The sequence below is a fragment of the Carassius gibelio genome, chromosome A25, assembly GCF_023724105.1.
Source record: "Carassius gibelio isolate Cgi1373 ecotype wild population from Czech Republic chromosome A25, carGib1.2-hapl.c, whole genome shotgun sequence".
Taxonomy (NCBI): Eukaryota; Metazoa; Chordata; class Actinopteri; order Cypriniformes; family Cyprinidae; genus Carassius; species Carassius gibelio.
Window position 1 is genome coordinate 11,738,415 of NC_068395.1, and position 286,206 is coordinate 12,024,620.

At 36.7% G+C, this 286,206-nt stretch overlaps 6 protein-coding genes and 1 long non-coding RNA gene across 34 annotated transcripts in view; 3 read left to right on the forward strand and 4 right to left on the reverse strand.

Annotated features, from left to right (window-relative positions):
- Positions 1 to 35,615: 35,615 nt before the first annotated feature.
- On the reverse strand, positions 35,616 to 41,903 carry LOC127947373 (uncharacterized). Of its 2 annotated transcripts, none has more exons than XR_008151282.1 (3): positions 41,701 to 41,903; positions 36,563 to 36,681; positions 35,616 to 36,435 (listed from the first exon to the last, which is right to left on the reverse strand). It is a non-coding gene; the product is annotated as an uncharacterized LOC127947373 (long non-coding RNA). The 2 variants fall into 2 exon arrangements; XR_008151283.1 differs by having other exon boundaries at positions 41,553 to 41,701.
- Positions 41,904 to 65,932: 24,029 nt separating this feature from the next.
- LOC127947220 (C2 calcium-dependent domain-containing protein 4C-like) lies at positions 65,933 to 67,760 on the reverse strand. The gene is made up of 2 exons (XM_052544203.1): positions 67,598 to 67,760; positions 65,933 to 67,473 (listed from the first exon to the last, which is right to left on the reverse strand). The coding sequence occupies exon 2, from the start codon at positions 67,440 to 67,442 to the stop codon at positions 66,066 to 66,068; it is 1,377 nt and encodes a 458-aa protein (XP_052400163.1). The 5' UTR covers positions 67,443 to 67,473; positions 67,598 to 67,760; the 3' UTR covers positions 65,933 to 66,065.
- A 4,062-nt stretch (positions 67,761 to 71,822) lies between these two features.
- Positions 71,823 to 229,835, forward strand: LOC127946807 (talin-2). Of its 3 annotated transcripts, none has more exons than XM_052543575.1 (57): positions 71,823 to 71,981; positions 149,479 to 149,652; positions 150,775 to 150,872; positions 150,972 to 151,101; positions 153,098 to 153,250; positions 153,482 to 153,624; positions 161,827 to 161,954; positions 162,228 to 162,291; positions 163,599 to 163,703; positions 166,474 to 166,629; positions 168,603 to 168,704; positions 168,888 to 168,964; positions 171,338 to 171,521; positions 171,789 to 171,902; positions 172,104 to 172,212; positions 177,514 to 177,722; positions 178,011 to 178,109; positions 179,343 to 179,510; positions 182,743 to 183,037; positions 186,497 to 186,663; positions 188,939 to 189,067; positions 190,644 to 190,757; positions 190,862 to 190,975; positions 191,078 to 191,212; positions 192,873 to 193,001; positions 193,088 to 193,190; positions 196,511 to 196,719; positions 197,206 to 197,325; positions 197,459 to 197,656; positions 199,903 to 200,042; positions 201,812 to 201,905; positions 202,434 to 202,523; positions 202,611 to 202,733; positions 203,384 to 203,527; positions 203,675 to 203,836; positions 204,000 to 204,140; positions 204,860 to 205,041; positions 206,416 to 206,548; positions 207,757 to 207,858; positions 208,271 to 208,441; positions 208,529 to 208,675; positions 210,083 to 210,184; positions 210,262 to 210,381; positions 212,179 to 212,325; positions 213,650 to 213,816; positions 213,952 to 214,135; positions 214,559 to 214,684; positions 215,881 to 215,997; positions 217,766 to 217,951; positions 218,295 to 218,402; positions 218,482 to 218,587; positions 220,244 to 220,368; positions 224,096 to 224,221; positions 224,437 to 224,499; positions 224,598 to 224,780; positions 224,874 to 224,999; positions 226,669 to 229,835. In XM_052543575.1, exons 2-57 carry the CDS (start codon positions 149,517 to 149,519, stop codon positions 226,795 to 226,797), a joined length of 7,632 nt encoding a protein of 2,543 aa, XP_052399535.1. In that variant the 5' UTR covers positions 71,823 to 71,981; positions 149,479 to 149,516; the 3' UTR covers positions 226,798 to 229,835. The 3 variants fall into 3 exon arrangements, with proteins under 3 accessions (XP_052399535.1, XP_052399537.1, XP_052399536.1); XM_052543577.1 differs by lacking the exon at positions 71,823 to 71,981 and adding an exon at positions 72,069 to 72,211; XM_052543576.1 differs by lacking the exon at positions 71,823 to 71,981 and adding an exon at positions 72,455 to 72,917.
- Positions 229,836 to 236,104: 6,269 nt separating this feature from the next.
- On the reverse strand, positions 236,105 to 242,962 carry LOC127946901 (uncharacterized). The gene is made up of 2 exons (XM_052543718.1): positions 236,740 to 242,962; positions 236,105 to 236,369 (listed from the first exon to the last, which is right to left on the reverse strand). Exon 1 carries the CDS (start codon positions 242,960 to 242,962, stop codon positions 236,945 to 236,947), a length of 6,018 nt encoding a protein of 2,005 aa, XP_052399678.1. The 3' UTR covers positions 236,105 to 236,369; positions 236,740 to 236,944.
- A 13,283-nt stretch (positions 242,963 to 256,245) lies between these two features.
- On the forward strand, positions 256,246 to 274,110 carry LOC127947331 (tropomyosin alpha-1 chain). Of its 21 annotated transcripts, none has more exons than XM_052544394.1 (10): positions 256,246 to 256,589; positions 257,361 to 257,486; positions 257,633 to 257,758; positions 262,628 to 262,761; positions 264,351 to 264,468; positions 264,964 to 265,034; positions 265,773 to 265,848; positions 266,807 to 266,869; positions 267,049 to 267,118; positions 268,818 to 271,014. In XM_052544394.1, exons 1-10 carry the CDS (start codon positions 256,476 to 256,478, stop codon positions 268,898 to 268,900), a joined length of 981 nt encoding a protein of 326 aa, XP_052400354.1. In that variant the 5' UTR covers positions 256,246 to 256,475; the 3' UTR covers positions 268,901 to 271,014. The 21 variants fall into 21 exon arrangements, with proteins under 21 accessions (XP_052400354.1, XP_052400344.1, XP_052400340.1 ...); XM_052544395.1 differs by lacking the exon at positions 265,773 to 265,848 and adding an exon at positions 266,277 to 266,352 and having other exon boundaries at positions 256,252 to 256,589; XM_052544392.1 differs by lacking the exons at positions 265,773 to 265,848; positions 268,818 to 271,014 and adding exons at positions 266,277 to 266,352; positions 273,302 to 274,110 and having other exon boundaries at positions 256,254 to 256,589.
- Positions 274,111 to 279,588: 5,478 nt separating this feature from the next.
- Positions 279,589 to 283,726, reverse strand: LOC127947333 (pro-neuregulin-4, membrane-bound isoform-like). 2 transcript variants are annotated; one of them, XM_052544397.1, is made up of 5 exons: positions 283,019 to 283,726; positions 282,043 to 282,117; positions 281,719 to 281,812; positions 281,483 to 281,635; positions 279,589 to 280,189 (listed from the first exon to the last, which is right to left on the reverse strand). In XM_052544397.1, the coding sequence occupies exons 2-5, from the start codon at positions 282,050 to 282,052 to the stop codon at positions 280,114 to 280,116; spliced, it is 333 nt and encodes a 110-aa protein (XP_052400357.1). In that variant the 5' UTR covers positions 282,053 to 282,117; positions 283,019 to 283,726; the 3' UTR covers positions 279,589 to 280,113. The 2 variants fall into 2 exon arrangements, with proteins under 2 accessions (XP_052400357.1, XP_052400356.1); XM_052544396.1 differs by having other exon boundaries at positions 282,895 to 283,726.
- Positions 283,727 to 284,946: 1,220 nt separating this feature from the next.
- Positions 284,947 to 286,206, forward strand: part of LOC127947334 (transmembrane protein 266-like) — a 64,618-nt gene continuing 63,358 nt past the window's right edge. For 2 of the 4 annotated variants that reach the window (XM_052544398.1, XM_052544401.1), the window contains exon 1: positions 284,947 to 285,557. The gene's annotated coding sequence lies outside the window, so the exon portion shown is untranslated. Of the gene's footprint in view, positions 285,558 to 285,687; positions 285,849 to 286,206 lie in introns of those variants that run through there. The other 2 variants (XM_052544400.1, XM_052544399.1) reach the window with 1 other exon arrangement.

Sequence of the window (286,206 nt, forward strand, 5' to 3'; positions counted from 1 at the left end):
CTGACATTCTTTCTTAATTTAACTTAGCATTCGCATTTCTGAACGCATCTTTCAACAGCTTTGCACATCATGGATGTTTGTGCGGGCCTTGTTTTCAGTGCCTTTGTAGTACACCAAAGTTTTAAAGGGGAGGGGTAGGGGAGCACTGCTGCTCCCTCTGGGAGGGGTAGATGTTGCCCTCGTTCGGCTTTGGCCTGCTTTCTTTGTTTTATCCTATTCTGGTAACATTTTTTCTAAACCAACCTGGTAAAGTTGTGAAATGCCCATTGTTCTGCTGACAACAGGAGTTGCGGGGGTTGAATCCTTTGACATGAACCCAAAGGAGCACTCATGATAAGTTATTGAGCTTGTGTAACCTGGGCCACTATTGCATCTGTCTTTGTTTCGGCTTTTTTTTATACCACATCCCACTGTCACAGAGTCATACACAAACGTTTAAACATAACATAGTAATTAAAATTGCTCCAGAAATCCAGTAGCAATATAAAGATAGCTTGTTATTTAAGCACAAAAACATATGGAAGCCACTGAATAAAAATAAAAATGTGTGGCGTTTTATCTCATAATTTTTAAACTACGAGTATATATATATCATGCAATTCTGACTTCTTTTCTCAGAATCATGAGATCTAATCTCGCAATTGCAAGATATACAGTCCAATTCTGAGGAAATGAAAGACTGAGGAATAAAAAGACTAAAGACTAAAATATAAACTCACAAAAAGTACGAACTCGTAAACACTCATTATCACTTGTGAGCAGTAATAGTTGGCCGCTCATAAAAAAGGTTCATAATTAAATATCCTAAATTACATTTAAGAAGTATATGTGCTAAAGTCTGAGATGTTATTTGTTACTAATTCATATTTAATTATTATTAATTTTATTTTTATATATTTTTTTTTTGCAAAATAATAAAGTGGCGCTTGGACTATAACACACATTTCTATTTGAAGCACACAAACATTATAAGGAATATATATACACAAGACATATATTTTGGAAGCATGAAAACCACATATTGAATTCCTTTAAAACACAGCTAAACGGAAAGCTGGGTAATATCTGGAACATTGTGCCTGGAGCAAGTTACATATCAAATATAGGCATAAAGGAACATCCATAATCTGAAAAAACTTTCTCAGTTATGGGGCAAAAATTTGATGAGTGGGGATATGCACACGAAACACACACAATTTTAATCTGCAGCTATGAAATAGTGACGCAGATTTAAAAAAATGAAAGACAAAGCAGGATAAAAGTATTGCAGACAAAAGAAAGAGTTCCTATTCAAAATCACAACCATGAATCAAATCTTTCTTTCTTTTTCCACAAAGGGTCTACTAGGACAATTTAACTTCCTGTTTCTCATTCAGTCAAATTTTGAGTCTATTACAGTTGTATATGGCACTTGCTATATAGTTACCAAATACTAACATTGTATTTACATGAAACATCCCACCTCAGCAAATCGTACTGAGTTTGTGAGGCAACACCAATCGCTGATAACAGTTGTGCTCTGCTGATATTCACAGCAACAACAACACTGCGCGTGTGATCATGTTTTTATAAAAGTTTGACAAACAAGAAATTGTAACTTACATTTTGTTTTCACCAGCAGAAATGGTTCCAAATGAAGCCACAGTATTAGAGAATTATGCAGCTTTTATTTATTCATTAATAAAAAAAAAAAATATATATATATTTGCTATATTTTTGGTAAATAAACTGATGCTTCTGGAATAATATAATTACTAGGTTTTGTTTTGGATAATAGTGATTGTTCATATGATTCTGGAGATTGGTATGCAGTCTGCATAAAAGCCATATGGATTGAGAAAATCTTTAAAAATGTGAACCAATCATGAAAAAGAGTGTGTGTGATGAAGTGTCCAGGAATGCTGTTAATGATGAAGGGTGTTGTTAGCGAGCATGCATGAGTCTGTTTTATGTATATGCTTGAATCCATGCGTAAACATACAAACAGCCTGCAAATACTGCCCAGCCAACTGGCATTCACATCCAGCTGGGTTACAGGCCAGACTGCCTAATGAAAGTCTCTCTCTTTATTTCTGCCTCTTTCTCACCCTAGAGATTGCAAGCCTTTTAAACTGCACACTGTAAGAAGAACTGAGGGGTTGCAGGGGGCTTGAGGGGCATGCATGCTCTCATACACCCTGACCCCCCCCCCCCCCCCCCCCCCGCCAAAAAAAAAAAAACAGCAGGAGAGACACACAAACACATCCATATTGATAGTCCAGCTGTGCATCAAATGCCCGTTAATGCCTGTTTCAAAATACAGAAACGTATTTATGCTGCAGAGAATTACCAACAGTAGCTTTCCCATCTGAGGTTGAACATAAAAATGATGGCAAATCATATCGTTATTAAAGATAACGATAACTATATTAGCATTCATAAGCACTGCAGTTTTGTAGTCTGCTGCTTTATAAATGTTTGAGCTATGTCAATGTCTTTAATGTTCATCAACTGGAAAAAAGGTCATCCTGAATTGATTCCAATGACAAAAATAGAAACACTGTTTTGTAACACAGTATAATTCTTCTTGTTATTTACCTACAGTGACTAATGAATCAGGAGTTTCGATATTAAAAGAAAATAGTTTACTTCAGTGTTGAAAAATAAGGTTGAAAACAGCATAAAAAAGAGTTAGGGGTGTAGATTGCATGTCCAGAAAAATAACCAGTCAGAAAATGTCATTGCAGGGCAGTTAATGTTAATGCTAGCAAAACCGCTAAAATTTCTAACATTTAAGTACAAACACTGTGATGTTTCTGCTGAAGTAGAAGACATAAACGAGACAATTGTTGGCATAAGATACAAGACTAAGGTATAAAATCAATGTGGATAGCATAGAGCTTTACTTTGGACATAAATTGGCTTACAGCACAGGAACAAAATTGTACATTGTACAAAAGTAAACAAAAACTTTCTTAAAAATCTATTCAGTGGTATTTCTTTTACCTTGCCAGTTTAGTTTTTGAGAATTTATGCGCTTTTCTATTAGCATCTGTCTAATTTGGCTTAAGTGATAGTTAAGTCTGTCTGTTTAGCATTAGCATTTAGCATATTTTCCCATGGCTCTTTTTCTACAGGCAAAATAATAAAAGCAGGAGACCTCAACAAAATGTACAATCTCAGAGAAGCAACAAACATATTATTTGTGATTTAGAAGCATCTGAACTTCCCGTCAGAGACTTTTGAAGACACTTGCAGTGCCTCACTCACATGTTAAGTGCTTACGAACAACAATGTCCTTTACCTCAGAAACAGTCTGCTTAAATGGCCTTTGCTCTGTGGGCCTTTACATCGAGACTGCAAGGTCTAATAAAAGGTTCAAACGAGAGTGAGTGAAAGGGCGGCTTTTTTTCCCCATGCCCCGCTTCCATTAGCGCAGCTCCCCTGTGTGTAATGACTAGGCCCCGCTCAGCCAGACCAATGCTTATCCCAGCGTAAGAACTGACGCGATCGAGCCCTGCCTTGAATGGCATGGCTTGAGTGATTCGGGAAATAACAAGGAGCCGCGGCCCTGGACTTGATCGGGTCTGGAAAAAACTGAACACTCATTAAGAACGGACTGATGGGGATGCAGCGAGTCTCTTATTATTTCTCTTCCTGTCTCTCTCTCGGCTCGCTTCCTGTCCCTGCAGTCTCTCTTGAAATAATTCTTCTCATACCCTTGTAGTCTGAAAACGATGGGAGCACTTTGCCCATTTAGAGAAACTCTTCAATGAAAATATTTATGCAGTCTAGTCAAACATCTTGTGGAGAGATTGAGCCTGTAGAGGCTAGAAAAAGCGGCCGTGAGCCAGGGAGCAGTTGCTGAGAATGAATGATTAGGGGCCGCCCGCTCTTCGCCAAGTACCACACGGCCAAAGTGGCTTGGGTTTACAGGGGCGTTATTGATAATTTATTGGATCATCTGCTTTTTCTCTCACGCCAAGCCAAGATAAAGCTGAGTGAGGCCTCTTGACAGAAGCCGGAGCTCAAACTTACTTCACAAGAGCTGATGGTTCGACAGACGCCAGTGAGTTATTTTCATCAACAGATGGGATCTAGCCATGTGACTGCATTGTAACGCTGTTGTATCGAGAGAACAGGGCACAATTAGACAGTTTAAAGTTTTGTTTTTCCATAGAGGAACTTGAATTTGGCTAAGGGGTCCAGTAAAGGGAATAGCATTTCTTAAAACTCCTTTGATGCAGAGAGTTTTTGGCGGTTACAAAGTATCTTTCCTTGCAAATTATAGTACATCAATTCTTCAAGTCTGTGTGAACTGCTCATCTCCTGTTTCACTTATGGCTCATTTCCACTGAGCGGTACCGCTCGGTACAGTACGGTGCGCAATTTTTTCCATTTCCACTGTCAGAAGTTGTGAATGTACCAAAATAGCGAACCGTTCCGTACCACATTTTTGGTACCAAAAGGGTGCAGCTAAACACACTGCAGAACATTGATTGGTTTACTAGAATCGTCACTTTTGCGTGATATAAGGGGCTAAAGCTTCTCCTTCACTCATTCCGCTCTGCTGGGAGTGCTGGGCTTATTTAAAATCATAGTGTGAAAAAAAAAAAGTATTTTAGAATTTTATATTTTCACACAGGCGATAACCATTTTTTCATTATGCGTTCTGGTCTGTTCTTGTGGACTTTTGAAACGTCATTGCCCAAAGACCCTCGTAATTTTCTAAATATTACTGTTATTGTGTCATGAAATGTAGTTTTAAAGAGTTTTTCAGTCGAGATTGTAATGTTTAAAACTTAAATCTGCAGTTTACTTATAAAGAAAGTGGCTGTTTGAGATCTTGTTATGCCGATTTCGTTTGACTGGACTGTTTGCTTTTGTCTTTATAAGAGTTTATTGTCTTATACTTTGTACTTATACCTTTATAATGGCTGTTATTGTTCATTAAAACTGACATGTAACAAAAGAGTTGTGCCTATTGTTGGAAGTTAATCGTCGATCGCTATACTTTCCGGCAAGTTGTAATTGTTTTTGTTGTTGTTGTTTTTTGTACATGAAGTCCAAAAATCTGTATCATAATTGTGAATGTATCATTAAGCATGTTTTATTGCACATTTCAAATTATTTTATTTAAAAAAAAATTCTGGGTACATATAGTCAAAAATGTTATATCATAAATGTGATTATATAAACTAAAAGCTTAATTAAAATGATTAAATTCTTGAAAATAAAACGTTATTAAGTAGTTTGGCATAATTACATTTTTCTTTCTTAGAAAAAAGTATTTTTTTAAATCAAAAATGCTACACTACGTATTACTATTTGAACAGTTTTTCTGTGAAATCAAATGTTATGTTGTATAAAAACCTATAGTTGTTTATAAATTAATTTATATATATATAAACTTGAATATGTACTGTATAAAAAAATTCTTGTTAATTTAATGTAATTTTTCTATTGGTGGTTACGCAACATGACATTAATTAAACTGAAACTTTTCTTGAAAATTATAGAAAGGTTTTTTTCAAAACCATGTAAAACTAACATACTATGAATATAATGAGTACATTTCTAAGAACTTGGCAACTAGATTTTTCAATGATCTTTCCTTTTTTCAACACTTGTATTGACCTCTTGTCCAGTAGCACGTGTGGCCTACATGACATCAGCGGAAACACAACATAGTTGCAGAGGAAGAGTAACTGATTACATTTTGATAATGAAGGCCTTTTTTTGTAGAATAACATGCACTGATAAATCCTCCACAATACACCAGGGACATGAATTAAGAGTAAGTGGGGTTCATATTCATTTCACATTCACTCCACACTGCATTCAATCATTGCTCCAAGTTAAAACCGTCTTTTTTAATGACAGCCTCTCTTCATTATCTTCCCAATGAGTCACTTGTGTCTTGAGCTCAACACACAGCCGTATACGCGAACATGCTTTTACCTCAATAATTCATAATCGGGGAGGGATGCTGAATAATTGAACTGAACTTGAAGGCTTTTTTGAACAGTACAGCTTTTACATTGGGCTTGATGTATCTGGAAGAGAGAGATGGGGGAAAGAGTGCATCGTGGTAAGCTGGGTTTTCACCATCCGTCTCATTGATCAATAATTTAGCGAGACCCTCTGAATGGGACCTGTGCACTCCAAAATGTTATTAGTGACACAAAACAGGTCTGCGCCCTTCCTGAAATCCCTTTCCACAATCCTTAATCCGCCATTACCTCATACTGCACAAAGACACGCTTGAATTCTGCAAAAAAAATGGAATTCGGCCTCTGTAGTTCTAGGAAATACTGAGGCAATATTACAGTAAGTGCCTTTCATCTAGGAAATGAGGACTGCTGGTGGAAAAAATAGCATAGCCAATAAGAACCAATGTGGGTGCTTGTGTCCTCCCGGAGCCGAGGGGCTGATGGGAAAAAGAGCAGCGGCTCAGGGCGGCGCTTTATCACACGAACAAGCTCCTGAGCTCCAGAACTATCATCAAAGGCTGCAGAACAGAGAGAAACTGCCCTGCTGACTCTGATCTTGGGTTGTTAAGGCACGGCAAGTGACTAATTAACACAAAAGAAACTAGTGGGCACTAGAGCACTAGGCTGAATTGAGAGACCGTGAATGTACCTGGAGAGCGCATTAATTCATAAGATGTGCAGAGGACTGGTGGAGACTAGTATAAACGGGATGGCAGATGCACTTTTGAGAGGGCTGCATCAAATCCTGGAGACCGAAGATCCAGAGGCAGTTTGAGGACATTGATTGTGTTTCCTCTGATCTCGGTTTGCAGACAAACAGACATGGGTATTGCAGTGGGTGTTAACAATTTATACTTCACCCAGACTTGATCTTCAAGCACAAATTCTTTGTGCTCTCCTCAAGTCCTTCTAGGCCAAAAGAAGTACAGTTTAGCTCAGTTTTGAAAAGATGACTTAGTACAGAAATAGAATATACTTTCTGTATCATTTTCGTTTAATTTATTCCTTCAAATGAGGAAAATGTATTTACTTGACCTCATGTTGTTCCAAACCTGTATGAATTTCTTTCTTCTGCTGAACCCAAAAGAAGATATTTTGAAGAATGTGGGTAACCAAACATTTTATGAAAAAATACTATGGGTGAATGACTTATGTCAACTCAACATGCTTCAAAGCATTTTCTTATCTTTTTTTTTTTTTAATTCAAAAAGAAATTCATACAGGTTTGGAACAACATGAGGTTGAGTAAATAATGACAAAATGTTTGGGTGAGCTATCCCTGTGTGAACTGAATGTAATGTTTTCAGACAATGTTTTAATTGCATTGAAATTAAACTGTATTGCTGTTTACAGTACATTTATATTAAATGAAATTAACTGGACCTTAGAGTTCTTTTAGACCCACAAAAGTAGGATTTAAGTACATCTCTGTATGTAATTTTCATAAATATTTAATTCATTATTCATGTCTTTGAAATATGAGTGTACTGCTGAATGTACCTTAAAATAAAACTTTTAATTTATGTCATTGTTACACTGTAAACAAAATTATGTAAAATGTACTGTAAAACCCTGCAGCTGTGGTTGCCAAAATTTTACTATAAAAAATAGTGTAGCAACATTTTAGGTTTTGCGGTTTTAATTTAAATATACGGTTAAATACCGTAATTTCATTAACTGATATAATGTTAATATAACAACCTATTGAAGTATTGAAATCTGTTTTGTACCTTTATAATACACTGATAACCATCAAAAGCAGGTGGTGATGAGAAAGTCACATGACAAACCAAAGCCTATCACAAGCAGCTTTTAAATAATAACATATTTAGAAGGTGCACAGTATCATTCATACAAGCACTAAACACCATCATGGTAATACACAAGAAACTGAAATAATGCAATAAAATTAATTTAACAACATTAGGTATAACACACAACTAATATAGAAAACTGATAAGAAAAAAACGAAGAAGAAACTGTTATTTCAACAACAAAAACATCAAATTTGAAATGTAACGCAGGGAATTCTGGGAATGTCAATTTATGGTTATTCACCATTTAACAGGGTTTTACTGTAGCATTTTTACAGTCTTATTACTATACTATACATGCTCATACTTTTCATTTTCCTACTTTTTAGTTGGCCAAGATTTCTAAAAATGCTTTTTTGTATTAGACTTAAGTTATATTCTAATTTTCTGAGATACTGAATTTGGGATTTTCCTTAGTTGTCAGTTATAACCATCAAAATTAAAATAAACATTTGAAATATATCAGTATGTGTGCAATGAATAAATATAATATACAAGTTTCACTTTTTGAATGGAATTAGTGAAATAAATCAACTTTTTGATGATATTCAACTTATATGACCAGCACCTGGATATAAATGATACATTCAGCTTGAAAGCACATAATTGAAAGTAAATGAGCTCCAATGTAGTTTGAACAACAAATAAAGTTGAATTACTAGCTACCAAGAACATTCAGAAACAAAATTGTACCTTTTTCCCCCATGTTTGACTGTCACATTACTAATTCACAGTGTATTAGTAATTGATTTCCCAGTCTCTTTGGTCACCACTTTATATCCAGTGTTGAGAAACAGTGGCAAACCGATACTGGAAAGCACACGCCATGGGGCTGAAGACATGGATGGTTTGTTATTCCCGCCTGGCCTGTGGGATTAATCAAACATTGTTCAAAGTTCAAACTAAGATGAGCAAAAAACACCTGAGGTTATGGACAACCCTCGCCACTGAGAATCTGAATATGACGATATCTCCCTCATTTAGAGGTCAAGCTGGACATTGTCTGATGTGATTTACAGAAGCTTACCTAGGACTACTGCGGAAAATACATGTCACCCTGTGTTGCTTGGTTAGAAAAACAGCATCTGATCGCTGGTGATAGATGGATCTGTTGGTAGCCGGAGCTTGTGGAGATGAAGACGGGCACAACGTGTCCGAGGCAGCGGTGGTTAATCTTCATCTGTGGTCAGAGGTTCCTCGTATCCTCTGAAGATAACGTTTCCTGTATTGATTAAAGGCTGCTGGATGGGCCTCCCTGTTTTGAGGGGGAGTTTCTCAACTGACTTACCTCTATTGTTCAGGTAGAGGATAAATAGCACAGCGCTGGATAGAAAACCCACAAAGGACATCTCTATAATATCTCAACTGGTTTCCTAAGATCTCCAGTGAGATAAAATGTAGCAAAAATTGAGGCTTTGGCTTGGATTTCCTACGTCTCAGATGTTTCTCCTGCAAAGATGATCCTTCATTATATTTCTAAGTATGCATTCAGATCATGCATTTCCCAGCAAAAGAGCCCATGACATTGCATCATTCTCATAACATCCTAAAACTCACATCTGCTCCAGAAGAGATCTCAACAGTCTCTCGAGCTGTGCTCAGACTTGCCAAGGTACCAAATCTACAAACAAAAGTCACAGGTTGCAATCAAACTGGAAACTAGACTAGAAAACTATGTACATATTATATAGTTCAGTCAGGACCACTTTTGAAAATAATACATTTATCAGCGGTCTGCTTGAACTACAGTATGCTTGAATTCTGTTCGGTCACTCAAGCTCTATTAGCTGTATAATATTCAAATGATATTTTATGTTAACAATGGTTTTGCTTGTTTGTATATACATGTTTTTCTTAAGGAATTTTTTTAATGACTTCTGAGATGAATAATATAATACATAATGACATAATACTACTACTTCTACTACTACTACTACTACTAATAATAATGATGATATAATATTATAATAAACATTTATAGCATTTTTTATTAATCATAGTCATATTATAAATCTTATAATAAAATATAATTGTAAATTACCACAAATTATTTTAAAATATTATACAGTACGTTTCTGTAAAAACATTTTTTAATTGTTTATTTATTTACTTTTTCAAAATAATTGTAAAAGTGACCTTAGAGATTAAGTATATAATATAATATAATATAATATAATATAATATAATATAATATAATATAATATAATATAATATAATAATACTTTATAAATCGTATAATATAATAAAAACTTTTTTATACTACAAACTTTATTAAATTATTATATTTTTCTGTTGTATGTAAACAATGATTTTGTTTGTCGCCATTTCTTTCTTTTTTATCAAAGGGAATATAAAAGTGACTTTAAAGTTGAAACTTCACTGAAACTCAACTGTGAAGTCTCCTGAGCGATGGAAGCGCTCCATCTAAATAAAAACAGTTCTCTGGGAACATAAAATAGTCCCTCTGTGAGTTTGGCCTTACTTGGCTAGTCATTCAGACCATTCGTAATGCTTATAAAAACATTTAAGCAGCTTTTGGGTTCTGAAATGTTTGATCAAAAACGTAAAAAAAAAAAAAAACATTAAATTGATTGTCAAGCGAATACTGAGCTCACTAGACTGCCTTTATTAGACATAGACATGGAAGAGAATCAAAATACGGCAAGTATGCCACCAGCCACCATGGGAAAGGACCACAGCATCTTGTCTTTGTCTTTCCGTCAGCAGAGAGAAAGACAACAGCGGGAGCTCAAACGCGGCACATAGTCATGCAGGTTATATCTATGCCTGTGTTCTACAAAGACATGACGGCAAAAAGCACTTAATTTGTGGTTAGGCCTTTATAGTGAGGTGTGCTTATCCCCACAGGAGTTCATTATATCCACAGGCCTGCTTCATTGTCTTCTCCCCCCCGACACACTCCTCTTGTGGGGTGATTTAATACAATTCTCTCGGTAATAAACAACTGAAGTGCATGACCACAAACACGCCGCATATATTATCCTCTGGTTTTTTTCCTCTTTGGAAGGTTATTCTATTATGTAAATGAGTCTGTGCCAAAACATATTCTTTAGCTGCTGTTATTATTCTCACAGAGTATCATTTGCAGTCAAGAATGTGATTTTTATTGCCCTTCAGTGGACTATTATAGATTATTTTTTATGCAACAGTGAGGCTTTTAAATATATGATGAGAGCATGATTTTAAATATGGTGGCATTAATATGTCAAATGAAAGGAAAATCATTGAAAATCATAAACGTGTTCAAATAAAATTATACTTTTAGAGTCCAAGCTTTATCAACCACCAAAAAGCACTTATGCCTTTTAAAGTTAGTAAAATGAGAAAAATAAATTAAATCGTATGAATTAACAGGGTGATCTCATAAATATTTGTAAAACTCATAAAAAATTTTTTTTTGTAAAAACCTTTAAAAGCCTTCAGAAAAACCTTTGAAATTTAAATTTAAAAGATTTAAAATGTGGCATGTATTTTTTGTATTCGTATGGTATTCGTTGGTTTTTGCTGAAGTTGTTTTTATTTTTTCATTTTAATAATTTAACCATTTAAGTTTTAGATATTTTGCTGTGTTTTGTCATTTTTTATTAGATTAATTCAATTTCATTTAATTTGTTTAAAAATGTCGATACAGTTTTTTTATTCATTTTTATTTTAGTTTGTCAAGTTAAACTAAACACAAACAGAAATGTTCCCTTGGCAACTAGCTTGAATAAAATAATATTTTTTTCTTATATTTAATGTAATTTCAGTTATCATTTATTTGATAAATTTTATATATATATATATATATATATATATATATATATATATATATATATATATATATATATATATATATATATATATATATATATATATATATGCATATTATTAAAATGTTTTAGATTTAGTAAGCTGTAATAACTTTGATAAATTCCATTTCTAATGCATTTTTTTCATAAATTAATACATTTAGTCAAAATGTGTCTTTTTGACCCCAATATTGTTTGATTAAGTGTCTAACTAAATGCATACTGTACATACACTAGAAACAAACATTGAAACTTCTGAAGTCATTGATCCGAATCTTTCTTTGTACGTAGACTTTGTTTGTATCTACAATAGCCTCTGTGCACAATTTCACACACCCAGTCGCTATAAAACATAAGCATGTTCTCTCATGTACAGGACTGTGTTCTTTAAAGCCTTAGTTCAAGTGTTCGTTTTTAAACCTTCGCCTTGAGCTGCAGCGACTGCGGACCATCTGTGGCAGCGGAGGGGACAACTGTTGCTAACTAAATTAGCCAGCTCCATCATCTTGATACATCAGTAGAGTACCTGGGCTCTCGATGACCTTTCCCTCTCCCTGTACCCAGCCCTCTGTCCTTGCTAATATAGATGCAAACAGAACTGGGTCAACCTCCAGGTATAAATCTTCCTTGGCAAGGCCCAGCGCTGTTTGCCAGGTCTCCACCACGGGCACGTGTGACAGACAGAGAGAGAGAGAGAGAGAGTGTGAGATGGGGAGCAGGGCTAGAGGCGCGGATGGCATCATCACTACCCGTGGGTAAAGAGCAGGCGGTTGGTGCCCGAAGGCCTGCCTCCTGCTCATCTAGCAGTTGGTCTGTACCCTGTGTTTTGTTGAACGGCAGAGTGTGTTTTTATAGGAGGGCTGACCAAGCATTTATTTCCTTTGCCTAAAAAGACTACACAGGCTGAGCATGTTTTTAATCAATTATATTAAACTATTAGGTTCCTATTTTTACTTGAAAGAATTATATTGAATAATTATATCACACACACACACATTTTGTATATATAAAATGTATATTAATCAAATATATTAAAATGTTTTTCTCTTGTAAACCCCTTTATCTAAACCTCTCTACTTAACCTTCGTTCGCGCACATCCACCATGTTTGTAGTTTTGTTAAAGCTTTTTACTTGTAGCTATCAACCGAATCATTCTTCAAAGTGTAATGGATTGTGGGTAATATTATCCATTAGCATGTCCACGGATCCACACTTTTCAACATACGTACTATGCTTTGGGACACATTTATTCTAATCTCACATACTATTTAGCATGGATAGTATGAACATTGGGACGCAGGGCCTATTTCTGAATGAATCCACGTTTTGAATGAATCAGGTAAACCAATGATTCAATGGTTCATTCATAAGAGAGTCATTTACTTCATTCCTGAATTAATAAATAGGGTCTTTCGTGCCGCTTTAGTTCCAGAACTGAATGAACAGTACTAAAGTACTGGGATGATTTTGCGCAAACTATTTCCCAGTACCATTTAAAGGGTTGCATTCGCACCGACAGTGTGTACTAGGAAGTGACGTAGGCCGGACGAGAGTGACGTCATTTGTACGTGGCGTTCAACAATGGAAACAAAAAGAAGAATAACATTAACAACAGGAGGATGGAGGACGCTGTGATGAGAGCGGTGTTTTTGTTGCATCTCGCGGGTTTCACAATAATGGACATGGACTGTCGACGTACTGTATACGTAAAGCGATTGAAAGAACGGAAAGGACAACTGGCAATGATACATTTGCTACAAGTGCCTGCACTTCAGTGTCCATATATCTTTCACTGTTCATCATATTTGTAAAATTAGATATCACAATGTTTACAGTATGTTAGCGTTTTAAATCATGGCAGTTGAGGGCGTTTTCGAATGTGTCTGGCCAATCATTGTATACTTACATCACAGTTAGTACCAGTTGTGCTGGTTAGACCCTGCTCCGATGTTGGAGCTAATTTGGTTCTCGAAAAAAGCAGTCTGGTACTAAAATCACACCCAGTTCAGGCGGTGTGACAATGTAGGTAGTGGGTAGTTCCACAGGTAGTCCTGGTACTATGAAATGATAGCCAACGGTGCAAAAGGCCCTAATGGCTCTGCATTTAACCCATCCAAAGTGCACACACACAGCAGTGAACACACACACACCCAGAGCAGTGGGTAGCCATTTATGCTGCAGTGCCCGGGGAGCAGTTGGGGGTTCGGTGCCTTGCTCAAAGGCACCTCAGTCGTGTTATTGCCGGCCCGGGATTCGAATCTACAACCCTAGGGTTAGGAGTCAAACTCTCTAACCACTTGGCCACAACTTCCCTATTCATTGTTGTAAATATATGGATTATTGTTCTGAAGCAACTTTAAGGCACTTTAAGGCTTCTAAAGTTAGCAAACACCTAACATAGCCCATAATGTCAAGGCTATAATGTGATTGGTTTTCACAGCGCGTGTGACCCAAGTTGACTGTTACGCTTTTCTCAACGGTAGAGCTGTGGATCCTGGTATCTCTCAATGATAATTTTATGTAGAAATGGTAAATCACCACCTCGCTCCAACCAAAGTGACTCGATGTCATTGTTATGACTTCCCAACTTGTAAAATCGAACTTCCCAGGAGGACTTGAACACACCATAAGACTATCTCTGGCTGGACTTGTGTATTTGTTGCTCCAATAATTCAATCTGCTCTTTTCATGTAATTTCATACCCATTCGCCAACATAGTCCCAAAACAGACATTTGGAGGAAATGTAAGAAACAGAAGCTATTCGACTTATTAGAAGTCAAGTACCATAAAAAGGTTTTTGAAACTGATATTTCAAGAGACATGATGCTTTAAAGGCAGTTTTCAAACATGACAGTGCAATACAAAAAACATGCTTCCTCTTTGCAACAATAAAAATATTCCTGGCTTTCTCTGTGTTTCATTTCTGAATGAAATCTGCCCTCACAGCAATAGAGCATTTAGGTGTAATTATATTATGTTTCAATCACCTTGTGCAAAGGATATTCGTTTCATGGACATTGTGTCTATTTGGTGACATAACGTCTGTCTAAAATTAAATCCTCACTTCAGCATTACATCTATGTGAAATCATAACTCAGGTTTGAGAGAACACAGGCCTGCAAAATACAGTCCTAATCAATTTTACAGCTGCCTTCTGGCACTGCGCAGGTAATGAGAAAAAGTGGCTACAAATCTGAACCCTGACAAAACCATGAGTGACTAGCAACTCTTGTTTTGTAAAACCGTGGAAGCTTTATTGCCTTAACGTCTGTTGGAGTTTCACTCACTCAATATTTACAGCCGGGTGCAGAAGTAATGACATGATTTAAATGGACGTTTGCAGAGGCGCTTTTTATGCTAAGGCTTTTAGGAGCTGTCTTTTTCCCAGTGACGACGGGCCCTTCCATTTCCCCATTCCGCAGGGGTGTTGTTTGGAGAGATTTCATGGAATAGTGCCATTTTATCCAGACAGACCTATTCCACAGGCCACCATTAGCCTCACGCTCCAGCGTACACACACCTGCGACTGATGTGTACTTTCCTTTGAGCGTCTTATGTAACATATAACCGTCCCTTGGGTGCTATGAGGTAATGTGTGCTGAAACCTCAATATCATTACTTGTGTTGTGGTTTTCCTAGCACAAAACTGGTCATTTTTAGGTACTTTAACCCTTAAGAAAGGCTAATAAGTGACCTGCTGATTAAAGTTATCAAGCTTGAGTTCATTAGCAAAATGCTACCTAACTTTCTACATGCTACTGTCTATTATAGATTGTTTTCTGAGAAAATCTTACTTTAAAGTTTTAGTAGTTGCAAGAAAAAGTCTGAAATTACCTGTATTTTGGGGTTAATTCTTCTATTGAACCTCCTTCGGCAGGAATAACTTCCACCGAACGTGTCCTGTAGCGGCTAAGCAGATTAGCACACCAATTTGAGAAGATTCGTCCTTAAACTGCCGAGTTCATTGATATTTTTGAGATTCCTTGCAAGAACAGCTTTCATGCCACTGCATATCAGTTACGTAGGTTCTGGAAAGGTTTTCACAATTATTTTGCAGTGAGTGTTGTGTACTTATTACCATACAGAAATCTTAAAGGGATAGTTCACCCCTAAATAAACTCCAAACCTGTATGACTTTAAGGGTCCAGTTTTGTTTTCGACCCAACTGACTTTCATTGTATAGACAATAACAGTTGAAACAGTTCTTCAAAATATCTTCCACAGAGGAAAAAATGGCATTCAGGTTTGTAAAAACATGAGGGTTTTAAAATCATGAGGGTGACTGGTGTTTCATATATATAATATAATTTTTTGGAACAAACCAACCTTAAACTTAAAACTAAAGAATAATAGGGATGTATTCAAGATCATTTAAAGAAAGTGTTTACATCACATTTACATAATTAATTCACACCAGAAATATTTTAATGCATCATAAAGGCAAAAATGGAAGAGAATTTGAAATAAATCTTATTGATACACCGCACTTTCTCCTTCAACTTGTTTCACATACTTCAAAACAACAACACACACTGGAAGTGCCAGAGGACAAACTGCAGTACAGTATAAACAGATAGAATAAATGATTATGTGCATTACCCACAGCGACGGCTGAGTACCGGTGGAGCTTGTGAACTCGGAGTTCACAACAGGGCTTTTGCATCTCTTTTACACAGATCTTGAACCTGTTTTTCTGACGAGATATATACCTGATGCTACGTTTTCAGAGCTCTGGTCCAAGATCAACATAAAAAGACCCATCCTGGGGCTCTAGCAGGGACTAAAAAATACACCTGCACGAGCGCATGCATCAGGCGGACTCCAGGCCGCTCGGCAGATAAATCGTGGTCTCCCGCTCGGAGTGTGCTGGCCTCCAGGTGCTCTCGCTAGTCAGAGCCATATTTCCTGCTCAGCTCCTCGCAGCGCTGTGCCACTGCCCGGGGATGCAGCAAGACTAAATGAAACACGGACTCTGTACAAGTTTCCAATCAAATTTTCCATAATTCATTTCCACGCCATTTTCTTCCTGGAGTGCATATTGGAGGGAGGGAGAGGAAACCCCCAGCACACACTCTCAGGGAATATGCTACACTGAATATGTTACCTGGCATCAATACAATACAAAATACAATACCAATATAATTCAAAATACAATACATTTTCACTGAAAATATGGCTGAAAAAATGTAATGTTTGATCTAACAACAATTCGTACATATTTTACGAGGTGGCTAATTCATATGAATTTGTATGACATCATTCGTACAAATCCATATGATTTGTGCTAAATTGTACATATATTATGAGTTGCACAATTCGTATGAATTTGTACAAATGACCTACACCTAACCTGCCCCTAAACTTACTCCTCACTGGGGTCCTCAAATCATACAAATCATACCTCACTCGTACGAATCAGCCACCTCTTAAATTACGTACAAATTGGTCGTGAGATAACGTTGCACATACAGGTGCGAAAGACAAAAATAAACTGGAAATACTAGAATTGCTGACACTGATGTATGTGAAATGATCCATGTTTAAGCATATCTAATGTAAATGCTGGATCAGCCAATATTGCATTTTTCCGATGATATGATCCACTAACTAAAACATGAAAAAAAGATTTGTTATTGTTTCAGCACTGACACAAAAATAACTAAATTATATTACACTAGAAATAAAAAAATGTATAATAATAAAATAATATTATGCCAGATTATTTTTAATCTTAATAACAATAATACTTCTAAAGAATAATATTAATACAAACTTCTATATTAATGTTAATACAAACCTTCATCGTTATTAATAATTAAATAAATACATTTATTTATTTAATAGTTATTATCAATTAATATCTATTAAGTTTTGTTAATCAATAGCAATTAATAATATTACTTATTATAGTAACAACAGAATAACATTGCTAATAATAAAAAAAGTGATGTTCTAATCCCTGCTGGTACTAAGACTCAAACCCACAACCTTTGAGTTACAAGTCCGACTCTCTAACCATTATGCCACAACTGACCCTACACTAATAATAATAAAGTATTATAATTATTATTATAAATTCATGAATTGGTATATAGATGAATATCATTGTCATTTTGATTACATGACATTAGACTAAAATATAAATGAATAATATTAACAATTATAGTTCTTTAAAATAAATGACAAAAAAATGGACATACAATATTATAATTATTATTATTATCACACATCATTAGACTACAATACAAAAAAGTATACAACTATTATTATTATTATTATTAATATTATCATCATTATTATTGTGTTATTCCTTAGAACTATTTTATTATTCATTCAAAAATTATATTATATTATTGTTATTCTTTTAAATGAATAGCAATATAATAAAAACAACAACAATACTAAACAAAATGAAGAATATTCTTAATTATTAGTAATTGTATTTACAGTTTTTAGTTATTATGAAGAATATTGTTGTTATTCTGAATTTAATAATTATTATTAATCACATAACATTAGACATCAATCCAAGTTATTATTACTCTTAATAACTACTATTACTAATAATAATAATTGTTCCAAAATAAAGGTTAATTCTAATTGAGTGTCTTCAGTTCAGCTTTATGCATCCAGAATTTCCATTCATAATTTTTCTTTATCTCATCTGTATATGGAGCAGTATAAACTGATGGACGCTCTGTATTCTTGCGGTTACTTTGAAAATCCTTCATAACTTGCCTGAGCTTCAGGAGCGATTCCTAAAGCGGCGGTACATTTCAAAGCTGCTTCCTCGCAGTTGTTTCTTACCTTATCAATAAATAACGACTCGCTCTTTTCCTCCTTTCCCACTCTCTCTTTATATTTATCCGACTGGCTCGTTCGCTCCTTCAAGTCTTTTAGCTGCCGTGGGATGTCTAGGGGCTTCTGCTATTCTCGTTTGTCTGTACGGTTAAACGTTTCCCGCCAGCTTCGGTTGCGTTTCCTCCCTCACACTCTCCCCATTTTTTATTTACATTTTTTATCAGAATATGTCCCAAAACGACTGGCCAAGCAGATAAACATGTTTGATCAGGACTACTTTGTTGTTTACTTTGTATTTCCGAAAGAAACGAAAGGCCTCAGACTCACTCAATCGCCCATGTAACTGACGCACGTGAGTTTCTCGCGCGCACACCGCATGTTGCTATGAAGACACGATTAAAGTTTAACTGCGCTCTGGAGCCCGACTCTTTGCCGCAATCCCACCTTTAAATTGTTTATGTCTCCTTTACATATCATTTATTATACATTTTATTGACAGTTTTATCAAAGAGCTTTTAATTGGAACTGGCAAAGGAGTACATTTGGGAACTTGCAACAAAACCAGAAACGCATCCAATTTGTAATTCAAACCATTCGTCCCGCTGTCTCTGTCTTTTTCCTGCTCCCTCTCTCTTCTTTCTCTGTTGAAAGGGCCTGGACACCAGGTGCTCATGTAGATGTAGAGCATTTTTCCCTGTGGCGTGATAAATTGGTCCACATAAAGAGGGTATTCATCCAAAAAACTACAGTCTGCCTCTCATGGACCTGTGTAAAGAAAACCAGACAGAAACACATCGGATATTGTTTAAAAAGTCAACACACACTTCACAGTCATTGCCGTATTGCCCACACCTACTTTGTGTTTCAACAAAAGTCATGGTTGGAACAACGTGAGGGTGAGTAAATTATGAACAAATCATTTTTGGGTGAACTATGCCTTTAGAGATCCTATGGAATTGAGGTTTGGTGGTACATGTCTGTTAGCTTTAAAGCTAACACATATATGCTAGTGTACTCTTAACAGTTGACAACATAATCTTTTAGCAGATACTATTGATATTATTTAATAGTATATATTTTGATATGTTTACTCCGAAGGCTGAATATTAAAGTAGTAGTAAGCTATTAGCATCAATAATAATAATACTTATTATTATTATCATTATCATTATCATCTTCATTATTATTTAAAGCTATTATTTTTAAATAATTAATAGTACTCTATTATTGTTATTATTTAGACTTAATAATAAATGAATAATATCAATAATAGTAAAGAATAACAATAATATTTATTCTTAATATTATTTTAAGTCTATATTTTGACCTTTTTTCTGCAAATTAAAGTACAAGCAGTAGTAATTGTAACAGTAGTAGTAATCATCATCATCATCATAATAATAATAATAATATAATAATAATTATTATTATTATTCCAGTTGTTGTTCTTTAAAGCTTTTAAAAATAAATTACAATTCAAAATGATGTTATTCTATTGTTATTATTCTTTAGACAATAATTTTACATTATAACAATGATATAATGATATTTATTATTATTATTATTATTATTATTAATGCATTTTAAGTCTACATTTTGTCCTGTTCTCATAAGTATGCAAATTAAAATAATGATAATAATAATGATAATAATGGAGCATTGAAGGGAGCTTGGACATTGCTGTCTCCTCGTTCTTGTGTGTCTGTAAATGTGAATATCTCTCTTGGATTCAATATTTACAAGCATGATACAGCAGAGACAGCAAACATCACTTCTGCTCTTGTCAAATGTCCCTCCATTGAGTCCTGTAACTAGAATCGTGCTTGCCGTTGCACTTTTCTGCACTGGATTACAAAAATGGTTCCGCCTCCTGTTCGACAATATCGTCCCAATACTCACTGTGACAAAAAAAGGGTTACTTTCTTCCCTCTCTGTTATCAGCCGAGGATGAAGAAGACAAAGCAGAATCCTCAGTGGGAGATATCGCCTGAGGTAAGACACAGGTGGATGAAGCCAGGAGCAGGGTCACGGTAAAGATTTATATTATGTACAAAGTAAAGAACAAGAAGAAAAATGGCCGTCCGTGGAGCATCGCAGTGAAGCGAGTGAACCAGCTGTTCATGAAGCGCAGGGGAAGTGGTCAGGTAAGACAGAGGCCTGGAAATAATAATCACAAGCCCATCTGCTGACCTGAGACTGCATGGCCCCAGGGCCCAAGACACATCGCCCTCCGTATGGAGCTTATCGCCCCCAACAGGGGCACCGTATTCAGCCCAGTCGCTGGCGCGGAGGGCTTCTGACACACAGCCACATGCTCCCATTTGTGTTTGTTCCCGTTACTGTGCTGAAACAATGTGCATGCTGCTGGGTTACTGTGGTGGATGGGTGTTCAGATATGGTCACTCCTGTCCCTGGGGATGATTTTTATCAAATTAACAGATTGTAGTGTTTTACCCTTGCACTTGATTCAGATGTTCAAACTATATATATATATATATATATATATATATATATATATATATATATATAAAAAATATAAAATAATATAAAGAAATCTGAAATAATATTTTTAAAGAAATTTTAAGAATTTTAATATTATTATAAAATGAATTAAATTTATTTATATATTTAATGTAATTAATATAAAGAACATCAAATAACAATTTTAATTATTAATTTAAATAATTGTTCTCTCTTGCTATGGCTAATTTGATAAGAATTTAATAATATTTTTATACAATACAATTATTTGACTTTTTTTTTTTCGCACGATTGAACCAAATAACAGTTTGGTTGGAAATGATGCACAATAAATATATTCTTTTCACAAGCGATTTACCTTGATGTTCTGTTTAATTTCATCTCAAGATCATCAATGTTGTTTCTTTGGTGAAAAGGTAATCTAACTTGTTATCAGAATGTATCTATTGAAGTCATTTTCTCATTTCCAATCATGTGTTGTGTTATTAACATTTTGTGGTGGAAATGACCCTTGTATTGGCATTTTTTTTCATTACAATTTTGGAATAAAATGACTGACAGCCCTTTGTCTTGCTAAGGCAAATTTCATAGTAAGCATTAAATTATAGTTTCACACAAAGGAGCTTCAGTCATTTTATTCCAAATATGTGAAAAAAGTAATTACCACAACCATCATTTCCGCCATAGAATGATGTGATCAAAATGTATTTAATAAAGCTTTTTTGACAAGTAAGTTAATTTTTCACAAGAGACAACAGATATGAAACTAGCTATAAAATTAGCCTCATCAAGCCAAAGCAGTGTCAGCCATTTTATTCCAAAAATGTCAACTCCACAACTATCATTTCCAGCACAAAATACAGAAAGCAGCACAAAATATTCAGCAGAAATACAGAAAGCAGACAGAAATCTCCTCTGAAATATTTTGGAAATCTTGAGTAGACAAATAACATTAAATTAAACTAGTGGAAAAGTAAAAAGCACATTGCTGAAGTTTCTTACAGGGCCATAAGTGGCCATGGTTGAAGAAACAGCCTTCTACGTTCACCTGCGCATCTGGAAAAATGAAACCCGTTGTCTTTCTGTTTATACAGAGTGATTGCTTTAGATCCCACGTTTGTCTAATGGCTGTTATCCCACAGCAAGTGTGATGATTTATCAGTCTTGTATTAAATATGATGAATTTCACACCGCGGATAATACACAGAGGGCGCTTTTCAACATCAAAGCCGAAATGCCTTGAGAAAGCCAATCCAGGAGCTCATATGTCTAAAAGCCAGACTAGTTTAATTTAACCATTTATTTGGCGGTTAATAGCAGCTTGAGATGGCACATTAATGAAACCTGGGATTAAAACATTTATCATATTAGTGTGCTTATAGCTGATTTCCAGCACGCACATTCGTAATGGCCTCTCCTGGAACAAATCAATATTGTGTTACACCATAATTGACCGATTAGGAGGCTAAGAAGAGTGAAAAGTCGAATTATAATTATACGTGATAAAAAAGAAGGGCTGGAGGAACGCGAGGGGAGGCCACAAAATGAGCCGAAGCAGAAGGCCCCTGAACGGTGGCTCCAATCTCACAGATCCACCACTCGGCGCTCCCTTTGAACCCACTTAACAGGATACATGACAGGTGCGAGTCTTCAACGTGGCCCTAGCTGCTAATTACGAGCACCAAAGAGGAGGATTTTTAACAGAACCCCAGCATCTGCTGCGAGAGGCTGCTTACCATTGCGACGGCGGACATGGGGCTTCGCCATTGATGGGAACTGAGCCCCGGTCCAGCATATGAAGAACACACAAGTCATAAATCATGGAGGTGTAGGACAAGTGCGTGGGCCAAAGAAGAGAGACACTTGAGAAGGAAAGAGCTGGAGTCGATTGCATAGAATGTCTATGGAGATCTATGGAGAGGAAGTAATAAGTAAATATATACCTAACAACCAAGACCTTTGACTCTGAATCCAATAGAGGCCCTGATGGGTTTCCAGAAAGGTTAAAGTTCAGCCCTCGCTAAGCCCCGTCCCCTTCGGTTACTGTTGCTCACTCAGACAGGCTTGGCAGAAAACCTCATAATGAACTGGAGATATTGGGGAAAAGTGTGACCTCAGGAAAATCTGATCAAAGTTGCAAAAAAATATATTTATATGAATGGATGTTATTATTGGCTGGAATGACAATGAAAAACATTTTTATCCACTGATAATAATAATAATAATAAAAAAAAATGTTCGAAAATTCGAAAATTTGCGTGAAAAAAACGTAATTTCTAAATTTGCGCGAAAAACCGGAATTTCTAAATTTCTTGGCATGTATTTTGTCCACAAAATTTCACAGAGCTATAATAAATGCATTATTAATTTTAAAAAATTTTTTTACATATTATTTAAAGGAGCTATGTGGAGGTTTTTACTTTAAAAAAATCTTTGAGATAGAGTTTTCATTTGTACATGTATGAGCCAACCATGATGTAAAAAAAGAATGACACCTCGACTGTCCACCACGGTTGCCTCTATCAGCCTGTAGGCTCAATTGTGTGTGGAGGAGTCAGGCCCGAATTGGCGCGAAAATTCACAAAATGTGACGTCATGCGCGTTCTCGTCTACTTGGGCTTACAACCGTACGGCACGCCAGCCATTATAGTAAGCAGCGGCAATAGTGTTTTCAGATGGACTCTGCGGATGGAAAGAAGTGACCAGCCTCCAGCACAATTCAGACACCCACGGAGACTCCTTGAAGTAAAAAAAAAAAAAAAAGAGCTCCTCTGCGCACTGAGAACGAGCATGAGACTGGCTGAAGTTCCTCTAACGGCCAATGGTGTCAGTAACGGTTAAAAATTTCAGAACCTACGGAATGCTCCTTTAACGATTACTATGCTAGGATAGGTCAGCTAAGTTTTTAAGGCATGGCTTAAGCCGGGCTCACACTACAGGAGATTTAGGCTGATTTATCGCCAATTATCTGGTAATGTGAAGTGTTTACAGATCGACTCTCGCACTTCCAGATCTGCTCGCACAAAAATCAGGGCCTAATATCAAACATATATTGACATTTAGGATTTTAAATTGGGATGATCACAGCTGTGTTTACATCAGTACTTTCACAATAGACAGCGTGGTTGTACGGGTCCGTTAGATAGTGGAAAGGGAATAAACTGCTAGTGGACGTTTTGTCAATAACACAATTGTGTGCATAATGGGACGAAAATGTACCACAACAATAAGGACAAAAAGAAGTTATGGGGAAATCGCCTCAGTTTTGAACGTACCAGGTGAGTGTAGAAAGCACCAAGTAGCTTTCTATTGGTCAATCCGCTGATTTTCAAGTGGAAAAACATTAAATTTGTGTGGGGATATTTTTTTCTTCACGCAAAATTGCTGATCGGATAGATTCCTATTGAAATGACTGTTATGTCCCAGAAATTTCATAGAGCAAAGGTAAATGTGATCATACCATTGCTGACATGTTTTTTAACAACTGCTAAAGTAGGACAGGTTAGCAATGTTTTTAAGGCGGGCCTTAGCGAAAGGTCAGTCTCTGAAATACAATACTTAGGGTTACAGGCTTGTTGAAAGGTATGAACAATAGTGAGGCTACTTCAGCTTCTTCTTTGTATTCTTATTGCTAATCATCTGAGTGCATATTCTTATCAATAAAAGGGATGGACAATTCCTGCCACGGTTTCTAAAGGAGGCAACCGTGCAGAAGTGCCAAAGATTGTTTTGTAAATGTATACGCCCTCACAGAAACTCATACACATACAGAGCTCCCTGACGTGAGCATTCAGTATGGAGAGCAGTAAACAGATCATCACCCCATCAGCCGTCATATTGCTGACCCAAATAGATGTTTTGTCTTACAGACAGCAGTGTGTGAAGCTCCCAAGCATGCAGGCTGTCAGTGATGATAGTATTGATGCAATTTTGAGGGCTGAAGAAAACAAGAACTTTGCTGAGGTTCCCACTTTGAAACGAGAAGGAGAGCCACAAAGCGGAGGCAAATTTTAATTATATCGATTCAGCTCCCCAAAATGTATAATTCTTCCAGCCAGTCAGCACAGTCTGTGTTTTCTCTCGCAGCCAAGGGGGATGGTGTGTTTTGTAAAGCCTTGCACTTCACATAGTCAATACATAAAAAGCACAAACACAAAAGCTCAGTTTTGCCGCTATCAGTGTAATAAGTGAAAGTTCTGTGACAGAGGTGCCAAAAAAAAAAACATGCACATGAATTCAAATGCCCCAGTTAAAAATTATCACCATCGCAAAATGTCAGGGAGGAATATGAAATATGTAATTAAAGAAAGAAGTGAGATGCATGTTGTTTACCCCATAGTAACTCATGTCATATTTTATTAACACTTCTGTTCTCCTGCAACAGACACATCTGCTGATCCACTATTTTACAGACGATAATGTTTTTTTTTTTTCTCTAATGCATGTAGACATTATGCATACAGATAACCTTTCAATGTCAGCATGATGTCAAAGGAAGAAATGCAAAGCAGTCATGTACCTTAAGAAAACATGAATTTCTTTTTTGGACTTTTGGGCCTGCAATACAAATAATTTAACTATAGAATAATTTCCTAAAATTCCCTGCATTTGATTGTTCATTCATTTATTTCTACACTTTTTTTAAGCAACACCACTATTTCTGTTGAACTTATGTAAAATAAATAAATTCTCAATACTGTAATGCATCATCAAACCAGGTAGTTCCAGTGTTCCAGTAACAGGGTTGAAAGTTTTACACTTAATTTAGGCATAAACATTTTTGTTTGTGTAAATTTAATGCCGACATTTTTTTTTCCAGATATCCAGTTGTTTAAATGTACCAAAATTATTGTAACAGGGTTGACATTTTTGGCTAAGCCATTATATAGGTTTTTAGCAAACCAAATCTCACGAAGAAGCATAATTATTTTACGAAGTAGCCATTTTATTTGAGTTTGTACAATGTGATCAACGTGAAAATGTGTGACTTTGTAGACAATGTAGTGTAAGCAGAACATATGAAAGTGCACGAATTGAGATCATACCACCAGTTTGCAAATTAGCATGAGACTGTGTTGATATTAGCCTTATGCTAACAGCAAGATGTTTATTAGAGTATTGATAATGTTGACATTTCTACAGTTTTTTTTTTTTTTTTTTTTTACAAAATGTTGGTAACAGGGATGACTTGTCATGTGCAGGAAGGATGAGAAGAGATGAAGATCCAGATGCAGCTAATTTAATAGAACAACAACAGACATACTCAGAAAACAAGGCAGGAGAGCAAAGCAACAATAAAATACAAAACTACAAGCTAAAAGTCCAAGACACAGACACAGGGAATATATAACTATTTATGACTATTTACTGAAAAGCCCAACAAAATATTAGTAATATTTGATTACACCCTAAAAAAGAAATTATGGTTATATACATAATTTTAATAAGGGGAAGTTACTGTAACAGGGTTGACAGTCTGGAAAAAAGTATTTTTAGTAAACTATTTGTAAAGTGCTTCTCATTACTGTCATACGGTATTGAAGAATTAATAATGTGGATATTTCTACAGATTTACTACTATATACTAAAATTGTGGTAACAGGGTTGTCTTTTTAAGATAATCCCCTGATGGCAAACCCAACAAAATATTAAACAGTATTCTACTAAAGGTGTTGAACAAAAAAATAAAAACAAAAATCACATCCCAAAAAGAGAATAACATTATGAGTGTACATCATTTTTAATAAGGGGAAGCTATTATGATAACAGGTTTGACATCATGTGAAGAACTTAAATTCTTTTAAGTCAAATATCATTAGTATTTTTTAGTATTAAAACATTCTAAAATATTATAAAATGTAATGTCAATGTGATTTCCAATACTGTCATAGTGTTTTATTACCTATTTTCCTCATAAAAAGAATGTAATACAATAATTGTGTTTACATTAAAAATCAGACAAAACAAAAACTACCATAATGCCCAAATACTTCTTAATTAAATTAATATATCATTATATTTTCATATTACACTAATGAGTATGATGTGTATAAAGTGTTTTTTTTTCTCTCTATGAATTATACTTAAAATTTGGGTGGGAGATTTTCATGAAAATAAAGTCAAAGGGCAAAATATCTTAATGCAAAAAAACAAACAAATTTAGAGCAAAATGTAATGACTGATTTATTGTAATTTTGTGAGATTCATCCTGTTTAAGGGTGTAAAGAACATGTCTATGCAGCCCCACAGCAGTTATGATACAGTTTCCTGTATTACGTACAAATTGATCTGTTTCACCACTGCATGCCCAGCTCTCAGTCTAAAAAGAAGAAAACAGGCGAGGAGAAATGATCCGTGTTCTACGGATCACCTCAGGCATGAATTAGTTTCCACCTGCCCTCCTCTGTTACGCACGTAGCACTCTCTTTTTCTCTGTAATGGCAGTTGGCGAAAGCCAGGGGCTAAAAATCCTCTTTCTGTTCGCTGGTTTGTTTTGAAGGCTGAGTGTGGAGGTGGCCATGGATAATTTTGCCGGGTTAACTACTTTGACCTAAAGGTAATTGTCATAAGACATGCTGTCATATGCCTTTTATGTCTCCCCTCCTGTGTCTTTCTTTAGTGTGAGCTTGTCTGCTGCGAGAGGATGAGAAGGAAAAACTAGCTGTCAACATCAACCACACGAAGCTTTAAGTCAGGGGTCAACAAACTCGGTCCTGGAGGGCACTGGCAGGCTTGATGACCCTTGCTTTAAATCAACATGAAATCAGAATGTACTTTTTTACTTCCTTAATACATGGTGATTGGTGCTGGTTCTCTGGAACCAGTAATGAATATTTTACTACACATCCTGCCTCTGAACAGACATGCTTCAGGCTACAGACTCTTCATGCAATCAAAAGCAGCTTTTGATGCAATGGTCAGATAGAGCGGTCTCAAAAAAAAATTCTACGTGATTAAATCATAAAATATCATACATTGGCTTTTCATTTTCCCCTTATCATGATAATGGTGCTGTTTCAACCTGATCTCACGGCAATTCGTACATTTTTCACAAGGTGGCTTATTTGTACGAATTTGTACGACCACACTCGTACAAATATTTTACGTATTTTACGATTTGCACAATTCGTATGAATTTGTACGAATGACCTACACCTAACCCCGCCGCTAAACCTAACCATCACTGGGGTCATATAAAATCGTACAAGTGAGGTCGTACAAATTCGTACGAATAAGCCACCTCATAAAATACGTACGAATTGGTCGTGAGATAGCGTTGGCTGTTTAGGTTTGAGACTTTATGGTTATTTTATGTTTTTGAATAAATCATGAGACCAGGTTGGCCAGAAGATATGTTTACTCAATTAAGTTATGTATGCTGAACGAAGTTTAGAAGGATATATATTCTTCTATTAATCACACATGACATTCGTAAATAAACTCAAATGTTCCAAAAAAGAAAACAAAAACAAAATAGTGGCTGGTGTTGTTGTACAATATTATAATAGACGATTTAAAAAATCTACAAAGGAAACTGATGGAATAATGTCCTGAAATTGTTCGTGTAACACTATAAAATCCTTCGTAGTATGGGAAGAAGGAGGCAGGAACTGGTGAAATCAAAACTGTAATAACAAAATAAACATAAAACAGCGCGACAGCCCCTCGCGGACGAATGCCGCGCACAAACAAAACACAAAGTAAAACCCAGGCCTGGTCCTCTCTCGTCCTTCACTATCGTCGTTCCTCTTTTGTATCATCCTGATCTCCTCCATGGGACTCGAGACCGGTGAGTGGAGCAGGTCCAAATCACTCTGGCCTCGCTCTGTTCCCACGGCTCTCAGCCCCGCCCCACTCGTCACAGTTCGTTATATTTTTATATTTATAAAATAAATTAATATATATATATATATATATATATATATATATATATATATATATATATATATATATATATATATTCATTTATTTCAATTAAATAAACAACCAAATTATTGATTTATTTACATTTTTACAATTAAATAAATATATTTTTAAAATTATATTTAATGAAATAATATACTAAATAAATAAAAAAACAAACAAATATATAAACTATAGAGAGAAGTGATCTATTTTTGTTTTGCTAAAATCTTGCTAAACTATAAAAACTTGCTTTATCTACTAGAATGAACAAACAAAAAATAAAACTAAACATACACTATAGATTAGAGAGTGATTTTGTTTTGCTTGAATCGTGTTAGATTTCTTGTTCTCTCTAATGTACTTGATAAATCAAACGAAACAATATCTAAGCTATAGTTGAAAATGATATTGGTTTTGCTTAAATATTACTACAGTAGATTCTTGTTCTTAAAAATGTACTTGGTGAAAACAAACTAATGAGCCACAGATGAGAGTGATCTCGGGGTTGTTTTGCTTAAAACTTCACAGACTTCCGAAAAAAAAATTACTTTATGAAAACATTTTAATGTTTTTTAATGATGCAAAAATTTCCCAGCATAAATCTAGAGTGGAAACTGTTTTATATTGGGTGCGAACACCCTGCCGGTAAAAAAGGAGCTTGTGTGATACTAATACAATGATACTCAAAGCTATACATACAGCTATCACACCCATCCGTGAGGTCCATCATTTCAGAGAATTTCTCAACACGACCTGAACCACGGCCTCTGAAAACACCGGTAATTGCATGAGGGAATTTGGACGCAAAAGCCCACTGCGAGATCCAGGCAGGGCTGCTTGATTTAGCGACCGGCTGGGCTGGTGTTTCAACTCGCTGAAGCTTTGACAGTGCTTTGTACTGAATGATTGTTCTCCAGACAGCTGAGCGAGGTAATGCACTCGCGCTCCGTGTTGTTCGAAAGCCCAAAAGAATACGCAGCGGCATCATCAAAGTCCAGCACTCCCTCCATGTGTCAGCCGGGCCTTAATCTCCCTCTCTTAGGGCAACGTCTCTGATCACTCTATTCAATCGATGGTGTTTGCATAAAGGAATATAAGAGATATTTATGACAGATAATATCAATCACTAGTTCTACAAACTCAAGCGATAGATAAAGTTGATATTAGCCCAAATATGACACATCGGTTTCTGTTAGTTGAGTCAAAGTTTAATTAAATCTCAAGTCGTTTTTATTTTTAGATGCCGTGTTTTTATTTATTGCCATGTGGTAATGAGGCTGAATAATGGAAATGTGTTGCAGTTAGCTGGGGGTGTGCGACGCATCGATGCGCAACACAGCCAAAAAAAAAAAAACCTAAACCCCACTTTGTACCTTTTTCGTCTTTTATATCACCTCAAGATTCTGGTTTACACTGGAGAATCACTGGAGGATCATTTTTTTTCCCTCACAACTTTTTAAAGAGAAAATTAGTCTTCTCCCTTCCAGCGCAGTTCAAGGACAGGTCTGTACAACCCAGAGAAACACACAGCAGCTAAGACCTTGGCTTCAGATGGAAATGGCATCTAGGGACCATTTCATGCCTGGATTGAGCTTAGACAGAGCCGTAACCTTAAGCCCTTCGCTTCCTAGATCAATAGGATTTGAACCAGTGCAAGTGCTTTGTCTTCATTCGTCTCTTTCCCAGCATCTAACATCACTGAGTTAGCTTTAGCAAGGCACTGGTTTAAGCTAATGGGCAGTGCTAACATGGCATTGGAAGTGACATCTCAGACCACAATGTTTTCGATTTCAACACCACTCGAATATAGCTATGTTTGTGATGTCATCATTGTGGAAACTGCAAATGCAATAGGCAAATTACAAACTTCTGGCCATATTAATAAGGTTCAGGCCTAGGTTAAGGTTATGTAGGTCAATGACGTGACGCTGATGCTATCCATTAATTTGGTTAGAGTCTGACAATTTTAGTCTCACACACACATATATATATGTGTATGTACTGTATATATACATAGATTTTGCCTCATATTTATGTCATAAGATATAGTTTGGCAGAATCACATGAGCAAGAGTACTGTTTTTTTCCCCAAACAGCTGCATGATTGCAAATGTATTAAATTAATTTTTTTTTTTATTGGCACAGTATTGTCAATATTGTCTGTGTAGAATCAATCAATCAATCACCTTTATTTATATAGCGCTTTAAACAAAATACATTGCGTCAAAGCACTGAACAACATTCATTTGGAAAACAGTGTCTCAATAATGTAAAATGATAGTTAAAGGCAGTTCATCATTGAATTCAGTTATGTCATCTCTGTTCAGTTTAAATAGTGTCTGTGCATTTATTTGCAATCAAGTCAATGATATCGCTGTAGATGAAGTGACCCCAACTAAGCAAGCCAGAGGCGACAGCGGCAAGGAACCAAAACTCCATCGGTGACAGAATGAAGAAAAAAACCTTGGGAGAAACAAGGCTCAGTTGGGGAGCCAGTTCTCCTCTGACCAGACGAAACCAGTAGTTCAATTCCAGCCTGCAGCGAATCATCTGTTTCCTGTGGTCTTGTCCTGGTGTTTCTCTGAGACAAGTTCTTTACAGGGGATCTGTATCTGGGGCTCTAGTTGTCCTGGTCTCCGCTGTCTTTCAGGGCAGTAGAGGTCCTTTCTAGGTGCTGATCCACCATCTGGTCTGGATACGTACTGGATCCGGGTGACTGCAGTGACCCTCTGATCTGGACACAGACTGGATCTGGTGGCCACGGTGACCTCGGAACAAGAGAGAAACAGACTAATATTAGCGTAGATGCCATTCTTCTAATGATGTAGAAAGTACGGTGTTATGTGAAGTGTTTCCGGTTCCGGTTTACCTAATTAATGCAGCCTAAAAATCCTTTAACGGATTTGGATATTAAACGCATATAGGCTATGTTATGTGTAAGCCAGGTTAAAGAGATGGGTCTTTAATCTAGATTTAAACTGCAAGAGTGTGTCTGCCTCCCGAACAATGTTAGGTAGGTTATTCCAGAGTTTAGGCGCCAAATAGGAAAAGGATCTGCCGCCCGCAGTTGATTTTGATATTCTAGGTATTATCAAATTGCCTGAGTTTTGAGAACGTAGCGGACGTAGAGGAGTATAATGTAAAAGGAGCTCATTCAAATACTGAGGTGCTAAACCATTCAGGGCTTTATAAGTAATAAGCAATATTTTAAAATCTATACGATGTTTGATAGGGAGCCAGTGCAGTGTGGACAGGACCGGGGTAATATGGTCATACTTCCTGGTTCTAGTAAGAACTCTAGCCGCTGCATTTAGACTAGCTGTAGTTTGTTTACCAAGCGTGCAGAACAACCACCCAATAAAGCATTACAATAGTCTAACCTTGAAGTCATAATAAGTCAGAATCAAACAATTTTTTTCTAAAGCTACTTTTTGTAATGTCTATTCAATGTTTTTCTCAACTAACACAAAAAATCATTTTAAATGATCTTTTGGGGCTATCTCTCAACCGAAATTAAGTAATTCATTTGCAATTTAGTTTATTAATCGACACATGTAATTAATTAGATTACAAATGTATAAATATACACATACACACCTTTTTCATAATTAACTGGTTTTTAAATTCTGAATTAATTCTGATCATTTTTAGGGCACAAAGTAAAAAATGTCAGGGTGGTACAACTATCCTGATATCAGAGTGTAGAAAAAAGTTAATCAAATTAATGTAATTATTGCAATGAAAAATTTAAGACTTAGATTATTAAATTATTAAAATTAAAATGTTTTGAAAGTCATTTGGTGTAACCAATAAACAGTCATGTGCAGACCTTTCTAACTGTGTTTCAAGTTCACTGAGTGTCTTAAAATATTAAAAGTTAATTTGACCTTAAATTGACAAGGCAAGGGTAGTTTAGGTTGTAAAATGTCATGTGGTGCGACTTCCAAAAAACAATGATATTAAATGAATAAACAGTTTTATAATCGTAAAAATATTTTTACTTTGAAAAAAGAAATAAAAACCTTTTTGAGAAAAAAAAAGTAACAAGTATTCAAAGTGTAGGAATATGACATTAATATAAAACGTTTGTTGAAAAATTTGCGAAGTTTTTCAAGAGCATATAAAATCAACACAAAAGTAAATTTCTAAGAAATTGAAACTATTTTATTAAAGATTTTTTTCTTTATTGTCTACACTGTATATTATTTTCATTGACCCATGTAACTAAATTTTTAAAAGCAAGTAAAATTAGCAATGCATCTATAAAGTGATTCTGTTGTGTGGCTAATGTGCTTTCTGTTTAACAGCTCTCTTTTACATTCAAATCTCTCAATTGCCTTTCACCGATCACGTCCCACAGTAGGGAGTGACAGCAATAAAATCATGCCTTACAAGACAAAACTATAATTAGTCTAGTGTGAAAAGTTCTTTCCCTGGTCAGATGGTCAGCGCTTGAGGCCAATATGTCACACCGCGTGAGCGCAAAAGGTAGCCAAATAATGCCTATTGAGGACCAGGTGCAATGGCGCAAAAATTTAGCCACAGTCTGCCAGTTTTAGGCAATGCTAAGCTAAGTGTAGTTTGCCAAGCTGCTAGCAATAGGCTAGTCTGACACGTAGCTGTACAATTCACACTCGAGGACAAACTGGTACCCCCTCATCCATACTTGAAGAACTTGACGTCCTTGAATGACTCCAGAAAGTTACAAAATAAAAGGAACAGAGGGAGGCAGACGTCAATGTCTAACAAAGCTGAAAAATCAACTTTGGAGCTCTGTAATAAGTTAAATCTAAAGCCCTTGTTTTGGATGCAGAACTAAAGAAATTCGTTTTTTTCTCTGTAATGATGTATTTGAGGGCAAGGCTTTAATCTGTCTTCACTCGTCTGACTGTGTGAACTCTACTCAGTACTTCTTAGTGGATATGGGCAAGCTTTCAGACATCTAATTGACTGCATCAATAAATAGTCTATTGTTGTTTTGTAAAATAACAAACATCAGTGGATTTCCACATAAAATCACAGTCTATTTACTTACTATTTACTTTTTTTTTTTTTTTTTAGGGGCCATCCATGATTGCTAAATGGTGTCATTCAATATAAATATGTTATATATTCTTATATATAAAAAAAACTCTACAATTACTTTATTAACATAATAATATAATATACGTTTTTTCTTTAATTTTTAAATATGTAATTTTTCTTCATTTAAATATCAAATATAAATATACATTTTAGAAACTAACCTTACTATGAGTTATAATGTGCAAGTCTTTATTAAAACATTTTTCTAGCATCTTTGCTGAATTTATGTCCTTCTGTTGACCTCAAGTGATCTCCACACCTTTCACTTCCACAGGGCTTTCACACCAAAATAAAATACTGGATTACAAACTCTATATATATGGAAACTAATCAAAAATAGTTGTTAAAAAAGCAAAATTATGTAATAAAGATTATACACTTCATGCCACAATCATTAAAACCTCCCAATATTTATGACTGCTGACTTTCTCAGAACAAAGACTTATATATATATGTAATTCAGAACAGTTTTTTTTCCCTGTTGAAGTTTTGATCAATGAATACAATCCCAATCCCAACCAGCACGATAAAACAAAACGAAAAAAGTCTGAAAGTCTGGAGATACTGCTAGTTATCTGTTTCCCGGCTGAAGTTTTTGGGTTAGGATAAAGGAGTGCTGTGTCCTTGTAGAATATGGATGATAAATTGTTCTTACTGTGGTTATGAATCTTTCAAGGTAGATGGAATGTGAGAAGAAAGGCATTGGAGAAGAAGCATTAATGACCCCCAGATCAATGCATAAATAAATAATGATCATTCAGCTGAAATGCATCGATTATCCTCTAATGGGTGATATGAGGTTATTTATCACTCTTCTAAACTTGAAGAACAGCATCCTGGCACCTTTTAAAAACAACGGAAGTAAATGATGTGCAGTTTAAGACAACAAAGTCACATTGTGATTGTACTTGCTCTCTGAAACCACTTAGATATGGAGAACTTTCGAACTCAACAGTCTTTTGCAGACTGAACCGGCAGCCCAGCAACAGGGTGAACATCCGTATGGACCCTCGGTGCAGGCAACGGGTCACGACCGCTTTACACACGGCCCCGCACACACCTGAACCCTACCCCTCGCGCTGGGCATCTGGGCTCAGAGCCACTGAACCAGCCTGACCTCCACTCCACACTCTTACTCCTCTGAGACTCCACAAACAACACAGGAGACACACACCGGCACTTCACCGTCTGCAGCCGGCCAGGGGAAATATGGACAGAGATGAATCTATAGACACTCAATTTATAGATGATATATGGGCTGAATTTGTATGCATGATGGTAAGAAACTCTAATTAGCTATTTGTTTAATTAGAGATGTTGCTGTGATCTTGTTATTTTTGAATTTGTAAATAAACCAGATCATTACAGTATGTTTGAAAATGCAGCCCATCTTTCTACTTCAAAATTTTAATGTTTCATTTAATGTCACTTGCTGTTTCTTTGTCATCATTTGTGAAATATTTTCTACACCAGAATGTTTGAGTGTATTTATGAGATTTATTAGCGCACATGAATATCACAACAACATTGTAATTTCACAGAAAAATCATTTCAGGTATTCCTGTAAAAATACATTTCTAAACAGTTTTAAAAGAAAATTATTTATTTGAATTAAAACATTTTATACTGTATATATATATATATATATATATATATATATATATATATATATATATATATATATAATTTTTATTTTGTAACTATCATATGACATTTTAATTTTTTAGAGTTTTTTTTATATATACACAATTTTTGTTTTCTAACTTTATCGTACTACATTTTTTTTTTTTTTTTTTACAAATTTATGGTGCTTGATTAAAACAAAATGCCAAAATTGTTTGCCTTGAAGACAGAAAAGTTCATCTCAGTTTTGTTGATTAGACAATTTTACTGGAAAACAAGACTAAATGATTAATTCTTTTTTTTTTCCTGCGCACCAGTGATAGTCTGAACATTTTATTTTATCAAATTAATTTGCATTTACATTTAATCATTTAGCAGATTAGACGTACAAATGAGGTTAATAGAAGAAATCAAAACAACATAAGAGCAACAATATGTGTTGTGACAAGTCACAATTCATAATAAGTCTCAATATTATCTTTTTCAGTCATATTAACAAATATACCCATTGTGATGATTTACTCGCGTGTGCATGCATGCATTTTTCTTTTTTTTCTTTTTTTTGATGAAGGATATCATAAAGCTTGCCAGAAAATACTCATGAACAGCTTGCATGACAAAATTAAATTTCCCATTATTCTCTCTTCATTTTTTTTATTAATTGTTTTATTAAAAAAGCTTTTTGTCTTTGTTGAGACTTAAGGTTAAAAATGTATTTTACGGCAATCGAAAGGAACATGGTTTTGTAATTGTGACTTTCAAACATGTAGGGAAGAACTTCCCAAGAGGACCTGAAGGCATATCATTTTCCATCAAGTCAGGCCACTAAAAATCAGCCTGTATTTTGGTCAATATCCCCATCTTGTGGACATGAACCCGTCTGTGGCCAAGGTGCCTCAAAGGCAGAGGAAGGGCTCAAAGAAATCAGAATACCTGAGATCTACAGAAGAGAAGTCTTAATGCCATACCATACAACGACACTCTAAAAAGATGTGTGCTTTCAACACAAATTTCCAATATGAAAATGCGAGGTACATAAAAAAAAAAGGATTTATGGAGTGACCTACACAAAACCCAGACACGGACACTTTTGGGAAGAACTGGAATCTTAGTTATGCTCTCATGTCTTAATCGGACCAAAATCCCTGCATCCATGCTTCTGTCATCATTTCCTCACGTTTCAAACCTGTGGAACACAAGAAAACATTTCAGAGAATGTTTCTGCTTTTCTATCAATACAAGTCAATGGGCTTAAAAGCGTTTAAACTCCAAAAAGGAAATAAAGGTAAGGTGAAATGAATCCATACTATCTGAGTGAGACAAGTCATCAGAAGTGGTATTAAATTATTATTTTTTAAATATTAATATTCAAATATTTACATATTTATATTGAAATCCAAGTATTATATTGAAAGATTTTTTAAATGCATATTATTATTATTATTTTTTTAAATATATAAATTGTTTTACTATTAATATTTATATATTTAGAAGATTTTCTACATCAAAAATAACAGCACCTCAAACACTGGATCATGCAGGTCATGTCAGGATTTTTTGTGAATTAATTTAAAAGTGAATTCTTCAAATTATCTTCTTTCGTGTTTTGCAGAAGAAATAAACTCGATATGACGGTTAATAAATTATGACATTTCTTATTTTTGGGTTAATTGTATCCCTTTAAGACCAATTTTTTTTTTTTTTTATTAAATTCTTTATTCATGTGATTTGGGGCATCTGCATTATTTTGGCAATATGCTGTACATGAAGAATTTATATTTATGTACTAGATATCACATTCACAAAATGTGTGTTTGTCCAGCAAAAAAAAAAGAAAGAAAAGAAAAAGTGATTGCCCAAAGACAGGACAGAGTAACTGAAAAAAGAAACGTGGTAAACAAGACACTCTCATGAGTGAAGTCATTTGTCCACATCTTCACCTGCTCAGGGTCAGACAGGAAATGAGACGACTTTATCATTGTTGTCACTTTGTCTTTGGTTGGTTAGGCAGCTTCCTCTCATGGATTGGCTTCGCGGATGATGGCGCGGGTGAGCCCCGCCGAGAGATCCCCCACCTCTCTCGAAGAGCCCCACTTTTTAATATGCAACATCTGTGCCGGGGAGAGCGCTCCAAACTGGCTGCTCCTTGGAGGATGACAGCGGAGGCTGCTCAGAACTTGGGCAGGGGGCGTTTGTAACTGCGAGGTTATACACAGATGTTAGCGATGTTCACAATGTCACTTTGTCCTTTGTTACAATGGCCCGGGGAGAACTATTTTGGGGCAAGTACTTCTTTACTTCTTATATCCACTGAGTTTCCTCTGTCCATCTAACAATCCTGCTCTGGGATCATTCGGGTCAGTGAACACCCGATCGACCCGGTGCTATAGCGGTGATCTGACATGCAGCGAGAGCTCAGAGCTCATATGGAGGGCCCGCGTTCTCCACCGGAATTTGAGCGAGGAGGTTTGTGCACCTGCTGCTCCTCTGGGATCTCTGGATCTTAGAAGAGGAGGCCTGGGGACTTGTTAGGCATCACAGGGATGCTGGAGATTTAGGGGAAAGTGTCTGTGTGTGACTGCCTGTGTGTCTTGTTGAGCAGACCATCTCTCTGTAGACACCGGAGGATTCGCAGAAGAACAAAAACACTGCGAGAATGATGACGGAGCCCTGAATAAAGACACATGGAAAGAGCGCGGTGACAGCTGAGAAACACAGACTGTGTGCTGTATGTACCCTCTGTATAAACAAGTATCTGTGTGCTAGGCTATTTTTGTTCTACTCCAGAATCGTCCGCAATTAATTCAACTCGAGCCGCTCTAGGGACAGTTCTCCCGAAAATGAAAATACTGTCGTTATTCACTTGAATGTTGTCGCACACCCCCTCACCCCCCTACCCTGTAAAACAAAAAAGGAGAAATTTTTAAGAATGTTCACGCAGCTCTTTTCCATGACTACGTACGTAAATGTGGAATGTGGTCCATACAACTTGCACACTATATTCCAAATGTCCCGCAAACCAAAATACATTTCCGAAAATGTATCTTCCCCTCCACCAAAGCTCTGAAATCTCACTTGATCCGACATATTGTTGCCACAACAGATTTAATATTAAACTTGGCCTTGCACTGAAAGCATTGAACTGTGACGGACCAATCAGCTATAAGCTTTGAAACTGAAAATATAATCTTACCTGAAACTTCAACAGGATTCTTACTGCCACTTGTTTAATTCTAGTTGTTTAAATGAGATAATATGTAATCTAATAAAACAGCAAGGTCAAGCATAAACACTTTATCGAATAAGGCACGAGGTTAAATCACAACAATTGATACCAGCTGAGAACAGTCTAATTCGACTCCATTTTATTAACATTCTTCTTCTTTAAAGAACCAAACTAATTCAGCTGTGATCTGACGGGGTCTGTAAGTGGCATCACGCTGCCAATTTTCAAACTAGACACTGAGGAGAGACCGAGGGCGAGAGAAATTAGAAAAATGAGTATCCGGCGATGGTGAGCTTGCATGCTTACGAAGGCATTCATATTTAATGCTCATCATCAGGGGCTGCGTTTGAGCATGGGAAGATGCGGTTGCTATTTTTTCCACACACCCCTTGAGCCAACTCCTTGTGACAGCCCTCCGCTCCATCCCAGCAAATTATCCGCATGAGTTCCCGTGAACAAAAACAACGCGGTGTGAGCGAAGCGAGGCCCGGCCGCCGCCGCCGTCCTGCGACCGGGGATGGGAGGAGGGGACGGTCGGCCACGTCGCTTCGGATCAGCCGTCTCTCCACACTTCGCGTCTTCTCAGTTAAATGATGAATGTAGAGGAGGGGGAAGTCGAACGAAGATCCCAGCTGCCATCGCTGGAGAGGACGGGGATAATGCAGCCATATGTGGAGAATAGCATGGGATACGATGCCTGTGAAACGCTGAGGTGGCTTTTCTGAGGCCTTTGATGCTTGTGGAGATGCGAGTTGACTGCAGGCCACCAGAGAAGACTCGTTGTCTTGACATACTGTGTTTCGCTCAGATTTAACTTAGTCTCTTTGATGCAATAAACCACAGCATGGTTGTAAAACTAGAGACATGCAACATGAACACCACACGATTTGATATAAAAATGACATTATAGCTGGATATTAAATCAACATCTAAGCATCTTTAGATCACTGAATTCAAAGGCATAGTCTTTTATCTCCTTATGATAATGTTTTTAATTTATGCAGTTGGCTTGGCAAGGCTACAGCACTAAACCGATTCTTTTTTAAAGTTTTGTTTTTCTAAATTCTTTGAACAAGGTAAAATAAAGAGGAAACTTAAAAGGTAATATGCTACATCGTATTAAATCTGTATATTTAATCCACTATAAAAGTGTTCTTAAGCCATTCTAACGCACTCATAATATTATAAACAGAATTATCCATCCATCTTCTAATTCTATTTATGCTCTCATGAATATTTGAAACCAGTTAAAAGATTCATTAAAACGCAAAAAGATTTAAGTTAATCAATACTTTGATATCTTATTCCCAGCCAAAGTAGACTTTTCAACTTTCCAGTTTTTATGTTAATACAAATCAAAAATGCAAATGACATTTTTAGAGGATTATTTTTTCTTATTCCAAAAATATATATCTATTAAATCAAATATATATTAATGTTCTATTTAATAGTTTGTTACTCTATAATTCTATAACTTTTATTATATTTTTTATATACTAAGCAAGCATGAATATCTAAGTATTATGTATTTCATTATATTTCTTGCTACAATATTTATATGTAAGTATTGTTTTTAATTACAGATTTTCATTCTATTTGAAGATTCCGAAATCATATATTTGTAACAATTCTTAATTTCTATAATTATTTTGACACTAGCAGCAAATGAAATTCCTTTCAGAAAAAAAAAAACTTTTGAATTCTAAAAAAGTCAGACCTTGTGTTTTAGTCTATAAAATATAAAACATGTATTATAATGCATTAGGAATACATTTAGGCTCCTTAGAAAGTCTTACCCCGAAAAAAATATGAAAATAATATTGTCCTCATGTTTACACAATCACTTATCTCTCGAAAAAGCCATTCATTTTTAGTTATTTACATTGTTATTTAGTTATTTACATGAACAATAATGTAGCTTTAAAAATCAGACTGCAGTCAGTGTATTTGAATGAATTAAGAGGTCTCTACAGAATGATTCCAGAGGAACATCTTCACATCTTAGCGTCGCTGCAATGAAGTGAGAGTTTAAGTGGAGCGCAACAGCACCCTCTCCTGGCCAGCGCTGGTATGACACCCTCACGATGAAGAGTTTGGGTTTGACCACTGGTCCACTGAGACCTGATTAGTAAATCATCTCTTCTTTGGCCTCCTTCTCAAGGATATGAGTTGACACCGAAGGAGACTTGAAAAATCGACTGTCGTAAAAATAAACTTGTCTTCGAAGATGCATGCTCACTGAGCCCCAAATTGGCCCAAATTTAAAGCTATATACATAGTCACCCCTTCAATTACACTGACTCGCGAAGTACATAGAGGACAGAGAACTTTACAGGACTTTTCAAAGAGAATAGTCTTTTGATTTATGCATGACAACAAACCCAGTTTTAATTGACTCTGAAATACGATAAATCAAAGCTGTGCATCAGAGTGTTCAATTAAAAGCAGCGTGCACCAATTATGAATGAATAATGAGTTTCTGCACACACGATTTTTGAAGAACCTGCGGATGACAGATTTGGTTTTAAAGTAGTTCACTGGCGTTTCAGATCTTTAAGGAAATAAAACAGCGCAAGAAAATCATTTTAAACATTATTTCATACACTTTTATAAAGAATCTGCCTGTTTGGTTTGCACAGAGATGCATGTTTTTGCACAAAATTAGTTGTAGGGATTTGTTAGGAACCTAAAAACATAATTCCTATGTGAAAGCTTTGGAATGTATTGCTGTCACTCTGCCTTCTGAACAAACAGCACAAGCTGGATGTGTCTCCTAATTGCTGTAATGGAAGATTCTTGTTGAGGATTTATGAAAAGCGCATACGCATTACCTGCAAGCGTGTTGGTGTTTTCGTTGCAGCTTTTTTGCTCAAAAACCACATTCAACAGCACAGCGTGCCATCCATATTCATGCGATATTTGCTGGGAGGCATTTTTGTGTCTCCTAAAAATAGCACGTGGAAGAAAAAAGAGACTCACAAAGATACAATGCTGCATTTGTACGAGCTTTCCGGAAGGAAGCCGGTAAACAAATGTCTCCTCATTGAACCTTCCGCTCCATCTGCAGTGTAAACAAGAGTAAATTATTTGCAAGGTCACTTTAAGGTAAAGTTAAGGGTGTCGATACACGGGAAGTGATGAAATAACGCTGCGCTTTGAGCCTCAGAGGTCTTATTTCCATATAACAACACGCCATCTTATAAACTCGTGTCACGCTGTTGAATGTGTTTAGTGTGTTTTTGTGATAAATGTATGGATTTCGGTGTTGGCTTGTGAATATGTCCCTCTGATTTTTATGATTTAGATGGAAGGTTCCGGCTTTTATGGTAAATGTCGCAGGTGTTTGCTCAGATAGAGAGAACCCACAGTTGTGAACGGTGTTTTAAAGGAACAGTTCACCCACCTCGTCCTCAGGCCGTCCGAGATGTAGATGAGTTCGTTTCTTCATCAGAACAGATTGGGAGAAATCTTACATCACTTGCTCACCAGTGGCAGCTCATTAGGGGCAGTCACGGCCTTGGAGAATCACATCACATCCCCAGTGGATCCTCTACAGTGAATGGGTGCCGTCAGAATGAGAGTCCAAACAGCTGATAAAAACATCACGATAACCCACACCACTCCAGTCCATCGATTAATGTGAAACGAAAAGATGTAATACATAAACTGATCATGGCGTTTTTAACTTTAAACGACGGCACCCATTCACCGTAGAGGATCCACACATTTTTTTCTTACAGTGATAGACAAGTCAATGTTGTTTTAGCAGATTCAATCTTCAAAATATCTTGTGTCCACATTTTAATGAGCAATAACAAATTTGGGGAAATAGCCTAACCCTTACCTGAAGTAAATAAGTGAATGATTTGAATCATCTTTTAATCTGAGCTCTAAACAGCAGGTTATGATGGCCACCAGTAGAGGACAGCACTCGCTCATACTTTAGTGGTCACCACCTTCTTGTCATTATAAATTAATTCTGTCTGTTGTGAGCAAAACATCTATTTTATTCGCTATTAACTGAGAAACCAAAACCTCTGCACCAGCATTTAACTAGACCTACAAATACAAAAAACTTATATATATATATCACAGATAATCACATAATGAACCTATATTTGCTAGAAGACATTGATAAATGTCCCTGTTCTCCTCTGAAATATACTTTGTTGGCTTTTCTTGCCTCTCGTTTAGCTTTATGCTTCTGTTGTAGAGCTCTGTTCATTTGTTATGCATGCTTTTGGTTTCAGGCAAAGCTCCCAGGTTAAATTAGTTGCATCACTTTTTGGATTCGTATCACGCCGCTGCATCCGTTTCAGCCGCCGTGTTTCCGAACACTGGCAATACTGGTTACTTTTAACATTTAAAAGGTTAAAAGTTGCGTCCGGTTGGAAAGGCTTATTTCTGGGAAGCTGGAAATAGCCGCCGTGCCTGAGGCAGTGCTCCCAAACGTGTGTCGACACACACATGCATTCAGAAAACCATGACAGACCTGCAACTGGGAATGGGGACATGGAAGATGTTGACCCAGATGTGACCAGCAGCTGAACCGCAGATATGATTACACAGGCACCATTGCCATGGATGACGTCTGGTTGGTTTTTGAACGCTGTCTGTGACTGGAAGAAAATAGAGAGTGTAAGAGATGAAGAACATGTCACATGATCATAAAGAGTCTCACTGTCTTTGATCTTCTGTAAGAACTCAACTGGATTTTAATATTTATGAAACAATAGGATAAAATACTGTATAATACAACAGCAAGACAAGCACTCTGTGTGTCACAGTTGTCATCAAAATTAACAATATCAAAAATAGTTAGTTAAGAGCGAATAGCATGTACAGTATGTTATATCGGAGTAAAATTGTCTCTAAAGCAATTTAATTTGTATTTTTTTCATGGTTCTAGTCTTGTTAGTCACAACACATGAGATAACACATTTTAAATGTTTTTAATTAATGTGTTTTAATTAAGATTTTTGTTTATATATGTAGTTTTGTTAAAATATTATTTAAGATTTAAAAACAGGTTTATTCATTTTAATATACATTTTTATTATATCATTATGATAATGGGACAGTTGTATTCCCCCCCACCCCCCCAAAAAAAAGAAAATATTATTATTTCTGAAATTAAAAAGATGATAATCTAGAGGAGGTTTATTCTAGACACTGTGTGAGTAAACTGCATGTCAGAGTAGATTATCAATATAAGATTGATCTTTATAGCCCACCAGGTTGCACAATTTGAAGTATCATTGAAATCCGTGGCACGAACGAGGACAAGTTGCACACCAGAGTTTAATACTTAAGGTTTGTTTTGAATAGAATCAAATCTATGCACTTATTTCATGCTGTTTACTGTCAGTCAGGGATATTGTTTCAAAATAATGAGTCAGAACATGAGCTGGATCTCTTTTCACAGGCAGGCGACATGCTCCTTATGAGCCTTGTTGTTGACAGCATGCAGGGCAATTAAGACTAGAAATGAAGCACATGCGGCACAGTTTACCCCTCTATGAGCTATTCAGATGCCAGGGGCTACAGTGAGCTGTCAACCTGTAGGATGTCTCTACAGGTACCTGTCACACACACACACACACACACACACACACACATCCAGCCTGTCATTGCTTCCACCATTAGAGAGTGACATGTGTACAAACAGCCTCACGCTACGAGATCTACAAAGCAAACCCACACGGCATGTGGATTGTGACCTTAAAGGCAGGAATCAAATGAGCGTTGAGCAGGTAAGCATGCAGAGATGTGTTTTTAACACACATATATAACTTTATATTCATTAAAGAAAATCTGAATTTGCATTGTTTTCATCCAAATAAAATCTGAGCTGGTTGACCTGCATCGTCTGATTGCATCAACAGAAATGCATTTACAAGTCAACCTTGCAACCACAAGAGAAGCAATCATCCAGAACACATTAGCTACAACACAGAACACCTTAGTAGCCACCTAGCAGTCCTAAAAAACACTCACAATACCTTAGCAACCACCCAATACACTCAAGTAACTAACAATACCCTAGCAACCTGTCAGAACATCCTTGAAGCCAGTGACATCCTAGCAATGACACAGAACAAACTTTTCTAGCTTTCGTTTGGTCTTCTTCTAATGTTTTTCATCAAAAGCAATTGTTCGCTATGTGTCTGAAAGGGTGCCGAGATGAAAACACAACCACATTTGTATCACGATTCAGGTCGGCACAGTGGAATATTCAACACTGTTAATTGCAGGCAGTATTTTTCCACAACACTACGTGCCATTTTGAAGCGGAAACCCTCTCAGGCAAGGTGAATTGATTGGTTTAGCACTTCAAAAGACACTTTACATAAAACCTGAGTCAGCATGAAAGGGCCTTGTGCTAGCAGAGGACTTGCACCAGACAGCAACCAACGTCAGATGTCTTTGAAAGGCCGACATGAACCAAATATTCAACGTTTGAGTAGCACAACTAAAAAAATAAACTAGATGTTTGCATCAGTAGGAAAAATGTTGGTGGTGCTTGTCCTTGTGAAACTCGCTAGCTTAGCCTCCAGTAACAATATCCTAACAATGAGCAAGGACCTCTTAAAAAACCACAGGAACTACTCAAAACAGCTTAGCAACTATCTAGCCACAACCTAGCAATGGTTGCCAGGGTATTGATATGCATTGATAATTTTGGGGGGGTGTTACCATCAATTAACGTAAGTATAAGCAATCTATCAAAGTGCATTTCAGCCTTAGAGTAAAATGGAGTAAAAAAAATAAATAAATAAATAGGGTAAACGTTGGTGCATTTCATTTGGAAATGTCTAATTCCCAATATGAACTTTCAAATACCCCTCAAGTTTGAGTTCCGACTTGTAAACGCAAAGGAACCACAACAACCCTTGTAAATTTGTAAATTACAAGATATGAAATCACAATTGTTGGACAAGTCACATTATGAGATCTAAAGATGCAATCGTGAAATATAAAGTTACAGAATTAAATATAAAAAGTTGTGATTATAAGAAAAAAACCTGCACTTGTGAGATATGAAGATACAATTGTGAGATTACATTGAACTTACAAGAAATTAAGTTGCAATTATCTATTAATTGTTTTTTTTTTCTTCCATAACAAAGCACCACTTATAAGATAATATGAACCTGTCAAAATATGACTAATGAACACGTAGGTGTAAGTCAGCTTAGAGAGGGTGTAGACTGCCCTACATTGGTGGCATAACCTTTATTAAACTGTGACATTTACAGGAGTAGTTCCCCTGATGTGCCTGAGCAGGTAATGAAAGATCCTCTTCAGACCAGACAGGCCAGAAATTCATTATTAACACTCATGCTGTTAAACCAAATTCAATGTATGATTAATTCAATAAATGTTTTCATACAGACTGACTTTCCACATTTAGGTTCTCGCACTGAAGGGCTCAATATTTCATTTTGTTCTGTTCATCAGAGCTCTGGCATCTGACCTGAGACTACAGTATGTCTCATGATGTCACACAAGGGCTTGTACAAACGTGCACCACTAGTTCAGCTCCAGAAGAGCTTAATGCTCTACCAACCAACCAAGCAATGTCCTAGAAACCATTTAAATTTCTTAAAAAACACCTAGCAATTTGCTATCCCCCAGAACATTTTATAAACCACCAAGAACACCCATGGAACCACTTATAACAGGGTTCCCAGAGTCCTCAGATTTATCAGTTGAAGGCCACTGCCCTGCAGAGTTTACCTTAAACACTGATCTAACTTACCTAACTCTGTAAGGCAGTGGCCCTCCAGGGATGGGTTTAAAGAAACTTCATTTAGATCAATCCTGCTCCTGGATGTTCTTGAGGTTTCTAGTAATCCTGAAGACCTTGATTAACCAAACTCTGCAAGACATTGTCTTTCCGGAAAAGGACTGGATCTAGAAATACCTTAGTGACCATCAAGAACCCCTTAGAAAAACTTAAAATGTCCTAGCAGCCACCTATACAGAATTTTAAAAAGATTCCTGTTTTTTCAACCATAGTTAAAGATGTGGATCAAAAGACACTGAACTGGTATTCTTTACTAAGATGACTTTTAGAAATTAATAACACTAAAAATATTTGTCTTACCTTAAAGTACCAAGCAAATACCATGTACTGTACATTAATGTAGAGATCATTCAGTTCTATGGTATATATAAAAATACCATGGCATTACTATTAGATTTTATCACAGTGTCTTGGTACTGCCACAGTACTTTATAATGGCAGACAAATATCTTGCACTTGAAAATAAAACAAGCAATACACAGTGCCTTGCAAAAAAAATTCAGAGGCTGTTTCATTATTTTTCCAAGGCTTCCACATGGTTCTTTTAAAGTCATGGCTTCTTGTGTGCCATCCTCAGATGTTATGCAGTGCTCTTGACATGCTTGACTGCTGCACCTTTATTCTGCTCTCGGCTCCTGAACTCTGGAGCTTCTTCAAAGTTATTGTTGGCCTCTCTGTGGCACTCTCAAAAGTCTGGGAGGTTTGATATAGCTTCCATTTCCTAATAACCCAATATGTTGGGCCCACTGGGGCATCAAGCACTATAATACTGTTTTTAATCTTTCCCCAAGTCATGCATTAATTTTTACTTTATTTCTAACCTGTTTGGAACACACTTCAATGTTCTTTTCTAGAGCTATCATTCATCAACAATGATCAATTACTTATGGTTTTTGCATGAATATGTGGCAGAAATTATATGTTATTGCAAATCTATATGGCTTTCTTCCATAGACATAAATGAAGAGATTTAAAGATCTCTCAAGCTTCAAAAAGCTAAGACGGGTCATTAAAGGGCCATAATTGTAGTGTAAAATTAATTTGTACAGTGTAGTGAATAGCACATTCCAGGGCCCAGTTTATGGCCGGCCCCTCTCTGACCACAACAGTGGACAAAAGTTTGCTACATTTTGATTGGATCTTGGTGGACTAACATAAGCAAACTGTCCCACACCATCAGACAAAAATGCAGTCAGACAATCTCTTATTGGGCCAGGGTACCAAGCCTGGGAAGGATGTGTACTGTGCAAATAAATTCCACAGGAGGAAAGAAGAATGGACCATACCATGCCCCCCCCCCCCCCCCCCCCCAAACTCTAATGGAAACAGCGAATCACAGTACAGAAATGAAGAAGCCCCAAACTGCAATGTCCCCTAACCGGAAAGGAATAAAGGTACCCTTCCAAAAGACACTCCTTGTTCTGAGACTCCCGTCCAGAGAGACAATAGCAGATACACAGTTCTGGGTCTCAGTCCTGTAAGGGGAGAGACATCAACAGATAAATTCAACGTTCTGAGTCACCCGTCCAAAGAGATACCAAGTTCTGTGTCTCCAGTTTTTGAGGCAGCATCAGCTACGACCATGTTCTGACCATGTTCTTGCTCCTCCAGCCAGCAAGGAAAGAGATACCCTGCGTTCTGAGTCTTTGTCCAGTGAGACAACAACAGATGCAGCACACCCTGAGTCTCAATTTTAGAGAGACAAAGCAGATTGAACAAGTTCTTGGTCTCTAGCCCAGAAAGGCAAGACATTTGCAACAAGGTTAAGCTCCAGCGAGCAAACCTTCACTTCAAGGTACTTTTGACTGCATGTTCCAGACTAAGGACCTTCTACATCTACTCCAGAGCCACGTCTGCACAAAGATTTTAGGGCCTTTTGGTACTCCAGGAGATCAGAGTCCTATAGCGCTTTGTCTTCAAGGTTACTAAAACAGATTCCTGTGCTATTCAGTGGAAGAAGTCACCTCCACCAGACTGCTCATTCGACCACAAAGAATGTAAATTTCACTTATCCAAACCTCTTCTAGAGACTGTGGCTGTTGTATATAAATATTTTTTTGATTTTCTAATTTGCATTACGTGTTGCATAACTGATCCGTTAAGAACAAATAATCTCTCAATTTATTTGTTTGATAAGTGGACTCATTCAATGCCATAATGCACCTCAAATGACGCATGTACAGCCAATGTAACAGAACAGCTAGCCACTAAAGTCTACCTATGCTAAGTGAGTGTAATACAGAATTCCAACAAAATGGTGTGCACAAGAATTTGCTCACTCATTTTCATTCATTCCTTCAGTGGACAAACCCTAAACTCATCCCTGTGCCCTAATCCCTTCAAAGGGTTTACCCTCCAGAGTGAGAGCTTCGGAGGTGTAGGGGACCAAACAACTGTTTATTGAAGTGCCTTTCTGCATCATCTTCACGTGCCCACACGGAGGCACCGTCATCATGCAGAAAAGTCTGCGCCAAGGATCATGGGAGCCCGAAGTGTCCATCAGTTGTACCCTTCAAAATCCTTCATTCCGAAGGGACCTTTGAAGAGGCCAGTTTTGAGCACTTTGGTTTGGAACGACCTTTCAATATGGCGGCCATGATTGTTTTCACTCTGAAGTGCCCTTCGGAGGGCGATATATCCCGTTTGGGATGCACAGTATGTTAATCACCATATTTAATCCCTGTAGTGTTGAAATCTGTATTGACATGTTATAATCGCAATATGTTTTTCAGAACATCTTTGTGTGTGTGTTTCACAGAAGAAAGAAAGTCATATGATTTTGAAACATTTTTATTTTAAACCTTTACTGGTACTAACCCTTTAAATAACATAGCAATGTCAAGTTTAATAATCAGTTTAGTTTTTTTTTTTATGCATAAAACTATCAACTGATCTTCATTTACAAATACGTCATTAAAATGAAGTGTAACTCTGTGAATACTCAACGAAGAGACATGAGAGAGATATCTATAGAAAGCTTGACATGTCTTCTTTAAAACTAAACAAGTGCTGCTAACAGATATTCTGTGATAAAGTAATCCATATGAAAACAACGCCTTTTTCACGTCTCCCTTCATTATATCTAATGTGACCACGCCCCCGCGCTGAACGCGCTATTCAGATTCAAACTGAAGCGCGCGGTTTGAATACGCCACACAGAAGAAAAAGCAGCAAGACTGTTCAAGGTTTTTTATTTTACTGTTTGCTTCGCGATGAGAGAAATAAGACATAATTCACCCCAAAAAGATGCTAACGCATTGTTTACCATGAAGTTGTGTGCGGAACAACCAATCAAACCTGACTATGTTAGTTGACCAATCAGAACACAGTATGCTACCGAAAGGTGGGGTTTAAGGAAACGGAACCTTTTGAACAGCTTCGCACGAACAGTTTGGGGATCTCTGAGAATTGAGGTCATTTTAAAATGATATTTTGACAAAATGACAATGTTTGTTAACCTTGGATGGATTTAAACCTATTGTACAGGACTTATAAACAGTGATAGGAAGCTTAGAATTTTCATCTTACTGGCTCTTTAATGACTTGCATAGGAGAAATCACTGTGAGTGAAAGCCTTCCTCATTTGAAAGAGCAGGATTGAGTATTGCGTTCTCAGTATGGTCTAAATGACGTTAATTGCTGCAACTAAAAAGACTTTTCAGATGAGTGTGGCATGGATTCCTCCCCCTTGTTGTGTCTTTTGCTGAAAGCGTAGTCAAAACGATGGCTTCGATGGTAGGTGGGTGGGTGTGTGTTTTGGCTAGTTGTCTCATGCAATAAGCTTCTTCTCCCACACAGTGATTCACAGAGCAGGCTATACATACAGTAGCCAATAAAACAAAAGAATCTGTAAGAAACTGTTTTTTCTTTATTATGCAACATTAAGCCTACTGTACACCCTGTATTGTTTGTAGTGCTCACATTAGTGTTATATTACCTACATTTAAGAGAAGAAACAGAATTTTAAAGGGATAGCTCTTGCAAAAATATAAACTTTGACATAATTTACTCCCCCTCATGTCATTCTAAATCAGTTTTATTTTCTTTCTTCTGCAGAACACAAAAGATGATATTCTGGTGAATATTTGTATTGTTTTTATCCATACAATGAAAGTCAAAGGGGCCCAAAACCATTTTGGACCCCACCGACTTTCATGGTACGAAAAAAAGGTGTACCTTTTCTTACAAATTATTTTGGACAAGCTTAAATATTTTTATTATTATAATGTGTGTGCATTTCAACCCACTATAAAAAATCAGCTGCATACATGAATTCAGAAATCTATGAGCTGAATGCAAAAACATTAAGGGCCATTTAAGATAGCACAGCTCTTTTACTAAAAACAACATCCCACACCATAAAAGGTTTTCTGGATCATTTCACATTACCCATGAGTCACCACAATTATCATTAAGACACCTTGAGCTTCAAACAAACAGCCAACACTAAGGCTCACAGAAAGCTTTCTCCTTGGTCTTGTTCCGATTCTGTATTGTTAAACCTATTTGCATCATTTTACACGTTTGATCCGAACTGCTGTGGCCTTTTCAAAGGAAATTATACTCACAATATTAAAACCAGTTATAGAACTGGCATTATGTAATACAGTGAGTTCCATGAATCATATGCATGAGCCGGCACACTGTACAAAAAAATTCAGTGTGTCGGTTTGAAAAACCACAGAGGGTGAAATAAGGAAGAATTCACAGCGGGAGCTCTAGCAACAACACTTTAAAGCTCTTCACCTGCCGTGGCCCCACCGTGAGCCTCTCTTTGCCTCTCTGAGCACCTGATTATGCTGAGAAAGGCTATTTTATACCACGCTATTGTGAAACAAATGTCTGGATGTCGTCGGCACATCTTTCCCCGGTTTATTCCTGACATCTCCAATAATAGCTTCCACTCCAGCTTCAATGATACTTATGTTATTCAAGCACTTTCTTTAGCTGTGGTTTGACCATCTACTTGAGTAAAGTGGGGTGGGTGACAGATCAGAAGGACATGATATGATTTCATCTGCTTCCTTCCTAAGATGGGCTCGAGTATAAAAATAAGACAAGCATAAATGCACGTAAATACAGTTTTTCTGCATGGTGCAGGAACAATGAAACACTGGACTGAATATAATTCTCTGCATCTATTTTTGAACCAGGTGAAGATGTAATAAATATACTACTATAAAAATCCATAAAAAAATAAGGAGAGTAATGTGAGGAGTGTACATGTAGTTTTACTCATACAGCAGACGTGCTTCCAGCACAGGAGAGACAAAGGTTCTAATATGGTGAGTGCAATAATTTAACAACCACTTTTCATTTTGACATGGTTAAGTATAAGTTAATCAACGGCATAAATACAAGAACGGATGGATATACTTCTGTTCTATCTAGGTTCACAGCCCTCTTAATGGCTATCTTGTTTTGGAAGGAAGAGGAAATGGAGGAGATGCTTTAGAAGTGTAAGTATGGCCCTCATAACTGTGATAAGAGAGCATAGCTATTTAAACATACCCCAGTTTCACAGACAAAGTTCCAGTTTCAAAGGCTAGTCCCAGACTAAAATGCATGTTCGAGCTGGCTGACCTCTAAATGCATTCAACTGACATGTCTTCAAATATATCAGTGCCATTGTCTTGCATTTTTATGCCATTTAAATATCCTAATTTAACTAACAAAGGCCTGGCTTAATCTAAGCCTTTTCTGTGGAACCGGGTCTATATGTTCAAACTTGGAAGTTATCCAAGAACAGAACAATTTCCTTGTACACATCAGGCATCTACATAAATTTAAAACTCCAGATCAGCAGTATGTCATGTGAGATAACTGAGACCTGTTCTGTATAATTATTCATATAATTATTCATAATAACAAGAACAGCTCAGAGTGGAACATCACAATGTTGTCCTCTCAGAATCACAATAATTTTTACATGATTAAGAACCCTCAGCGTTTATCAAGAAAGTCCACAAAAAACGCAGCTATTTCCTTAATTCTCTAGTTTAACAATTTGTAAAAATAAAACATCTGATATAGATTTACCTTGGAAATTAGTATATTGAACGTAAATATTCTAGGTGTAATTACTACAAATTAATTGATATTACTAAACATTTTAAGATAAATAAACTGAATTTTTTAAGTTTACGATATGTTTTTTTTTTTTTTTAAGGCAACCAGTTTCCTCAGTTTTGTAAACTTATCTGGTTTACAGTGCAGGCATGAAAAAGGTTTCCAGAAATAACCACTAGTTAATTTACATATTTGCAAAATAATTGGCTGTATTAATACTGATACTTGGACATATTGTCCCAAAAATGTCTATTTGAATTAAGTTCCATTGGAGTCATCTAGGGGTCGCTGCTGCCATAGAAAAGCATCTCCACTCAAGTATTGAGAACATTATCATAAAACCTATTGTACAGTATAATGCATTTTGACAGTCACTGAGAACACTTGACTTTTGTAGGTATTTTTATTATGAAATAACATTTTCTTAGAATTGTAGACCTTTTGTCAAAAAAAAACCATTCTAATAGACCGGGGGGCATGAAAAATCACTTATTCTTCCTTCTAGAGAACTCAAGCATAATTTCATTGAGCCTTCAATGTTTTAATACATCATATATGTCCCTCACATCTAAAGTTAGGTTGTTCTGAATTCATGAATTTCACCAGCCTGACATCACATACCAACCATACTTAACCCACTTATAAGTCCTCTTGTATTTTACATTCAGAGGTAGCAGTCTGAAAACCAGATTAGCACCTATTGAAATTATTGGTGGTAAAAACTAGCGTTCATTCAGCTTTTGTCCATTAGCTTTTGACGCATGAGAACACAATTTAGTGTTGAGTGTTTCAGAGAAAACCACTTCAAATCCTTTCACTGTAGGACAAAATTTCCCTCCTACAGCTTTTTGGAGAAGATCAAGGGCGCTAAACAACGTTAGCAAAGCTAATCATTATTCTAAGGCCTCTTTGAGGGCCTTTAGTGTCACTAAACCAATGAGTTTATGCTAAGCAACTATAACAATAAACTTGTTGTTGCATTTTGTTTTGTTACGGTGAGTTGGCAATCTAGTTTTATTTTAGTTTTTTAGTCTACTAATGTTGTTGTTATGTAGTCAATACGTTGTTCTGGGTGTGTTTTAGGGGGTTTTACTTGTTTTTGCCATCCGCTAGACAGAAATAATTTGTGTAGAAAATTATAGCACACTTTTCTGCAACAATTAGCACGATTACAGTAAGAAAAGACGAGTAACACACCAAAATTTAACACTTGTAATACTACCTATTCACATTAATAATGATCGTTTGGCATTAATGACCAATGCTTTAAAAAAACTGCAGATGGGCTGAATGAAAATGTAATTTCACTTTCTGACAGTAGGTGGTGCAGTGCATCGTGGTTGTGGATTTGAGACATTTGAGGCTCAGCGAGGTGTTGAAGATATCTGTTAGCTGTTTAGCACAGTCTCTCAGTACATGGCCATGTCGTCACGACCCGCAACCTTGTGTGGGTTAATCCTAGATAGGGTCTTTCTTACGTCGACTAGAGATCACCTGGTCATAGGGAGGTAACTTCTAAAGTATTCAGCATATGGTGTTTGTCAGTGATTACGGCTTAGAAAATGATCATCTTGTGCATGTGCCAGTCTCACGTGAGTGCTGTGGCACATGCAGGGCTTGATGGTTTGGCATTGGTATGCGCTGATGCATAAATGCATGAATGCAACCAGGGCCTGGAAGTGAGCCTGAATGAGCAGCAGACGCTGGTCCATCAGTGTGCAATCAAATTAAAGTATCTGAATAAGGAAATATCATTAAGATATAGCAATTTTATATCTTATACAGCCATATGCCCATTGCTACACGGATCTCTCTGGATTCATTTACATTTATGATATTTATCTGATACTCCAGAGTGGCTTAATGAAAGTGACTTGACATAAGAAACCGCCGTGGTCAACAGATGGCAAGCATGACATTCAGAAAGACTAATGCCAGGAATAAAAAAATCATTACCTGTAAAACAACTAACTATAGATAGCTACGTCAACACAGATTATTTATTTAGCTTCAGTCAACGTGTCAATTATTACATAACATTGCATGTATTGTGCTTAGCTGGTCAGTAGTTCATATGCACTCAAAAAAAAAAAAAAAAAATAAATAAATAAATAAATATATATATATATATATACATGAGAATATTTTGTTATAACATAAAATCTGGGAAAAAGCCCAGCTGATATTTATGGTGAGTGTGGATAAAAGCCCCTTTCAGATGAAAGGCAGGATCTCCATTTTTTCTCCCAGCCTTTCTGTGTTGCCATGGATGAGAGAAAGAGAAAAGACATTCGGACACAAAGCTGCTTTTTTAATGCTAATGTGGGACGATTTTCTTGCTCTGTGTGCTTTATTGATGAACTGCGTCAGTTTTCAACTCCCTGGGATTGCCACTGTCTGGTGTTTTGAATTAAATAAAGGGATAGAAATCGGGATTATGACATTTAAAATAAACATTATTTATTTTATTTATGAGTCTTGCTGCTCAAATAAAAATATAATCACAACAAAAGTGTTTACTACAGATCTTACTGTAATCTTGGTGCTCTCTGTTTGTCAGCCCTGAATCAACATTGATGGAGTTTCCCGTCATCCAGGAATTCAGCTGACTTTCCATGTCATATAATCGTCAGTGACAGAGCAGATCCCTGGGCCTCCAGAAGGTGCTGTTTGCGGTCTGTCTAATGGCTATTAAGAAATGATTATGTAATATGCTGCCCAATAATTAAGTAGGGCACCAGCAGGCACCTGTTCTGCTCTGATGTGGCCTGGAGGCATAGTTGATTTGCCCTGATCCAAAGGTTCAATCACCAAAAAGCCAATGAGTTCATCTGAGCAAAGAAACAATGAGCTAATTATATAGGGAGGAAAATGTGAGGTCATATCCATGATCATATCCGCAATATCCATAAGTGTTAAATTAACATAAGTGTTAATTTAACTCTAAAATGCCATGAACAAATCTCTGCAAAACCACCTAAAAAATATAGACCAGAACCATTATTTTACTGTTTATTCTTAAAAAGAAACATTGTATTTAAAACAGTCTTCGCTTTTTTTTTTCATGGTGGACCGTAACACGTTTGTAGTTAAAGAATCAGCCTTAGGCCTGCATGCTTGTTCTCTGTAGACAACACCAAAAAAAATGGTCAAAAGCTTCACATCTGCATTCATATGTGTTCTTACATGCATCATGTCTAAAAGGTGTATCCTGTTTATATAGCTATAATTAGATCTTAACTGTAATCAGCAACTTGTCATGGTTGTTAAGTGCAGAGACAGCCTTGGTTGCTCTCCATAGCGTGTGTGTGTGTGTGTGTGTGTGTGGACACGTGTGTGTCAGGATTACAGTGACTACATAACCCAGGCCAGCTGCAGTCGTCTCCAGACGGATCCAGTACGTGCCAGACTTACATGTGCCCAGCAAACCTAATGATCTCTTAGTACAGTACTTTAAATGAAGAACCAGTGAATTCAGAGCATTTTAAAGGGAAGGGAGCTGTTCCTTTAATTAATAGTTGACCCAAAAATGAACATTTGATGTTAATTTACTCACCCTCAGGCCATCCAAGACTTAGGTGACTTGTTTTCTTGAGTAGATCAGCAAAGAAGATTTTTAGCTGAAACTGTGGTCCTCGTGGATTGATAAAAAGTCAGCGGCTGCCCATATCTGAGAATAAAAAAGGGATGGATCCTGACTATATATTGAAATCTTATGACTCAACAATATTTACAGTTTTATCAACCCGTAATCCATTACCAAATCCATAGGCAAACAGTCCAGAGAGAGGTCCGGTTTGTGAACGAATCATTCTTTTGAACTGGTTCTTTTTTGTGAACTAGTTGAACCAGTTCACCAAATAGGACTGAACCAACTGAAACAGTTTGTGACTGAGCCGGACAGATCTACTAATTACTCAATCAAAACTCACTTTCAGACATGCCTGACAGTTGTGGAGACCCTGATATCCATATGCGTAAACCGAGCACTTGAATGAAGGGGCGAAATGAGTTGTCATAGAGTCTTTCACACCTGCAATAATGAAAGATAATGGCAAGCTGAAATAAGCTATTTATGAGGTCAGAACTGTAGGAGAGTACACTTACCTCTTCAAACTAGCTTCCGAACGGTTGGGAATATCAATATCTTTTTACATGTGGTCAGCATGTCATCAAGTCATAAACACGACAGAGGAACATTGTGACCCCCAAGCAAAATCAATCATATGAATCAGGTTATGAAAGGTTTACCAGAGTGCAAAGTGAAATGCACTGAACTGTAAATGACAAGGTGTTAATAACGGCAGATGCTTGGTGCAAAAAGCATTAGGTTGCAAACTGAGACAAATGAGAATATTCAAAGCCCAGTTATTAATCAGATTCAAGCGCATCTTTGTCATCCATGACTTAAGTTGAAGGAAGAACAACCAATTAGCAACAGGGTTGCAAAGAGGCTATCATTTTCTGAAAGTTTCCAAAAAATTCTGGAAAGAGTGTTTCCACCTCTTTGCAGCCCTATTTAGCAACCACCTAGAATACCCCAACAACCACCTACCAATGCCCAAGCAACCCCTCATCATGCACTAGCAAGCATTTAGCAATCTGCTAAAAACATTTAAAACACCTTAGTTATTGTATGTCCCGTGAACCACCCACAATACCATAACAACTGCACAACAAATGGCAACCATCCAGAAAACCATACAAAACCAAATATCATACACCTTATCAACTGCATATCAACCCATCAACCCTCCAGAACACCATGGCAACTGAATACCAATGTCTTCAAAAAAAAAACTCCTATGCAACATGCATAACACCTTGGCAAACCACAGAAAAAAAAAAACACAAAACCATTTAACAACCGCAAATCAGTGTTCTACCAGTTGCATAAAAATGCACTAAAATATTCAGAACACCCTAGCGACATCATATCAATGCCCTGTTAACAATCCAGAACAGAAAAGCAATAGCACAAAAATGTGCTAAACCTGCTGTGCAAACACCTCAGCAACTGCATACCAACATCCTGGCAACCACCCATAAAATAGCCTATATGAAAACCTTTTGCAACCTCAATTAGCAATTAGCACATAGCAATGCAGTCAACCACCCAGAACGCCCTAGAAAAGGCACAGTGATGTGATATATACAGGATATGTATTATATACTGTAGTGCATTATACAATACTGATTGTGACAAATTAGCATGTATATTAGTCTAAGTCAGCCAATGAATGTTCCTAGAATTAGTCGGAGTGTTTTTAAGGAGGGACATCCATGCAAGCTTCATTGGAGTATGAGAACATCTATGCAAGTGGTTACCTGGAGAGCAAGGACCAGTGAAAAGATGGAGAGCCAGGCTCAGGTTGCCATGTGGAAGCCACATGAAGCTCAAACGGGCATTGTGCATGACTGAGCCGATTCATTTTCCCATGCCGTGACGCAGGAACATGAGGCTGCTCTCATAACCGTGACCTACTGATTACGTTCAATGACCAAGACACACTGACTCTATATACAGAAGGCCAACAAGTTCAATTAACTCCAAATGTACTGTAAACACACCACTAGGCTAACACGACAGGCAAATAAATTGATGTTAAATTGAAATTCTCCCTTGATGGGAAGCAGGGCCTACAGAGGCTCACAGCTGAGGTCAGATGTTAGGATTTTGAAAGACATCCAAATCTGCCCCAACAGAAGAACCTAGCCCACAAAATGTAAGTGTGTGTAAAAGTCATGCCTGGTTTAATGTTTCATGCTGTTTAGTAGAAGCAGGAAGAAGATGAATAGAATTTAACAGATATTTTTTTTTTTACTGTGTACACTGATTATATTAATGCAAGCAGTACCTCGTGATTTCTGTGTTTTTGAATCAGTTGCACTGGGGAAATCCATGGTTTGCATTGCAGCCCTTTCCCAGCAAGCATTCAAATTATTACGGCTTACAAGAACTGTGCAAACAGACTCAGGGAACTTTCGTTTTACATTTCTGAAACAAAAGGAAGATACACAACTGATACACAACTGACAAGAAAAAGTCAATCCTTCTGTATGTGCTGTCATATGGTTTTCAGAGTATGGCTATTTGATGTGTTTTGCATAATTGGATGGCAATTCTTTTACGATCCCCAGACATTTTTTGCACATTTGCAAAGCCATACATTTCAAATCTCACACAATACCTCACAAAGTATTACACAGGAATGGTTCACCCAAACGGTTTGGAACATTTTCATTTCATTTTTAGGTGAACCATCCCTTTAAAATGTACAGTAGTATCTGTTTCCTCATATTCATCCTCGTCTTTCTAACCAGGAGAAATGAAAACAAACTGTGACCTCACCATGTCACAAGACTTGCTGAACAGATCTCAAATAATATCTCGGCCACGATCAAAACAAACATAGCCAACTCAAACATAAACTAGCTGTGCAGTTGGAAAGCTAAGCCAAGAGTCTGTCAAAATACAAACAGACGATAAGGAAAGTGTGCTTTGTATCATCTCCATTGTTGGAATCGCATGGAAGGAGGCCAACAAAGATAAACAAACACGCAGGCATTACTGTAAATGACTGGTTTACTTTATTCACTGAAGGAAGTGCTATTCCAAAAGTTAATTTAGGAAAATCCATTTGTTTGTTCATTAAACAAACAAATAAAGTCGCATCTGAAACGGTCACTCGTTCACTCAAGATTCACCATCTTGTCCTGATATCAAAGTGATCTGGTCTTGAATCAATAGTAAGCTGTATTGCTGTGTGATGTCATGGCCATTTGAGAGAACAGGAAGTGAATTTGCCAGTTGTCAATTGCAGTCCATGTTGACTCTCATAGAGTGCAAATACAGCCAGATGTGACTGACAGTGAAACACAATAACACAGATAACCCATAGCTAATAAGCGGATGAAAAATGAGCCACACGGTATGTTCATTTATTAATGAGGTAGACAAGTGACAAGCTAATCGTCTTGTTTTCAGAAAACAGAGGTGTTCCTATGCATTAAACCATCATGTAGACATCACGTTTGGTGCTAAAACTGTTTAATATCCACGTCAGAGCCACATGCTTATCAGCTTTACTACAACTTTCTCCTGTAGTCTCAGATAAGACTCACTTTTCCTGTTGTTAGCATTAGCTCACACGCTATCTGCGTTTTCTTTTCTTTCTGGAAAAAGCCAAAGCTTTAAAGGTACTGACGTCAATGGTGATTGTTCTGTTCTGTTGTAACTGGGACTTCAGGAACAAGCACGGAAACATGCAGTTGTTCTGGATGTTCTTGTGGTGTTCGTCTCATCTCCTGATTTTAAAGCCACTGATCTTAGCGTGACTAGCCAGAGAGAACATTCCTGCCGAGAATGCCATCTCCGAGGAGAGGACAATTCAATACCTGGCTCCCTAATCAGACACTTTGAGTTATCTAGCGCTGTGCCTGGCACAAGGAGATTACAACATGTTTGCTTTAGCTGGTGAACCTAGCTGACTAGCTTAGCGAATATAAACTTACGTAACTCTTGCCGCACTGTTTGTTCCACAGATACTGTTGATGCATCACATTTTTTGAGGAGAAATGTTGTTAGCAGCACTCTAGCAACTGCACAGCAACATTCAGAACACCTTAGCAACCAAATGGCAACACCCCCTTTGATGTCATTTTGCATGAATGATTACATTCACTACATAATATTTCATGCATCTGAAACAAGAGTATAAACTACTTAGAAATAATTCCCCCATTGTGCAACTATGAAGATTTCATATCTTAAGCCAGTGTTTGGTGGAGCTTGTATGATGTTTAATTGGTTAATTAGAACAGAATATTCCTCTCTGTCCCAGGAACATAGAGATTCACCTGCGTAACCAAGCAACGGCTCTCTCGCTGGACACCAGAGAGGACTGCCTTCCTTTCCAGAAAAGACGACCACTTGACACGGATCCATATGAATACAGCATCTTCTGCAAAGCTCTGGAAATATCTGAATGACACAATGCAACACGACGTTTCAGCTGCATATGGCAAATGCCCTTCTGTTTTTATTTATTTATTACCTTATATCCATTGCATTTTTGCAATTATAGAAAGTATATGTATATATATATATATATATATATATATATATATATATATATATATATACATTTAATATAATACTATTTAATTACTTATAATATAATATAATATAATAAAATATAATATAATATAATATAATATAATATAATATAAGAATGGGCTATAACATAAAAAATTATTTATGTGGTAAAGTTAATATACATTTTCAAAATATTAGTAAAAAATATATATTTACTTAATTTGATATAATATAATATAATATAATATAATATAATATAATATAATATAATATAATATAATATAGAAGAATATAATACAAACAAAATAATAGGATATAAAAATGCTTTATGTAGCAATATAATTATAAATTTCAAGATATTAATAAATAATTTCATTATTGCAATTATAGAAAGTATAATTGCATTTTTTATGTTATGTTATGTTGTGTTATATGTTATGCCTTTAATCATTATATATATATATATATATAATGATTAAAGGCATAACATATAACACAACATAACATAACATAAAAAATGTTGTGTGCCAGTATTATACCATTAATATAATACTATTTTATAACTTCATTATAATATAATATAATATCATATCATATCATATAAAAAATGGGCTATAATATAAAAAACTTATTCATGTGGTAAAGTTAATATACCTTTTTAAATATTAGTTAAAAATATATAATTATTACTTAAGTTTATATAATAGAATAGTATAGAATATAATAGGATATAAAAGTGCTTTATGTAGCAATATAATTATACATTTCAAGATATTAATAAATAATGTAATGAGAATAAATATCCCCTTTAATATAATTTAATTAATATTATATATATAATTATATTATATTATATTATATAAAAAATGTTTATACATAAAAAAAGGAATTAAGTGAATTCCTTTAAAATCCTTAAATGGCTGAGAGAGCCCTGCAAATCATGGCACACATTTCACAGCAGTTTTGATATGAAAGGCAAACCAACACGTGGCAATCAGCCGCTAACCAGCAGTGGGAACCACCTGTGAATCCCCATTTGTAACACAACCGTGTCAGCTGAATCAACATGGAATACAAAGATGGCTGCTCTATCTGCTCCCACACAGGCTCTATTGCAATGGTCTGTTAAGCCATAAACATTGTTCAGATGTAAGTGCAACGGGGGCATCAGGTGCAACACAATGTTGATGGTAACCCAGACTGAGAAAACCCAATGCTCCAAGCTCCCTGAACAATAAACACAAAAGCCCGGTGGTCTTTCCCTTTCATGTGTGCACTAGAAGTGGGTTACACATACGTCACTAACAGAAAACACAAGAGGGGGCTTCTCACAGGAGCGTCATAATGAATAGCTGAAAAGACTCAAAAACACTGTGGAGAATTAATGTTCAAGTAAAAGGACAATGTAAAGTGACCCAGTTGTTATCGCAAAATAAACCCCGACTATGATCACCGGATTAAGACCACCTTAGTGGGTTTGCGTCACGTTAAAGGGTTTATTGCAGTTCATTTTTCTTCCAAATGATGATTTTGTTAGATAAAGCACACAAAGTGGAATATGCAGTTCTTACAAAGACTAAACAGACATGTTAAGATTAATTTGTTTCCCGTCTGAACAGATTTGGAGAAATTTAGCATTACATCATTTGTTAACCAGTGGATACTCCGCAGTGAATGGGTGCCGTCAGAATGAGTGTCCAAACAGCTGATAAAAACATCACAATAATTAACACCAAAATGAACATCTTGTGAAGTGAAAAGTTGTGTTAAAAAAAGTAATCTTGTCTGAATCGGGAGAGAAATATGCACAGTTCCCTGAAGGAAACCCTATTATGGATTAAGGACCCATATTCTGGCCAAAAGCAACTGTTTACAGTTAAAACTCCTTATTGCTGGGATTGTTTTATACAAACACACAGCTTTTCACTTCATAATATGTTAACTGATTGACCCATGTAGTGTGGATTACTTGTGGATTATTGTGATGTTTTTGTGACATTCTGACGGCACCCATTCACTGCAGAGCATCCACTGCTGATCAAGTGTAATGCTACATTTCTCCGAAAAGAAATGTATCTACATCTTGAATGGACCGAGGGTGGGAAAATGTACATTTTTGGTGAATTATTACTTTAAGACAATGCCTCAAAACCTACAAATATTCGGGAATTTTCAAAAGTCCCTGAAAAAAAAAAAATTAATACTTTTTTTTTAATGACAGAAATTATTAAAATACATAAATCTGAAAAAAAGTCATATTTAGTAACTCTAAGCCTTCAAAGGTCAAAAAGAAAGTTTTTTTGGTTTGTTTTAATCTGAGATTAGAATACACTATACAATGTATGGTAGTGGTGGCAATATTCAGTTGAGCTGTAAATTATTTCATTTACTTTTAACTTTTAACCTTTAAAAGTAATGGCAGACAAAATGTTTTAATATTTGTCTTAGTTTGCATTTTCATTGCACATTTCTCAGTCCTTTACAGCACCCATCCAAGAGCCTGACTAAGAGCTTTCAGCTTAATATTTAACCACAGATATAACTGACTTAAAATAGCAACGGATGCTCTTAATGATACATCAGCACTGCTGAAAGCAATGCACATCACTCCAGAATATAAGTTTATGGTCCTGTCTGCTTTCCCTAAAAACTACCAGCCACACTATTAACAAATAGTCTGCTTAGGTAAGAACTGTACTTTGGGCCACTTAGCTAAGTGGAAACACAAGCAAAGAGACATTAAAAAGCCAAGGCAGAGACACATTCAGTGGATGTATTTAGTAAGTAATGTGATCAAACCAATGTCACAAACCCTGGTTTCAAAGAGAGAAATTATGCATAAAATAAGAGGCTGGATAATGAAATCTACTTTGACTGATGCCAAAGCAGATATGCTCGGCCAGGCTGATTGCTCAAAGATCAACTGCTTAATTTAATTTGATTCGAGAACATAATAACTACTGAACAATAATCAAAAACTGCTCTACACTGTCGAACGGGGACAGAAAAGAACAGTTAATTCATCTGGAAGGCCAAACAAATAGCAGCGATTGCTGTTGACAGTGCCTAACTGTGTAGAGCTCGACGTGGCAAGACGCTGGGCCTAACCGTGCTGAAAGGAGTTGCCCAGCAACCGTCAGCTCTTTCTCTCTTTTCCCCAGAGTAAACCTGGACTTTCTGGATAAACGTGGATAAAGTAAAATCACCATCTCTATATAGAGGACTTGTGCAGTTGTCACAGTCAGTGATGATCATTTTTTGCACCGTGGCAGTAAGAAAATAGCAAATCTGTGCCGCTATTTAATGATTTTACATGCATTTCCAATAGTTATTTATAGTACTTAATGAATTATAATTATACAATTTATATAATGTGTCGACGTGATTAAACTTTGATGTTAGCGTGAAAGACAATAAAACAAACATGAAAAGTCACAAAAACACTGAAAGAGGCACCTGAACTACACCTAGCAACCACCTGAAACACCCCTAGCAACCACTTAGAACACCCTAGCAACTACATACTGTAGCAACACCCTGGAAACCACCCACAACATCCTAGCATTTAATGTTTTACACAGGCAAACAAAGTTTATTCAGAATATGTAATATATGTAATATAATATATAATATAATATATGTAATATATGTGTTCCTGTAGCTCAATTGGTAGAGCACTGTGTTATCAAGCACAAGGTTGTGGGTTCGATTCCCCGGGAACACATGATGTGTAAAAATTGATAGCCTGAATGCACTATTAGTCGCTTTGGATAAAAGCGTCTGCTAAATGCATAATTTAATGTAAAAATCTAGTTTAGAACTGCATTTTTTAAAAGCATTTTAAATAATAACAAAATACATTTTATTTAAATTTTTGTAGATTATTCTTAATAGAATGATTCAAACAGTCCTCCATGACCATCTGTCAGGCATGTTATGAATATTCTCATGGTTATTGATATGTACGCTCTTCGTGTTTATGTTAAGAGGCCTGACTTCCCTCTTTCATTCATTCCCGCTGATATCTCTCTTTCTGCATAACCCAGAGCAGGCTGTACACGTTTTTGTTTTCAGGTATTCCTGCACATGCATAAATGCGACAGTTCTGCCGGCGAAGCACATGACAAACCCATGTGCTTCAGGGTGTTATGTGATCAAAGTGCTTTTGCACAGGAAACGGCGCAGTAAAGTTAAATGATCAGAGACAAATGAGTTTGACAAAAACAGTTATTATTCCCAGTTCTCTAATGTGATGTATTCTGTGACTGCTAACTAATGACTGAGCTAATTCTATGCGATTTTGACTGGCTTTTAAATGCCTTCGTTAAGTGCAAACTGCTTGCGAGAATGAATTCCACTATTCTTCGACCCAAAGCCAAACTGTTTTATCAGTATACTCAGAAATCAGTCTTTCATATTGATCTGGAATCAGAAGAGGCTAAAATCAAGAGTTAAGTGGGATTAACTGGTTCTAGACCTGTGGAAAGTCATAACCTTGCTTCTACTCGTGCAAAATGCTAGCCTAGGTGGCAAGCCTTAGCCTAGACAGCAAGCCGTTTGAAGAGGGGGGGAGGGGCAGCTAATTTAATGAGAATGAGCCATCTCCTTCTCAAGTTACTCCGGGTATTTATAATCCCTGCAAAGGTCAGCAGGAAACAACAGGCTTAGAGGAAATCAGAGAAGGGGAGTTCTTTTGCAATCAGTGCCGACTTGTTATCATTTACCTTCTCCAGTGAAAGATCAGTGAATGGTAAGCCCCACCATTTAGGGATCACTGACATCTCACAGGTGCTGCTACTGTAACCCCACTAACTTTCAATCCTAAAAATATTCCTCTGTGAGGGGAAAAATGGAAGCCATTGATTAACGTTACCAGATGTATCTTGCCTAAGGTAGTAGATAAAACTGCAGCCTCATTTTCGGACTGATACAAATGTTTTTGTCTGCCGCAAGAGTGATTGTTCAGTGTTTTATCTATCAATTTAATCAATTTGTATGTTGTATTTAAAAATCTTGTTACATGTAAACAGCTACAGTACGTGTCGGAGTTATGTGGCAATCAAGCCGCTCAAGATGAGACAAGAAAAACCAGAGTCCATTAAGAAAGCTTTTAAGACTGCGGTACTTTGATTCAGTCATAGCTGTTCTCATGAATAAAAGATTATTTGTTGACCAGATACTTAAAATGATGCTTTCCGTCAAGAACAAAAGACCACAAGACTGATATAGTTTTTTGTTGTTTAATAAAAAAAGAAGTCTTTGGCAGATAAACAGATTTGGCAATAAATAACACGTTACATAATACATACAAATACATGCATGCACACACTCCCACTCAATAAATTAAGCAATTTGGATCAGTTGGATTTATAATGTGACAATGCTAGTAAGAGGAAGATCACAGTTGCCCAGAATATAGTCTCTTTTCATGGTGGACATCTTGTTAACAACTTTGAATCGAAGCGACCTCTGGTAGAGATCTTCTTCTGATATGCTGTCGAAGAAAAAGTCCTCATTAAAGATGGGATTGCGGCTCTTCCTAATGACAGTGCTGCGCTGTTTCTGGACTTTTCCGGGCATGAGAGAGAGGCTGACGCTGCAGTTGATGCTCTTAGGGTCCACTGACAGAGCGTACAGGCCTTCCGCACTTATGAGGCGAACACGCAGTCTCTGGTTTTCAGGGCAGTACTCTGCCGAAAGGCGCAAGGTCCCATCCCTTCCTACAGGCACCAGATTCTCCTTCATCACCCTCTCCCGGTGCAGAACCAAGTCCATGGGGAAGATAGCTGGAGGTGCCAAGCTGAACCCACATGGTACAGGTTCAACAAGGACTTCAGATGCTCTCCTCATGATGCTGGGGCTGTTGTCTGTGGAACTACCCTCATCCGTTGACAGGGAATTGTTTCTGGACATGGCAACCTTCCGGAGGTTGTGGTAGTTGAGTAGTTTCTCATGGTTAAGTGCTTTCAGGAGAGAAGGTTTTTGTGGGCATCTGTTTAGGAGAGGGGAACTAAAAGGGGAGGATTCTGCTGACGACGTAGTATCGCTGTCTAGAGTTCCCTGTCGGTGCAGGGCGAAGCCTTTTGGAGAAAGTCTGGAAGTAATAGTGTTCAGGCTGAAGGAAGAATGGGAGGATGAAGCTGGCAAGAGGGGAGAAGCTGTCAGGGAAGATTTGGAGCAAGTGCTCGATCTACTCCGGGGAGGAATCAAGGGGATTCCACTCGAGTTAGGGTCGTTGTGGAAGAGGGACTCCTTTCTCCTAGTGTGGGGACTTTCAAGCAAGGTGCAAAAGCCATAGCAGGTTTGAGCTTTAGCTAAGTGAGGCAGGGAAAGTGCAGCCTGGCTTTGAGGATCAGCATTGGTGGTCTCCTCATCACTACAGGTATTGTCAAATGGCCCATCATCAACACTCTCAACCTGGATTATATGGTTATTGGGAAGCTCTTTGACAATGACCTCTCTCTTTGGACTTCCCTTCTCACATGGAAACACTCGGATACATGGAGCCAGCCTCCCTTGCTCCATACTCTTGCCCTCCACTGGAGTTGAAATCTTGCGGGGAATGCAGAACTCCGGGATAGTGTCCGGGGTAATGATGTTAGGACACAGCAAGACTTTCTTGGCTTTGTCAATGGATGACTTGTCTCCAAACATGATGTCTCCAATTCTGAAGCTGTATTCCGTTATGGGAAGTGGCAGGTTGGTCCTCTCGACGGACACTCGGATCTTCTCTACAACCCACATGGGAATTCTGTCTGGACTCAGAGTAGAAACACTGCAAAAGTGGAAATTTCTGTAGTTATAAGTCTGCACAAGTACTGGTCCACTTTCACAAATTGTGCTGTAATTAAAATCAAAAGTTTGTGTCATGTAGCTGAAACATTTTGAATGCTGCTTACCTTGTGTACCTGGTTCTCCAGTGGAGGTCTCGAGCGTCTGTTCAGACAGGACTTTGTTCTACACACTGCATCAAACAGGGTTTTTCGGGTGATAGCTGAGACTCTCTAACCAGCTGGCTCAGACTCTCTCCTGTTAGACAAGCTTGTCTTTATGACTCATGGGAAGAGCTCTTGGCCTTTTATAGAACTGCACTGTGGGCGGGTACAAGGGCTATTCGAACACACCCTCGCGTGGTGAAAGAGGGCAGCCCTTCTTTCAAGGCTACTGGTCCCTATAGAAACTCACAAGTCACACTACTTTAATCTAAGCAACCCAACGCTGGCAAAGGTAAAGGCCAGTCTGATAAGCAAACTGCAATGAAATCCAACACATTTGGTTGATAAAACAAAGGCATTTGTGTGTTTGACTTTCCATTACTCTGTGTGAGAATTGTGATATTAGATGTGGGTTATAGGTTAATGATCATTTAAAATGATGCAAATCCCAATGCCTCTGGCTTTTTTGATGCAAAGACGACAATACTGGATATACCAATGACGGAATACAGCCTTTGAGGTATCTGGGTCAGCAAATATAAAGGTCTAAAGCAAATTTACTGAGCTTACAAACACTCATTCATGGTCAACCTAGGCACCTAGTTACATCCTATAAAACTCTAATGGAAAGGGGCATGCTGATTGAATGATCGGTGTAAGACAAATAATGTTTTTTGCTATTTTTATATTTATTTTATACAGGTATTAATATTGGCTAAATTGTTGGTTAGTCCTAGGCTAGCAGACATGCTAGTTGTCAACATTCTCATTTATTTAATTTTTTCTGTCTCAAAATAAATGTTTACATGCACAATCTTACAATTATTATGCTTAATGACCTGATAATGCAAAAGATCATGAAAGTATATAAGAAAATACAGAATTTTAGAAGAACTCTATCTTGGCAAGATGTTGAAAGGCATAACAAAAACGAACAATTAAATAACGCCCTCTTGTGGCAGAAAAATGTATGCTGGATTTGTCATATTGTTCCCTAATATTCACACATCTTTGTAATATCATGTCAGTCTTATTCCAACAGACATGTTCAGATGTTAGTCTGTTTTCAACAAATTATAAGCTGTCTATGACGTCGTGCTTCATATTTATGTCTTTGTTGACTGTTAGCTCATGGTCAAAGTTCAAGGGGGCTATTGCAGTAACCTTTGAGAATCAGAGGATGGATAGCCGTAATGATCCCAGAGAGTGGTGATGCCCTTCTGATGGTTTCTAAGAACTGTTGTGATCACAAGGAGGAATATTTAATACCTCAACAGCAGTTTAATGTTTGAAAAGCATCAGGTAAACAAGTGCTTCAATGCCGATAAAAGTTTTTAAAACAGCACTTAGACGTCATTAAGAGATTATGAACAGCTGTACAGGAAATAATAGCCACAAAAATATGACTCTGTGATATACCGCAGCAGAAGTCACCATCTGCTGATCCCAGACCAGTTTGGTGTTTTTTCTTAAAATGAGTGCACTTTGAGTGAAGACAGCACTGCATTAGGCCAAATAGCCACACAAAAAACTAACTAATCATTCTTCAAATGAATTGATTTTCGTGCATCAACAAAATTGCTAATCTTTGTGGCTAATCTTAGGTATTTTTCTTAAGATTTTTTTAAAATTAAAAATAGGAGGTTTAGAATTACATTTTTTTAAACTATTTAACTGTAATCTAAATGTACTTTGTATCTTAATAAAAAATACACAGTGCATATAATACAAATCTTCTTTAACAAAAAGTAGGATTTAAGGAAATCCGATTGAAATACAGTGCATTTTATGCAAACTGTAATTTGATCATCGTAACATCATACTTCTGAGAAAAGTGAAGATTTCTACACACCACACACCATTCACAGTTCCTCCTGTTTTTCTTCTATTAAATGGGTCCCTTGCCTGCGAGCAGCAGCTGGTTTTAATGATTATCATGGGTCACCCTGTAATGAACATCATGTGTTTTAGGGTCACCTTTAAATGCGACCTCTGAATACCACCCTGAAAACTCTTTCACTATACTGCTTCAAAAACAACCCATAACCCATTAAAGGAAAGAGGGCCTCTAACCCTATATTTATATAGTATGGAAAACAGTGCCAGGCTTGAAAACTGTGGATTTCAGTGTGAACACTAGAGGACAGCATCCTGTCAGTTATGGTGTCCAAAGCTTATCCATCAAATGACACTTTGAGGTCACAGGGGCATGAAGGTTTGATGACTGCACTGATGACTGTTGATGACTGCTTCAGTAACATTTCCTTTGTTTTGGTTGATCCACATTATATTTAACAAAAGAAACAACAATAAATATGTAAGATTATGGTAGATATCCAGATCTACCTAATCTGTAATTTACATAGTAGCCTACTATGTACTGGTTATACTGCCTATATATTGGGATTATGTATGTATAGGCAACATAATTAACTGAAATTATATATGGGATGCTGGTGGACAGTGTTGTTTAAATAGAGTTCGTGGTCTTTTCCTTTGGTCCATCTGCGAGTACTACCCACACACCTTTTAATTCTTTCTTTTTTTGCATTTTACAGTACATAACCTCTAATAAGACATCTCATTTTCTGCTCTATTAGCCTCATTAGCAGTGCTTGCATATTCATCATGTACACAAGCAGCAGTTCAAGCTCCATCACCACAACAACACTATCAGTTACAGCCACAGTTCCAGATGAGCTACAGTGTGCACACACACACACGCACGCACGCACACACGCACGCATGCACGCGCACGCACGCACACACAAAGACCAACGGAAACCAAATCAGAGTTTATATGTGACCATACGCTTCAGGAGAAATACTCAATACATACTTCATAACGTCCCAGACCGGTCGCTGCAATAAAGGTCACACTATGTACAAGACAGACTGCAGACAGACGTCTGTGAAGTCTTCAGGGACCGGCCTATAAATGTTTGATGACAGCTCTCTCTGAGTATCTCTAACATACTGAACCAGAGCATCTCTCTGAAAGTGAGACTGCTAGCTTATTTTCTACATTTAAGTTGTAAAAGCAATACTCAAATGTTAAGTGAAATATTATGCATATGAGAGTACATTATCTCCGACTGACACAATGTATATTGTGCAATGTACAATGTATATCTAGCCTCAGTTATGGAGACATAAAAAAAGGTATCACTAGGTAATAACATGCAATATATAATACTGTATATGATATATATGTATATCAGTAATACACATTTTGATTAGTACACACTGTAAAAACATTTTTTAATTTATAAAGCAAATATGATTGAGAGTATGTTTTACAAAAAATACTGTTTCAGTCTTTTTTTTTTTTTTTTTTTATGTTTTTGTGCTTCAAAATTTCATGTTTAATTCTGTGTTACTTGCTATTTCTATGTAATTATTATATAAAAAAAAATAAAAAATTAAAACAAAAGTGAAAATTGTTTCAAGATAATTTGAGTGCAGATGGAATTATATTTGTCTGATTATTGGCCAATCTGAGAATGTCTGGATCTGCTAAAAACAGAAATTGAAATTATTTTTGCATTATTTCCAAAGTTCTACATTAGACCGTAGGCTCTCTCTTTTATTTATTTATTTGTTTGTGTACATATTGTTTAAAATACTAGCAAAATTAATATATACTGTGCTATATAATTTTATATTACAGTAATAAATTGCATTGTACATTTTATATATACATTTTATGTATAAAATAATTACTATATATTGTAATTGAATTTATAATATATATTCAGTGCAGATATATTCAGCCTTTCTGGGAATATCAGCATATGCTGAAAACAGAAATGGAAGATATTTAGCATTATTTTCACAGTTTCATTTTTGTACATATTGTGTAAAATAGTTTAGTTTTTAAATGTAATAATTATTAATTTGCTATCATTAAGTTAAATAATTTTATATATTTAAAAAAGTCATAGATCGATTTTACAGTTTGTGTGTGTGTGTGTGTGTGTGTGTGTGTGTGTGTGTGCATACAAAATAATTTCACACGAATTTTGATATCTTGGTTTTGTCCACTGTACTGCCACTAATTCATGCTTCTTCACTATGCACATTTAAAGGTCCATGTTTAGTTGCGCGCGCGTACACACACAATTGCGCGCATGTACGCCAGTAGTTTAATATAGTAGGCAACGAATCGTTCGATAATCGCACTTCAGATGAAGGATTTATCTCAACATCCTATCGCCTCGATGGGGGACCCTAGTAACAAGAGGGGCGTGGCTTCGTGTTCCAGAGGCAGGACCGCAGCTCAGCTCGCGCTGCCTCTCTAAATCAACTCAATCATCTCTCGCGCACGAGAGCGCGTGCTGCCTTTCAGGTAAGAAATCATGATATTTCCCTTTTACTTATTTGCAAATGAGTCGTTTTGAGGCATCGCACGCGTAGTTTCTCTTTCGCTCGGAGTTCGAGCCGCTTTAGTGGTGATTTATGGTGGACATGTTATGATGGAGCCGAATGAATGGGCGGTGTTGAGTCTCGTGCAGCGTGATGTTTGAATTCTGCAGTCTGTCAGTGAATTTGATGGCAGTCATTTATTCTTTCTCGCATGTGAGTGGATTTACCCGTGCAAATTGATAATGTGTCATAATTTCGCTTGTTTACATTTTTAAATATGTTATTCTCGTAAGGATAATTTCAGCTATTCTCAGTGGATGTGGAGTTGCTTGACACAGTTTTCTGGATATATTGTTAGAAGTCACGCTGATTTTGGGTTGGTATTGACATTGAGGAACGGGGTCGCGTAACCTCCCTCTCCCAGATGATGGATGGATATATTTGGAAATGATATACGGCCTATTTACATGCAAGGTGCCAACGCAAGCTGTTTGCAAATGACTTAAATGTAGCGATGAGAACAAACCCTTTTTCTTATTCGGATCTTTTCAGTGAACCGGTTCACAAAACTGATCGAAACGAGTCAGTCCGAGCGCCTCTCGTGTCTACAACTCGACGACTTACTGAACCCAGAACCGTGATTGACTTTGAAATAGAATAGCATATCGTTGTTATTATTTATGCAGTATATTTACTGTACATTACATAAATACCAAGAGTGGTACGTAAGTCTGACGCTCTGTTCGAATTCATGGCGTTTTCATAGAACATGACCCTAGTTAACTACTCACTGACTCGTTGAACAGAACCTTTTGATTCGAACATGTTCGATCCGTGATGAATCAAAAACTGCTGAGCGAGCTGAATGGGTAAGAACATTTTTGGGGGGGAACCCAGAATTTGACTGACTGGGCAAAAGGTAAGTTGCTTTAATAGAGATGAACTAAATGTTATTTTATTTTATCAATCTATGATAGTTCTACTCACTATAGTACTGTACTGTTTTATTTTATTTAGTTTATTAATCTAATTATGTAGTTTAATCTCTTTTATTCTTTACACTATTTACGTTTTTTTATATAATCTTAATTTAAACCAAACTGAAAAGAAACTAAACAAATGAAATGACAATAAAAACATTATTAATAAGACTTAAAATAAAGGAAAAACTCAGGGTAGTTGCGATCTTCAAAATGACATATTAAGGGATTTTTAGAGTTAATTTTTAGGAAAATAATCCATATCCTTGATATTTCATCTGCTTCAAGTGGCCATGTTGAATTAAAAAAGACTATATGCATGATGAATTTGGTAGGGTTTTTTTTTTTTAATTTGTATCTAATATCAGTGACTGAATGCGTGTCTTGAAGCTGTACTGTTGTATCAAGAGCATGGCTCTTGGTAATTTGCAGATTAATTGTACCCGCCATTATATTAAACTGTGATATTAGTCCAATAGCTGCTTGATAGCAAGAGCATTATAACAAAAATTATAAGGAAAGCTAGGCAGGTAACAAATCTATCACAAGATGATGCATTGAACCCTGACTACAAAATGCATTCTTGCCTACAACATAATGTATTCATGTTTGCTTTAGAGTAACACGCACCTCTGTTTTTCAGCAAGCAATATCAAAGCATCACACACTATGTGCACTTCAGTGGCAGTCTTCTCGACGGTAAATTGATTATTGTCTTAGGTAATAACATATAAATGGATATATGGACTGTGTGGAAGTCATATCCATATAAAGCATTTCAGGCTCTTTGAAGAAATCAGTGTTTTCCTCCAGTGCACAGCCACACCCCTTGGAATCCATACTGTAGTTCAAAGACATGACAGCTCACAATGAATGAATGTACGTCATGTTAGAGCGGTGAACATTCATTCGTAAGAGACTGAACTAGGAAAGATGATCATGTTTCCCTGTTTGGCATAATCAGTTTAAGCCAGATCAGTAGATGTGGATTTGATCTTTTGGTGCAATCAATACAGTTTAAATGTAATCCGAATGATTAAAAGTGCATTTGCTTTTCTTTTTCACCATTATCACGTGCACATGAACAGAGTTGCATGAGGCAGGATGGCATGTGCAGTGTGACTGTGACACAAAAAATATGCACTTTGACCTAGTTTTAACTATCTATTAACATTGTCAATCAATCTTAGTTGCTTTATTAAAAACGATTAAGTTTGTGATGACCTGGAATGCATTAACTTTTGCATTTATTTAGCATAAATTGCATTGCAGTTTTTTGAATCTGTGTCAGATGATGCACTGAGGGAGGCTGCCGTCACTACTGCAAGGAAAAGGAAATTAGCACTGCTGTTTGACAGGAAAAGGGAATGTTTCTGTAGGCGCTGGACTTTGTCACAGTCAAATGAGGTCAAGCTGCTGAACTTTGAATATTATATTTTGTTCTTAAGGAGACTTTAAGGAATTTTATATAATCTTGTATAATTGATATGTTTATGACTTGATATATAATTTCTAAGTCATAACGGATACAATATTTATTCAGATTGATTGTTATAAGATTTGAACAGATTTCTTGAATGATTCTTACAGGAAAAGTTCACTTTAATTTAATTTAAAAAATTTTGGTATTGGCTAATATTGGATATTTAATTGTTTGTGCGCATTTCTCCTACTTTTACATTTAGAGTACCGTTGCATCATCTTACACTAACTAGATTAATGAAGTTAATCTTAAAAAAACACTTAATTTAATTAGTTAACACCAATTAATGTAATCTTTAGAAAATCTCTTAATGTAAATTATGATGTATACAGTTCATAGCTTTTAAAATTATTATTTCAGTTTTTCACGTTTTAATTTTACGTTATTCATAAAAAATGAAGAAATAATTTCAATTTGGCCATAATATAAAAAAATTCATTGTCCTATCAGTATCAGCCATAATTTTAATATCAATTCATCCATGAGCATTATTCCTTTATACAGTCTAATTTGGTTACATCCTTCTGATTCATGAAGTCTGACTGGTGGAAAGGCCTTAGGTACTCTAACTTGATCTGACACAAGAGAAAGGATGTGTGTTTTTGTGGTGAAAGGGCACGATGGGAATTAAAATGCATGATTAATGGACAGAGAGCTTGATGGTAAAGGTTATAGCTCATTATATGTATTGATTATGTTCAGGCTCTTTTTTTCAGCTGGGTGATGTAAAGATGTAGTGAGCATCAATGTATCTTGGAAAAAACAAGTTTCCTATTATTTATATCTCTCAGAATTGCTTGTATAACCACATTGAATGCGTTTAGTGTATAGATTGTTCAATTACATCCATATTCTTGCTGTTGGTTTTCAAAAACTGGTCAATTTGCCAAGTGAATTGTATGAAACCATGCTTGAAATTATAGTTGGCCATGCTCTTAGCATTAAACTGAAATCTTATTCAAGTTATGAAACTTAAAAAAAATTAATATCATCGGGAAGGAGAAAATCCAGCTAACACCTACTTTGCTCTGGCTGTACTGTATATCCCATATCTGAGGTTATAATTAGCTCTCCCTCTAAGTGTCACAATCTGGGATGCAGCTTTTTGCTTGCCAGCTACATCTGATAAAATCCACGGCACCAGTGACACCACACGTAGAGGACAAAACGAGAATAAAATGGAGGAAGAAACAATCAGCTGAAAGGAAGGCTGGATTTGACTCTTGATGGTCCAAGAAACAAATAAGATTAAGTATTTCATACAACATACTGCAATTTCTGTGCTGGTTGTATTTGAAATAGGGGTTTAATTTTTAGTTTTTATATTTTTAGCATGCTAGCATATGTGACATTTAAGATGAATGCTGTGTAAGTATTGTTCCTTGTTAGAGTGTGGTAATTTGAACATTTACTAGTATTATTATTATTAATACTATTATTATTAATACTACTACTAGTATGGTTCTGCAATGTTTTTTTGTGTTTTTATTTTTTTATTTTTAATAAAGCACTATTTAGTTTTTGCTCAGTATCCATTTTCCAAATATTGGCTAATTAATCGGTATGGGCCAGTGTGGTCCAACCTAGCTATCGGTATCGGCAAAATCCACTATTGGTTTGAGCTCTAGAAAATGCATCTTTAAGTTTGTCTCCATTAAAGAATTGCTACTACTGTATGTCTACATATTCATAAGGTGTCGCTATACATCACCATTGATACTGGCTCAGGTTAACAATAGTCTAAACAGACTAACACCACCATTATTTAACAAAACAACCTACCAACTTTTCTATGTTGAAAATATATTTTGGGCATCCCTAGGATTCCTCGCATTTCTTGTTAGAAAAGCACAATCTCAAAGCATCCGTGTTTTGCTTATTGCCCAATATGTTTCATACTCCTGGTGACCTCATGCTTTGAATTATTGGCAATTCAGTAAATAGAGCTTTCTGAATGTTAGAAATGATGGTTTGATTCATGTAGTGGGTGTTATTCAAGATCAGACAGGAGCTCCGAGAACTGTTGCATGAATGCAAAGTCTGAGCATTTCCTTTTAATCCGACTAACGAATTCTGTGGCGCCCCATTAATAATGTATTGATTGATTGAGACAAAGTGCACTGAAAGCAGCACTTTCAAGATGCTGTAAAAACCTGGAGCAGCAACCAACTTTATTTTAAACTTCTCTGAAGCTGGTATGGGGTAATATGATTGGGTAATTTATGTGAGTCATAGCAGATTACCTCTTGTAGATTCTCTCTATATATTTTCCACAGAGAGAGCGTAATTAAAATAATGCTTTCTGAATGTGTGTTTTTTTTTTTTTTTTTGGCTGGATCACGGGCCTGCTGTTAAGGGGGGATCATTATCAAATGGCTTTGGATTACATTGGGCCATTATGTCTTGGGATATTTGGGCTGTCTTCCAAAAATAAAACAGTGAAAATGCAGGAGATCGTTGTTTGTCTGTTGTGGATGGGTGACTAATCTGCTATTAGCATTTTAAGACTAATCTAATACTCTAAAATAGGCCTGTACTTGGGGATTATAAAGGTGCTAATGATATTGTGATATCCTAATGATATGCCATATGGTAAAGGTTTGTTTATTGTGTTTATGTATTTGTATTTTTTTTTAATTGAGTTTTTGCCATGAAAATAATCTTAGATGCTGACATGGCATTAAATAAAATGATCTAAAAATTAGTGCTGTCAATCGATTAAAAAAAATTAACTAATTAATCGCACAATTTTTTAAAATTAATCGCGATTAATCGCAATTAAAAGACTGAAACTTTTTGGATATGTAAATGTAAAATGTAAATAATTAATGTAAACTCAAGACAAAGAAACTATTTAAATTCAAAATATGATTGTTTATTGGAATTTTTGTTTAACTTGTAACACAGATTTTCTCATGTAAACAACATACCTGCAATAAACCATCAATATCCTCCAAATTAACTGTTGGCTTGAAAGCCATATTTATTACAGAAATAAAAACACAGGCATGTAAGTATAATTTGAATTTCAAAACAATCAATGCCAATAAAAAACAAAAATGATTTCCATGTTGAATTCTAAGTGGACTGCAAAAAAATTCCAAAGTATAGTCATTGCCAGTGCTTTAAGTGGGCCGGTACGCACAGGTACTCAGTACCGCCACTTCCAAATATAACTCTTGAGCGTACAGCCACCTCTCTGTGCGCCCAGAACGTGCTTGTAGCGTACCGGTACGCTCATTTGGACATCTGTTTTAATAGAGGTTTTAATCTTTTACCTGCACTGCCGATTTTCAGAGCGCCCTTCACAATGCAAGCTTCCTAATTCATCCCACCCAGAGCAGAAACTACATTACCCATTCACCCTTACGTTATACAAGTGAATAGCGCATGTGTCGCTTTTCCCACTGTTAAGTGTCAACAACTCAACGTGGCCGGAGAAGGTGTGTGAAACTCGTTGTGAGTTATACTAAAGCAAAATCTTGAGTATTTATTGTCTGATAAACATTACAAACTGTCTGCGGAGGTTGAGTCGTCCTGCAGCCCCCGCTGGCTGTTCATTGGCTGCAGCATCTTTTTTCTAAGTTCTAAAAAAAATACCGTAGACGGAAAGGCACAAATTTAGATATTCATTTATCTAATTAATCTATAGCCTATGCACAAAGACAATATGATCTTTTTGTCCCCTTTTTGTTTTAAAGCTTGATGAAGAGAGAGAGCGCAAGTTGCTGCAGCTGCGAGGAGGACAGTGATGCACGCGCACAGGAGTGATTGACAGTTCGCGGCACTGTGTACAAAAAATACTCCGCTACACAATTATTTCTTTATTTTCGTTTAAGCTTATTAACGTTAGCGTTACAGAAAGGTCTGATTCACGCACTGTTACAGTCATTGTTTTTTTTTTTTTTTTTTTAAACAATGATATTTGAGTTCATGATTTTAATGTTGCTGTTTCTTGTGGCAGACTAAATGAAGAGTAATGTTTCTTGTGGCAGACTGAAGAGTAATCCGGCAGAGTTTTATACTGAAACTTTCCGTCTAAAAGTCCTTCCTTGGTCTTATCCATATTTCATTGCACGTTGAACACACATAGGCCACAACTGGAAATAAAAAAAACTGCAACCGCGTTAATTGCGTTATTTTTTTTTAACGCGTTAAATATTTCAAATTAATCGAATGCGTTAACGCGCTAATTTTGACAGCACTACTAAAAATATATTTTTTGATGTTGCTTCTTGCATGTTTCATGACTGACTGAGATGCCCATATTTGGGATGTTTTTTAATAAGTATTATAATTTACCAATGATTAGTTAACCGGCTTTACTGACGAGATGTGCATTAATTATCAGCCGATATTTATTGTGCACTAGGGCTGTGCGATTAATCGAAAATCGAAATAAAATCGCGATTTCTAAATCGCTTTATAGCGCGATTTTCCGCGGCCCTGACCTCCTGCAGTATGTTATCTGAACCAATCAGGATGCAGCGCACCTGAGTGGAGCGCGAGAGCAGAGCACTGAGAGCAGACTGGGCATATGCCTAACTCCAGGTTCACACACTGTCTGTGATGCGCAGCCTTTTTGTTTTTTTGAGCCATGTTAACGGATCAGAACGTTCACACTGCACGCAGTAAAAAGATGAGAAAAGAAAAGGTTATAAAAAGAAAGGTGTGAAAATATTTAATATCTTGCGCGTGAGCGCAGAGAGAATTGTGAGTGCACAGGACACAGGTTGAATGAGAGGAGACACGTTGTAAGTCAGCATGTATCTGAGTCTTATACAGTCTATGATCTGAGCACGCGCATCTGGTTTTGATAACAGAGCAAAGGAAATCTGCGTGCAAGTCACTGATGCGCGGGTTGATCCAAAATGAGCGGGTGCCCGCGGTTACGAGTCATCCAAAAATATTTGTAATGATATTCGGCTCGCTGTCGGTCGGATTCTTTGAAATAAAAATGCCAATTAAACCTTTGTCATTTATATAGTAGGCATTGACCCGCGCATCACTGGTGCGAGTGGAAAGATTCGCGCTCGCGCATTATTTTAATGTGCTTTTGCGTTACAATAATGCATTCTCGTTGCTGCTTCTGAACCGCTTACACATAAATTACTATAGGCTACGCACTGCAGATGGAGTACGTGACCCTTGAGCAATAAATATATTGGGCAAAACATATAACACCTGAGGTACCGCTACAGTGAGCTATATGACCAATGCATGGAGAGAAAAAAAAAAAAAAAGATCGCTGAACACAGTTTTATTTTATTTTATTTTTTATTTTTTCCATATGTCTAGACATTTTGTTTGACATCTTTACTTAGTGATTATTTTGACTTACGTCTGTTCTAGAGACATTTGATAAAGCTCTCATTGGTTTTCTTTTGGAAATATGTTTAAAAATTATACTGAATGCATTTATGACAAAATCGTGATTAAAATCGAAATCGCAAAATTGATAAAAAAATCGTGATAGGTTTTTTTTGTCCATATCGCACAGCCCTATTGTGCACCCCTACTATTTTTGTACTTTATGTATATTGACAGTCACTGGTCCCAATTTACTTTTATCTGGAAAAGAGCAGCTTGATCATTATAGCAAAATATCTACTTTTACCCTATATTTTATAGAAAAAGACAAATAAAATAAAAAACTCCCAAATTCTCAAGAAGAGATTTCCAAAATTCCCACTTAAGTATTCCATAGGATCATAATGTTCTTTTGGACACTGGAAAAATATGGGTGGTAGACTGATATAGTTGGCAGCCAAACCGAACATTTTAAAATGGTTTCTGTAGGGTGACGTTTTGTGTAGCTGATTTCTGTGGCTCTTGATTATAATGTTTATTGCATTTGGTTCATTAGGTATAATTGAAAATATGTATTCAATTCACTTATGGAAGTGATTCTGAGTAATTAGTTTGCATCTTAATGAGCTGTGGTTGATTTACTTGATTTAGTATCAGTTTCGTTTGATGTGTTTTGATTTGGTAAATTATTATTATTATTTAACTGTATTAAGACAGCTCAGTCAAAACATAAAGAGTTCTGAGTTCTGATAAAGCTTTGTGTTCTCTGCACAATAAGCCCAGTCATTATACACACAATGAATGGAGAGATGAAGCTTCTTGCAAGTTAGTCTAACCGGGTAATGTTCGCCCAGTTTAATGTTATTCATTTTAATAGCTGGTAACTTGCCTTTAATACGATTCAAGAGCCCTAAACGATAAGCTGTCTTGTATTAACTAGACCGACTCCCACTTTCCCTCAGCAAATCAGTTAGCAAGTGCTTTCCCTCTTTCTGTTGTTGCAGTTGCTTCATCTCCAAGAATAACAGGCTTGGTTGGAATTCCTCAGGAAATGTTTTGTTGATGGACCAAGAGACAAAAGAGTTCGTGGCTCATTGTCAGTGGTGAAAATCAATGTAGAGTTTGTCTAGAAATGAACGTGAACCTGTGGGTGTTTTTTATGACTGTACGGTTTAATTTTAGTTAAACCTTTTTGGTTCTCCATCCCATTGGTAGGCTATGTCACCCAGGAAACATCATACTTGTCCATGCTGTTTTTCCCCCCCCCACTTTCCCAGGGTACTTTTTATAACAGAATTTTTGATTGATTTCACTGAATGGATGAAAAAACACTTGAAACATCCTTTAAAATATTTTGTGTTCCACAGCAAAAAGAAAGCCATATAGGTTTAGAATGGCATGAGTGGGAGTAAATGATTACAGAATTGAGAGAAATTTCTCTTTAAAGACCACAGAAAATACAAATGGACCTAACTTACTCGACCTTAACCAAGACTTTGTTTCAGGGCAATAACATAATTTCATAAAGAATACTCCAAATTATGGAAGTTATATTCATTGTGAATCATGTTGGCTTTGTGTTAAAGATAATTTATGAGCTCCTTTTAATAATTTTAATTGCAAGGATCAGTGTTGACTATGGTTTGTTTGAGCAGTTGAAATGAGCTCTATTTTCATTCACAGCCAAGCAGATAAAAGGAAGAAATGTAGTGCTGTATCTTTTGTTCCCGGTGAGGCTTTTGGGGTTGAATAGAGGAACGTTAATCGGGCTTGTCCATGTGAGGAGTCCTCATTGAATGGTTCATCATCTGGCCGGATCCTGCTTGTAAAGGTCTCGGGTGTGGGTGGTGTTATTGTCAGCTCTGGTATTCTGTGGATTTGAAGTGTACGGTAGTGGAGGACCATTTGGTATTGTGTGTTAAGGTGAATTTTGCATGCATTTGTACGTCAAGTACAATCGATGAAAATTGTGCCACTGAATATAAATAATGCCGGAAAGCATGGGACGTCAGCGTATTTACAGTGCTATACTCTAAAACCATTAGCAGTTGCATGCCAGCTCTCATCAAAGTCAAGATGACAGAATCTCTCGCACGAGTGCTTACGCGGTTCCAGAACCACACCTCCGCTGATTTTGCCATTCTTTTCCAGTGTTTTTCCAGATGAACTAAACCCGATTGAAGTGTAAGGCCCCGGGGGGTGGGGGGTGCGGCTCTATGGGTCCCGTTGTTGGAATGATTCTCTCCCTAACATTTTCCAGCTCTCCACTCATTTCCTCTCCCCTCTCCTCACAGTCGGAGGACACTCCGAGGGGGCTCGTTATGGGATCAGAAGTAAGCAAAATAAAAGGGAAGACCGACAGAGTGTGTCCGAGGGTTCAGGTGGTGCTATGTGATTAGACAGGACTCTATTGCGGTGTTGTGGATATGTTGCTGGGTTACTGCTCAGGGAGCATGGAGTGTTGGCAAACTGGACGGACATGGAAGTCATTGTTTGGTCAACTTTGGAAGGTTTGTACAGTTGCCAGGAATTTTACCCTGGAGACTTGTTATTAGACAATTGTTGATGTGGATATTTGACAGATGCTGATTATGATAAGGATCAAGGTGATTATGATTGCAGAGAACATGTTGGCGATGGAAAACGTGTCAGAGATAAAGGAATTACTAGAGATGTTCCGATACCCTTTTTCTCTTCCCGATACCGATTCCGATACCTGGGCTCAGGGTATCGGCCGATACCGAGTACTGATCCGATACCTGGGTGTGTATCTGTATATACAGCTGTATATACTACTAGCCCTATTATTTATTTTCTTATGCAAAAAAGAACTTCAAATCCAGCCAAAAATCTAACACCGCAAACTAAAAAAGGTATTTAAGTTTTACAATATAACTGTATAAAAAAACTGCAACAAATAAGTCTAGGAATATAAAAAAAGATCTATTAATCAGATAATCTCTTTACAACAAAACAAGTAAAAAACAAGCAACCATCTAGGCATAATTATTATTATTATAGAGACGTATTATTATTACTGTAGGCTACAACAGTAGCTTTATATATTGTCAATTTACTCATGTAAACCAAACATTTATTTTAATGGGCTGCCATGAAGATCTTTGAGTGTCTGTGTTTATGATATGACAGTATTCTCAAATGAAACGGTAAATTCTCACGAAGTGACGGTTTATGCGTTCGTGTCCTCATGACACACAGCAGAGACTACAAAACAGCGAGCTCTCGCGCATCTGTGCCAGTCACCCACAGAGATGTAGATTTTGCCGGAGTAATATTTAAATAGTATTTTGCAGTTTAATATTCACAGACACTAGTATATATTCGGCTACTGTCTGGAGCCCTGACCTTTGACTTACACGGAAGCGACTGAACGCAGCTGCCGGTACTGAATATACTCAAGAGTCTGTAACTACCGGTACTACAGAGACATACTGCTAACCACTGATCTATAATATAGAAGCGGCTTCACTGTCTTTTGGCAGTTTAGAATGTGATGAGTGATCCAGTCATATATAGATCAGGGCTGCTAACGCGTTTTCATTTCTTCTTCGCTGCTCTAAACAGGGGTTGCTTGTGGCAACACAGCACAACTTCCTGTGTTTTCAATGCATTTTGAGCAGCGAAGAAGAACCGTGCAGCGGTTAGGCAAAGCTTGCGGTCATAACTAGGTCTTTTTTAAGAAAATGGTATCGGATCGGTATATGGGTTCATGTACTCGCCGATGCCGATGCCAGAATTTGTTGTGGTATCGGAGATATTTCCGATACTAGTATCGGAATCGGAACAACTCTAGGAATTACTATTTGTCCATCTATGCTGCTGTTTCACTGTCATCATCATCACCGTCTGCGGTATTTATATGTGCTGAAGACTCGTGTAGACTTCCAGGTATAAATCAGCTCTGTAAGATCTTGGAGCCTACAAGTTTTATTATAATACAGTTTATGCAATGATTGCTATTTCAAAGACAGCGCCTGCAGACGAGGAGTTAATGCGCCCACTTGCTTGAATCAGGTTGAGTCTGTCTAGTGTCACAGGACATTTGAACTCCGTGTCAGTACCCTATAAACAGGACGAGGCAGTTTACTTTCGAGGATTTGTCATGTCATGCCGCATCCAGTTTAGCATCAGTGATTATGATTTCTATAGTATTTTGTCGCACCACGCCACTCGCGTCTGGTAGACAGGATTATTTAATTTCTTATCTAGGCTACTTTCTTGTTTAACTGTATTAATTCTTTAATATTTATTTTAGTGTTTTGCAGGCTGCATATTCACTGATGGAAGGGCTAAAATAAAACACAAGCTGACGAGTTCAATTGGATGTATTCGATGAGTGAGACAGTGCTGGGCTGCAAAGGACAGTTTTGAAAACCATTTCAGAGACGTGTTCTTATATGAATCATAGGGCTGGGCAATATATCGCGTGCGATGGTCACACGCATCTCGTCAGTTAAGCCAGTTCAGTGATTACCGCTAAATCTCCATCACCTGCTTTCAGATGGAGCGGAATGTAATCATCAGAGCGATTACATATTGTTACAAAATATTGCGTTCATTATCGAAGATGATTCATCTGCGATAATGAACGCGATATATACCACCACGCCACCAGTGGTAGTTGGTCCATTACCACTGCGGTGGTAAAAAACTGCCACCGTCACAGTCCTACTAACACTATAATTAAAACTAGCGGTGCTCCGATCACAATCGGCCAATCGTTAATACGCATCTCGTCAGTAAAGACGGTTCTCTAACCAGCGGTAAATTCCATTAGGTGTGTGATTTCACATAGAGCAGCTGTTACTACACTGAGCCGTTGTCAGCTGAGAAGCTGCACAAATCCACTTTCATTTTCAGCATTTATTTGCGCATCTTCTCAGTTAACAATGGCTCTGTGTAGTAACAGCTGCTCTATTTGAAATCATGCACTTGATGGAATTTACCGCTGATTTTAGTCCCTTCTTGTCTTATTTAATTCATGCGATAAACGCATGTCCCTGCTGATCTGAGCTATATTATTTCATGGGCAAAGCTGAAAAAGCTAAAATTTTCAGCTTCATATTATAGGAAGAATACATTATATGACCTATCCTGCAGTCATCATGGTGAGATTAGGTTCCTTTAATCTAAAAAAAGAAGAAAAAAAGATTTGAAAGCAACAGTGAGCAATTGATTCTTGGAATCGATTCCAGGATCAGAAATTGGTCCAAAAATTGTGGAATCAAACAGCCCTATCACAGCCCTAGCAGTTTCACACTGAGTTGAATTTATTCTTTAGCATGGTATTGAGTCAAACTGTTTACTTTATTTACTCCTGACCTTGTCATTCACTGGAGAAAGACAGCAATTACAAATATTGGCCCTTGTGAACCGTTTCGACCCATGGGTCAATTCTTTGTTCAGCCTTTGTGACCTTAGCCCTGAGGTCAGAGGACGCATACTGGTAGTATAGACAAGAAACAGATTGATGGTTTCATTGATGGATTTTGAGGGCACAGCTTGTATGATTGCTTGTGTATTGAGAGGCTGGTAAACGGCTTGGAGAAGAAGTGTTTACATGTGGTCCATTCATTAATTTTCTGTGGGAGATCATGAGATACTGTCTCACGCACACTGGGGCATTGCGGAAAAGGGCAATGGTTGAATCCCTCAGGCTACTGTTCACACAGTGTGGAAATGAACTCTGGGAAAGTGAAACTTTGAACTGAATTGGTAAGTCTGAAGCTTTTGTTAAACAAGGCTTTTGTCTCATTCAGTTTACACCATTAAAGGAGTCTGTTGGAATGTTTCACACATTTATGCATTTCAGAAGGATTAATTGGTTAGCCAGAGTGTTCACAATTAAAATAAAGGAAACTTCCTTGTTCAAAGGGATCGTTCATACCAAAATAAAAGTTACCCCATGATTTATGCCTGCTCACCCTCAAGCAATCCTAGGTGTATATGGCTTTCTTCTTTCAGACAAATAGAATTGGAGTTATATAAAAAAAAATAAAAGTGCATCCATCCATCATAAATAGTGCTCCACATTAATAAAGTGAATTGATTTGCTTGCGTAAGGAAAATATCCTTATTTGCACACACATTGACCTGAGGGGGCTTTTCAGTAGATGACGTAGGCATATCATAAGTTCCAGTTGAATTTTTGGCGAGCCAAAAATTTCTTTAAACCAGCTTAAACTTTAAGACCTTCAGTTCTTATAAACTTCCTACTGTTAAAAAAACTAATTCACATTCGCATCTATTGTAAATCGTAAACAATACATGAAACATCTGTAAAACAGTTTTGGTTACACAATGCCATTTCAAGTGAAATCAGTCAATAAAAAAATGGAAACCATTTCTTTGTTGGAAAAATGAAGTGAAATGTTTTAAGTGAATTCCATTTAGTGCCACTAGTTAACGGAGCATTAAACCGCATGCCACATCATCTCTGAATCAACCAGCATCCCTCAGCTCCTTCTGTTGTTCCACTCTCCACTATACTTTATTTTGGCAGTGTCACCATGACTCCATTAAGAGAATTAGCATGAGGCTCTCCCAAGGCCATGCTGGATGGGATTGCCCCACCAATCAGCACACAGACAGCCCTACTTGGCAGCCTGTCCCCTCCGGAGTCGTAGGTTAATGACAGGGCTGCTTAAGAGAGTGCTCACTGCACAGCTCATTCAGAAAGAAGCGGAGACAAGAAACGGCATGATAAATCCATCTGGTGCTGATGGTGTATATCTGTTATATACTGAAGATTTTTTATCAGCATTTGCAAGTAGTGAATGGCAAGTAGTTTATTTATTTTTTATTAAAAACTTTTTTTGTTTATGATTTCAACATGTATGTACGGAAAGATGCAATGGATTAAGAGTGCACTGGTAAGCACAACTAAAGATAATCTCTGGACAGTCACGCGCAGGTATCACCAAGCTGGATGATGTCCTCGTGAATGTCTAGTGAAGATGTCATGCCTGTTCTCTGTTTACTGCTGGGAATACTGCTGTGCTCAGTTGAGCTCTTCTGTGACAAGTTGCTGACCCAGCAACAACAGCAGCAACCTCTCTTCCTCTGCCTCTCTTTCTGCCATTCACTTGCCTACTTCCTTTACGTTCCTATCCTGGAATGGTTTCACAGCTTTTCTTTTTTCCTTGCCTTTTCTGACATATCCTATCCCTATCGCATTTCTCCACTTTTGCTTTGCTCCTCCTTTTTATCCAGTCTTATCCTGTAACTCTCCTATCCTGGTCGGTTTTGTCCTATCCTACCCTTAATTTTCATATCACTTCTTGTTTCTTTGCGTATTCTATAATTTTATATCTGTTTGCAACCTTTTTTTTTGTATTCCTATCCTGTCCTATCTTTTGTATCCATTCCAGTTTCTTTGCTTACCCTTTCATTTCTTTTTGCATTCTTTTTTGCCTATCCTATCATATCCTTTTTCTTTGCCTTTTTCTATCCAATCCTATCCTACACTTTTGCTTTCTTTCCAGTTTCTTTGCTTATCCTATCCTTTCGTTTATTTTTACATTCCTTTTTTGCCTATCCTATCATATTCTTTTTCTTTGCCTTTTTCTATCCAATCCTATCCTACACGTTTGCTTCCGTTCCTGTTTCTGTGTCTATCCTAACCTTTCGCATCCCATTGTTTCATGTCATATGTAAATTCTATTCTAAGCTTTTGCATCCCTACTGTATTTTTGCCTGTTCTACCCTTTCATATCTTTTTGCATCCCTCTATTCACGAGGTTTCAAACTAGTGGGCCAGAACCCTGCAGAGTTTAGTTCCAACACACATACCATGTAGTTTTCAAATAAGCCTGAAGGACTTGATTAGTTGGATCAGGTGTGTTTAATTAGGATTGCATCAAAACTCTGCAGTGCTCCGGCTTTCCGGGAATTGAGTTTGACGCCCTGCTTTATCCTATCCTATTCTATCCTATCCTAATGTGTTCCTTCCTATTCCTTTACCGTTCCTGCCTTTTCATATCTTCTCGCATCCTTTTTTTCTTCGTCTTTTCTATTAAATCCTGTCCTATGCTATCACATCCTTTTCTGTTTCTTTGCATTTCCTTCTGTTCATGCCTTCTCTTTCTGTTTCTGTTGGCTAGGGTCTTATTTTCAAAATCAACCAGATGAAGGGTTGCTTAAACAACTAATCGCCAAATCACTCTTTAGAATGCTGTTTAATTGGTTGGGTTTTAGTTTTGCGATTTTATAGATTTGGATTGATTTAAGGTTCCCCTGATCAGACATTGTTTCAAAGGGGTTGTTTAGAAGTGTTTTCATTTTTGAAATCAGGTAGATGGACTGCAACGGACATAATACAAATCCAAATGTCTTTATAGGGTATGAATCAAAAGAAACAACTTCTATAAGAGGGTTTTACTATGCACACTGTATAACTAGTTGTACATAAATGTTAAAATCTAGACAAACTGGTCAACCTTACTAATTGACAAGTCTTTTGATGGACAACTTATTGACTAGCTGACTATTGTCAGATTCTTTCACCTGAGAGATAAACACAGCTTCGAGAAAGTGAAAGAGAAAGGACTTTTATTGTGTATGCATCATCACTGACCTTGTCTTAAGGTCACCTTTAGGTTCTGAGGCTCTGCGTGAGTGATGTGACAGCCTTGCGTAGGTGCGTTTGTATTTTCTGATGTGTCTGCATCAGTGTGGACAATCTCACTGCAGGGCCTGTTTAATACTGCACATGAGCTTTTTCATTACCCTCTACTTTAACTGTCCGTTCTAATTGCTGGAGCAATTAGCAGCCTGATACAGTGCATATGAGAGGGTGGAAGAAAAGATAACATCAGGATCTCTAAGGAATCTTACCTCCACAGTGTGCTTATGATTATTTTGTCCGTTAAAAGATAAAGACATCATGCCTGGGAACAAGAATAGCTGAGGACAGCTGCTCAGTTCTCCAGGTGTCTATGTACAGAGCTGTTTGCCTGTGTGTATTTGCTCTCTTAATGAAGAACGGGGTGGAGGACATTTATCAGGACAGTGGGACGAGCAAAGAGCAGTGATGAGTGAGCTGCCTTTTGAAGTGCTTTTGTATCCGGTAGAAAGGCACAGTATCATATTACAGTGTACTCAATAGATGTATCCAGTCTCCTGTTTTCATGTTCCTATGTTTACCTGATTGTTACTGGCTTACACATTGATATTTTACTAAATACATGTAATAAAATGATAGTCTTTTTACAAGGCACAAAGTGTTTATGTAATATATTTAGCAAATTTCTATGTTGTTAGGAATACTAAGTGGGGTTTGGTTGTATATCGTTTCAGTTTTAAGTTACCAGCTACAAAAAATCGATCTACATGTCTGTCTTTCTGTCGTGATATACAGCCAAGTGTGGTGACCCATACTCAGAATTCGCGCTCTGCATTTAACCCATCCAAAGTGCACACACACAACAGTGAACACACACACTGTGAACACACACCCCGAGCAGTGGGCAGCCATTTATGCTTGCTCAAGGACACCTCAGTCGTGGTATTGCCGGCCCAAGACTCGAACCCACAACCCTAGGGTTAGGAGTCAAACTCTCTAACCACTAGGCCACGACTTCCCACAAAAACAATTAAACACCATTTATTAAAAAAAAAATTATTGGTTTTACTATTTACTTAAAGGGGTCATATGATGTTGCTAAAAAGAACATTTATTTTGTGTTTTTGGTGTAATGAAATGTTTATGCAGTTTAATGTTGAAAAACACATTATTTTCCATACTGTACATCATTGTTGTTCCTCTGTGCCCCACCTTTCTGAAACGCGTCGTTTTTTACTAAGCTCATCAGTCTGAAAAGCGAGGTGTGCTCTGATTGGCCAGCTATCCAGTGCATTGTGATTGGCCGAATGCCTCAAGCGTGTGACAGAAATGTTACACCCCTTACCATACTTTGATGTTATCTCCAAGTCAGAACACCAGCGCAACAAGACAAAACAATAAAGCCCAATACAAACGAGGCATTTGTAGCATTCGGTTGAAACATAATTATGGATAATAATGACTTGTACTGTCTTTTTACGCATTGTTGCATCGCAACATAAAACTATGTCTGCATTTGTGATTGGAGAAATGACAAACAACAAGTGCTACTCTACACTGCTTAAAACTAACATTAGATTCGTCAGTGGCAAATTCTTTAAATATGAAAACTTACTTACAGACTGTGAGTTTTTTTTTATATGTTGTTCAGACAGGTAAGGTACTCGCAGGCTAGCCTGACACTATAATGTCCAAGGTCAGCTTCATACTGTTCTGTTTTGCCCATTCAGTTGCAAATTTGAAACAGAATCTCAATGCAAAGGGAGAGAGCATTGTGTTTCCCTTCAAAAACTCGGGCTGAAATTTAATTTCCATTAGAAATTTAAGAGTAAGCAAATCTGCGTTGTCCTCCATCTCGAACGCCAGAAAGCTGCCTGAAATCCAGATACACAGGAGTGCAATCAAACAAACATGCGGAATCCCGATTTGCATAATATCCATCCTATATGCAAGATTAGGATTAGCATAGCATTTTTAAAGTATGTATCAGTGCATACGTTTTTTGGATATTACCCATAATTCCCTGCGCCAACACAAGAAGTTTGTTTGTGGCTGTTCTATTTTAGGTATCGATTCAAGACACAGATTTTCAGATTTACAGATTTTTGCATAAAACTACATATATTGCCATCTGCATACATAATTCAGATATTTAGTGTAGTACATCAGCTTTTACCCTGTCTTGTTAACATGTCACAATTGGGCTTCATTTGGAACCAATATACTGTTTTATGTTTCCCTCTGTGGCTTTACATTTATGTCCAGCTGTTTTTCACACTTGTTTCATATATAATACTCTTCTCATTAAAGTGCACTTTATTTATGCGCTGCCTCATTATATGGCATACAAACAGAGTGTTTGCTCCTTGAGAGCTTTGCTCATGAATGCTGGGTAAAGGGTGCCTTTTATTAATGGTAGAGGAACACAGGGTGCTGTGATTCACTGAGGCAAATGAGTCCGTTAATATCAGTGGCAGATAAATGTGTGATGTACAGGTCACAAAAGGGAAAGAGGAGCAGAAATACAGTTCTGAATGTAATGGGTGGAGAGAGATGTGGTGTAGACGGTCTTGTGTTGTGGACAAAAGAATGGGTCACATGATCAGGGGTTCGTATAATGCATGAGAGAGAGATATGGGAAATGCAGACAGGTGTGGCTTGCCATCGGTAATGGAGTGGCTCGAGTTTAGACATGATTCACAGATTAACCCGCTCCGCCGGCATCCAACTTTACAGTCATGGGAAACAAAGGGGTGATGGTGATTGGTGAATGGATGGAAGACCTGTGGTAAGGTGTGAGATAAACAGCTGTTGTTGTGTCAATTAGATGGAATCTTGGATACACACATTTTGAGTGTGTTTGGTTCTGGTTAGTCTCAGCACACCTGCAGACCATTCTCTTTCTGACTGATCCAGAATGTCAAATATTTGCAAGCTTCAGTCTATACACAATTTCTTGTGTACATGTTTTTAACGGTTTTTACATTTTAGATGTGATCTAGTCATACTCACTTAGTTAATCTGTAAAAAATCACAACTTAACTGTCAAATTTAATTGAACAAACTCATCAATTTCATCAACTGAAAACAAAAGTTGTTATATTTAGTTATGCAAAGTTTGCAAAGACAGACAAAGTAACGATTTGTGAAACATATATTTTATGTCGACATATAACAAAGCAAATTGTGTACGTTGTGAAATAGACCAGACCTCAGTCACACATCTCAGATATCTGGATCATAATAGTAGTGCATCATTTGTATTGTTCCACAGAGAATAATTTTTTTATGCGCTTGCATGCATTTTTAAAGATCCTATCGCAAGTGCCACGAGCTGAACTCTGAATTCATTTCTCATTTCCTGGCTCCCATCTCATTCCTCTTCAAAAGAGGCTATGTAAATGTCGCATGATAAAAGCATATACGGAAATGTAAAATCTGAAGGAATGTCTAATCAGGATGTTGCGGAGGTTTTGAGGTGATTAATCCAGACAGGAACGTTTGGATTGGGTTCCTCTCCTAGCAACACTACACTGTTTTTCCCTATTAAAGTGACCATGCACATACCTTTTATCAGTCCCACAGTCACAGCTAGAGTTAATTTCCTTATCACGGATCCCAAATAAGCGTTACAGGCAGGACTAAAGATCCATTAATTTAATGACCATCAGTATAAATGCAAATAAAATGCCAACCGGGGAAGAGCAAAACAAAGCGATGGAAATATGTGCAGTATTTACAATCTGATTTGATTTCTCCGTTGCCAGGGGAGAAAGGCTGTAGTGAATTATAAGGCCGTTGTGTTGCGTTAAGGCAAATTGGAGCTAAACTCTGCAGGACACCGGCCCTCCAGGACAGAGTATGGAGACCCCTGGTTCAGTGTGCATGGAACAGAACTCACTTATGGAAGTGGCATATTGCTTGTTTGATATGTTGTTTTTAACCTAAGTAATAATTCTGCGGTGAAAGAGTTATGTTCAGATTCGAAATCACTGTTGACAGAGCTATTATATTTTGTTTATGTCTGGAAAGCTGTTTTGCAGAACGTGTTCTTAAAGGTTTGGCATGTCCACTTATTAATATAACACTTATCAATTGTCTTAAGGGTTTGTTGTTTGAGCTTGGCTCATAAAGCTTTCCAGTTTATTAAAATAGTAGGTAAATGCAGGTCGTGTTATTTTGGTATGTGGCTTAAATTAAATTAAATAATGTATTATGGCCTTGTTCTTATTTGCTGGGGTTTTTTTTCCAGCATTGATCGAGACATGCCTCATTCCCACAGCACATAAAGGAGAGGTAAACAACTATGATACACATTTAAATACATCATTAACAACTAGTTGTTCAGTTTAGTTCTGCACCAAAAAAAAATCTGGAAAGCAGGGCTACAACAAACTATTATTTTGATAATCGTTTAATCCAGCGATTATAAGAATGATTATTTGACTAACCGTCAAGCATTTCCCTAATTAATCAGTAGATTTTGACTGATTATTCAGCTTTTGCAATTAGTTAAAATTCCTAATTATGCATATTCTAATAATAAAGGAAATGACTTCAGCTTTTGAAAATCATATTATGTAATTACAATTCTTATACAATTATTTTATACTAATACATATATTTGGCACACAAAACGAGATGACAGAGAAACTCTTATTCACAATTTATTTAGCTAAATGAAAAAGTGACACATAATTCTGCCTAACATCTTCTGTAAGTCATATGGATAAGAAACAAAATGAAGAAAAGTGAAAAGATGCTTTTTTGATTTTTTGGATAAATTATTTTATTTTATTTTATTTAAAGATTTATTTTAAAACTGAATTTGTGGTGAGAAACTTCATAACCCATGGTTCTCTACAGAAAATTCCACCAATCAGAGTTGCGCTGAAAGACTTTGCAAATCATGCTAAAATCACTCCAATGAAGCACTGCAAATGACAAAATTACATCAGTCTTGGTTTACTGTCAAAATAATGCACTATTTTGAAATATAAAAAAATAACGCTTTCACAAAATAACACTTTCACAGCAAAAGCTTTTTAACAGAAATTAACAGAAAAAATGCTTACGGAATTAACTGCTGAAATATGAGTAGCACTAATGCACTTTATAAGGCAGATGTCTGCAAATACATTATTAATAGAAATTTCGAATTATGTCATAAAGCCACCCAACAACATGCTCAACATGTTTGGGGGAAATGCTCGTTTTCACTCAATATCCTGTTAATCTTGAGTACCTATAGAGTAGTACTGCATCCTTCATAACTCCAAAAAGTCTTTAGTTTTAGATATAAGATAGTCTGTACCGATTTTTCCCGGAAAAACATGAGTGCCTGGAGGCGTGACGTGGGCGGAGCTAAAGAATCATGAGCGCCAGTAGGCTTTTGTGTTGAGAGCGTCTGGCAGCTGTGACATTACCGTGAGGAAAAAACATCATCCAAAACAAACCATGGCTAACAGTCAGATTCAGCGTTTATTTATGATCCAGAATCAGATGCAGAGGCTGAAATTTAACAAGAGCAGCATCAGCAACGACGTCTCTCTGTGGTATGTATTGAAACTGTATATATCTGCTTAGCGGTTTTGGAAAATGACTAAGTTCCACTTTATGTCGTCTTTTTTTTTTTTTTTTTTTTTAAGCTGTACATGTGGAAAGTGCAGTTTGATGACAACATTGCATGTTGTTTACTTAATGTGCTTACGCGCCGATAGCTAAGTTAACAACACAGAGATATTTGAAGCAGTTTTACTCACCGCCTGTGGTTCCAACACACGATCGTGACCCTTTTTCGTTGGGACTGCATTATCCTTAAGAAATAAACGATTTGCAAATCCAGCGTCAAACTGGGCCTTGTTTGTAAAACAAGCATCTTAGAAATGCAGGGAACAAACAAAAACACTTGCACAACTCCGTTGATACTCTGTAAAAATAAACTCCATCCACTGGTCCCTTAATGCTGTTTTTTTTTTTTTTGGTAATCTGTGCAGGGTTCTCTTGCCCTGGCAACCAAAAACACACTTCTTTTGTGACAATTCGGTCTCTCGCTCTGATCAGTGAATGTCTCTGCTCAGCTCTACGGGAGTGCGCGCTCTTCCGGGAGAAGTGCCCTTAGGACCCATATAAGGAAATTCCACTCCATCTAACGTCACACAGACCCATACTCGAAAAAAACTTTCTGAAACTTGTGACAAACCGGAAGAGGTATTTTCAAATGTACAACTTAATTTTTGAAACTTTGTCCATGTTTACCATGGGAATCGAACTCTTTAACAGTGTAAAAAACTCAGTATGCATGAAATAGCATTTCAACGTAGCCCTGGCATGCTTGGCCATGTGTGGACAGACATATCTGATTCCTTTCATTGCTGTTAGCATGAGCTAAGCTTAGAGACTAATTTAATTACTACTCTTCCCATCGACCCCCACTGTATAGGAGAGCATCACTAATCATTCAGAATCCTTTGAGAGGGTGAAGCATGAAGGAGTGGCCCTTGGAAACGTAGTGTAGTGCACACTGCAGTTGATTTTTCCAGGGAACCTTCACAGCTGAGATTGAATGGCTTTTTCCCCAGAAGTTTCTATCCTAACCTGGTGACCTCTAAACTGTGGCTGCCGGCAGCTGTGTCGCAGATGTGCAGAAAACCTTACTCAGAAAAGCCTTACTCTGCTTCGACAATGTAATATAAAATGTAATAACAGAGCATTCGTAATTGATTACATCAGTGAAGTTGAATTCTATAATAAATAAATAAATAAATGTATGCATTTAGCCGACGCTTTTATCCAAAGCGACATAAATTGCATTCAGGTTAGCAATTTTCTCCTAACGTGTTCCCTGGGATTTAAACCCCCAACCTTGAGCTTGCTCTACCACTTGAGCTAATAACTTAATCTTAATAACTCATTAATATATCGTGCTAAGCTGAATTGCTTGACGGAATAAGTGTCATTTTGAACATGAACATCTGTGTTATTGCATGAGGTGCATCTTGTAGATTGAACATTTGTGTAAAAGATGGCGGTCTCTAACTCTAACTGAATACAGTGTAACACTTCGCCAATTTTTATTGTAATGGAATGCTTCATGATTCCATAATACATTTTGGTAAATGGAGTCAATTGACACGTTATCCAGACAAGCCCTTCTCGGATTATAACTGTCAGCAGTCATAGAAGTGGCAGTATCTAATCTATCCCATAAATCTGTTTGAATTGTGGCATCTTAATGATTCTAAAGAGGCTAGCACTAAGTTTGCATTTAAGTTCTAGCATATTAGTCAGGATAATCATTAGTTATCGCTGAATTCTAATTAGTATTTGAATTAAATGTCTCAGTGAATACTATCATCTTTCACTGATTCTGCTTTTGAATTCTGATGCCTTGATTACAGTTATAAGTTATCCCTGATATTGCATTGCAATTCTGATATTTCAATGAAGAGTCATCAACTATCACTTGATTATATTTAATTTTAAGATTTTAATTACAATCAGCTATCATTTATTTAGCATTTGAACTGACACCTCAATAAATTCAATATCAACTACCACTGATTTTGTTTTAATTATTATTTCTCAGTTAATACAATCATCAGTTGAATTGAATTCTAATGTTTTAGTAAACAGTCATCATCTATCACCGATTTAAAGGATTTAATTCTGACATCTCAGTGATTTTAATCTATATTTATCATTAATTTAGATTTTTTTATAATATCAATTAGTCTAAAATTACTAACTGATTTTGAGTGATAATTCTCATGTCTCCATTAATACAATCATCAGCATATGATTCTGCTTTTGAATTCTGATGCTTCATTTGCAATCATCTGTTATTGATTTTTCATTGGAATTCTGACATCTCAATTATTACAATCAACTATCACGGATTTTGATTGAAATTCTGATGTTCAATCCATTACAATCATGAATAGTCCTTTGCATTTGATAAGTTATCACTGATTTTGCATAGGATTATCAGCAACTTTCACTGATTTTGATTCCTGATGCCACAGTCATTAAAATCATGAATTAGTAATGATTTTGCATTTGAAGTCTTGCTTAAATTATTACAATTATCGCTGATTTCGCATATGATTTCTGATGTTTCAAGAATCTCTATCAGCAACTATCACTGATATTTCAATCTGATAAACCTCGTCTATTGTATGAAGTATCACTGACTCTCAATCCTTACAATTGTTAGTTATCAATTGTTAATGAATTGTGATTTTGCTCATTTTAATCACCAAAAAAAACATTTTGACCTGGTATGGATGCTACGATACCACTTTTTCCAGAAAGAGTCTAATACCAATACTTTTATTTTTGGTACTTGTTGATACCAATACCAATAGTAACTGCAATGTTTTACTTACTTGCATTTGACATATCCATCCAAACTACATTGATGTCTGTGAGAAAGGGATATTCACTCGGCAAACTCACGCGTCTGAGGCGCTGCACACTCGATCCACTCAACGTGCTTCAATTATCAGCTCCCGCACATCAGCTATACAGGCGGGAGTATTGAATATTTAACATTATATTAATTGCATACATGTACTTAATAGAACTCTACTAACTTCATTGTGCTCTTTGTAGTTCTGTTGTCTGTGTTTGTTTGTCTGGATGCAGCATTGTTCACATGCTGTGCGGTATTGGCTTTTGGTATCGGAGCATTTTAATGAGTATGAGTAGTACAGGAGCACAGTATCGGTACATCCCTAATTTTGAGTTTGAATTATTCCAACTGTATTAAAGTCACCAACTCTGAATCATTTAGCTATGAAAACAAATGTGATTGCTTTCTAATAACGAAAAGTAACCTACAGTATTTCATTCTACCACAAATGTTAGCTTAGTTGCATAAACCTGCTATCTTTTGATATGCAAAGTAAATTGGTGCAAATTGTCCCAGAAAGTCCTGTCTATGTCCCTCCAGTAACATCTGCAGCAGTAATGCTAATGTAGCCCACTATGGAAGGACAAAAAAAAAAAAAAAACCTTGCTTTAATTTCCTGCCCTTCTGTGTAGCTTTGGACTAGATTATATGGGAATGTCATATCTAAGAGGACGATTAGAGGAACCTGTGTCTGTGAGGACTGAGACTATGTGCTCTGCCTCACAAGTGGAAAAACTTTGGTTTTAAGACTTCTGTTTTCCCTCTCTCGCACTAAAGCTCAAATAAAGCTCAAGAGAAAGACCTCATGCTTGTTCCAGACTGAGTGGTTGTGTAATTGGTCAAGGTTCTTTTGTCTCTTGGTGTACGGACAATGAAACATGACTGGTGTTGTCATCTCTGGCAGTGATCTTTCGGTTGTGTGGTTCGCCAATTTCAGAAAAACGTATGTGAATATCCATGTACCTCTTATCTGCCGTTGTTTTGGCCAATTTAGAAAGAAACCAGAAATAAAACTAGGCACGGTTTACTTTCAGAATACAATAATGGTGTTGGTGTGAAATTATTTTTCAGTGCACATTCTTCCATAGAAGAATTTGTTCTGTCTTTTGTAATTTGTCTTCAAAATATAATACGACTGGAATGACTTTCCTTTTAGACTGACATCATTGGCTTTGCTCTTAATACTAAATAGCTATTTTAGTGTTGATTTAGGCTTGGTAATGCAGCCTGTTTTAAAATATTGTTATTACTAATTAACTGATTAATTATTCCAGTTTAACACAAGTAAATTGATAGCTGTTAATTTAAGAATGTTTCTTTTCTTGTCGAATGTCCTGTTATGACACATCTTATGAAAATTAACCGTGGTTTTACTACAATTAACGCCCCCCCCCCCCCCCCCCCCAAAAAAAAAAAGACATTGTGGCTATAATTAAAACAGGTTAACCATAGATCAACCATGGTATTTGTAGTACAACTGTGGTTATACAAATTATATCACCTTGGTACATAAAAAACAAAAAAACAAAACATGGTTTATTTTTGTAAATGATTATAGAAGTAAAATGGGTTGTAAATTATGTTTGCGTTACACATTAACAAATATGAACCTACAAATATACATTTATGTAAATATTAAATATAAAAGCTACATATTTTGAACCATGCATGGCAATATGGTTGCTACAGTAGCTGTAAAAAGTGTTTTTGTATGAGATGGTTCTGTGAAAGTGTAACAAATTCAATAATTTTTTTCTGAACTGGAATTATATCTATGCTCTCACATTAGTGTCATTCATCACTGATATGCTAAGTATTGTCATTGTAATATATAATAATGAGATGAGAGTTTGCTGACGGCACCCTGTCAAACAGGAATCAGTCCGTGTGCTGAACATGTGGGATGTTTTTCAGTAGGTATGAGATAACACCCCCTCAGCAATAGCACCTGTCCATCCTTTATCCGACGGCATTTGTTCTGAGACTCTCATCTTTATGTCCCCCTGAGGGAATACGTGTTCAAACTCTGTAGCCATGAGACTTCCTGTGGTGTAAGCAGTTCTTTTGATACTGTCATATAAAGCTGTGCATAAATAGCTTGCCCTTTCATTATATCCTTGTGGTACAAAATGCTTGAAAGCATTTTTAACTTGCATTAGATTACACTGTACAAGCTTTAACCATGTTGGTGTGAACGATAAATAGATTTGATCTGGAACTTGAAAAAATTCGCAAATGTCAAATAGCAGCAAGTACACTGAATTAATTTAGTTAAAACATGAACATCAGCGAGCATTTTCAATCTTATTGTTTATCTATAGCATACGATAATAGCCTTATGAAAATGTGCTATTGTTTTACTACAGTAACAGTAATATTTTGGGGTAACTATGAATATTTGCAGATTAATTATTGATTAGAAGAGAATTAGAAGAGAGATAGTACTGTAGTAGTAGATTTAATACACTACAGCTGTGATGTTTTTTTAAGTTAAACCACATAGCTATAGTTTCTAAATGTTTCTTATTTTTAGCAACAGATACCATAATTTTATTATCATTGGTATTTTCAATATTGGGCATTTAATTATTCAGGCCTGTTCCTCGGTTTTGAAATTAGTTTTTTAGATTGACTTTTTTTTACATGGAAGCTACTGTACCATAATTTAGTTTATTTATTCATATTTATAAAATCAATATTAGATAATTGTTTGTGCTTATTTCCCCTTAATTTTACTTTTTTTTTTTCATCTAATTTCAAATATTCATAAGAGAATCGTGAAAAAATAGTTTACTCAAAAATAGTTTGCTCAAAAATATCAAGCAGCATAACTGTTTCCAACATTGATAATAATCACAAATGTTTCTTAAAGGGGGGGTGAAATGCTATTTCATGCATACTGAGTTTTTTACACTGTTAAAGAGTTGGATTCCCATGCTAAACATGGACAAAGTTTAAAAAATTAAGTTGTACGTTTGAAGGAGTATTTTTGTTCCAAAAAAACCTCTTCCGGTTTGTCACATGTTTCGGAAAGTTTTTTTCGAGTATGGCTCTTTGTGACGTTAGATGGAGCGGAATTTCCTTATATGGGTCTTAAGGACACTTCTGCCGGAAGAGCGCGCGCTCCCGTATAGCGAGGCTGAGCACAAACATTTCACTGATCAGAGCGATTCACTGATCAGAGCAGAGCGAGAGCGTCGCGAAAAGTCACAAAAAAAGTGTGTTTTTGGTTGCCAGGGCAAGACAACCCTGCACAGATTACCAAAAGATAAACAGCATTAACCCTTTCGAGTCGATTAACGCATATATGCGTTTTGAGTCATTTTCACCTGATAACCCCGAAAAGAACTTAAATTACACTCTCAGTTTTAATCGTACAGATAAGAGCAATACATCAATCGAATCTGTAAAGGGTCTAGTTTTTTTTGGATACAGACATAATAACAAAAAACCTTTGTGCACTTATAAAATAAAGATAACAAACAAGGTGCGCTGTCTACAGTCTTTGTCTCCGCTGATCGTCATGTACAAACATTTCATTAAAATGAACTGTAACTCCGTGAATACTCAACGAAGAGACATGAGAGAGATATCTATAGAAAGCCTGGAATGTCTACTTTTAAACTAAACAAGTGCTGCCGAAAACAAATATTCTGAGATAAAGTAATCCATATGAAAACAACGCAATGTCTGTTTTTCATATCTCCGCTCATTATATCTAATGTGACCACGCCCCCGCGCTTAACGCGCTATTCAGATTAAAACTGAAGCGCGCGGCTTGAATACACACACACAGAAGAAAAAGCAGCGAGACTATTCTTCAAGTTTTTATTTTATTTTACTGTTTGCTTCGCGATGAGAGGACTAAGACATAATTCACCCCAAAGAGATGTGATGTGGTTGAGGATTTGAGAAATGGATTTCCTCAGAAAAAAGAATGAAGCACTTTATTCAGCAGAGATCATAAACATGAGTAAGTCTCTTTTTATTTATTTGTACTAGTTTTCACATAACGTGTAAACATTTTACTAGTTAGACTTTTTCCAAATACTTTTTCCAAACTATAATTCCTGACTAAATGTATAATCAAGTGAAACATTATGAAGTTTCAATAACAATATACAATACTATACCATTCAAAAGCTTGATGTAAATAATATAAATGTGACAAATAGAGATAACTCTAACAAATGTAAAAACAATGCAGTTCTTTCGATTTATTCCCCCTAAAAAAACCTGAAAAATATTATCAGCTCTTTTCAACATTAATAATAATAATAATAATAATAATGATAATAAATGGGGTTTATTTGGTAGAAAATAAGATTGTTAAAAGGATTTCTGAAGGATTGTGTGACTAGAGAAAGGATGCCAAAAAATCTGAAAGTCAGCTTTGATTGTTCCTAATAAACTGTTTAACTGCTCCCCCAAGTGGATATTAAATTATGTTGTGGGGTAATTAAATATATTCTTAATAAACTACAAACATAAAATTATATACTTTTATTTTGTTCTCACATTCTTTCTTGTAAGTCCTCCCTCAGAGTGGCACAGTTGAATGAGAGGCTCATTATGCAGCTCATTATGCAGGGCTTTGTCTTCTCAGGTGTAAATCACAATGATATTCATGATAGTTGACGCCTACTCGCATATGACTTTTACCAACAAAAAGTGTTTTAGAAAATTTAAATCAATATATTGTTTTCTGTGAGTGAGTAAACAAGATGATTTTCACATCATTCAGAAAGAAAAATTCTAGGCTACAAGCTCCAGTTCTCAACTTTTCCGGCAACCAATTTTATGTATGTGTTTTATTGCCTTATTCAAGTGATTTAACATTTTTAGTTTTTCACTAACCATGCATAACATTTTTTTTCTCAAAAATACAATCATGTACATGCATGCATTTCACATATTATTATAGCCCAGTTTGTGCTGATTACAGTGATATTAGACTTTACCCATTTAGATATTTATAAGAAACTGAAAAAAGCACAAATGTCAGGGCATGACAAAACTTCTCAAGGCCCCAAAAATACCCTTAGACTCCAGAGGGTTAAGGGACCAGTGGATGGAGTTTATTTTTACAGAGCATCAACGGAGTTGTGCAAGTGTTTTTGTTTGTTCCCTGCATTTCGAAGATGCTTGTTTTACAAACAAGGTCCAGTTTGACGCCGGATTTGCACATCGTTTATTTCTTAAGGATAATGCAGTCGCAACGAAAAAGGGTCACGATCGTGTGTTGGAACCGCAGGCGGTGAGTAAAACTGCTTAAAATATCTCTGTGTTGTTCACTTAGCTTTCGGCGCGTGAGCCCATCAAGTAAACAACATGCGATGTTGTCATCAAACTGCACTTTCCACATGTAACTTACAGCTTAAAAAAAAAAAAAAAAAAAAAAAAGACGACATAAAGTGGAACTTAGTCATTTTCCAAAACCGCTAAGCAAATATATACAGTTTCAGTACATACCACATAGAGAAGCCTTTGCTGATGATGCTCTTGTTAAATTTCAGCCTCTGGATCTGTGTCACAGCTTCAAAACACTCTCAACACAAAAGCCTACTGGCGCTCATGATTCTTTAGCTCCGCCCACATGTCACGCCTCTAGGCGCTCGTGTTTTTCCGGGAAAAATCGGTACAGACTATCTTTATCTTATAAATATAATAAAAATAAAGACTTTTTGGAGTTATGAAGGGTGCAGTACTACTCAAGATTAACAGGATATTGAGTGAAAACGAGCATTTCACCCCCCCTTTAAAGGTTTTTTTCCACCACAAAATGAAAATGTTGTCATTTACCCCCATGTCGTTCCAAACCTGTAAAAGCTCCGTTCATCTTCGGAACACAATTTAAGATATTTTGGATAAAAACCTGGAGTCTTGAGACTGTCCCATAGACTGCCAAGTAAATAACAGTGTCAAGGTCTATAAAAGGTATGAAAGTCGTCATCAGAATACTCCATCTGCCATCAGACGTGCAATCTGGGTTATATGAAGCGACGGGAACACTTTTTGTAAGTGAAGAAAACAAAAATAACTACTTTATTAAATAATTCCTTTGTCAACGGTTTCTCATTATCACCGTTTGCTCTTCTGTGTCATCCGCGCCACAAGGATGCAATGTTTTTTTGTTTTTTTTCAAATCACAGCTAAATACATGTAGAAACAGCGCATCCTTGTGGTACCTTTTTTATTTATTTAATTTTCATTCAAATATCTTAAATTGTGTTCCGAAGATGAACGGAGCTTTTACAGGTTTGGAACAACATGGGGGCAAGTGAATAATGACAACATTTTCATTTTGGGATGGAGTAACCCTTTAAAGGGACAATAAGTAACTTTTTAGGTATTTTATTATCTAAAATCAATATTTTTATTCATAAATATGCCCTCAATGGTGTACAAATACCTATGCCAATGTTTAAACTTATCCTCGTAAATGAAGAATTTATTATCTTTATATACATGGGACGGGTAGGTCGACGGAGGCTTCCATGTAGTTCCGCCATCTTGCAAAACTATAGTAGCAGAGAGGGACAAAAAGTACTAAGCCAACGCGTTTCCACAGCGCGTTTTCGGTCAGAGCCAGAAAAGCAGGTGCATAGCAGTGAGAGGCGCTTGAAACTGCACCGGCAAGTTTAAAAGTCTGGATTGCATTCTTATTATGGACCATATGCGCGCCACAGGAGAAGAAAACATCGTCGCCAAAACAGTCAAAAATAGAACGTAAAAGGAAACGTGACCGTAGATTACAGAAAACAAGAGTTAATGTCGGGGAAGCTTTTTCTGGGTGGAAAGAGCTAATGCTTGATAAAGATTTCAAAAGAGACGCTGAAGTGGCCAGTTTTCTTCTCGACAGGTAAGTCAGTGTTACAATCTATATTATAATATTTTTTTTTATATCTAACAATGCATATAATTCAGAAAATATAACGAATAAAGAAGACATAACTATTAATTACAATATTTCATGTTTTCCACAGTCAGTAATTCATACTGTAACATTCGTTTGTTAGTTGTCATGTTGCAGTTTGTTTGAAATAACACACCTGTTCACCTGAAGGAAAACTCGACGAAGTGCTATTAGAAGACATCCTGTCAAAGCTTTTTGGTACATATCGCCTACCGTAGATGCAACGCGCATTTGAAAAAGCGAGGCGCTGGAGAGCAAAATTAGTTTGAATGCAAAATACAATTTCACCACTAGATGGGAGTAATTCCTACTTAGTGTCCCTTTAAGCAGCAAATCAGCACATTAGAATGATTTCTGAAGAATCATGTGGCACTGAAGAGTGGAGTAATGATTTAGAAAATTAAACTATGATCACACGAATTCAGTAGCCTTTATGTTAAAACATTCGAACAGATAATTTAAATGAACCGTATTTCACAATATTACAGTGTTTACTCTATTTTTAAATGTTTCCTTGGTGATAATGAGACTTCCCAAAAAATGTTTGCACGTTTGCACTTTTGTAAAAAAACAATGACACAATAAAAAAATACATATTAGATTCTGGTCTTCTTTCTCCGGTTTGGCTCCAGTGTATTACATGAATGCAAAAAGACTGAAGAGTTTGTGAACAGTTTTCGTGAATTTACATTCAAATTACTCAGAATTTACTCACATATTTACACAAGCTTCATGAATGAGGCCCAATACATTTATTACAGTATTTATTCATCTTTGTTAATGTCAGTTAATGAAAATACAGTTGTTCACTAGGGCTGCACGATGTGTCGTTTAAGCATTGACATCGCGATGTGTCGCGCAAATGATTTCAATGTTAAGTCAATGTAAAGACGTGTTTACGCGAGTCTGGAGGTCTCGCGGCGCGGTAGACACGAATTCGCCTCATTCGCGCATCTAGTTACAGGAGATTCTGAGTTATGAAAAGGACCATTGCAAGCTGACGGCGATATGTTTCAATGATGGATTGAATCATTGTTTAAAATAATCTTGGAGATTTTTGTATTGCCTAAATCATAAATGCAGCCGGGTTGAAGCCTGCAGTGATGTTATGGCAGCCGTCCCCTCTGCATATAAATTTTTTCGAGAATGTTGCACTCCCGTTGCTGTTCTGTAAGAAACATCATGCCAATAAATAAGAAATATTGCTGACTTGTGCGTTTCCAGCGCTCTCTTTGCATTCTTCCGATATTTGACGTTGAAAAAGGAAAGGTTTTTTTAGACATGGAAAATCGATTTTACAATCGATTCAATGAACACCTATGTCTTAAAAATCGAAAATTATTTTTTCACAAAAGTGACAGCCCTAGTGCTCACCCCATTTTTGTTTGTAAGAAAAAATTAGATTAGATTTCATATCGCAATATATATTGCAGAAAAATTAAATATCGCAATGTAATGTTTTCCCAATATCGTGCAGCCCTAATGTTCACTGTTAGTTAGTTCATGTTAATTCAGTCATAGTCAACTTTTGATTTCAAGTAAATGTTGGAACTAACATTAAGATTTAATAAATGCTGCAGAAGCTTAGTTCATGTTAACTAAAGTAGTTTATTAATGTCAACTAATGAACATTATTGTAAAGTGTTACCAAACACTCTTAATAACAAGTATTAGAACCTTCTTGCTAGTTTTTTTTTACATGAATTGGTTGCATTTTTCATGAAAAAGGCTTTAGGGATCCGATTTTTTGTTTTGTTTTGTGGTGTGTGTGTGTTCGTGTTGTTGTAATAAGAGTTAAGATTTCAGCTCTATTTAATAATGTGACAGAGCACATGGGCCGCAGTTGTTTAAGACCACTTAGCTAATTACACACTCTACATTTTAGAATGTGGCGTCAGTGGTTTGTTTATAAACACCAAAACATTCTTAAACTTATTGAGATGTAGAAGATGTTTAGTTCAGACGAAGATTACACAATAGTCAGAGGAAGATTGCAAAAATTTTTCTGGCGCTACAGTTTAAGACTGAAGTCTTCATCCATAATAGGTCATATAATGAACACAGATGACTAGACATTTAAATTACCTTTGCCAGGAGACAGAGACATTTAATGAGCCTGCAAAGTTATAAGCGACTGCTTATATTGATGTAACTTCCATATCAAATCAGGTTCATTAAGTTTTCCTGAAGCAGTTCAGGAGTTTTTCCACAGTGTCGGTTTGCATTATGTAGCCATGGAACCTGCATTTAAAATGTCTATAAAACGCTACCGAGCCAAGAACGCCTATTGCTTTTAGCATCCACGTTAATTAGAGCCGAACAGAGACTTCATATAAAGCCATGAGGGCTTTGGTTTTTCATAGTAGCAGCTTAATTGTGGCGTGGTAATGAGGGGAATCAGCAGGATACGGTGATTTGAGGGTTAGAGATCTGCTGGGTTGGCAAGAGCTGGTCTCGCAAGTCTTAACACTTGATTCTGGATTCTGTTTGGATTTAATGTTTGTGCCGGTCAAGACCAGCCATGACTGTACATTAAGTAAAAATTACTTAAGTAATCAAAAGCAATATTACATACCATCTCAGTGCTGGAAGTCAAGTAACTTTAAATACTTTGTATTTATGTTGGAAACTAAAGAAAACAGGACTTCTATGGGTGGAAATGAAGGGGGAGAAAACCTACACATTTCTCAGTAATTCAAATTTTAAAATAAAGGTGTTATTGTTTGCATTATTCTGTATTTTATTGCAGTAAAACTAGAGAGCATTAAAAATATTTTTTATTAAATGATTTATTTGGTTATTTGTTGTTGGACTTTTTTTAATATATAATTTTATGTGCAGTCTGTATTTTAAAGCTTCTATTAAGAAAATAAGAAAAAAATTGCACTCAGCTCAACTGTATAGATTTTATTTGTTTCAAATAAAATATATTTCTATAATATTGGTTTTTATTAAAAAAAAATTATTAATTATGTACAACATAAAATAAGTTTTTTAAGTATTAAAATAAGTGTTATTTTAGTATTTGTACTATTGTAGTATTCTTAATTTTCAGTTCAATTTTAGTTAAAGATTTAGTCATTTTATGTGCTTTTCATTTTATTATTATTATTTTGAAAGATGTATTTTTAACTTTTTATTTTTTTTATTTTTGTACTTAGAATTATTTTAGTTATTTCATAAGGCATCGTTTATTGTGGTTTAAATATTTCAACTGATATTTAAATGTATTCTATTTCAGCTTTGTCAATTAACTGAATTTTTTAAATATATAGTTTTACTTTTAGTTAACAATAACAACACTGCAAAATAATTGTCAGTTGGAGCCCTAAAACTTTTATGCAAAAAAAAAAATTGTGCTGATCATTTGTAACGGAAAATAAATTCGACTTCTGGACCCCTGTGCATTACACATCATGCTTCTAAATTCAGTGCATGTGATGCTCTAAATGCTCAGCTAAATTAATGCTAATTAATGTAAGCCATCATACACACATGTTGTCCCTGTCTGCCTAACACAGGCTTTAAACAGAAACAAATCTGTTCAGCAGATTGTTGAGTAATTCACCTTCATCAAAAAGAGAAATAAACTACTTTTCCCACATATTTTATTGGACACATAAAGTGGACATAATGAATCATTCTTTGAACAATTTTTGTGTGTGTTATTTTAAGCTTGTGCCAGAAACTTGGCCCAGTCAGTGCTCTGTTACCCACAATCCCCTGTCCAGATATGCCTTTCCGTCTGTTCTCAGTGAATCCGTTCACTCCAGACATCCATCATGTCCCTGAATAGCGACTCCTCAGGGACTGAAACACAGTATCATGCTCTTTCCAAACAAGGGGCTTCTTCCATGCTAGCAAGAGATTCATGCAGTACTGACTGGATGTGACGTCACCAAAGAGCAACCGTGCCATCAGCAATGACCCCAGCACAGTGTCTCTTTTATTCGTCTGGTCTTGAATTCTTGAAAGATGTGAACTGGTTCTTGGTGTTCTGTAAGCTCCTGTGTTTCCTGTCTTCAAATGGTTTTTGTTACATATCTTATCAGTCTTCTGCTACATGGGAGAAGTCTGTTCAACACATGCCATCTACATACAGATCGGCACTGTTCATTGACTGCAGTCACTCACACGATTGTTTTATAATGTTGTGTTGTTTCTTTGTTGTATAGACATACAGCAGAACTTACAGCTAGTCATTGGGTTGTTCAAACAAATAATAAATCAAAGCCATTAATCTAAAAAAAGGAAACATTTTAATTGTCATAATTTCTCATCCTCATGTAATCCCAAACCTGTGACCTTTTCTTCGGTTAAATACAAAATTGAGCTTTTTTGAAGAATGTTTCCACTGTTTATTTCGATACAATGAAAGTGAGTAAGGTCCAAAACAGACACTGGCTCAAAAGTCAAGCCACCTTCATTTATATAGCACTGTAAACAGTACAGATTATGTCAAATCAGCTTTACAATGTCAAAAAAGAAAAGAAATTAGCTGCTGATAATGCAAGAAGACAATAGAAAACAGTGAAGTCAACAATGTTGCCAGAAATTATGTCCCCAACTAAGTAAGCCAAAGGTTACAGTGGAAAGGAACCAAACTCCATTGGTGACAGAAATGAAGAAAAAAACCTTGGTAGAAACTTCTGACCAGACGAAACCAGCATGGTGTGGTTTAATGCCGGTATAAATGTCTTCTTAGCATTAATGTAAAAATTGAAGAATGCTTTTATAAATTTTAGAAGCTTTATAAGTTCAGATCCAGAAGGGTTGGCTGACGTTTTGTTTTAGGGTGTGAGCTTGTAAAGGTCTCTTGTAATTAGGGGTGTGCCGGTTTCACAATAGGTGATGACGGTTATGACGTGAGTGAAATGTGACGGTTCATAACATAACCGTCGGGGGGGGGGGGGGGGGTTGGATCCATGCTAGTGGATCTGCCGTAGAGTCAATTGGTTGTTCTTGGAGATAGCGTGTTAACTCCGTGTCAGCGCGCGATCTGATCGGTAAAGGGGCAGAGATTTCAGACCTCCGTTTATTAAGGAGATCTGTCACAAAACTCATCCGCGCCAAAGTTTTTTTAGCAAATTTCAAAGCCGCACCCGCCCGCCATCCGCTGATTGTTTTGCGGTCGATGGACGATGCAATGCTTTGCTGATGCGAGCCGCAAAAAAAAAAAGCCATTGTCTGTTCTAAAAAGGATGCAGCAAAGATATTTAATGCTAATGTATGAGGCATAGGCCTACGCTGAGTTTCATTTACGATGAGATGCGCTCTAGTTCACAGTGCAGTGCAAGTGAACGCGGTGCGCTGGTGCTTCCATGTCACGGTTATCATTGTCTGCTATATTTGCTTTTTATTTATTAAAATACATGCAATTGGTTGATGAAACATTTATTAAAATTAAGAAAATTTGTTCAAAACGAAATTCGTTTTTAAGAAAGGTTTTCTACAAAGCAAAATTTAATGAAGTGTAGGGCTGTCAACTTTAGTCGTTTAGTCGACTAATCGGTCGATGCCGTCTTGGTCGACTGACATTCTCATTGGTCTACCAGTTGCATATATATATATATTTTTTCACCAATAAAGAAATGTTCATTGATTAACTCCTTGATATTTATTCCTTTATTGCAGTGTTAATTTTGACACAAAATTTTAATTTAGTTTTAGTCTTAGTCTTTTGACTATAATTCTTTTTAGTTTTAGTCATCTGATTTGTTTTAATTTTAGTCTTATTTTAGTCGACTAAAATTGCTTGGTATTTTAGTCGACTAAAATAAGACTAAAATCAATAACAGATTTACTAGACAATTTTTTACAGCTGGTATAGGAAACTTAACCAAAATATATAAAACACAAATTCAACTTTATTTCAACACAACTGTGTCTTTATTTCGATTCAAAAGCTTTTATGCAGCAACAAACACTGTCATGATAATGTAAACAATAACTAGCTGCCAACTGACCATCAATAAAAGAAAAATAAAGTTAGGTCCAGGACCTTAAAGCTTACAGCTGAGCTGAACAATAAGTGCATACATTTAAAGTAAATATTTAATAAGTTGGGTGGATAAAAAAAGTAACAAGATTTTATAAGGTATTCATTTGTCTAGCAATATTGTATGTTTTAAATACTAAAATATTGCTAGATTAGTATGTATAATGATAGGATGTGAACATTCACGTTTCACATGACTAATATAGAAATATTTGTGATATTGTCAACAAGTAGAACATTATAAAATATACTAAACATTAGTATTAATCAAATGTATGTATCATAATATTACGTATTAGTATTGTGCTCTCATCTAACTTGAAGAAGGGGCTATTTTACAGTACTTTTCAGTTCGTAATATTTAATGCTACAACATCTACGCACTGCAGTCTTCCAATTTTGCTTAGCTCAATAAACAAAATAACATCGTTGTGAAATTACATTTGAGAAAATGTCCAGGTGGCTTGTCTGTAAATGTCTTTTCAAATTGGTGGTGTTCTTGCCACGAATGAGCGCTCCGCATGCTTTACACTTTGTTTTGTTTTGTTCGTCGTCAAACGTGAAGTGAGCTGTGGACATTTTGTCGCTCTTTTAGACATCACCTCTTCGAATGCCGACTTCCCGGGAGCTCATTTAAAAACTGAAAACCTTCGCTTCACGTCTCAATAAGTCAGGCTCGGATTGGTTCTCTTCTCTCATGCAGTCTGTTCCATTTTGCCGGTTCTTTTGTTCATTCCTCGCATCTTTCCCGTCTGCTGATTTGATTTTCGTCACAGTCTATTTTCGTCTCGTCCTTTATTCGTTGACGATAATGTCAATCAATTTAGTCATAGTTTTAGTCTCCATCAGTGCCTTCTTTTTTAGTTTTTGTTTCGTTTTCGTCCGCAAAAATATATTCGTGATGAAAATAATGACGAAAATATTTAGTCAACGAAATTAACACTGCTTTATTGGCAGTTATATATTACAGTATTCTAAATATAATTAGCCTATGTTTTATCCCAAACTTTACATGCATTCATTTAGGCTATTTTATAACAGCGCCAGAGTGTAGCGCACCACGTGAACACTCGGGAACCGCATCTGTGGCTGGCTGCACTGCGCGCTCAATAAGGACTATATGTAGATTTGCTGTATTAAATCAGTTAGAATGCTACTTGTTTGGCTTTAGTCGACAAAATATTCAAGAAATCTTTTAGAACATGTTTAAAATCGTCGAGCCAAGAAATACTGTGCCAGCACGGGAGACTGTCATGCGTGCGCTGCGTTCGCGGTTTGATGGACTACGTTAAATGTAAACCAGTTAACGTTTCTCCAATCCTCGGAGGCTGTAAGCCTCACAACTGATTTGTGGTCTTCGGTTAGAATAGAGGCATACATGATAGAAACAAAGCAGATGGATGAAGCGCACACGGGAGAAAATGTCGCTGGAGTTGGTTAGGTGTGTAGGCCACACCCTGCAGCTGTGCGTAAATGCTGCCTTATATTTTTTGTAGCGTATGGTGTGGTCAGGTGCACCGACCTAGGACAGAGCTCCTCACTTTGCAGTAAAAATACAATCACTTAATTTTCAAAGAATTGTATTATTATTATCGTTTTATGTATTATTGATGTTTTTTCGTTGTTGTTTTACAAATGCTCATAATTGTTTAATAAATGTTCAATCAAAATGCAAAACATTGCGTTTTTTATTATTATTATTTTTTAGTCGACTGGTCGTTGCGCAGGACAGGACTTTGGTCGACTAAGCTTTTCTTTGGTTGACTACAGCCCTACAGCCTAAGTGGTAAAAACCATGTCTCCCGATATATTGCGCATCTTATGATCCTATCTAAAAACTATATTTTTTAGGTTATATACTAACCGTCACACCCCTACTTGTAATGAAATGAATAGGGCACTTGGCATTTGAAACAAACATCAGTGTTATGAAGTGGATATACAGGGTTAACCATTACTAATTCACTGTTGACATTGCATAACCTGCATATTTAATGTTGTAACATATTTGAAAATGGTTTTAATGAGAAACAGCAGTCTGGTTGATTTCAATACAGTAAAATATATTGTTTTTGCTGGAGGTGTTTTTGTTTTTTCTTGCATGAAAGTCCTTTGTACTGCTTTGCATTAGACTTTCTTGTATATTATCATTGCTGGGGTTTGCCAGCCTCCGCAGAAAGACATGCTGTGATTTAAGGCGTGTTGATGCTTTGCATGGTGGTGGGGGCTTTGTAGGCATGTATCCGTTCCTTTCACACTAGGCTTCACAATCCTGTCACAACAACATGTAAATATTCCCAGGCTGTTTGTGAAAAGACTGTCTGCTTTTTAAGTTTGCATATGCCTCTTGTTATTTCCCTACTTTTGGGAAATGTTTTGAGTTCTCTGGCATGTCCACTTCCCTTTCTCACAATACATTTAGCCTTTTTTGCCCTTTGAGGTTTTCTGAATTGTGTAATTGACTTTTCAATGCAACCACTGTCAAACTCTTGATGTGGTCAAGACATCTCGCAGCATCTGATTGGCAGACTTGTCTCTGCCCTTTTTTAGCAGAAATAAATATTTATTTATTTAAATTGTAAAGATGAATTGTACATTTTTTATTATTATTATTTCATAATTTTCTTAAGCTAATTTGTAAGTACATTAAATGTAAACTTCCTTCTGAATAATATTTAATATCTATAAAATTTTAATTGAATTCAGTTTAATGTACTAAATATTCTTATTTTGTATTTTTATTGTATTTAAATGTTCTAAATCTCCTTTTTTGTTGTTGTTGTTTATTTTAATTGATGTGTTTATTTGTCATGTTGTAAAACTGCAAAAAATATATTTATTTTATGTTCTAAAGATGGTTTTATGTTTTGTTAATTTTGTTTTTTGTTTTTGTTTGGTTTCAGATGAAAAAGATGCTTTGGAACAATATTTATTTATTTATTTATTTAAAATGTTGAAAAAAATGTTTGTTCTAAGTGTATTTTTAAATATTTATTATTTATGTAAAAATGTAAAGATGCCATGGAACAATATGTATTATTTTATATAATTTAATTTAAATGTTCTTTAGCTGCTTTGTCGTTCGTTCGTTCGTTCGTTCAATCATTTATTAATGTTCCAAAGCTGCATTGGAAAAAAAAAATATTGTTTGTTCCATTGTATGTTTGATTATTTATGAGAAATTTAAAGATGCTTTAGAGCAATATTGATTATTTTATATCATTTAAATTTAAATGTTCTAAAGCTGTTTGATTGTTTGGTTTGTTCGTTTCTTGCTATTGAAATAAATTTCTCTTTCTTTCTTTTTTTCCTGTGCACTCACATTTTAAGTGGACCCTTTATGTACAAGAGAGCTTGACTAATGTGTCACAAATATGTAGAACATGACTCATTTTAGGGAAAGCTGGTCTAAGACTTGTTGAAATGGTCAGGTTATCTCTAAGGGAGGCCACTGTGTCCATGTGTCATGCTGGAAACTAAGAAAGCCTTTGCACTCATTACAGGAATCAAGTTAAAGAGAAATGTTGACCGAGCCTCAGGCTGTAACTCACTAGGCTCAAACCCCCTTTCCTTTCCATCCTCTCCCCCGCTAATAACTGGTTTAAGTGACCTCCATACACCCCAAATGCGTGCTGCTATAATGACCAGCCCCTAATGGCAGGGTCGCCCGGAATCAACCTCCCCACCGCAAGGGATCCTTTGTTCTGTTAACAGTCCCCGTTTAACCAAGTGACAATTGGAGAAAGACAAGCAGCACGGACTGTAATTAGACCTTAATGTGCTCAAAGACTCAAGTTTTGATTCGTCTGTTGTGAAAAGCCAGTCTGCATTTAGATGCTGAGTGAATTTGGCCTTTATTAAGGTGATTGCATAATAGAAAGAACAAAAACAGAGTAGAATTCTTCTCTGTGGTCATCATCTGATTGCCACTATACAGCGTTTTGAGCTTTTATGGTTATGGAATAACTATTTAACATGCAGGCTGTCAAGAGCTCCCAGCATGAAGTGCTTAGATTAGCCGCAGTGATTCAGCAAGATCATTTTGTCAGTCGACTTCCTGTTTCTAATGGTGTGTTCGCTCCCTTTTCCACTGTGGTGATTTGATTTCTGTGGCCAAGAAGGCAGGAATTAAATCATTGTTCTGTTCTGACATTTTATTGATTTAAATTATGCATTATATATAGACACAACAGAATCTGTTCATTCAGGAGGATTTTGGCTATGATGTGTTGAGCTCTGGCCTAGCAGTTTGTACACTTGCGTCGACACATTGAGCTGTGATGCTCATTCGGGCGAGCCTAGTTTGAATCGTTTCTTTTTTACCACCGCCCCAGGCAACATATTGCGGAGGAATAAAGTTTCTCAAAGGCTTAATCCAAATTTAGAGACCGATAAAAGGTGTGCGATATGTGTGCTTCTCTACTTAATTGGTTATCAATTCATACATCATTGCATCATCATCTTTTTTTAACTCATAAGTGAGCAACATGGAACATTTTAGACCTAACAGTGGCATAAATATAATGTCTATAATACATTAATGTAAAGCAAATGTTCTAAATAATAACAATAATAATAAAGTATTGTTATAAATTATGTACTTTTAATGGATAATAATTATGATAATGATAATGATTATTATTATTATTATTATTATTTTACTGGTAAAAAAAAAAAAAAGCCTGAATGCACTGTAAGACCCTTCGGATAAAAGTGTCTGCTAAATGCATAAATGTAAATGTATTAAATAGTTAAAACACAATTAATAATAATACGCTATTACAAAATAAATAAAAACATTGCAGTTGAACAATCTATCATGTTACAATGTATTATCATTAATATGGATATTATTATTATTATTATTATTATTATTAATATATACAAATATTATGTTTTAATTTTTGTACTTTTAATCAATTATAATTATTTATAATTTATTTAGTTAAAAAATCAACAATAATAATAATATTAATAATAATAATAATAATAATATGTTTTAATGCAAAATACATTATCAATAACAATGATAATGTTAATTCTTTATTATATAATTAATTACAATAATAATAAAATCTTCTAAATTATGTACTTTTAATCAATAATAATACTTTATAATGCATTATTTAAAAATACAAGTATGATAATAATCATATTTTGTGATACAAAGTATATGATCAATAATAACAATATTAATACAAATAATATTATTGATTATTATTATTATTAATTTACATAATGTTGGTGACAATGGTGGTATAGTAGTAATAATAATAATAATAATAGAAGTAATAATAATAATAATAATAATAATAAATAAGCATTGTTATTATTCAATAAAATATTCAGTGCAGTTTTTTTCTTATGTAAGGAATTTTTAAAAAGCAGACTATTAATTATTATTAAAATACATTTATATTTAATTTTGAATTTATTTCTTATAATTTAGTACTTTTTGACACATTTTTTAACATTTTATTTATTTTGTAAAAAAAACTGACATAAGTGATTTATAAATATTAAAATAGTTTAAAATACATTTTTGTATATTGTTTTTTAGACATTTGAAAAGTGATAATTGTTAGGTTGTAAGAAAACAAGAGTCTGCAAAAGTAAAGTATGGATTTGGACTAGTACAGAAGAAATAAGCCAGTATGCTATCACTGGGACATATTATCACATCATCATGCAAACCAGTCATGTAGTCCTAGGGATTGTGGGCAATATTTTCTGAAAAAGTATAAATAGATCCATTAGTTGTATAGCTATAAATGGAATTCCATCCGAGCAAGTTTAATACATCAGACTATTTGAGCCACACTGATCCTAACCTTGCATAAAAGGTAAATTTGTAGGAAAAGCCATCACCTTTGACCTTCCCTGCCTTCATTGTTGTCTATCCTGTCCTGTCCCTTCTCCATTATCCCTATGAATAACCTGGAAAAAGGCAAAACTAAATGCGCAGACTTTAATCTGCAGGTGCAGGCGTTCAGACTCAAGCCGTGCTTCAATAAGGATTAGCATTGACTGTCACAGTCAGTTGGTTTTGACTCCTTCCGAAGGTCCCTAATGAAACGCGGTGATCTTTTGTTGCTCCTGGCGGACTGGGGCTCAACAACAGCCACCGGCCTTGGGAACGGCCCAGACTCGGGTTGCCATGGAAACCCGCGGATGTGGAGCATGAAAAGCATCGCCTGCGAGTTGCAAACGTAGAATGGGAGCATCTCTCTTCACGTGTTAAAGCGCTAACCCTTTAGCTGCTCCCAGTCCATCTCGCTCTGTAACCGCCGCTGATATCAGAGGAGATGTGAAACGCCTTCACTTCCTCTCTCGTGCTCGCGGTAGAGCCCTTGGGTGTCGTGGATGTTTCAGTCACCGTTTTGGCATCATATACTGACATCCTTCCAGACGTTAAACACTGTATGGATGTGTTTAAGAGCCAAGAAGGGTGTTTGAATGCGCTCTGCTGTGATTGAGTGACATAAAGGCAGTGTGTTCAGAATATATATGCCGCTCCTCACCAAGCAGTGTGACCTACTGAACCTACACCATTAGTTTCTCATCAGGGAACACATGACTGTGAGAACACCTTTGTGTTTCAGCTTGCTTCACCAGGACTTCAGGGCTAGACAGATTGTTCTTGTGACCAGTGTGCCCTTGCTTTGCATTAATTATTGAGTTACGTTGTTAGGCACATGATATGGTATTTTCAGTCGAAGGCTTGGTTTACAAATACATACAAGCTTCTCATGAGCATCATTAATTGCTATATTTGTAAATATAAAAAAAATCATTATTATTATTATTATTAATATGCAAACTAATAACAATTTACATAATAGATATTTTAGAGTGAATTTATGTATTATCATATTTACTTTTAATTATATTAATAATAGTAATTTATAACAATACATAATTGAATGTTGTTGTTGTTATTTTATTTATTGACTTAATTATATGAAAATGTATTCTAAAAGTATAATTATAATGCAAATATAATAAATATAAATAGATATAATAGGTTTATTTCCTATTATAATATTTTTATATTATAATTTATAATTTAATACTTTTTAAACGTTGTTGATTAATCGATTAATAAAATAGTAATTTGTAACAATGCATTCAATATATATTTAACAATACAAATGATCAATAATATATGTATTGTTGATATACAATAATATAATTGAAATATGAATAATATTTGAAAATAATTTATTGTATTACATATTATTTTTATCAATGAAAAAATAGTTATTTATAACAGTTCATTATTTAATAATAAAATAATTCAAAAAGTAAATATATTAAAATATTAAACAGTATAATAACAGTGTTTACAAAATAATGTATTTTAATAAGTAAATAACAAATATATACAATTATTTATTAATTTACTTTGAAAATAATGTATATGATAATAATAATATACTTTAGAATTATTAATATTGTTGTCGTTGTTTTTAAAATGCAAAATTTTGTTTCTTTTTGTCTGGATATCCATGAAGTAGCATTATGAAATATTTAATAGAAGTTTAAATCACAGTGTTCATAGCAAAATTATCTCATTGTGTTTTTTGGTTTGCTATTCAAACCATGCAGCCCTACTTTCTCACCTGACCTAATCAGCAAGACTTCTGTTGTTAACCAGTTTCACTAGAAAGAGCTAGTCAACTAGCCTCAACGGTTAAGTATTGGCTGTGTATGTATGGCAGTTTGGCTGTGCAGGAACAATGTTGCTGTTATTTGACATAAATCAGCTCAGCATTTGCTCCGATCTCCAGAAAGGCCTTTATTTGCCAGCTATCCCACATCTCTGCACTTCCTTTGAACACTGTGAAGTGAATAATATTTTGGAGGACAATCCACCGTTTTTCGCTTCTTGAAGCCAATTTAAACTCCAATTTTTCATTCTTGTTCCAAAGCCTTTAGTCTGAACTGTGAAAGGAAACGTGTATGCTTTGACGCCTCTCTTCTGCCTTCAGAAAATAATGGTTGCTTCAGGTCTGCTCTGGACTCTCAGCGTTTGCTTTTCATTTTTAACACTGACTGGTTGTTGACCGATCATTAATCGTGGCAGTGCCCATACAGTGAGAGACTGCCAGGTCTATTGAGAAGAGAGGGAAGCCAGTCTTGCATGAGTGCTTTATCTAGCAGCAGGCTCACTGAGAGGCTTGCTCTGCTTTTCTCTTATTCTTGCCCTGACTACATGGAGAGAGAAGTTTGAACTTCTTTAAGCCAAGTATACTATAGAAAAAGACACTTGTTTTGTTTCACATCAGTGTCAATATGCATGTATAATATATGCATTGCAACTTGCAAAATACAATTTAAAGTATTTTAACATTTTTTCAATATGTGCCGCTATTTTTAAAATGCAAAATCCAGTCAGAAAATGGAATTTACTGTATGATGAAGAATTATATATTTTAGTGCTGCAACGACGCGTCGACGTCATCGATTACGTCGACTACAAAAATATGTTGACGTGCGTGAAATGCGTCAACGCGTCACACTGTTTACATCTCGCGTAATAGCTTCTGCTCCTGGGAATGGAGAAAGTTGCATTCTATCATAAAAACAATTAGGATTACAAGTTATTGGTATGATCACCCGTAGCGGCTGAAGTAAGTAACAAGCGTTAAAAGACGGTGCGCCGCGAGACAACAGTCACGAACCACCAAGCTACCGATCTACACCGAATCAGCTCCAGATCCCTGGATTCAAGACAGGACTCTCGGCTCCACATCGTGCAGCTGCTGAATCAAGGAAATGTTAACTTGTGACCTGTGTTTACCCATTATGAAAATAAACCATAGCCGAACCCTGACTACATTTTGTGGTTTGTGATGCTAAAGAACATTTCATGACATCTCAGACAACTGTAAATTTGTGGATACTGTGGTTTAATTATAAACGATATCGTTAACTCATATTTACCATAGTAAAATAATTGTCTTTGCTTCTTTATTTTTGTATACTGTAAAAACTTCAACCACATTTAAGTATTTTTTGGGGAAAAAAATGAATAAAGGTTGAAATATTATATTAGAAGTTGTGCTTATATTTTTGTAAAGGTATCCAAAGGATTCATTAGCCAATCAAAAAAAGAACACTAGATTATTAATTTATTTTAATAAAAATAATCGTTAGAGTAGTCGACTAATCGAAAAAATTATCGTTAGATTAGTCGACAGAAAAAATAATTGTTAGTTGCAGCTCTAATATATTTAACTGCAAAAAGATATGCATGTCTTTATGTGAATGATTGGCATAAATATATTACTGTTGTTCAGTAGAATGCACTCTCAAAGTAATAACAATAACAGTAAAAATAATAATTAACTATTATAAACTTTGTAACAGTTAACTGTTGTGCAACATTTTGCCTGCTAAAAAATAAAAGGAGTTGTTTTACATTTTATTTCATTTCCATTTTAAAAGATCCATTAAATTGTTTGTTTTATTTCATAGTGGCCTATTATTGTATAAGACATCCATTAGGCAAGAGTAGACATCCTTTTTGATTTATTACTATTTAATTAAACCATTAAAATGGGATCAAGAAAAGTTAAAATTCAATACAGAAAATAAATAAAATACAACATATTTCAAAGGGGCCCTAAAAATTGTATTTCTTAAACTTTTAATGAAATGTTGTTAGTAAATTTGAACTTTTAATAAATTGTTGATTTTGATTAATTAGGCATGCTTTTTGATTAGTAAAATTTAACCTATACCAAACTGATCCAGAACATTTACACACACACAAAAAAGTAATCCAGATAAATGAACATGGAAAACTTAATTTGAGAGGCAATAAAACATATTTCATGGGCCCCTAAATATGTAACTATTTAAACTTTTAATAAGTTTTTGTTAAATTGTACACGTTTCATGATTTTAATTGATTTTAATTAGACAAATTCAATTAATTAGACCAAAAGCCAAAAAAAAAAAAAATTACCTGCAAAAAATCTGGATACATTTAAAAGAAAAACTAAGCTAAAATAAAATTAAATGTTTTTCATTGGGCTCAACAAATGCTCTCAAACATGTCGCACAAGTGTGCTCACCAGAAACATGCTACAATCTAGGGTTTTTGTTGCAAATTTAAAGCATAAAATAATTCAAAACTTCTGTTTTAGTTTCAGTGCAAAAAAACAAGATAAAAATAGTTGACATTGAGTAATTGTGTGTGTACAGTATATGTTGTGACATCATGTGAACGAGTGAGATAAGGTTAACGCATCTGTGCATTACAGACAGCAGCAGTCACTTCTCACTCTCCTGGCTTTGATCAGCAACACTCACTGTATTTTCTTTCCTGTACCTGTGAAATACACAAAGTCACGGTGTAGACAATACACTCAATCTTTGGCTGCCACAAGCTTTTTCTTTCCTCTCAGCTGGATGTATACGATTGAAAAGTGTAGTACCACCCGATCTAGTTTATCTAAACCTGTCAGATCCATCGAGCCACACCATTTCTATCCTCTAATTCCCATAAACGCCTCGCTTGAGCGGCCTCAGCCTCTTCGTCAGCCCTCCTGACTCAATCCAAGCGTCCCTCTCGCTGTTCCTCATGTTTAACTGTGATCATGTTTCCAAACATCTCTTGTTTTTCGCTTTTAAGAGCTACTCCGTTACATCACAGTCACTGTCAAGGTCTGGATCGCTGTACTTGAGCAGGGATTTTGCCCCAGTTCTAGCTTTCTCTCTCTTTCTGTCCATTGTCTCCTGTTTGGCTGGTGGGTCAATGATGTGGAGTTCATTTTATGCAGAAATTTATTAAAAAGTATATCGAAATACTGGTACTTTACATCTAGGGATGGGCGATATATCTCATGCGATTGTCACACGCATCTAGTCAGTAAAGCTGGTTTTGTGATTAGCGGTAAATCGCCATCACAAATGGAGCACCATTTAATAGACAGAGCCGTAGTTCACTGACAAGCTACGCAATATCACGTTCATTATCGCAGATGAATCGCCTTCAATAATGAATGTGATATTGCGTAGCTTATCAGTAAACCACGACTCTGTCTATTAAATGGCGCTTCATCTATATCGCACAGCCCTATTTACAGATATCATAATAAAGAGAGAAGACTAATTAGAATATTTTTTTCTTGAAAAAGTAAATAAATAATACAACAGTTTGCCCTAATCATTTATTATGGTTACACCTTATTTACACATTTTTAGGGTCATTAAATTAGAATGTTTTATCTAAAACTTTATAAAAATAAACAAACTGAATACAACAAATTCATTTCTGAGTATTTTTTGTCTATCAGTTTTGTTTATCATGTTCACTCTTATTAATCACTGACCCTGGTTCACTGGTTAGAATTTGCGGTGTTTTGATTTACTATCTTTTGCAAGCGCCGTGGGATTTATGTTGCACAGGCCCGTTGACGTGCTGCTCGATGCTGTTGGGTTAGAGGCTATGCTAGCTGACTCGATTCAGTCAGCTCATGTTCTTATGTCATTTTATTGGCTGTTTCTTTCTAAACTGATCAGAGGCCTGAGAATCATCTTGTAATATCCTGTCGCCCCATGGCGTTTTTAGCCCGTTCATGTACGGTTGTGTTTTCAGCTGACCTGAGACCTGCTTTATCATGTCTGTTACTCTGTCAAAAAGACTCTTAAGGCCCATTTTAGTGGTTTTGGCAACCATGCCTTTGAAAATGTGAGATGTTCTGGTCGTTTCCTTTTGAAGGTACAGAATGTTTCACCGCTGTAATGAGCCTGCAAGTGGAATACAGGTTTGATTTGTCTGAAACGGTTATGATGAAATGAAAGACATTCTTAGTGTCTTTTTTGTGCACGTTGCCATGATTTCTCATTAGAACAGATTAAACGTTTAGTTCTGCTGTAACTCTAAACCACCACCTGTGGAACTTCAAAACAGTGTTCTGCACCTAATAAAAAATAAAACCTTTTACATTTAATTTGTGTGCAGATTGCCATTTGCAAACCTCATAAATCTCAGAGTTGTATATTACGGTATATTTTTGGGGACATTTAACCCTTAAACCTCTTGTGTTAACCACCACTTTAAAACTTTCTTTGAGACAGAATTTCACAAAGTGTATCTATCGCTGCACAATACACTAGCATGCATTTCGGAGATTTGACGGAATTGTCTCTTGTAAGTCATTATAAGTCATGCCAATTCAAACATTCAAGCTATTTTAACCCATTAAGCACTCACTCATTCTCTGAGAGACGGTCTTTATTGTGCTCTCAGCCAAAGTGCACACAGCCGCCTCTCAATCAGCTCGAGACTCTCCTCAGATTATTATTAGTCGTAGTAGTGAGTCAAAAGTGAATCTAGTGTTGGTTAGCATTGCTGGTGCCATGCCACAAACCCTACCTCCACAGCCAACAGAACCGAACTGAACCGTGGCTCCAAAATGGTGATATGAACTGAACCATGGCATTGGTACTGTTTATCGTTACACCCCTATTATTTCATTTTTGAGGTGTTTGAATTTTGTTTTCTGATTTTTTTGAGATACTTTAGGTTTTTGAGCCCTTTTTTTTTTTTTACTTTTTAAGTGTTTATTTTATTTTCTGGTGTCTTTGAGGTAACTGAGTTTTGTTTTCTGAGGTTTTTGATGTATTTTATTTTATTTATTTACTTTTTTTTAAAGGGCTTTATTTCTGGCTGAATTGTTTGAAGTTTTTTTCTAAATTATTTTGTATATTGAACGACCATTAATAATCAACATGTAAAAACGACAAAAACCAATAGTTAGGGGATCATCAATTTAGTTGTTGTTTGAGTACAAACTATTAATTTAGTGCGCAATTAAGAATTGTGCTGATTCAAAGGTGAAATAAATTGTTCTGTTTCTAACTCTTAATGAAACATTTTTATAAACGGCTTCTGTGTACCTAATGGTGCATTAGCTATCTTTTTTTCTTTAAGTGTGGTCAGATGCACCTGTATGTACTGGCTTTCGCCCTTTTTCTATCGTGTTTAATGATTTTGATTAACCATCTGGGGACGGATTGGGCGGTACCGCCCAAAATGGCATACTTTTACAAATGTGTAGTTATCTCAAAAACTATTAATGCTAGAGAGATGCGTTTTTTTTGCCGTCTTCCTCAGATTCTGCTGAAAAAAGCGGTGTCCAGTTTGTATATTAAACACTTCTCTTATTGCGCAATAACACTGCGTAAACAGGCCAATGAAAATGATTGTGTTAGGCAGATTCAACACGCAACAGCCAATGGAAAAATTGCCACTGGGAGGAGTCTTTTTCTAACCCAATCAGAGGAAGGTTATGTCTTCTAGCCATTCAGAGGAATCTGTAGCTCTGCTGTAGCCTTGTAAAAGCTGACTGGACTATAGTAAAAGACATGTAATCAATAAGCGTTTAGAGAATCAGCATCAGGTGGAGAAAGCAGAAAGCGATCGGAGTGTTACAGAGAGCGATCGGAGTATTAGCGAGCACAAAGAGCTAAATTCGAGCGATCGGAGAATCAGCATCACGTGGAGAAAGCAGAAAGCGACCGGAGTGTTAGCGAGCACAAAGAGATAAATTCGAGAGAGATACAGCATTATTACAGAATTGTTTTATCAAAATGGCAAGCAGTAAAAGATTTACGGCAGAACAAGCTCTGGAACAATTACTGGAAAGGCCTGGAGAGGCCTTTCTTTGCTCACTGGAATGCCTAGGACTGTTTTTAAAAAAAGTTAATTATTTAATTGTTCTTTACACATTTGATTAAACAATAACACATTTCTGTCAAGCAAAGAGTTTGAAAAAATATATTTTCTTTGTTCAAAAACTGTTCTATATTGTGTGTTTTTCAGTAATAAATGACAAAAATCTAATTTTCGTTTTTGAAATTCTCTAGTTTATTGTAAAATTTTTCACTCATACTTCATTTATATAAACATATTGTATGCATGCTTATGGTAGCTTAGGGTCTTCTGAATCCATAGATACCAAACACAGGGTGTTCCATCTCCTTTACATATGATTTATAAGCCCAAATATAAAAATAGAGAAAACAGACCAAAAAGGGCTTAGTCCCAAAAATAAAAAAAACGCCTAAGACTGTTTGTAAATAAAGTTAATTATTTAATTGTTCTTTACACATTTGATTTAACATTAACCCATTTCTGTCAAGCAAAGAGTTTGAAAAATATATTTTTGGGTCAAAAACTTTTAACTATTGTTGTGTGAGGTAGGATTTTAAGTAATAAATGACAAAAATCTAATTTTCGTCTTTGAAATTCTCTAGTTTATTAAGAAGCACTCGTGTTGTTTGAAGACTATGAGTGCGCGCGCAGCCGGGGGTCTCTCTCGTATGCGCCCTGTCAGGCAAGCAGTCATTCTATTCTACATCACTCACCTATCAAATAAGGCTTTGACAGCCCCCAAAAAAAAGATCAATGCAGAAAAACCCCTGGATTGGTTATATAACGTTGGACAGAATGTTGATCCGGCCATTGCGTTTATTCAGCGCACATAAGGTAAACGTTTTGCAAACGTTTTTAAGAGAAATAAAAACAGGTCGACGAATCGATGCGCATATTTTGGGTCGACGTATTTTTTGCGTCGACGTCATCGATGACCTCGACGCGTTGTCCCAGCCCTAATTTTATCAGTTAGCCCATATAGTCTGGAAACTTAAAGGCTACACATGACATTTCTTACTAGCGAGGAGACTTCATAAACTTCAATAATTGCATTAGAATGCTATCAGTGGCTCAAGCCTCCATTTAACAGCTCTCACAGGGGAAGTCGTGGCCTAATGGTTAGAGAGTCTGACTCCCAATCGAAAGGTTGTGAGTTCGAGTCCCGGGCCTGCAAGTGGGTGGGGGGAGTGCATGTACAGTTCTCTCTCCACCTTCAATACCACGACTTAGTGCCCTTGAGCAAGGCATCAAACACCCAACTGCTCCCCGGGCGCCACAGCATAAATGGCTGCCCTGGTGTGTGTTCACTGCTCTGTGTGTGTGCACGGATGGGTTAAATGCAGAGTCACCATACTTGGCTGAATGTCACTTCACTTAAAATAAATTTTTTGGGACTAGCAAAAGAAGCATGATGCGGAAGAAATAATTCTACTCACAATAGCGATTTGAGTACAGAAACTAGACAAATCCCTTTAAATATATCATCTGAACAATGACTTGAGGTGTGGTAACCGTAGAATAAGCGGACGATGACGGGACGACGGGCCGTTGAATTATTAGAAAAATAATGCACTCCTGAGGTGGTGATGCGGCCACGGCACGAAGCATCTTTCATGAGTGAGAGTGAGAAGGAGAGAGTACAGAAATAGCTCAGAACAACAAGCCAGTGTTTCTGCCTGATTTGATTACATTCCTGGCAGTGTGTTTTTATGTTGCGCTCTTGTGGGAGTCGGTTTAAGGTTACTGGAGATCAGCAAACCTGCTGCCCCTCCTCCCTCCATCCTACCGCTAACTGACATTCCCTCCGACAGCGGCCTGACAAGAAGTCTGCTACATTCAGTTGTAGAAAAGCTTCCTGTGAGGTTAATTGATGATGCCAGCTGCCTGGTCCACATCACAGAATACACTGAACCCCAGTCCACCACTGAGACAGGAGGTCTGGCTGTCTGCTTCACCATCAAACCGTCAGTTTGGGTGGACTTTAATCTGAGAAAAAGTAACACTGTAAACAAGTTGAATAGGCTACATACTCCGCTTCGCTGTGTATGCTGCTTTGTGTGTTTCAGAGTGAAGGGCAGCACTGTTTACAGGTGAGTAGCTCGTGATCCAGTGTTTCCAGTATCTCACAGCAGCTCTGTTCACAGTAAATACATTAAACTTCATCTCTGCATGTGCTGTGAGTTTAACATGCATTCGGTAATGCATTTTGTGTACTATGTTCAAATTATTTACACATTTGCATAATTAGAATTTTTTAGTGGACAGATGTTAACAGCAATTTTGCCAGTATTTCATCGAAATAAAACTTTGAATTTGAAAAGTTAAAAGCTTGAACGTTCCCAAAGGCTTGAGCAATTTTGTTTGTTTTTGAATAAAGCGTGAATGTTTGAAATTGAAGAATTTAAAAGGGGGGGTGAAATGCTCGTTTTCACTCAATATCCTGTTAATCTTGAGTACCTATAGAGTAGTACTGCATCCTTCATAACTCCAAAAAGTCTTTAGTTTATTATATTCATAAGAGAAAGATAGTCTGTACCGATTTTTCCCAGGAAAAACACGACCGACTGGAGGCGTGACGTGTGGGCGGAGCTAAAGAATCACGAGCGCCAGTAGGCTTTTGTGTTGAGAGCATGTGGAAGCTGTGACCGTGAGGGAAACAACATCATCCAAAACAAACCATGGCTAACAGTCAGATTCAGCGTATATTTATGATCCAGAATCAGATCCCGAGGCTGAAACTGAACGAGAGCAGCAGCAGCAACGACTCGCTCCGAGCGGGGCTCGAACCCGGGTCTCCGGCATGAGAGGGGACGCACTAACAAGGAGGCAGAGATATTTTAAGCAGTTTTACTCACCGCCTGCGGTTCCAACACACGATCGTGACCCTTTTTCGTTGGGACTGCATTATCCTTAAGAAATAAACGATGTGCAAATCCGTCGTCAATCTGGGCCTTGTTTGTAAAACAAGCATCTTCGAAATGCAGGGAACAAACACAAACACTTGCACATCTCCGTTGAAGCTCTGTAAAAATAAACTCCATCCACTGGTCCCTTAATGCTGTTTTTTCTTTGGTAATCTGTGCAGGGTTGTCTTGCCCTGGCAACCAAAAACACACTCTTTTTGTGACTTTTCGCGACGCTCTCGCTCTGATCAGTGAAGTCTGTTGTGCTCTCTCAGTGCTCTGCTATACGGGAGCGCGCGCTCTTCCGGCAGAAGTGCCTCAGGACCCATATAAGGAAATTCCGCTCCATCTTACGTCACACAGAGCCATACTCGAAAAAAACTTTCCGAAACTTGTGACAAACCGGAAGGAGTATTTTTGGAACAGAAATACTCCTTCAAACATACAACTTAATTTTTGAAACTTTGTCCGTGTTTAGCATGGGAATCCAACTCTTTAACAGTGTTAAAAACTCAGTATGCATGAAATAGCATTTCACCCCCCCTTTAAGACAACTTAAGTCAAATACATATATTATATGATCACATTAATTCTTTTACACTTCAAGTGTAATTTAAAGTTAATGTGTTTTTATTTAAATTTAAGTTAAAATAACTACGACTAATAATAATTAAACTAAAAGGAGGTTTGAGCCCGGTTTAAAATTCAGCTACAAAGTTAAATGTTTGTCATATCGCAGTTCAAATCACAATATATATGGAAAATAATGACAGCACTATGAAGATTCAAGAACATACATATGTGTTTTTAAATTATTGAAATATTAAATTTCAAGGTGTTCTTTAAGTAAATATTTTAACAAGTGATTTGGGCTAACTAAAAAGTTTGGGAACACTTGCTTTAGATATATTTGCCATCCAGTGAGGTAGAGCAATCAGATCCAATCCCACAATTCTGTGTTCACAGACAGTTCTGAGACAGGTCACCCACAACAGCGTCTGGTAGATAAGGCTCACCACTGTGCAGAAAAAACCTTTACTTGGCTAGTAGTAGGTGTTAATTTGCCACCCTGCTGTTATTTTTGCAATTCATAGAAATAAGCACATTTGTATTAGATGCATTTTGTCAAGATTTAACAGCAGTTAAGTAGTGATTGTTACCGATTAAGTAAATAGCGCATAGAAATGCCACCAAAACATTAGCTTAATGGTTAGCAATAGAGTCAGAGGTGTACCATTAAACCATGGAGAGCAGTTTGAGTACTGAATCCAGTCTGTTAGGGAGTGAATTGTAATGGAGAGACTATTGGGGAGCTGGAGCGTGCTTTTTGAAGTTAGTGGGACTCCTAGCCTGTGAGGCGTGGTTAAGCACCACACACACACACACACACACACACACACAGACACTGTGGCCATGGCAACACAAGCGGGTGGCTGTATGAGTACATGCAGCTGTTAGGGTTGGAGATGAGATGTTCTCTTCTTCTCTCACACTCATTCTCAATGTCTCATTTCTGTCTCTGTAATAAGATAAGGAGGGATTCTGAATGTATTATGCATTCTTGGTCTTAATGAATCCTCTCATGGGCTCTCGTGCCGTCTTCTCCCACAGTATGTCCTGGGATCACAACCTATCGCTAATTAACTGGAAGTTTTATTTTGAAGGTTAGGAAGTTGATTTTGGACTTTATAAAAGTGCTGTGAAGTAGTTGTAATGGCCCAAAATGGCTAAGGTGAATCTTAATTATGTCATGCACAAATAAATTACGGTTATATTTTACTGTTTAAATAGCTAGATAGTCTGTGGATTACCATAGTATATTACTTGCCTTGCCTAATCCAAAATTCAATCCTTTTTTAAATTAAATTAAAATCTAAAAAACATTTATTCTCAGTGTTGCCATTAGGGGTGCTATAGCTAGCATTAGTGCAGTTTGAATATAATCTTACTGAACTCGATAGTTTTGGTTAAACTGTTCAAATATTTATAGATGGAGACCTGAATAATAATGTGTTGGGGTTAAAGGCTCAGGCATTTGAAGTTAAATCATCCCCTTGAGAACAGAGGTTTGTTACTTTAATTCAATATGTATTTTAAAGTGATAGTTCACCCCAAAAATGAAAGTTCTGTCATTTACTCACCCTCATGTATTTCTGAACATTCTAAACAAGAAGATTTTTGACAATTGGGTCCTGTATTGTTTTGGACCGCATTGACTTTTATTATATGGATAAAAACCTTTGTGTGCGTGCTTCTATTTGCAATGCTCATGAGTGTTGTTTTCAGACCCTTTTTGTTTATTACTTTGTAGCTCTGCTTGTTAGGAGAATCATGTGTCTGTAGACTTTAAGCTAGATCACAAGGAATCACCTTAAATCGGACTAAATCACACAGGAATCTTTGAAGATGAGAACAGCTCCGGAAAGGATTGATCTCAGTGTTATGTTGTGTTTGAAAGAGTTGGATTGCTAACAGATTGATTAGTTTGTGAGACCCAATGAGCTTCAAAGAGGCCAAATTGCCATATGGTTGAGGGTGAATTTCATTGGGGATTGGAAAAAGAAAGAGAGAGAGAACTAGTGGTGGATGTTCTACATTGTGGGGTATTTTTAGCGTCTGAAGAGCCACTTTTTTTTATTCTTTCCTGGAGACAAGGATTCATCATTTCTGTCAGCTAGCATAGCGCTACCATAACACTTATATAGCTGAATAAAAACTGAACCTTCTCAGCTCAGAAAGGTTATAATAAAGGTATTTTATCACAGCAATGCCATCAACATCCTCTAATCATCTACTCTTGTTTTTTTTGTGTGTTTTTTTCTCTCACTCTTTCATTTTCTGTTGTTTAACTTGGCACTTTTAGTATTTGTATTAATTGGAAAAAAGTTGTTTCAGGCCGGTTTGGGTGATTGACTTCAAAGCAATGGGGCCCGAATTGACCTGGTGGACCCTCTTCCCTGCATTTAGTAGGGGTGGGTGATATGAGCTAAAATTCATATGACAATATTTTACACTATCCAGGCTATATCAATATTATATTGTGAAATATAATATATATAAAACAATAATTTCTGGCAAAATATTTCAACCCTATATAAATAGAAAAAGTGAGGGATTGGACATAGGCCTGAAAGGTATTTTTTTTATTGTGGCTTTTTTTTTTTTTTTTTTTTTTAAGTGCAAATGTGCAACATTTGCTACAGGGGGACTTTTTTCAAACTTTTTTCATTGCCCCAAGATCGAGTCTCCCTTAAGCCATCCTAGGTGTAAATGACTTTCTTTCAGATTAATACAATCAGAGTTATATTTAAAAAAATACCATGGCTCTTTAAAGTTTTTAATGGCAGTGAATGGATGCTGAGATTATGAAGTCCAATAAAGTGCACCCATCCATCATAAAAGGTACTCTACACTCCTCTGGGCATTTAATGAAGGCCTTCTGAAATGAATCAATTCATTTGTATTGGAAAAATATCCATATTTAAAACTTTACAAACTGTAATCTCTAGCTTCTGCTAACTGTCATTGCACATTCATGAGAGAGTGGCATTTCAGTGGATGACATAGGATGTAAGCATTGTGTAAGCTCCGGTGAGAATATGCTAGTCTCATGATAACCAAGTTTTGTTTACAGCAATGGAAAACATGTTTCATCTTGGCTTATCGAATTCTCAGACATTTTTCTTTACAAATCCTTGTTTTGTATTCTAATTCTTGACTGTTGTTTTGTTTTGCTCCCTCCTTTGTGCATCTGTCACTTCTGCGTTCATCACCGCGTTAAACTGCATCATCCGCTGGAACTTAATAGAATAATATTAACTTAATAGAGTGCTATTGTGTTTGTGCATAGTTAGCGGAAACTAGAGATTACGGTTTATGATGTTTTAAATATGGATGTTTTTGTTACCCAAATGCATTATAAAGCTTGGAAGAGCCAGAACACTTTTTTTATATAACTCATATTGTATTCGTCTGAAAGAAGAAAATCATATACATCTAGGATGGCTTGATTAATTTTCTTTTTGGCTGAACTATCCCTTTAACTGGCAAAACATGTCAGCCTGTACATGGTGAAGCTGAATTACCAAGGACGCCTTGCTACTAACTAGTTAAGACACCCCATGGGAATTCCAGCCAATCAGCATTCAAAACACTGCTATTGTTTCTGCAAGGTTGGTCAGCCTATTTAGGACAGGTAGAATGCTTTGGCTAAGATGATGGAAATGATTGGTTTGGCATTTGGCAAGCTACCATGCTCTTTGCTCACCTTAGCCTGGTATGACCTAGTCTTTCCGGTCAGGTTGTAAAATGATCTGAACCTGTTTGCTGATAGGCAGCACAACACCTCAGAGAGGAGACTTAATGAGTATCCCATCTTGTGTTCACTTCATGTGCTGTATCCACAATATTAACCTCCTCCTCTGTCAAAATCGCCAACATCTTCTGAAATAACATCGACCCAATTGTCACACAATGGTGTTAGTTGTTCTGCTTAAGGTCCCAGTGCACTTTGTTGTAACTAAGAAACCTCCGGGTCAACGTGCCGTTGTCATTTGCATTCAGAACTAGAGCAGGGATTTTCCACACTGTCTACTCAGCCATACGTATTTTCCATATAAAACACAAACTTCAAGTTCAAATACATGTCTTCTTTGTTCAAAAAAGTCTGTCTGAATGATCAAACGATCAGTTGCATCATGTTTGGGATCATCAGGCTTTGTCAGGGTTTAGCTGGAGCATGTATTAATTAGCTTCATCAGTGGATGTCCTTAAGGACTTGTCTGTGTCCTTGTCTCCTTGTCTCATTGTGTCTCAGTGCTGTAGGAAGGAGGCAGATGTGTCAAAATGTATTTAAATAACCTGATAAACCCTTCCCCATCCACAACTCAAAGACTAGACTTGCCAGGTTAGAAGTATGGCTTTTTGGCGATGGTAAAGTTAGTAGCCAAGATGGACATGGACTTTATCAACCCAGCCCACATTAACCCTAACCTAAGTCTCAACCTACTATTTCCTTGTAATTTAGGTGTAGGTTGAACGTAAATGATAGGTTGATAAGAATGTGGATTTCTAGTCATTGTGAGGGAAAAAAATAATGTCCGGTCATGATGCTTAAACCTTTTACTGCAGTATAGCATTGAAGATCTAAGACAAATCACCCACAAATAAAGCAAACCTTTATAAAGTTTTCCCTTATAGATTCTGAACAGGAATCCTACACAGATGCCGTAATAATATCAATCCACAAATGAAGCTCTTTGTTTTACCAGAGTATTGTGTATGTTACATCCGGTCTCATATTCCTACTCTAATCACAATGCACTTAAATTGTATGCTTAATGCACACAAGACATACACATTTAAGAAAGATAGGACTCCTTTCCATTCCTGCAACGAGCCATGATAAAGGTATGGTAATGAAGCAATGGCAATGATTCTGGGGTATAGGATAAATCAGACTGCTCTTTACGGCTCCTATATTTATGAATGTTGATTAATGTGCGTACAGAGAGGCAAGCTGTTTTTAAAGTCATACGATTTATGGTTTTTCAATTTCTCTGTTTGATTACTCTGAGATTGTTAATGATGTCATCATTTGCAGTAGGGTTGCGGGTGGTTGTGGATCTAAACACAGTTAGCATCAGTAATAGCTTGCCATAAGAACAGTAAACAGCTGCTATGACATATGAGATCGGTTTTGATTGGTTGCCAAATTTGTGGTTGCTGGGGTGTTCTGGGTGGTTGCTAGCTAGGGAGTTGCTAGTCTCGCATAGCCAGACCTTCAGACTGACAGCATAAGGTCTGTGAACCTTGCCCGCTTTTGCCGCTTTTCCACTGCGTGGTACGACTCGACTCGGCTCGGCACGGCTCCGTATGGTACGGCATTGCTCAGCTCCAAACGGTTTCCGTTTCCACTGCAGTTTAGTATTGCTTTAAAGTGGGCGGGATAATTCACAAGTCATTATAGTTGTGCTACTTCTACTGCTCCTAAAAAAAAAAACTTTTATTCCAAGTCGCCCCATCAAGTTCTCGCTGGATCCGCTCCTCTGCCATCCACAAGAGGAATGTCTGTACTTCCACAACAGACAACAAAACTTTTGGTTGTTAAAAAAGGTTTTGTTTTGTGCCTCATCCTGTTTCGGGGCATGGGAATTTCCAACCAATAACAGACCTGTGTCCAAATCTGGGGTTTATTAGAGTGCTCTTTTTTGTTCCTATGGTGTTCTGTATGGTTGCTATTGTGTTTTTATAGTTGCTAGGGCATTGTCATGCAGCACTGTTAGTTTGTTCTGAATGCTTGCTAGGTAGTTGATATAGTGTTCTTTGGGGTTCCAAGTAGGGGTGGGTACCGAACTTTGATGCCTTTATGGCAAAACGAAAAACTTCGATACTATGAGTATCGAAAAATAATTTATCTTTCGGTGCCAAATTTCGGTTCCAAAAGCCAAGCGGCCTTTAAATTTGTATTTATGTTTTATTTTTTGCCAAGCGGCTGTGTCTGTGTGGCTTTGTAGCATACGTGCATGTAAGGACCTAAATTAGCCGTGATTGGCTGTCCACCACTACATGACGTGACGTGGAGGATTTCTGAAGATACTCGCAGTCACACGACACAAGTGTAGTTGTTTTTTTTTACAATGCCAAAGAGGTCTAAAGTGTGGCTTCACTTTATAAAAGTGGATGCCGAGTCAGCAAAGTGCATCATATGCGATAAGAGTATTGCAACCAAAGCCGGCAATACCACCAATTTAATGAAGCATTTGTTTGGATAAGTGTTTTGTCCTCCCTCCCTGTTTAGTTTGGTCTACTCCATTGCGTATCGTCTAAATAACAGAGAGAGACAGATTTATCTGATACAGCGAATTTCTCCAAGCAGCAGGCCACTGTATACGTTCACTTAAAACATAACCGACTGTGTTTGCGAGAATACTTCCAGAGACAATTATTTTGAGATAATTGTGTATGTTCATTTAGAAGTTACGATACGATATTCTCTGTTACGCGCGTTGTCTGCAATGCTGCTCGCAGTGCAAGCTCCGAACGCACGCAAGATTTAGAAACCAGTGCAAACGATTAACTACGATCCGTTTCACCCCTTCAAGCGAGTGAATGTTGTTGGATGTAATAATGAACATAGCAGTCATTTAAAAGAAAATGCTACAAAACTGCGTGCTCTTAAAAAAGCTTTTTTGAAGGGGTAAAAATTGTTACTAGGGTGTTTTTGATGGTTGCTATGTTTTTAGGGTTTGCTATGAAATCCTTTGCGGTAAGGATTTCAGGCCATTGTTAGGGTGTTTTGGGTTTTTGCTAGGGGTTGCTGAGTGACGGCTAGGGACTTGCTGAAGTCTTTTGGGTTGGTGCTAGGTAGGGCAGCACGATTAATCGCATGCGATTGTCATGCGTGTCTCGTCAGTTAAGCTGGTTCTGGGATTTAACGGGAAATGTCCATCACCTGCTTTCAAATGGAGCCGCACTTAACATACAGAGCTGTAGTTCACTGAAAAGCTACGCAATATCGCGTTTATAACCACATGCGATTCATCTGTGATTATGAACGCGATATTGCATAACTTTTCAGTGAACTACAGCTCTGTATATTAAGTGCGGCTCCATTTGAAAGCAGGTGATGGACATTTACCGCTAATCACAGAACCAGATTAACTGACGAGACACCCATGACAATCGCATGCGATTAATCATGCAGCCCTATTGGTAGGGTGTTTTTGTTAGTTAATTATGGGTGGTTGCTAGGTGGTTGTCAAGTCTAAATAATCCAGCCACTAGGTTTCTATAAAATTACAGTACAGTATATCATAAATTCAGTCATTATGCTCATGTCACTGGTATGAATTTGAGTATGGTTTGTGCCATTTCCAAATTTTCTTCACTTTTCTTCCTGTCGTTTTCGTGTAATTTCTTTCCAATTACTGTCAATAAAAATGGGGGGAAATGACATGAAAAAATCACAAGCATGTCCTGATATGGCTTGATGGGGAAAGACAACCATGTGCTATACATGTGAATGAACCAAGGCAGCACATGAAAAAGCAGACAAAGAGAGAGCAGGAAATTACAGGGATAAGTCCAGTAATGAGAGCAGCACTGGTTCAGTTTCAGGTGGTCATGGTGAGCTGAATGTTGTGAAGGTAGGCTTGTGCTCTCTAAATGCTGAATGGGATTCATGCAAATCCAAGGCCGTAATCTCCTGTGATGAAAGATCGGTTTCTAAATGCATAGTTAATTAAAATATGAAAATTTTATCATCATTTACTCACCTTCATGTACTTTCAAACCTATATGACTGACTGACTTCTGTTGAACAAAGTGGTGTCTGACTGATAAACAATGATATCAAAATATTTTTAGGGATTTGCTGGGTGTTTTTGTGCTAGGGCTGTCGCGATTAGTCAATAAATCAATTAATCGCACTATAAAAAAAAAAATCTATTTTTATTTAAATAATGAAGCATGTCATGATGTGATGTGGAGATAGTCTGGATCGCAGCCTGTGGACAGCTTGTGGCAGAAAACACCCTCTCCGATGGCACAGATGTCCCGGGAATAAAGAGATAACGTCTCGCTAGAGTGACCAGCTTTGGGAAGTGCCTTTCATTTGCTTGTGGATGTTTGCATCGCAAGCGATACAGCATTGTACTTGCACAACTATTGTACTTCATTTTAATACACGTAACATATTTTGCAAGTAACTTCATTGCCCTTTCTGTTGAAATTGACCTTATTTTCTCTCGCTTCATTTGGTTTGCTCGTGTCCAGTTAACACACACACACGCACGTCATTTTCTCCATTCCAAAGCGCTTGTGCAGTTGCGCTCCTGATGCGTATGTCATTGCTAAGCATCCATCAGCTGTGATATCCATTACAACAAGGAAATATCAGTAATGGATTTCCACCACCGAAAAAACCCTTGCTTTAACTCTGCTACAAGATTTATTTACGAAGAAAAGTAAAATAAAACTCTGCAGTGTTTTGGTGCACGCAGTTTTTCAAAAACAACGGGTATTTTCACTCTGAAGGAAGCTGATTGAGTAGGTTATTTTCATGTGACCTGGTGTGCTTGCATCATTCTGAAATGCTGAGATGTTTTTAACTAGATGTGGGGCGGACGCACCTGGAAAAAACAAGCGCGTCTCTTCCATTATGAGCAGTGTATACCGCGTTTGAAATAACGAACTTGAGCATAAAAAAAGACATATGTGTACGGCCCCTTCATCGAGCTTCTTCATCGGTCAAAATGTTTACTTTCAGTTCAGTTCAGTTCAACTGTTAAACGGTCAATATGAGCATCCTTAACTGGCATATAAACATAATATAACATACAAAATTAATTCATTTTAAACCACACAAAGTCAACATGTTGTTTTTTTTGCTCTGAAACTGCCATAAAATAAAACTTTATTGATCTTTGAAAAGGTGTACCTGCGTTGTTATGCCATTATCATTAGTCATAGAACGACGATATTATCGTTTATCGCGAAAATTTCTTGGACATTTTATCGTTCAGCAAAATTTGTTATCGTGACAGGCCTATTTTGTGCTTGTACTTTGGCTGGCTTAAATGGATAAATAAACATTACACTAAAACTTTCTGTCTGAATGAATTCATTGAATCATTCATTCAAATGATTTGTTCAAAACGGTTGATTCATTTAGAATGAAGCAAGTGAGTGTCTTTATGAATTGATCATTAAATCACTAACTCAACTGGTTAAACCGATCAAACAGATTCATTTAGGAATGAAACACTGCAGTATTGCTCGGAGTGATTTTTTTTAAACGTAATGGGGTCCAAATCAACATTGGACCCCAATGACTTTCACTGGACAAAAACAGTTCAAACACTTCAAAATAAATTCTTTTGTCGTTCCAAAACTAAAGGATGTTTATTTTAGATGCTTAAAGAGTTCCTCATTCTCAGCTCACATCATCGTGCAGTTTCACAATCCTGCAGGACTTCCAGTCTGAAATTCGCCTGTGGTCTGTGGAAACTCTTCGGTTGAAAGCAGCACTATGTCTAGTGCATACCAGAACAGCTAGGTTAAGCGGATGATCACAGTGATAGAGAGCTCTTGTGTTTGTGTGCGTTTCAGAACGTGCGTGCTGTAGATCACCCTCATGTCTTTCCATATCTCCATCTCCCCTTAAAATATCCTGTTTGTCTTTCCAGGCTAAAGTTCACTCAGACCATCCCCTAAATAGATGGACTGTTTTCATTTGATGAAAAAATTATATAAAAAAACAAGACCTATGATCGTCCCTCCATTTATTTGACCTTCATCAATATTACCTTTTGATATCATCCTTCTTTTGTTCTGGTGCTAATGTTTATAATAAAAGTAAGTCTTACAAAGATAGGCCTTGTTTAACGCAACCAACCCGGCCTCTCATTGCTAACAGCTGGCCGGTGATGTTTACAAATCACAGCTGGAGGTTCTTGGGTCCGTCTTCCAAAGCCGTTTGGAATTCTTGCTCCGGTTCCGAGCGCAAACGCTTCCAGATTGTTGCTCTTTAGGGCCTGACTCTCATACCAACTGGGGCATGAGAAAATGGTTTGGGAAAGCACATAGACACACATTTGCACACAGTGTGGTCATTAGCGTCAGAAGATTCAGAAGTTTGTTACTCACTGCTTTAAGATGTTCAGAGAAGGCTTATTTGGACACCTGGCAGAGTTGCTGTTAAACACATTAAAGAATTAAAAAATGATAACATCTGTAGTACTAACTGTCAGTCGTGTGTAAACAGTAAACAGAATACTTATAGCAACGCATATTTAATAGTTCAGTCTTGACTTAAAAAACTAATTTGTTCAAGCTGACACCACTAACCAATTCTAGATGAACTGTAGCAATAGACATCATATGCCTGGACTGGCCATGGAAGTAACAGTTAATCACTGTTTGATGCATTTTATACACAAAAATGGCAAGAGCAAAATGCAAACATGCAATTTTCTGGAGTCAAGGTATAGTGGTTTTTGACAGTATGCTGTAAGTTTTTACAAGGCCTGCTTATGAACAACAATTGTTTTTAGGGGTTCAAGCACGCAGTGCTGAAACCCTATTGTATTTGTTAGGATTTTTATTATTATTAGGGGTTCAAGCACGCAGTGCTGAAACCCTCTTGTAATTGTTAGGATTTTTATTATTATTATTATTCTTCTGCCCTAGAACTGAACGTGCAGCCCAAACCGTAAGGCCTAGAGAGCTGAAATTTGGACAGATCGTAGAGCTCATTTTGGGGAGAACTTATCAAAGTCTCAGCCCAATCGGCCTAACGGGGGCGCTACAGCGCAAAAAACAAAAATTTTGGACATTTTTGGCCGCAGATCGTAAACCGTTAGCCGTAGACTCAAAAACAAGGCATCGTTGCAATCCTTGGGTTAGCCCGAACAAAAGTGCACAGCTGCATTTTTTGCTCTACGACGCACCGTTTTCTCGCAAAATCGAGCTATATCCGAAACCTACTTTTGCGAACTAGTCCTAGGATTTTTAACCAATCGGAATCAAACCACTTCAGAAATATTCCCTGGACACTCAATATCAATAATTATCAAAAAAAAGTTGAAATTTCAATTCTTACGCGAAACAGTACACCAAAAAGCGTCTATCCTAACGTTAGCCAAATGCTCTTTTGACTATAACTCTTGAACGGAATGAGATATCTTCACCAAACTCGGTACACATATGTATAAGCTCAATCTTTGGTCAAATAAAAAAAATTGCGCAGCTCTGCCACTTGGGGGCGCAATAAGATTTAAAAAACACATAAATGGCTATAACTAGGCAACCGTTCGCTCGATCGACTTGAAAATTGGTATGCAGTGTCTTGGTCTGAAGGGGCACAAGTACCTATGAGGACATTTGCATATCTCAAAAAACATGGCCGCCATTGGCCAAACAATTTTAAGCACCTATTTGAAAGGGTTAACGGATGTTGATCGGAACGAAACTCACTGGGTACGTTCGACTCATGAACCTTAAGGTCTGTAAGAATTTTGAAAGAAATCGGCCACTAGTTGGCGCTAACGAGTTTTATGGCTCTGTAATCACGTGGTGTTTCACATATCAACACAATATGCATATCATTTGATAGATCTCCTCATAATGCACAACTTTGCCTCAAGAACCATTGCTGTCAATCAAATCGTTCAATTGTTATTTACAAATATGTTAAAAACCTACTTTTGCGAACTAGTCCTAGGTTTTTTGCCCGATCGGAACCAAACCACTGCAGTAATATTCTGTGGACTCTCTAGATCAATAATTATTAAAAAAATGTTGAATTTTGTCCTTTGGTTAGCTGTAAAGGGGTAATTTAGAAAAAGGGGTGTGGCCAAACATACCCCAAAGCCTATAAAACCTAAAGGAAAACTCAAAACTTTATGAAACTAAGTGAAATCATGTAACAGGTGACTCTTAACAAGCATGCAAAGTTTCATGGAGATCAGACCATAGGTGGCGCTATAACAGTAGAAAAGGTCTCAAAACAAGATTTATATGGTAAATGGCCTCAAATTGTTTGAAAATGTTCATATATTCACTCAAAAACACTAAATCTTCATATCATATGATAAATCTCCTCATTCTGAACAACTTTGCCTCTGGGACCAATGTTGTCAATAAAGCTGTTAATTAAATATTCAAGATTATTTAAAAAAGTTACTTTGGCAAAGTAGTCCAAGGCTTTAAGCTGAAAATCAATAAAACCACTGAAGTACAATTCTCTAGACTCTGAAGGTCAATAATTATCAAAAACATGTTGAACAATTGCATTTGGGCAACTATAAACCAATAATTTTATAATATGTTATTTGCATAGTGTACACAAAGGCCTATTTATACAAACAGAAAGCCCACAAATTATCAAAACTGTGTAAAAAAATGCATGATTTCATTCTAAACAAGCATGCAAAATTTAAGAGAGATTGGGCAAAAAAAAATTACAACACTATAACAGTTATGTTTTAAAACACAGTGTTGTTTGAGTAAATGCAATTTATAACCACTAGATGGCAGCGGAAGACCACTAATGGGCTCATTCAGCTAGTTAAACAGTACTGTTTTCATGAATTCATGCCAAAACATTAATAAATTAACTGTTATAACATTTTAAATCTCATTGAATTGATGTTTTCCATTTTGTTTATACAGATGTATCAGTTTTTACAATTTTGCCACATTATGTTTACAGTTTAACCTGAAAATGACATCTAAACTCTGAAAAAGAGAAGACTTGCAATAATTTTATGTCACCTATCACTTATTTCAAATACCTATATCTGCAACAAAATGTTTGTGCATGTATATGTGTGTCTTTGTGTGTGTGTGTGTGCATATGCTTATAGAGTATACATATATTAGTCTAATCATTTACTTTCAGTGTGTGTGTCTGTCTGTTAACCTGTTCTCCATTTTGGATGTGTTTAAATGTCATCCAAACATCCAGGTTGGCTCTGACCACCTCAGATGCCTTAAATGCTTGAACCCCGGTAAAATGCTGCTTGCAGCTTTAATTATTAGGGGTTCAAGCACGCAGTGCTGAAACCCTCTTGTAATTGTTAGGATTTTTATTATTATTATTATTCTTCCGCCCTAGAACTGAACGTGCAGCCCAAACCGTAAGGCCTAGAGAGCTGAAATTTGGACAGATCGTAGAGCTCATTTTGGGGAGAACTTATCAAAGTCTCAGCCCAATCGGCCAAACGGGGGCGCTATAGCGCAAAAAACAAAAATTTTGGACGTTTTTGGCCGTGAATCGTAAACCGTTAGCCATAAACTCAAAAACATGGCATCATAGCAATCCTTGGGTTAGCCCGAACAAAAGTGCACAGCGCCTTTTTGGGGTCTACGACACACCGTTTTCTCGCAAAATCGAGCTATATCCGAAACCTACTTTTGCGAACTAGTCCTAGGATTTTCAACCAATCAGAACCAAACCACTTCAGAAATATTCCCTGGACACTCAATATCAATAATTATCAAAAAAAAGTTGAAATTTCAATTTTTACACGAAACAGTATGCCAAAAAGCGTCTATAGTAACGTTGGCCAAATGCTATTTTAACTATAACTCTTGAACGGAATGAGATAACTTCACCAAACTTGGTACACATATGTACGAGCTCAATTTTGGGTAAAATAAAAAAAATTGCGCATCTCTGCCACTTGGGGGCGCAATAAGATAGAAAAAACACATAAATGGCTATAACTAGGCAACCGTTGGCTCGATCGACTTGAAAATCGGTATGCAGTGTCTTGGTCTGAAGGGGCACAAGTACATATGAGGACATTTGCATATCTCAAAAAACATGGCCGCCATTGGCCAAAGAATTTTAAGCACCTATTTGAAAGGGTTAACGGATGTTGATCGGAACGAAACTCGCTGGGTACGTTCGACTCATGAACCTTAAGGTCTGTAAGAATTTTGAAAGAAATCGGCCACTAGTTGGCGCTAACGAGTTTTATGGCTCTGTAATCACGCGGTGTTTCACATATCAACACAATATGCATATCATTTGATAGATCTCCTCATAATGCACAACTTTGCCTCAAGAACCATTGCTGTCAATCAAATCGTTCAATTGTTATTTACAAATATGTTAAAAACCTACTTTTGCGAACTAGTCCTAGGTTTTTTGCCCGATCGGAACCAAACCAATGCAGTAATATTCTGTGGACTCTCTAGATCAATAATTATCAAAAAAATGTTGAATTTTGTCCTTTGGTTAGCTGTAAAGGGGTAATTTAGAAAAAGGGGTGTGGCCAAACATACCCCAAAGCCTATAAAACCTAAACGAAAACTCAAAACTTTATGAAACTAGGTGAAATCATGTAACAGGTGACTCTCAACAAGGCTGCAAAGTTTCATGGAGATTGATCCATAGGTGGCGCTATAACAGTAGAAAAGGTCTCATAACACAAGATTTAGATGGTAAATGGCCTCAAACTGTTTGAAAATGCACATATATTCACTCAAAAACACAAAATCTTCATATCATATGATAGATCTCCTCATTCTGAAAAACTTTGCCTCTGGGACCAATTTTGTCAATAAATCTGTTAATTAAATATTAAATATTATTTGAAAAAGTTACTTTGGCAAAGTATTCCAAGGCTTTAAGCTGAAAATCAATAAAACCACTGAAGTACAATTCTCTAGACTCAGAAGGTCAATAATTATCAAAAACATGTTGAACAATTGCATTTGGACAACTATAAACCAGTAATTTTATAATATGTTATTTGCATAGTGTACACAAAGGCCTATTAATACAAACAGAAAGCCCACAAATTATCAAAACTGTGTAAAATAATGCATAATTTCATTCTAAACGAGCATGCCATATTTAAGAGATATTGGGCAAAAAACACTAAGAGTTAAAAGGATTAACACATTGATGTATGAGAAATTGCCATTTATAACCACTAGATGGCAGTGGAAAACCACTAATGGGCTCATTCAGCTAACTTAAACTGTACAGTTGAAAGGATGTAATGCCTAAACAATACAAAAAACACTCTTACAACATTTCAAATCTCATTGAGTTAAAGTTTTCCATTTTGTTCATTCAGACATATCAGTTTTTAAAATTTTACCACATTATGATTACAGTGAAACCTGAAAATGACATCTAAAATCTTAAAAACGAGTTTAATCATTTAATTTCAGTGTGTGTGTCTGTCTGTTAGCCTATTCTCCATTTTGGATGTGTTTAACGGCCATCCATATATGTCCAGGTTGGCTCTGACCACCTAAGATCCCTTAAGTGCTTGAACCCCGTAAATGCTGCTTGCAGCTTTAATTATTATTATTATTATTATTCTTCCGCCTTAAAACTGAACGTGCAGCCCAAACCGTAAGGCCTAGAGAGCTGAAACTTGGTCAGATGGTAGTAGTCTTGCTCGCTACTCAGATACAAAGAACCGGCCCAATCGGCCTAACGGGGGCGCTACAGCGCAAAAAACAAAAATTTTGGACAATTTTGGCCGTAAAGTGTAAACCGTTAGCCATAGACTCAAAAACATGGCATTGTTGCAATCCTTGGGTTAGCCCGAACAAAAGTGCACGGCGCCTTTTTGGGGTCTACGACGCACCGTTTTCTCGCAAAATCGAGCTAAATCCGAAACCTACTTTTGCGAACTAGTCCTAGGATTTTCAACCAATCAGAACCAAACCACTTCATAAATATTCCCTGGACACTCAATATCAATAATTATCAAAAAAAAGTTGAAATTTCAATTCTTACGCGAAACAGTACACCAAAAAGTGTCTATGGTAACGTTAGCCAAATGCTATTTTAACTATAACTCTTGAATGGAATGAGATATCTTCACCAAACTCGGTATACATATGTATAAGCTCAATCTTTGGTCAAATCAAAAATATTGCGCATCTCTGCCACTTGGGGGCGCTATAAGATAGAAAAAACACATAAATGGCTATAACTAGGCAACTGTTGCCTCGATCGACTTGAAAATTGGTATGCAATGTCTCGGTCTGAAGGGGCACAAGTACATATGAGGACATTTGCATATCTAAAAAAAACATGGCCGCCATTGGCCAAACAATTTTAAGCACCTATTTGAAAGGGTTAACGGATGTTGATCGGAACGAAACTCGCTGGGTACGTTCGACTCATGAACCTTAAGGTCTGTAAGAATTTTAAAAGAAACCGGCCACTAGTTGGCGCTAACGAGTTTTATGGCTCTGTAATCACGTGGTGTTTCACATATCAACACAGTATGCATATCATTTGATAGATCTCCTCATAATGCACAACTTTGCCTCAAGAACCATTGCTGTCAATCAAATCATTCAATTGTTATTCACAAATATGTTAAAAACCTACTTTTGCGAACTAGTCCTAGGTTTTTTGTCCGATCGGAACCAAACCACTGCAGTAATATTCTGTGGACTCTCTAGATCAATAATTATTAAAAAAATGTTGAATTTTGTCCTTTGGTCAGCTGTAAAGGGGTAATTTAGAAAAAGGGGTGTGGCCAAACATACCCCAAAGCCTATAAAACCTTAACGAAAACTCAAAACTTTATGAAACTCGGTGAAATCATCTAACTTGTGACTCTTAACAAGCATGCAAAGTTTCATGGAGATCAGACCATAGGTGGCGCTATAACAGTAGAAAAGGTCTCAAAACACAAGATTTATATGGTAAATGGCCTCAAATTGTTTGTAAATGCTCATATATTCACTCAAAAACACTAAATCTTTATATCATTTGATAAATATCCTCATTCTGAACAACTTTGCCTCTGGGACCAACGTTGTCAATAAAGCTGTTAATTAAACATTCAAGATTATTTTAAAAAGGTACTTTGGCAAACTAGTGATCGGGTATAAGATGAAAATCAATAAAACCACTGAAGTACAATTCTCTAGACTCTGAAGGTCAATAATTATCAAAAACATGTTGAACAATTGCATTTAGACAACTATAAACCAGTAATTTTATATTATGTTATTTGCATAGTGTACACAAAGGCCTATTAATACAAACAGAAATCCCACAAATGATCAAAACTGTGTAAAATAATGCATGATTTCATTCTAAACAAGCATGCAAAATTTAAGAGAGATTGGGCAAAAATAAAAAAAATAACAACACTATAACAGTTATGTTTAGAAACACAGTGTTGTTTCAGTAAATGCAATTTATAACCACTAGATGGCAGCGGAAGACCACTAATGGGCTCATTCAGTTAAAATGAACAGTACTGTAGAAAGGATTCATGAATTCATGCCAAAACATTAATAAATTAACTGTTATAACATGTTACATCTTATTGAATCAATGTTTTCCATTTTGTTCATACAGACACATCATTTTTTACAATTTTGCCACATTGTGATTACAGTGAAACCTGAATGACATCTAAACTCTTAAAAACTAGTTTAATCATTTAATTTCAGTGTGTGTGTGTCTGTCTTTTGGATGTATTTAAATGTCATCCATACATCCTGGTTGGCCGAGACCACCCCAGAGGCACAAAGACCTATTAATACAAACAGAAATCCCACAAATTATCAAAACTGTGTAAAGTAATGCATAATTTCATTCTAAACAAGCATGCAACATTTTAGAGAGATAGGGCAAAAAAACCCAACAACAACACTTTAACAGTTATGTTTAAAAACACAGTGTTGTTTGAGTAAATGCAATTTATAACCACTAGATGGCAGCGGAAGACCACTAATGGGCTCTTTCAGCTAGTACTGTTTTTATGAATTCATGCCAAAACATTAATAAATTAACTGTTATAACATTTTGTATCTCATTGAATTGATGTTTTCCATTTTGTTCATACAGATGTATCAGTTTTAACAATTTTGCCACATTATGATTACAGTTTAATCTGAAAATGACATCTAAACTCTAAAAAAAGAGAAGACTTGCAATAAGCTTATTGTCACCTATCACTTTTTATCAAATACCTATATCTGCCACAAAATGTTTGTGCATGTATATGTGTATCTTTGTGTGTCTTTGTGTGTGTGTGTGTGTGTGTGTGTGTGTGTGTGTGTGTGCATATGCTTATAGAGTATACATATATTAGTCTAATCATTTACTTTCAGTGTGCGTGTCTGTCTGTTAGCCTGTTCTCCATTTTGGATGTGTTTAACTGTCATCCATACATCCAGGTTGGCTCTGACCACCTCAGAGGCCTTAATGTGCTTGAACCCCGGTAAAATGCTGCTTGCAGCTTTAATTTGTTTTTGTTTTTTTAAACATTGTACAAAGTGTTATGTTATGCATACACATTTTAATGTTTAGAAATCTATATTTTGTTGTAAACTAACAATGACGCATCTTTGTAGTATTTTGAAGCATCTTGGAGACTTTGATTGACTAGAATGGATGATGACATTATTGCAGATTATTTGTAGATTTATAACATTTTATTACAAAAACTTATTTTATATACACTACTGTGCAGACATTTGGGTTGGTTTATTTAATAAACAATACAGTAAAAATAGTTATATTTAGAATTACAGTTTAAAATTACTTATCTATTTACATTTATTGAATTATTGCTATGATGTCAAAGTAGAATTTTTAGCACTCCAGTCTTGTCACATGATCCTTCAAAAACCAATCTTATATGCCTAATATTTGCTGCTCAAGAAATATTTCTTATTATCATCAATTCTGAAAATAGTTATTCTACTATATAATTTTATCTGAACTGCAATACATTTTTTATGTTTCTTAATAAATAGAAAGTTTAAAAGAACAGCATTTATAAAAAAAAAAATTGTATCATTCTAAATTAGTCGTTACTGTCAGTTTTGGATATTTAATTTATTTATTTTATTTGACTTTTAGTGTGTTAATATAAATTTCCATCATTTATAACAGATCAATAAAGGTGATTAGTTATGTATTGCTATAGTAGTGGAAAATAAGATGCAGTGTGGGCCAAACTTTACTAATGTTCAGAAATCTAGATATGCAAAATTTGATGAACCCATACACCTCAGTCAAAGCCTTCCTCTGATGAAATACCTGTTCAGGTAAGAAGAACCAGACACTCTCCTTCCGTTCACATACTCTGTAATGAATTCAAGACTAATGGCCTCTGGGGCTCTGCTCTTTGCTTTTGTTATTACTGCAAATCACTGCACTGCAATCCCTTCCAGATAACCCCATCTTCTCCACCGACCCTCATGACTTGCCAGTTTTCATGACTGCATCCCCAAGCCTGTTTTGATGCGTCTTTTTGTCTACATCCGGAAACATTTTTTCATTTTTTTTTTCTTCTTTTTGGTAAATAAAAAAGCATAACTTAATATGGGAGAAGCCCTGGCTCTATTTGATTTAAAATCCAACATTACAAGCAGATGATGCTCATAAAGCATCAGGTTAGATTTCATGTCGGTTGCCGAGGCTGGACTGGCTAATTAGCTGATCTTAAACTTTCTGTAAGGGTCACGGAGAAGATACGCTGTCTTCGAAAAGCAGAAGTTAGGACTGCAAAATTGATTGTAAAAAATGAATGTATTAAATTAATCAAGAATGATAGGAAATACAATTACAGTTTCCACAATGGTTTATTTGCGAAAATGATCTTTTATTTTTTTTATTTTTTTTTTTTACAGTTATTTTATTTTCTTATTGTAGTGTATTTGTTTTAGTTTATTTTCCCCAGGTTTTATTTGTTTTAGTAGTGTTTTTTTTTTTTTGTTATAAAAGCCAGGCAAAAAAAAAGTTGCATATTTTCCATTAGTGTAGACAGCAAATCAAATCTGTTTGCAGTCTATCATTCTTAAAGTTTTGAACATTTCCACCTGTTGTTAGACCTAGGTATGGAATCTTCCTCCACAAAATTTAACTTACGACTTTCACCTGGTGTAAGGTAAAATGGGTGCTTTTATCTGTGGACCAGATTATCATAGTGGCTTGTATGTAACCACCTGGATCACCCTAGAAACCAACTAGCAATGGCTAAGCAACCAAATAGCAAGTCGAGCACTATTACCATTTAGTTTCAAATTAGCACATTTTTCCATATTTAAATCCATTACTCATGTTTTCCATCACAATCATTTGAAAAAGTGCACAGGGCTTTGGTTAATTCCTATATTACTGTTGCGATTTCTGCTTTCCCACTGTCCCCCAGGAGTCAATTATTGGTGCATGTAGAGAGTCACATGCTGTTTAGAGGATCAGCAGTGTGAGAGGTGGAATGCTTTGAGCCTGGCTGGAGGTTCGGTAAGAAAAGAGAGGTATTTTGCAGCGTCTGTCACGAAGGGCCAGGAGTAGAAACGGAAGTGCCCAGTGCAGGGCTTCTGGGAGTTTGCAGACAAGAGATTAAGGGGGCAGGTGGTACGTCGTCTATCTCTCCCTCCATCTCTCAGACTCAGTGTTATCTGATGTGGCATTTGGCAAGTGTCAATTTTGGTTTCAAGTGTGTGTGTGTGTGTGTGTGTGTGTGTGTGTGTGTGTGTGTGGTTTCTGTGGGACTTCCCATCTGGTCCACAAAACCGCTGCATGTCCCTTGTATGCCTTAACTATGAAAGAAAGGACTATACAGAGCTATGCTCCCTGTGTGCTTATTATTGTGTGTATGTGTGCACTGAGTGAGAAGATATTGTGGAGCTCATTCACAAGTCTATTATCTTCTTTTGAAGTATTCCTGGCTCTGGTGAGATACTATCAGACAGACACATCTCACTTTATTCTCGACTCTCAATCGCTTCGGCTGGACTGTCTGACTGTTATTCCTGAGTTTCTGAATTTACTTTTTTTTTTAGTTTGTTACTTGATTTTAAAGTACTTTGTCAAGCAGAAGTGCCACAGAATGGTCAGGGACAGAACTATCTGTAATGATGCATTATAAGAATCTGATACAAATGAGAAATGCGAAATCCTTGTTAGATATCTGATCTTTATTGTAAGTCTGATGTCTCTTGCAAGTCTGCTTTCTGTTAAGAGTCAATTCTCTTGTATGAATCTGATCTCAGTTACATGTCTGAACGGTTACAAATCAAATCTTTGGTACAAATCTGATCTCTGTTACAAGTCAGATCTCTGCTCTGAATCTGATATCTGTTGCAGATCTCATCTAAGTCTGATCTGTTAGGAGTCAAATGTCTAGTATCAGTCTGATCTCTGATATGAGTGAAAACTCTTGTACAATCCTGATCTCTATTATAAGTCTGATCTCAGTTCCGAATTGCATCTCTTTTACGAATGAAATCACTGGTACAAATTAGAGCTGCAATTAACGATTATTTTTTCTGTCGACTAATCCAACGATTATTTTTTTCGATTAGTCGACTAATCTAACGATTATTTCTATTACAATAAATAATCTAATGTTCTTTTTTTAATTAGCTAATGAATCCTTTGTATAACTTTACAAAAAAAAAAATATATAAGTACTTCTAATATAATATTTCAACCTTTATTCATTTTCAACCAATGTGGTTGAAGTTTTTACAGTATAAAATAATAAAGAGGCAAAGAAAATTATTTTACTATGGTAAATATGAGTTTATGATAGCGTTTATAATTAAACCACAGTAGCCATAAATTTACAGTTGTCTGAGATGTCATGAAATGTTCTTTAGCATCACAAACCATAAAATGTAGTCAGATTTCTGCTATGGTTTAGCATGGTTTACAGAAATTCACGCACGTCGACGTATTTTTGTAGTCGACGTAATCGATGACATCGAGTCGTTGCAGCACTAGTACAAATTTAATGTCAGTTACAAGTCAAATGTCTGCTCTGGATCTGATTTCTGTTGCAAATCTGATCTTTCATTTGAGTTTGATCTGTTACGGGTCAAATTTCTGGTGTAATCTAATCACATTTGTGAGTCTGATGTCTGGTACAAGTCAAATCTCTAATTTGATTCTAATCTCAGAAGTCAGATCTCTGCTCTGAATCCGATTCTTTGAGTCTGATCCCTTAGGAGTCAAAACTTTGGTAATAATCTGATCTTTTGCTAGTGTGATCTCTGGTATGAATCAAATCTCGCATACAAATCTGACCTCAGTCACTAGTCTGATCTCAGTTCCAAACAAATCTCTGGAAGCCAGTAACAAGTCTGATCTCTGCTCTTAGGCTGATGTCTTATGAGTCAAATCTCTAGTACGAATCTGATCTCAGTTGCAAGTCACTTCTCTACTTCTTGTGGCTTGATGCTGGTCTCTACTGATATCTTGCATGGTTAGTGAAAACACTATCCTAATTTGGAAATATTCTGCTTGATCTCAGTCTCTCTATAACCACTTTTCCTGATTTTTTTAAAACTGGAGGTTTTCTCTTGTGCAAAGATTACATTTCATAGCTGTGATATTTGGTAGAGGTTGAGTGAGCTTAGGCTAAATACCCAGTTGGCAGTAGATTCTTTTCCTCTGCTCAGTATTTAAAGGGCAGTGCTGTTCTACTAATCTAATAACTACATTACAGACGTCTCTTGGCAGTAAGAAGCTCATATTGTAAGCCTACACAAAGCTCTGATCTCTCTCTCTTATCTTCAGTGGCAGGCACATTTCATTAATCAGTGCTGGAGTTGAACTGAAGTGCAAATCATTTGCGTTCACATTTACTTCTGTTCTCGTTAATCCAGATTAAACCATGTTTTGATGTAGTTGTGTGTGGACCTCATAAAGAATGAACGGGTGTTGGTAGTTTCAGAGAAACGGACAGATTGTTTCTTTCGGTTTCTACAGGTGTGCTAGTGGGCACTCCCATTCGAGCAGCAGTCACGATGGTGGCCCTGTCGCTGAAGATTTGCGTGCGACAGTGCAATGTGGTCAAGACGATGCAGTTTGAGCCCTCAACTCCGGTTTACGACGCCTGTCGGATTATTAGAGAGCGAGTTCCAGAGGCCCAAAGTGGACAAGGTAAGACTTCCAAAATATTCCTCTAGGCATCCCGGCATTTTACACACTTCCATGTGACTACAACCCCCCACCCGCCCCACCATTTTTGAAGGCAAAAATATTGGCAACACTGTTGCTTTGTGATGCTATCATGCTATCAAAACATTTCTGTTTGTCTGAGCATCACAACCAGGAACACTGGCTCAACCAGTAGTATGAATTTGGGGGCATGGCTACCCTTTTGTTCAACCAATGGCAGATGGGGGATTGTTCGGGAAGTTTTTTTTACAGTTCTGTGTGCATATATTAAAACTTAAAATTGCATTCTTTACTTTTTATCTGGCCTTGATGACATCATCTGAAGAATTTAAGTGAATAAGGTCAATTTTGGATTCATATTGACTCATTAGCACATTTTGTGAAATAATTTCTGAGGAAAACTCTAGAATTGCTTCGAACGGATTTAGATATGGGACAGCCTATTAGAGAAACTGAGAATTCTACGCTTTTTGCAGCTGATAGTTTTATCAAAGTATTGCTGAAACACACTAGGGCCAGGGTGAACATTTATGTTTGGTTTAAATTTAGTAAAAATCTGCAGAGCTTGACAGAAGTTTAGGTTTGGCTTAAATCTTTATACCAGCTCCTTCACATCATTAGATGGTTCTGTATCCATCATGTCAAAAGTGTTTCGCTATGTGCAACCTCAGCTAATGTCCGGTTCTGCTTGAGAGTGAGTCCGATGGATAAGAGCTCTCTCTCTTTCCATCTCCACTCACAAAGTCAAGCATTAAAGCTCTCTTGTTCAATGGAGCTTGCGAAATGGACTTGTAACAGCTCAACAGGAGTCATCACATGGGATGAGTCTGCAGCGCCGCTACTCTGTGTACATTCATTATACGGCAAGCTACAGTTATATGACTGTTGTCCCGTGTGATGCACATGATTGCTTCCCACGATGGCCAAAATGAATTGGGCTAATTTTATAAATGTCAGTTTGTTTCTTTTAGGATCAAAGACAAATGGCTTTGTGGTTTAATGAGGAGTCTGATATTTATTACGAACATTTGTAGACCGGATTGATCTCTTTGATTTACTGTCTGCTTCCATGGGGTGAGTTTTAATTATGTAAAATTATTGTAGCATCCGATTACGGACTCTTCCTGTCCGATGATGACCCCAGGAAAGGAATCTGGTTGGAATCAGGGCGGACCCTTGATTACTACATGCTGCGGAATGGGGTAAATCACATTATTTGACTTGTATGTATTCTCTTCAGACTTTTGTATTTCCATTGTGATTCTAAGCTTAATTTCAGCAATTGTTTCCATCATGTACAGGACGTCCTGGAGTACAAGAAAAAACAGAGACCTCAGAAGATCAAAATGCTGGATGGTACAATCAAAACCATAATGGTGGATGACTCCAAAACAGTAGGGGAGCTGTTGGTCACCATCTGCAGTAGGATAGGTGGGTCCTTCTTTTATCCTGTCAAGTTTGGTAGAAATATTGGGCTTGCAAAGTACCAGCTGCAAAAATTATTATTATTATTTTTATTTATTTATTTATTTTGGATAAATGCAGTGTACAGTAACTTAACTTCTTAACTTGAAGAGATAGTTCACCCCCCAAAAAATTAATTATCCAATGATTCTCAACCTCAAACCATCCTAGGTGTAAATGACTTTCTTCTTTTAGGCAAATAAAATTGGAGTTAAATTAGAGGGATAGTTCACCCAAAAATGAAAATTTGATGTTTATCTGCTTACCCCCAGGGCATCCAAGATGTACGTGACTTTTTTCTTCAGTACAACACAAATTATGATTTTTAGTTTCAGTTGCTGCAGTCTCTCAGTTGTACAATGCATGGCAAATGGTAACAGAATCTATGAGAGCAAAAAAAAACATGGACAGACAAATCCAAATGAAACCCCGCGGCTTGTGATGATACATTGATGTGCAGAGAGACACAACGATCGGTCTGTGCAAGAAACTGAACAGTATTTATATAGTTTTTTTTTTTTTTTTTTTACCTCTGATTCACGCAATGTCCGAACTATTTGAACTCAAGCATGAAAGGCATTCTTCTTGCATTATGGCAGATTGCAGACTTATATGTGGATTACTGCCACCTATCTCTCAAGTGGACCATTGACACTCTATGTACAATCTCAGTTAGGAGTGTCAATGGTGCACTTGACAGATAGGTGGCAGTAATGCACTTATAAGTCTACGATCCGCCATAATGCAAGAAGAAGAAGAAGAATGCCTCACGGCTTGCTGCTGTGAAGCTCGCAAACGGTTCAGACATTAAGTGAATCAGAGACAAAAAAACTATATAAATACAGTTTTTTGCACAGACAGATTGTTTTGTGTCTTTACACATCAATGTATAGTCACAAGCCACACGGTTTATTATGGATTTGCCTGTGCATGTTTTTTTTTTCTCTCATAAATTCTGTTAATATTTGCCTTGCATTGTAGGGCTGAGAGACTGCATGACTGAAGCTAAAAATCATAATTTGCATTCTACTGAAGAAACAAAGTCACCTACATCTTGGATGCCCTGGTGGAAAGCAGACAGATCTCATTTTCATTTTTCGGTAAACTATACTTTTAAACAATGTCCTGGCTCGTCCAAACTTTATAATGTCAGTGAATGCATGTTGAGATTTTGAAGTCCAATAAAGTGCATCCATCCATCATAAAAAGTGCTCAACATGGCTCCAGGGGGGTTAATAATGGCCTTCTGATGCGAAACGATGCATTTGTGCGAGGAAAAATATCCATATTTAAAAGTTTATAAACAATAAATCTCTTGCTTCCATTAGCTGTCCTACACGCATTCACGAGAGTGGCGTTCCAGCGGAAGAAGCTTATTTGTGTATATAAATTTTCTGTATTTTCACATTTAGATAATTTAAACATATAAAAATGAATATACAATACTGTACATTTTTCATACTGTACATTGACGTTGTGATGCCTAAATTCACTTGTAATACTTCAACTGATTAATTTTAGTTTTAGTGTTTGTAATTGAGACAAAATGGCAAATAATTTTAATATTTGTCATTTATTGGTATCTGCCATATTTATAAAGCACTATAATCCAATATGTAATATTGTAATACACCACTAGTAGCAAGTAAACAAAATCTATTTTATTTTGTTCTCATTATGTCCAGTGTTGGATATGTAACTCTTAAACATCACATGAAAAATATGACTTTACATGGTCCTTTTCTGTTTAAATGGCCAGTTTAAACAATGTTGCTGAATAAGGATTAGCCTCCTCATTCCCTTATATTTTTTATTTCTTTTAATTTTTCTGAACAATATACAATTCTGTACAATTTCCAATTCATATTGGCTGAATTATATTTATTTAGATTCCCACGAAACCTATGCTGGAGAGATTGAAAGACAGACAGATACAGAGTGCTGATTATCTCGTTCTCCACAGGAATCACTAATTATGAGGAGTACTCACTCATCCAAGAGCAGGTGGAGGAGAAGCGTGAGGATGGAATGGGAACGCTGAAGAAAGACCGAACCCTCCTGCGAGACGAGAGGAAGATGGAGAAGCTGAAAGCCAAACTCCACACAGATGATGATTGTGAGACTCTGGGCAACTGTGAAAATAAAACACTAGCAAACAAAACAAAAAAATTTACACACACTGAGGCTTAAAGAAACTTTACACAGTCAAATTTTAATGATTTAATAACCGGTGTCATAGACCCCCTTAGTATATGCTCACTGGATTTGAAGTGTGTTGTTTTTACACATGATTAAAAAAAATGTGTTTGGATGTTAACCCTAACATGAACGAATGTTTCATTCATAGTGAACTGGCTGGACCACAGTCGGACGTTTCGGGAGCAGGGTGTAGAGGAGAGCGAGATACTACTACTACGAAGGAAATTCTTTTATTCTGACCAGAATGTAGACTCTCGTGATCCTGTCCAGCTCAACCTGCTCTTCGTACAGGTAAAAGATTGTTTTTGGTCACTTTTTTTTGCTATTTTTTTTTTTATTTCAGACCATATCTTGACTAGATGTTTTCATCAAAATGCAAAATACGTCACAACAAGATCACAGCCAATCAGACCATATTTGATATTAAACACAGTTATATGTTTTTTGCCCAATGATATTTCACTGTGGATGGAGCTACTAGTCATGACTTAACAAATAGAAACCAAGCAGTTTAGAACAGAATAGATTCACCCTAAAAATAAATGATTCAAGGGACCTGTTATCACAGCTTAAATAAATTTGTGGTTGCAAGTTAAACATTGTAATTTAGTAAATTAATCAAACCTAAAGTTGAAAACATTATTTTGTTGAGTTCAGTTGACATAATAATTTTGATCATTACATTAAATTAATATTGTGCTTAATTTTTTAAAAGTTGCAGTAACTCTATATAACTTTTTTTCTTGAAAAAAGATCATATAAATTGGTTCCAGGCTGAAAGATCCATTAGTTACAAAAATTCTACTTCAGTCTTACAAATTAAGTTCTTCTAACTCAGTGTAGTTTCTCAACATAATTTCATGACAAGTTGGCACAAAATTTATGAAACTGATGCATTATTATTTTATTTTTAATTTTTTTGAGCTAACACATTATTTTTAGAGAATAGAATAGAATAGAATAGAATAGAATAGAAAGGGTTCTCATTGGCTAATGAATTTTAGAGTGACAGATTCTTGACCTGGAAGTACTTCACCCTGATGCCATGCATAATTATTGATAATTATGTTTTCAGCTATCTAACAGTTATAATTTTCCCTGATTTGACGTCATTCTCTTTTACTGACGCTCTGTCCGTCCTCTATCAGTCTGTTTGGCTGGTTTAACTGTATTGCACCAATTTGCCAAAACCTCTTCGTCGCCACCTGCTCTAACTATTAATTAATTTCTCAGAGCCACTATTGCACAGACATTTAGGTGTTGTCTACAAGCAGTGAAATAGTGACATAGCTCTTATGAATGAATTATTGGTTAGCTGTGAAGGCAGTGTGCATTATCTTCACAGTTGCTGATTTGTCAATTGCGTTTTCCTCAGCTGTAGGCAGTATGGATTACTTTTCCTTCGCATCTCCTCCTAATTCATTTTTTTTATTTTTTATATATATATATATATATATATATATATATAGAATATTGTTTTTTCAGATCGCAATGAATTTGAAATGCCAGAAAGCATAGCGAATCAAAAAAGGGTCTGTGCAGTAATTTGTACCAATGAGGTATGATTGGGGGCGGAGCTAAACAGCATGATGCAACACATTTTGATGGTTAGTTTAACACAATAAAAATAAACAGCGCAATTATTGAAGCACCAGTTGTTAGGGTTTTTTTAATGCATTTTTTTTTACCACTTGTTAAAATAAAATGTAAAAAAGTGATAAATATTTTTCAAGGAAACTATGGGATTAGTTTTTTTTTATATTTTATTGCATCATCCATAGTTTGCATGTTTTTACACCTTGTTCTCTTTAGGCACTTTTTGGGTATTTTATAGTGTTTTCAAATAACTTGTTGTGCTCGGTGCTAGCTGTTAGTCACTTATAGATGCAATCTTTGAAATGGCACACAATCCCGTTGTTATCGAATTCAGTTTAAGTAGTTTATCCTTCGGTTATTCCTCTTTTGTCTGCAACAAGATATGGTGTAGCTGTGCATTTTGGTTGGAAATTCCCAACTAAATGATGGACGCAGGGTTGCCAAATTGGGCTACTTTAACAATGTTGCCGCGGGTTGTTTTTCATATCTGCCGGTTGAAGCAACCTCAGTGACATGATATTTAGCCCCTGGAATGTGAATTTTACCAGGAGAACCCCACCAAAAATGTGTATTTAACTCTTGGAATGCGGTTTTTAAAGGTGAACACCTCGAAACACCAGAGGGCGTGTTGTCATGGAAAAAAAATTTGATTGGCTGATTATTCTGTCACTAATGCTCGTAACAAATCAGATTTGTCAGACGTCTTTGATCAAAAGGGAAGCACTATCTGTAGTGCTGGCCCTGTTTTTATACAGTCTGCTGGCCACATTTATGTAGGATATCCCAGTTCAACCTCAACGAAACTAATCATAGGCCATTTTGTGGACATTACACAAATGAAAATGATACCATAATAATAATAATATTAATAAAAACATTTTTTACATAATTTGATTTTTTTAGGGCAAGCACTGAATGTATGTGTGAACTTGGACCAATGAGGTTTAATTGTGGGCGGAGCTAACCAGCATGATGCAATGAAAACAATTGTGCTGAGAAAACGCGTTCATTTAGTTGATTCGTTTAGCACAGTAAAAATAATTATCACAATTAATGAAAAACTTTTTTTTTCACTTCCTGAAGCTAATGTCTGTTCATGACTTCTTGTAGCTAGCATTAAAACACAGAAAAATACAATTAAAGAGACACTATTGAAAATATTATTATTATTATTATTATTTTATTATTGCATCACACTTTTATACTTCGCCCTAATAAGGCACTTTTCGAGTTAGAGTATGGCATAGTTTTTTATTCATTTATTTTTTTCAGATCACAAACATGAAAAAATCACTTTTGATCATTTGATCGGGCAAACCAGAGCAAACTCCAAAAATAATAGGGCTGGGATAATTTTAATGGTTCGCTTAATGCACTAAAAATAATTATTGCAAAACACAATCAATGAAATGTTTTTATTAAGGAAACAAGGATGTTTATCATGTGATATTTTACTCCATCATGCTAAGTTTGCACATGATCTTACATGTGATTTTGTCACAAATTCACACAAGTGTATTTCGTTCTCTCTCTGGTATTATTAGAGTCATAAGGACTAGTGTCACAAAACGGTCAGTGGGTTTTCATGCATACGTGTTATGTAAATGCGTGTGTGAGTAGTGCAGTGTGAATGTGTGTGTCCACTCAAGGAGCTCTGCATTAGCGCGTAGTTTCCCTTGAGGCCGTGAGCTGTTGTAGCAGACAGAGCTTTCTGACCAGGCCTCTGGAGCACACAGCTTGCTGCAGATGCATTAGTGTCTGCCTGAGGATTTCATTCAGAGCAACTTTCCACTGACAAACACGCACATACTCTGTCATCTGCACTTAATAACTTATATGTTAGATGACGGATAAGCACTTTTTTTGCCAATATAAGGTCAGTGTATCCAGGTTTGAATGGAGAGCATGGAAAAGAAATGTCTGTATCCTTGTTATTAATTGTGTTTGCAAGTTATCAAGTTTCCACATACTGTACACCTAAAAATCCACAAAGTACTGTGGCAATTTCATGTTACTGTGGTACTTTTCTATGTCTCGTGGTATTATGCTATTGGTACAAAACCAAAAATCATTGTACAAGAATCATAACCTACATTCTACACTGTATTAGTGTGTTTTTAACCTTGGTACAGTATTGTTCAAAATAATAGCAGTACAATGTGACTAACCAGAATAATCAAGGTTTTTCGTATATTTTTTTATTGCTACGTGGCAAACAAGTTACCAGTAGGTTCAGTAGATTCTCAGAAAACAAATGAGACCCAGCATTCATGATATGCACGCTCTTAAGGCTGTGCAATTGGGCAATTAGTTGAATTAGTTGAAAGGGGTGTGTTCAAAAAAATAGCAGTGTGGCATTCAATCACTGAGGTCATCAATTTAGTGAAGAAACAGGTGTGAATCAGGTGGCCCCTATTTAAGGATGAAGCCAACACTTGTTGAACATGCATTTGAAAGCTGAGGAAAATGGGTCATTCAAGACATTGTTCAGAAGAACAGCGTACTTTGATTAAAAAGTTGATTAGAGAGGGGAAAACCTATAAAGAGGTGCAAAAAATGATAGGCTGTTCAGCTAAAATGATCTCCAATGCCTTAAAATGGAGAGCAAAACCAGAGAGACGTGGAAGAAAACGGAAGACAACCATCAAAATGGATAGAAGAATAACCAGAATGGCAAAGGCTCAGCCAATGATCAGCTCCAGGATGATCAAAGACAGTCTGGAGTTACCTGTAAGTACTGTGACAGTTAGAAGACGTCTGTGTGAAGCTAATCTATTTTCAAGAATCCCCCACAAAGTCCCTCTGTTAAAAAAAAGGCATGTGCAGAAGAGGTTACAATTTGCCAAAGAACACATCAACTGGCCTAAAGAGAAATGGAGGAACATTTTGTGGACTGATGAGAGTAAAATTGTTCTTTTTGGGTCCAAGGGCCACAGGCAGTTTGTGAGACGACCCCCAAACTCTGAATTCAAGCCACAGTACACAGTGAAGACAGTGAAGCATGGAGGTGCAAGCATCATGATATGGGCATGTTTCTCCTACTATGGTGTTGGACCTATTTATCGCATACCAGGGATCATGGATCAGTTTGCATATGTTAAAATACTTGAAGAGGTCATGTTGCCCTATGCTGAAGAGGACATGCCCTTGAAATGGTTGTTTCAACAAGACAATGACCCAAAACACACTAGTAAACGGGCAAAGTCTTGGTTCCAAACCAACAAAATTAATGTTATGGAGTGGCCAGCCCAATCTCCAGACCTTAATCCAATTGAGAACTTGTGGGGTGATATCAAAAATGCTGTTTCTGAAGCAAAACCAAGAAATGTGAATGAATTGTGGAATGTTGTTAAAGAATCATGGAGTGGAATAACAGCTGAGAGGTGCCACAAGTTGGTTGACTCCATGCCACACAGATGTCAAGCAGTTTTAAAAAACTGTGGTCATACAACTAAATATTAGTTTAGTGATTCACAGGATTGCTAAATCCCAGAAAAAAAAAATGTTTGTACAAAATAGTTTTGAGTTTGTACAGTCAAAGGTAGACACTGCTATTTTTTTGAACACCCCCCTTTCAACTAATTGCCCAATTGCACAGCCTTAAGAGCGTGCATATCATGAATGCTGGGTCTTGTTTGTTTTCTGACAATCTACTGAACCTACTGGTAACTTGTTTGCCACGTAGCAATAAAAAATATACTAAAAACCTTGATTATTCTGGTTAGTCACATTGTACTGCTATTATTTTGAACAATACTGTACATGTCCAGATAATATGGTAATACCATGTTCATATTAGTTTACCATAGTAAAGTATGTACTAGTGGTCGACCGATACATCGCCAAGGCCGATATATCGGTCGATATTTGTAATTTTTTTTAATATCTGCATCAGCCGATAAGTTTTTCTGCTTGGCCGATGAGTTCAACTTGTATTTTGACGGCGCTGAGAGCGGTAGTGCCCACAGTGCTCATACTCTCTCTTGTTTGCTGTCGTCTTTAAAAAATTCTAACATGGATGGAAGTCTGTCTAATTATCAGATAGAAAGGTTAAACAAATAATTTAATGTATACAGAAAGTCTTATAACGATTGATTTTATATTAGGCCTATTAGTAATAGAAATGCACACCTTATAATACTTTCTCGTTTGCCGTCAGCATTAAGCAAGTACGCATTTATATAATTTAAACAAATCTTTGAATGACTATTGAACATTTAATTTCACCAACTTTGCAAACTTAGTCGAATCCAGCTGTGAGATCTTGTGAAGTGTGCATTTTTATCCAGCATGATCACGTGTTCTCTGCATGATGGTCAGTCAGTGTGAATTGAATGCTTTAAACTAAAAACCCGTGATTTCAAATAATACTGCGCATTATGCATTTGCTCACTGTCATATTTGTGTCATTTTCACTGTGTGCTGTATGTAAAATGAGAGTTACCCTTGCTTTATTTGAAAAATATGATTCCCAGTGCACACAAACTTCCCAGAATACTGAGTGCCCTGTTGGTTACACTGATTACTTTCTTTTAAATGTATTTATTTGTGAAAAATACTGTCATCTAAAGTATAAGCATATTTCTTTTACTCATTTATTTTTTAATCCATTGTCAAATTATTTCAGCCTGGGAGACCAGGCATATACACCATAGTAAGATAATTACTATATTTATTTACCAAGTACTTTAAAGATTTACCATACCATTACCAATTACCACAATGTCCAAAAACATGGTATTTACATTTCTGCTTCAGATTTCCCAGGTATTACCCTGATACGTTCAAAAACATGGTAATACTGTGGTATATTCTTGCGACTTGGTTCTGCCATGATACCATGTCAAGAAAAATGGTATTAACATGGTACACAGTCTTAAACAAAAAACAAGAATATCAAGGTATTTGTCAAAAAATTGCATTACCGTGATGCTACGATTACTTAATTATTGTACATGGTATTTTCATGTTGCTCAAAGGTATTTTAAACTATATCACTGAACTTTTTTTGTAAGTGATGGATTCAGTGTGTTTTCTTTTTTGTGTGTTCATGCTTTTGAATGCCACACATACAGTAGACTGTAACACTTCTTCTCCCTTTCCTCAGTCTCCCTCTGTCTCTCTCTTCCTCTGTAGTAAACACACACACCCACGTGAAATTCTCTGACATTGTGCCACACACACCCACATACTTTGAAAAACAGAATAGCGCAGCACACACACACACACACACACAGAGAGTGTTGCACACAGGAGTGTTTGGCAGGCTGAAGGGGATTTCTCTGCTCCGCACAGGGGGCGTGACTGCATCATATCTCAGTTTGTCATGATGTGTTCCCATAAACCCTCACTGACTGTATCTGCTACTTTTACCATGTTGATGTCATCTGGGAGTGATGCGAGATGATTGGTGGATGATTGGTTGCCCCTCACACACTTGTTTATGATGATGTAAAACTTCCATGACCTCACAATCTTGGCCAAGTGTACACTCTCACAAACAAGTGTGTGTACGTTTTTCACTTTTAATGACTTACTCACAAACTTGGATCTGCAAATAGGCGCCACTTGTTTTGTAGATGCTCACTTGGTGGCGGCGAGGATGACACTTAAACCTTTCAGCTTTTAAACTGAGTTATACTCCGGTGTATATCAGGAGACGCTTGAACAGATGGGCTGTCAGCTTTCATGGTGGCCTCAGGCTGTCTGTAATATTAGACTGCACTCAGTTTTATTGAAACATCTTAAAGGGATAGTTCCCCTAAAAAAAGATATTTCAGTCAGTATGTACCTGCCCCCATCGTGTTCCAATCCCATATGCTCTTATTTTATTCTTTGGAGCTCAAAAGTAGAATTTTTAAAGCATTATCTCCAAGAGCTTTTCCATGTAATAGGGATTCCTGACCGTTTTTTGGCTACCAAACTTCTTTGACATAAAATGTTTACTTAAGTACCCACTGTGATTTTTAAGTTAATATTTTAATATTCAATGACACATTTACATGTTTCAGTGTTCTCTGATGTTGGTCTTCTAACATAAAATGTTTCTTTCTTTTCTTTTTTTAGTTATTTATTTATTGTAATTGTAGATATTTAGATTTTATCTTTAACTTTTTTTTTATTATTAAATCAAAAACCAGTTTGGGAAACCCTGCTGTTCTTCCGTCGCGACATAGTTTTAGTAACCGAATGCTTTTATTTATTTATTGGTTTGGTTTCTTAGAGTTTAGTTTGGTTTGTTTTGGTTTTATTTGGTTTGTTTTTGAACTTTTTGTACTTTTTTGGAACAAAAACGGTGTAAAGCTTCTTTAAAATGTCTCCTTTTGTGTTCCACAAAAAAAAAAAAGTACACAGTTTTGGAATGACATGAGAATGAGTAAATAATGACCAAATTTGTATTTTTAGGTGGATTACTGCTTTGCCGCCTTTTCATCTCATGGGAATTTGTTTCTGTACTGGAAGAGAGAAACTAATGTTGGCCGTGAGATTGTGTCAGTACAATCCGAGCCAGTCCATTAAAGCATGCCTGCATAAATGACCATAAATCATGTGCTACAAATAGCATGCAACCACTTAAATAAGTCACGATGTCAAGATGAGAAGTCTTCCTTAAATCACAAAATCATTTTAACTCACGGCTACATGTCGCTACATGTTCTCCGATGCACGATCTCTGAACTACGCACAATATTTTGACATCTCCACACAGTGATTCTCTTAATCGGTGTTAATATACAGATCTATATGTTCTTTAAAGAAGTTGACGATCCTTCAAATGCTTTTTTTTTTGTGCTAACAACTGCCTTAGGGCATGCACCGCATAATTTCTGTAACGTCTTTATTAGCACCCTCATTACATTCTGTAACATCTGCTCTTGTTTCCTGTCTCTGTTTCAGTCCAGAGATGACATTCTGAACGGATCCCACCCCGTGTCCTTTGATAAGGCCTGCGAGTTCGCTGGAATTCAGGCACAGATCCAATTCGGTCCCCACGTGGAGCACAAACACAAGCCAGGATTTTTAGAGTAAGACCACATGCCTTGTAGCTGCGGCATCATATGCAGCCCATTCAACACTGTCACTGTAACATACAGGCTCTCGCAGATGTTATCCGATTACGTTTTAGACTAGACCATTATTTGCAAGAATTCTGTACTGTCTGGAAACCTTAAGAGTTAATGTGGGAATTACGTTATGAAGATGTAAATCCTGCCAGGATGACCTCATGTGTTTTTCCCTGCTCTGAGGGAAAAATGTTTTGTGTAGTATGGGTGTAAACATGTGAAATGTGTTTGCAGCCTGAAGGAGTTCCTACCAAAAGAGTACATCAAACAGAGGGGGGCGGAGAAGAAAATTTTTCAGGTACATGACTCTCTGTCAGCTTTATTCAATCCGTTATTCTAGGAAAACATGCTATTAGGCACTATCCATGTCTAACATACAAAAAAACAGCCTGAGACTCCACTGTAAAAATGTACATTTTTCAGCACATGGTCAGTAAAATGAATGGCTTAACCTTTGAGTTAATATGGATTGCAGGAGGTCAAGCAGTTTTATTTTCTGTTCATTCTATGAGGTTTGGAATATTTTTATCCTATTATTAATATTGGAACATGACTCTAAATGTACTACCTAAAATGTAGTTTCATACTCTGATTTGTGTTTCCCCCCTAATTTTAAACATCGAGTTAATATCAAACTTTAATTTTATGCAAACTTGTAATAGTTAAATTGAAATAAAATCTGCAATATATCAAACTTGGATTTTACACAAAATTATAAAAATTGAAATAAAATCTGAAATCTGAGTAACAGGGTTGAAAGTTTTGCTTAAATTAATGGCTAGCTTGTCTGGAATCAAAGCTTGGATTCTAATTATTGATAAATCAGTAAAAACAATGTTTCTTTCATACAGTAACTTTGGTAACAGGGTTGAATGGTTGATTTGAAATCACAGTAAGCACAACAACAGTTTTTAAAGCGGGAAGTGGAATAATATAATTTTAAAAAATCTGTTATAATGTAAAAAATAAAATAAAATTAATAAAAAACTTTTGGTAAAAAAAAAACAAAAAAAATGAAACTTTTGTTTTATTAGAATCAACTACAATTTTACCATTGGCAAAAAAAAAAAAAAAAAAAAACATTAAAACATTTGATGCTTTTAAAAGTAGCCACTTTCCATGCTAGAATACATTTTTCAGAATTTATTTAGCTTAAAGGGATAGTTCACCTAAAAATGAAAATTCTGTCATAATTTCCTCACCCTCATGTGGTTGCCATTGAAATCAGTAGACGGAATAAAAAAATACTATGGAAGTCAATGGCAACCACCAACTGTTTGATTACCAGCAATCTTAGAATATCTTCTTTTATGTTCAACATGAGAAAGCAACTGGAACAACATGAGGGTGAGCAAATGATGACAGAATTTTCATTTTTGGGTGAACTGTCCCTTTAAGAAATTACTACAGTTTTTTGGTTTTGTTTATTTTGCTTAGAAGGCCTTCCTAGATAAAACATTCACTTATAAGGATCAAAACAGATGCTTATGTAGAGCTTTCCATTGCGAATTAAAACACGAACGCAAAGAGACTAAGTTGGCGTTTGGTTGTTGTTTCAAATCCCACAATGGCGGAGAAGTGTTCATGACTTAATATCCTCGCCAGGATCACAAAAGCTGCGGTGAGATGATGGAGATCGAGGCAAAAGTGAAGTATGTGAAGCTTGCCAGGTCCCTTCGTACATACGGAGTGTCATTTTTCCTGGTGAAAGTGAGTATTTTACAGTTCAAACTCTAAACTCTGATTCTGTTTGAAGTTTAAAAATGCAGATAAATGGTCACAAATTGTTGTGCATGTAGTCAGCTAATATCACACAACAGAAAAATGAATTATTGCCCTTGTATTATCTTGTGCTGTAAAAAAAGTTTTATCACCTTCAATTCGGACTGCAAGCTCACAAAATCGAGTAAAATATATATTTTTTTTTTTACCATAGCAGCACTGCTGCTACTGTAAACCAGCAAAAAGAGTGTTTTGAAAGACTATTAAATAATTTATACTATCAGCAGTCTCAGAAAATATAGGCGCTGACAGATTCAAAGTAATGTGCAAAAGACTGTCTATGGGTGTTTCTTCAGTTTTCTTCAGAAGAGTTTTACTTTTTTTTATTTTTTATTAACGTCACATTACATTTTTAAAGTTGTACTGAAAATTTTAATCATGTTTTCATTATTTATTTTTGCATAGATTTAATTATATTTTATACCCAGACTTTTAATTAAAAAAATATTATTATAATTTTTACTACTATTAAGTTTTATGATCTAAATAGTGATATCATCACAAACGGTTTAAATATTTAGTGTGTGTATAGCGAAAGTGAGAGAGCACAGTAAATTTCACTCAAATTAATTACTTAATTAATTTATTATTAATTATTATTATTATTTAATTTATAAGTAATCAATTAAAAATATATATATAATCCTAATTATATATATTATTCTATATAATTTTTATAAATTGTAAATAATGTTGTCTTTATTATTAAAATATTATATTTATTATTATATTATTTTTGATGTTGCAACTGACCAATCAAAAGTGTTCACGAGGCCCCTGTAATTAACGGTCAGAATTAAGCAAGTAAGCCTGTGTGTGTTTATCAACTGTATATAGAGTGTTCTTAGAAAGTGTTTCTGTTTATTCCAGTTCTATTTGTGTTTTTAAGACTGTTAAGCATTTTTAAGCGGTACGGCACACATAGGAAGATTTACAAGCCGCCTGCTCAAGGATCAGTTTCAGGTCATTAGTGGAGTGTTGCTAAGTGCCCGGTTTCTAATTAATAGCGCCTAACAATAGATTGCATCACTTTGAATGAACAAAAGCACCGTCCCTGACCAACTCAGACAATAAGACAATGACCATTTAACAAAACAAAAAAAATTAAATCTATATTTACCCACGTTGAATAAACCTCAGCCTTGAAAAGCGGTGCCATTCAGGGCAGTAAACAATATCTGCTGGTCTTTCTGTGAGGTAAGGCGTTATTTATAATGCACTCTTATCAGAGGTTGTTATTTTCAACCTTCAGGTGCAAAACAATAGCCTGGAGATGTGCAGTGCAAGAGGTCACTTAAACGTTTAGCTTTAGTTTTTATTATTTATTTGCGTGGTGGTAAGAGTCCTCTGGCAGGATGCCATCAGTGGGCAATTGTTTTGGGTCATTTGTGTTTGAAATGAAGGGAAAAGGCACCAGACTGTGGTCGAGTAACATATATACTATAGTCTAGTGTTAGACACTGCTGCCCATGTAGCAGCTGCACTGCCTGATTAGCGCGGTTAGCTTTGAGATGATTTGTCAGTATGCAAGATTAGGATTGAAGAGCGTTCGCTCGTAGAACATTGAATTAGTTTGTCAACAGTGGCTGGTTGGTGTAAATGCATTTGCACATGCTTTGGGAGCTAATATTACCCATAATCCTATGTGGGACACACAGGAGGTTGTTTTCTGGTGCTCTTATTTGGTATCAAGGGACAACTGTATGATTTAATGAAACATATTTTACTTATAGACTGCGTATCCTCCAGTGTTTTTAGCGATGCTTTGTTTGTTATGATACTGAATATCCGATAAAGGAATATGGCACACACATTGCGAATGAAATGTTTCTAATGCATTTTCAATGTTGCGAATGAAATGTAAATAACATGCTAATTGTGGAATCATGAGGCAGGACATTCTCATTTTTTATAGCACTTGATTGGTTGAAAATCGCTGTAGTGCAGGATGAGTCATCAGTACTTTTCATCTGTTTGCCTTGAACAGAAAAGGTAAAAAAAAAAATAATAATACCTACATATATTTATTTTGTTTTTTCATACTCTGAAACTCTTAAGACTGGTCAGTTGTGTGAACTGTGATCAAACATGAGACATTTTCTAATATTTGTAATTATTTGATTTAATAATTATATAAATGTAATGCATAATATTATGCATATATTTATTTAGATATTTTTTTTACTTGCTTTTATTATTGAATTTAGATTGTGATATACATTTAGTTAATATTTAGTTATGATAATATGTATTGCATATTATAATTTAATTAAACACATCTATTTATAATAATATAATACATATTGTACTGTATAATGTACTGTATAACTAAAGTTGTACTGTACTGTATAACTAATGTACTGTATAACTAAAGTTGTTTTATTATGCAAAATTATTATTTATGTTATTAATAATAATTTGTCAACAAATGAGTAAGGATTATTTGTCAACAATTGAGGTCTTAATCAACGATGAAAATAGTGGTGATCAAACCATCCATTATTCTGTAGGCATTGTGGGAGGGAGTAGAGAGAAAGTTGAAATAAGGACAGTGAACTCATACGGGGCAATACTTTTTCAACATGATTGAGCTAAACAAATTTAGTAATCACATAAATACAGAAATACATCAGCAGCCCATTGTATATTTCAGTCCTTGCCACACAATACACAAACACCATGTGTTATTTTTCAACAGGAAAAGATGAAAAGCAAGAATAAGTTGGTCCCGCGTTTACTGGGCATTACCAAAGAGTCAGTGATGAGGGTGGATGAGAAGACCAAAGAGGTGGTGCAGGAGTGGCCCCTCACCACAGTCAAGAGGTGGGCGGCCTCACCCAAGAGCTTCACACTGGTACGTTACATTATTCAATCCCTTCAACACGAGCCATAGTGTGTTTAGGGTCTTCCATAGATTCTGCATTCACTTTATCTACTCAATGTGTTTATATAGTTATATACAGAGTCAATAAAAGCATGAAAATATTGAGTTTGGAGACTTAATATTGTCTGAAATAGTGGTTGACCGATATATCGGCCGATATTTGGCATTTTTTAAATATCGGCATCGGCTAATATGTTTTTCTGCTTGGCCAATGTGTTTGAGGCGGGAATTTTATTTTGACGGCCCTGAGAGCGGCAGAGCCTGAGCTCACACGGTGCTCACACTCTCTATCTTGTTCATCATCATCGTTAACAGTTCTGTCTAATACGGATAGAAGTCTGTCTAATAATCAGATAGAACGGTTAAACAAAGGAATGAATGTATACAGAAAGTATTATAACGGTTTGTTTTATATTAGGCCTATGAGTATGAGTAATGCCGTCAGCATTAAGCAAATACGCATTTATATAATTTAAACAAATCTTTGAATTCCTAATAAACATATTTCACGCACCTTGCAAACTTAGTCGAATCCAGCTGTGAGATCTTGTGAAGTTTGCATTTATATCCAGCATGATCGCGTGTGCTCTGCATGATGGTCAGTCTGTGTGAATTGAATCCTTTAAACTTTAAACTTGTGGTTTAAAATGATGCTGTGCTTTATGCATTTGCCCACTGTCATATTCATGTCATTTTCACTGTGTGCTGTATGTAAAATGAGGTTTACTCTGACTTTATTGAAAAATATTATTCAGGAAAAAAAAAAACACGTAAGCAAAACATGGTCAGGTCAAAGTGTCTTAATTATTTTTGGTCCCATTTTTTTTTTCTATCAATTTCACAAGTAGTCCAATGTATGAAGATTTTTTGGGTATGTCACAGCTCGCTTTATTTTGCTATACTCTCTTACCTAAATGAATTATAGTGTCCTGCACCTACTATTAAAACTTAAAATATATATATAATTTTTTTTTAATTTTCTTGGATCAACATTACAGCAGCTAGTAGCTAAATTAGGCGCGGTCACTTTAAGAGATGATGAAGCATCCAATATAATACACATCCGATATTTTTCTTAACCGTTTACTTTCACTTAAGACATAACCGACAGTTTTTTCGAACATACTTTCCAAGACAGGTATTTTGTTTTTGTCGGTACAAGAGCAAAAAGAGGCAAGTTCTGTGTTAAAAAAGTGTTTTGAGACGCCTCTCTCTGCGTGAGCCTGAAAACCAGAACACCATGGTGCTGAAATGGGCTTTTTCACATCCTTTTCTGTTTATTTAAACTGCAATTTGTATTTGTTCGTTCAGGTGCAGGAGACTGTGAGATGCGTGCGCCCCGAACACAGAGCGCGAGTTGAGATTTTCCGCGTCTTGTGTTTGAATGATTTAAACTCTTTTGAATGTTTAAATTGGAAAGTGGTCAGGCTTAAAAACACATGAAAATGATAAGGTTTCATGACGAGTGACGACACGCAGCAGTAGCCTGTAAACTGTTCTGATCGTTTTTTTAGGCTAGCCTCAGCCAGTCGGTTGAGATCGCCGGGGGCCCCCCCTCGGCCATTGGCCCCTATAATCTTCACCACCTTTCACCCCACTTGCGACTGCCCTGACTATTCGTAATGTCGGTTTTCATACATTTATATTGTAAAACAATGTCGTTTTGACTTTACTATAATAATAGTTGTTTTTTACCTTGATAAAATGCCACAGTCCTCTACTACTTAAGTATTTTAACCTTGCCGTGTGATGCGCAGTTCTGCTCCACCATTTAGAGCCACTTTTAGCATCTTATGTACTGTATAGCACTTCTGCTCCAAGGACAGTTGGCTGACTTCCTGTCAGCGAGAACAGATTAAGCACATCCACTATGTACAAGAAGACAGCCTTGAGATGTGTACTTCTCATATCTGTTATATTTGTGTGTGTGTGTCCTCGTGCAGGATTTCGGTGAGTACCAGGAGAGCTATTACTCTGTCCAGACCACAGAAGGGGAGCAGATCTCTCAACTCATCGCTGGATACATTGACATCATCCTTAAGAAAGCAAGTCACTGGCTCTTCAACACATGTGAATTAAAGGGGCGGTTCACCCAAAATGTTATCAAGAGAATATTAATCAGAGTTTTCGGTTTTGGGTGAACTATCACAAAATTATACATCCTGTGGATGTTGCTTATTTATGGTGCTATTTATTTACTTAAACTTTTTCCTCACCTTGTTTTATAGAAACAGAGTAAAGATCGGTTTGGTTTGGATGGTGATGAGGAATCCACCATGCTGGAAGAATCTGTATCCCCGAAAAAGTCAGTGGAGATCTCTTATTCTTGTCCCATGATACCTTGTTTTCAGGCAGGAGTCATTTTGTCACACTTATAATTGTGTTGTGTTGATATTACTTTGAATGTCCACTTTTCATTTATCTGAAGCACAAAATCACGGTAACAGGGTTGACTGTTTCAGTTTCATTTGATTGTGCAAGCCTTTTGCTCAGGTTCATTACACTAGGAAGCGAACATAATGCTTATATTTGTTCAACTATCCAGTTTTCAGTAATTATTTGCTTCCTATACAAAATCAAGGTAACAGGGTTGACTGTTTTACAGTTTCTTTTGACTTTGCAAGCCTTCTGCTCAAGGTCGTGACAATAGAAAGAGAACCTAATACTTATATTTCCATATATATCCAGTTTTCGTTTATTACTTGCTTACTAATCCAAATAATGGTAACGGGGTTGACTGTTTTATTGTTTAATTTGTCATTACAAGCCTTATGCTCAAGATTGTGAAACTGCGACATGAGTCTTTAAAGAATAACTTAATTCTGATATTTCTACAGATCTCGTCTTTTCCATTTAGTCGATTTTTCATTAAAAAACAACAACAACAATACGCTAACAGGAAGGTTTTTAAGATGCATAATGACAAATGTAGCAAAATGATTCAGGCATGTGTTTCACTAAATGAACACCAAAATATTAATAAGGATCAGTTTGGTTTGGACTGTGATGAGGAATCCACCATGCTGGATAAATCTGTGTCTGTTTCAGGCAGCAACCATCTCGTCACACTTGTAATTGCAATGTTATTACACACCTAAAACATTTTTTTGTTGAATCACTGTTTCATTTGTATTCAACTGATAGTGGAACTGACGTGTCTAATGACGTTGGAGGAGATGCTCTGGCTGCACGCTGGCTTTTTTAATCACAAGGAGATGGAGACACATTTTTCTCTTCTTTTAGCCTTGATGCGAATGGTGCTGAGGGCAAGAGAGCGAGGTTATTATTTCCACAAAAAGTGCTACCTCATCAGCAAAATCTAATTTAATATATCATGTTCCTGAAAGCAAGAGATGGTGAATGTGTGAATATTTCCCATCTTACATCTATTTCTCAGCCGCTCATAAATCTGTTTAGGTTTTTATGTATTTGGGTCATCCTGAGTAACAGCTGTCTTTTACAGTTTAAGTTGATTTTTAAAGTACATTCCTGTACATTTTAAAACATTCTTCCAAACAAATAAGGTTTAATAAATTGCATTATGCCATATCAATTACATTTAGGATATCATAATGGATTCTGAAAGGTACAAAGATAAGCAATAACAGGGTTGAGAGTTTTATAGTTTAATTTGACTTTACAAGCCTTTTACTCTGGGTCTAGAAAGAGAATGCTGGTATTTCTGCTGTGAAATATATCTGTGAATAAACAATTATTTATTGTAGAAAATAATTTCAACAGGGTTGAATCTTTTTTTTTTCTTTTTTCTTTTACATTACAAGGCTTGTGCTCAGTCAAAATCAAACTACAAGAGAATTTAATGCTGACATTTTTACAAATATCCACTTTTAAATTATCTGAAGTTTACTATAAAAAAAAAAAAACACGCTAACAGGGTTGACTGTTTTACATTTTAATTTGAAATTACAAGCTTTGTGGTCACGGTTGTGAAATGACAAGTTTCTTAAAAGTCGAATTTAATTTTGATATTGCTATAGATATCCACCTTTTAATTAAGCAGATTCTTACTAAACAAAAATATGGTAACAGGGTTGATATTTTAAGGTTTTCCAGACAACGGTAACATGTTCCACCGTTTTTTTTTTAATTTTTTTTTATTAAATTAGAGAAATGTAAAAGGGAAGCATTTTCACTGGAGACCATTGGCAAATGGTCAGACCAGGCTGGTTTGTCCAATTGTACAGCGCTAACAAAATTCTCATAAATATATTGTGAATATTCAATATGTGGTCCTGTACCTAATTCCAACTGCACTTTTATCCAGTCTGGGCTCTGGTTCTGTCAGAATGGCATATACAGATGGGTCAGGTCCTCTTCAGAGCTCTGCCTGAAAAGTGTTGTTATGTGCGACGGCATCCCACTTTTCTGTGAAGGAGAGAGAGGAGACGTCAGGCATCGGTGCCTGCGTCTGTCCTTGTGCCAACTTGCTTATGCTACTCCTAGCACTATAATCCAAAAATTGAGGCCTCTCACAATGAGCGGTAATTAAGTAATAGTGCCTGAAGCGTCTGTTTTCCTGGTGCGAATAGGGAAGAGTCACTTAACTGATTTGAATGGCTGTCAGTAATTACCGTAACAAAAACAGCAACCATAATTCAGATATAAGGGTGAATGCATCCTGCACAGCGTTCGATAATGAGCCATTACTTCTTCATAGGTCCACCATCCTCCAGCAGCAGTTTAATCGGGTGGGTCGAATCGAGCACGGGTCGGTGGCGCTGCCTGGGATCATGCGCTCGGGGTCAATAGGAGGGCCTGACACGTTCAACACGGGCACCATGCCCTCGGCTCAACAGCAGATCACCATGGGACAGATGCACAGAGGACACATGCCCCCTCTGGTGAGAATGTGTAACTGCACTGATGTTTTCATCACGATCGCATCACATACGGTTCTGCTTTCACGGCTCCATCTGTTAACTAAATCTTCTTTGTTAATTGTGCCAGACGTATTGTAAATTAGACTTTTAATTTTGATAATTGGGTGTTTCTTGCTTTCTGGTTATATGTTAAGGGCGACTAGGTTTATTATTAAAAATGATGGTTAAATAACATTTATCAAAACTTCTCCGTAGCGTCTTCTAAATGATTACTTCCTTTGCCAACAGAGTCTGGCCCAGCAAGCACTGATGGGAACTATCAACACCAGTATGCAGGCTGTCCAGCAGGCACAAGCTGACCTGGGAGAGGTAGACAATCTTCCACCACTGGGACAAGACATGGTAAGAAATATAAGGTTTTTGTTATTGTGACATTACATTTATGCATTATGACATTGGTGTACAATAATTGTTCATTAATTGACTATAAGTGCAGAGATTGTCATTGATCATCAACCTGCTCTTAGATAACCTTGATTTAAAAAGCTGAGAAAACTGACATGAATACGCTAGTATTCACACTCGTCTCTTTTCTCCAAAAAGGCATCCAGAATGTGGGTTCAAAACAAGGTGGACGAATCCAAACACGAGATTCACTCACAGGTGGACGCCATTACGGCTGGAACCGCGTCGGTGGTCAACCTCACTGCCGGTATGTAACCAAATCAGAAATTATCCAAATGAACCATGTCCAAAAAAATATATATATTATGAAAAATGTAAAACATGTCAATATTTATTGTGTGAAATAATTTATAACTATTTTTAGATAAAAATTAGTCTTCAGTTGTTGCGTCATTGCATTAAATATCGGACACAACATCCAAGTAGGGTTGGGTACTGAAAATCGATTCCAATTCCAGAATCGGATACTTTAGGTCAGGAATTGGATACTTGTTGGAAAGTTAAAACCTTCTTCGCTAATCTAAGCACTCCAATTGTCACGGCCGGGATACAAGGAAACACGGTGAGAGATCCAAGTGCGGGTATGTCATTTATTCAGGGTCATTTATGTCATTTATTCAGGGTAAATCCAAAAGAGAAAACAGTCAATGCAGGGGTCAAAACCAAAACATCAATCCAGAACATAAACTGACAAGGACACAAAGCAAGAGCAAGACTTGAGATGGACGTGAATATCAAACAAGGACTCCGTGACACATACTAAGATAGACCAGGTTAAATACACAAGGAGAGACAAACGCTAATGGGAAACTGACAGAGTGTGATGATTGGTAACTAGTGACAGCTGGGTGCAATAATTAAGCAGGGACATGAGGAATGTGATTAATGAAGTGACAGACACCGTGGGAAAAGAGGATATCTAGTGGTCACGCAGGGAACACAACCCAGACACTGTGACACCAATGTTTGGCTACACTTGCCATCAGAAGCTGTAAAAGCTAAATATAACATTAGTGATAAGAGTGAGGTCGTTGTTACACCAGTAGGTGGCGCAACAAGCCTGGAAAAATGAAATTGTTTTTGAATCATTCATTCAAGAGATTAATTCAAAAACGAAATTTATCCAGTAATCAAAAAAGTAAATCATCCTTTTATAAATTAAATGTGATGTTGTTTAGTTGTCTAATGCTTTATTTCTTCCGAATTATGAGAGAACCACAACCACCATAAAAAAAAAAAAATTAATAAAAAATCTACATTTATCCAGAATCATGCACTTTGTTTTGCACACAAACAGCTCTTAATCAAGTCCAGTTTTTATTAATAAAAATAAAAAAAAGTATAGCCTGAATGCACTGTAAGTCACTTTGGATAAAAATGTCTAATAAATGCATACATGTAAATAAATATTTGACTTAAACGCTTCGGAATTGAAACTGGAAATTCAGACCTGCCAACATGTACACATTTTTCGTACTCTGCACGCATTTTGACCCATAAGTACGCTTGTACGATTCGCTGCTCTGAAATCTCGCCGATTTCAGTTTCTATGTAATCTATGATGCTGATTCTGCCGCTGATCCACAGCGTGTAAGTGGAGTGAAAAGCTTTCGGCCAATCAGAGCGCTGCATGTTAACCCACCGCCCACCTGCCCCTCCTATCCACAAGCTTAGTTGGCAGTTAGAAAAGTGGTGGAATGGCTTGAAATCTAGGAGGTTTTAGACAGGCCAGGTGCTGATTAACATAAGATAAAGGTAACAGTTAGGCTATGTTTAGCCTAATTGAATTTATGGACATTAAAAATTACATTGACATGACATCATAACAAGTAGTCCAGCAGTGACGAGCTTAGTTCAGTTCACGCGTTCATGTAGGCTAACATGTAAGGGTGGCTCTGCCAATAACGCACCTAAAAGCTGTCACAAAGAACCGGCAAAAGTAATGATTATGAATATTTTATATTTTATGAATATAATTATTAATAAACAAGTGTTTTCTGTATCAATGTCGTGTCGACTACAAAGATAAAGTTGACGATGCTGTCTCGCGATCTTCGCAGTAATGAACGCGCCAGAGAAATGCACATTTCATACGGATTAACGTTACATAAGCAGAGAGCAGTCTGTTTTCTTTCGTTTTGAAGTGTTCTGTTCAACCCTCTTGAGTCGGTTAACGCGTATACGCCTTACATGTTTGGAACAGCATAAGGGTGAGTTATTAATGACATAATTTTCATTTTTGGGCGAACTAACCCTTTAAGAGTCATTTTCTCCAGATAACCCTGAAAAGAACTTAAATTATGCTTTCAGTTTTGATCGTACAGATAAGAGCAAAATCTAATCTGTAAAGGGTCTACTCTTATTTGTATACAGACATAATAACAACAAAACTTTGTGCACTTATAAAATAAAGATAACAAACAAGGTGTGCTGTCTGCAGCCTTTGTCTGCGCTGATCGTCATGTACAAACACGTCATTAAAATGAACTGTAACTCAGTGAATACTCAATGAAGAGACACGAGAGATATATCTATAGAAAGATTGACATGTCTACTTTTAAACTAGACAAGTGCCGCCGAAAACAAATATTCTGTGATAAAGTAATCCATATGAAAACGTCGCGATGTCTTGTCCGTTTTTCACGTCTCCCTTCATTATGTTCTAATTCGACCACGCCCCCGCACTGAACGCTCTATTCAGATTATAATGTTAAATAAAGTTTTTATTTTTATTTTACTGTTTGCTTCGCGATGAGAGGAATAAGATATAAGTCGCCCCAAAATGTGATGTGTTTGAGTATATGAGATTTGGATTTCCTCAGAAAAAAAGAATGAAGCACTTTATTCAGCAGAGATAATAAACATGAGTAAGTCTCTAATTATTTATTTATATACTTGTACTAGTTTTCATATAACGTATAAACATTTTACTAGTTAGACTTTTTCCAAACTATAATTCCTGAATAAATGTATAATCAAGTGAAACATTATGAAGTTTCAATAACAATATGCAATACTATACCATTCAAAAGCTTGATGTAAATAATATAAATGTAACAAATAAATGTAACTGTAACAAATGTAACAAACAATGCTGTTCTTTCAATTAATTCCCCCGAAAAAACCTGAAAAAAAAATATTCTCAGCTCTTTTCAACATTAATAATAATCTATTAATATGAGCACAGAGATGTTTAGTTTTCTGGTGACAAGAAAAGTCATGATTGCCTCCAAAGGCAGCATTTGTTACAAAGAGACTTTCACTGATGCACTACTTAAAAAAAGCCAAATCTGCAACCTTTAACAAGTTAAACAATGCAAAAGTTTAAACATTTGCATTGAAAATTATAAAAAATGTTGTTTGTTGTTTAGCAAACTGATTTTGATATTGATAACTGCTGGTTTTGCACATTTATTTAATGTTTTGATTTATTTATTTAGAAAGAATGTCCTCAGTTTGCTTTTATTTCTGACAAGATTTTCAGGTGGACTAAGTTTCCATGGGCTATGCCTCCAGTACAAAATGTTCGGAGTGATTGCAGAAATTGAATAACATTTATGGTCTACATGTATATGTTATGGAGTAACTAATAAATCTTAATTGGTGAAAGGATATTATGTGTATAATATGTATTATAGTGTTAGGTATCTCATAGGTTTCTCACAGATGTGTGTGCAACGGTGTTGCGTGTGTGTGTGTGTGGGGGGGGGGGTGTAGTACTCATAAAATTTCTTCAAGGTTGGCAGGTATGGAAATTGAAAGAATCTGAATCAATAAGTTGATTCGGAAATAAAATACAGTTATTATTTTAGAATGTATTTAGGAAGAATAACATATGAAATTAACCCTTGCAAGACGAACGATTTGTTAGAAATGAAACTTGTGTTGCAAATGATCATAATTTTCCTAAAAATTACATACGGTAATTCTGCTGTGATATGTTGTTGGACATTATTTTCTTGCCCTAATTGAATAAACATAATTTGTCCAATATCACTAGTGTATAAAACAATGGAGAAATTGACACGTACAGTTTTGCAATACCTACTTTTATTGGTTTACACAAGCAGTTGATGATGGAAAAATGTTTCTTCTCACTGCTAAATAATAAGTCACTCTCCAATTGCACTAATAAATATTTATATTAATGAAGTTGAAGTTTGTTGTCCTGAAGCTGAACTGCTTGGCAGGATTTGTGTATTCCTTCCCGCATTCTGGAGAGCTTCCATGCGGACCAGACCAGGTTTTTGCCGGATTTAATCTCCTCATGCCATCTGTTTGATAGTGCAGAGATTTGCCTGTTAACCAGCAGCCCAGCTCTAACTTTACTGTTTTTTTTTTTGTGTTTTTTTTTAGCCTGAGCTTTACATCTGTTCTCGTGCCCTGAAGAGCTTGTTAGGATATGATGTGAGGTGTGGATGTGTGCACCAGAGATGGAATGCATTTATGTTTGGCATCATATGGATCTCTTTTAAATTAGATCCCTAATAATGATCACGTTATGGCACATGTCGCAGATCTGAGTGGTGTGTGTTAAAGCCATGAAAGTAAAATAAAAAAAAAGGTTAGTTAGGTTACTGAGAATATAACTGTGTCATTGAATAGCCATAATTTTGTAGTGTTATTTTAGTATTATTTATAAACAATTATAGTTTTAATTTAAGTGTTGAATTCATTTATATATGAATTGAAAACTAAATTTAGTTTTAAGTTTTAGTAATTTTTTTACGTAATTTTATCTTTTATCTTTATTTTTTATTTCTATATGCCTTTGTTTTTATATATATATATATATATTTTTTTATTTTTTTTTATTTAGTACTTATTTATTTCGAGACATCATTACTCATTTTTGTTTTAGATTAACATTAACATAACATCTAAAAGTAATATATTATTTTATTTCAGTTTTATTTCAATTACTTAAAATGATTAAAATAGTTTTAGTTAACAATTACAGCACTTGTCAAGTTATACAGAAAGTGTGAAATTATGATATAATTGAATTATTTTCCTATTCTCACTTTTAATTTAGATTTAGTCATTTAAAGTTAAGTGTCAGTAATTTTGTCTTTATATATATATATATATATATATATATATAGAGAGAGAGAGCTTTATTTTTTTGTTTTGTTTTTAGTCGTAGCAGTTTTACCACTTAAACTGTCTATTTCAGTTGTGAAGACATTTCTTATATTTGTTTTGGATAAAAAAAAAATAATAATTTAAGAGTAATATTTTATTTTGCTTGACTTATTTCAATTACGGAAAACTATTTTGAATAGTTTTAGTTTAACAATAACAACACTTGTGAAGTAATGCCGAAATTATGATTTAATTGTGTGTATTTAAGACACATTAAATAATAGATATGTAATTATCCTCAGCAGTACAGAAGTGTCTGCCTTTTTAATACAGACATATAACAAAAAAATAAAAAATTCCCGCCACCTTTATTTCCAGAATGTGTGAATAATTACTGTTAGTGTGTTTCTGTTTTTAAGTGAACTATAACTCTAAATCTCTCACTCCTTGTCCATCCTTTCAGGCGACCCTACAGACACGGATTACACCGCTGTGGGCTGCGCCATCACCACCATCTCCTCCAACCTGACCGAGATGTCCAAAGGGGTGAAGCTCCTGGCGGCTCTGATGGAGGACGAGGTGGGCAGCGGGCAGAATCTAATGGGGGCAGCCCGGACCCTCACGGGGGCTGTTTCTGACCTGCTCAGAGCCGTGGAACCAGCTTCTGGAGAGGTGATGAATGCAAACCCCCGAACCATTCGACACCCTTCACATCTAATCCACCAATAACGCACTCCTGTTTACAGCCGGACTTGATAATGAACTTGTTAAGCTGTGTTTTTCCTTCCTGGTTTGCGGAGTGCAGTCACAATCTGTTTACTTGTTTGGCTTGCGCTACAAAGGGTAATTGTAGTGGGGTGCAGAGCTGATAGACAGGATGTGATTAGCTGTGTGTTGAGTTCTGAGACGTTACGATGGCGGTACGAGGGTCATTTCTTATGTGCTAATATCACCCCACAGCCCAGACAGACGGTGTTGACGGCGGCGGGCAGCATCGGCCAGGCCAGCGGAGATCTTTTGAAACAAATGGGAGAAGGAGAAACTGACGAGAGATTCCAGGTGTGTCTTTTTTCTGGAAAAGAGCACAATACAATAGTGGATGCAGAAGTATCTTCCCAGTTTAGAAAATTGATTCAAAGCAAAAATGTATATGTATATTCAAACCTGTATGACTGTATGAGTTGTTAATCTCTTTATTTCTTTATTTCATTTCATTTTTTTTTCTTCTAATTAAGTCATTTAATTAGTTTTTGCAAGTCTCTTATGCTCACCAAGGATACATTAATAATAATAAAAAAAACAGTAATATGTAGTATTTTATTATATTAAAAAAAAAAAAAAAAAATATATATATATATATATATATATATATATATATATATATATATATAAAACAATTTTTTTATTTTTGACTAATTTGTTACTTTTAATTATTTGTCCATTTCCTTTAGAACATAAAAAGTGGTTGAACATTTGATATTTTCACTGATATTCGGAATGAATTCAATTGTTTAAATTGTTTTATGAGAGAATAAATTGGTGAATACCATTGTGAATGATGTAATTAAGTGAAAATTGAGTACTGTATAAAGCTATTGACCTAAAGTCATTGGTTATAAGTATAAAAACAATATTTGTAAGTTTATTACAGAATAGATAGTTCCCTGACAGCACACATACATCTCAGAGACGTCTATTTGATGTGTGTATTTACACCTCAAAGATGTATTTTTTAGAGTTTGCTCATTGGCAGAAAATGTATTTATGAAGTTTATGTATGAATGCATGTAAAAACTGAGATCTGGAAGATATTGAACAAATGTTGTGCATAGCAGATGCTTTCCAGATGTAACGATCTTTAACAGACATCTTGCAGACGTACGTGTGCTAACAGGAATATATATATTAATCTATAGGAAGTTCAAGAAAAAGTGTGGGAAAGCCAACTTGAAAATTTAATCAAAGTGTATTGTTGGGCTGTCTTGAATGGTTCAAATGGATCAAAAATGAATGGGTGCTCTTGGTTCGTGTCAAATCCCGCAGTTAATCACATGTGTCATTATTTCTTGGCAAAGCAGTTTTATCTTGTTGTAAACACTTTAGCGCCCATTTTCGACACGTAACATTTGATTCAGTGTGGTTCAGCTGATGCTGTCTCAGTCAGTTAGCCTCTGAGAGCCTTTTATTGCCCTCTATTTTATTCTGTTAAACTCTATCCTTGCGTTTATTTCATTCATTAGTCTGGGCCAGGTTGCTTCACAGTGTGTTTCTTGAATGACGAATGTGTTTCAGGACATTATGATGAACCTGGCTAAAGCCGTAGCTAACGCTGCTGCCATGCTAGTGCTGAAAGCCAAGAACGTGGCGCAGGTGGCCGAGGACACGGCGCTGCAGAACCGAGTCATTACCGCCGCCACGCAGTGCGCGCTCTCCACCTCACAGCTGGTGGCCTGTACAAAGGTACTTTTCAGAGTTTGCGGGTGAATGCTACTTATAATTTATATATATTACTGACGACTTTTTAAACTTGTTTTTTTTTCAAAGATATCTGGAATACACTAAAACACATTTGTCTGGGGATAAAATTATAAATATTTTTTTTTGTCATTTTAAACAATTTAATGCATCTTTAATGAATAAAAAATAATATATATTTTTATATCCAAACTTTTGAATAGTAGTGTATGGTATATCACATAATTTAATGATAGCTTTGCTTAATATAGTAAAATGAGCACTTGACAAAACATTCATCCAAAATAACCTAAAAAACTTGACTATATTCAAATATTAAATAGAAATACATTTTGTACAATATAATATAATATTGAGCATTAAGGGATATTAAATATTTAGTATTTATTCAGAATGGATAAAATAAACATAAATTAAAATATTTGTATATAATAATAATAACATTACGTAAAGTATTATGTTTTTATATTATTATTATTATTATTATTATATAAAATATACCTATATTTTATTATCATTATGTAGTTGTGAACAATTAAAGGAAGTAAATAAGATTATTGGTATGGCTTTATTGATTTAATACTATTTTTAAAAGCAGATGGGATTTAAACCGCAAAAAAGTCATAAATCTATAATGTACTACAAGAAATGTAGTGATAGTATCCTGTACTTGAGTTAAGAAACTGTTTGCTTCATAATTTTTACCAAGGTTGAGTGAATCAACACTGGATTGAGTGAAGCATTGGGATATCATTTAAAAAGTAAGACATCTGAGAAACATTAATTTGAATAGGTGTTTGAAAGATCAGAAAACAGCTCGTGAGTTACCAAATGTTATTGGTTAATAATCATTTAGAATAAGGAACTATAGACTTTTTCATCCAATACTGACTGATGAATCAGCAATACCACTGCTTAAAGAGTCCATAATATGCCATTTTTAAAGAGCCACACAGATGGGAAATCAAAAATTACCTGTATTACAGTGTATGATGTAGCTGTCCATCAGTGTAAACAATGTGCAAAGTAATTAAACCAAAAAGTACACAATTTATAAAGTTATTGGCTTCTAAAGTAAGGAGTCGACTCTGAATCGCTGAAACGAGTCGTTATAGATTTCAAATCTTTTGCCCATCTCTATGTACGTCACTAGGAACACTTTGCATAATAATCTCCGCCTACCGTCTGGGGAGAAACGGAACTCTGACCTGCCCCACCCCCCACACAGACGCTCTGGTTGGTGTGAGCGCATCATGTCGAGGAGACAGTGTGTTTTTAATTGTAAAGGCAAGTTTGTTTTATTTTCACTGCCAAAGAATGAAGATCAGAAGAACCAATGGCTAAAATTCATTTTTACCACAATACCAGAGCAGTACAACAAATCCCTTTTGTTGTGTTCCCAACATTTCACTGATGACTGCTTTTCTATTCTCGGTGAGTACAGCGGGATTTTCAAAGCGTTTGGCCATGAAAGAGGGTTCATTACCAACTTTATTTAGACCAACGAGCATCTCCGAATCACAACGCGAAGTATGATTATGAAGTTATGTGTTTGTTTTCTCCCGAGCGTCTTATCAGTATGTGTGCTGTCTGCAGCCTTTGTCTGCGCTGATCGTCATGTACAAATACGTCATTAAAATGAAGTGTAACTCCGTGAATACTCAACGAAGAGACATGAGAGAGATATCTATAGAAAGCTTGACATGTTTACTTTAAAACTAAACAAGTGCTGCCGAAAATATCCCAGATATTCTGTGATAAAGTAATCCATATGAAAACAACGCGATTTCCGTTTTTTACGTCTCCCTTCTTTATATCTAATGTGACCACGATCTAATGTGACCACACCCCCGCACTGAACGCGCTATTCAGATTCAAACTGAAGCGCGCGGCTTGAATACACCCACACAGAAGAAAAAGCAGCGAGACTGTTCAAGTTTTTTATTTTACTGTTTCCTTCGCGATGAGAGGAATAAGACATAATTCACCCCAAAAAGATGGTAACGCATTGTTTACCGTGAAGTTGTGTGCGGAACAACCAATCAAAACTATGTTAGTTGACCAATCAGAACACAGTATGCTACCGAAATGTGGGGTTTAAGGAAACTGAATCTTTTGAACAGCTTCCGCGAACCGTTTGGGGATCTCTGAGAATTGAGGTAATTTTAAAATGATATTTTGACAAAATGACAATGTTTTTTAACCTTGGATGGATTTAAACCTATTGTACAGGACTTATAAACAGTGATAGGAAGCTTAGAATTTTCATCTTACTGGCTCTTTAAGGTTCCTAATATTGTTTTGATGACGTGACGTATTTAACCTATCCAAGTGCACACACCCAGCAGTGAGTATTGAACACACACCCGGGCGCAGTTGGGGTATTGGTGCCTTGATCAAGGGTCTCACCTCAGTCGTGGTAATGAAGGTGGAAGAGAGCGCTGGTCATTCACTCCCCCCACCTACAATCCCAGCCGGTACCGAGACTCGAACCTGGGACCTTTGGGTTACACGTCGGACTCTCTAACCATTAGGCCACAACTGCCTACAATAGTTTTACATGCATGTAAGGTTTAAAAAAAAAGGCTTTAGTTTTCCTTAAAATATGCATTTAATGTCATCTAATTTCACCACGATTCACAATTTCTTTTTTTCAAATCAGTTCTGAGTTTCAGTTTCTCTAAACCCCTCCTCTCCGTGAGCTTACGCTGCTCTGATTGGTCAGATGGCCCAGCCTATTGTAATTGGTCTACCGCGTACAGCACATGTCGGAAACACAGAATTCATTTTAACCACTGATTCTCGACAGCCTCATCTTTCGGAAGTGACGTGAACATGATGCACATGTGTTACCATGTGACATGTAGCCGTCGCAAAAGTGGGATTCGATTACTGACGACTCGTTTAAGGTGTTCAGAGATTTTTTTTTTTCTTTTGGGAGACAATAATTTTATTTGTGCACTTTCGGTTTTACACCTTTGCAGATCGTTTACATTCATACACTGCTACATTACACACTGCATGAAAGGCAATATTGGAAATGGCATAATAGGGGTACTTTAATTTAGCTTTACTTGTTTACAATGTGTCATTCCCTGAGACTATTTCAGTTCTGCTCTAAAAAACACGCTCCCTTACATTTGATGCCTAAAATAATCTGTCGCGATTCTGAACCTGATGTCTTCCATCTATTTCGGTGTACGTGCTATTGTCATAGGTGGTGAGCCCCACCATCTCCTCCCCGGTGTGTCAGGAGCAGCTGGTGGAGGCAGGACGTCTGGTGGAGCGATCGGTGGAGGGCTGTGTGAAGGCGTGTCATGCCGCCTCCGAGGAGGGCGAGCCGCTCCGACAGGTGAACATGGCTGCTGGTGCGGTCAGCCAGGCTCTCAGTGACCTGCTGCAGCACGTGCGCCACTACGCCAGCTGCGGCGAACCAATCGGACGCTACGACCAGGCCACTGACACCATCATGACCGTAACGGAGAACATTTTCACCTCAATGGGGGATGCAGGTGAGACTGTCCTAAACCGATAGTTTCCGAAAATGTTGCAGAATTTTTGCAATCTGTTTGATGAGGTGTTTTGTGGTGTTTGCTAGTTGGAGTTAAGTTGAGAGACACCTCCAAATTCCAATTTTATAGTTTTCTTTGCCTACTTTTTGCTCAAGAAACATTCTTTAATATTATCAGTGTTAAAAACAGTTGTGCTGCTCAGGGTTATTATAGTTAACTAAAATATTACTCTAATTTATTAATTTGAACACTTTATTTGAAATAAAAATTATGAAATGAAGAAAAATATTTTCCTTTTTTTTTAGCTAGTTGCTAAGGCAATATTTTTCACTTTAATTTAGTTGATCTATGTATTAAAATAAAATACTTATTAATAAATATACAGACATATATATTTAAAAAACTGAATTGTTAAATGAATAGAAAGTTCAAAAGTACATTTATAGAAATGTTTTATTAAATGCATCTTAATGCATTTTTGCCACATAAAAATATTTTATTATATATAGATATTATAGCATTTTTTATTTAATTAATATGATTCCTTAAATGAAAACTTACGGACACCAAACATTTGCATGGTAGTGTGTGGTATGACATAATTTAATGATAGTAAATAATTGTTTAATAACATACTAAAATGAAAAGTAATAAAATGTAACTTTATTTCACACAATGTTCATTCAAAAATGCTTTCTCTGTGTAATTTTTAAACTTTTGTTCAATTTTACATCCCGTTATTGCAGACATGGAATGTTAAGAGTAATGTTAAGTTAAAGATGTTAAAGTGTGATTAAAGGTGATTGATTGAAGGATGCTAGGGGAGTTTAAGTTAAGTGCCCACCTTCTAGTCTAACTGGTCTATAGATGCGACCTAATGTCATTTCATGTAGCTTTGCCCACGTTCTCCACTAAAAACCATATGGTTGAAAACTAAGTAATAGCACAACTCTTCTCAACCAGCCATCATGAGCTATCATGCACATTGCAGGATGAATTGTGCACTAATGTTTTTACTTTTGGTTAAGGGATTGTTCAAATCCCATAACCTAAAAAAAGCTATATAAATTATGATTTTTGACTTAGAAAGCGCTGCTAAATGCGATAGATGGGCTCGTAACACAGGATGTAAAACAATTCCGGGCTACAGAGAATTTAATAAATGGAATTCAAAATCAAAAAAGCATACAGTAATACACAAGCTTTAATATCTTTCAGGCACATCGTCTAAACAAAGCATCTGTGCTGTGACACAATAGGATTAGCTTTTCCATATTCAGAATTGCACAATTTGTATGGTGTTCCTGGCCTCATTTTGAAGCTCTCAATTGTGTTCTTACATCCCACTCGCTTACAGCCCTAATTCAGGTGACCCACAAGCAACATTAATTCTCCATTATGATGCTCTGACAAATATCTAGCTTGCTAGCTTAGCTCAGCCTTTGTATCTTGTCTGTTGTTTTTCTAGGAGAATTTGACCCCCAGCTTATTTTGACTCAGTGAGGTCCTTTAAAAGTTATTTTGTCTGCGGTCCGTGCTGTGTTTCTGGGCTGTTTTCAAAACTAAAGATGTTTGTTATGCTACGGCCGTAAGTCTTAAGAATCCTCAAAAGATTCTGTGTCCACGAGGTTGTTGAAAACATGTCATATAAAACCACTACAGAGCATCAAATCTGCTCTCAATCATGCACGCCCTGTCTTTGAACTTCTTAAAGGAAAACACATGGCAAAAGATGCCAGTGGAGATGACTGCAACTGTTCAAGTTAAACATGGAACATGATTAACGGCATGGGCCAATAAATCATCATCATCAAAGATTTGTGTAGCATAAAAGTCAACAAGAAATTTACACTTTATGGTTTGCATTGTGCACGATTCAGAAGAAATGTACATGTTTTTCAGATTAAGAAAAAATTGCTTTATGTACCCTTTCATGTAGTGTTTCTCTGTCTCTGAAATTTATATAGTTTATATGGCAATTGGTAGATATTGCTTTATGAATGATAACAATATTTTTTTTTCTTTAGCCGATATGCAAAACCAAATTAAAATGTATGCTTTTTGAATAACTAAATAATTTAGATTACAATAAATACAATAAATTATTTTGAGTAATATATATATATATATATATATATATATATATATATATATATATATATATATATATATATATATATATAATTAGAGTCTTAAGAGCTATTAAATCCTTAGTGTTTTTCAGACTGGATTTAAAAAAGAATAATAATAGATTAAAATATTTTTATTATACTAACATTTATATAAACAATTATATCTTTATATTATTAATAACATAATAAAAAACATTTCTTTACTAATTATCATTATTATTACTATTGTTGTTTATGCCATTTTATTTCTGAAAAGTTTTTTTGCATTAAAAATTTTAGCAAATTTATTTGCATACTTTTGAACTTTTAAGCTAAACATTTGTCATACTTACAAAATAAAAATGGTAATTATCCAAATATATTATAAGTTATCGACTTTGCCTGTAAATATCATTTGTTGGCTGTTTACAGCACACCAAATGGTGACATTAATCAGTAGATCCAAAATTAAAGAAGTTCAGAAATGTGAATATCAGCAACATCAGCTAAACAGCTATTTAAGCATCGTTTTAGGCTACTGTTGTAGTTAATGTAATGCACTAATTTACTGCAAATAACGGCAATAACTGCAAGTATGATGCATTTATAAAAGAAGTGTTACCATTTTAAACAATTGAGATGTTTCCAAAGATGAACCTGACCTTCTATCTCCACATCCAAGTCAAAATCCATGAAAAACTCAAACATGGCGGTATTTCAGAAGCAAGTTCATTGTCCACATTCATCCGCAAATTTGCATTCAGCTCTGACTCCATTCTGTTATGACAAGACTTTTCATCTCAGAGTGAATCAAATCAAGTTTTTATTATTTAACTCCGAAATAGAGAAGGTAAAATGGGTGAATGCTGTTTAATGCTGATTTAACAAGCTTACTATCATTATTTTCTGAATCCATCCTACGTATTGAGAGGTGAAACACCCTTTAACCACACCTCTCTCCCCTGATAATGTTGTCAACGCTTGTATTTCTGGATCTATGTAGGTGTTTGGGAAACACAGAGTCCATTTATGGAAAACGAGTAGGCACGCTTTTGAAAGGGCTCTTGATCAGTGATGTACTTCAGGTCACATGTATGCATAACCATTTAAGCGCTTCTATTCCTGAAGCGATATACAGAGAGAATGCAGAAAGATTTTTTCTCAAAGAGAGCAGCTTCAGCGGAGCCAGATTCACACACATCAATGACGGAGAAAGTCAAAGACAGTCAATATACTGTGGAAGGAGCCAAGAATGTGCCAGTAGATGTTTCAAAAGAAAAAATAAAATCTGCCCACACAGCATGATGATATTGTGGCATTAAAATACCATGTATGTTCACATTTACAGGTGAAATGGTAAGACAGGCGCGGGTTCTGGCCCAGGCCACCTCAGACTTGGTGAATGCGATGCGTTCTGACGCCGAGGCTGAAATCGATGTGGATAATTCCAAGAAACTGCTCGCGGCTGCCAAGCTGTTGGCTGATGCCACTGCCAGAATGGTGGAAGCTGCGAAGGTATGAGAAGTAAAGCAAGATACTGTACAACCTCTGCATTTACAGTATAGAAATATATATATATTGATAATTAAATTATTTTTAGACTTGCTTGTTTAACAGGTACCATGATATTTCTACCAAATGATCATTTTTTATTTTGTGAGTAATGTTTTTGTTTGTTTGTGTTGTTTAATTTGAGCTGTTTTTTATTTATTTATGCTTTTAGTTTTGTTTTTGAGTTCTTTGTTCTTTGTTGGTTTTGAGTTCTTTGTTCTTTTTTGTTGTTTTGTTTTACATTTTTGTTTTGTTTTGTTGTTTTTGTTTGTAGTTTTAGTTTTGGTTTTGCTATTGGATTTTAGTTTTGTTTCGACTTTGTATTTGTGTGTGTTTTGTTTCAGGGTTTTTAGTTGTTTTATTGAACGTGTATCATGGCACCATGCTTTTGGACATATACCATGGCAATACCATGTTGCTCTTTTTAAAAAAAAATTGTCATGTCAAGGTAACATCATGATGCATGTTCATCATTCAAGTAAATTAAATTCACGTTTATTTGTACAGTTCTTTTCACAATGCACATCAATGCAAAGCAATTTCGCAGAAAATGAAAGTTTCTACATTACAGTTAGGAGTCATTTAACCTGATACCATTAGTGTACCATGGTACTGTCGCAGATCTTTTAATGAGGTAAAAAAAAAACAATGTTGTGTCTAGATGTTGGTCATTACAGGTATTTTGAAACATTCCTTTTTTTTTTCTCTCTCTTTTTTTAATCAAGGACCTAGAATCAGCAGCCACACTGTAAAATGTGCTTTTGTCTCCTCATCGCTGCTTTATTTCTGATACCTGAAAGAGCCCTGAGCCATGATTTAGATTTTACTCACGATAAGATGGACCACAGATTTTCAGTACCAATCGGCAACATAAAGAAGTATAAATTGCGAGGATGTAATTATTATGCAGCCATCTGAAGTGCAAGCTTATGGTTTTTTAGGTACATTTGATTTATGATACATTAATCTCAACATCACTATCATTATAAAATGTAAAGATGAGGAATGTGCCACAGACAGTTTCCTTGGTAACAATGATGGAGCAGACGGCCCCTAATTCCTCTTTGCATTGATTGTGCTGTAATGTGCTGTAAGTGTGCGGATGGTGTAACAGAGAGTTCTGCTGCCGCTGACACATTTCCCTTCACAGGTCTGACCGAGCCTGGGATTTATCTGTGACAACTTTGTCCTCTGAGATTTGCCTTTCACTTTCTGTTTAACCATTAAGCAAGGAGATCAAACAGAACAATGAAAAACATTAAAGGCTTCACAATGGCATATTAGCTACTAGTTTTGAAAGTAATATGCAGCATGTATACTGTCAGTGTGTATAGAGGACTACAGTATATATGACTATATTCAAAATGTAACAGCCTCTGCTTAAATGTCTTCTTTTTGATTGTTATATGATTGAACAGTGCTAGAAGAGATCTATTTACTCACAATTGGATTAATTAACTGTATTCAGTTCTCATAGTTGTGCCTTTATATCTCACAGATGTTCCTTTATCTCCCAGAAGTGTGAATGTATCTCATAATTGTGACTTAATATCTCACAATTGTGGTTTTCTTTCCCATAATTGGCTATATCTAAAATTGAGACTACTTTTTATAGGTGCAGCTTTATTTTGAAAAAAATATTATTTCACATAATTGTTACCTAACATCTCACAATAGTAATTGTTTCTTGTCAATTAGACATATTTGGAATATTGCTCATAATTGTGAATTTATTTCTTATTACTGTGGCTATATATATATATATATATATATATATATATATATATATATATATATATATATATATATATATATATATATATATATATATATATATATATATATATATATATATATATATATATATATGATGAAAAATAAAGCAACTTTATTTAGTGTAATTCTGACTTTGTACATCACAAAAAAAAAAAAAAAAAAAAAACGTTTTTAAGTTATTTAAACCTTTTTTTAACTTTGAGGTAGTAATTGGCTTCCATATATACCTCATATATTGCATAAAACATTTTTTAGGCAGTATACAGCATGTAATGGACAGATTTAGTGAGCAGATTGCTTCCATTCTGAATATTGCCCATCAGAAAATTTAGCCAACACAAGCTAATGTTGCATGTTAACAGCACATTTACAGTAATGTAGACTGCTATTAAAACCAACTGAAAGAAATGGGTGAAGTACATGAAATTAACCTAGTGATTGTGCCTTTATGGTATTTGTGCAGGGTGCTGCTGCATACCCAGAAAACGAAGACCAGCAGCAGAGGTTACGAGAGGCTGCTGAAGGGTTACGGGTCGCCACCAACGCAGCCGCTCAGAACGCCATCAAAAAGAAACTCATTCACCGACTGGAGGTGAGGATGTGCATTAGTATGTGTTTGCAACACACCGTTTGGACATAGTAAATTATAGTGTTGTGGAGGATGCTGATATAATGTAAAAAATGGGTTATGAGCCCTTCCCCATGATGAAGCTTATGTCGTCATTTACTTAACCTCATGTACTTTACTTTTTCAGTTAGGGTCATTTAGGCTTTTTTTAATGGAATTTTTTTCCTTATTTTTTTAAGCTCAACTACATCCATCCCCACTTTTTTGTCTGGACTTTTTATCCACATGTATGTGGTAGCGGGTATTTTTCCATTGGCCAGCAGTTTTGACCAGTGGAATCCAGTGATCTGGTTCTGTTTGGTCTTTTCACATCAACAAAGATGGCTTTGTTCTTTAGGTCTCTTCCATCTATCATCCTTCCTCACACATGGCATGCTCTTTCATAATACAAAGAATCTTTTTTTCTTTTTGCTTGCTTTCTTCTGCACTTCTAAAGTGTAGTATGTTGCCACTGGATTTTGCTAAATCCTTGCGTGATGGACATGGCCAGAAACATCGTAAATGCTCTACAATCCTTGCTGAACGCGGAATGAAATTCAGTCAGAACAGTCGGGTCTTTGTACAGTTATCACAAAGTCTAACACTGTGCAGTGTGAGGCCAGATGTTAGGGCTGCACCATTAATTGAAATAAAACTGATATTGCTTACCGTGATTATCAAGTCGCAAATTTAAGATCGCAAGACTGCAATTTAATTATATGAACACGAATAAATATGTGCATACATTGACATAGTGCTTATATTGAAAATTAAGATTATTGTAATTTTACAGTTGTTTTGTAACATAGAATTATTATCGTTATGATTATTATATTTTTCTTAAATAGCTGTTTTTATTTTAAATTAAAATATTATTATAAAAAATATTATTTTAATAATAGCAGTAGTTTAGTAGTAAAATAATAATAATTATTATTCCCACTAAATAAATAAAATATTATAAATCTTAAATACTGTTTTTTTTAAAGCTTAAATATTGCATTAGTAATATTGTTTTAGTTTATATTGTAGTACCAATAATATATTTGTTAATGATTGTTGTTGTTATTGTACTATTTCCTATTTTTATTTTAATATATAATATTATGTTTCCTTATTTTTATTATTATTCCTTCTAACTAAACAATAGTATACAATTTTATGCATTTATTTTTTCTTTTTTTACAATGTAATATTATAGTAGGATTTTTTTATGTAGTAGTAGTTGTTGCTGCTGCTGCTGTTTTACTGTTTCTGTTTTTTTTTTCAGAGTAATTTAAGAAAAGTAATAATTAGTAGTTGTAAATAAGACATAAATAGTAGTAGGTAGAAGGTAGTTCTTTGTATTTATTTTTTTGCCAAATTCTGTTGTCCTGCAAAATAAGCACAACAATTTTTTTGCAAATCACAATTTATATAAGAATAATCGCAGTTAATATATATTTATTTTTAATTGTGCAGCCTTTCCAGATGTAATAGTCCGCCACAACATCCACATTCGTTATTTGCTGTGTTGTTATTATTGAAGGTGTAATTCATTACTGTTATTTGTCTGGAACAGAATGCAGCTAAGCAGGCCGCAGCAGCAGCTACACAAACCATCGCCGCCGCCCAGAACGCAGCTGCATCCAATAAGAACACCATGTCACATCAGCAGCTCGTGCTCAGCTGCAAGGTATTGTGGGTAATTCTACTCTGAAAAATTCTGTGCACTCATTCATAAGAGGATGCACATTTAAATGAAACCATTCTGACTGTGGATTTGTGGATGCTCTCCAGGCCGTTGCTGACCATATCCCACAACTAGTGCAGGGAATGAGGGGCAGTCAGGCCCACCCAGAAGATCTTGGTGCCCAACTCGCCCTTATCATCGCCAGCCAGAGTTTCCTGCAGGTAAAACGCACATTCAGTGTTGTTTAAGCAGCTTCCGATTTGTCAATAGAAGATCCTCACGTTGTTTCTGTCTTTGTTTGTGTTTTATTTCTCTCCAAACAGCCGGGAAGTAAAATGGTGGCGTCTTCTAAAGCGGCCGTTCCGACAGTAACTGACCAGGCGGCTGCGATGCAACTCGGTCAGTGTGCCAAGAACCTGGCCACCTGCCTGGCAGAGCTGCGCACAGCTGCACAGAAGGTGCCCACAGTTCACTGCCTTTTAGTACATCCAAAACGCCTTTAAACAATGAAGCATATTGTAATAACCTTACTTCAATGCACTTCATCAGGTGTAGAGATTCATCTTACAGTTACTCATGTTTTAAAAAGATAGTTCATACAGAATCAAAGGTTTTCTCATCATTATTTTTACAGTTGTTAGGTGAATTTTCACAGTCAAAATTGAGATCTTTGCAGTTGGGATATTGCCAGTCCTCAATATACACAAAGTAGGCTACTTTGGGCTTCGGTGTGAGCTTAAAAGGTCAAATGGACACAAAAATATGTCATATTGACCACCTTGGTGAGTTTTCATCTAAATGCAGTCAGTTTTGTCTAAAGTGAAGATAAACAGTTGGAAAAGTTACTGAATGCTTATTAAATCAGATATAAAATCTGTGCAGTCGGTCTTAAAGTGACAGCAGCCTAATAAATATAACGCTCTCTGTGTCGTTTAATGTTAATCAAACAACAAAAGAACAATCATTCACTGCTCCCGACTGAATAACTTAAGTAACTTTAAAAATAATCCGTGCATATTTAATTAATCCATACTGTGAAGGTGATGCCGTGTTAGTCTTTACTCAGTAGTTGACAGTACTTTTTTTGTATAGAAGGCTATTATTTTTCATAGGCTATTGTTTGTAATTTTCTTCTATTTAATTTTTATGAGTTTCTTTTATTTTATTTTGTGAGTTTCAACTCACTGTTGTTCTTGACAGTAAATCTTCTCTGAAAGAACGGACTAAAGCCCCTTTCACACTGCACTTCGGACCCGCAATATTTCCGGAACAGTTAGTTAGATCAGTTAGTTCCTCACTTTCCGCCCTGACGCAGAGATCGTTTGCTTGCTTCAGTGAAAATATTACGTGCCTAGCGTTGTCGACTCGTACATTACACGTCACGCGCTGATGTCACGTGACGTTACGGGATTTTCAAGGGTTGTGTGTGAAAGCACGCACATATACCGGGTCATCACTGGCAGTGTGAAAGTGCAAATTCTAGCAACCCGGGAACAATTGCCGGAACACTTTACCCCTGTATTTGCCGGAATGGCAGTGTGAAAGGGGCTTATGTAGTTGAGGTTCAGTATTTATGAGCACAATGGCAGGAGCCCCCTGTTGCTTAGGTCCCCCAGAAGTCAACTGGCGACAGATTTGCCAGCACAGATTTATCAAGGGGTTCATGTTGGTCACGCTAATTTGCCAGCTTGGCTAACAGAAAGCTGCTTGGATTGAAAATGACTGTGTGCTGCTACACTATTGAAAGGACAACTCAGTCTATGTATCCGTACTGAAATTAACAAGGATGGAAAGACTTTACAATGGCACACATTGTATAAAGGTATTAGGTCATGGTCCCCAACATTTCCCAACTCACTTTCAAAACTGTTTTATTAAGTTTTTATCTACTGGAATTTTTCCAGAAAGACATTTATTAGCTGAACAATTGGTATGTTCTTAAACAACAGTACAATCCACTAAAGGCACTGTATAATTCAGTCCCTCACAGATTTGTATTGATTCCTGTCAAAAATTAAATATGGTGCTTCCCTGTCTGAGGTTCATGGACAATGGAGCTTTTTCACAAAAGTTTGAGTGTGTGTGTGTGTGTGTGTGTGTGTGTGTGTTGTATCATAGGCTCATGAGGCATGCGGTCCTTTAGAGATCGACTCTGCTCTCAGCGCTGTTCAAACTCTTAAGAGTGAACTACAAGATGCCAAAATGGCCACACTGGAAGGACAACTCAAACCACTTCCTGGAGAATCGGTAGGTGAAATATACCACATAATAATAGATCATCAGAGTAGTTTGCAGTAGTTCTCACCGTTTCTACTTCACACTTGTGTCTGTAGTTGGAGAAGTGTGCTCAGGATCTGGGAAGTATGTCTAAAGCTGTGGGCTCCTCCATGGCCCAGTTATTGACCTGCGCCGCCCAGGGCAACGAACATTATACTGGTGAGACGACTTATGTTGCTTTTCAGCATGTGGAACACAATACTTCAGGAGAATCTGTCTATGCTGAATATGAAACGTGCAACATGATTTACACAAGTAGGACATGTTCCTGGATTAAGGTCCCATCAACCAATTTACCCTTTGAATTTTGGGTTAAGGCCTTGATTGTTTGGTAGAACACGAACAGCAAATGTTAATCCATGAACATGTCTTGTTTTTGTAAATCACGTTAAGCCAAATGATGTTCTATTTGAATACAAATTTGAGTAAAAACTCCAAACATCCTTCATCTAAAGCACTTTAGAATGCTTTCAAGATCTTCTTATACGTGGTTGCTGGGAATCGAACCCAAGACTTTGGCGTCTCTAGTGAAATTCTCTACCAGTTGAGCTAAACAAAAAGTAGTTAATCATCCAGGATTTTATTGTCTTTTGTGATATTTTTTTTTTTTTTTTTTTAAACAAAAACCGAGACATTTGCATAAATATCTAAATTCGTCTTCTAAAAATGCATCTACAAGATGTTTGTAAACTGGCTGAGTTTTCCCAACAAAGCTGCTTGTTCCAAATTAAAGACATGAAAACTGAGAGGAGAGCGATGTTGTAACTTACCTGCACCACCCATCAATTTTTCACTCTGTCTAGCTGGATTGCTGCTCTCTGGAGAGCTTCTGAAGACAGATTTTAATGGTACGCTCGAACAAATTCCCTCTTCCACTCCAGCTCCTGCAGCTTCTCAAGCCAAGGGTATAACTAACCCCCGTCCCTCATTAATCTTATATTCACTAGATTTAACATACCGTCAGCAATTGGTCTCTACTTGGCTGGATAATGCAATTTGATGCAACTTGTCTGCACTGGCCCTTCCTTTTTTTGCTTTCTGCTCTATAAGTAAAAGCCAGATCCCATATGGTGCCTTATTTACTTTCCACTCTCATATGTTGGAGCAGCAGGGGCATTCTGGGTCAACCATGTGCCACAACGAGGCTTAAAGCTTTATATTGAACAAGACATTTGGACTGGGTGCTTCAAAAATGTCCCTCATTTTGCAATAGAGTTTATTGAAGTCGGTCAATAAAGGTAAAAACAAGGTAAAAAATGAATGTGTTGCTAATTTATAATGTACGGATATGATGCAAGACTGTGCAAAAGTGGAGGACCAGTGTTGATAATTAAGGTAGGGTAGGCGAATTCAGAGAGGCTAGCAATAGCAAGCTAGCTTTGAAATCATAAGATCCCACACTCTCTGCAAATCTAAAGCCGCACCTCCTTCAAAACACATGACCGCTAAGCAGTGACACGAGTAATTAATGATCTCAGTCTTTCAAAATGATAGACAGATATAATCTCAGAATACCAAATATTGGCCAGTAAATTAGTTTTCTCCATATATCGATAAGTTACTGTAATAGATAAAAGCTCATGACATTAAAAAAAACAGCTGATTAATTGTTCAGAGTGATATGTCATGTGAGCGCTATGGTAAATATCATTTCAGAATTTCAAATATCAATTTAAGATCTGTCCAATATATCAATAGATCACTGTGAATGCCAAACATCGCCTGAATAAATTACTCCGATAAATTGACAGTTATATCGGTAGATCTCTTTGATAGATATCATCTTAGAGTGCCAAATATCATCTGATTATCATCTGATCTGACTGTTATATCCAGTGTTCCTGTGGCTCAAGTGGTAGAGCATTGCATTAGCAGCACAAGGTTGTGGATTTGATTCCCAGGGAGCGCATGTTAGGTAAAAAATGTTAGCCTGAATGCACTGTAAGTCGCTTTGGATAAAAGCATCTGCTAAATGCATAAATTTAATTTAGTTTAATTTATCGGTAGATCTCTCTAGTAGATATAATCTAAGAATGCCAAACATTGCCCAATTAAATTAGTTTGACTGTTATATCGGTAGATCTCTTTAGTAGATATAATCTAAGAATGCCAAACATTGCCCGATTAAATTAGTCTGACAGTTATATCGGTAGATCTCTTTGGTAAATATAATCTAAGAATGCCAAACATTGCCCGATTAAATTAGTCTGACAGTTATATCGGTAGATCTCTTTGGTAAATATAATCTAAGAATGCCAAACATTGCCCGATTAAATTAGTGTGACAGTTATATCGGTAGATCTCTTTGGTAAATATAATCTAAGAATGCCAAACATTGCCCGATTAAATTAGTCTGACAGTTATATCGATAGATCTCTTTGGTAAATATAATCTAAGAATGCCAAACATTGCCCGATTAAATTAGTCTGACAGTTATATCGGTAGATCTCTTTGGTAAATATAATCTAAGAATGCCAAACATTGCCCGATTAAATTAGTCTGACAGTTATATCGGTAGATCTCTTTGGTAAATATAATCTAAGAATGCCAAACATTGCCCGATTAAATTAGTGTGACAGTTATATCGGTAGATCTCTTTGGTAAATATAATCTAAGAATGCCAAACATTGCCCGATTAAATTAGTCTGACAGTTATATCGATAGATCTCTTTGGTAAATATAATCTAAGAATGCCAAACATTGCCCGATTAAATTAGTCTGACAGTTATATCGGTAGATCTCTTTGGTAAATATAATCTGAGAATGCCAAACATTGCCCGATTAAATTAGTCTGACAGTTATATCGGTAGATCTCTCTAGTAGATATAATCTAAGAATGCCAAACATTGCCCAATTAAATTAGTCTGACAGTTATATCGGTAGATCTCTTTGGTAAATATAATCTAAGAATGCCAAACATTGCCCGATTAAATTAGTCTGACAGTTATATCGATAGATCTCTTTGGTAAATATAATCTAAGAATGCCAAACATTGCCCGATTAAATTAGTCTGACAGTTATATCGGTAGATCTCTTTGGTAAATATAATCTAAGAATGCCAAACATTGCCCGATTAAATTAGTCTGACAGTTATATCGATAGATCTCTTTGGTAAATATAATCTAAGAATGCCAAACATTGCCCGATTAAATTAGTCTGACAGTTATATCGGTAGATCTCTTTGGTAAATATAATCTGAGAATGCCAAACATTGCCCGATTAAATTAGTTTGACTGTTATATTGGTAGATCTCTTTGAAATATATCATCTTAGAATGCCAAATATCATCTGATTAATTGATCTGACTGTTAAATCGCTAGATCGTTATAATAGATAATGATCTCAACATGGCTAATATCGGCTGATTAATCGGTCTGACGATTATAGCAGTAGATCACTGTGATGGATATAACCTCAGAATGGCAAAAATTGTCCAATTAATTGGCCTGCGTTTGTGTGTGGGTGTGTGTTTGCGGCAGGTGTGGCAGCAAGGGAAACTGCTCAAGCTCTGAGGACGTTGGCCCAGGCCGCGAGGGGAGTGGCAGCAAGTACTGTGGAGCCCCAAGCTGCAGCGGCCATGCTGGACTCGGCCTGTCACGTGATGGAGGGCTCGACCATGCTTATCCACGAAGCCCACCAAGCCTTAGTGTGCCCTGGTGATGCTGAGAGCCAGCAGAGATTAGCACAGGTAGGACAACGCACATTAAACAACATGCAAATATTGACAGATGTACACCCATATGTGAGAACATTTATTCACTGACAAGTAGAAGCTGAAGAAGAAGTCTGGTTACATTAGTAATTAGTACTTATTCATCTATATTTGAGGCCAGAATAGTTTTGTCTTCTTCAGCTACTGTGTTAAGACCAGATCGATCATCCATCAGCTTCCTCTTGGCAGTTATCTCCTATAAAATTAGCTATTTTCTATAGTCTCTCTGTTTCTCGACTGTCTTTTTTTTCTGGAAGGTGCCAGCGTGCCTCCTGATTTGCACAAGTTCCTTCGGGATTCAAACATATTGCTTAGCATATGTATGTGACGGTGGCATAAATCAAAGACATGGATTTCTCTGTTGTGCTAAGGGGCTGATTTAAATATTAGACTCACGCCGAATCTCTCCGGGCCTTTGTAGAGTTATTGGTGGGAATGTGTGTGTTTGTTGGTGTTTTTCAGGTGGCGAAGGCTGTCTCTCACTCCCTCAATAACTGTGTGAACTGCTTACCTGGACAGAAGGATGTGGACATGGCTCTCAGGAGCATTGGCGAGGCCAGTAAGAAATTGCTTGTGGAAAATGTGAGTTCTTTTTAGATAATAGCGAGTCTAAACATAAAACTGTGTAAATGATTTGAATGTTCTACACAGAAATTCCTTCTGATCATGTTTCATGAATGAGGCCCAATAGTGATCAACTCTTAACTTTTTCCAGCTTCCTCCATGCTCTAAATCCTTCCAAGAGGCCCAGACGGACCTGAACCACACGGCAGCGGAGCTCAATCATTCAGCCGGAGATGTGGTGCAGTCTTCACGTGGGAGCAGCAGCCAGCTGGCTGTGGCTTCTGGGAAGTTCAGCCAAGACTTTGATGAGTTTTTAGATGCCGGCATCGAGATGGCCGGACACACTCAGGTACAGTTTCAGTGCCCTCTTAGAGCTGAGAGATGGTTTATGATATGCTTCACCCATAGAGGAATCTCATTGGTCAATTTACTTTTACATTTATGCTTTTAGGAGACAGACGCTTTTGGCACACAATGCCAGGTTTATTAGACAACTAGGTTAGGTCCAAAATCCCACTTAAATAACTGCTAATAATTTATCAAATATGTTCTTTCTGAATGTGAATGTGTTGCTTTACACAGCATTTTGCTTTCAGTTAAATAACACTAACGAACATGTTTTATGTTCTCACTCACCAAGACTGCATTTATTTCTTTAAAAATACAGTAAAAAGAATGCTATTGTGAAATATTATTGCAGTTTAACATAAGTGTTTTCTAATTGGATATATATGTTCCAAAACTGAATTTTCAGTATCATAACTCCACTCTTCAGTGTCACATGATCCTTCAGAAATCATTCTAATAGAAACATTCTTCTTATTTCCATTGTTGAAAACTTTATTTTTTTTTCAGAATTATTTGATTCAAACTTCAAAAGAGTAGCATTTTTTTTAAATAAAACTTTTTGTAACATTGTTCAAAAGTGACTGTAAAGACTCTTATAATTTAATGTATCCTTGCTAATTAACTATTATTTTCTTTAAAAATAAGATCAACTTTTGAAAGGAAGTACGAAAAGTACCCCCTTAAATGTTTCACTCTTTGTTTTGTTGCAGCCATTTGCTAAAATTAAGTTTATATTCCTTATTATGTACACACAGCACCCCATATTGACAGAAAAACACAGAATTGTTGACATTTTTGCACATTTATTGAAAAAGAAAAACTGAAATATCACATGTTCCTAAGTATTCAGACCCTTTGCAGTGTCACTCATATATTTAACTCAGATGCTGTCCATTTCTTCTGATCATCCTTGAGATGGTTCTACACCTTAGTCCAGCTGTGTTTGATTATACTGACTGGACTTGATTAGGAAAGCCACAAACCTGTCTATATAAGACCTCACAGCTCACAGAGCATGTCAGAGCAGATGAGAATCATGAGGTCAAAGGAACTGCCTGAAGAGCTCAGAGACAGAATTGTGGCAAGGCACAGATCTGGCCGAGGAAATCCAGGTGTGAAAAACTTGATGCATCTTTCCCAAAAAGACTCATGTATTAGATCAAAAGGGTGCTTCTACTAAATACTGAGCAAAGGGTCTGAATACTTAAGACCATGTGATATTTCAGTTTTTATTTTTTTATAAATCTGCAAAAATGTCAACAATTCTGTGTTTTTCTCTCAATATGGGGTGCTGTGTGTACATTGAGGGAAAAAAAATAACTTAAATAATTTTAGCAAATGGCTGCAATATAACAAAGAGTGAAAAATTTAAGGGGGTCTCAATACTTTCCGTACCCACTGTATATATTAAATCCCCCAAAAAAGAAAAATGGTGGTCCCATTTTCTAAAACTCTATTTATGCATTTTGAAGTTCTGATTCATTTGATAATTAGTGCCTCTCATCTTATTCACTCAGGCACATAATTGTTCCAGAGAGCATGAAAATGCTCCATCCTAATGAAATCTTTGATGATGTTCTGGTTCTGCATGTTTTGTTGATTAATTTGGAGAGGCGGGAGAGCAGAGGGGTTGATGGAGCGTGACATGCCCATTAAAGGATAACTGAGGGATAGTGTGGGACACAGAGATCTGGCTGGACAGGACAGGCTTGAAGCCATCAGCAGATAGTCTAGCTCTGTAAGACTAAGGTCCCCATCGAATCGATCTGTATATTAAGAGCCACAGTTTGCGCTTTAAGTGCAAAAGTGGAAAAACATATCAACTTTGCTCATGAATATAAATTATGTGGTATAATATAATTAAAATTCAGTAGGTCTACAGTGCCTTGTTGTCATATGCTGTCATATGGCTACAGAAGACGTGAAATAGGTTGCAAATTGACCACATTTATGATACTTTTATAGTTTATAGTTGCATGGAAAAGTATTACAAGCAAGTTTACATCTTGCAGACTGTTTTTCCCACCATTTCAAGTTTACATCTTGCAAGAAGAAAGGTCAGAATTGTGAAATAAAGTTATAAAGTTGAAATTACTTTTGTTTTTATTCTGTGGTAGAATAACTATCCCTTTAAATTTTGTAACCATAAAATATAACCTGTTTTGAAAGAACACTGCACATTTTTGTGCTGAAATAAAGTTGAAAGGCAGCATAGTTTGACTGAGCTGCCGTCTTCTGTTTCTATAGTCCAAAGATGACCAGATCCAGGTGATTGGCAACCTGAAGAACATCTCTATGGCATCCAGCAAGCTGCTGTTGGCTGCCAAGTCCCTCTCCGTAGATCCAGGGGCGGCAAATGCCAAGAACCTCCTCGCAGCTGCGGCACGGTAGGAATGAGCTTTATTCAGCAGTCTAGGGAGAGTTTAGTGATCATTAACCAGTCATCCTGAGGGTCAGCCTGCTGGCCAATGACAAAAAAAAAAGAAAAAGAGCTTTCGCAAAATGAGAAAGTGTATGAGTGTGTAAGGGACATTTGTGTCCAGAAGTGAGCTAAATCTGACAAAACCTCCAGAGACATCCTCATTTGAAACACTGTAAACAAGTTTTGTATTTTTCGTTTCTTTCTTTATGTAAAAATACAGAAAGTTTTCTGTTAGGGTGTGAATTAGGCTTTGATTATATTATTTAAAACTAGCTGTATATAAAAACACTTCACACTTTTAGTTTTGGGACCAGTTCTCACTATTAACTACAGCGTTTACCTTAATAAACTCATAAAATGCTGATTATTAATAGTCAGTAGTTGTTAAATTCCGGTTATGGTGTCAGATTAAGGGATCTAAAATATGGTCATGCAGAATAAGATACTGATTTGTGCTCTAGATGTATTAATAAACAGCCAATAATAATATGTATGCTAATTAACTAGTTTATAGTTATAATTACTCCTTAAATGAAGTGTTAAAACAATAGAACTCTGTTGAATTATGTTGTTCTGTCTATCAAATATCCCCTTGAGGAAAACAAATAAATACACATTACTAGATCAAGCAAACATGTTTGGAGAGTGTGTTTGCTTGTTTATCTGTTTGTTAGTTTGCAAGTGTTTGTGTTTATGTGTGTATTTTTGTTAGTGTATGAGTGTTTGAGTAAATGGTTTGTTTGTTAGGTTGAATGTTTTTCTTTGTTTATGTGTGTGTAAGTGCGTTAGTGATTGTTAGTCGGAGTTGTTTGTTAGTGTGAGAGTATATGTGTGTATCAATATGCATTTTTTGTTATTGAATCGGTTTGTATGTTAATGTGCATTTTATGAGATGTGTTTGTTATTGTGCATGTTTATGTTTGTTAGTGTTTGAGTTCTGTTTGTTATCATGTGAGTATTCTTTTGTTTCTAGTGTGCATGTTTTGTTTGTTAGGGTTTAAGTTTTGTTTATGTGTGGGCGTATTTTTGCTTGTGTGTGTGCGCGTGTGTGCGTGTGCGTGCGTGTGTGCGTTTGTTTGTTTGGTGTGTGTGTGTGTGAGGTTATCTTGTATGTTTGTTTATTTGTTGTTTGGAACTAAGTGCTTTTTTGTTTTTGTGCATGTAGGTTTGTTATTGAGTTTGCTTCTATGTAATGTGTGTGTTCCATCCAGCGGCCCCACACAAGCTTAATAGACACAATAAATAATGTCATATTGAAAATTTAAAATAAAAAAGGAGAATGGTTTGAGTTTGAGTTACATTTAGGGCCAGAATAATGGGATTTAAATTATTATTAGCTCAATATAAAAACAACAGAAGTCAATGGAAAGTACCTCTCATGATGAAAAAAGTGTGTGTGTGTGTGTGTGTGTGTGTGTGTGAATCCTCTCAGGTAACACAGTAAAGCAGCTGCTCCTGAGAGTTTAGAGCTAGATTGATTGATTTAGTTTCCTTAATGAATGAGAGAGTAGACTGACGCACTTACTCTTACTCACATCTTGGCTCATATAACTGTAACAAAACCTAGTTCTGTCATGATTCTGATACATTTCTAAGACCTCGATGTTAGTGTTTGCTTCCTTTGTTTAAAATGGACTGAAAGCTCAATGAGTTTGTGAAAATAGATTTGATATGTGACGCCTTTAAAAGAGCTTTTTGTGTCATTCTGACTGTGTGTGATCTTCTGTGTTTTAGAGCGGTCACAGAGAGCATTAATCAACTCATCACACTGTGTACCCAGCAGGCACCAGGACAAAAAGAGTGTGATAATGCTCTGCGGGAACTCGAGGTACTTGAACACAAACACACACACACTTAGTCTCTCAAAGTTTTATACATTTTCTATTTGAGAGATGGGATTTTTTCACATATATTTTGACAAACAGTATGAAATAAGCAAGAGGATGGCCTCTTTGATTTGTAAGGTCTTCTATGGTGGTCTTAATCATATAAGATCAACATTATATCATATTTGGCCTTTAAAAGAGATTAAAAACAGCCTTTTTTGCGATGCATTTGTGAAACGTTCAAATATACCAGCCACAGGTCAATCATGTATTCAGGTAGAGCCAACAATGATGATTTGGTGTCTGTGAATGATTATAATTTGTCAAAAACTGTGTGTGTCTCCAGTAATCATTTTGAAATGAGCTGTTTCAGCCCCACACAATGCTTTTTTTTTTCTTCTGAGAAGTGTGTTTTTTATTACATTTATGAGCCTTGAAATGCCTTGATATACTGTAAGTTAGAAATATCTCAACAGGCATGTTCAGAATCTTAAAGGATATTAACTTCTCGCTCTCCCACGTGCACGCAGGCTGTTCGAGGAATGTTGGACAATCCCAATGAGCCGGTCAGCGATCTCTCTTATTTTGACTGCATTGAGAGCGTCATGGAGAACTCCAAGGTAAAGAATCCATCACAATATTCCAGAATCCTCTAAAGAAACTTGTCCGTTCCCATTGTTTACACATCTCACTGTCTGACTGAACAGGTTCTCGGGGAATCCATGGCTGGAATCTCACAGCACTGTAAGACGGGAAACGTGCCAGCGTTTGGGGATTGTGTGGGTGTGGCGTCCAAAGCGCTGTGTGGGCTGACTGAGGCAGCAGGACAGGCGAGTTTTCAGTCTGGAAGTGTCTGATGCTGCTCCCACAATGCACTTGTAACATTGTCATTTAGGAATGCAATTATAAATTCAATAGCTACGTTTTATCATCATTCTTCATTTGATTTAATCAACAACTTGAAAACACGCTTGCAACACATTTAGCTTTGGTAAAGTGATGTTTCTGAGGATAACTGAATAGTTAGTGGGAAATAATGTAGGATAGGGCTTGTTTTTATCCGTCATAATATAAAGAAATTAATATATGAACATTTTTAAAAGAAAAAAACATTTTTAAAAATAATGTCAAGTGCACATTAATTAATTATGCAAAATAAGAAAATGTTTATATATTAAATAATGCATGTAAAAATAAAAAAATAAATGGAAAAACAAAATTAAGCTATGGTGCTATTGATAAAAATATATTTTTTTCTTTCCATGTTGCCTAATGGAAAATTTTAATGGAAAATTTTCATTTTGATGTAATTTGTCATTAGAAAATGTATAATATGATGTAAGATAATATTTAATTATAAATGTAGATATATATATAAAAAAATTAATATAACAATATTTTATAAATGTAATTAATTCAGTAAAAATAAAATAAATGATTCAACAACTGATTATTTTGGCGTCCCTTTATTTTTCTTCAGGCCTCTTATTTGGTAGGAGTCTCAGACCCAAACAGCCAGTCAGGTCATCAGGGATTGGTCGATCCCATCCAGTTCGCCAGAGCCAATCAGGCAATTCAGATGGCCTGCCAGAATCTGGTGGACCCGGCCAGCAGCCCATCCCAGGTGACTCTTTATTTCTTTGCTATCAGGTCTTTGCTATTCACTCTTAATTTTTTACTAGTCAGGCCATAACCTGATTGGCTTTTCTTTTCATTATTATTATTTTTTTTTATCTTTGTGGCTTACGTTCTCGTCTGTTTGTTTGTGTAGGTTTTGTCAGCAGCTACCATTGTTGCAAAGCACACCTCAGCTCTCTGCAACGCCTGTCGTCTGGCATCTTCCAAAACAGCCAATCCCGTAGCCCGGAGACATTTCGTGCAGTCAGCCAAAGAGGTCGCCAATACCACAGCTAACCTTGTCAAAACTATAAAGGTACAGCCTGCAGTTAATTACATTTGATATCAAAGTAATGGAGAATTGACTCAATCTTGTGCATCAACATGAAGTCCGTGAGCTTGTCTGACCACTTGCAACCTTATAACTGTCCATAAAGCAAGTGTTTTAGCAGAAGTGATCTCTCCGCTCTGTTTCTCAGGCCTTGGACGGGGATTTCTCAGATGAAAACCGCGAGAGATGCCGAGTGGCCACGGCCCCGCTGATAGAAGCTGTGGATAATCTCTCCACCTTTGCCTCGAACCCTGAGTTTGCCAGCATTCCTGCGCAGATAAGCCACGAGGTGATGAGATACGTAATACCATAATATTTCATTTATGATTATTTTTTGTGCGTGTGAGTGTGCATGGGAACTCATTCCACTGAATTTCTGTTTTGGGCTTTCCAGACAAACTGTGTAATAGTGAATCTTTCTATAGGTTACAGCCGAGCCGATTTACAGCAGAAATCTAGTTGTTATTATCTATAAATTCAGCTTAATGTGTGCATGTATAAATATGTATGGTAAAATGTTCCTACACTGCCTTCATGAAGAACTAGACGCCTCCTCCGTCTTTGAAATATCGCCTGTAATGTTGTGCCAAAACAAAGTGGTTTCTCTCCATTCACTGACTGTTTGACACTGGACTTCCTCACAGGAAGTCTAAAAGGTCAGTGAGCGTGGATGGGAGTTTTTTATGTGTGACAATTTGATCACCTCGGTCTGTTTGGGGTTTGTGGGAGTTTGGTTCTGTTCTTACAGCAGTTACTTAAATGTTTTTAACATCTTGTTTGTTTTTAGGAGAAGTATTTAGGATTGTGTTTGTATCAGGATTTCAAATATTTTTGCCGATTGATAACATTTTCGCATTCGATGTTCTGAATTTTGATTGAGTTATATAAGACTTTATTTTTTTAATTGGTTAATATTTTCCCTTTATATATTGTATACACATTTTTATGGGACTTTAAGAATAAAATAATTAAAGAAATTGTATGAAACCTGTTCCTTTCCAATCCCAGGGTTCAGCATCCCAGGAGCCGATCCTTCGCTCCGCCCGTTCAATGCTGGACAGCTCCACCCACTTATTAGAGACCGCCCGCTCTCTCGTCCTGAACCCCAAAGACCCGCCCACCTGGTCCATCCTGGCAGGACATTCCCGCACCGTGTCGGACTCCATCAAGAGCCTCATCACATCCATCAGGTCAGCACCATGCAAATAAATATCTGATGCAGCAGTTGAGAAAGATGCACGTGAACGATTTGGCGAATGTGAAAAGCTTGCGGTGGCCTCGGTCTCCATCAGGTGTTAAATAATAATAATGCGGCTAAAAGATGAGGTTAAATTGAAACTTGTATTAAATAACTCAAGAGCGAGCGTTATTATGAGCAGCAGCTGTTGGGTCTGCACACACGCTCTCGTTCCCTTCTCAAACCTTCCCTCACACAGTCTGCTCCCCTCTTTACAGCTCCCGGGGGAAGTGATGTCACCAACAAGCAGTCAATTGAAGAACCAGCGAATGTGTTTAAAACAGTAATTATTATATTAAATATATCAAATTTGAAAACATAAGTTATAATAAAATAACAGCTAAGCAAATTAATGTATAAATACACAAAATTGTCACAATAATCATCAATTTCACCTCATTTGTAAATCTGTTTAATAAATGTGTGATTTATTCTTCGGTGTCTGTATTTTATAGAAAATACAAATATTTCATTCAGGAAGGGTGCATTATGTTGATCAAAAGTGACAGTAATGACATTTATAATGTTACAGAAGATCTCTGTTTCAAATAAATGCTGTTCTTTTGAAAAATCATGAAATCATGAAAAACCAGCACGGTTTTCAACATTGATAATAAATGATTCTTGAGCAACAAATCAGCATATAAGAAGGATTTCTGAAGGATCATGTGACACTGGAGACTGGAGGAATGATGCAGAAAATTCAGCTTTAAACATATATTCAAAAAAGAAAAAGATTTTACATTTTAATAATTCATAACATGTTTAAATAAATCGTTTAAAATAAATAGTAACAACATAATATTTCTTTCTTTCTTACAAAATTTGCTGGTGTTATAATTTAGTTAACAGTTGACCATAAGACAATTAATATACATAAAATATTTATTGCAGAGGTAAATTTTGGTAAAAGCTATAATAATAAGGATCGATGACAGTAAATCGATGATTGGGATCAGCTGTAAAAGTCCTGCATCCATAAAAAATGAATAGGTATAATAATAACAACAAAACACAAAAGATAAAACCCTGGCTGGCACAGCTTCGCAGTGACTGTGTCTCTCGACTGTAACGCTCTCAGCAGAAGCAGGAACAGCGACTCGGCTCGCTGCCCTCCACATACTGTCCTCCCACATCGTCCAATCAGAACTGGAGCTCAGCCAGCCCTCCGTGTGTGCCAGCGAAAACACCCACGTCTGCGCTGACTCTCCTGTTTTATGATACTGTAATGTACAATATCCGGATGGAGTTGAAATGCCTAATTCAATTAAGCCGAAAAACAGTCCACGGCAGCCCTGTAGCAACCTCGTCTCCTCTGTGGTCATAGGGACAAGGCCCCTGGGCAGCGGGAGTGTGACCAGTCCATCGACGGCATCAACAAGAGCATCAGAGACATCGAGCAGGTGTCCCTCGCCGCCGTGAGTCAGAGTCTGCCCCGCAGAGACGACATCTCGCTGGAGGTAAACCAATGAAACACCTCAAGACCCGCCATCACTCTGGTGGAACATTACGTTTCATTAATGTTGCTCTGGTACACTTTTACTCTCTAGTATGTTTACAACAGCTTGTGTTGTGAAGCCAAGCATTATGAATCTATGGAGTGCTGCTCACTCATGTATCGAGTGCTTATTCAAGTATTTATTCACAAATAAAAATACGCAAACTACTTTCCAATTAAAAAATAAATAAATAGACATTTAAAAATGTTTATATCATGTTGCATAAAAAATAGAACATGCTATTATATAATATTTAGTATAATGTTAATATTGTTTTCATTTTAAATCATTTTGATAAATTCTATAAATAGCCTTTTTTGTTATTTATTTAAAGTTATGTGTTAAAAATGGCACTGGATAGTTAACACGTGAAAGTAGCTAATGAAATTTTGACTGGATTCCAAGACATTTAATATTTTGTTATTCACGTATTGTTTAATTGCTGCACTGAACAACATTTTTAAACGTGAATTAAATAATTTTTTGACAATCTATTTATTTGTCACTTTTATAAGTAGTTTCTTTACTTTTTTAAATGGATGACTAAATCAATACTTGATTCATTGTACTTTAAGTGGCACCACCATGTTAATGATTTTATGTATCAGATTTAGTGTTATTTTAAAGGTATGTATGTGCTTTTATAATATTAATTTGTAGTAGCTTTATTTCTATATTTTCAGGGGGGGGGGGGTCAGTTTATTTTGAAATTTTTATGCGCTTTATTGTAAGTTTTTTAGTTTGTGTTAGTTTATGCTAATTTTATTTCAGTTCCAAGGAAACATGTCTAATTTACCAAGTTTAAGTTTTTCATCCAATAATTGTATTCAAAAAAAAAAATTGGTTTTAATAGTTTGTTTTATTTAACAATAACAACCGTTTTTAGATTTGTATCAGAATCAAACTGGTTTATTGTATATTCAAGAGTTAAAAATGTTGATACTGTACCTTTAAGAATATATACTGTAAATGATTGGCTATCCTCCATATACTGTTCACTCCACGGTGGAGCAAGATGTGGAAAACTGGCATCGTTATATGAATGTGGCTATTCATATGTTAATAGTTTTTATGATGATTGTTGAATAAAGAATGTGTTCTTTTGGAAGTTGTCACACTTTGATTTCAAAGGTGCAAACTGTTATTTTTCATATTCTATACCCCATCAGGCTTTGCAGGAGCAGCTGACGTCCGCCGTGCAGGAGATCGGACACCTCATCGACCCCATCTCCACTGCAGCACGAGGGGAAGCGGCTCAGCTTGGACACAAGGTACACAGGAACATCAAAAGTGGAAGTGCGAATATGTTACCGCTGCAGCCAGTCCACGATTGGCCGAATGCTGTACACAATTATGAAATATTCCTGGATCAACAACATTGTCCTTCATCATACCTCCATATGCATTATGTCTATTTTGTGTAAATCACACAGTGCCATTCAAATAAACATCATGAACTGATCGCATTATGACAGCTTGTCTAAAACAACTTTTGGATTTGCTTGTTGGAGCAAGATTGATTGAAAATGATTGTCAGCTTGTCAAATAAAATAGTCAAATAAATAGCTGAATTATAAAGTAGTTGTATCAGTTCCCTCTATATATCACTCTTGCATGAACTATATACAGAAAACTGTGTGTTTGCATGCCAGATAGTCTTGACACATGCTTTTTTCCCCTCAGGTGACTCAATTAGCGAGCTACTTTGAGCCAGTGATTGTGGCCTCGGTGGGATTGGCGTCTAAACATGCCGACCACCAGCAGCAGATGAACATACTGGATCAAACCAAAACCCTGTTTGAATCTGCTCTACAGATGCTCTACGCTGCCAAAGAGGGTGGAGGAAACCCTAAGGTACGACCCATGGGAATAACAACACGTGGGGGGGGTCGGTGTTGACCATGTTTATCCCATTAGCCACTAACTTTTTTGTTTTTGCAGGCGACCCACACTCATGATGCAATAGCTGAAGCGGCCCAGTTGATGAAGGAGGCCGTCGATGACATCATGGTGACCTTAAACGAGGCGGCCAGTGAGGGCGGGATGGTGGGCGGCATGGTGGAGTCCATCGCTGAGTCCATCGGACGGGTTAGTGACTCGACACTGAAAACATAGTGGATGACCATTTCTGCAAATCCATTGCTAATATCAGGAGAACAGGGGGCAATGGCTATTAAACTCCATATAATAATAATCCTAAACTTTACTTTACCGTGTGTGTGTGTGTGTGTGTGTGTGTGTGTGCATGTATGTACGTACGTACCAGTGTTTTGTGTATTTATAAGTACACAATACACAATTTTTTATGATTATTATTAAAATGAAAAAAAAAATAAGTGCACAAAGAACTAAAAAGTAAAAAAATTATGGTTTGACTAAAAGAGAAAAGTATAATATTTTATATATTTTTAGTTAAAAAAAAAAAGTGTGACATACAGAAAATTAAGTCATTATTTACTCTCAAATTTGACCTGCATTTGTAAATCATAAACTACATAAATACAGAAACGTAAACTTATTCATAGTCTTATTTGATTGGTCATACTCAAATGTTTTTGTAAGGGTCTCTACTCTGAGGTTATAATGTTATGATCGAGGCTCTTCTTGTTTTTCTAAAACAAACTATAAAATATTCTCTAAAAAAACGCTAATATCCTGACAGTGACAAATGGCTTGATTTATATTTAATTTAACTACATTAATGTTATAAGTTGAGATTTAGGCTACACTAAATATTTAAACTGCTACTTTGTAAAAGGAACACTGCTGTAAAAAGCACCTTATTTGTTTAAAGTGTTTGCAAACCAAATGTTATTACACTTTTGTTCATTTATCAGTAGGCCTACTTTTAAATGAAAAAAGTGCACAATACACTACTTTAAGAATGCATTATTAGTTTTGTGCATAACAATGCGATTAATTGCAATTAATCGCAGTCAAAAATGTGATTAATCGCAATTAAAAATTGTAATCATTGCCCAGAGCTTATATATATATATATATATATATATATATATATATATATATATATATATATATATATATATATATATATATATATATATACATATATATATATATATATACATATATATATACACACACACACACACACACACGTGCGCGTGTATATATAAGTGTGTGTATATATAAGTGTTGTTTTATTAGATATCTGTAGAATGTTTTCTGATCAGTCATCTCTTGCTGGCACTCATATGTAAATATGTCACAGATACTACAGCTGCCTCTGCATCTCATTATTAGACTGAATTGACACAACATCTCCATTTATCAGCTCTGGATGCACGCAGTCTGTCATTATTCTGTCATGACTCAGGGTGGAAGACAATGGCAGCCATTTGAATATCTGCACTCTGATCGTTTTCTGCGGGAATGATCGCAGCGTCGTGCAGACGAATCATGTAAACACCGTAATTTGTATTAGGACTGGATCCAGCATTACATCACTGTTATCCGGATCTCTTTCATTCACAGATGGATGAAGGAACTCCGCCAGAGCCTGATGGCACTTTTGTGGATTTCCAGACCACCATGGTGAAGTTTTCAAAAGCCATCGCCATTACTGCACAGGAAATGGTGAGTACGCTCACTTAAAATTCTCTCACATTTTTAGACTCTGTATCACAGCTTATACTACGGTTATGTGACACTAGATGACGAAGTCCGTGACCTGTCCTGAGGAGCTGGGTGGACTGGCGTCTCAGGTGATGGTGGATTACAGCCAGCTGGCACAACAAGGCCGTCTGGCAGCTGCCACTGCTGAGCCAGAGGAGGTGAGGATCAGTGCAGCAAGTGTGTCTCTACCCCACAGGAGCACTGATCTGAGAAAAGCACATCTACAGACACACTAATGGACGAGCGGACGGCCTTAACCTAACATAAACTCTACACTGAAAGGAAAACAGATCACTTAAAACTGAAACGGAATTAACTTTGGAAAATACATCCAAATGGTCATGAATTGAATTTATTTGACTTGTGCAATATATTATTACACAGCCCTGCATCTTGAAAAAAAGATCCAGTGATTTTCAAACAATCATATTACCCAATTTTGTAATGCTGAGTTATATCCATCACGTACAAATTAAAAAAAAAAAATCTTCTTCTGCATTCTTATTTTGTGAAAAATCTGAGAATATATATTTTTAATGCACTTATCAAAATAAGAGTCAAATGTCAAAAGATTCAAATAAAAAAAAAAACTTTCTCCACCTTACAAGTGGTTGTTAAAAGCAAAAAAAAATACAGAATGCATGTCTTTTTTTGCAATAAAATTTTTTTTTTCTTTATTACAATAAGACGATATGTTGACAGGAAGTGAAGTGGGAGAGAGAGGGGGGAATTGAACTCGGGAAATTAATCATATTTTGTGAGAAATTGTGACATACTACAGCAAAACAGGCACTGATTTTAGAATCAGCACCTTAAAATGAATGAGAAACAAGTATGTGATTTAATTCAGTGAATATGATGCAGGGTAGCTTTATTATAATTGTAGTATTAGTTTTATCAAATATACGTGAAAATAAGTGAAGATGAACTAAAAGGAAGTTTTTTGACTTTTAAAAAATAACATGTACGGTATATACCTTTGCTATAACAGAAACTTAAGTTATTATTTACTGAAAAACTTGGTCATTATTTATTCTCAGATCTCACCTTCATTTGCATATCATAACCATTTAAATAAAAAATAAATAAATAAAAAAGCATTCAAACCCTCTTAATGGCACTTGTTACCTGTAATCCAAGTTTTCTGAAACCATTCGATAGATTTGTGTGAGAAATAGATCAAAATTTCCTGCAAATCTTTATTCACACTCTATTTATTCACTTTATCACTATCCACTCTCTAATTGCATCCACAATTGTGTTTCATAACCACGTAAATATCATAAAAATGAACTCATTCACACCTTCTTATTTAGTGCAAACACATGCAACTTGGGTCAGTGTCATATAGCAAACCTCATTATTTTGTTTTGCATGGTGTTAAAGAGACAGTTCACCCAAATATTAAAAAGCTCTCGGACTAAATCTAAAATATCTTAAACCGTGTTCAGAAGATGAACGGAGATCTTACGGGTTTGGAACAACATGAGGGTGAGTCATTAATGACATATTTTTCATTTTTGGGTGAACTATCTCTTTAAGCCTGGTGAGAACACCAGCCGACACATTTCACACCTTTGCACTCTCCACATTTGAAAAAAGGAAGCCGACACGTGGACGCAGTCGTCACCAGCTCTCTCTTCACTAGCGTTTTACATAAGTGGCCGTTACCGTTACCATAGCAACCGTGCACCCCCACAAGCCTTAAAAGCCCGTTGTGATATTCATAATGAAGAGCCGCCCACCCATGGATCTGTGTGTCAGGTAATGAAAATACAGAGCTGTCGGGCCCCCTCAAAGGCCGTCACAATCACTTCTTAATTACTGGATACAGCTTTGTTGAACGGAGGCAGTGGCTTTTAGAGAGGCGTCGCAGAGCACGAATACATTCAGATTTAGACCCAGATTCAGATGCCAACTCTTCCTTAGACTTGATATCATGGCTGTATTTCCAGGTGGGATCTCAGATCAAGACTCGGGTGCAGGAGTTGGGTCACGGCTGCATCTATCTGGTCCAGAAGGCCGGAGCCCTGCAGATGAGCCCGACAGACAGTTTCACCAAGAGAGAGCTGATCGAGTACGCCCGCGCCGTCACAGAGAAGGTAGGCACTCACAACACTGCCAGTAATATAGCAAATCCTGTCGCCTACCCACAACACCCTACCAATGCATTGGCAATCACCAACAACACCCTAAAAAAATAGCCTTGCAACACCCTGGCAAACACAACACAGACAGACACAGTGAGAGTCACCTACTACACTTTTCATTCTATAGCACTGTTGGAATGAATGCTGGAAGCCCCGGTTGAGAATGAGCAGAGTAGATGACATTCGTCAGTGTGTCATATTGTCTTTGATTACACCTCAGTAACTGGAGTTGGTCGGTCCCACTGTGGTGGCGCTGTGACCCCTCACTGCTTTCAATGAGCTCTGTTAAACATGTCCACGTCCCCCACCGGCATCATTCAGTTCAAACCTCAGCTCTCCCTCCAATCATTTCTCTAGTAAACGTGAATCGAGATGGTCGCATTCGAATGCCTCCCTTATGGTTTTTCATCTACTCGTGAAGAAAATTCCAGCGTTCTCTCTCACTCGCTTTCTGAAAGTGTAATGGTCTCACTTTAATAGAATTGTTCATCTTTCTTTCAGTTGTTTGTCAGAGCCCATCACTTAATATTTGTCTCTCTCTTGATGTTGATGATGGTGGAAGCAGTTATGTTTATACAGATCTAGGACCAGGTTACATTGAGGCGTCTTTTGTAGCTTGTAGGAACATGCATTATATATTACATTACATTACATTACAAAATAGCAATAATACATTTTGTTTAATTTAGTATAATTATGTCCTGGTTTCACAGACAGGGCTTCGGCTAAGCCAGGATAAGGCCATAGTTTAATTAGGATATTTAAGTAATTTTTATAAATGTTGTGGATCTTGAGACAAAACAAGGGCACTGATATTAATCACCATAATTTTTTTTAATTACACAACTATTTAAATTGTATAATTATAATATATTAAATTTACTTAAAAAAATCTTGTTATAAAATATAATTATATATTATGTTATTTTATATTATGTTAAAATATATAAATAATGTAATTCTAATATATTAACCTTTTAAAACTAATTATTTATAGTTATAATACTATGCATTATGGAATAATATAATATGTATTTCTAATTAAAATATTTAAATTATATTATTAATCAAAACCTTCTAAAACTTCGTCATTATTATTATTACATTTACATTTAGTCATTAATAAATAAATTAAATCTATAATTTAAATACATTTAGTACATTTTAAAATATGCATTGAATTACTGACACCCAAGAAAAGTGCTACAGGCTTAGAAAGCTGTCCCAACTCTACCTGTGGAGTTTATAATGAAGTGTGATCCACTGTCTCCTGCAGGTGTCCATGGTGTTGTCAGCCCTGCAGGCTGGTAATAAAGGAACGCAGGCCTGTATAACTGCAGCCAGTTCCGTCTCCGGCATCATCGCTGATCTGGACACCACCATTATGTTCGCCTCTGCTGGTACACTAAATGCAGAGAACGAAGAGTCTTTTGCAGATCACAGGTGAGACCTAACAGAGCATAACACAGTTTCAGCATCACATACAGAAAATGATTTATTAATGCTTTGCATATACTTGAGCTCCAAAAATAGTGTCTGTTATGTTATCTGAAGTGTATTTGTTTCTGCACACTTTAGAGAGAACATATTGAAAACCGCTAAAGCTTTGGTTGAAGACACCAAGCTGCTTGTGTCTGGTGCCGCATCGAGCCAGGACAAACTAGCCCAGGCGGCCCAGTCCTCTGCCAAAACCATCACACAGCTCACTGATGTGGTCAAACTTGGCGCTGCGAGCATGGGCTCGGAGGACCCAGAGACACAGGTGCACATTTCTCTGTTTGTGCGCTTTCGTAATCTGTCATAGATTTTCATGCCAAAATTTCAGTAGACATTACAATTCCAGTGTGTTCTAATTCGGTCTGCTCCTATATTTTTATCCTGGACTATATTTATCCTTTTTCACACCCTGACTCAGTGTAATGATAATATCATTAGCTCTCTTCTCAAATGTCTCGACACTCTCTGACTCACAGCCAATGGCATGTGTCATGACACATCTCTGGGCAAAATGTAAATTACCCGTTGAGGATTAATATATTATAATGTTTTGTATGCTATTATACAGATGGTTCCAATAAAGAACTGCACCACTGGAGGTGTGAAAAGCATCATGATAGTTGATAAAGCCAGTGACATATCATGACTAAAGTTGGCTGTGATAAAGGCTTCTCTCAATCTCTTTCAGGTGGTACTGATAAACGCTGTCAGAGATGTCGCTAAAGCTTTGGCTGAGCTGATTAGTGCCACTAAATGTGCCGCAGGCAAGGCAGCAGATGATCCGTCCATGTATCAGCTGAAAAGTGCTGCCAAGGTATGTTTGGTTGAAGAATGTTGCGTGTGTGTCTGTAAGTTCCTGTTTGTAGGAAAAGCATTATGCGTCTTATTGAGGATCATATCTTATTCTGATGACTATCACTGTGTGTGTATGTGTACGCCTACGCCTGTCTAACAGCAGGGCCTGTCTCTTATTTTCTTGGCTGGGTGCTGTCTCCTTTAGCTGTCATCTTGGTGTGTGGCCACAAATCAAACCCTATCTTACAGTGATCGTAGTGTATATGTGAGTGACTCAGTGGCCACGCTGCAGGGTACAGAACCAAGCTGTGTGTGTGTACAGCATAAGGACTGCTTCCTTCCCTTCCTCTCTGCTTTTTTTCTGTCTTCTCTCCAATGCCATGTGTGATTTGCTACATTTGATTTGGCGATACTAAACCTAATTAAAAGTAAATAAAAATGGCACTCACTTCTGCCGTTAATTTGTGGATCAGAGCACACAGTTTATCATATGAAGTGATAAAACTATCTCAAGGCTTGTTTAAACAGAAATTGATGTGGACTACACATATTTCAAAGCATACTCTAATCCCTTAATCATTCACCTGGTGCATTTAAACCTCAGGTATTAACTTCCACATACATGCAACATGATATGTCTTAATTAGCATACTTAAATGATGAGTTTTTATCCTGTTGGGACCTTCACAGGAAGATTTTTTATATTCCTCCAACATCTGGTGACTTCAGATCCTTTAAGATATTCATTGCGCTTTTTTCTTCAGTATGTGTTTAAAGTAGTGGTGGCGTCCCTCAGGGCTTTGTCTTAGCCCCCCTTTTGTTTCCTTGGGTTTCCTTCTTTATCCTTTTGTGTTTAAAACTTTGCCTAAAGCAATATTTGGAATCCATTACTGACCTCAGCTGTAGTCCATTAAAAGGTCCAATTTGATCACCTGACCATTTTCTGATGTTTTGATATATGATTTAGATATGAGTTTTTTTTACTTTACATAGAACAGAATCTGGTGGACCTCACTGATTTCACTGAACTGTTCGATGCAGCAGTTTTTGTCATAGTATTGCATCTGGCCTTATTTCAGTGTGTCAGGTGAAAAACTGTCTATGAATCTGTTGAAATTCTCTAGTTGAGCTCACTTAAGCTACCATACATAAAACAGAAAAAGGAGTTCTAAGCCAGTCCAAAACTTTGACCTCCTATGTTTTCTGATGTTACAGGTGATGGTAACGAACGTGACCTCTCTGCTGAAAACTGTGAAAGCGGTGGAAGATGAAGCCACTCGCGGGACGAGGGCTCTTGAAGCCACTATTGAGTGCATCAAACAGGAACTCACTGTATGCAACATTCTTTGTGTGAATATTGAAATATTCAAAGAGATAATGTGCTTTCTACTTTTAAAGAGTTCTTCAAAAAAGTACACAGTCATTATTTTCTAACCCTCATGCTGTTCAAAACCTGTATGTGGACCTAAAAGAAGATATTTTGAAAGTCATTGGGATCCAGACAACATTGTATGGACAAAAAATACACTTGGGGTGTCATGGGGTGTTCGATATCAAGTTTTTTGATTTTGGATGATTAAAATGTCTCCATGTTCTGCTTTTGAAGTAATATCATAGTATTGTGAGTTTCATTCAAACATTTCATTCTGACATGCACTTTTTCTAAGTACAGTATGTCCACTTTAATGCACTATCACACCAAGAAGCCAATCAAACAGCACCTTTATCTGGACTAATTTATATTTGACATCTGATTGCGCTGATATTGTCAAAAACACACAAGGTTTTCATGTTAACACAGTTGGTTATGTATAAAGTGAAAGTAGACCATTGAGAGAAAAATGGATGTGTGCCTGTATATAATGCTGCATTCATGCCATATGATAATTACTGTAATTTCGAGATGACAGCATGTTGTTCTACTTGGAGCTGTTCACACCCTTGGACTACTACTATCAGTGCCTAAACATAACGCCTAATGAATCTTAGATGGTCAGGTGGTAGCTCTCAGAAAGCTCCCAGTTCACAAGTTATAATTACAAGTTCTACAAGGATGTGAACGTTTTTTACAAGTTGGAATCTCCTAATCACGGTAATTATGATATGGCGTAAACGCACCTTTAGACCAGTGCAGGTCTTAAAGCATCAGTACTAAACATGATGCCACTTGTCATTAAACGGATAGTTCACCCCAAAAAAAATATTTTGTTTTCCCAAACATGTATTAATTTCTTTCTTGTGTTGAACGCAAAAGAAGATATTTTGAAGAATGTTTGTAACCAAACAGTTCCTGGTCCCCACTGACTTTGATAATGGGGGGGGTGGGTGTACTGTACTATGGAGGTCACTGGTGACCAGCAACTGTTTGGTTAGACCTACTCTACAAAATAATTTTAATGATCAACCAAAGAAAGAAACTCATTCTGGTTTTTCATGTTCACCCACTTTGGCCTAAATATCCGCCATTCTTTTTTGTTGCCTGTAAAGCTTTGTTTTTAAAATAGGGAAATTAGTGATAGAAAGAATCGTGATAAAATTGTGTTACATACTGAGACATTTGTCAAAATATCTTCTTCTATTCCTTTAAGCACTTGGGACTAGTTAGTACATGTCATGCTCATTTTTATCCCATTTAGGATACTAATACAATCAACTTGTATTACAATCTGACTGTTAATTAGTACCAATTAGGTCCAGTCTAATTAATTTTAGCCCAGACAGAGGTAAAAACCCATCCATCTGTGATATGAACCGGTATTACAGAATAATAAACCCTGTGAGCCTGTTCTCCACCTGCTCCTCGTTCTCCTTCTCCCATGGGCATCCCTACTCCACTTACCAGAGTCGGTGTGAGAAACTGAGATAGTGGTACAGGAAGGCACAAGATTTATCTTCTGGATTTAATGCTCCTGTTATCAGATGCCCATCAGGACTTTAGGAAATCCTGATGCCATTACTGTATTAGTGCACAGGAAATCAGCCCTGGTCATGTGACTGATTCTAACAATGTATGATTCACTGGAGGGCTGTAGATATGTTATTTCTATTATGTATAAAATATTTCTTCATTTCCCTGACCGTTGCATCATCTGCTTTCCAGGTTTTCCAATCCAAGGACGTTCCGGAGAAGTCTACCACCCCAGAAGAGTTCATCCGCATGACGAAGGGCATCACCGTTGCAACGGCCAAAGCGGTGGCAGCAGGCAACTCTGCTCAGCAGGAGGACGTGATATCCACTGCCAACCTGAGCCGCAAAGCCATCTCCGACATGCTGACCACCTGCAAGGTGCTTATCCACCATCACACAAACCCAAATCTCACCGTATGCTGAACAACTGGACGGTGGAAATACACACACACTTAAATACCAACAAAATTCGTTTGTTTGTGCTCACAGACTCTCTGTGTACGATGAATGATGTTTGCTCTATTTCTCAAATTCACTTGGCACTAACCTACTTTTGACTCTTAAATTGCGCCATCTAGTGTCGTCAATCGTGATTAATGCATTTCCTGCAGTCCACAGATTCATATAATGCTACAGAATTTTCCCTCAAAATGACAAAAATCTGCAGATTCCATCTGGAGCTAATCATCACACACCATAAATTTGTATTTATGTCTTGCAGCAAGCTGCGTACCACCCAGAAGTGGGCAAGGATGTGAGGAATAAAGCTCTTCTCTACGGCATCGAGTGCACCACCGGATACATCGACTTGCTCGAACACGTCCTGTTTGTGAGTGGGCTCACAGTTTTTACAGGAGGTTTTTGTGCTTGGCGTTCTGGGATTAACCTCATGTGTTTATTCCACCCAGGTCCTGCAGAAACCCACGGCTGAACAGAAACAGCAGTTGGCCGTACTGTCCAAGAAAGTGGCGGGCTCAGTCACAGAGCTCATCCAGACTGCTGAAGCCATGAAAGGTGAGCACACACAAATGGGGATGCTACAATGGGATTGAAGGTCCTGTGAGGAGCATTTTCAAGAAAATGTTTTTTTTGGTCCCAAAGAATTAGGTTTAATTGAGAATTGATGGAGCAACAAAAAAACAAAATGAGAAAAAATGGAGCAAAAAAAAAGGCCAAGCACTAGTAATAAAGGGGAAGTTCACCCAAAAATGAAAATTTGCTGAAAATGAACACCCTGAGGATATCCAAGATGTACAGTAGATGTTTCTTCACCTGAACAGATTTGGAGAAATGTACCCATGTCACTTCCTCACCAGTGGATCATCTGCAGTAAATGGGTGCCGTCAGAATGAAATAATTACAATAATCCACAAGTAATCATCTTGTGATGCAAAAAGCTGCATGTATGTAATAAGTCCATCATTAAGATGTTTTTTTATTTCAAACCGTTGCTTCCAGAAAAAATAGTCATCCACACAGACATATTGGGGATATAATATAGTATAATAATATAGTGGCAAAACTAAATTTTGGAGTGAGAGGGCAATGGGGGAGACTAACTTATCTACATCCTGGATGGCCTGAGGGTAGGTAGTTCTCGGCAAATTGTAATTTTTAAATGAATTATTCTTATATAGTTCTATTTGCACTATAATTATCCGGAAATATCAGTATTGCCTTTTTTAAAATAGTTATTCCAAAATCCAATTATAATAAATAAATAAATAATTGAACACATTCAATTTTGCGAATGATTAGTTGTCAAATTCGGAGTTTTCCACAAGCACAGATCTCACGCAGGCCTGGTAATGGTGTATGAGTTTAGAGCTAATGGGGAAAAGTGCAGGTCGATTGAGCTGAATTTGTGCAGGTTTAATACAGCCATTGAGCTGAAGGCACTCCCTTGCTTTTTCTATAACTCTACTTTGTTGTTTTTTCCTTTTCTGCCACAGATGGAGGTGAGTATGATATACACTGTTGTTTTTCTCCAATATCAGGCCACACACATACAGATGGAAAACTGACCAGCGTGGACACACACACACTCATACAATGAGTTATAGTGTGAGAGAAAAGCGGAGGGGGGATAGAATTCAGTTCCCTCAGGTTTAACATAATCCTCAAACACATTCTCTCCTTCTGTTTTCACAAGATGTTTGAACAAAGCAGACGTCTTTTAGTCCCTATTCAATGTCGGTCGAGGAGAATGTATTGCAAAGCATATTTGCTCCATAAATGGCTATTAACGTAAAGATATACATGTTCATCTAAGCAATTAATGAAAAATTAATTGACAGCACTGTGTTTACCTTAAAGTTATAGTTATTAGAGGTTGTTGCATCCATTCTTTTATCATACATTAGCATTATTATTTATTATATTGATTTGATATATTTATTTTCATTATTTAAGACTTTTCTGTAATAATTTAGGGGGTTTATAAAAGTGGGATTTATTTCCTTTAATATTTGTAAGGGTCTTTTGGTGGATTGTGATTTTCTCTATACAGAACGTTTTTGGTTTGAATCGCATGCTTTTTAATTTTTTACTTGAAATTGGTTTTTTCGTGTCACACCATGTTTACTCTTTCCATGTGCATGTATTATATATAAACACTGTAAGTGCATTGAAAATTAGGGTCATGTTGACATTGTTTGCACTTCCTCTCAGGTTCAGAGTGGGTGGACCCAGAAGACCCCACGGTGATAGCGGAGACGGAGCTCTTGGGTGCTGCTGCATCCATCGAGGCCGCGGCCAAGAAACTGGAGCAGCTGAAGCCCAGAACCAAACCAAAGGTATCTTTCCATTCATCTTCTGAATCCTAACACACACTCATACACTCATACACTCATACACTACTGTGTTCAGCCCGCCAACACAACTATGTCAGATCAGTTCCACCAAAGGCTGTGGGAATGTTTCATTCCTATTTTAAATTTGGCAGGAGGTGATATTTTGTAGTCTGGTGAGCACTGAAATTAAAATGATCGTCTGTTTTTGTTTTTTTGGGGGGGCTTTTTTGTGATCCGTCTTGCATCTCAGTTATTCTGTATTGTGAAGTTTTAGTCATTCAGTCTGAAACTCATCTCCAAGAAAGTCAGTACTTTTTAGAAATGATTTTCCCTGAAGCTCTTTTATTGTTTCATCCATCTGTATTATAGTTTAGCTGTCAAATATGCCTTTCAACCAAAAAATTCATCCACATTTTGCCGCTAAGAGCTGAAACTGTTTCCCCCTTGAGTGTCTCAGTGATTAACATTTACTGCCACAGACTGTACAGAGACAACATACATCGTCCTGTATATGTCTGTCTATCTGTCCGTCCATATATCTATCTGTCTGTCTTTCTGTCCCTATCTATATGACTATCCGTCTGTCTGTATATTTATCCGTCTGTCTCTGTGTCTGTCTGTCTATCTATCTATCTACCTATCTATACATCTATCTGTTTGTCTGTATATCTATCTGTCTGTCCATCTATCTAGCTGTCTGTCTGTCTATCTATCTATCCATCTGTCTGTCTGTCTGCTATCTATCCGTCTGTCTGTCTGCTATCTATCTATCCGTCAGTCTGCTATCTATCTATCTATCCGTCTGTCTGTCAGTCTGCTATCTATCTATCCGTCTGTCTGTCTGTCTGTCTGCTATCCATCTATCCGTCTGTCTGTCTGCTATCTATCTATCCGTCTGTCTGTCTGTCTGTCTGCTATCTATCTATCCGTCTGTCTGTCTGTCTGCTATCCATCTATCCGTCTGTCTGACTGCTATCTATCTGTCCATCTGTCTGTCTGCTATCTATCTATCTATCCGTCAGTCTGCTATCTATCTATCTATCTATCTATCCGTCTGTCTGTCTGTCTGCTATCTATCCGTCTGTCTGTCTGTCTGCTATCTATCTATCCGTCTGTCTGTCTGCTATCTATCTATCCGTCTGTCTGTCTGTCTGTCTGCTATCTATCTATCCGTCTGTCTGTCTGTCTGCTATCTATCTATCCATTCTTCTGTCTGTCTATCTATCTTTCTGTCTGTCTATCTACCTATATATCTATTTATCTATCTATCTATCTGTCTGTCTGTCTGTCTTTCTATCCATTTATAATCTGTATATCTATCCGTCTGTCTGTCCATCTATCTGTCCATCTATCTATCTGTCTATCTGTCTGTCTGTATATCTTTCTGTCTGTCTGTTTATATCTTTCTTTCTATCTATCCATCTGTCTATCTATCTATTAGTCTATTTATCTGTCTGTTCTATACTTCTGTATGTCTGTTGGTTGGGTCTGTCTTTGTCTATCTGTATTTCATTCAATCTAAAATTCTGTCTATCATTCAGTCTATGGCTTTTTTATTCCGTCTGCCATTCTATCTGTGGTTCGTTCTGTCTGTCTTTCTAACATTCTTTCTTTGGTTCTCTCTGTCTTTCTGTATTTTTATCTGTTGGTCTGTCTATCCCTTCCTCTGCTATTTAACTCTCTGTCTCACTGTGTTGTGTTATTATATTCTGGAAAGAAAGTATACTGTATTCTCATACATTCTGGAAAGAAAGATGAACAGAAGTTTGTGTAATGTTGTCACCATCAGTCCATTCAGACATACATTGTTGATTTGTCATTTCATTAGCCTCTGCAGACTCTACCGAACCACATTTCATAGACTGTCTCACATTTAGAGCTCTACATCACAACCCAGTAAACATTCTGAACTGGTAATAGCATGTAATAACATGTTTGTTCACTGTTACATGATTTAATGAGATTGAAATAAAGCACATATACAATGTCATTGGTGTTTATTATCGCCCCTGGAGCTTTCTTTGCTGTTTCCCTTAATCTTCATTCTTCACTTCCCTCTTTTGCCTTCTCTCCTCTACGCATCCTTGTATTTTCCCTGCTATCCCAGCATGCCCTGCTATCTTGTGCTCTCCTATCCTCTCCTCTCTTTCCCAGTGTTCTTGAGGTGAGGTAGACCTGGAAGCCTTTCTGCAGGGCTCTGTTTGATATGTTTGATATATTAGGTTGTTATTCTGTCCAACTATATATCAAACATATTCCTACAGTGTCCTGCTCTGTCTCCAGACTTGTGTGTGTTCTGTTTATGACTTGTTCATGAACGTGTCTGTTTTTGTGGCTTCAGACAGATCGATTTGTGTAGGTAGAATGCAAGGGTGTGTCTTAAGTCCATTTCCTTTTGACGCTGTTGATTCTGAACCGTGTGAACCTAAGAAGTGGCACCTCCATGCCACAAGGTGTCACCCTCAGATCACTTTGTCGAAGTTACATCTCACCTCCTCCCTTTCATCCCCTACAATATTAATGCAGTATGTAGTATGCTGTTTGCACCAAATGTTCATTAAAATTTCAGTATATAACAAGATAATTATATTCCACAATGCACTTAATATAGCCTTCCATTTACAGTTTGATAAATGAACCAGAAGTAATATCAACAACATTTTCAACATCACTAATCATTATTTTATCAAACTTTTAAAACAAATGGATTCAAAGTCTAAAGCAGTGGTTTTCAACCTGTGGGCCGCGGTGGTTAAATAACCAAAAATAAATATTAAACTGTAACTATGCTTCCACTATTCGAGCTCGCTGATTGGTTTAAGAATAAACTGCCAATTAATCTTCGATATTTTTGCTGCATATGCTACAGAACAACAGTAGTTGCGCCAAGCAGTGCCAGCCCGAGTTATTTTCTGTTCAGTGCCAGTTCATTCAGTACTGTAAATACAGTTAACAATCTAGCTTCTGAGTACTAAGTTATTAACCCAACAATAGCGGGTTCAGTTAATTTTTTTTTACAGTGGGCTGCACGTAGGTGTTTGGTTGTTTGGGCCGCGAGTTGAAAAAGGTTGGAAACCACTGATCGAAAGTAAATCTTATTTTCACATCATCTGACAACATTGTGGCACACTGTTGTTTGAAACATTTCTCATTTCTGTATTACCATCTGTTTTCGAATAAAATAGTTGTAGATGTTGCACCGCCTATAGTAGGCTAGTATTCCATTAGAAACATGCAATAAAGAGTATATTCAAAATGGCATATTACCATACTACTTACTACATACATACTCCTTGTGATATTATTGTTGTGTGCATTATATTTATTTTTCAATGTATGCACATATGCATGGAATATCTACTGCATTTGCCAAAATGTGGTGTATAAAACCAATCCACACTTCATGGATTACTATATCCCACAGTGCATATTTCTCTACCTTCATTCGGAGCGCCCAGTACATGCTGCATACTCTAAATGTACTACAAGCAGACTAGTAGCATGCAATAGATAATAAAATCTCAGTTCTACCAATGGTTTTGAAGTAATTGCTTGGTGAGAGGGTTCTTACCAATCAAGTTAGATAAACCATTTAATCTTTATAATAATTACCTTAATTTGAAGGTAATAGCATGGTTTCATTTCCAGCTATGTCAGCCAGAGTGTTCATTACACTTAATAAGGTGACAATCCACAGCTTGTTACATCTCTTGCTTTCTTATTTTCGCAGCAAGCCGATGAGTCTCTGGACTTTGAGGAGCAGATCCTGGAAGCGGCGAAATCCATCGCTGCAGCAACCAGCGCTCTGGTCAAATCTGCATCGGCCGCTCAGAGAGAGCTCGTAGACCAGGGCAAGGTGCTAAAATCATTTAACACTTGGATTCTTATTCTTATTTTTTTTTTTACATACTAAGTTTTCTATTTTTCAGTGTTGTTGTTGCTATTAATAACATTCATCTTTCACTTCAAAAATTGAAACAGAAAATTTACAAAAACTATAATCGTTTTATAATAGTACATACTGAAACAGCATTGACACATTGATTTGAATATTTTTGGTATTTGACTTAGGTGGGCTCCATCCCTGCCAATGCAGTAGATGACGGCCAGTGGTCCCAGGGGCTAATATCAGCAGTAAGTTGAAGATATCACTATTGCAATAGATGTCAAGTTGCTTTGGCCAGAAGCATCAGCTAAATGACTATTATAATTTGAATCCTTCTCTCTTTTAGGCTCGGATGGTTGCAGCTGCCACTAGTAACCTGTGTGAGGCTGCCAACGCTTCAGTCCAGGGTCACGCCAGCGAGGAGAAGCTCATTTCCTCTGCCAAACAGGTGGCGGCTTCCACCGCTCAACTGCTGGTGGCCTGTAAAGTCAAAGCCAACCAGGACTCCGAGGCCATGAGGAGATTACAGGTTACAGTCACTTGAATCATACAAAATTTAATTGAGTTCGAAGTGAAAAACAACAACTAAGTCGTAGTTTTCTTATTTTTTGTGCTTGCACAGGCTGCTGGTAATGCAGTCAAGAGAGCATCTGACAACCTGGTGAAGGCAGCGCAGAAAGCAGCCTTCGATAAAGCCGAAGACAACAGTGTCGTGGTTAAAACCAAATTCGTAGGTGGAATCGCTCAGGTGAGATACTTCCCATGTTTCCACAGGGAGAAACAAAAGTCTGAATCTGTTCGTCCACAGCAGTTTTTGAATATTCCCTGACTTTGACATTTAGAAATGCATTGTGGATCTACAAAGCCGTCGGCGGGATTTGAAAGCTGTGGTTTTGTACCAAGCATCTACAGCTGGCATCTCACTGCATCCACAAACAGCTCATTTACGCGTTTCATCCCGGGCCAGATGCACATTAATTAAAGACTGCGTGTCTGCCGTTTCAAAGCTTCCTTCCTCCCAGAATGCCTTCATGTCTTGTCTTCATCTTGAGAGGGCACTGGAATATTCTGAACATCTGAGAAAACCCGTCGAGTGGATGGCGTGAGTGTTTGCATGCACCCTCGAATCGTTGCCAGCACGACAAAAGAAGCTTTTTTTGTACCAAGTCAGTCCCTCGAGATCTATCCGTCCCATTCCTTAAATCCACAAAAATGTTACACTCTTTGGAAAATAACTGGATGGTCTATTGCAGATCCAGGCCCACTTTTTTTGCAGTACAGTTATGCTGAAATTACACATTCCAGTAAAGAATATGAAGCGTTTTCTCTCTGTCACCAAGAAAGCAGCAGAAGGAAAAACTACTTTGGGGGAGAAGAAAAAACATTCCTTGGCATTTTTCCTTGGCTGTAATATGTAAGCCTTATTTATGTATCATTGTACCGCAACCGATTTAGCCATCTTCATCTAAGGAAACTGGTTTTAAACAATCGTTCGTGAAACGGGAAAAGAAAGGGTTTCTGTACACATTGTTTATAAAACAACTCTTACATAAATTGTTGAGTTAATGCTTGAAACAATCTGAGTAAATCATTCTCGGATGAATTGCATTCATGCCACAGAAGCAAAACTAATTTGTACAAACCGTTATTGCATGAATTGCCATGATGATATGTATAAAACACAAGCAAAAAGAATTTGTGTTAACCGTTGGTGGAAAACATTCTTATGTAACGTTGCATTTGTCTGATTCATGCATGCATCGGTGTAAATCATTCTTGCATAAATTGAATTAATCTGCATTCGTTGCATTCATGCAACATAAGCAAACAAACTTATAATGTATAAAACGTATAAAACATTATTGCATAAATTGCCCCAATGATCTGCAGTCATGTTGCATTTATTTGTGCATGATACAGAAAAATGGTTCATAAAACAATTCCGTTACAGTCATTTGTTGCATTATCATCACATTCATGAATGCAACAAGAACAAGTCTGTGTAAACCATTCTTGCATGTTATAAATTGCATTCATGTCACATTCATAAAAAATGACCAGAAATGATTTCGGTGGTAATCTCTCGTACATAAATACATAAATCATGCATGAAACAAGCAGAATGAGTTTGTGTAATTTATTTGTCACTGTCACATTAACCATTCGTTTTTTTAAACATGAGCAGAGCGAATCTGCATGTTTGTAAATCCATTGCAACGTACATTTGTGCATGTGCATTCTCAAGCCATGTCACAGCGGAAATCTTTTTATTTTTAATAGTTTGTAATTATATCGCATTGCAACATTTTACACAAGAAAAAAAATAGTTTTTTGGACTGATTTACACAGGAATGTGTTCTGCCCAGTTTTCAGAAACGTTGCCCATTCAGTGACTAATAGTTTTGCATTATTTCCAGATCATTGCAGCACAGGAGGAGATGCTCAGAAAGGAGAGGGAGTTAGAAGAAGCCCGGAAGAAACTCGCCCACATCCGACAGCAGCAATACAAGTTCCTGCCCAGCGAACTGCGAGAAGACCAGAGCTGAACACGCCTCGCCTGATTGGACGTGATATCCATCAGATCATGATTGATACGGATGATTGGCTGCTCCTTATATGCAGAGCTAGAGATGTCACACGTCATTGGTTGTGTAACTGTCCGGTGACTTGTTAAAGTTAAATGTGATTGGCTCACATGGGACTAGCGCCACTGATTGGCTGTATGTTGGGGTATGAATGGATTTCCTCTTACATAGGGCTAATATTTTTTCTTGTTTTTAATCCTGTATTAAGGTGTAAAGCACTTGTTAGAGGTTTGTTTGAGCGTGTGTGTATTAAGTATCAATAGTATGCCACACATTGGCGATAGCTTACCGCAAGAATCTCGATAGCTAATCCTTCACAATGTCAGTGTGTCATGTTTTATAATGCAACCAATGTGAAACCATTAATATCTGAAGCTGGCAGCCGAAAACCAGACTAAACGTGCTTCATGTATGATGTCAGACCATAAGCTTTCATTATGCGCTCGCGTGACAATAAGCTTCAGACGGCTCTAGAATGCACTGCTCGACTCATACTTATCCCACTCTAGAACTGGATTATGTTAGCAAGGTTATGAAATCTAGTTAGTTATAAGGAAAGAATGTACTGGTGTGCTTCGTTGTGTTATTTATTCTTAGCATAACTTTATTAGAGGAGCTTCCAGCTTCTGTTTTTGTTTGTAGAAGGAAGTGTCATCTCTTTAAGTCCTTTAAATTCATGCAAATGTTTTCATTTTGTCGTCTCTTCATACCTCAGCTGTAGCCTAGATTGTAAGGTTTCCCATGATTCCTCTGGGTGTGTCTAAACTTAGTCAGGTGGACAGGAATGGGGTTGGATATGTTTGGAATAACATGCTACCATACTACTCATACACTTTCAACAGATACATACTTTGCACAGTATGCCAATATAACACATTACAATAACCAGATGAAATACGGTATCCTACAAGGAAATTACAATGGTCTCTTTTTTTTCACCCAATATTTTTTTTTACAAAATTGCATGGAAATGCAAAGAAATTATAGGAACATTATATCCCACAATACAATGCGCTTTTTTTCTTTGTAATAAATGCTAAAGTAATACAAGCCTCAATTTTGCCTGATTTCAAATTGACATATTACATATCTTTTAAATGCATTAAAATGTTATTAAAAAAAAAAAACTTTACAGAATATTTGAAAAAATAGAAACATGTGCATAATAATTAGGTCATGTTTCAACAATATAACATGCTGCACTTTGCACAGTAAGCTAATTTTCTTTATTGAAATAACCAGACGACCTACTATTTTTGCTCAAATGCAGCATGGTGAACCGTACACTGTGTGGAACACTATAATCCCACAATACAGTGCGCTCAAATTCTTTTTTTATTTTCAAATGTAATGAATGAACAGAAATATAATACCAGACACAATTTTAGCTTTTTTCTAAATGGCATACTAGCATACTACATATCTTTAGTTCACGGCAAAATAGTCAATTTTTTTTTGCACAAAATTGGATAAAAATCCCAAAAAGCATTTTGAAAACAATCTGAATAAATCTGTCGAGGTGTGTCAACAATATAGCATATAAGCATACTGCAGACTATTTTACATGCTGTTTTTTAAATAGTAGACCGTAAACAGCGTATACTATTTTAAGTATTGAATAAGCAGAATGCTAGCATTTCATTCCTAAATTTAACCTGCGTCTAGAGCTGTGTTAGAAGAAAAACTGGCTATGTGTGGCAAGTCCATGTGTCTGAAATGTTTATTATTGAATCTTATTAATCCAGACTGTTTCACATACAATTTTAAAACGATAGTAGGCATTACACAGTATACGCAGTACGCAAAGCGCTAGTATTCCATCCTGAACGCAGCCAGAATCTCAGTGTTGTATTTTCTAATATCACAGCTCGCATAAAACACATGCGCTCGCATTTCCGGTCTTTCCGAGATCTACTTTGCAATAAATCAACTTCCTGTATGAGACTGTACCTGCATGGCTGTTAGGAACGCAGCAAGAAGCGCAGTGTAGTCTTACCTGAAAATAACACATCTCTTCTGCTTCTCGTGTACCTTGTGTGTGTTTTTGGTAAGAAAATCCCAGTGGAATCTTTTAAGAGGGTGTGATTCTTGTTTCATTTCCTGTTTGCGTTCTGTAGTATAACGTGTGGCACTTAAAAGATGAGAACTGACTGTTGTGACTTCAGATCTGGACTGCATTGTGTCATAGTGCCTTATTCTGACTCCTGCAGTAGCTCAGTGTGTACAAGTTGCTCTTTTATGCTGCTTAAGGACCAGATTTCACTGGAATTTAATGTTAAGGTGTTTCGGATCAGCAGCAGAGCTCCGTCTACAAATACTGAGCAAGTATAAGCATCGCCCGTCTTTAAATGAGGGAAAGCAGATGTCCTTGGTCCTGTTCGAACTAGCTTTGGATGTGTACAGCATTGTTTCCAGTCTAATCAGAGTAATGGCGACTAAATAAGACGTCCATTTGGGCGGCCGTTTGATTCTGTTCTGCAATATTGTACCTACTGAGGCCTAAAGATGCACTTGCCTTGGCAGGCCGCTATACTGCCGCACGATGAACTATTTCGACCTTTAGATGTGTAGCTTCACTACAAAGTAACAAACCACGAGTAGGAAAAGGAAGGATGTGATTGTTTCTGTCAGCACTGACTGCTTTCAGCTTGTCCACGTGAAGTAGAATATTAAAGTGTCCCAAAAAAGAACAAGGTTATCTTGCTTTTCATTTTAGTAAACCACTATGTATGAAGTTGTCGTTTTTTTTACTTCGAGTAATAGCTATAATGAAGATATTGCAATATGTGGTTGAACATGTGGTGTCTTTCAGTGAAGCCGAAGAAAACAGCAAGAACCATCGCCTTCTTTTGAACTAGAGTTAGGGCTGTCTTTAGTCAACTGACATAGTCACATTAATAATGATGATAATAATGAACATTCAAATGCTGTATGTATAATATTTATCTGGTCACGAAAGTATTTTTTGTATTGCCCTGAAAATAAAGAGTTTCAACAAAGTATAATTTGTGATTATTTTTTCAAATGTGCACAGTGTTTTTAGGACCATTATAAATATTTAGGCAAAGAAATATATTCACATCCTTTCCCTTACATGTTCTGCATTTTATTTCATCAACATAACTTACAGGTGCATCTCAATAAATTAGAGTGTCATGGGAAAGTTAATTTCAGTAATTCAACTCAAATTTTGAAACTTGTGTATTAAATTCAGTGCACACAAACTGAAGTAGTTTAAGTTTTTGGTTCTTTTAATTGTGATGATTTTGGCTCACTTACAAAAACCCACCAAGTCACGTTCTCAGTTAGAATATGGTGACATGCCAATCAGCTAATCAACTCAAAACACCTGCAAAGGTTTCCTGAGCCTTCGAAATGGTCTCTGAGTTTGGTTCTCTAGGCTGTACAATCACGAGGAAGACTACTGATCTGACAGTTGTCCAGAAGACGATCTTTGACACCCTTCACAAGGAGCGCAAGTCAAACATTCATTGCTGGCTGTTCACAGAGTGCTGTATCCAAGCATGTTAACAGAAGGTTGAATGGAAGGAAAAAGTGTGGATGAAAAAGATGCACAACCAACTGAGAGAACCGCAGCCTTATTAGGATTGTCAAGCAAAATCGATTCATGAATTTGAGTGAACTTCACAAGGAATGGACTGAGGCTGGGGTCAAGGCATCAAGATCCACCACCACAGATGTGTCAAGGAACCACAGACATCGTCAGAAGTGTCTTACCTGGGCTAAGAAGAAGAAGAAATGGACTGTTGCCATTGGACCAAATTCCTCTTTTCAGATGAGAGCAAGTTTTGTATTTCATTTGGAAACCAAGGTCCTAGAGCCTGGAGGAAGTGTGGAGAAGCTCATAGCCCAAGTTGCTTGAAGTCCAGTGCTAAGTTTCCACAGTCTGTGATGATTTGGGGTAAAATGTCATCTAAGTTGCTTGAAGTCCAGTGCTAAGTTTCCACAGTCTGTGATGATTTGGGGTAAAATGTAATCTTTTGGTGTTGGTCCATTGTGTTTTCAGAAAAACAAAGTCACTGCACCCGTTTACCAAGAAATTTTGGAGCACTTCATGCTTCCTTCTGCTGACCAGCTTTTTGAAGATGCTGATTTCATTTTCCAGCAGGATTTGGCCCCTGCCCACACTGCCAAAAGCACCAGAAGTTGGTTAAATGACCATGGTGTTAGTGTGCTTGACTGGCCAGTAAACTCTCCAGACCTGAACCTCGTTGAGAATCTATGTGGTATTGTCAAGTGGAAGATGAGAAACAAGAGACCAAACAATGCAGATGAGCTGAAGGCCAATGTCAAAGAAACCTGGGCTTCCAAACCACCTCAGCAGTGCCACAAACTGATCACCTCCATGTCAGGCTGAATTGAGACAGTAATTAAAGCAAAAGGAGCCCCTACCAAGTATTGAGTACATTTACAGTAAATCAACATACTTTCCAGAAGGCCAATAATTCACTAAAAAGGAAGTATTCTAATTTGTTGAGACTGAATTGGTGGTTTTTTGTTAAATGTGAGCCAAAATCATCAATAATTAAAAGAACCAAAGACTCAAACTACTTCAGTCTGTGTGCATCAAATTTATTTAATACACGGGTTTCACACTTTGAGTTGAATTACTGAAATAAATGAACTTATACAAGGCATTCTAATTTATTGAGATGCACCTGTATGTTCGCCGCAGTTGTGCAGCTCTAGATGTGACTCATTCTCTCCAGCAGGTGTCGCTAGTACTTCTTCATGTGTTGTGGTCACATTCTGGGAATTATATTGCGGATGGCCAAATTACAGTCTATGTGACCAAAAAAGGACATGTGACTCCCGAGAGCGAACTATAATACAACAGCATGATCGACCAAAATGGGAGAGTATAAAGAGCGTTAAACCTGATTTCATTGCTATGTTCTTAAGTCAACAACTTTATACTGTTCATATGATATAATGAGATAGAAACAGAGATTATTTAGTCTCAATTCTATCCATTTGTTCCTATTTTAGATATTAAGGGCAGACACATGAAATCTCAAGCTTTATGTTCAATTAATGTGTGTGTGTGTGTGTGTATAAATTCCACAAAGTTGGAACCTAGACACGTGAGGCTCAGCCATCTGCTATGTGGAGTTCAGGTATTCATGATAACTCAAGTGAATGGTAGTTTTATTTTCCAGGAATCTTAACATCACACCAGGACTGAAGTGGAATTCTTCCCAAAGAAGAAAAGGGAAAAAAGGAAGGGGAAACATTGTTGCCACAGCTGTTTGACTAATTTTAAGCAACGCTCTCGCCTAGGAATGAAAACCAGCACACAGTTGTTTGTTTTGAGCCGTGTTTTTTTGTTAATGAATTTCTGTAGAGTTAACACTGCTGTCGGTGCCTTCAAATCTGACACCTGTTGTGCCAAAAAAAATTGGCCACATATCAGTGTTATTTCTAGTTAACAAAAAAAAAAAAACTTTTAAATATTTTAAACTGGAAAAAAAAGTAATAAAAACTATGGATATATTAAAAAAACTCATAAAAATTAAAAAAACACAACAAAATTACCAACATTTTGACTCATTCAAATAAAATGGACAAAATGAATTCAAATTGAAAACTAATTCAAAATGGCAATTAAAACTAATGATATTAAAGGTGCAGTGTGTAAGTTTTAAACGAATTGCAACCAACGCCTCAGCCCCGCTCACCCCTCCCTTTAGAGAAGCTACGGTGGCCGACACAGGTAAAAATATGTTGTTGATAAAAACAGCGGAGAGCAATGAGATTTCTCTACAAAGGTAAATTTGGGAATTATATTTACTTTATTCAATAAATCGATGTTATTGCTAATGTTAATGTACTTGTTTATCATTGTGTCTGTGTTTTACTCTTGTCCATTTAAGGCTATTGTAGAAACATGATGGTGACTTCTGTGTAAGGAGACCCGCGGTGTATGTAGATATAAATTGCTGAATCTAAGGTAATAAAAACATAAAGGCTCATTAAGTAAGGTCTACATAGAAATCTGGAAAGATAGTTATGTATATTATATTGCATTTCTGTAAATAGATTGTTGTAAATATTACACATTGCACCTTTAAAATAACACTGCCACAGAGACAGGATGTGGAAATGGAAGGACAGGAAAAGGTTTACAACTAAGCAAATAAATACATCATTTGGAAAGAATTTGATGGATGATTTATATCCTGATATATTGAATGTTTTGTACGTCAAAATATTATGACTAAAATCAAAATTTTTATAATGACAAAATAATCCACTTTTTTGACTTTTTATTTAGTCATGTAGTATTTAGTCAATTATAATGGATACAAAATTGCCATTGAAAAATAAAATATAATGAAATGTAATATTTATCTATTTATAAATACAGTTTTAATTTAGTGGCATTTTAAATGTTTTTTATATGTAATGTTTCTAAAAAAGAATATCAAAATATTAAATGAAGTGGATTATTAAAATGTATAATTTCTTAATTTCATTTCTTATTCCTTAAATTCAAGTTTGAATTGCATTGTGCATCCTGCATCCTTGCACTAAATTGCCATTTTCAGTTCTAAATGGTGTAGGATGCGATCACGCAAATATTGTCACCAAGAAACAGTCTTTTATACTGAAAGCCAAATGGTTCAGAATTCGTGTGTTTTTCAACGCCGTATCAATATTAAATTGCAGTCAGTGTTCTTTGTGAAGACGTGGATGTATCTGCTCGCAGAGGCGTGTGTTTTGAGAGTAAACTCAGCAGGCGCGGTGGAATGTTCAGGAGTGCACGCTTGCCTATTTTAGGCTTGTTCGTGAAAGGGGTTGCCCAATTTCCGTGTGGTGTCATCCCTGATGAGCGCTGTGTGTGCTCTCCGGGGAGGCTGTTTATTGTCTGAGATGTCCTGTGAGAGAATATTACAGCGCATTTCCAAATACAGCGTGCTGGCATCTGTTTTAGTTAGCAGTTTCTGCTAAGACTAGCATCACTATAACTTTTGCTCATACTAGGGTTAGTGATCTGACCAAGCCATGTATTAAACATTTATGTATTAACTTAAAACCAATTTTTTAAAAAAAAATTACAATAAAGGATAGGCACACTCCTTTTCTAGGGTCTTATTTTCCAGCCAGTAAGGAATCACCTATTAATGATCCTGAACTTCCTAGAAACAACAAAGCCATTCTGAACACCTTAGAAAAACTATTGGCAGTGTCCTGGTAACCACTCCAGCAAAACAAAACTCTTAGCATCATCGTACAGACACAAATAACACTGTATATTAATATAAATATTTATAAGGAGCATTGCAGCCATTAAATCGTTTCCTGGTTACGGTTCAAGGTTATAGTTATGGAAGCCAGTTACCAACACAGGATTAAAAAAAAGAATAATAATTGCAAGACTTTTTTCCTCGCAATTGCGAGTTTACATCTCAGAATTGCATGATATAACCTTTTTTTTCTCAGAATTGGGTTCATTTCTCGCAATTCTTACTTTATAACATGCACTTGCAAGTTATAAAGTCAGAATTGTGAGATAGAGAGACTCACAATTGCAAGAAAATGTCTGAGTTGGACTTTATAACTCTCAAATGTGAGTTAATATCTCACAATTCTGAGAAAGGAAATCAGAATGGCAGGATATAAATTGCAAGAAAGAAGTAAGAATTGTGAGATAAAAAGTCGCAATCTTTTTGTCACGATCACGCACTTGATATCCACCAATCCATTCCATACCTCAGTCACTCATTCTTGTGCTTCATCTCCATTAATCCTTTGTTTGCCTGGACTCATCAGCACTCATTGTTTGCACCTGTGTCTCGTTGACCCTGTCTGCTCACCCTATAAGCCTGGTTCATTTGTGTCATTCATTGCTAAGTCTTGCATGTGTCATCTGCATTTCTAGCTTAGTGTTTTAGTTCCTGGTTTGTTTATCCTGTCTGTTTTTGGATTTCCCTTTGCCTGTGTTTTATGCCCTGTTGCTTTTTTTGGACTGATTTTGGACTGACACTTTGTTTGGATCCTCAACCCTCGGTTCTATGTGCAGTTAATGACACTTTTCATTTTTTTATGCTGTGGTGGAAACAAGCTTCTATATATACAAAGTTAACAAAATTACTAAAACTTTAATTAAATTCAAATGAAAACTGAAAATCATATTAACATTACATCAATAACATTAGTATCTCAATGAAACTAAAATGACACTTTTATGGTTAATGTACATTTCTTAGTCAATTCCTGTAGCTTTCAGTTCTTCTAGGTTCAAATTCACTGAATAAAAATGCCTGTCTTTTCGCACTCTACATGTCTGCTTTTACTTTATCCAAACTGTCCCTTGAGGAACCTTAGGGAACATATGTATTATTTGTTTTTGCAGGCCGGTGTCTGCACCTGTGGGGGACGTTTTGTCTGAGGATCACATTAATAACCTCTGATCTATGCATCAGCTGTGACGGCCGGCCTCAGCGTCCCACTGGGACACCATCCTGCTGAAAAGATGTGAGGTGAAGAAAAGAAGTAGTTTCTGTAAAACAGAGAAGGACTGATGGAGCTGGTGCAAACAAACCAGCAAAGACACTGGAGTAAAGGCTTGTTCAAGAACGATTATTATAAAGATAAATATGGTCGCACTGGTAGGTCTCATACTACCAATATTCATTCTATATACAACTATATAATTTTTTAACCATGTTGTACATTCAAATTCAGATGTAGTGCCTACTCAGCACACAATTTCAGATGTACAGATTCTGATTTGGTTGTTAGCATTTTGCTAGCAAATCTAAATTAATAACTATTTAATCTACTCATAAAAATGAATTAATTGATTGTGTTACTATTAAATTGCTTTAAAAATGTTCTTGTTACTTGAGTAACATAATGAACAGTTTTTATATCAGCGTTCAGTCCAGTACTTTAGCCAGAAAACTGTATTCGGCTCATTTAGAAGCATTTGTACGGAGCCCGAACATGATGTGCATAGAAAAACAAAACGATATCATGGCCAAAAATTGTTACATGCTTTATTAATTAGTTCCCTCTTTTTATGTCAATTGTGTATATGTTGTACAAATTTGCCACGATTCAATTAAAACAAGTGGATGAATTAATTCTACATGGCCACATATTAATAAGTTTTTGGGAACAAATTCTTAGTTTGTGGCCACAATTGGTGGACAATTTCTGTAATATTCTTTAAAGCTGCGGTAGGGAACTTTTGACGCTCTAGCGGTTAATAAACAGAACTGCTTGCGTCTTGCGGAAGAACATTGTTTGAGAGAAAGGACCACAGGTGCTTAGGAGGTTATAGTTCTCGCCTTGGAGCGTCTGTCAGAACGCAGGACAGGAGGCAGGAATCAGTTTGAACAGTTTACTGAACTTTCTTCAGCAGCACAGACATACATTAGACAGCAGCGTTGCCACACTTTACAATATAGGTACAAAGTTGGATGCAGCAGTTGGCACTCAGCTTATGTTTATGGAGATGGTAGATTTAGATCATAATCATAAGCATGTTGGTTGTGTGTGTGTGGCTGCAAATAAACAAACCAGTAATCAATGTTACATAAAGCATAATTATTGATGTTGATTAGCTAAGCATCATGTCTAGCACAATACAACAGCTTAACCAGGCTGAATCATAACTTAGAAGTCACAATTTCTTCACTTATTAAATTGTACATAACAAATAATAAGGTATGTGTTTCAATAATCCAAGAGCAACACTTCAATCTCTAACAAACAACGTGCATGAACATTTTACAATGACGTTCATCCAATACTAACGATATGGCATGACTCATCAATTCTATCGAGTGGATGTATTACCCAAATACTCGATTATTTCTAGATATTCACATATATAATAAATCTTAAACAAATGATGAAAAATTAGAGACTCACTTTTCTCAAATGGACGCACACAGTTATTAATAATTAACCCCAACACTGCATCGCGACTTCAGGAACAGTTTTCCTGTGGCGTAGCTGTTATTGTCATGTGCAATCACTTCCAGCACATCTACTAAAAGCCACTAGATGGCGCTTTTGCGCTACCTTTGTAACAGCCGCCCCCACATTTGCAGTGTAAATGTGTTCCAATTGAATTTTAATCATCATTAGGCAGTTCAGGCAGCTTAATTAACCTTACCACAGGTCTGGTAAAACTCTTGTTATCGACCTTCACCTCAGCTGCTCTTACATGTCCATCAGCACTAGGAAACACCCTCACCACTTTGCCAACTAACCATAGAGCCCTTGGCAATTGGGGATCAACCATCATCACGACAGACCCCTCTGTAAGATCCGCAGTAGTTCCTTGCCATTTCTGCCTCAGCTGCAGACCAGGTAAGTAGTAACTTATAAACTTGGCCCAGAAGTGATCCACCAGTATCTGACTTTGTCTCCACCGTCTGCGGCTTAGGCGTTCAGAATCTTGGTAGACAACTTGCGGAAATGAACTACTGGGCCGCCCCATCAGAAGATGATTCGGTGTTATTGGGTCAACATCTGAGATGTTGGATGACACATACCCCAACGGTTTAGAATTCAAGATCGCTTCCACCTCAATTAAAACTGTTCTGAGTACTTCCTCGGGAACGCTCTGTGCTCCAATTGTGGTGCTAAGTGCTGCTTTCACAGAGCGAATCTCTCGCTCCCACACTACTCCAAAGTGTGGAGCTGTTGGAGGATTGAAGTGAAAGTTGATCTGATGTTTCGCCAGCAAACCTTGCAGGTCAGTACTCATAACAGAGAAAGCCTCTCTCAACTCTTTCTCTCCTCCTCTGAAATTTGTCCCTTGGTCTGAGTAAAGCTCAGCAGGGGTACCACGGCGTGCGGTAAACCTCCGTACAGCCATCAAGAAGGCATCTGTATCAATGGAGGTGAGTACGTCCAGATGCACTGCTCGAGTGGTAAGGCATTTAAATATAATACCCCACCGTTTTTCTGTACGCCTGCCAATCTTCACCTGGAATGGCCCAAAGCAGTCCATCCCAGTGGAATAAAATGCTGGCTTGAACAAACGGAGTCGAGCAGGAGGCAAGTCAGCCATCTTTGGTACAACAGGTTTAGATCTCAACTTTCGGCACTCCAGACAGGCATACTGGTGCTTCCGGACAGCCTCGCGCCCTCTCAATATCCAGTAAGACCGCCGAAGTTCAGCGAAGACACGCTCTGGTCCAGGGTGGCATAATCTCTGGTCACAATCCTGGATTAATAATTTGGTGATGTAATGGCTCGGATCTAGCACAATAGGGTGTTTGAAGTTTGGATCCAAATCCTCTGCTCTACGAAGGCGGCCGCCAACTCGGATGATCTCATCTGTTGCATCAAATTCAGGAGCCAGAACAAGAAGGCGACTACTGGAAGGGACTGATTTGTTGGCCTTGAGAAGGTGGTATTCCTCCGGGAAACTTTCGAGCTGGGACTGTTTAATGAGGAAAAGGACTGCCTGCTGATAAGCCCTGGAAGTAGGTGAAACATCTTGCTCTGCTTTATCATGCTGAAGTGTGCGTGCTGTGGCCTCCACTAGTTCACTCCATGTAGCATACTGACTTGAATCAGGGACAGACTTATCCGAGCTGGTTGAGATGAAATGACAGAACAAGGACCGTCGCAACTCCGTAGGGTCTTCTTCATATGTCCAAGCTGGAGCTTCAGGCCACTCATGAGGTGGTTGCAAGAGAAAGGATGGGCCTTGACACCACCTATTTGTTTGTGCTAGTTCCACCAAGGATTTGCCCCTGGTCAGGTCATCTGCTGGGTTAAGGGTGGAGCTCACATACCTCCATGACTGCTGATCTGTGAGCTCTTGGATTTCAGCAATCCTGGTTCCCACAAAGACCTTGAATCGACACGAGTCTGACCGGAGCCATGTCAGGACGGTGGTCGAGTCGGACCACAGGATTGTTCTCTTGATGGGTAAGGTGAGCTCACTGACTATCAGCTTTGCAAGTTGAGCTCCAGTGACTGCTGCACATAGCTCCAGTCTTGGCATGGATTGTTGTCTTTTTGGTGCAACTCGAGATCTGGCCAGCAGGAAAGCCAGGTGAACTCCACCATAGGCATCTTCAGAGCGTAGGTAGGCCACTGATCCATATGCTCTGTCAGATGCATCACAGAACACATGGACCTCTCTTGTCACATCTGGCTGGTCCATTGTTGTGGGAACATAGCAGCGAGGTAAGGTAATACGAGATAATTCAGGCAGTTCTGATACCCATGCATTCCAGGCTTGCAGCAGCTCCTCAGGTAGTAATGGGTCATCCCAGTCCCTTTGTTTATCCCAGAGTCGCTGTACAATCACCTTGGCTCGAGTTGTATATGGCAATATTAGCCCCAAAGGGTCATACTGTTTGGCCAAAGTACGGTACACAGTACGCATTGTTGTTGGGCCGTAGTCATCCAGTCTATGCTTATAGCCGATGGTATCTGTAGGGCAGTGCCATCTTAGTCCTAATGTAGACTCTTGAATATCAGCAGAGTTTTGGGTGAGCCACAGTTCAGCATTATCTGAGCGAGCTTCTTGAGGGAGATGGCTGAGAATTTCGGGGGCATTACTAGCCCACTGGCGGATCTCAAAGCCCCCTGATGCCAACAGGACTCGCAATTTTTCAAGTAATTCTTTGGCTTCAGCTTTTGACGGTAGACTCTGTAGACAGTTGTCTACATAGAAACACCTATCTACCGAATTCCTGACATCTTCTTCCTCATTGCTGTGATCGTGCACATGTTTTTGGAGGGCAAAGGTGGCACAACAAGGAGAACATGTGGTGCCAAATGGCAGGACCTGCCACTCATACACCACAGGAGGCACATCACGGCAGAGGTTTCGCCACACAAACCGAAGAAGGGACTTGTCCTCAGGCAGGAGGCAGACCTGGTGGAACATGGCCTTTATGTCTCCACTTATCGCGATGGCATGCTCGCGAAAACGAAGCAGCACCCCCAGGAGTGACGGACCGAGGGTTGGCCCAGGAAGAAGAGATTCGTTGAGGTTGCGGCCATGGAATTGGTAAGAACAATTGAATACTAGGCGGTTCTTCCCATTATGATGTACTAAATGATGAGGAATGAACCATGATTCCTCACTCTGTGCAACCTCTTCCTCGGTCAGCTTGCGTACTGAACCTGCCAGTTCAAGTTTACTGATTTCTGTTATGTATGCTGAGGCTTTGTCTTCATCTTTAGCGAGTCGTTTCTCTGTACCTCGGAGACTTGGCATGACAGCATCTCTAGTTGCGTGAAAAGGGGAAGTATTTCTCTTCCGTAGCAAAGGGGTTGCATAGTGCTGGACCTTGTTATGCTCAACACGGATGGTTTTACTTTCCAGCAGTGAGAGTGCCTCTTGATCCTCTCGTGATCGAGTTACCTGTTTCTCTGATTTGAATGGTAGCGTGTCCACCTGCCACAACTTCTCCACATTTCTCAGAAGTTCAGCTGTATCAGGGTTTACTGAGGTCAGGTAACAGTTCTGGGATCTAGGATGGTGTGGTAGACCTCTGGCTGGGCCTTGTAGTGTCCACCCTAATCTGGTCCGTATAGCAACAGGTCCTCCTGGTGGTCCCAGACGCACTGGTTCTGTTGGAGTTATCAGATGAGGTTGATCAGCTCCAATGAGAAGGAGAGGAGATACTCGATCGAATGGCTCAAGTGGCAAGCCTCTGAGGTGCCGGTACCTTTTCTGTAAGGTGGCTAGTGGGTAGGAATGATCAGCCAGTCCCAGATTCTGAGCAGTGAATGCACCACTAATGTGGTAATTCCGTTTAGGCTGTGAGGCAGATGAAACACTGAAAGAGACAGAGGCTCCTTGAAGTACTTGGGTTTCTTGTCTGATTGTTCTCAATGCCAGTTCCTCAGGGATTCCACGCAAGCCGAGCTTATCTGCTGCTTCACATAGAAGAATAGTCCTCTCAGAGCCATCGTCGAGGACAGCGTAAGTCTCCAGAGCTCGTTCACGATACTGCAGACAAACTTTCACCACTTTCAGTAATACCCGGCTGCAGTCTGTTGGACGATTCAAGTAAGCAGTGCCAACTGCAGAGCTCAACATGCATATGCCCTCTTTACCTGCCTTGGAATTGACTTCATGCAGTATCTGAAGGTGTTTGTTTTGACAAATGCTGCATGGTTTCTTAAGAGTGCAATCTGTAACAGCATGAGATCTACCACATTTTATGCACCTCTTGTTATCAGTAATCCATGTACGGATCTGCTCAGGAGTGAAAGTCTGGAAAGTAGCGCACTGACTTAAGAAATGTTCAGAGTTTTCACAATATGGACAATAAGGTAGCACTTTACCCCTTTTCCTACTTGAGGTGGATGTTTTAGTTCCTGGATCTGGGCCCTTTATCTGTGAGGCAGCTTTGGCACCATGGAGGACCGTGGCTGGTCTGGTTAGGCGGGCTGGCTTGGTTCGGCACTCAGGATTTCCTTTGGTGAATGGTTCGGTATGGCCTTGACACCATGCTTCGTACTGGAGCCACTTAGAGAATTCAGGTAATGTATAAACTGAATCGGACTGATAATACAGGTGTCGGCGGAAGTCTGCACGCAACTCTGGAGGTAGTTTGCCAAGCAGTCTGGCAACATGGGAACCACACTTCAACTCCACTTCTCCCTCTACACCAAGGGTTTCCAACATCCCCACAAGAGCTCTGATCTGTAGTGCAAACCTCTGAAATGCCTCATGATCCCCTCGCTTAATGTCAGGAGCATCCATGACTTGGGCAATTCTTTTGAGGGCTAACTGATGCGGTTGCCCAAACCTCTCGTTTAAGGCTGTCATTGTGTCAGAGTATGGGGTGGCAGAGTTCAGATAAGAGTCAGCAATAAGGGAGGCTTCCTCTAATTTGAGATGGTCAACCAATATCTGGTACTTAAAGAGCTCGGTGGTATCAGCTGGCAGTACATTCTCCAATGACATCTTCAACCTGGCGAATTCTGCAGGATCTCGATGAACCAGCATGGGGATTCGTGGCTTAGGGCCTAGATAGACTTTCTCCTGTGCTAGCAGTGATGTGGGAAAGGTTTCATAAGGCGATGGCTGTGGCTGGCTGTATGGCATTTCTGAGTGTTTAAGCCATGGTTCAGTCGGTTGCACTGATCGTGGAGCATACATAGATTGTTGCTGAGCTGGTGGAGCAACATTCAGCCAGGGTGTAGAATAGGGCCTTGTATACGGAGCTTGAGTTGGAGGGCGTGCGAGGGAAGGATACAATGAACTGCTCTGACCCTGTATATCTTGTGAAATGGGGTTAGTTCTTATATCCCCTCGGTCAGGTCTGAGTGACGGATTCTGGAATGAGTTTACACAGGCTGGAACATAATGTGCATAGTAGGGCTGTGCTACTGCTCTCTCCACAGCTAATTCCACTGGGTTTGAATAACTGATAGAAGTAGCATAACTGACTGGGAATTCACGCTCTTCCCTAGCTCTGTATGGTGCATCATCACATACAGAAGGTGGTGGTTCAGGCCATGACTCGTCCTCCTGAGGAGGTGGATTTACTTCCAATGTTGTTCTGAGTCTCTGTGGTGTTAGGTGGGTAACTGAATGGGACTCGCCTGAGGACACAGCTGATACTTGGGTCCGGAGTGATGAGTCTTGGGATAAGGCTGGAAAGGAGGCTGGTGAGGATGATAAGTGAGCAAGGTTTGAAAGGGGCTGCCTGGTTGCAGGCGAAGAAACTCTGTCATCTCTCAGTAATGGGCGTGTATCTGCATGTGGGATTTCCTCCCCACAGCATTTGGATAATACATGCTGGCGCACTCTATCTCGTAAACTCCGTATGAGCTGGGTGTCCTGGCCAAGCTGAGCTTGAATGTCCTCTAATTCAGCATAAAAGGTTCCCCACTCATCTCTTGTCGAATACTGACTTCCATGTCTGGCCGTTGCTGAACCAGCTGAAGGCACTTTCCTAGCAGTTCCATCACTCTCTGCACTGCACTCCTCTTCTCGTCTAAATGTAGTCTGTGCTGCAGTATCTGCTGTATAAGAGGAAGCCAGTTCTCTGTGGCTGGATACATTTACTTGGTAGTCTGACAAATAGGCTGGCAGTCGGACTTGACGTCTTGGCCGCACAGATTCTGGAAGGACTTCACTCTTGTCTTTAGAAGTAGCCATCTTTAACCAAGGTAAGCACTGATATCCGGCTCGAAGGACCAAATTGTTTGAGAGAAAGGACCACAGGTGCTTAGGAGGTTATAGTTCTCGCCTTGGAGCGTCTGTCAGAACGCAGGACAGGAGGCAGGAATCAGTTTGAACAGTTTACTGAACTTTCTTCAGCAGCACAGACATACATTAGACAGCAGCGTTGCCACACTTTACAATATAGGTACAAAGTTGGATGCAGCAGTTGGCACTCAGCTTATGTTTATGGAGATGGTAGATTTAGATCATAATCATAAGCATGTTGGTTGTGTGTGTGTGGCTGCAAATAAACAAACCAGTAATCAATGTTACATAAAGCATAATTATTGATGTTGATTAGCTAAGCATCATGTCTAGCACAATACAACAGCTTAACCAGGCTGAATCATAACTTAGAAGTCACAATTTCTTCACTTATTAAATTGTACATAACAAATAATAAGGTATGTGTTTCAATAATCCAAGAGCAACACTTCAATCTCTAACAAACAACGTGCATGAACATTTTACAATGACGTTCATCCAATACTAACGATATGGCATGACTCATCAATTCTATCGAGTGGATGTATTACCCAAATACTCGATTATTTCTAGATATTCACATATATAATAAATCTTAAACAAATGATGAAAAATTAGAGACTCACTTTTCTCAAATGGACGCACACAGTTATTAATAATTAACCCCAACACTGCATCGCGACTTCAGGAACAGTTTTCCTGTGGCGTAGCTGTTATTGTCATGTGCAATCACTTCCAGCACATCTACTAAAAGCCACTAGATGGCGCTTTTGCGCTACCTTTGTAACAAACATCGTAGCCGGAACTACTTCTCTCTGTTTATGTCTATGAAGAATCACAAAGGTACTGGGTTACTCCGCCGCGGTATCCCCGAAGCAATCTAAAATAGTAAGAATATAAACACTTATTATAGGTGCACCCTAGTGATTCAGGACAAGCCAAAAACACGGTTTGGAAAATGGATTCATGATGTACTCGCTTATTATATAAATTTTTCTACATTTTGAACACAAACAAAGTTACGGACCGCAGCTCTGATTGGTTATTTCTTACCGGGAGTGATGGAGTTTCTGCAAATGGCAATAGGACACTGGGAGGAGCCAGAGGAGCTTGATTTTTTTCACAGATTATCTGTCTCATATTCTACTGTCAGGACATAATGACAGGTTTAATAAATATGTAAAAAATATTTATTTACAAAAGTTCCCTACAGCACCTTTAAGTGGTCCACCACCTTAAAACATTCTGGAACCATTGCTCTGATTTCTGCTGTTGGCTATCGGATAAGGAATCTGCTATGCTGTTCCACTAACCGTTGTGTTGACTAGCTGTCAGCATTTCTGAGTCAGCAATGATGCCACTGATATATCGAGCTCATGTTGGACACCAAATACTTGAGGTGAGGAGCTAGTGTCTTTTAGCAGCCTCAAGCTGGGTTTGAAGAATGCTTTCAATCATCTGAGCACTCCCTTCCGTCTTCATGACACCTCTCCTCAGACAGGCACATCGAACTGTCCTCATAAACATTTTATAGAGCAGCTTTTGCGCCTTTCAACACCTCACAAATAGATCGGCATTGGTCGTTTTAAATGTACAAGTGAATTTAGCCATCACAGCATTATAATTTGTGGTTGAAGGTTTGTTTGTTCTAGCCTGGACCAGCATGGAAGTTCAATTAAGCTGGTCTGAGCACTTTGAGAAGTACCAGAGACAAATGCTTAGAGATGTTGGCAGCGACAGTGCACCGTTTCTTCATAAGTGCTAGCCTGTCAGAATTAGTTTTTGGTGTAATGCAACACCTTGCTGTCTCCTTCTTAGAAAGGAAAGTGGCCAAGAAAAGAAGCCACATCTTTCAGCAGAAGAAAAGTCCTGCAGTAAGCGTTTTCTTTCTTTTTCTGTCTCGCTGCTGTGGGTTCCCCACCCAAACGCCACTAAAGCTGAATAAATAGCATTGGACAAGGGCTTGCTGAGTTTCTGAGAATATGCGGAGGAAATGGGTGTCTCATTTAGACAAATGGCCCACTTTTGAGTGGAGTCAAATGAGCCTGCATGGACTAAACAGTAGGTTGGAGAACATGTTGCTTTCAGTCAAAATAAGAAACTGAAATGATCACTGTTAAAGTTTAGATTATACTGTATGAGACTTAAAAACATTTACTGACACCCCATAGCTTCAATATTTTGTTTAAATAGCAATGTCAGTAACACACTGTTTAGGGTGGTGAAGTCTAGTGTTTAAAGCTGTGGGCTGGAAACCGAAAGGCTGTAGGTTCAAATCCCACACGTGACTCATAATCTAATGAAAGCTGTGATAAAACACTGTTCTAAACCCACATGTAATTCATCATCTCCCACCGTTGTGCTCTTGATGAAAGATTCTATTTTCAAATCTCAGAAGTAATTTATAATCTACTACCAGCATTGTACTCTCAAGGAATAATTCTAGGTTCACATCCCAAATAAATAATCCCAATAAATAATGAAATAAATAATCCCATTTCTACCCCAGAGTAAAAACATTAAAAGGTAATTGCAACGTTATTTCTTGTAACTGCAACTTCATCTTTAATATGATAGCAACTTTGTTTTCTCATAACTGCAAATGTATATCTCACAATGTAACTGTTTTGCATTATGACTTTATACCTTACAATTGTGACTGTACAGTATTTCTCATAATTGTAACTTTCTCATAATGTGACTATTTTTCAATGACTTTCACACAATGTGGTTTTATTTCTTGTACTTGAATTGCTTTCTCATAATTGTGACATATCTCACAATTGCAAATATGTTTCTCACAACTGTACATTTTTATCTCTCAATGTGACTATATATCACAATTGCATTTGTGACTTTGTCTCATACTTAAACTATTTTCTCAATTGTCACTGTATATCTCACAGATGTTCCTTTGCTTCTAGTAATTCTGACTATATATGATTATGTGACTTCTATTTTGCAATGCAAATTTCATATTTTAAACTTTATCTCATTGCATGCATAATGGGATACAATATCCCATTCAGTGTCTCATTCAAGTATTTCCATGAATTATTGCAGACTGCATGATTAGTTTGTTATTCTGAACACCGGTTTTGTATGACAATATCAGTGAAATAAAAAATTAATGACAAGGTCAGCGATTGATTGAGGCTAAACCAATCATACGCTGTTAAAGTTCCAGGTTTTCTGGAAATAAATGTGCCAATAAATCATCATTTCATCCTTTTTATTCTCTTCTGTTCTATCAAAAATAAAAGAGCCCCAATGTTAACCATGTTTCATCGGAGTGTAGATCTTTCAAAGAATCTGACCCATGATTTTCAGTCTTTCATCAGACGTCCTCTTTCATCTCTTTCACGTCAAAGCTTTGAGGAGATATTAGACACCACACTGCTGACTGTTAACATCCCTTGGCAGTTTTCATAAAACATCATAAGCTCAGCATCAGATTTTATGACTAAGTTCAGTAGAGTCAGCAGAGGAGTTGATCTTAGATGAATTCCTCTGACTGATCTTGGCCTCTCTCCCATTTCTTCCAGCTCTCAGACAGGAAGTGTGCACCCCACACACACACACACACACCAAAACTGACACGAGAACAGTCACAACATCTGATCAAATACTGACAGGGTCACGAGGGCCTGATCTCGGGTGAACAGACAGCTTGTCAAGAGCTCTGGGATGCTTTGATACTGTATCCCCCACCCAAAACAACGTGCAGTTGTGACACACAATCACCATTAACATTTTGTCTGTGTGTTTCACTCACTCAAAACCACGAATGCTCTGGACTTCCCATGCAAAAGTCTAATGTAACAAACCACCAGATAAAATTCATGGTTCATGGAGTCCATATATTTTCAATTTGGCCTTAGCATGTTGAGAAGCTCATGTGTTTTAGTGTAATGTGCACACAAATAGCACTCTCTACGATAAGTGCACAGGAGAGTAAGTATATTCCAATAGAGTCTGATTTTAGCATGTTGATATGCTAATGTGTTATTGCTCAAGTGTAATGCGTTCTCTATGATAACTGCATTATATTTCAACAGTTTTGTGTTATTTGTGTGTTGCCAAGTTAATGTCTTAATGCTAATATGCTAATGGGAAATGTGTACAAATAACATGTTTTATAATAAGTGCACAGGAAAATTATTCAAATAGAGTTCAATGCATTCTGGGATTGCATCGTCTGTAAACAACACGTAATGTTTACTACCTACTTTTTGATGCATCTTTTATGCCAGATGATGTCTTAGAAGTTTCTAGGTAGGCAGCACGCCAAGTGTTGGAACAGACAAGTCAATAAACAGTTACTTCAAAAATGCATGTATCCTCAGGTAAACCACCCAGTCTCCTCATTTAGCCCTAATTGATTTGTCCCGACTGGGTGAGATGAACATGACACGCGGTCGGTAATGAAGACGAGCACATACCCAGAGGTTTTATAGCTCGCTGGAATGGAAACAAAACTATTTAGGAAGCCGTAAACTCAACAGCAGAGCTCATCGTGTCAGCGCTCAGCACCCAGATCCATATAAGGGGAGATCTGCTACTGCTCCCGTGGAAAGTTTTCACCTACTGACATCCAGGAATGGAAAAAATGGGCAAATATTGATGGAGTTCTGTCAATGTAAGGCTACGTATCCTAACACGCTAAGCTACTTTAAAGTCATTTTCTCAAGAGGAACCAAGCCATCCAAGCATCTGACAAGTTTGTCACCAGAACACCTTGAAAACATTGTCTTGTACCAGTGAACCTCCTAAATATGGTCCATCAGTGCAGGAGAATACCTCTTCGCCATCCGGCGCTGATGCTGTTATGGAATCTCTTATCTTGAGGATGCAAAATAAAGCAAACTTCCTGTACTTTTTTTTTTTTGACTCCTTCCCAACAGTGTCCGAGTGTTCAAACCTGGTAGAACTGGGTTTGTTGTTACGTTACAAGGTTTGTTGACTGACAAGAAGCATTGGATTTTTAGTCATTTTAACTTGTTTTTCCATTCATTTTTAAGTGAAAATGGATCTTCTGAACATCTGGAGGAGAATAATCGCTGTCATCTCTTGTCACATATGAATTCACCTTTCTGGCCACATGATGTTGGTTGGCCTGCATGAGATATGGCTCCGTGCTTTTTCCAGCTGTGATAGTGGAACACAAACAAACACTTCTTAGGGAGGAACCCTCACTAGCCCACAACTATTCAACCATCATGACTGCCACCCCGCATCAAACGAACTTTTAAACAAAAACAAAAAAAAGCCCTCAAATAAATCACATTCCACTTCCAAAGCTGCTTGTTTTTCACATTATAATGAATGATGTAAAATGCAGAGGAGTTTGTCTACTTACTTTCTCTTTAGGGAGTTTACTGACAAACAAGAATTTGGTCAACAGTTTAAAATGAGTGGAGACATGGAGACTGCTTTGTCATTTGAAAGCTGTACATATGAAAATACTGTGAAAGCTGTGATAAATCCATTTTGGTTAGAGGAAGAGAAGGCCATTTTTGGGGTAATTTTTTTTTCACGCAAACTTCTCTTGGCAGAACTTCAAGATGCCAGTTTCTCCCATGGTTGTTAAGATTTATGTGCGCACGCGACACAAAGGCGGTTTCAGAGCTGTCAGTAAAAATTGTGCTACTCTTTAAAGGATTAGTTCGTCCAAAAATTAGGCCATCAGTTCCTCACCTAGTTGGATATGACTTTCTTCTTTCCGACGAATCTAGTCAGAGTTATATAAAAAATTGTCTTTGCTCTTCCAAGCCGTTTCATGGCATTCAGCGGGTGTTGCAGTGCTTCAGTCCAAAAGAAGTGAAATAAAAAGAGCCCATCCATTAAAAAAAGTGTCTCCCATGGCTCTGGGGACTGAACAAAGTCCTCCTGTAGTGAATCTACAGTATGCATTTTTGTAAGAAAAATAACAAAGAAGTACAAAACGAGGATTTGTGAAGAAGAATGTGAGAGGATTTCAAAATGGGCCAAACGGAAACTGGTTTTCCTTTGCTAAAGTGAGAAAAACTTAGCTTTCTTTGCTCTTGTTAACAAACTTTGGTTTTCATGTGACTCATCGGCGCATGCACAACGCTGACCTCTTACGTCTTGCAGAGTTTAGCTCCAACTTGCCTCAACACACCTGCCTGGAAGCTTCAAGTGTACCTAAGACCTTGATTAGCTGGTTCAGGTGTGTTTGATTAGAGTTGAAGCTAAACTTTGCAGGACACCGGCCCTCCAGGACCGAGTTTGGTGACCCCTGCCTCACAGTGTTCAGGAGTTGTTTCAAATCAGTGCAAAAGATAAAGGAATCTGACCCTATCGTCCTCATCTCTGCCTTGGGCTGTAGTAATGAAGGCCTTACAGTACACATGCTTTACTACTCAGGGTGAAAATCTGCCCAAGCCCGCCAGACATTTCTCCCGTCCCTGTGCTGGGAGACCAGCTCAGCTCCGATCTCTCTCAAACAGCTTGCAGCAGCAGAATGCTGCTCATTTCTTTAATGGGTACCAACAATTCAAACATGAAACCCCTTATGACAGGGTTTATTAAGTACACAGCCCATAAAGGGATCTAGTTCGCCTCTCTCCACGTGTACGTCTGTGGGAGTCTCATAGTCTTGTGGTTTGATTGGCCTGTTGGTTTTTGTGTTGTAGCAATATGTTTGATTTCTGCTGTGAAGAGTATGTAGGGTCATTATAAGAAAACAAACCTGACAGATTCGGTCCTAAAGTGAAATGGTCTTATATCACCCATGCCATCATGGCTACATTACTTTCTTGAAGGTTCCAAAAGGGAGTTTTGCAATGCTATAGAAGAACCAGTTTGTTCATATAATTTTTCAGTGAAAAGTTCTTAAAATGTTTTTTTATTCCAATGTGAAGAATATTTTCATAATCTGAAGAACATGGAACTATCTTAAGAACCTTTTAGGATTGGGTCATATTTATTATGCCGTTATTTACAAAATAAATAAAAGTATACGAAATATTGAATTTAAGTTTATTAATTGAAATAATGATTAGAAATTATTTTATTTTAGGAGAAGAATACACAATGATACAAGAAACTTGGAAATTTGGAAAATGATGTCGCCGGCTAAAACTCTATAGGTCAAAAAAGGAGCCATATCTTAACATGATCCAGAAGTGCAGGTGTTTTCTCTGGGACAAGGCTCATTTAAAATGGACTGTGACAAAGTGGAAAACTGTTCTGTGGTCAGACGAATCAAAATTTGAAGTTATTTTTGTTAAACTGGGACGCCATGTCATCCGGACTAAAGAGGACAACCCAAGTTGTTATCAGCGCTCAGTTCAGAAGCCTGCATCTCTGATGGTTTGGGGATGCATGAGTGCGTGTGGCATGGGCAGCTTACACATCTGGAAAGGCACCATCAATGCTGAAACGAATATCCAAGTTCTAGAACAACATATGCTCCTATCCAGACGTCGTCTCTTTCAGGGAAGACCTTGCATTTTCCAACAAGACAATGCCAGACCACATACTGCATCAGTTACAACATCATAGATGTGTAGGAGAAGGATCCTGGTACTGAAATGGCCAGCCTGCAGTCCAGATCTTTCTCCCATAGAAAACATTTGGTGCATCATAAAGAGGAAGATGGGACAAAGAAGACCTAAGACAGTTGAGAAACTAGAAGCCTGTATTAGACAAGAATGGGACAACATTACTTATCCTAAACTTGAGCAACTTTTCTCCTCAGTCCTCAGACGTTTGCAGACTGTTATTAAAAGAAGAGGGGATGCCACACAGTGGTAAACATGGCCTTGTCCCAACTTTTTTTTAAATGTGTTGATGCCATGAAATTTAAAATCAACTTAATTTCCCCTTAAAATGATACATTTTCCCAGTTTAAACATTTGATATGTCATCTATGTTGTATTCTGAATAAAATATTGAAATTTGAAACTTTCACATCATTGCATTCTGTTTTTATTCACAATTTATACAGTGTCCCAACTTTTTTGGAATCGGGTTTGTAAAAGAAAGTGAAGAACAAATGTCTTATCATTTATTATACTAAATAACATTATACATCAGTAAGTTGTCCACGAAAAAACAATGTTGATCTGCCATGGTACAAGTCCTTGTGGAGATGGCGAGCCGTTTCTTCTTTGGCATTTGTCGTGGTACTGCAGGTTACACCAGCAACATGACAACATGCCCGTGGACATTGCACATTAGCAGATTGCATGTGTACTGCAACGCGGACAATGACGCAGAAGTATAAATGAAAACCGACGCTTAGCCTACAGCGTAAAGGCTACGGCATAGGACCGACGCAGAAGTATAAATCAGGCTTTAGTGTAAGCGATACGTGAGCTTGTTATTAAATTTACATGTGTCTGGTCATTCCTCCAGTGATAACTATCACAGGGTTTGATTTCACTGGTATGACCGACTGGAAGCAAGTGTACGCATGTATGTCATCACCCCTTGATATGTGTGTATTGGGCACTCAAGTTGCGTTGGGGTCAAGTTGCACCTCTGCCACTCAACCCCCCTTCCATTTGCTGTCCAGAATGAATTTACCCCAGCTTGGTACTGGTTAATCCTCTCTATATATACACAGTAGTTTCCCAGAGCCCCTCAGATGGTATCAGAGGGGGCGAGGGACTCCTGAGAGACTCAGAAAGTCCAGTTTGTCATTGAGAATGAATTCTCTGGGGAGCTTTGGCTGCTTCCTGCCGCAGGGGAGAAACAGAGATGAAGTGAGGGTCATGTGACTGTATTTGGATTAGTTTAGTGAGACTTCTGGGAGTTTAGAGACCTTTTCTTCATATGAGTTAATTTCTTTGTGTAAGCAACTATATTTTACCTTTTTTTTTTTAAGCGAGTTATTCCCAGGATTCTACGATGAGGTTCTGGGTGTTAGCTAGCGCATTGCTAGGTGGTTTCTGTGGTGTTCTGGATGGTAACTGGTCACAAAGCCGTTATCGGATCTCCTGGGTAACTATGTGGTTGCAAAGGTGTTTTGGGTGGTTACTAGGGCTAGAATTGCAAGAGATTTCTAGGTGGTTGCTTAGGCATTACTAAGTTGTTTCTGGGGTGTACTGGGTGGTTTCCGGTAGCTAGGAAATTATTAGCATATTCTGGGTGATTGATACTCATGCCGAGTCCCAATTCGCCTACTTATACTACGACCTAAAAGTATGTACTTTTTTTGTGAGGAAAAAGTACATACTTTTGAGGGTGTAGCAAAAGAGTATGCACGTTCTGGGACATACTTCGATGACGTCATGCAACGTGAACGACAACGGTTGCCTAGTTACGCACACCGCAACTGTTAACGTTTCATTCATTCTTTATGTCCAATAAAATTTAATTTACTATTCCCATCTTTTTTTCTCATCGTTATTTTTTCACAATACATTTTACAATGTGTTCTTCTACCAAGTTGAGGAGTGAAGAAGCAGGGCTGCGTCGTCGTAGAACCAAACGCAGGTCGTTTGTGAGGCGACTGGTTCTGACGTTCATGTGCAATGTGTGTAACGAAATAAAATATAACTTTAATTAGGGTTAAACATTTGAATTCTTACACTTAAAAGCTGAGGGGGCGCATCTCCGCTGCTGCACCCGGCTGCCATGTTTACATCACTGCAAAGCCATCGCAAAGCTCCTCCCTCCCGCACGCAATGGGTTGTGGGCAATATTAGCACTTAGAGTGTGCATTGATCTGCACTTCGAATTCTAACCGGAAATAGTAGACCATCCGGGTATCTTTGGAATAATCTTTTCAACATACTACGATTTGGGACGCACTAATTCTAGTTTCGCATACTATTTAGGACGGATAGTATGCGAATTGGGACTCAGCATCAGTGTTCTTTGAGGTTTCCAGGACATTGATCAGCAGTAGCTTAGCTAAGTTAATAGGTGGATTTTCTAAATGATTGGCAGGACCTTACCAGGTGGTTGTTCGGGTGTTATGGGTGGTTGCATGTAGATGTCTCAGAATGATATTTTGATATAGCTTGAGTCCCTCATTCTCAAGCAATACTGTAAGTCTTTTTATTCCCCATTAATATCCACCATTAGAAAAGTAATATTGCAACTTTATATTTAGCCACATGATTTGAGGTATCACTCACATCCATAATCCAAATGCTTCAAGTCATTAACCCCACTTATGTGAAATAGTAATAGTCATATTTGCCCATTTGGTCAACGGCTTAAAATACAGCTTTACATTTAATGTTGAGTTCTATAAGTAAGTAAGAAGATCATCCATCCATAAGGACTCTTGTTCTCTGGTTTCCTTGGCCTCTCATTCCATAATCCTCGGTAGACATGGGAAGTGTGACCTCCCCTCAGTAGCTTCCAGAGAGTCATTAGTAGAGCCTTAAGGAGGACTAAGATACTGTGGTCTTTTAAGCAAGAATTTGATAAATTTAGACTTTGTATATGACAAATGTCAATGCATGTTAATGCATTTTTCTATAAAAAGAAATGTTATCATGCTTTGCTTAATTGCTTTTTATAATGCTGCAATTCTATTTACATGTCAAATAAGTTTTGCATTTTATGCGATACTGAAACAAAGTTAAATAAAACAGTTGTCCATTTTTCTCCACTGTGTATTTTAAAGTACTTGCACTCAGTTTGGGGAGGGACAGTGTTGCGGAGTTTAGGTCACATCCCGAGGGTCCACAGATTTAGATAAAAATGCATCTGATGGCAGCGAGGATCCCTAGCATGTCATAAATTCAGCTTGTGTCATACAACCATTGGGTTTGTTATGGTACAAGATCACCAGAGATGATAAACCGTCAGAAGCCCACAGGAGAAAGAACAACTAGAAGACAGAAACAATATTCTTTCTACAGCAGCCTCGGCTCTCCTTATCATTCCTGGTACTTGTCTGTCTATAAATGCTGGAATTGATGGGAGAAACAATAAGATCATTTTGTCCATCGGTCTGTTCTATTCATGCATATTTCTTCAAATATAAACCGTTTGATTTGTAGTAGTTGGACTGGAGAGAGTTGAATATTAAAAGGTCTCAAATAACACTTCCTCTCTCATCTCTACCCAGACTGTCACTATAAATTTGTATTGTGAGGGATTGTGGACTAATCCAACATGATCCTCATATAAACATTGTTTAGTTGAGAGTTGAACAAAGCCAAGTATCAGTTCACACCTCTCAGAAACTTTTTTTTTCTGGGGGAAAAGTATGTGAAAACCATTTTAGTCTGCCTCAATGAATTACTTACCAAACAACCAACCAGGGGTGCGTTTCCCAAAACCATAGTTGCTAACCTGTTAGGATTGCATTGCAACCAACAAAGCTGCTAACTTAGTTAGCAACTATGGTTTTGGGAAACGCACCCCAGATGGTGGAAAATATTTTAAAATAATGTCTTTAGAGAACTGCATTTCATTTTAATCTTCTGTTATCGTTTTAGAGAATACAAACTATTGTATTACACTCACTTTAATGATATCCAAAGAAATTTCCAAATCTGCTATGACTGTTGCCGGCATCTGAGGTATTTGTTATATGTTCAATGAAAATATTTACCCATAGTTCTTAGAGGTTTGTTTATATCTGCTGCATTGAATCTAGCATTTAACCATAAAACCTTAAGTGGAAAATCTGGAAGTTTGTTAAAGCTCTTACATTGCAATAACAGGAAATAACATGCACGAAATAGGGGTCTGTCTGTCATAAACATAAGATAACAGTCATCTGTGATGTGCATTCTCATAAAAATGTAGTCTTTGGATTCTGATTGTACTAAAAATATAATTGGCAAAAATACTCTTATAAATGTGTGCTGAAAATGAGAAGAAAATATTTGAAATGTTTTCTATTAGAAATCAATTAAGGACTGTTGTGATTTTTGCATTATTTTAAATGACAATTAAACTAATTTATAAACACATTTATAAACACATTTTCATTACCATGATGCAATCCTAATTACACTGTAAAAACATTTTTAAATAGTTTAAATAAAAAGTATTGGAGGAAAAACTGTAGAAATATATATATATATATATATATATATATATATATATATATATATATATATATATATATATATATATATATATATATATATATATATATACTGTATAAGCTTTTATGATTTAATTTTATTTTTCATTGGCGGGTGAATGAATGGTTTCACGCATGCAGGCAAGAAACCTTTAATGCAAACACGTTGAGTTTCAAGTACATCCTAACTGTTTAGAGCTATTTAATACAATTACAAGAGAACAGAAATAGTGCAAGACAACTGGTATTATATTTAAGACTGGGGTTATTTTAGGGAATTATCACATTATGTTTCACCACTTGTCTAAGTGTTTTGAAATTTGTAATTTACAGACTGGGCCAGGTGCTCGGACATTAAGACCCTAAAAATACTCAGAGAAGCTTGTCTGAGGAGGAGAAGGGCAGACTGAAGGATAACAGAAAGTATTCAGTGTGCTCAATATCACGAAGAAACTGTAGTTCCTCTTGCATCTATCATGGGATGCATAAAGGCACATTCCTGAGCCTGTAGATGACATTATATTAAGCCCAAACAGAGTTTTTGTTTATTTGTATCGTGCAGAAGTGTTGAAACAAAGTCATGTTCGAGTTCTGATAAGGTTCAGAGCAGACTAATGATGAGTTATCATGTGCTAATGACACCTTATCAGTCTAAAATCTAAAAATGTCTCAAAATATGAGAGTTTGACTTATTCTGTCATTGATTACTCTTTTCTGAGAGTTTGATGGATCTTTTATACCAAATAACTTATTTTGGCCACAAGAAATTCTATAATATATTCTTTTTAACTGCAAAAACACCACATTTAATATTTCAAATACAGCCTCTCAAAAAAAAAAAACTAAATAAAAATCAGTTTCTTCTCTTCTCGGGATCTCACAACACAATTATATACCTATCCCCTGAAATCAAAGAAAAATATAACATATAAATTAAAAAAGCTGCTGCTTTTTTAACATTTACATTTTATAACATTCTTCTTTGAACCCTCCAAATAAAATGCACCAGATGTCCATGAGTGCTGCGTTTTAATGGCAGAGCGTCACGTAGAACCCGCGTCTCGAGAGCACCGCGCGCATTTTGTTCCAGTCCGTCGCGCTCAGTGTGTGTGAGGACGTCTCGAGGAGTTCGCCTTCCCCATCACACCCCTTATATAGGCATATAAACGGTCAAATGTCGAGCACGAGCAACAGCGAATCGCCACCCAGATCCATAAAAAAGACGCGAGGCACGGAGAAGCAGCCGAACGCGGCTGTTTCCAAAAAAGTATTGAATGTCCAGAGGAATTCAGTCACCCCTCCCGTGGACGTACGTATTTGAGAGCGCGCACAGGAGCGGGCGCTCGCACTCCAGCTCTGCGTTCAGTCCCACGCGCTTCTGACCCTCGCTCCTCTGTGGAAATTCCTCTTTTGCAGCCGAACAGCCCATAAGCAGCCATGGATGCCATTAAGAAGAAGATGCAGATGCTCAAGCTCGACAAGGAGAACGCCTTGGACAGAGCTGAGCAGGCTGAGGGAGACAAAAAGGCAGCGGAGGACAGGAGCAAACAGGTCTGCGGTTTTTATGAGGACTTTTTTAAAGTTATCCATGACGCGCACGCGCCGTTCCCGTGCGCTACTTGATAAATGGATTATTACCGAAGCTGAGTGGACTTATAGTAACAGAAAGAGGGTAAAAATAATGAATTCGAGTATGAATCTTTTCAATGTCAATGAAAATTATGTTAATAGTGTTAATACAACGTACAATGACTCGCCCTGTTATTGCCATACATATAGTGCAGAAAAATAAAGCCATTAATATATTAACACTCAGTGTTCCATTGATATGGGCTTAACTACTGTCTTTACTAACTAGTTTTTCATCATTAGTAGGCGAATTAAAATCAAAATCTTTTAAATGTGTAATGGGTTGCAGCCATAACCTTATATTAATAATAAAATAACCTTATATCAATTATAACATGAAAACCCTGTGTTAACCCTAACCAAAGCTAAACTCTTTTGGCAGATTGGCCTATAATTGATGCTTTAACCCTTTATGTGGTATCATGAAGTAGCTACATTAACTACATTAACTTTTAAAAAAGTATGTTCCCAACAAAGCACAATGTAGAAAAAAATAAAAATAAACAAACATGTTAAGTGTATTTTTGAGCTATTAAAAAGACATTTGGGTCTCAGAGACCACAAACTGAACCCCATCAAGGGTTAAAGAGCATTTTAAGTAGACTATATGTAGTAGACATATGTGTTTTTAATAGCATTTCTACTAAAGCTTGACCTCTTTTGTTATGAAAACTGTCATTTATGCATGTGTAGTTAGAAGACGAACTAATTCAGTTGGAAAAGAGCTTGCGTGCAGCCGAGGACAAGCGTGATAAAGTGTTCGAGGAGCACCAGAGCGTCGAGGAGAAGCTCCTGTCCGCCGAGGAGGTCGCCACCAAGGTATTTCCCTGAGTGTTCCTGTCTGAACTCCCTAACTTTTCTTTCTTCCCTTCTCTTTCTCTGCCGGTCTCTTTGCCTGCCACACCACACGCGCGCTCTGCTTCCCGCTCTTCACCGCTGTCAATCAATCACTCAAACACGCGCAGCTTGAGGACGACCTCCTAGCACTGCAGAAGAAACTGAAGGGCACCGAGGACGAGCTCGACAAATATTCGGAGGCTCTGAAAGATGCACAGGAGAAACTGGAGCTGGCTGAGAAGAAAGCCGCAGATGTGAGTATATTCGGAGCATCACCGCCTTCTTCACGCATCTTTTCCTGACACTTTTGGCATGCCACGCCTTTATCACTTACAGATAAGAGTCTGTTGTCAGTTGTCATATTTGAGGATGGTTGTTTGTATTGCTTTCAGACCCTGGGTTCTCTTAACTTTTTTCCTCAGCCGTGAAAATAAAGTGACTCGTGAACTACAAGACAAAAAAATTCTCTGTGGCATGGTGTTATAAACACAATCCGCATATCTCTGACCAAACATGGTGTAGCCTGTTAGTATAGGTATGCAAACCTAAATATACATGATTCGCGATTTTAATTTACAGGACGTGCATTCCAAGAAGAAAGAGAGCGGGGCGAGCTGTTATATTTAGCCTAGTGCTTTATATGGTCAAGACTCAGATCGACTCTTTGGGCTCTGCCTTTGAGACTGGTCGACTGGAAGTCTTTCTTTTAAAATTGCCATTGATTCTTTTAGTTTTAAAAACGTAACTTTATCCTGAGAATTGCATGAGTAGACGATCCAAAGTCTTGACAAGTGTTTGCATAGCTTTGCATGAGGATACAAGATAGTCCTCAATACCATCCAGCTCGAGCTTCAAAGAATCATTTGAACTTGAGTTGTTTCATGTTTCATTGATTCGTCATGCGTTATTCAGTAACTGAGGGATATTTAAAAGAATATAGGCCTATTTGAGTAGAAATTGATTTCACTCTTTTGTTGTGTTCAAATAAAAGCTCTTTGCACTAGGGTCTTGACTAGTGCACACTTGGACTCCCCCTGGTGTACATCAACAGAACTACAGTAAGGTGCTAAATTGTACTTACATTTCAAATAAAAAAATATTTTTTACATATAAGTATAATAGGAATATAATATTATTGATGTTAATAAATTATATAAATATAATAGTAATAAAATGATATAAATTATTGTTAATACATTCATTTATAATATCAATAATATATAGTAGTATCTGTATAATAAAATAATGATGTATACTAATAAATACATGTATTAAATAGTAAACAAATTATTATAATCATAATAATGTAATATAATTGGAACTATAATGGTATTTTTGTCATGATAACCATGTAAAAAAATATATTTGGAGTTATTTAGAAATACAAATTATAGAACAATATAATTAATGTTAATAAATATATTCATATATTATTTCAGTTATATATTAATGTAATTGTTAATCAATTATAATAAATTTGTTTAATGGTAAACAAATTATTATAATCAAAACAATGTAATATTATTGTTCTTATAATATCCATGTAATACAATATTTAATTATTTACAAAAAAGAAAAATATACATAATATATCAAATATATTTATTTATAATACTAATATATTTTTATTAATGTCAGTAAATTATATATTATATAAATTAATAGTATAATATTACTCATAGTAATAAATTAATATAATCATAATAATATAATATTCTGAGAATACTGTTTTTGTCATAAAATGTATCACAATATCAAATTGTTCTATCTATCTATCTTTAAACAATTTGATATTTGTATTTATTAATGTTCATAAATACATTAATTTACTATGTAAATATATTATATTTTTATATATAATTGTATTATTATATATTTATTTAAGTATAATCTAAATTACAATTTATTCAAATAAATTAATTCAATAGTAATGAATTAATATAATAAAATAATGTCAGTCTAAGGTCTAATGTGAATCTCTGGTCGATGCTGCAGTTCTCCCTACAGAGGGCGCAACAGAACTAAACATCTACTGTACATTCGAGGCTCAGAACCACGCGCCCCTCCCCTTGAAGCCAGGCCATATTTAGCAGCTCAGTTTCAGCACCAGCACACAGTCAATCACACATCAGGCTCTTGATTAACGCATTCAGGTGTGCAACAGATGCACGTAAACATGTATTGCACATCCTTCAAATCTCTTTGAAATAAGCTACTTTTTAATGATTTGATAAATTGTGTTTTTTTTATGAAACATATTAAGCATGCATTGCAGCTCTTATATGTCTCGCACTGAAATACCGTTCGCTGAAAAGCGCCAGATAAGCCCTAGTTCATGCTAGTGACGTCGTTTGGGGCTCGCCTATGAAAACATGGTTACTTCCGGTGTGATCTGAATCGTTGCTCCGCGTCGTCTCGCACACACAAATCAGGGGCAGTAGCGTCTCTGAGCTGTGCTCATCTGAAGGAAACGCTTTCAAAGACGAGGCTTTTAGTGGTTACTTGGAATAAGAATGGCGGCTACATCTCTGGAAGCAGTCAAACGGAAAATAAAACTGTTACAAGATCAAGCGGACGGAGCTGAAGAGAGAGCGGAGAAACTGCAGAGGGAATTAGCGCTCGAGAGGAAAGCCAGAGAAGCAGTAAGAACAACGAATGATACAAAGTGTCAAGTGCATGTGTTGAAATGCGTTAGATTCTTATTCCAGGCGCTCCGATGTGCGTGCGTTCATTTACACAGCGGATACGATAGTGCGCGCAGTGATGTGCTGCACGAACATAGCGGAATCTACCAGACGCCCTCTACGCAGTGTTCACCAGCTCGTCAAATAGAGACATTTGTATCACGCCCGTGGTTTTTAATAACTTATCAGTTCTTGCTTACAACAAAGAGGAGACGCGAATTAAATGTTTGCCAGTGTGATTATAAACTGACGCTTGTAAATAGAGTTTAAGTGCTGAATAACGATATCCGATTCGAGTTGTTCAATTGAGCCGAATCTTGAAAATGAATCAGTTCAACCGGTTCACCAAATCGATCTGATTGATTAGTTCAAGTGCTGTGAACGGTCTGAACAACAATTAACTGACTCTCTAGACCTGTCCGACTTTTAATAGAGCGTAGAACCGTATCGATTCAATTAGTGAATATGTAAATACATTTTGGACTACATTTGTAATTTTTTTTTCACTTAATGCAAAGTCATGTTAGAATTTGACTTATTTTATGAACCGAATCATGTCAACAAACTGAATTAAGACTCGTGAAATTATATTTAAAACGGTCATGTTTAAAATAAATGAAGGGATCTCTGTGGTTCAGACTCCGTGATGAAATTAGCCTTCGTCTTATTTAAATGCAACCGTTCGAAAGAATCGATTCGCGGAAATGAGTCGGACGTTTTGAAACGGGACGTTTGTTTTCACCCCAAACTTTGAGATTGCTAATGATATCTCTGTGCAGTATACATCCCTGTGTTTTCAGTCTGTTCTCTTGTTGATGGTCATAATCGGATAGTCTGGTTATAATCCAGTTAGTTAAATTGTACTCCTGTGAACAGTCCTTGTTTGATGACAATTTACGCTGGACCAGAGGCTCTGAGTGTTATCATTTTAGGCTAATACCCTACAGCAGTACAGTAGTGATCCTGGACAGAGCTGTTGATGTGGGCTCTGCTGTAGTGGTTTGATCTTGATGAATAGGAGTTGCTGCTGCTTTAGGCTGTATGTTGACTCTCTTGAAGCATTTGAACACTTTCCCTTATAAGGCCAGTCTGCAGGTCACATACAGTGGGACTCATCTTTGTTATGGTGATGCTCTAGTTATAGATGCCTGGCATTAATAATCCGTCTCAGTGTGTTTTCTGAACAAACATACTTAAGACTCTGGGCCTTTTAATGAAATGTAGGAGTTCAGTGCTGGCGGTCAAGTTTATCTGTGTTAATTTCTAGTTTTTCATATCTTAGCTGACAATATAACATGCACTTTGTCCCACGTAAGGCATTTGCTTATCGCTGGACCGGGACTTAAGCAGAGAATAAATTTTATGCATGCTGTAAAAACATAAATATATAATTATTTTGATAGTGTAACTATTGTATATTTTAAAATATCTAAGAGTGTGTGTGTGTGTGTGTATATATATATATATATATATATATATATATATATATATATATATATATATATATATATGTGTGTGTGTGTGTGTGTGTGTGTGAGTTTATATGTGTGTCAAATGTGGTGACAACATATTGTTTATCTAAAATGTCAAAAATTGAGCAAGTAATGTGGCAGATGAGTTTGGTTAGGGCTGGATTTCACTACAGATTACAGTTACCATATCTTTTATCATCCGAGCGATTTACGTTCCATAGCAACTTCTATAATGTGATTAACGGAGAGCACAGATCTGAATTTGTGGTGAATGAGAGAGTTACGTGAGCCCAGATTAAATTTTTTCATTTTTATTTCCCATGCACCATTAGTTTTTCACTCCAAGCTCGTTTTGGCTTAGCATTTACAGTAAATGTTGTTTTAATTGATTTCCACTGTTATTTGTTTAACTTAATTTCTTTTTATTCCTCTTCTGGATATCATTAAATTTAATGTCAAAATTTCAATGTTCATTCTATTTGTGTATTAAAATAATTCTCACTTATTTAATGTTGTAATTTTATGCTTTTTGAAAAAACCTCCGGGAACCCACAGCTGCTTTACTACAAGAAAATGTTGCTACATTAATGCACAAGTTTTTCATTGTAATCCATATAGGTCTGCTGGGACTCCCTCCCAATGCCTCTTAATGTTGTCCCAGAGGCTCTGTAATGATCTGATGGCTAGTCCCATCTCTTCCATTAGCATTGCTGCCATCTCATGCTATATAGTGTGCACAGCAGCAGCAGAAGATATCACTCTGCCTCAGTATGTCTTAATGGAAGCTAGTGAGTGAGTACTGTCGTTTGTAACCAATTTGCATCATCATCAAAAACTGCGCTGGATGGATTCTTTACTCTGAATGGGTGCCGTCAGCATTTGTGGTGTTTGGGTGTCACTGTCTATTTGAATTATGTGTGAACCTCTGATCTTGAACATTTACACCAGTTCCTCTGTGCTCTTCAAGGCTGAGGGTGATGTAGCGTCCCTGAACAGACGTATCCAGCTGGTGGAGGAGGAGTTGGATCGCGCACAGGAGCGTTTGGCTACTGCCCTGCAGAAGCTGGAGGAGGCCGAGAAGGCCGCTGATGAGAGCGAGAGGTTAGTACAGCAACGTGAGACTTACAATTACAAAGAATGGTGTGGTACAGCCCATCCCGTTTTATAATCAAATGAAATGCTGTGGAAAAGTCAAATGACAACCTGCTTTACAGTTGTGTAGATATATCAGCAAAGTCATTGCTGTGCAGGACTAGTGGAATTTCGTGAATGACGCATTAGAGTGAGTCATTCATGTTCATTGGCATTTTCACTTACATTTTTGAGTTTTTCATTGTAAAGACCGCCTGTGTAGATTTATCTCATGCCTATTAAAATGCACACAGTGGTAATGTAAAGTTAATTGCCATTAAGTGTAGCATTCTGTTGGAGTGTGAGTCTGATTCACTGAAGCAGAAGTCGTCAGTTGAGCAGGTCCACACCTCGTCCCTCCCCCTCTCACAGTGACTGCGGTTACTGTGTGCAGCTCCACTGATGTGTTGCTAGTGAAATGACAACATGCTGCCACTTCCTATCCTGCACCGCACATCTGGTGCCCTGCATAAAGACTGTTTGTGTGCTCGGAGGAGAGTCCATGTCATTTGCTAATCACCAGCACCGCGTGCAACCCTACATGAGTAGTTCGGAAACTTTAGAGTTATGTTTTATTTTATATATCTATATGTATATGTATATACACACAGAGTTTTTATATATAATATTTATAATATGCTATAAAATTAAAGCATTATTTGAATTATATAAGAATATATTTTTTTCTATTTACCTTTAAAATCCACTGGCTATTCATGTTTATGAAGCCTTTGAAATGCCTCTGCATTGCAGAAAAATGGAGGGCATTGTGGACGGTTGTAGTTGTGATGCTGTTTTTGGGCTAAACAACTGACGTGAGCTGTTTACGTAGAGCCAGTGGGTTCCTGAATAAACAGCAATTTGTAGAGCCACTAGGCTGCGTTTCCCTTCCTTTGTTTGCCCACACAGAGGCCCTCTGTCTCCAGCGCAGCGCCTGCATAGAGCCACTCTGTACAGAGACCTGGTGAAGCCCTGAAGTGCTTCTTCCCTCCCATTCATCTGTTCTGATGGTGACTGTTGTGATATTACAAGAAAACTAAATTCTTTTTTTTTTGTTTTTTTTTTTTTTTTTTTACACAAAGCTGTTCTTTGACTACTGCTCTGTCTATTTTTACAGTTGATGGTTTGTGTACATAGAGTATCACATATGTTATTGTTTACTGTAAAGGCATTGCTGGGCATGCTTTCAAATTATATTCCTACTTGTCTTTTATGCTTCTGTAGAAAACTATATCACCAAATCATCAAACAGGATTCAATTAGAAGTACCTGAGGTACATTCAGAGAACAGAAAATCAGCTTTCTCTTACTCTTGGTTGTGGAATGAATGAAATGAGGTCTCAAAGGGATCTTCCTAGAAAAATAAAGGGCAGATAAATAAATAACAGCTCAAGAAAGCTCCACTAAAATGGTGTCTTTGATTCCAGAGCTTAGATGCAGACACGTTGGCGGCTTTGAATGTAATTTGTAGCGAGTTATTGATCCAAATTTAGTCATGGTGACGCTATAGAGAGATTTTTGTTCTCTCTTTCAGTCCATTTCTTGCTTTCTCCTTCCAGAGGCATGAAGGTGATTGAGAACAGAGCTCTGAAGGATGAGGAGAAGATGGAGATCCAGGAGATCCAGCTAAAGGAGGCCAAACACATCGCTGAGGAGGCCGACCGCAAATACGAGGAGGCAGGTTTCCCCAGCCACCAAACCACACATGCACACACAGAAGAAGAAAAAAAGAAACACATGACTTCCTGCCAAGTCTCATGACCTTTCACACTTAGTGTGAGCAAGCAGATGCTTGCAGTTCAGCATGGAGAAGAAAAAAAGATTTGCTGTGTTTTGTTTTTGATTTGTTTTTGTGTTATTTTTCTTCGTTTTGTCTTTATTTGACTTATTTAATCTTTTTGTTTGGTTTTTTTTTTTACTTTCATGTTTAGTTTTCTTGTGGTGTTTTCTTGCTTTGTTTTTGTTTTAGATTTTTTTCTTTTTCTTTTCCTTATTTTTTTTTTAAATATAATTTTAGATTGTTTTGTCTCTTGTTTTCCTTGTTTCTTTTGTTTTAATTATTGTTATTATTATTATTTTTTTTTGTTTGTTTAATGTGTAGAAAATTTTTTCCCCCTCCCTATTTACTTGTGAGTATGTAATTGTCCCATGAACTGTCCTGTGTGTGTGCAGGTGGCCCGTAAGCTGGTGATCGTTGAGGGTGAGCTGGAGCGCACAGAGGAGCGCGCCGAGCTAAATGAGAGGTACGAGACGTTCCTGCCGACTCTCGCCTGTCTGCACAAACCTACATATACAGACAATGACGCTCATGCATGTGCCTGACTCTCTTCACACACTCACAAACCCTTACAGATTCTGTGTCAGGAGGCGTACACACAGAAAAAACATGAGCCGTTAAATCGCCTTTTACTTTTCTGAGGTCAAACAACTTAAAATGCTTTAATGTTAACAGTTGAAACTTGCAGTCCTTTTGTAACCTGTATAAGAGCCTCTACTAATTAATTAATGTTGTCAACACTTGGTGTGCTCTGCTTGTCCCGCCCCCAGTTTTTTCTGGTTGGCCCATTGTTTCAAAATTGATCATTCTGCAACACTATTTTTATCTTGAACATATCTGAATGGCATCCTCAGACCTTGTGGTCTGTGCCTCTATATAATAGGCCCACTTCAGTAGCAGTACATCGAATAAGTATTATGTCTGTGTACAAATTATTAATAAAGTAAATGTACTTGAATGACCGGTTTCTGCTGGGATTCTAAAGTTGGCACCTAGCATACACACCAACGATTATAAAACAAGACTCGTCCTGTGTGTACGTCCCCTAAGAATAGCAGCATCGCTAGTGGCTAATACCTGCTTCACATTACTGTTTCCTGTTTTGGTTGTCCTATGTTTTATAAAAAAATACATGTTTTTGCATGCACTGTTAACATGCATGTGGCCGTGTTTGGAATGGCCTTTCCTCTGCACACACTAACAGACGCCTTCGGAAATCAGAAGATGAGCTTCGAGTGTTGGACCAAACCTATAAGTCATTAAAGGCATCAGAAGAACAGGTACTGCACGCCAGACACAAGGTCGCATACATCTAACTGTCCCACTTGGCCTTGTGTGCTCTGTAGTATCCAAAACTACAGTTTTCCTCACTTGCTACCCATGCGGCTCCATCTTTTTTGTTTGTTTGTTTGTTTCACACCCTTCTAACTTAGCAGGAATGCTGCAACATACGGTGTAAGTCCTAACAACTTGCATGCAGCAAGTTGCGTAGACTTCGATTCGTCATCATGGCACATTCCTGCTGTGTTAAGGGGACTTTGGGATCCCCTTGTCCTGCACCCTGTTTTGATTGATTTGGGGTTTTTGTTTCTATTTTTCCCCTCTCTTTCCTGTCTTCCGGTTCCTCTGTTCCAACCTGCTTCTGGTTCTCCTCCTCTCTCAATGTACCTTTCCTCCTCTCCTCTGCGATCTCTGTGTAAAACCCCAGTAAATGCGCTGAGCTTGAGGAAGAGTTGAAAACTGTGACCAACAACCTGAAGTCCCTGGAAGCCCAGGCCGAGAAGGTAGGTGCTCTCCTAGGCACACCGCCCAAACTGTCCTCCTCGATAAACCGGGATAACTAGCGCTTCTAAATGTTTAACAATTCATCTTGGTCTGTATGGTGTTGAATTATGAGCTGACTTTGCTGAAAATCCAGCTTTATTTTTCTGATTTGTACAGCTGAGGTGCTTAAACTAAGGTAATATCGGTATTTTGTGTGTGAAATTTCTATAGGTACAACTACTTTTAAGCTTCTTGCTGATGCTTAAGGCAACTGAAGTAGATATAATTGAATATTGACTTGAATATAGTCGTCATTTACGCAATGACAGTGGAGGTGGTCAGTCCTAGAGATCAGATTTGGGAGGAAAAAGCAGGTTTATGTGCGCTAACAAACAGCGGAGTGCTAATGTAGTGTTATGTGCTCATGTGTGCTGGTTTGTGTTTTGACATCTGTCCGTCTCATGATGTCTGCAGTACTCACAGAAAGAAGACAAATATGAGGAGGAGATCAAGGTCCTCACTGACAAACTGAAGGAGGTATGAACCTCTTTATCACATGATATTTAGTCATACTAGACTCCGTCTGGACAGAAGGATATCAAGTCTTATTTCACTATATAAATGGTTTTAGATTACCATCATGGTGTATATATCACACACAATAATAATAATAATAATAATAGAAATGAGTCTCGATTATTTATTTTCTTCTGCAGGCCGAGACCCGTGCCGAGTTCGCCGAGAGGTCAGTCGCCAAGCTCGAGAAGACCATTGATGACCTTGAAGGTACGACTTTCATTCGTGTCATTTCAGCCCCTGTCCAGTTGTCGTTCATACGTGTGATTGTGGAGTATTCAGAGCGACTGCTGCTTTCGCTTCAGCCTTTTATTTCTCTACCGTCATCCTGTTCCTCAAAGCATCAGCCCTACTGGCCTTCTTTCAGCTTCCTTATCGTTCAGTCGCAGAGTTGAGCATTACCTCTTGTGGAGAGACCAGTCATTGTGCAGGTCCACAGACAGACTTCACTTTGTAAGATGACAATTGTGTGATCGAGGTGCAATTACACGCAGCATTTAAACTCGATTAGGCTTTTATGAGCTGCTGTTAAATAGTCTTCTCCTGTCCTGCTCATTTGGATTTACACAAGCCCAAGTTCATTTTCATAACTCTACAGCCATGTTTGCACTTTGTTAATGTATCTGTGATAATTCAACATCCTGGTCAGTGAGGCATCAGTAAGAGCCTTAATAGGGATAGTTCATCCAGAAATGAAGACTTTTATTTATCGGCCTTCATGTCGAACCTGTTTGCATTCATTTACTTCTGTGGAACACAAACAAAGTTCCCAGAGTGCTCCTTTCCCACTTTTCCCATAATAGGATCTGATAATGATTCCCAAAATGACATTAAATTCACCAAGGAGGAATATTTACACAACTGTGCAAAGATTTGAAGTGGTGTTTTCTTTTCTTTTTTACCAAAATACAAAAATTTTGTTCAGAAAAGGCACATTAAATTGATCTTTTAATAAACTTTAAATAAACTTTCTATTCATTAAGGAATCCTGAGTATCACAATTCACAGCACAGCACATGATAGATTTTTGAGCATCATATCAGCATATTAAAATGATTCATGAAGGATCATGTGACACTGGAGACTGGGGTAATGATGCTGAAAATACAGCTTTACATCACAGAAATAAATTGCATTTAAAATGTATATTCAAATAGAAAACCGTTAGTTATTTTACATTGCAATATTTTACATTTCTATATTTATCAAATAAATACAGCGTTGGTAAGCATAAGACTGTAAAAAAAAAAAAAGTCTTTCCGAACCCAAAGTTTTATACCGTAGTGAATTTATTTTATATTACTGGCATGTGCTAACACACCACTTTGGACCTACTGTAAAACATACTGTAAAAGCAGTCAATGACTTGTGCACTAAATGAAAAGTATGCTTAATATTCAAGACATCAGTGACAAGAAACACAGGAACCAGTGAGGCTTGGAATAAGATCTAGACAAGCCGTAATTGAGTTGAATGAGATCTAAGAGCTACAGCAGGCGTGAAGAGAGAGTTCTGGGCGTTTTGCAGAAATTAAATTGTTTTCACTAAATAATGAAAATCATGCAGGTTTTGAGGGTGAACGAGGCTGAATAAATACTGACAGAATTAATTTAGCATCATGAGTAAGCGAGTCCTCTGGTGTTTCACGGTGACTCTGATGAATGTCATGGTCTTTGCCTTGTGTTCAAGTTCCTTTCCATTCCTCCCTAACTTTATTTTCTGTTTTCCCTCCACTTCTCTCTCTGTCTTCACGTCACTCTCGCTGTCTGTCTCTGTTCACCGGGGCCTGTCTTGCCGCTGGATTGGATGCTTCACTCCTGCACCTGTTTTTATCCCTTCCCCTCCACCTCTTCCTCTCCACCCTCCTCTGTCCCCCCTCCATCGAACACACCGTCCCGAATCTCGATAGATGAGTTGTATTCCCAGAAACTCAAGTACAAAGCCATCAGCGAGGAGCTGGACCACGCTCTCAACGACATGACTTCAATGTAATTGATCTGCGGTCTCTGCCTGTGCCTGTGCCCCTCCCTCATTACCCATAATCCCCCTCTCACCCGCTCTAAACCAGGTCTTGGATCCTCAGTTCACACACTGATTCTTCACCTCTATCTCTGTAACTCTACAAGGCTTATGGTTCCTGTAGTGCAGTTTGAGGTTTTTGAAGTATTTAGTTTAGTTGAGATTCATCCATGAGTTAATGTGAAGACCATGGCTTGTAGAGTCAGTGTATAGGAGTTTTGTGATTTTGAATTCATAACTATTGTGTTACTTTAAATAATCTTGTGTGAAAACAAAACTACTTAAACTTTGGTTCAATTTTTGCTACTAAGGCTGGGTGATACAGCTTTGAGTTTATTTCTATTTTGTTATATAAATGTACAATTAAAATATTTGTAAGATAATATATATTAAATTTATAAATCGAAAAAATATATATTTAATTAAAATATTGAAATGTTTGAGAGAACATTTTTTTTAAAGTATAACACTTTTTTTCCACCAAATAAATTCTCTATGTTTATATTAACACAACATGCATTTTGAAAACAAAATAATAATAATAATACACGCACTACTGAAATTTGAGGTCAGTATAGATGCTTAAATTAAATGTATGAAAATGTATATTATTAATTATTGGAAATATTACTAGTATTTGATATTTTTCTTCAGTAAGGATGCATTAAATTGTTTACTCTTACTGTTCTTTTGAACCATTTAAAGGAACTTTAAAAGATTAGTGAAAAATGTATTTTATTTACATTTTTTACAAGAATATTAAGCGACAAAAACTGTTTGCAACATTAAGAAATGTTTCTGAAGGATCGTGTGACGCTGAAGACTGGAGTAATGACACAAAAAAAAATTAGCTTTAACTTTTATTTTAAACTGTAGTAATATTTCAGTCTTTCAAAAACAGTGAAATCTTACCAACCCCAAACGTTTCAAAAGATAGTCCATATTTTTAACTAATTTCTGTGGAAAAAGTCATCACAAGTGTTTAAAGTGATTCATAAAAGCGATGAAATGAATTTCCTGATATTGTTGCTATTCTGACTTTATAAATCCATCTAATCTCAAACTCATTTAAGTAGCTTCATGAAAGTTAACAATATTCAGGATGTTGGTTAATTGTGTGGACTATATCACCCAGCCCTACACTCTTAAAAATAAAGGTGCTTCAAATGTTCTTCAAGCGACGACATCATAGAACCTTTTTGGTTCCACAAAGAACCATTCAGTCAAAGATTCTTTAAAGAACCATCTCTTAACTTTTTAAGATCTGAAGAACATTCTTTCGCCACAAAGAACCTTTTGTGAAACAGAAAGGTTCTTCAGATGTTAAAGGTTCTTTATTGAACCATTTACACAGACAGGTTCTTCTATGGCATCATGAAGCACCTGTAGTTGTTAAGAGTGTACTGGCAGGACTGTGAAGTCTCGACCCCCCAAGCATGAGATGTTGAGTCAGAAACGCACTGTGTTTTTCCAGCGGGAAGCGTTTCGTGCTCCGTGACTTCCTGTGTGTGCTGTTTTCTCTACTAACAAGGTCTTCTTCTGTTCAGAAGACAGGCCCAAAGCCTGTCGTGTGGAGATGTTTGTGATCTGGTGTGATGTTGTGTCTCATGCAGTAGTTGTTTAGGAGTGTGAGCTGCTTGGTAAGTCAGCCGTGAGGCATTCGTCAGGGATCTAGTGTGAGCCGGATAAAGTCTGGTATCAGAGATTAACAGAGACCCTGTCAAATAAATAATCACTGTGGATCCTGTCTGTGGTGGTTTCTTCCCTCTTCTTGTGTTTGATGGCTTTCTCTGTCCCTTCCATCACCTTTTCTCTTACTTTTCCTCCATGTGCAGATAAATTGTTCATCAAAGACACGTCCCGCCGGCTGAACGACTTCCCTCTGCTCTTTCCAGCCTTTCTTTTCCTCTCATCCCTCTACATTGTGTGTTGTTATCCATCTATTCTTGTACAGAACCTTTAATTATTTTGGCTTTATGTAAAACTATGTAAATGTCTCATTTCTGTCCTTTTTGTTCTTTATTTCCTTTTCATTTCTTTGTGCTTTTATTGCCGTGGCTCTAATAAAGTCAGAAGCACCGGTAGAAGTCCTGGGTTTCTTCTGTGGTTATTGTATGAGATGTAATAGCGAGGAGAACGTGAGCTCTTGTTTCTTAATAAAGCCAATATTTTCATGTGAGGAAAGTTCCTAAAGCGCTGCACGATGGTTTTTTCCTATATTTACATGTTAGGCAAATTCATTCTCTCCGACTAGTCAAATATCTGTGTGTTTTTAATCAGGTTTTCTCATGGAAGCAGATGACGGTCGAGTCTGTTCATTAAACCACATGATTGCCTGTCATTTATAAGCTGTGTTTGTACTGCACTAGGAGTAAATGTGCACAAAAAAAGTATCCACCTCAACCTAAATTCACCTGTGCTCTTCTCTCATTATGCGAATGGAGAGGTTTCACAAGCTAGCACCACTAATACGTACGGTTGTGGTTTTAAACAAACTGCGGCTTACATATTTTACGAAGGCATGAGAATTCAAATTTAAATACGATGAATGTCTTCCCATCCTGATTAGGGTTCAATGCAATGCAATGGTAAAAATTATGATGCTGTGCAATTCATTATAGTTTGCATTTTATTTATTTATTTGGTTCATTTTATTTATTTTTCATGTATCAATGCATCACATTGCTAACTTATGCAAATCAGTGAATCTTGGCCTATATATAAAATTAGAGTAGTTAAACACTATTTTATTTTATTAGGCTTTTAAGTTATGGTTATTTTTAATTTACATTAAATTTTAAGTGCAATATTTTATCTAATAGCTGAAGTTCTGTAATAGGAGTATAATGTAACTGAAAATTATTGCATACGGTGATTTACTTCTTTAATGATTTGTTCAACATTTCCAAGACTGTCGCAAGCAATTATCACAGTTTTACAAAAAATGGTGTCCACACACGCACACACACACACAGAGCGGGCCGTTCTTATCTAGTGAGTTTATGAGCTCTGTGTCCTGCTCTCTGATCATCAGATTCACCTCCTCCAGGTTGGTTTGAGTCGGAGTAAACCATGAAATGCTGCTAACCTCCAGCTGTTCTCATTTCTTCTTCACTCTGTTCTCTCTGTGTTTCTCTCTTGTCTTAACCTGCTGCCGCTCCTGTAGACCGCCTCTACCAGCAACTCGAGAAAAACCGCCTTCTGTCTAACGAGCTCAGAATGGCCTTGAATGAGGACTAAAACTAGTAGAATTGATTTTTTTTGTTTCTTGGCACCAAATGGTGTCTGAAGTGAATGCTGTTGTGAATGTGTTTTTGTAACAAAGTTACAACAAAGTCTTGCTGCCTTCAAGTCATGTTGGAAAGTCATGATTACAAGTTGAGATTTACCGCAAAATAACAAAATGTTGCTATGTTGCATTTTGTGCACTATTGAATTTTATTTTAATACATTAACCAAAGTTTAATTATACGTTTGGTTTAAATACTTTATTTATTACATTTATCTCTTTGCTGTTCAAAAAAAAAAAAATGTTCAAGGAAAAAAGAGAAATCCCATCCTTTTATTTAACATTTTTTTAATTACTTGGTGAGTATTTATAATACACACACACACACACACTTAATATTAAGTAAAATATATAAACTATAGTACTACATGTAAAATCTAATATACTGCAAATATTATATTAAATATTTAAACAATATATTAAAAATGTAATATATTTAGATAAATTATGAAAAAAATCTTTGCTGTTCATTGTAAAAAAAAAAAAAAAGTTTTAACATGTATATTAGATGATATATTAATTTAAAAAAAAAACATTTTCCCATACGTTATATAAATTAATTTTCCTGTACTCTTAATTGTCAAGGAAAACCCTTCCTGGCTTTGACACTTTATATTTAATCATAATATTATGAAAAATTAAATTATTTTTAATATACTTTATATAAATTATATTATTTGTCCTAAATTTTAATTTGGGAAAATAAAAAGTGAAATATTAAATTGATCAATGCATTTTATTGCAAACCAAAAATCATTAGAATGCAACTTCCGAACTCATCCCAGAAGGACTTGAAGGCAGCATGTGGTTAATGGATGGCTACCACTTCAATCAGGATGTCATCTAAGGCCTTTTGCTTCATACAAGAGTCAGCACTCTTTAACTGTATCTGTTATACATATATATATTAACCCATGTATATATAATGTATCTCTGCTATGGATATTTATATGAAAGCATGAACCGAGTGTGTGTGAAGTATGCATGTTACAGGACAATGCTCAAGGCATCCAATGCATGTTATTGCGGACATGCATTGATTTTGCATTGATATTAACATGTTTTTCACTTGATTATTCTAACAGAAAAGCTCTCACATGCTAAAGGAGAAAACCTCGATATGAACCAGATGTTGGAACAGACTCTATTGGAGCTGAATAACATGTGAATCCCGCTCACGTAATCATGACCATGTCTGCAATTTTTTTTTTTTTTTTTTTTTTTTTTTTTTTTTTATCCTGACAATTATCAGATGGAGTAACATGTGCCATTTGTTACAAAAGCTTTAGTTTTCCTTGTATTTTATTTTATTTTTATGTAATATTATGGTACATGTTTTATTCTGGTTGTGCACAAGTGAAACAAAGTTGGCAACAATTGCACTTCAATATATGCACATAACGGTTCTAGAGGACACGTCGAGTCTGAAGCCAAGTTGAATTGAAAGGGTTTTTCTTTTATAGTGTACATGGGATTAGGTTGTCCTGTGTACACTGGTGCTACTGTGAAGGCGGATGTCTAGCAGTGTGGAGTTTATAGTAGCTTATTAACTTTTTTTTTATTTTTATTTTTTTTCCAATTTGGATTTCAGTCTACGTGCCAATATTTAGCCCTAAATGGACTAATTTACACTCCAGCTTTTATTTATTTTTGTTTTCAATCCCATTTTGCTACAAGATGTCAGGCAAGGGTTTTTTGTTTTTTTCCGCAGAGTACGCCAAAAACCACGTGGTTCAAAATTTGCTCCTTTTTGAATTTGAAAAATATGATATAATCATATTTGGTTGTGCCTCATTAATTTTAGTCATTTTAAATGTAGGTGTATTAAATGTATGTCATAAAGAAATGTACAAAGCTAAAATAAATAAAACCACTCAGTTTGACATTTTCTAAAGCCTGGGGTCTGTTTTTGATGGGTTTTTAGTGCTTGAAGTGCACTTGTGCTTTGAATTGCTCTCTAGATTCACTACAGAGCTTTCATCTCTTCCCACTCATTGCTAAGAGGATGTTTCTTCACAACACATGCTAATCAGACTGTTTGCTTCCTGTGATATACAGTATTATATTTGCTTAGTATGTTCCATAAATGTCTCACTGGAAGTGTTCAGTTGTAATGCAGTTGGAATCTGTCGAACATGGAGACGTTGCAGGACGTGAAGTAACCGAATGCGTTCAGATGTTAAAACCACTTGATTACAAAACCAGACCATTTCAGCCTTACTGTCAAAACTGATGCAACATTTGTGTTGTTGGACCTAGTGCTGCATGATAATGTCAAGGTGAAGTTTAGCTTATCAGTGTTTTGACTGGCAAGCTATTTCAAACTGTCAACAAACTATTACAGAGCATTAAGTTGGACAAATTTAGGGTTGTTGTTGACTGTTTCAACATATAATCCACTTAGTGTGAATAAAAATGGCTAATATTATTATAGAATTATAAATATATGTTGTGTATGCATAATTAGAATAATAGTAAGTTTATTTTTAATTATATTTAATATATTAAAAAATGTTAATATTGTCATCTAACCATTTAAATATTTTGTGTAACATATAATTAGTTTGAGTTTTTTTCTTTTGAATGTTTTTATAATTGCAAGATTTTTGTATTCGGATCTTAACCTGATAATGGTATTAGCCTATAATAAATTATTTCTATATAAAAAATGTATTCTAGATTGATATAGATTTCTTTTCTTCTGATCTAAACATCAATACAATAATAGTATATTTTTACCTAAGCACAAACAACACATATATATATATATATATGTGTGTGTGTGTGTGTGTGTGTGTGTGTGTGTGTGTATGTATATGTGTGTATATAATGTATATCTATGCATATGTATAATATATATATATATATATATATATATATATATATATATGTGTGTGTGTGTGTGTGTGTGTAATTTATATATATATATATATATATATATATATATATATATATATATATTTTTTTTTTTTTTTTTGTTCTAAGAAAAAAATGTTTTTTTTCCTTACATCCTATTCCATTTATTTAAATTCATTTTATATTTTTCTAGATAGAGTGATAGATATAGATAGCTTTTATTTTTTGTATTTTTATATTCTGCCCGCATGAACACGGTCTTGCATATCCACACACAGAATGAAGAGCCTCTGGCAAGGTGAGCTGCTGTTTGAGCTCAGTGTTCATGAAGGTCTGGTGAGTCGCACGAAGGTAATGATTGATTGGAGTGAACGGAATTCACTAGTACAGAAAACATAAGCATCTGGGTTCCACCGCTCCTTTATAATACAAAGCGATATGTTAACTGATCGTTCCTGTTAATATACAAACAACAATGAATTATACGTCACTGAGCTGCCCGTAGGCTGTGTAAAGTGACATATATTAATATTTGTCCTGAAAATGTCCAAATAACAGCTGCTATCGCCTAAATAAAGAAACTTTGAGGTTGACAGCAGAGCTGAGGCGGGGCCTGCTGTCAAGAGCAGAATACGCACGTGTGATTGGCTGACATCAGGGTCTCAACTGTCATATAGGCAACCACCCGTTGGTTGGTCAAAGTCTCCAGTTTTCATATTAAAAGACCTTTTTCCCGTATCATGCCTGATTTGATATAGAGAGAGAGAGAGAGAGAGAGAGAGAAGATTAGTTTGATTGTTCACTCCAGTTTCCTTCACTATCCGGTCAAAAAATAATAATCTTCAAAGAAAATCACATTCAGCAGATGTTAAATTTTTATTTGGCTAAAACAAGTTCAAACTGTTAAACATTTGTATAGGTAATTTATTTTTTTAAACCATGAGATGTTACATATGAGATGTTCATACAAATATGAGAAATACAATGTAATTAAATTTAAATATAATTACATTTAAAAAAAAAAAAATTCAAAATGTTGAACTTTTATTCTGAAAAATAGCCCGATTGTCAGGTGTCTGTCGCTGATTCGGAGATCAAACGGGATCTCAGGCTGTACAGCTTCTTCTAAACAATTTTATAATTTTTCCCCCATGTATTATTATTATTATTAGTAGTAGTAGTAGTGGTAAAAAAAAAAAAGAAATAAAATAATGTCTCGGTTTCTGTGTTTATCAAGGGGTCTGGTAGGCACACAATGTAAATTGTGTTGTTTTCGGAGATGTGAGCTCCAGGGCGTCAGCGGTCATTCAGTGCTCATGAACCCGCCGAGAGCAGCCTCGCCTCGGCCAGATCTCCTGGAATTTGCCTCTGGATCTGATGTCTCCATACGTTTGGGTAAATCTAACTGAGGAAGACTTTAATCTATTATTTCTTCCAGAGCAGATAGTTTTGGCTGCTACCGTTGCTCTTTTGACTGAATTGCCTAGCAACTTTTATGATGGCTGTTCTTTATCAAATGTTATTATTCAACAAATAATATTTTATATAAATAAAAGTAGTATTTAATTACAGTGTTCAGTATTGAGAAACGGTGTGCATGTTAGTGATGGTAGTTTCAGCAACATTATTCTGTCATTGGATGTGACAAGAGACTCTTTTTTATGAGAGAGTCAGCTGTAAAGACATTTATATTGAAAGACACTGTAAGAGAATTGTAAACAAGCAAGTTCTTTTTTCTTTCAACAACACCTTGTAAGACACAGCCAACAAACTGTTGTCACCTGAAATCACCTTTAACAGATGAAAGGACAGTATGACACAGTAGTTCCACACAGAAGAGGGTTTTTAAAGATACTCCTCTGATGTTTCTTATCTATTTACACACTCGTGCTGTTGAACTTTTGTATAAACGCAATATTATATTACTCATGTATATTTACTTTAAATGGATAGTTCATTTGTAGTGCACAGTGGCCTACAGACAAGTCATATAATTTTGCAGGATGAAGTTGGCGCTCCTGGGATGGTTATCAGAGTCTCAGTGGATGAGACTTTTTTTTGTAACTAATATTTCATAAAGAATGAAATATGTTGTTACTTTTTACGTGATGGTTACACCACATAACATTTTTGGAGAAACATTTCTTGAAAAGGCTATAAAAGTGTTTCGAAGACATAATTACCAACAATTTGTTTTCATATGATTGCACCATTTAATTATTGTTTTATCTTAAACACATATCGACCTGTAAAACATCTTCTGTTCTGTATAACATCTTCCATGTTTCCTACAGGTTTTACCACTTCAATAAAAAGGGTCGTGTTGTGGACAATTTGTGCTTCAGTTTTCACCTTTTTCTCTTTTATAAATCTAGGAGCAGTCTAATACGTTGAAGAATTAAAATGCATTATGGAAGCCTCTATGATGGTCTCTTGATCAGATTTTTTCATTTTGTCATGTTCACAATAAGTTCAGTCTGCTGAGTTATCACTTTTGTTACAGGGAAGTTGAAAAGCAGTGCCCTAAAACTATTTTAAACAATATACTGTAATTCCTTCAAAACCTCATATTAATTTAAAGCCTTCGTGGAATATTTGTGCTTTTTAAAATGTATTTCACATCACTAGAATACTTACATGAACCGAATAATGTCAAAACATGATTACAAATTATGAAAAACAAAGGAAAAAGAATACTGTACCCAATAATAAAAATAATAGTAATACACATTCATTAAAATTATAATTAATAAAAAGGATCTTTGCCATCATAAATGAATTCTAAAATAGAAATGATTTCTATAATCTCTTATTTTGCATATACACAAGTACATAGAACAAACAGATGTCATGCATAGTAATCACCACTAGATGGCAGTCATAATGCTTTATTTAATAACTTTAATAGTAGAAAAAGAAGGGCAATTCAAATTCAGTGTCAGATTTTTGAGTATCTGTATCAACAGTTTACCAGTAGTAAAATTGAGGTAAACCGATAAAAATCAGCAATGGATTATTTATATTTTCTTAAATATGATATTCATTTAATTCAACTTTTGTTAGTCATTATTACAGTCTATATGTTTGTGTTTGATTATATAGTTAATGTAAATTATGTGTTAATTCTTTATTTAAAAAGTTGTTACTGCTGCTACTTTGTTGTTGTATTTTTGATGTCAAATAAAATGATACAAGTAATTTTGTTATTACAGTTTTTGTTGTTTATTTTTCTAAATATTATTATTTGTATTCTTGTGGTATTTTTATTTTGTTCTCATTTTGTTGTTTGATATTTCTATTATTGTTTTTGTTCTATTTTGTTTTTATCATTTTACATGAAAATTTGTTGTTGTTTTTTTTTTTTTTTTAGTTTTGCATTGTTTTTATTTTATTTTTTCGTCATTATTTTTTATTATTTGTTATTATAATTTTTTGTTGAGTTATTAGTATCTTTGCTTTTATCATATTTGTTGTTATTATTGTTATTATTTAATATTATTGTACCTTATTTTTGCTATTATTGTTTTTTATTGTGTTTTTATTTTTGTAATTATGTTGTCGCTTTTAGTTTTGTAAAAAAAATCTATATTTGTTAGTTATTTTTTATTCTATATTATTTTATATTATTACTCCCTATTTTTGACATATTTGTTTTTTATTCTATTTTTTTGTTATATTTATTATTATTATTAGTTTAGTTGATGTTGTTTTTGTTATTATTTTAGTTTTTATCGTCATGTTTGTTGTTGTTATTTTTATAGTTATTTCTTTATTGCTCTGAACTTTTGCAATTATTGTTATTATTATTTTGTAATTATTTTGTTACAATTATTTTTTTTGTTATTTCAAATTATTGCTCCGTTTATGCTATAATTGTTTTTCATTCTATTTTTGTTGTTATTTATTATTTTTGTCATTATTATTTATCTTTGCCGTTTGTTATATTTATTATTTTTGTAGTTGTTATTTTTATAATTTGTTATATTTGTTTTTATTATTTTTGTTGTAATTTTTTCATATTATTGCTCCCTATTTTTGCTTTTTTTATTATTATATTTTTATTATTGTTATTTTTGTCATTTGTTATTAGTTGTGTTGTTAATGTTATTTTTGTGGGGGGGGGGGCCTTTCTTTAACCCTTAAACAGGCAATATGCATTACAAGTTTACAACATATAGAAATTGTATTACAGTGCATTAAGCATGCAAACCTTGGGTCCAACTCACCACAGCCAGGAAGAGGGTATGTGCCTCCCCACCCAGCACCATTCAAGTCAGCTATCCCACGAGAACCCATAAATCTGTCTGGTTCATTAATCTCACAAGAATCACATTGCATAGTGGGACACATTGTTCATGAGTTGTGCACTGTATATCGCACATTTTGGTACAAACAGTTATTCATCTAAAAAATTCAAAATATTCAACTTTAAAAAAATTATTCTATGTCCAGTCCGGTGGTGTATATTAATGATGACTGAGCATGTTGTTGTTACATACATTTAATGGTAAAACATTTTAACATTATGAAGAGATTTCAATATAATCCAGTAGAATTGAAGGATATATATAGTGTATAATCAAAGTTTCAGCCAAAAACAAAAACAGCACACTGAAAAAAATGTATGTACACAGCACATGTGACAATTATAATATATAGTATTAAGACTTCTATATCGAATTAAAATTAAAAACAATCCAAGGATGCTCGTTTTGAAATGTATTGCTTTCCATTGAACATCTGATACGGTAACATTTTGCTTGTATGGAATCTGCATCCTTTGAACATATTTAACTTAATATGTTTTAATTGACAGATCTATTTACAAAATCTATGAACATTAAGAAAGATATTTTGAGAGTAGCTGGCACTTTGAGCTATTGTGCAACTGGCACATTTTCACATCGAGCCCAAGACTTTCACAAGGGGGCGATGTTACAGGGTAAAGATGTTCCTCTGTCATGATGGGGTCCTCCACGACATCAAAGCCTCTTTTAGCAACCAATGTGAGTTCACATGCATCTGAGTTTCAAACGTGGAGTCACACTGGCTCACTACTGGATTTGCCTGCCTGGTGGTACTCAGATTTTGGTTGACTCTGGCCCTTTCTCTTTATTCTGGAAATAAATAGATAAAGATAGAAAAGAGAACTTATTATTTACCAGAACTGTTACTTTCTTGCCGGTTTTGGGGGTTAAAAAAGATCATGTTAACATATCAGTGCGTTGATAATCTTTAAAATAATATTCTGTACTGTAAAAAGTACTAGTACCAAAAATAAAATAAAAAACTTGATCTTGGATTTCTTAAAAAAAGGAAAAAAAATAGGATGAGGAATTGCAAATGAAGTAAACTGGACCAATCTTTGAAGGATTTAAAATCTTATATTTATATTTATATTTCTGCTCTAAAGTCTGTGTATTATCTGAGCTGTGAAGTTGTTCCCAGGAGCTGTAAAATTTAATAAAACTTTACAAAAGGTTTGTTTTCTATTTTTTTCCACACACTTTATTTACTTTTTGTGGCTATACTCATTTTGAAGTTCACTAATGTCCATATTCACTTCCTGTGTCAGTGTCACGCTGAATCATTCACTCAACCGATTCGGTCAAAAAATGATTCATAAAAAATAGTCATTCTGCTGTGGCTTCATCTGGAACAAAAATCGTTGGCAAAGCAAAAAAATAATTAAAGTAAGCTATTTTTTATGAATGTGAGAGACTCATTAGCCACTCTATGTAAGTTGACGTTAAACAGGCTAACTAGAAGAATAACAGTGCAGTAAATGGTAAAAGTATCCGCGCTACAAAATCAGTGCGTTTAAGACTATGATTATACATGGAAATTATATAATAACAAATACAAATATATAAAAGTACCATAACGGACTGTTTTTGCACAGATAAAGAGTGCCACCGGAAGTCTCGCCCATTCAAGTTAAATGGTAATGTTAGCATTCATGCGTTAAAAATAAGGTGGATAAAAGCAAATAATTATAGCAATTTTTCAAAGTATTAGCAGGGCAAAATATGATTTTGTGGTGGCTGTGCTTTAAAATGAAATGCGATGAAGGATTTTGAAAGTCTTACAGTAATCAGGTTGACCCTGCCTGGTTTAAATGATTGAAAATAATTAACAGTTGAAAACTTTAGAAAAGTAATCAAATGCAATTGAAATAGTTACACTACTTATGACATTTTAAGTAGGGTAACTTGTAATCTATAACCTAATACATTTCCAAAGTAACCTTCCCAACACTGGATATCACTTAATTATATCAACCTTCACTGTAAATGACAGTTCTTTATATTAAAAGAGAGGCAAGGTTTTTTTGTGGTAATCGTAATCTGCCGCATGTTTATTTATAATGTTTGATGAAACGTATTATTTATGAAGTGCTTGGGACTCACTTGCAGATGTAGTAGATGACCACACCGAGCAGCACTAGGATGAGGAGGGCGAAGATGACCACGGCGGCGATCATGCCCTGCTCCTCACTGTCCCGTGAGAAACTGATCAGCTGGAAGTGCTCACATCTGCTGCCCTCAAAGTTCGCATTGCAGCTACAGGACAGGACAAGGGTTTCATAGGTATTTTCTAATGTAAATGACAAAACAATAGCTATCCTGTTCGTGGAGATACTTACACACATTTGAGAGTATACACAGAGTCTATTTTAAAGCATTTTCCTCCATTCATGCAAAAGCTGGCTTCTGACGCATTACAAGGTTGACCGTGTTCTATAACGAGAGGAAAACCAAAGGAAGCAAAAAGTAAATGCATCATTTATCCAGCTCACAGAGCAATTTGTTTTTTTATTTTGCATTTAATTTGCATTTGCATTTCAAGAATTCCACATCACGGAAACAATATGAGGTGTGATTTGCACATGATACGATTTTATATCAAATTCCTTTTCTTGTTATATTTTTATTATCTTTAATCATTTTTTTACTTATGTTTTTATTACCTGCCATCATGGGAAACACTGAATAGATCTTCTCGTAATGGAAATTTTAACTGACAGCAGTCACTCGATGAACACCTGAGCACAAAGTAAACGTGGTCCGGTTAGCTTACATTTGACCAGAAAGTTTCAATAAAAAAAAAAAAAAGAAGTTTAATCAAATGTTTTAATCATTTGGTTATAATGGTTCCTTTCAAATATCTCTACATTTATACAAAATAAATGTGCTGTATGTAAGAGATGATGGTCATCATTATCAATAGCTATGTTTGTGCACTTTTTTCTAAATTGAATATTAAAAAGTATGTTTTATATGAAATGTTCAATTGAACTGTTATAGTAAATTCAGTGGATACTCTAGTATAAGATATTCAAACACACTATAATTATATTCAGTTATCACATTAAGTATAATAGTATCTGTATTTTAAACGCTCAGTTGACTGAATTGGATCTGTAATATAAAGACATTTTATTTAATGAAAAATTTGAGATCCATTTAATCTCTCAGTTGGTTCTCTTAGACAGCAATGAGATTAGATTGAAAGCAAATAAAAACAAAGCTTTTGAGTTTCAGGATCTCAGACTGTTCTCAGATGTTCCCAGGAAACCAAAATCTACAATCCAACGTCAAAAGTTTTCAATCGGAAATCAAATATTTCTCATTAAATTCCACGTTAAATTCTTTTGTGTCTGTTTGGATTTCAGTAAGAAATTTGAGGAGAAACATCTGAGACAAAGCTGAGATTTAAATGAAACTTTACTAAGAACCCAGTTCAGGCTCCCAATCCATTGCAGCGCAATACAACTTTTTCTAAAAGCATAAATCATAACTTGTTCCGACTCACGACTCACCTGTTTACTGGTTTATTGCTTGACTTCATACACTTTTCAAAGGCTTCGGTTTTAGAAAGTTTGCGGAGATGTACATGAAATCCTAAGACAGCCCTGTTTCAGGGAAGTATCAGTGAAGACTTACCGTCCAGGTAAAGTGAGTCACCTCGTCTTCCTCAAATAACTTCTGAGATAAATGTCGCTGTGCGTATCAGAGTCACATAAGTGTGGTGGGCGGATCCCTTTGAGCTCAGAAATGTTGTGATTGCTGTTTGTCCACATTTGTGAATGGAATGATTCTCATCATGCGTCGGTAGAACACAATGACATGAGTTGATTTGTAGGGAATCAGCCTGCTGTTGCATCACAAACTTCAACAAAAAAGAGAGATTGAAACTTTCTGTACAGTAGAAAGCTGCTCTAAGGAGTAGATCACCACATCTATTCCGTCTTTTTGAATTTGATAGATTATTTTTGAGCAGATTCAAACATTTATCATTGGGTCGTGAAGAGTTTTTGCATTGTAAACTTTAGGTTTCTTCAGATATGTATTAATAGAAACTGTGAGGGCTGGTACTGTTATTTTAAGTGTATTAAGAGCAGGTGTGGTTCTCAGTGAGACTGCTTTGCTCTCTGTGTGAGTAGGCCAACTGGGTTTGGTGTCAGACTTTGGTATGCAAGAAATGCTAATGGGGAAGTTCTGTGTGTGTCGCAGGTATGCGTGGAATCGTGGGAACTTGGAAGACTTTAATTGCTTGTTTACATTCTTTTTTTTAAAGGGCACACGAAGGACAAAAGGCAACATCATCTCCTGTCACCGAAAACCGTTAGAAAGAGATAGTTCTGAGGTTTCGGTGCCACAAGGCCAAATAACTACAACTTTAAATCATAAAAAAAAAAAAAAAAACAGAAATTTGTTCACAATGAAAAAATACATTTTATTATAATTTGCCATAATTCCACAGCCCAAAAATGGAGCTGTTAAATTAACAAACAAACAAAATGCATGGTTTTGAAAATATATTTTAGATGAAAAAAAGCAAATATGCCTTTCAAAATGTTAAGAATTTTGTTTTGAAATGAATAATTTTATTTAGTCAAGAAAGACACATTAAATTGAACATACATAATTTAATTTAATTACAATAACAGTAATTTATAATGTTTCAAAAGATTTCAGATTTTTTAAAATGCTTTCTTTTGAACATTCTATTTATCAAAGAATCCTGAAAATAATTGTTTTCATGAAATGTATGATTAGAATGATTTCTGAGAGATCATGTGATGTGACATAATAATATTTCACTATATTACTGTTTTTACTGTATTTTTGATCAGTTGAGCACAAGAGACTTCTATAATATCCCCCAAAACAAAACAAAAATTACCCCCTCCAAACTTTTTGTGTACTCACAAAACTTTTTTTGTGTAAAAAGTTTGTTATTAAAAAAAAAACAGCAATACAAATATAATTTTTTATTTTTATTTTTAGCATTGCATAATCTAAAATAAATTTTTATAATGTGAAGTAACAGTACACGCTAGTCTGATGGCATTAGTACTATAAATACAAATATTATCTTCTGAATGATACTGGAATAATGTACAGTAATATTATAGTATCAGGCTATATTATTATTGTATTTCAAAATGATAACTGTAATCTGCATTATGATACCATGACTGTATAGTGCAGTGTCATGCAGGTAAAATTAAATTAAATACCTATGGTAATGTTATGATGAGGCTAAACTGAAAAACACATTAATAACTGCTTTTATTCAAGTCAAAAATATGTTATGGTAAATTACGGTAAAGATTGCAAGTGACCACTTTTTACAGTGTTGTGTAAGATAATTGTTATAGTTGAATGGTGTATGTCGGTATGGAAGCATGATGTGCAGTACGGATGGTATTTAATGGTTTGATTAAAGATAGGATTATAATGGGACATGTGATAGTCTTATCTGAAAGTCTGGAGCAGCAGAGCAGATCTTTGTTTTGTCTTCACCTCTCTCACCTCATGTTGATCTCAATGTCACCTCTGTCGTCACGTGACTCATGACAGCTCTTGAGTGACGTTATGTTCATGACTGATGTGTGTTTGCAGCACGCTGTGGTAATTGTGAGGGACCTCGGCGGGCAGTAAGGTGTTGAGATGGATGCGAGGTTATCCCTAAGAGCATTTGTCATCTCTAGGACAGAAAACCAATAGAAAAGCGTGTTCTCTACGTAATGAATCCCATCCTCCTCCTCCTCTTCCTCCTCCTCCGACATAACGGAGCGATGCTGGCGGTCATGCTTCAATCGAATCGCGTCTAATCGCGGCTTCGGCACGAGACTGAGTCCCTGGCGTGATTTAAAGAAGAAGCCCTCAGCACAAACCACACCTCATACTACAAAGCACGATCGACACACAATGCACTCCTCCTGTCGCGAAAACGACGCGTTTCTCTGGACGTGTGGACTCCTGATATCACCTCGCTGAGCGATGATGCTCGTGACACGGCGCGCATTCACTCAGCGTCCGCTTTATTCGCGAGAGAAGCAGCAGAACGGATGCTTGACCACTGCGAAACCGCCTTTTCACGCGTCAAGCCTCTTCTGGTTATCGGCGAGGGACATATTATCATAACCACGAGGGCCAGGGAGACGTGATTAAAGTTTCAACGATGTAAATCGAGGTAGGTTAATGTTACCCCTTGGAGACGAGCATTTCATCACTGTTTATTCCCGCGTTCATGCCACCAGTTATTGACTTGATGGGTGTTTGCTGTTATTTTGGTAATTGCATCACTAAATCACTAGCTGTCGTGGTGCTGGTGATGCTTTAATCAGAAGACACCACCGATAGCTCCTCTAGGCCTGGGAAACACAAGACACGTCTTCCATTTTCATAAATTAGAGTGCGCATCTAATGTTGTGTTGATGAGGACTTTCTGCTCATTTCTGACGGGGAAGGAAATTGGTTGCAGGTGGGTTAATTGTAGCTTGCGGAAGTGTGTCAAAATGACACGAAATGGTTCCATCGCCATGTTTCTTGCATGTATTTTGGCTTTCATGTTGCCTGGATATGTTCCGCTAAACTTCTGATAGTGGCATCTACGAACTTTGATTATGTAAGTTAGGTCCATTGTAGGTCTTTGGGCACGTGGTCAACACAACAAATCCAAATGAGAGCACTGATGTGAGACGTGCCTGATTCAGATCTGTTAAATTAACGGATAATTTGTCTTATATTTATCGACTTTTCCTTTTTTAAGTATTACAATTTAGCAAACTGCATTACATCACCCCAAAGCGCATAATTATCACAATCTCATAAAAATACAG

What these genes read in the sequence shown, in the direction of transcription:
- LOC127947220 (XM_052544203.1), bottom strand. Translation starts at nt 67,442, where the DNA reads ATGTGGGTTGTAGAGAAGATCCGAGTGTCCGTCGAGAGGACCAACCTG.
- LOC127946807 (XM_052543575.1), top strand. Translation starts at nt 149,517, where the DNA reads ATGGTGGCCCTGTCGCTGAAGATTTGCGTGCGACAGTGCAATGTGGTC. An exon ending in GGTGGTCAACCTCACTGCCG is followed by an intron (nt 172,213 to 177,513) that starts GTATGTAACCAA and finishes CCATCCTTTCAG; the next exon opens with GCGACCCTACAGACACGGAT. An exon ending in ATGCTCTGCGGGAACTCGAG is followed by an intron (nt 201,906 to 202,433) that starts GTACTTGAACAC and finishes ACGTGCACGCAG; the next exon opens with GCTGTTCGAGGAATGTTGGA.
- LOC127946901 (XM_052543718.1), bottom strand. Translation starts at nt 242,962, where the DNA reads ATGGCTACTTCTAAAGACAAGAGTGAAGTCCTTCCAGAATCTGTGCGG.
- LOC127947331 (XM_052544394.1), top strand. Translation starts at nt 256,476, where the DNA reads ATGGATGCCATTAAGAAGAAGATGCAGATGCTCAAGCTCGACAAGGAG. An exon ending in CTGAGAAGAAAGCCGCAGAT is followed by an intron (nt 257,759 to 262,627) that starts GTGAGTATATTC and finishes GTGCTCTTCAAG; the next exon opens with GCTGAGGGTGATGTAGCGTC. An exon ending in GACCATTGATGACCTTGAAG is followed by an intron (nt 267,119 to 268,817) that starts GTACGACTTTCA and finishes GAATCTCGATAG; the next exon opens with ATGAGTTGTATTCCCAGAAA.
- LOC127947333 (XM_052544397.1), bottom strand. An exon ending in GTGTATACTCTCAAATGTGT is followed by an intron (nt 281,636 to 281,718) that starts GTAAGTATCTCC and finishes CCTGTCCTGTAG; the next exon opens with CTGCAATGCGAACTTTGAGG. An exon ending in GTCATCTACTACATCTGCAA is followed by an intron (nt 280,190 to 281,482) that starts GTGAGTCCCAAG and finishes ATTTATTTCCAG; the next exon opens with AATAAAGAGAAAGGGCCAGA.